Here is a 209,880-nt window from a genome sequence, read left to right on the forward strand (position 1 = left end):
TACAGGGGCACCTCCTCCCTACGCTGCACCCGCTCTCTTCCTGCGCCCTTCGGGCTCACTGCCTCCTGCTTATTTCTGTGCCCAGGGGACCATCAGCGTGGGCGTAGACGCCACCGACCTCTTTGATCGCTACGACGAGGAATATGAAGACGTGTCTGGAAGTGGCTTTCCGCAGATTGAAATTAATAAAATGCATATATCTCAGTCCATCGAGGTAACGCACAGCAGCCAGTGCAGCGTGGGCTCCAGTTCACGAGGGCTAGCAGGCAGCCAGGTGCTCGTCTTCATGGTGAAAGGATGCAGTTAGCCACTGTGCAAAATGGCACAGTCCGCTCACAGTTTCGTGTGTCACTGCTATGCCCACACCGGAGCAGGCAGGAGGATTGGGGCTGGGGCACCTAGCTTCCACAGTCCCAGGTCCTTCTAGTATTAATGGTGTGAGAAGAGGAAACGCGCAGGGTTGTAGCAGTTGAGTTCAGGAGAGAAGGCAGGCAGGCTGACCAGCCTCCACACGTCCTTGCAGAAAGGCAGTACTCGTGTCTGGGCACACTCCATGATGCGCCACAAGGCAGGGGCAGCCTGTACCTGGGTTCAGAGGCCACCAGCAAGGGCATCTTCCTAGATGGAGTTCTGCCCTGTCCATTCCTTCACTCCTGAGGACACAGCCTGCGGGTGGCATTTCCCCCGGGAAACCTGCCCTCAGAGCTGCCAGTCTGCAGCTGTGCAGGCCTTCAGTCCCTTTGGCAGCCTCTGGAGAGGCCCAGGCATCCCGTGGTGGCCGGCACAGAGGAGCTGGAGTACCAGTTCATGCCATCGGCACGCTGCCAACCCAGCTTTGGCTCAGTGTCCCTGAGCTTCTGCAAGGCTCACGGCTACAGGCTGTCATGACAAAGCAGGCCCTGCACTCACTGGGTGTTCGTTCACCCATGCCAATGCTGGCACTTCCCCTGGCTTTGCCTCCATTGTTACCTGGAGATGTTTTTTCCCAGGCACCCTTGACAGCTACAGACACAGCCATCCTCTCTGGAAGCCTCTCCACCCAGAATGGCAACGGAGGGGGCTCCATCAACTTTGCACTTCGGCGAGTCACTTCTGCCAAGGGATGGGGAGAGGTAAGCCCTGTAGGCCAGACTCCCTGGTCCCCCATAAAAGCTGGCCCTCCACCTGACCAGGCAGCACATTGCTGTGTAATGGACCAAATACCAAACGTGCAGATATTGACAGACCCTCATGACTGAGGAGTCCTTAGAATAAGATGTCCTCTGAGGCAGCCACTCCCGACAACAACCTCTGGAAACAGTGTCGTTTCCTTTGCTGTGGTTACTGCGCTGCCAGAGGCGGGGCCATCTCTGCCCTGGTCCACTGGTCATGGACCAGCCAGCTCTGCCCAGCAAACAACTGCATCATAGCAGGCTGCCTTGAAAGTCACCCATACTGGCCACTGAAGCAGCAGAATGGCTACCACTCCAAGACTGTGTGCCAGTGTGGAGCTGCACTCCAAGGGGCTTTATCATGAGACCCTGGAGGCCCATCGCAGCTACCTGTGAGGCCTTGGGGGAGAGCCAGAATGCAAAGGGGCCACTCAGGAGGGGCATACCTGACCACAGCAGGCATCGGGGAGGGCCCCCAGACAAAGCATTTTCCGTGGCAGAGCCCTTTCTGCAGCTTCTGGTAGACCTGGAGCAACGGTCACCTCCAGGAGGACAGATGAAGCTCGGACACAGGAATCCAACATCCCTCTATTTAGAGCCTTGGCCAGTGCTCAGAAACCAGCCAGGGCATTCATGCCAGAGGCACACACCTAATTTTTTCTCAATTTGTTTTTCAAACAGCTGGAATTTGGAGCTGGCGACCTCCAAGGGCCTTTATTTGGTCTCAAGCTGTTCCGTAATCTCACACCAAGATGGTAAATATGAGAGCTGACTCTGTGGTTTAGAATACTTAGAACTTGCACATTCTGTGATCAAGGACATTTCGGTGGGTAGATGTCAGGGCCCTGGCCAGGAGCCTGGCAGTGTCTGAGTAGGAAAGTGGACTGGGAAATGGGCGAATGGGCCAGGCCTTAAAGTTTCCCCACTTGAGTCTGTTAGCCTGGTGGTCCTGCAGATGCCTGTAGTGTTGCCAATTCTATGAGGGTGAAATGCCTGCTTGTGGCCAGAAGGTGGTGCTGCTCTCTGAGGAAGCTGACAAGCGCACAGAAAGTGGTTTTTCACACCGTCAGTGGATGTGCATCAGGATTGCGTTGCTGGGTTTGGGGGTGGGTAGAGTTTTGTTAGTATTGGAGTTAGAACTCTAGGCCTCACATTTGCCAGGCAGGTGCTTTGCCACCTGAGCTACTCCTCCAGGCCCAAGTAGGCAGCATTTTAAATAGACTGATACTGTGTTCCCACCCAGAAATTCTGATCTGCATGGTCCAGAATGGGCCCAAGGTGCATGGTTCTGACACTGCTGCCCATGCGCAATGCCTGGGTGGCTTTTCCCACTCCACACCTGCCCAGAAGCAGGCAGGAGGCCTGGCACAGGAGCCAGGCCTGCACCACCAGGCCTCTACCAGATTACGCCAGTGACCCAACATGCCCAGCAGGAGAACTCTCTTGCAGTGGGCTTGCGGCCCACTCAGAAACTCCATGTCGGGTGCCTGGCAGGAGAGGGAGTGTGGTGAGCAAGGTCTTACCCTGGCAAAGGAAGCCACAGAGCAGGTGCCATCCAGACCTTTCTGTCTGTGTCCCCCCAGCTTTGTGACAACAAACTGTGCTCTGCAGTTTTCCTCCCGTGGAATCCGGCCTGGCCTCACCACCGTCCTGGCTCGGAACCTGGACAAGAACACAGTGGGCTACCTGCAGTGGCGGTGGGGTATCCAGTCAGCCATGAACACCAGCATCGTCCGCGACACCAAGACCAGCCACTTCACCGTGGCCCTGCAGGTGAGAGGAGCCGTCCTTGAGGATGTGGCTCTGACGCCTGGCTCCTCTCGGCCACTCACTGTGGGGTCCTGTGGCACGGTGGTACAGACACAGTGGGCGTCTGCTGATGCTTCCACCTCACCCAAGCCCTGGTGGAAGGGCACGGGCCGCTGCTGTGGGGCAGGCATTGGAAAGAGACAGTGGTCAAGAGGGGCCCGCAGGGGCCAGGAGTTTGGCCTAGTGGTTAAAGTGCTTGCCTAGCATGCATGAAGACCCGGGTTCCATTCCTTGGTACCACATACATAGAAAAAAGCCGGAAGTGGTGCTGAGGCTCAAGTGGTAGAGCTCTAGCCTTGAGAAAGTCCAAGGACAGTGCTCAGGCCCTGAGCTCAAGCCCAGGACTGGCAAAAAAAAAAGGGGGGCCCATAGGTCCACTGTCCAGCCACACCTGGCAACAGAGCCTTGTGGGTATAAGCTCGTGTTTTTGCTGAGAAGCTACGTGTGAAATCACCCAGTGTTCAGTCACGTGCTACTTAGCATTTCTGTCGGTGACCGTGGCCCCGTCCTGTACAGTGCAAGTACCCAACTCTGCTCAAGGCTATGCCCAGAAGATGTCTAGCGGCTGAAGGGAGGGTTGAAGCCATCTCCCCAGAGCAGCCTGGGCAGCCTGCATCCCCCACCTCTGTCTCCACAGCTGGGCATCCCCCACTCCTTTGCACTGATCAGCTATCAGCACAAATTCCAAGACGACGAGCAGACACGCGTGAAGGGGTCGCTCAAGTACGTGTCCGCCTGGCTCTGGCGGGTGGGCTGCCTCAGCTAGCAGGCCAGGCCTTGCACAGCACTGCCGCTGGACATCCCCAGTGTCTCCCTGTGTCTCACCCACGGGGCTGGAAGTCCTAACTTCCTGTGAGCGGCCAGTGGGAAAGAGGGAGGGGCAGGCCACCAGGCTGTGAGGCCAGAGGGCGTCGGACACTGACCACTGTCCTGGGCTCCCCGCAGGGCGGGCTTCTTTGGGACAGTGGTGGAGTATGGAGCTGAGAGGAAGATCTCCCGGCACAGCGTCCTGGGTGCCGCTGTCAGCGTCGGAGTCCCACAGGGCGTGTCTCTCAAAGTCAAGTAAGTTGAACAAGGCTCTTTCCAGTTAGGGAATGTCTGGTAGCCTCACTAATTAAGGGCGAGGGGCCTGTGGCGTGGTTCAAATGGCAGAGCATCTGTCTAACAAGCACCAGGCCCTGAGTTTCAGACCCTAGTACTACTCAAAAGAAAAACCAAAACAGACAACTCAGTGACCGGCGCAGTGGCCTTTGCTGTGGGTTTTGTTGTTAAAGGTGTAGTTGCTTCTCTCGGGTGCCTAACAAAGATGGAGGACAGCGGAGGTCTAGCACACACTCATGCCTGACCCCCCTCTCCCAGTGGCCTGGGTGACTTCCAGATGCTGGCATTCTGCAGCCCGCCTTTGCTCTTCAGAAGCACCAGCTGAGCTCCCTTGCTTCCCCTCATACACACCAGCCTGTCTCAGCCCTCGGCAGGGCGTCCCCACCCCCAGGTACGGGTGCTCTTCATCCTGGCCTAGCTTGAGTGCAGCAGCTTTGCCAGGTGGCTCCTGGCCTTCCAGCTCCCTGGCACTCCTGCTCTCACCGGCTCAGCTCCTACCTGGAGGCTCCACTGGGCGGCTTGGTCCTCTGGGCTCACCCCAAGGGGTCCAGTCTGGTCTCATAGCTCTGCACTTTCATGCACAGAGGACTTCCAAAATTTCCAACTCATCCAGACAGCCATTCCTCTGTCCATGGTGCCACATCTGGGGACTTGGCCATCTCAGATCCAAATGCATGCCAGCGTGGTGTCATGCTGGAATCGCAGCATTATAAGACTATGAGTTCAAGGTCAGCCCAAAATACATAGAGCCTATCCTAAGAAAAGCGAGACGACGGCCAGGAGTTTGGCCTAGTGGTAGAGTGCTTGCCTAGCATGCATGAAGACCTGGGTTCAATTTCTCGGTACCACATACATAGAAAAAAGCTGGAAGTGGTGCTGAGGCTCAAGTGGTAGAGCTCTAGCCTTGAGAAAGTCCAAGGACAGTGCTCAGGCCCTGAGCTCAAGTCCAGGACTGACAAAAAAATAAAAGAAAGAAAGAAAAACAAGATGTTGTGGGAGGTGGGGTGCATCCACGCTGACCTTGTGTTCATGGGAAGATGATCTGAAGTGCACAGGAGCCACGTGTGGGTGCTGTGAAGTCTTTGCCGTGGTATGTAGGATGTCTAAGTGTGCCTGAATCCTTGCTCCAGGGACAGCAAGGGGCTGCGCATCCCACATCCTCTTCCCCAGCCCCGCAAAGATGCCAGCCACTTGGTGTCACCCATCCGCGGCCTGAACCCCTCCTGCTACCTTCAGGCACACATGCACCCCTTCCAAGCTTGCTCTGCCCAAAGGCTTCCTGACCTGGGGATGGCATCTCCTGCATGCTGCTTGTTCTGTGCCAACACCTTGGCATTGGCCCTCACCACACTCTCCTGCTCTGTCTGACCCCTCTCCCCACTGCCTGTCCCTACAGATAGAGGAACCCTGAACATCACCCTGCCTAAAACCTCGGGATAGAAATGAGGCTGTTCCCCTCATTGGCCTCCTCTCCCTTTAGCGTCACCCGATTGCTGGGCATGCCCCTCATCACCTGAGTGCCCTAGTCCAACGCTGCCCCACTGCCTTGGCTCCCATCGGGCTTTTATGCTGCTGCCCTTTGTCCTAGTCAGGCTTGGCTCTGAACAGCGCTGTTGGCCTGTCTGAAAGCCCATCTCCGTGCTGCAAATGAACCCGAGCAGCTTCCCAAGTTCAAAATTGACCTGTGCTGTCCCCTCTCAGGTGGGGAGCTCCTGAGGTGCAGGTGAACAGAGCCGTGGGGATTCTGCATGCAGACAGGTGCTTTAATCAATTAAGCCATGGAGCCTGCGGGTTATACCCTCCTGGTCGTGGGGCTTAGACTCTGGGCCTGGGCGCTGTTCCTGAGCTCTTCAGCTCAAGGCTACCGCCCTACCCCTGGAGCCACAGCGCCACTTCCTGTTTCCTAGTGGTTAATTGGAGATAGGAGTCTCATGGACTTTAGTGCCTGGGTTGGCTTTGAGCGGAGATCTTCAGGTCTTCACCTTCTGAGAAGCTAAGATTATAGCCATGAGCCATTGTGCCCGGCTACACCCTCTTTTTTTTTTTTTTTTTTTAAACCAATCCTGGAGTTTGAACTCAGTGCCTGGGCACTGTCCTAGGTCTTTCTCAAAGCTAGCACCCTACCCCTTAAGCCACAGTACCACTTCCGGCCATTTTTACGAGTTGGATTCTCATAACTAGGCTGGTTGCCCTTTTCAGTTGAGTGTGCTGACGTGGCTGGGTGTGTCCTAAAGCTCCTGCAATGCCAATCCTCAGGCCGCTTGTGTGGACACAGGGGGCACACGGGAGTATACCCAAGTCTAGACATGACACCATGCTCCTGTGTCCCTTACACACTTGCCAGAACTAACTTCTGCAGCAGTCTCTAGCCTGCATCTTGACTAACATTTTTTAGATTTTGGTACATTTCAGATTTTCAGGTTCAATTTCAGCACAAGCAGTAGTTGTGCTTTGCTGGCTTGGTTCATTTATAGGATGAGCCATGTTTTTAGCAGCTAGGGTGTTATGCTTGCTAGACAGGTACTATTCCTCTTGAGCCATGCCCCAACCCCACCCCCTCCTTTTTTTCTTTTTCTTCTTCTATCTTTATTTTTCCAGTCCTGGGGCTTGAACTCTGCGCCAGGACACTGTCCTTGGACACTTTTTGCAAGGCTAGTCCTGTGCCACTTGAGCCACAGCGTCCCCTTTTTATTATGTGGTTCTGAGGGATCAAACCCAGGGCTTCATGCATGCTAGGCGAGCATGCTACCACTAGGCCACACTCCTCGACCTTTTTTCTGTGCTTATTGTGGGACTTGAACTCTGAGCCTGGGCTATTCCTGAGTTTTTTGCTCAAGGCCAGTGCTCTGCCACTTGAGCCACAGCTCCCTTGTGATTTTTCTGGTGGTTAATTGGAGAGAAGAGTCTCAAAGACTTTCTTGCCCAGACTGGCTTTGAACCAGGATCCTCAGATCTCGGCCTAGGATTACAGGTGTGGCATCCTTATCACTTTCTTTGCTTTCCTTATTTTCCAGATCAGGTCTCCTGTTTTTACCTTGATGGCCTGGACCATGGTCCTCCTGTTTGTGCTTCCTGTGTGGAAGTGATGATAGCCGTGTAGTCTGAGGTGACTCTTTTGTCTAGGCCACCTTCTAACTGCAATCTTCCCGAGCTCAACGTCACTAGTGGCTAAGATTACAAGTATGAGCTACCATACCCAGAATTTTACTGCTTTGTTTTGGGTAAGGCCTCACTCTGTAGCCTAGGCTAGCTGTAAACTTAATCCTCCTGACCAAGGCTCCCAAGTGCTAGAACTAGAGAAGTGCAGCCTAGTATACTAATTTTTATTTTTCTTTATTTTTATTTTATTTTTTATTTATTTATTTTTGTGGGGGGGGTCATATGGCTTGACTCTGCCTGGGTGCTGGTCCCTGAGCTCTTCAGCTCAAGGCTACTGCCCTACCCTTGAGCCAAGCCGCACTCCCCATTTTCTAGAGGTTAATTGGAGATAAGTCTCAGGTCCTTTTGTGCCCAGGCTGGCTTTGAACCTTGATCCTCAGATCTCAGCCTCCTGAGTAGCTAGGATTACAGGCATGAGCCTCTGCGGTGGGCTTGCTTGCTTTCTTGCTTGCTTGCTTGCTTGCTTGCTTGCTTGCTTTTATTCATTCATTCATTCATTCATTCATTCATTTTTTTCCAGTCCTGGGCTTGGGCTTAGGGCCTGAGCACTGTCCTTGGACTTTCTCAAGGCTAGCACTCTACCGCTTGAGCCTCAGCACCACTTCCGGCTTTTTTCTATGTATGTGGTACTGAGGAATCGAACCCAGGTCTTCATGCACACTAGGCAAGCACTCGACCACTAGGCTAAACTCCCGGCCCCTTATTTATTTTTTTTTTATCAGCACTGGAAGTTGAACTTAGGGCTCACTTACTGTTCAGGCATTCTACCACTGAAGTCTTGTCCACAGCAAACCTCAGACCACAAGATCCTCCTTTCTGTGTCCTGCCTCAAAGCTGGTACCACAGACCTGGACCATCATGCCCAGGTTATTGGTTCAGATGGGGTTTCTTTAACTCTTGGCCAGGCTGACCTTTGACCTGTGATCCATCCATCTCCTGAGTAGTTTGGATTACAGGTGTAAGCACTAAGATTCCTGGATAGGGGAAATCTAGTTGATCATAACATCATCCTTTCTCTATTGCTTAACTTGATTTGCTAAGTAACTTAGAAGGGACATTTGTGTGTATGCTTATAAAGGATTCTGGTCTGTAATTTTCCATTTTTGGTAGGTATTTGTTAAGTTTGGGAATGAGCTCTGAAAGCCTTGTAAAATACGTTAGGAATTACCTTTCTTGGCTTTCTGACAGAATGTATGAACCGTGGTGAATTATTGCTCCCTTAGTTTTTGGTAGAATTCACTAGTCTTAAGTTTGGATTTGCTTTTCTTTGTAAGAAGGTTTTTGGTAACTAGTTCATATGTAGAGTTTCTCCAATTTTCTGTTAACTTCGTTATTTCGTGTTTATAATTTTTGTTTTGTTTGGGGTAGGGGTATTGGTGGTTGATATTGTTCTAATGCCGGAGTTTGAGCTCAAGGCTAGGTGCCCTTAGCTCTCTCTGCCCAAGACTGGCACTTTACAACCTGCATTCCGTCCTCCTTCCTCTGCAAGAGGCCTCTGATGCCCAGCCCCTGGAGGACCCTGGTAACTCTGACACACGCATGCACACACACACACACGCACTGAGGGGGTCAGGCCTTCTGCCCTTGAGGGGCTTTCTGATGAGGAGGGAGCTGCCAATTGCTTAGAGGAATGTTACCATCTCTAATTTGGAGGGTTTGTATGTTTATGTGTTTGGGGGGGGGTGGACTCCCCTTTATACTTCTGACAAGTTTTTTCTCTCCAAGCTGAGCCTGTTCACATGAATCATATAGTGTCTCCCGATCTGAGGAGTGGAATTATCCATTTGATTTGAAGATGAAACGTCATCTTTTTTCTTTTTTTTTTTTTTTTTTTTTTTTGTCAAGCTTGAACTCTGGGCCTGGGCATTGTCCCTGAGCCTCTTTGTACTCAAGGCTAGTGCTCTACCACTTGAGCCATGGTGCCACTTCCAGGTTTTGAGTGGTTCATTGAAGATGAGTCTCATGGGGACTTTCCTGCCTGGGCTAGCTTCAGAAGTCAGCCTCCTCAGGAGCTCAGATTATAGGCGTGAGCTATCAGCACCTGACAAGTGCCATCTTATTTTAATATTGTTTATTTGAGGTGCTGGAGACCTCAAGCACACACCCCCACCGGCCTACGTCCACGGCCATCTCTTCATTCTCTTCTGCCTCACAACAAACTTGGAACGGCTGCTTTGCCATCTTTGCATGCTAGTGCCAGCACCCGGGCTTGCTGTTTGCTCATTCTTATGTCTGTCTGTGTGCCCACACACAGACTATTTTTTATATAATATTATAAATGAAACTGTAGTGGCTGTATATTGTTGTTACAAAAAAAGAAAAAGTTGGGGCCGGGAGTTTGGCCTAGTGGTTAAAGTGCTTGCCTAGCATGCATGAAGACCCGGGTTTGATTCCTCGGTACCATATACATAGAAAAAAGCCGGAAGTGGTGCTGAGGCTCAAGTGGTAGAGCTCTAGCCTTGAGAAAGTCCAAGGACAGTGCTCAGGCCCTGAGCTCAAGCCCAGGACTGGCAAAAAAAAGAAAAAGTTATGGGGCATAATGGCTCAAGCTGAAATGGCAGCTACTGAGAAGGCTGAGGTGCTGAATCCCAGTTTGAAGCCAGCATGTGCAGAAAAGTCTGGAAACAACACTTTTATATAACCAGTAAAACAGCAGGCTGGAGGTATGGCTCAAGTAGAACAAGCACCAAAGAAGCACAGGCTTTGAGTTCAAGCCCCAGTACTTGGTTGTGGAGGGAGTAACTTGGCAGGGCTCTGATTGCAGATTGACTTGTTCATGGCAGCTGCCATCAGATCTCAGAGTTGTCACTGAATGTCCACTCACCCTATGGCTAGACCATGGTCAGCTGGCCCTGCCGCAGTCCTGTGCCATGGCCACACATCGCCCCAAACCCCAAAACAGTAACAGGAAAGCTGCCAGCTCCCCTGTTTCTCCCATCTCCACTCCATCTGGGTCTGGCATGGTAGCACAAGGGGCTATGGCGGGAGTTCCAGGCTGGCCTGAGCAGTGTGTGGAGACCAGTGTAGTCCGCCTGCCTGCCTGCCTGCCTGCCTGCCGAGGCTGCGGCATCCCTGCAGGCAGCGCTGCCTGGCTTACTAACTTGGAGGTCCCACAGGTGTCATGTCGGGGAGGTGTCCTGACCTCTGTGGGGACAGCATTGGCCCTGTGTCCTGTGGTCAGTACATTGGAGAACTGGGGGCTGTGAACGTGTGGACTGCTTTCCTGGCTGCCACATGGCCTCTTCCTACACCAGCCTGCCCTGTCAAAGGTGGCTCATCTTGGGGTTCTGTCTTTGCTTTTTCCCCAGACTGAACAGGGCCAGTCAGACGTACTTCTTCCCCATCCACCTGACGGACCAGCTGCTGCCCAGCGCCGTGTTCTACGCCACCGCGGGGCCCCTCGTGCTCTACTTCGCCATGCACCGGCTCATCATCAAACCATACCTCAGGGCGCAGAAGGAGAAGTGAGAGCCATTGCCTCGCTTCCGGGGGGGCCAAGGGGGTCTAGCCTGGGAGGTGAACCAGGAACCTCAGCTAGAAGCAGCAGCAGCAGCAACAAGCCTGTTCACCCTATCACTGGCCAGTCCTACTTGAAAAAGGACTCGGCCAAGGCAAGCAGAAGCATGCAGATGTCCTTTCCTCATGGTGGCCGCGCTGCATATACAAGAGAGGGCTCTGCCTGTGAAGGACAGGGCCGCAGGGCCTGTGGCGGGCTGGAGGTGGCACTTCGTGACACCTACACTAGTAGAGCACTGAACCTAGAGAATGTGGAGGAAGGAGACTTCCTCTTCCAGGCCTTTGTGTCCCGGGTGCTGGAGGCCTGGGACTGCTGTAGAGGGCAGAGCATGTCAAGTGCTCCTAGCCCTCTCTCCACCTCTGCAGAATTCGGAAGCCTCTGGCTAGGTCGGGGTGGGGTGACAGTACTGACAAAACACCCCCCACCCTGTCTCTGCAGAGGAGGGCGGGAGCCTTCCAGGGATAGCATGGCGGTCCTAGAAATGGCAGGATCATCACAGGCAGTAAGGGGCCCTGTTCACCCACTGTGGGGACACGGGGTGGTGTGTGAGGAGGGAGCATGTAGTAGCATGTTAGTCATGTGTGTATAGGGTGACATATGGCTCGTGTTTCTCTCATGAAAGGGAGTTGGAGAAGCAGAGAGAGAGCACTGCCAGCGATATCCTGCAGAAGAAGCAAGAGGCTGAAGCCGCCGTGAGTGCCGCGGACGCCCTGCCCAAGCTTGGCCACTGCAGGCTGGGCCTGCGCCCGGCTCTGCCCCCAGATGAGCCAGCCTGCCCAGAGACACGCTCCAGCAGCTGTCTGGTTTTCAGTGGCCAGTGTTGCCATCTCTCCCTTAATGTTCTGCCTGTACAGGGCCTTAGGGTGCTGAGGCGGGCCAGCAGGGCTTCCTCTGAGGTCAGGAAAGGCTGAAAGGCACAGCTGTGCCCACCACAGGAGCTGCCATCCATCCTGGCCAAATGGAGCCGTGGGGACGCGGGCCCTTCCTCAGCTTCCTGCGTGAAGTCTGAATTTTACATGCTCACAGTGTGATTGCTCATAGGGCCTCTCCACCCACTCGAGGCCCACAGCTGGTGTGGGGCTTGGACCCTGGCTGCGCCTGTGTCCCAACCCGAGAAGCAGCACAGGCGCAGTAGGCGGCCACTCTCTCCCACAGGTGCGGCTCATGCAGGAGTCTGTGCGAAGAATCATCGAGGCAGAGGAGTCCAAAATGGGTGAGGACGCAGGTTTTCTCTTGCGCTGTGCTGGGCTCTTGAGGCTTCAAGGTGAAGGGTCTGGTGAAGGCCGTGTCCCCTGTCCCTAGGGCTCATCATTGTGAATGCCTGGTACGGGAAGTTTGTCAACGACAAGAGCAGGAAGAATGAGAAGGCGAAGGTGATCGACGTGACGGTGCCGCTGCAGTGTCTGGTGAAGGACTCTAAGCTCATCCTCACCGAGGCCTCCAAGGTGCAGCCCACAGACACCCCACAGACAGCAGCCACCCCTCCACTCACACCCCTCCTCCCCTTCTGTCGTCTCCCTTGCTCCCCTCACTTATTCTGCAGCACATTCACTGGCACCCATGGGCCAGGCCTCTCCTGGGTCTTAGCCCTTAGAAAATGAGCACCTAGAGGAATCAGCAGTGGGGAGTGAGGCTGGGCAGGGCCCCAGGCAGGCCGTGCACCTCCCCTGCCTGTGCCCAGGCATGTGGGACTGGTGGCAGAGATGGGCGGGCCTGCATGACTGACTGTGTCCCTGCAGGCTGGGCTGCCGGGCTTCTACAATCCCTGTGTGGGGGAGGAGAAGAGCCTGCGAGTGCTGTACCAGTTCCGGGGCGTGCTGCACCAAGTGACCGTGCCCGACAACGAGGCCCTGAGGATACCAAAGCAGTGTGAGTGGCAGCACCTTCCTCACACGTGGCCAGCAGCGGCTCTTCCCAGGTGGAATGTGTGCTCCAGAAGCCATTGGTTCTGGCCCACCTGGGCAGGCTGCTGGGCGGAGACAGTGCATGTGCAGTATGGGGGCATGAGGAGCGTGTCTTTTTTATTGTTGTTGTCAGTCCTGGGACTGAACTCTGGGCCTGGGTGCTGTCCCTGAGCTCTTCAGCTCAAGGCTACCGCCCTACCCCTTGAACCACAACACTACTTCTGGTTTTCTGGTGGCTGATTGGAGATAAGAGTCTCACAGACTTTAGTGCCCCAGCTGGCTTTGAATGGTGATCCTCAGATCTCAGCCTCCTGAGAAGTTAGGGTGACAGGCGCGGGCAAAGGACCCTGTCTTGATAGCTGACTGGTCTTTCCTCCCCCAGCTCACAGGATTGATACAGATGGATAAACTACTTGAGGACATGATTGTTAAAAGGCTTCAAAAAAATCTTTTCCTGGGAATCTACAAATTTGGAGGCAGGGAAAACCAGAGACCCAGATGTTTTCCTTTCTCCCTTGAGAAAGTGGCATCTATCAATTATGTGAAGGGCCGCGCAGACGCCTGGCTTCCCGTGGCTGTGACGACTGAGGAGCCCCTGCCAGGCCGACGCCCCACGTCCTTCTTCCCCTGAGGATCATGTTCCTGGAGGGCCGGGCCTGGCCACTTCCTCCCGGTCCTCAGCACACCTGCTGCCTGGAGCTCTTGGCCCCCAGAGGAATGTATGGAACATCTGCCCCAGCCCATACCTCCTCTAGCCACTGTGACCACGGGCACGTGGACAGGAAGGAAAGGGTGTGCCAGGCCTCCAGACAGGGGCGAAGCTCTGGGCTCCCCGAGAGGACTGGGGGTTTATAAAACTGCATTTTATCTGAGAACAAACAGGTTTGGAAATTAGTCTCTTTATTCCCCTCTCCCAGAGCTTTTCAATTCATTCCTTTTGGTCCCAGGGCCCAACCTGTCATGGCGAACGGATTATTCCTCCCAGGAGGGGTCCTGTTAACCAGTGGACACAGCTCGCTGTGTCCCTGCCCCAGAGCTCAGCCTGGACTCTGGAGCCCAGGGCTGAAAGGAGGGGAGCTTTGCAAGGCCAAGGCAGGCAGAAGGCCCTGGGCTGGCTCAGGTGTTTGTGAGTACCCAGCAGGTGGCACTGCTGCTTGTCAGGCCAAGCCCAGCCCCCTCACAGGCAGTCTTCCAGTGTTTCCCATCCTTTCTCTGGTCCCCTTGCTGGGTTACCCTTCCCCCCCAACAGCTCTGTTCCAGAGGCAGTAAGCTACTGTGGGTCCCAGCATACCAGTGGCCACTCGCTGTCTCCCTTGAGCAGCTGATGCCCAGGCTGTGGCCACAGGCTCCGGAGGCAGGGCCTACTCCATGGACCCTGCCTCTCCTTCAGACTTCACCCCAACCTGGCACCCGAGTATTGCTTATGACCCCTTTCCTCATTTTTAAAGCGGTCCAGATGGTCCAATTCTGTAGTAATCACCTCCATTTTTACAAGAGCAAGTTTCTGCTGCCCCGTGGAGTGATATGAGCAGGCCGTCGTCGCCTGGTGTTGCATGCCCTTGGCTGGCGGCCAGGCTCCTGAGCTGACTGTACGGCACTCTGCCACAATAAACCTGTCCCACTTGGTCTCTGTGTGCATCTTTAGGAGTGGCAATTCCAGGGGCTCCCCTCCCTTACCCGGCCCGGCCGAGCCGGCGCTGCCAGGGAAATGGGCCCCCACGCTGCGAGTCAGCCATCTAGGGCTTGGGATCTTTTCATTCTTACTGTTGTTATGCCAGTAATGGGCTGAACCTGGTGCCAGGCACGGTCCTTAAGCTTGCTCACTCAGGGCTGGTGGTCCTAGCACCCAACGCAGCCTTCTGCAGGCTAACTGGAGATAAGTCACAAACTCCTGCTCAAGCTGGCTTTAAACTGAGCTCCGAGGAGCTGGCACTGTAGGCATGCGCCACTGGTGCCCGAGGGTGGATTTGAACTCCAGGCTTCACACTTGCTAGTAGGCAGGCCACACATTAACACTTGGTTTTCTTTTAATTCACAACTTCTACCAATCAAGGGCAGCCATACCCTACCTAACCTTTAACTGGAAACAGGAGGTTGTCTTAGCCGGGGAAAGGCAGAAAACTAAAGGCAGAGAAACCTTGGGGTTTCAAAGATGCTTCTTTATTCCTGTGTTCAGAGAAGTCTGCTCAGCAGAGGTCAGAGCTGGTGCCCCTTGGCTTGCCAGCCTGCACAGTAGTGGAAAGGAGCTGCAGACAGCCTGAAGGAGGGGTGCTGGACGGGGGGGCGTCCGCGCCACGGGAGAGCTCCTCCAGCCGGACTGCCCACCACACTCACCCAGTGTGCTGTGCCAACAAACACAGCCAGCCTTCCGCCGTTTCTGGGCCACTCCACCACTCCAGGCAGATTTCCGCGCCACCTCCCCAGCATCAGCAGCAGGCAGAAGTGTCCATTCCAGCACCCTGAACCACTCAAGACAGAGCCCGTGGGGCGCCACGGCCAGGCTCCGGCTGCCGCCCTTCCCTGCAGGCCCGAAGGCGGCTTGACAGCCTCCTCATCACCAGCCTCTGGGCTTTTAAGCGCTTTCGGAGCTTCTCGTTCTCCTTTAGAGTGAGGAAGAGTTTTTTTTTCAGGGTGTCTAAGTCCAAAAGGGCGTAGCTATGGTCAGATGGCCACCTGGGGAGGGGTCTTCTCCCTGTAGGCCCAGCAGGCCAACCGGGGGCCTCGGGGGCCTCCAGTCTTGGTGACAAGACCTGAGGACAGAGGTAAGCCAGAGCTAAGAGCTGCCCACAGGAGCCGATGATCCACGCGGCAGAGTGGCAGGTCCCCCTTGCCCAAGTTCCTAAGCTCGGAAGGAATGGCGTCCAGCTGGTCTTTGTACCCCAAGGGCCTGTGCGCAGCTCACTGGAACACCAAGCTTCTCCGTTCACAGCAAAGCCCGAGCCGCCGCCCACATGCACACCCCGTCCAGGTCTTACCTGCTTTGCGGGGCCCTCGGAGGTGGGGGGCAGGTGGAGCTCTCCCAACATGGCCTCCATGCTCCTCCCGGTCTCCACGCTCCTCCCGGGGCTGGCGCGCCCGGCCCCCACCTCTGGACCGACCTGGAACAGCCAGCAAGCTGTCAGGTGGCCGTCACCAGATCCTGGGAGCAGCTGCCACTGTCTATCCCAGAGTAATCCCCACACAGGCAGCTCCTCCCAGGACTGACCACAGCCTGGGCCGTGGCAGGAAACCATCCCATGACCCACCAAGCCTCTACCAGAACAGGGGAGCCTGAGAAGCTTGTGGGCAGCGGCTGTCCCTTGGTCTCAAATGCCACACCAGAGCACACTCACCTCTCCTTCCGAGTGGCCATCTCCAGGCTCGCCGGCAGGCTCTGGGCTCCCCCGCTCCAGCTGCAAGCCACACACCCAACTGATGAGAAGGCCGCCAGAGCTTGGCCTCCAGGGCCCCTCAGAGCCACATGCTGGCCTCGGGCACCTGAACCCCACCTCTTTGTGTCCCACTGCCGCTCTACCTTCTGGTTCAAGTGAGTGCCTCGTGCGGCACATACACTCCTTATGGTCTCCATGTCCAACTACTAGGAGCTCCTCCGAGTCCAAGCTGTGCACCGCCCCATGTCCCACAGGCACACAGCCAAACTCAGACACAGAAACTGTATTCCAGGGTCTCTCAAGCTCGGCCCATCCTGACTCCATGATACCAGGTTGTGTGGCTGCATGTGCCACCAGAGGTCTACCTGCTTCCCAGAAACTCTTGTTCCATACCCCGCCCCGTGTGAAGGCAGCAGGGAGCGTGGGTCAGGAGATCCTGCATTAGTTCCTTAATGATGACATTCTCTACTGTCCGCTGGAGGAGGTGGCGTCCACCCCCAGAAGAGACGGATACCAGGTCATAACCGTGCTGGTTCTTGATCCCAGCTGTGCGGCCTCTGGAAGCCTGAGAAATACCTGACCCTCCATCCCCAACCTGAGGCCAGGGTTGGAGCAGCAGAGCTAGGATTCCCTAAAACCCACGGCTGCCTGCTCCACATCACCTGGCCCCTCCCCGCTCATCTGCCCCATACTGATGAGACCCGGCCCCTAAGCTGCCTGCCCCAGGCCTCCTTCCCTCGACCCCCATTCCCCCTCCTCCCAACATCCTCCTCACATCAGTGCAGGCCAGGAGGGCCCTGCCTGCCTGGGTGTGAACTGCCTTCGGCCACCTCTACTTACTAGAGACAAAGCAAATGCACAGCAAAGCTCAACACAAACACCTGTCAGCTCATCCACCTCTGAATGTGCTCCCAGCTCTGGGTCTGGGAGTAGCCTTAAGCTTTTTGGCTCAAGAATGGAACTTTACCGACTAAACCATAGTTCCATTCTGGCTCTTATGCTATTTAATTGGAAATAAGTGTCTCAGACTTTCCTGCCCAGGCTAGTTTCAAAGCACAATCCTCAGGTCTCAGCCTCCTCACTAGCTGGGATTACATCCGTGAGCCACCAACACCCAGCTTGCAGGACTTTGTTGGTGGTGGTGTTGGTCACGGGGCTTGAACTCAGGGCCTAAGTGCCATCCCTGAGCTCTTCCAATCAAGACTAGTAAAGTTCTACTACTTTTAGCCACAACACCACTTCCGATTTTCTCTGGTTAATTGGAGATTAAGAGTCTCAAGGACTTTACTGTCCAGGCTTGCTTCGAACCATGATCCTCATGGCTTAACCTCCTCAGTAGCTAGGATTACAAGCATGAGTCACCAATGCCTGGCTTGCATGGTGTTTTGGGGTTTTTGTTTTGTTTTGTTTTGCCAGTCCTGGGCTTGAGCTCAGGGCCTGAGCACTGTCCTTGGACTTTCTCAAGGCTAGAGCTCTACCACTTGAGCCTCAGCACCACTTCTGGCTTTTTTCTATTTATGTGGGACCAAGGAATTGAACCCGGGTCTTTGTGCATGCTGGGCAAGGCTTGCATGTTTTTTTTGTGTGTTTCTTCCCCAGTTTGTTTTTCAGGTCCTGGGCACTGTCCGTGGACACTTTTTGCTCAAGGCTAATGCTCTGCCACTTGAGCCACAGCGACACTTCCAGCTTTTTCTGTGTATATACTACCGAGGAATCGAATGCAGGGCTTTGTGCAAGCAAGAGGAGCACTCTACCACTAGGATATGGTCCCAGACCCACGTGGTTTGTTTTGTTTTGTTTTTTGTGGGTCATGGGGCTTGAACTCTGGGCCTGGGCGCTGTCCCTGAGCTCCTCAGCTCAAGGCTATCTCCTACCCTTGGGCAAAAAAGCCCCACTTCCTGTTTTCTAGAGGTTAATTGTAGATAAGAGTCTCAGGTCCTTTTGTGCCCAGGCTGGCTCTAAACCTTGATCCTCAGATCTCAGCCTCCTGAGTAGCTAGGATTACAGGTGTGAGCCACGCGCCCAAGTTGGCTTTGATTCTAGATCCTCCGATTTCAGATTGCAACCTTCTAAGTAGCCAGGTATCTTCCCACCCCTCAAGGCCTGGCAGCCTCCCTTCTGGCTCCTCTTGCAAATGCCCACCCCACCAACACCATCCCCAACCTCCCCCCACCTGCACCCCACCCCCTCGACCTTGGATCTGAGCTCAGCAGCTGCGCCCTACCTGCCCGTGGTCCTGGGAGGCGAACACAGTGGGCACGGCATTGTGCTTCAGGTTCTTGCGGTTGCCAAAGGCACTGAAGCACTCGGGTCTGAAGTGCTCTGAGCAGATGACAGTGTGCTGCTTGGGCTTGAAGTCGGCCCGGCCGAGGTTCAGCACCCACTCCTTCAGCAGCTCAGGACGGCTGAACGGGAACCTGCGAGCGGAGCATGCCATGGGACAGCTTTAGAAACAGTAACCCCATGTTACTAAATTACTTCCAGTTTCTAGAATTTTCTATCGAAGCTGTTAACAGGGTCCCCGAGTCGGTGAATATCACATAAGAGCCCAAGTACACAGCTTTGAAAGCTGTCATGCCACCTGCCCTGTGCAAGACACTGAGCTGGGAATGAGGTGTCTCTGCCATCCAGGAGACCACACTTCAGAAAAGGGGGAACTCTGGGGGACGTGACAGCTGACAGCCAGCAGGACTCACTGGGGCAGGCCCATATGAGTGTGGCCTCCAGAAGGGACAGCAGAAACGGGGCCACGGAGAACACATGGCACAGGACCTTGGGCAGATGGAGTGGGGGGGTTCCCTAGAGATCCTGGGCAGATGCCACCTGTGACCTGAGTCCACTCAGGCAGCCTTGAGGGGTGCCAGCTAGCTTGAGGCAGAGTCAGCAGGAGGCGGAGACCATATCTGAAGGCCAGACAGTAAGGTTGGCCAAGACCTTGAAAGGCAGACGCCCGCCATGGAGAGAATGGAGTGGGGCGGCTGGCTCTGAGGGATAGAGGTTAAACACACGGCTGAGTGAGACGAGGGCTTGAGAGACACCACGGGTGGTGATGGCCACCAGGCAAGGCCACAGACTGATCACACACTGAGTGTGGGAGACGGGGAGAATCCAGCACAAGGAGCCAGGAGGGAAGGGCTGGGACAAAAGCTGAGGTCATAACATGTCCTGGATTAGGAGGAGATAAGGGTGGAGCCCCGTGGGACTGACCTACCATGCCCAAGGCCCTGGGCTCAAATCTCACCACTGAAAAAAAATTAAACTATAAGTTTATCCAAAATAGGGAAAAGTAAGAGTGGCCAGCTTTGGCTCAGGTAGAATGCTAGTCTTAAGCACAAGCAGAGTCAGGGACAGCATCCAAGCCCTGAGTTCAAGCCCCACGGCCAGCAGTTTGGGCTAGTGGTAGAATGTTTGCCTAGCATGCACAAAGACCTGGGTTCAATTTCTCAGTACCACATACATAGGAAAACCCAGAAGTGGTACTGTGGCTCAAGTAGTAGAGCTCTAGGCTTGAGAAAGCCCAAGAACAGTGCCCAGGCCCTGAGTTCAAGCCTCAGGACTGGCCAAAAAAATAAAAAAGGAAAACTTAGCAGTTGAATTACAGTAGAAGGATTACCATATCTACATGAGGCACTGGGTTCTACCTCCCATGACACACAAGAAAAGGATCAGGGGCCAGGAGTATGGCTTTGTAAGTAGAGTGCTTGCCTAGCATGAACAAAGTCGGTTCAATTCCCCACAGCCACATATATAGAAAAAGCCGGAACTGGTGCTGTGGCTTTAGTGGCAGAGTGCTAGCCTTGAGCAAAAAGTGTCCAAGGACAGTGCCCAGGCCCTGAGTTCAAGCCCTAAGACTAGAAAATTAAAAAAAAAAAGAAAAGAAAAGGATCAGAGAAGAGGATAAGATTTGGATTTTAAGGATTAAGGGGGATTTGTTTTGTTTGGGGCAACAGTGGGGTTCGAACTCACAGCCTCCAGGCTTGTTAGGCTAATATTCTATCACTTGAGCCATGTCTCCAGTCCTGCTTTTTGCTGGTTGTTTTGGAGATAGAATCTAGTGAACTTCCCTGCCCAGGTGAACCTCAGGATTACGGGTATGAGCTACGAGCTCGCAGCAACAGGAATCAAGGTGCAAATGGCAACAGTGGATCCAGGAAAGACGGAAAGACAGACAGACAGCCAGACAGACAGCCAGACAGACAGAAAGCATGCATGCATGCATGCATGGGCTTGGGAGTGTGGCTTGGTGGTAGAGTGCTTGCCTACCATGCATGAAGCCCTGGGTTCCATTACTCAGTACCAATACACAGAAAAAGCTGGAAGTGATATGGCTCATATGGTAGAGTGCCAGCCTTGAGCAAAAGAAGCTCAGTGACAGCAGCCAGGTCCTGAATTCAAGCCCTACTGACAAAAAAAAAAAACTACACAGGAGGAGGAAGAAGAGGAGGAGGAGGGGAGGAGTAAGTCTATCTCTAGGTAAACTCTGGTGAGTCAGCCAGTGGTTCAATCCTGTAATCCTAGCCACTGAGGAGGTGGAGTTCTGAGGATAGTGGTTCAAAGCCAGCCTGGGCAGAAAAGTCTGTAAGACACTTATGGCTAACAAACTACTCAGAAAATGCCATAAGTGGGGCTGTGGCTCAAGTGGTAGAGTAAAAAGAAGCTTAGGAACAGCACCCAGGCTCTGAGTTCAAGCTCCAAGATCAGCATAAAACTAAAAAACACAGCTCTATCCATTGAGCCACAGCCCCACTTCTGGTTTTCAGGTGGTCTTTAGTGCCCAGGCTGGCTTTGAACCACAACCCTCAGATCTCAGCCTCCTGAGTAGCTAAGATTACAGGCATGAGCCACCTTGTCTGTGAGACTCTTATTTCCAATTAACCACCAGCTCCAAGGGTACAGGGGTAGCCTTGAGCTGAAGAGCCCAGACCCAAAGTTCAAGCCCCACGACAGACAAAAAATAAAATAAAATTAAAAATAAAATAAACACTGGATGAGCATATAATCAGATCCCTGTAAAATGTTGTCGCCAGAAAATGGAGTCCAGGAGATGAACAAGTAAGTTCTGGTATGTGAATTTGTGAAATACTTCATAGGAAAGAACAAACTCGAGCTGCTGTGTGTAGAAAGTACAGCATACAAGCATTTTAAGCCCAGCACTGGCGGCTCAACGTATAATCCTAGGTGAGATCTGAGGATTGTAGTTCCCAACCAGCCCAGGCAGCAAAATCCAGGAGACTCTCCAATTAATCACCAAAAAGCCAGAAGTTGGGGCGCGGAGTGTCGCCTAGTGGTAGAGTGCTTGCCTAGCATGCACGAAGACCCGGGTACCAAATGCCTCGGTACCACATAACTAGACAAAGCCGGAAATGGTGCTGTGACTCAAGTAGTAGAGCTCCAGCCTTGACAAAGTCCAGGACAGTGCTCAGGCCCTGAACTCAGGGACCAGGACTGGCAAAAAAAAAAAAAGGCAGAAGGGGCGCAGCCTGGAGCGAAAGCAGCTCGGGGACAGGCCCAGACCCCGAGTTCAAGCACAAGAAGAGCAAATTGAAAAATCACCCAAAGCTGTCCAGGCCCTGGGACCGGACGCGGGCGGTGGGGGTCCCACGTGGGCCGCACACCGGCGTGGACTTTTCTCAGCACGTGGCGTTCATGTCAGCAGCACGACCCCCACACACACCTCCGCGTAGGGGGCGGCGGGGGACGGCGGCGCGCCGGGCTGCCCCCTCGGCGGGCGCCCCTCCCTCCCTCCTTGCCCACGACCCTGCGCTCCCGCACCCCTGCACCCCGGGGTCCCCGGCGCCCCTCGGAGGCAACGCGGGCCCAGCCCGCACGCGCGCGGCCCGCGCACAGCGAACCGACTGCGTCTCGGGCGCACGAGCCTCGCCTGCGCGGCTGGCGGGCCGCCGACCCCCACCGGCTCGCCCGAGAGCCGGGCCGGCCCCGCCCCGCCGCTCCTCACCGGTGGAAGGTGAGCTGCTTCCTGCGGTTGCTGTAGCGGTTGCAGCACTGCCGGGCCGCGCAGGACTTCGGCATCTCGGAGTCGGGCCCACCGCCCCTAACAAAGATGGCGGCGGCGGCGCCTCCGGCGAGGTGGAGCGGGGGGCGGGGCCCGACGGCGTCCGGGCGGGAGGCTGGCCGGGCCGCGCCCGGGGACCCGCGGGACCCGCGTCGCCCCGGCCCCGGCTGGGGGCTCCGGGTCCGTAGGCCCGTAGGCGAAAGCCCCCCGGCCTCCCTACAGTCGTGGAGAGCCCCAGCCGGGCAGCGCTCGCCTCCAGATGACCAAGTCCCGGGGAGGCCGGAGCCGGCTGGCCACTGGCGGGCCCGCAGGTCAGAAAGGGCTGGCAAGGGGCATCCGAGGGCGTAAGCGCCGCAATGCGCGCCCAGGCAAGGCGCGGCCCCCAGGGCAGGGCAGCCCTCGGCAGCGTGACCCAGAGGCAGGGAAGGCCCCAGCCAGCGCCAGCTCCAACTCGCCAGAGCCTTCAGACAACCACGGCTGGGCTGCCATGGCTGGGGGCCAGGGAGCAGGAAGGGCTAGGGGGGCGGGCAAGGCTAGGGGTCAGCCATGGCTAGGAGAAAGCCATGGCCGGGGAGGGGCAGGCAGAGCTAGGGGGGGCAGGCAGGGGTAGGGGGGGCAGGCAGGGGTAGGGGGGACAGGCAGGGGTAGGGGGGCAGGCAGGGATGGGGGGCAGGCAGGGGTAGGGGGGGCAGGCAGGGGTAGGGGGGACAGGCAGGGGTAGGGGGGCAGGCAGGGATAGGGGGGCAGGCAGGGGTAGGGGGGACAGGCAGGGATAGGGGGGACAGGCAGGGGTAGGGGGGACAGGCAGGGGTAGGGGGGCAGGCAGGGGTAGGGGGCAGGCAGGGGTAGGGGGGCAGGCAGGGCTGGGGGGGCAGGCAGGGGTAGGGGGGCAGGCAGGGGTAGGGGGGCAGGCAGGGGTAGGGGGGCAGGCAGGGCTGGGGGGCAGGCAGAGCTAGGGGGGGCAGGCAGGGGTAGGGGGAAGCCATGGCTTGGAGGGCAGCCATGGCTGGGGGGGCGAGCAGGGCTCTGAGAGGGGAAGGGAGGACACCAGTGATCTTCAGTGTAACAGACCTGCAGTCAGACACCAACCTCAAAGTAGTAGTATCTTTATTTACAAAATATACAGTTTCACAGAAACAGCTTGCTTTATACACATAAACTTAATTACACAGAACCATGTAAACGATGTGAAGTGACTGGCCTGGTCAAAGCCCATGGGAGAGGCCTACTTTGGGGTGACAGCTTTCCCTCTCCCCACTTAACTCACCACCAGCCAGGAGCCCCTAGATGGGCCATGCCTACTTTATGCATAAAGAAGCCGGTCACAGCTGCCAGCTCAGTCTACCCCAAACCCAGATATCTGACAGACATACCCACAGGGGTAGATCGTTTACAACAGAAAAAGCAAAATCAAGGAACAGAAGTGGAGATGAGATTCACACATCTCCAGAGGCATCCGATCACCAGCCACCAAATGGCACCGGGCTGGCCGCACCACTCTAAAACCACATGTACTCCCGATGTACTCCTGAACGCCCTCTAAAACCTACATATATTAAAAAAAAAAAAACACACTTTAGAACTTTGGTTATTCTCATGGTGAAGACACTGGACAGGCATTGTCATGGGGCAGATCTTTGGCAAATTCTTCCCCCAACTTGTCCTGGGTGACCATTCGCCAGTCAGCCAGACAACAGCCTCGCGCCCAACATTGTTTCTAAAACAGCTATTTTCTCTACAGAATTCTCCCTTGGGATCTTCACAATAAACCCGAGCTTCGGAAACTATTTCTACTTTAACATAAGCAACAAGATTTTTGAAAGCTAAGACAGCTAGCTGACTGGACGAGTGAGAGAGAAATTAGGACAAAACATGGGTGCTCCTTAGCCAGATCCTACTTAAGCCCTCTGGTGTTTTGGTGAGAGCTGGCCTGGTGGCCTGCTAAGGTGGCCCTAGAGGAGAAACGCCCAGCAGAGACCTGAGCCCATCCTACTGCAAATAAGTTAGAGTAAATAAATATGACCAACTGGCATTCTTCCCTTTCCATGCCTAACAAGAAACAATGCTTATAACACACCCATCTCATTACAAAACATAGTTGAGAACAAGTACTTGAACTGAAGAGCAACGACACTGTGGAGCACAGAGCCCTCCTCAAGCCCCAGAAGCACCAGTGTACTGAGGGCAGAGTTCCAGGGGGCAGCAGGCAGAGAGGGATGTGAGGTGCAAACTCCCTCCTTTCTCCAGACCTACACCTCAAGGGGGAGTGTCTCCAGGCCAAGACCCTAGTGCAGACCTGTGCATGGTTCAACACGTTCCTGAGGCCAGTGTCACCATTACTACCTACTCACGAAGTCAAACCAGAAGGGGGATTTAGTCCCAACCTTGCCCTGTGTAACCAGCAGGCCTGCCTGCAGGCAGGGCACACCAGGAATCACACCATAGGATCACCAGAGCTCCTCACAGTGGTCCTCACCAAACTACTACAGGAAGAGCACTCATGTCTAGTCTGAGTCCCTGCTAGAACAGAGGACCAGGTAGTAACATCCTGCCCTCCCCAGGACCCTCCAGGGCTGCCCATGACCAGAGAGAAGAGGAGCCAGTGAGATACGGCCAGTATCTTTGGCTGCATCGTGCAAAACAACAGGGTTTGTTTTTGTTTTTTACATCGTGCAAAATGGGAATCATAAACATAGGCCTCCTCAACCCCTTTTACAAAGGTGGCCACAAACTTGTCCCTTTCAACAATAGGAAGCCAAAGAATCACCAAGCAGCCCAGCACCCCAGGACTTCCCAGGCCACAGGAGCAGCCAACATAAGGGAGGAAACAGGGACCAGAAAGGAAGGGGCAACTCGGACACTAATGGTAGACAGACACTGGAGAAGAAACTCACACACATGGCTGTTCATTGTCAAGTGGGGAAAGCCATCATCTCTCCCTACGAGACAGAGGCAGGAGTAACCAGTAACCACACACACAGGTCCCACAGGGTGGCAAGTTAACACCAGCTAAACACAGCTAGGACTACGCCCCCTCACTCTCGGTGCTCCACGTCCAATCCACCTCCACCGCCAGAACACAGCTCTGGCAGTAGCTTTGGCCAACTAAAGATTTATTCGTGCGATGGCTACGTACAGTTTCTACCTCAGACAGACAGCCAGTCCTTTTGCTTAGGCACCTGAATGGCAGAATCTGTCCGCACCAGAGCTGGGAGTTCTGTAATCAACCAAGAAGGGCCACAGAGCCCGTCTCTTCCAGTCCCTCTCCTGGAACCTCCTCACCAGCCCAAAGTCAATCCAGAAACAGCTTCCGGGAACCCATTCGGGAACGGTTGGAACGGCGGATGTCAAACTTGGAGTCCCGGCACTTTTGGCAGACAAACACCTCTGGAACATTGGACTTGCGGATTTTCGCACAGGACAGGTGAATCCAGGTGTGGCACTCATTACACTCTATCATGGGGCGGCCCGCAAACGGCTTCATGCAGAAGCAAGTCACCAGGTCCCAGGAATCATCATCTGGAGGGAAACAAAATCAAAGTAAGGTAGGAGAAGACTTTTGAGGGCCCCCACCTCCAAACACTGTGCATCCACAGGCAGAGCAGCCGAGTATGACTAGAACCCACTACCTATTACCAAAAGCAATCATTCCAACTTCCAGACATGCTGACCTATCTCTGAACATGCAGCAGATGCACTGCAAGGCAGAGATGTAGGGGGACCAGATGTTCTCTGCAAGATGTGCACTTATGAGGGCTGGGAGCATGGCCTAGTGGAAGAGTGCTTGTCCAGCATGCAGAGCCCTGGGTTCAATTCCTTGGTGCCACACACAAAGCTGAAAGTGGGGTTGTGCCTCAAATGTAGAGCAGTAGGCTTAAGAAAGTCCAAGGACAGGGACTAGGAGTTTTGCCTAGTGGTAGAGTGCTTGCCTAGCATGCATGAAGACTCAGGTTCGATTCCTCGGTACCACATACATAGAAAAAAAAAAAGTCAGAAGTGGTGCTGAGGCTCAAGTGATAAAGCTAGCTAGTCTTGAGAAAGTCCAAGGACAGTGCTCAGGCTCTGAGCTCAAGCCCAGGACTGGCCATAAAAAAATTTTAAAAAATAATGGGGCCGGGAGTTTGGCCTAGTGGTTAAAGTGCTTGCCTAGCATGCACGAAGACCCGGGTTCGATTCCTTGGTACCACATACATAGAAAAAAAACGGAAATGGTGCTGAGGCTCAAGTAGTAGAGCTCTAGCCTTGAGAAAGTCCAAGGACGTTGCTCAAGCCCTGAGCTCAAGCCCAGGACTGGCAAAATAAATAAATAAATAAATGAATAAATAAACAGACACTCACGAGCAATATCACTGTTAGGTTCTGAGATTTGTGGAGACACCTATTATTCTCCCTGCACTCCCTGCCTTTGAGAACTGGTCAAAAAAGTGTCATCCCATGCCCCCACCCCAGTGCACAGGGCCACTCACCAGAATCCACCATGATGTCCTCGTCATTGCCAGTGCTGTCCTCGTCCCGGAACACAACCTGCTTTCCCTGCCGGACAATAGTCCGCTTGCCCTCAGTTTTTATTTCTTTGACCTGATCGGGAGACACAGTGGCACAAGACCCACTGGAGGGAGTGTCAGAGTCCCAACCAGAGCAGGGATCACTGGGGGCCTGGGGGACCTCCTGCAGGGAGGGACTTGTGGGGGCTTCCACATAGGGATCAGCAGCTTCCAGCTTCAGCAAGCCCCCCCTGTATTCCTCCTTCACAGGCACATCGCTATCCCTTCGCTTCCTCCTCTTCTTCTTCTTCAGTTTGTCAGTTTTCTTCCTGTCCAGCAGGAAGTTGCTTGGCTTGGCTCTCTGCAAGAGGGTGGGCTGCAGGTGGCCAAAGCAGTGGTCGGACACAGGCAGGGGCACTGAAGATGCAATGTCGGAGAAACCAGCATCCCAACCGTCGCTGTCAACGGTGCCAGCAGTGCTATTGGCAGGGCTGGGGCTGCTCCTCAGAGGGAGCTCCTGCAAGGACAGGGGCACTGTCACCGCCAGGTCCCAGGTGACCAGGACCGCCCACCCACACAGAGCCTTTTCTCAACATCATCTGAGGAGCCAACCTTACTAGCAGTTGACTGTGACACAGAAAAAGAACAGAGCTGTCTCTACCCCAGACTCGGCAAGAAAACTGAGGTATGTGGGGCTCAGCAAGGAGCGCCTGCCCAGAATCAGAGGCAGCACTGGATTTCTTCCCAAGCAGGGGGAAGTAGATTTGAAAATCCCCCATACTTCTTGTTTTTCCCTGTCTATACAGTTTCTTTCATTTGTCCTCCAAAGACATGTTTCTGTGATTAGTAATGGAGTTTGAACTCATTCAGTTAAATAGCTCTATCACTTAAGACACACCCTCATCCCTGATTTTTGCTGGTTGTTTTAGAGATGCAGCCTAACAAACATCTGTAATGGGGGTGAACCATAATACTCCTAAGTAGCCAGGCTTACAGTATGAGCCACTGGCACCACACAAGATTAAATTAGTTTTGAGAACTTCCTGACAACAGTAGTTTAAAACAAAAGGTACAGGCTGGGTATTCGTGGCTCACACCTGTAATCCTATCTACTCAGGAGACTGAGATCTAAAGATTCACTGTCACTTTAAGTGGAGCTGTGGCTCAAAGTGGTAGAGTACTAGCCTGGGCAAAAGAACTCAGGGACAGTGCTCAGGCCCCTAGTTCAAAAAAAAAAAAAAAAAAAAGATACAAAGTCCGGAGACATCCCAAATACTGCTAGGTCAAAGTAGATCATTACTACCTAAAGCAGCAAGCTAAGCTCTCTGCTCTTCCTATCACTCAAGTGCATTATTTGCCAATAGGGGCAACATTCTATATGGTACAAAGCACACATTACCCACCACCTACCAAGTGAAAAGTAAACCAGTGCCTCAATTCTGCCTCCTAAAATCACTAAACTCAGTTACCAGCTGGAACAACACAAACAAAGCCATAAGTTTGAGCTCCACAACTGGCCCACAGCTCTCTCATTAAGGCAAAGTTCCCTCTATTTACGTGACATCTGAGGCATAGGTACCCATCCCTGAAGATTCACACATGCGGTGGTAGGCTACCTGACCTCACTCTCTCTGGCTCTCATGTACTCGTCTTCAAAATAGGGATGAGAAATAGCAGTTATCTATCCTCCAAAGCGCCCACAATAGCAGCTGAACAAAGGATGCACTGGCCATTCTTAAGGGCAAACAGTAGCAAATATTTTCCAATAATTTTAAGAGTTTGATCATTACTAGAGAAGCCTGCAAGGCTGTTTTATCATTCTTAGATATTTTTACTGTATTATTTCTAGTGCTTTGGAAGTCTGAACTCAAAGCCTTTCACTTGCTAGGCAGGAGCTACATCACTTAAACCCTGCCTCCAGACCAATCAGGCATTTCCTACCAGAGGTTTAAGAACCACTTCCCACACTGATTTAAGTTCCCAAGGAACATACTCCAGCTAGACCACTGCCTGAGGCCACAGCCAAAAAGCCTCCCAGATCCAGCTGGTCCCAGGGAGGGCTTTGACTCAGAGCCAGGTCTCAAAAACCCGCCTAAAGCTGGGGAGCTGGTGGCTCACGCCCCTAATGCTAGCTACTCAGGAGACTGACTAAAATCTGAAGTTCAAAACCAGCCTGGGCACCAGAACCACCAGAAAACCCAAAGTGGAGCTGTGGTTCAAATGGTAGAGGGGTAACCTTGCATTGAAGAGCTCAGGGACAGTGCCCAGGCCCAGAATTCAAGCTCCACTGACAAAACAAACAACAACAACAACAACAAAAACACTTATTACCTCCTTAGGATATGGGATGTATCCAGCATAAGCCAAGACAAAGGTACAGAATTTGTTGAAATCTTCCACAGTCCTTCGCCTCTTGTAACTGGGAGAGTATTCCTGTTAAAGGGGAGAAAAAGGAGTGGGGTGAAGAGGAGGTTCCAAATAGGAATCCCAGAAACAAGAAAGCAAGTTGAAACCATTTTACTGATCACTCAGGACATTGCTGGACTTCACAATGTAGAAACAAGATAATGGAAGTTCGGGTCAAAAAATGAGTTTTCAAAAGGTTAAAAGAGGAGTATTAACGTTTTTGTGCCAAGAACACTGGGAAACTAGCTAAGAGATAAAAGCTTGTACAAAAAGTCCAGTGCCAGGTGCCCAAACAGCATTTTTTGACCTTATCTATTAGTCCCTGCAGGCCTATCAGGAGCTCTAATAGCCACGTTTTTGTTACAGATTTTCCATTTTGAAAAGAAACTCTTGTGGCAGCTATATGAAAAACACACGAAGCAATTCCAAAGACGGAATCGCTTATCCTGTCTCTCGGACCCCCACGCAGCCAGGGCAGGGGAGGGTGCTGCCCCACTGCCTCGGGGACACTTCCACTCCCAAAGATCGGGATACAGGGCAAGCTGGTTTCCGGCCTCGGAGAAAGGGGTGGAACGTTCCCGCTGTTTGGGTGCACACTTAGGGTTCTGCTGCGAAGTTCCATGGCTATCGGACGCGGGAGCAAGATTTTGTCCCCAGGCCCAAGTACTCAGTTGTGCCGCCCTCCTCGGCTCCCCCAGATGTTTGCCTACAGCCTCCGGGCTGCGGGCGAGGCCACGGAGCTCCGGGAGGCCCCTCCCGAGCGGAGCGGGAGAGCGGCCAGGCGCGGGCCACAGCCCCCAAGATCTCCCCCGAAAACGGCGCTCTGGAAATGTTCCCCACGCGCCTGGCAATGCGCTCGCCCCGGCCCGCGCTCCCGCCGCCCAAACTCGGGGACAACTTTAACTCGTCCGGGGCTGGAGAACGGCGGCGAGGCGCCGGGGACCGGCACCCGCCCTGCCTCGGGGAGGGGGGAGCGCGGCGCCCCGCGCCCGGCCCGGAAGCCGCGGGGCCCCGCCGCGGGACCACGGCGGGCACCGGGCTCGGCGACGCCGGGGAGACCCAGCCGACTGCGCGGAGCTGCGGCACGGGCGGCGGCGTCCCGCCCCACCTGCCCCAGTCCGCCCTCGCACCCTCCCGCGTCGCCGGCCCCGCACACGCAGCCCCGCACACGGTGAGGGGGCCGCGCGGGGGGGTGGGGGCGGCGCGGAGGCCCGAGGCTGGTCCCCGGAAGGAGGGAGCGAGGGCGGAGCCGGGCGGGGGCGGGGAGGCTCTCGGGGGTGGGGACCCCGAAGCCGCGGACCCCCACCCCGGCGGGGCGGGGGCGGCGGCCGCGCGCGGCGCCGGGGGGCGGGGCGCAGCCCGGGGAGGGGGCGGCGGGGCCGCGCGGCGCCGAGCCGTTCTGAGGGGCCCGCGGCGCCCCGGGGGAGGGGGAGGGGCGCGGAGGGGGAGGGGTCCTCGGGGAGGCGCGGCGCCCGGCCGCGTCCCGGGGGTCGCGGAGGCCAAGGCCGGCGTGAGGGGCGGGGGCGCCGCCGGCCCCGGGGCCACGCGAGGCCGGCCAGCGGCGTCCGCGGGACGAGGGGTGGGCGCGGGCCCAGCCCGGGGGCCCGCCGGCGTCCGGGCCCGGGCGGGGGAAGGGAGGCCGGGCCGGGCGCCTTCCCGCACCCCCACGGCCCCGTGGCTGGGGGCGTAGGGCCGGCCGGTGGCGGTCGGGGCAGCGCGATCGGGCGCAGGTCGCACTTACCTCAGGGTGGAAGGCGGCGGCGCAGGACTCGGAGTCCATGTTTCGGGCGGGGGGCGGCGGCTGCGAGAGTGCAGTAGCCGGGCTGAGGACGCAGAGCCGCGGGGCGACCGGGGGGCTCCGGTGGCCGCGACGAGCGAGGGTGGACCCGGGAAGGGTCGCCCCGGCTGGAGGTGACTAGAAGCTCGGCGTGTCGCGTCCCAGGCTCGGTGCTCCGAGACTGGCGGCCTCACAGCGAGCAGAGTGGGCGATGCAGCTCCCGCGGCCGGCGCGGCGGATAGGCGGGAGAGGCGCTGCGGGGGGCGGCGGCGGCGGCGGCGGCGGCGGCGGCGGCGGCGGCAGCGAGCGGGAACCCGACCGGCTCCCCGACCTGACGCCCAGTTCGGCTCGTGTCTCGGGAGGGAGGGCGGGAGCGTCGTGAGGACTATTGGGAAATGTAGTCCTGGACGCCGCCAGCGGGGGCGGGGCGCGCGCGGCGCAGAGCATTGTGGGAGTTGAAGTTCTCGGCTCCCTACCATAGCGTGTACGGAGAGCGCCACTGAACTCCAAGTCCCATGGGGCTCCGCGGCGACCGCTGGGTGCGGGGGCGGTGCCTCAGGACGGGCGGCCTCGAGCAGGGGAAGTGCGGGGGCTCGAGCCGCTCCAGCCTGTGGGGGAGGGGCGGCACGAGCGGCTGCGCCTCGGCCTCGGCGCGGGCGGGGCGGGGCCAGGCGGGACGGCTTCTCGAGCTTCGGGGGCCGGGGCCGCCCCGCCTCCTCCCGCGGGGCGTGGAGGGTCGCTCTTTGTGGTGCGGGGGTGCGGGAGCGAGGCCGGGCGCTGACGTCCCGGAGGGCGGAGCTCGCTTGTTTTCCAGGCGGCGGGGTCCGGCGGGCCGAGCTGGTCGCCGGCGCGCCCGCCCGCTCCGCGGAGCCCGAGCCCCGGCGTCCCGCCCGCCGGGCCCGGGCGCCGCCCGGCGTCCCCGCCTTCGCCCCCGCTGGAGCTCGCGGCGGGCCGCCGCGGTGCAGGCAGCCGGACCGGCCACGGTGAGGCGAGCGGAGGGCGCCCGGTGCTTGAGAACCTCTGCGCTCGTTTGCGAGGGGGACGGAGGAGCGGCGGACGGGCGGCCGGGCAGCAGTTGGCGGCTCGGGAGGCCGGCGGTTTAGCGGCAGGGGGAGGGGCGCGGCGGAAAGGGGGACCTGGCGACCCCGCCCGGGGCCCCGGGGCCGCCGCCGCCCGCCTGGTGAGGACGTCCCGGCAGGAAGAGCCTGCGTGCGTCCCCACCGAGCGCGAAGCACAGGACTCGGCCCGATAACTAGCAGTTTACTGTTGTTGTGGCGCTGTGATTTCTGCCCTGTGGATGCCCGATGGCCTCCCTGGAGGAGCCGAATTGAAGACCTTTATATTAGATAATTCACTGATAAAACGAGATAAAACTGGGGCTGTGGACTCTGCCTGTGGGACTTCATTAATAGCAGGTTTTTGAGTTGTCAAATGCTAAGATTGAGCCACAGATTGGGAATGTTACCTTGATTCCTGTGGCCAAAGCAAAAAGTCCCCAAGTTAGCCAGTGTCTGCCTAGAAGCCACTCTCCTGAATAAAGTAAAGGGGTGACCCTGGGTAGGCAAGAGGAGGAGCCAGCCCCAGCCTAGGAGGCCAGCCTGCGCTACAGAGCTGGAGCCTGTCTCAAAACAATAGAAAATAAGTCAAAAGACACTGTAAAGGCACAAACCAAAACTCTGCTAACAACACTGAGGGCATCTTTTTCCCAAAGGGAAATAGTTCACCTAACAAACCTGAACTCTCACATTCAGATGAAACCTGAGGATGTAAAGCAGAGGTAGTCCAGAACGCCACAGGCACTGGGTTTGATCCCCAGATGAACAAAATCAGATGCCAGTAGCGAGTCTGGAGGATCAGGGCTCAAAGCCAGCACAGGCAAAAAAAAAAACAGCAAAATGCCAGAGTGAGGATATGATCAAGTAGTGGAATGCAAGCCAGGCCCTGAGTTCAAGCCCTCGTCCCAACAAAAACAAGTTACTCTCAAATTTCAAAAGTTAAAGGACTTGCGGAGAGTCATTTCTTCAGTCGGAAAAACAATACAGACTTCAGAGGTCAATATAGGACTCTCATCTCTAAAGGACAATCTCATACCTAAGTGTTCATTTGTTTGGATATTCAATAGATACTTTTTTTAGCCAGTCCTGCCCATGCTGGGGCTTGAACCCAGGGCCTGACCACTATCCTTGGGCTTTCTCAAGAATAGAGCTCTGCCACTTGAGCCACAGCAGCACTTCCATTTTTTTTTCTGTGTATCTCGTACAGAGGAATGCTAGGCAAGCACTCTACCACTAGGCCAAACTCCCTGCACCAGGAGATCCAGTGGTAGAGGAGAGCTTTTCTTTTTTCTTCCCTTTGCCTCTCGTTCAGTCTCTCTTAGAAATTTTGTCTTTCAAACAGGACATGGTGGCTCTCACCTGTAATCCTAGCTACTCAGAGAGGTTGAGATCTGAATATTGTGGTTCTAAGCCAGCCCTACAAAGCCTTCATCTCCAATTAATCACTAGAAAATGGGAAGTGGGGCTGTAGCTCAAGGGTAGATCAATAGCCTTGAGCTGAAGAGCTCAGGGACAGTGCCCAGGCCTAGAGTTCAAGCCCCATGACACCCCCCCCCCAAAAAAAAGAAATTTGGTCCTTCAGGCTGGAGCCATAGGTCAAATGGTAGAATACCCAACAAGCAAGCACAGGGTCCTGAGCTCAAACCCCAGTATCACCCCTACCAATAAAAAAAAGAAATTTTTCCCTTTGGGGAAAATTTTGGGCATTAATATTAATTATCCATTAACTACTGAAAAAAGACCATAACACTAGTAATTGATCCAAACCCAGTAGTGCCTAACCAGACATAGGTGATTTTCTCTGGATGGCAGACTAATTTGGCTTTGTTCTATCCATAAATTTATTTCCTAGGTGGAGTGTACTTTTGGGCTGGGGAGCGGAGAGCGTTGGAATCTAGAATTCCTTGAGTAATTCAAAAGCATTACCATTAACCACTATGCCTAGATCCCTGGAGTCTCAGATTCTTTAAACCTGCTGCTTGAATGCTAATTCTCAGAGGATTGTAGTTGCTTAGGAAAGGCAGGGTAGGAGGCAGCATGAGCACAGGTTGTGACAAGTTAAAAATACTCAGAATACCACGGTTTCCTAGTAAGTAACTTGAGAATGTAGTTATTTTAACTGAGTTACCAAATATAGCTTCACTTTCCTATACTGACTCCACCACCTTTGGGGGAACATTCGAGAAAGAAGTTTTCTGCTTCCCCTTTAAAGTTGGCTCTTGAGTATGAATATAACCAAAGGTGTATTTTTTCCCAGAATAACTTCTTGCTAGCTAAAATTGGTGAATTCCCATGAATTACTTTTTGCTCTTTTCTATTCCATTAATAGATGTGAGGGGGAAGGTATGTGAGAGTGAAATTCTCAATATCCCACTGCGATTTGTAGAATACACGTGTATTCTACATGTGTATAGTATGAGGTTAATAATTGATAGACTGAAATGTCAGCTTTGTACATATAGAACATAAACTGTCAAGTACAGAAGGCACTGAGGCACACACAATATAAAGGTAAAAGCAAATGGAGATTGAATACTTTTACTTACATCACCTTGTTAACACATATAAATGCAGTTAACTAATTGAGAACACTGGAAAAGCTCTTTAAACGATTGTGTTATGAGCCAGGCCAACAATCCTAGATACTCAGGAGGCTGAGATCTGAGTGCCCGGGCACTAAAGACCATGAGATTTTTATCTCGGGTTAACCACTAGAAAACCGGAAATGGTGCTGAAGCTCAAAGGGGTAGGGTGGTAGCCTTGAGCTGAAGAGCTCAGGGACAGCGCCCAGGCCCAGAGTCCAAACCCCATGACCTACAGGAAAAAAAAAGGGGGGGGGGTTGGGAGTTTGGCCTAGTGGTAGAGTGCTTGCCTAGCATGCACTAAGACCCGGGTTCAATTCCTCAGTACCACATACATACAAAAAAGCCAGAAATGGTGCTGAAGCTCAAGTGGTAGAGCTCTAGCCTTGAGAAAGTCCAAGGACAGTGCTCAGGCCCTGAGCTCAAGCCCAGGACTGGCAAAAAAAATTATGTATAAGGGACCAGGAATTTGGCCTAGTGATAGAGTACTTGCCTCACATGCATGAAGCCCTCGGTTTGATACCTCAGTACCACATACACAGAAAAAGCAGGAACTGGTGCTGTGGCAAAAGTGGTAGAGTGCTAGCCTTGAGAAAGCTCAAGGACCATGCCCAGGCCCTGAACAGAAGCCTACAAAGATTATGTATAAATCAAGCTGGATTCCAGTGGCTCATATCTATATTCTTAGCTATTCAGGAGGCTGAAATGTGAGGATGGAGGTTTAAAGCCAGACCCAGCCAAAAAGAAAAATAGTATGTGAGGTTTTTTTTCTCCAATTAACCACCAAAAAGCTGGAAGAGGTGTGGCTTAGGTAGAAGAGTGCCAGCCTTGAGAGAAAAAGGCTAAGGGAGAGCACAGTGACCTAAGTTGAAGTCCTAATACTCATACACACACACACACACACACACACACACACACACACACACACACACACACACACACACACACACACACACACGAGAGACCGGAATGCTTATACTTCTAGTATAGTTTCACCACAACAATGATATCACACTGTAGTGAATAGTTTTCATATCCCTGTTTTGAACTTAAAGGATCTAGACAGTGTGCTGGGTTGGTCAGCTAATCAGAATTCCAAACACAGCTGATAGGTCTAAATCTGGACCTTTCTATTCTTGCTACATTCCTTTCCTGACTGGCTCTATACATATGGTTTCAGATGCTTGCCTGTTATGTACTTATAACAATAATAAGCTTTATTTTTTTCTTTCTTGAACATGGAGCCATGCTAAGAAAGCACTCTACCATTGAGCTACATTCCCTGACTTCTAAATTTTATTCAGAACTTGTATTCTGTAATATACAAGTCATTTAAGTCTAGCTTACAAATCATTATAATTCACTCTTTTTTTGGGGGGGCAGTCATAGGGCTTGAACTCAGCCTGGGTGCTGTCCCTGAGCTCTTCAGCTGAAGGCTACCACCCTACCCCTGAGCCAAGCCCCACTTACCATTTTCTAGACATTAATTGGAGATAAGAGTCTAGTGTCCTTTTTTGCTCTGGCTGGCTTTGAACCTTGATCTTTAGATCTCAGCCTCCTGCGTAGATAGGATTACAGGGGTGAGTCACTGTGTCTGGCTATAATTCACTTTTTTTTTTTTTTTTGCCAGTCCTGGGCTGAGCTCAGGGCATGAGCAGTGTCCTTGGACTTTCTCAAGGCTAGAGCTCTACCACTTGAGCCTCAGCACCACTTCCAGGTTTTTGCTATATATGTGGGGTACCAAGGAATTGAACCCAGGTCTTCGTGCATGCTAGGCAAGCACTCTGCCACTAGGCCAGACTCCCGACCCTATAATTCACTTTTTAAGCACATATATAAACCTTTTTTTTTCTGGGTGCTGATACTGGAACTTGAACCCAGGGCCTCTCATTTCTTTCCCTCAAGGTTGGTGCTCTTCTTTTTGAACCATGCCTCCACTTCTAGTTTCTTGCTATTAATTAAAGATAAGTCTCTTAGGGCCAGGAGTTTGGCCTAGTGGTAGAATGCTTGCCTAGCATACACCAAGACTTGGGTTAATTCCTCAGTACCACATACATAGAACAGCTGGAAGTAGTGCTATGGCTCAAGTGGTAGAGAGCTAGACTTGAGGAAAATGCCCAAGAACAATGCTCAGGCCCCAGGACTGGTTTAAAAAAAAAAAAGTCTCACAGATTTTGACTTTCCTGGTGGAGCTGGCTTAGAACTAGAATCCTCAGAATTCAGACTCCTGAGTACTCTGGTTTCAGGAATAAGCCAGAGGCCCAGCAGAGTCTGGAAGAGTTCATCCCCAGATTTCAGCTTTCCAGTTGCTAAATTTATAGGCAAAGTGTGATTGCATAGGCCATAGGCCACAGCTGCCTGGCAACACCCTCTTTCCTTTTTTTTTTTTTTTTCCCTGTCAGTCAAAGGGCTTGAACTCGGGGCCTTCGTCTTGTCCCTGAGCTCTTTCATTCAAGGCTAGTACTCTAGCCCATGAGCCACAGCACCACTTCCTGTTTTCTGGTGGTTAATTGAAGAGTCTCACAGACTTGGGTGCCTGTGCTGGCTTTGAACTACAATCCTCAGATCTCAGCCTCCTGAGTAGGATTACAGGTGAGCCACTGGCACCAGCCAATGAGCAAAAGTGTCAGATAGGGAGTTCTAGTCCTGGTCTCAGAAAAAAATACAGAAAATTATATATGTATTTATATATGTATGTAGATATACATACAATATTATATGTTATAATAATGTGATAATACAGTATATATTTTATAAAGCTGGGCGCTGATGGCTCTTTCCTGTAATCCTACTACTTGAGGCTGAGATCTGAGGATTGTAGTTAAAAGCCAGGTTGGGCAGGAAAGTCTGAGACTTTTTTTTGTGAGAGGGGGCCAGTCCTGGGGCTTGAACTCAGGGTGTAGGCACTGTCCCTGAGCACTTTTGCACAAGGCTAGCAGTCTGCCTGCCACTTGAGCCACAGTGCCACTTCTGGATTTTTCTATTTATATAGTACTGAGGAATCAAACCCAGGACTTCATGCATGCTAGGCAAGGACTCTACCACTAATCCACACTTCCAGCCCCTGTGAGGGTTTTTTATGGGTCTTATTGTTGTTGTTAGGTTTTTTTTGCTTTTGTTTTTGTGGGTTATGAGGCTTGACCTCGGCCTGGGGCTGTCCCTGAGCTCTACAGCTCAAGGCTAAGACCTACCCTTGAGCCAAGCCCCATGTCCCCTTTTGTAGAGGTTAATTAGAGATAAGAGTCTCAGGTCCTTTAGTGTCAGGGCTGGCTTTGAACCTTGATGCTCAGATCTCAGCCCACTGAGTAGATAGGATTACAGGTGTGAGCCACCTCACCTGGATTCTGAGATTCTTACCTACAGTTAATCACCAGAAAACCAGAAGTAGAGCCTTGAATAAAAGAGCTCAGAGACGGTGCCCAAGGCTCAAGTGGTAGAGCTCTAGCCTTAAGAAAATCCAAGGACAGTGCCCAAGCCCTGAGTTCACACCCCAGGAGACTGGCCCTGTATACTACATATGTTTCTGTTACATTTATTATGATAAAAAAAAATCAGCCAAGAAATGTGAAAGGGTATCAATGTATGTGAATTAATGCACCTTTTATCTGGCAAATATCATGTAACCCTTTTACTAATTACAATAAAAAAAATTTTAAAAAAATCAGATAGCAGCTGGGTACAGTGGCTCATACTTATAATCCTAGCTACTCAGGAGGCTGAGATCTGAGGATTGCAGTTCAGAGCAAGCCCCCAAACAAAAGTCTGTGAAACTCTTATCTTCAATTAACCACTAGAAAACGGGAATTGGTATTGTAGTTTAAGGGTTAGGGTGGTAGCCTTGAGCTGAAGAGTTTAGGAACAGCTCCCAGGCCCAGAGTTCAAGCCCCACGACCAACAAAAAAACTCAGATGGCTGAGATCAAAGGGGTCAGACTCTTCTCTGTACTTTAAAATAGAGCTGTAGCTCAAGTGATAGAGCAAAAGAAGATCAGGGACAGCATGCAGTCCCTAAATTCAAGCCCCAACAAGCATTAGGTGTACATACACATACAAACATACACATGTACAAACTAGGAAGAAAATGCAGGTAAGCAGTGCCCTACGGGGAAAAATAAGCCCATAATTCTTTTCTAGGCAAATGAACACATTTAACAAATTGGGTTACACTGAGCAATCTGGATATTCACTGAATATCTTTCCATTTCAGTATCTATAGCATTATTCTTCAAGGCTACATAATCAAGTTGATAAACATTCAAAAAAAATTCTGATATTAGGGAAAAAAACACATACTCAGCTCCCCCATTTTATAGACATATCTTTATGAAGAATTTATGAAGTTAAATATGCTAGTTTTTATTAATATAAGTCAATTGTTAAAAATATATACTTACAGTATAAAACTAACTATTCCAGTATTGTAAAATATAACATCTCTAGCTGATTTTCAGTTCCAACCACATTATAATCCATATTAAAGTTGTAAAAAAAATAAAATAACAGGACATTGGTAGCTCATACCTATAATTCTAGCTACTCAGAAGACTGAGTTCTAACGATAATGGTTTGAAGCTTGCCCAGAAGAGTCCTGTGAACCATATACATATACAAAGCCAGAAGTTCTGCTGTGGCTACAGTGGTAGAGTTCAAGCCTCAGGACAGGGAGGGAGGGAGGGAGGGAGGAAAGGAGAGAGAGAGAGAGAGAGAGAGAGAGAGAGAGAGAGAGAGAGAGAGAGAGAGAGAGAGAGAGAGAGAGAGGAGAGAGAGGGAGGGAGGGAGGGAGGGAGGGAGGGAGGGAGGGACACAGAGAGAGAGAGAGAGAGAGAGAGAGAGAGAGAGAGAGAGAGAGGGGAGGGAGGGAGGGAGGGAGGGAGGGAGGGAGGGACACAGAGAGAGAGAGAGAGAGAGAGAGAGAGAGAGAGAGAGAGGGAGGGACGGACAGAGAGAGAGAGAGAGAGAGAGAGAGAGAGAGAGAGAGAGAGAGAGAGAGAGAGGAGACCACTCCTCTCTACCCCAGTTTTTTTTTAAGAAAGTCCTGGGGCTTGAACTTAGGACCTGGGCACAGTCCTTGAGCTTTCTCAAGGTTAGCTCTCTACCACTTGAGCCACAGCACCACCTCTAGCTTTTTCTCTGTATGTGGGTAGGGATGAATGGAACCCAGGGCTTTGTGCATGCTAGGCAAGCACTCAACCACTAGGCCAAACTCCCGGCCCCACAGCTCTACTTTTGGTGCTTAATTGGAGATGAGCCTCACAGACTGCCCTACCTAGGCTAGCACTGAACCCTCAATCCTCAGATCTCAGCCTCCTGAGTTAACCAAGATTCCAGGCGCCCGGATGATTTAATTTTAGATTTCTAAAAAGAAAGGGAACATGACTGATTTACTCTGGAATTGTGCAAGGTGGAGAGGCTGACCCAATGGAAATGTGCTATACTTCTCGCTGCAAACATCCCACTTCCTGGCTGCTCCGACTTCGTCCCAACGCCTGAGCAAGCTGGCCATTGGCTGGGGTCCGGGGCTCAGGAATGCCGCGCTGACTTTAATAGCTGTGTGAACAGTCCTTCTATGGGCATGGGGCAGCCACCGGGTACCTGCATGTTTTCCATCTTCAAGCCTGGTGCCTCCTTCCCAGGCTGCCCTTGCAGTCTAGACCGGGGGCAACCTTTCTCAAGACCAGAGAGGCCCCGGGTCATCTGAGACGGAGTGAAGACAAAATGTCTCCTCCGCAGCCGAGCCTGCGCCGACCCAGCGGCGGCGCAGGAGTGACGCCCCTCTCCGGGTGCCCGGCCAGCTCGGGACACAGTGGGTGGGCGCCCTCGGCGCGAGCGCAGCCCCAGAAGGCCCCACGGGGTGGGGAGGGGACGGGCAGAGAGCAAACCCTCCAGGTTTCCTGTGGGGTGAGGATTTCTCCCCGAAACTGAGCAAAGCCTCTGAGGGAGGGATCTTCCCATAGTTTTTCAAAGTGCTGCCAAGACCAGAAGAACTAAAACAAGGAGACGCCGCTCCTCCAGGCCCAGCGCCGCGCGGACGGACCGGGTCTCCCCGCCTGACCTTGAACTGTCTTTGGACGCCGGGGCGGCTCGGGGAGCCCGGCCCGGGAAGCCTGGTGACTCAGGGAGTGAAACGCCGCCGCGGTGCCGGCTAAAGCTCCCGGCGGCGGCCGAGTGTGGGGCCCGGGCAGCCCCACGGCGGGGCGCGTTCCCACGGTCCGGGCTCGCGTCCCTTCCCGACGCGCCCGGACAGACGTCCACGGCCACACTTTCGACCTGTTCCTGCTCGGACGCCCGCGCCCGCCGCGCTCCTTCGGGAGTCCGCCCATCGAAGGGATTAGGCGACAGCCCAGGGCAACTAATGGAACTCAGAGAAGAGAGCCTGGCCGCCCGGGGCTCGCGGGAGGGGGCGGGGAGTCTTGGCGCGAAAGCCTGGCACCGGATTCCGCTCCGCAGCCGGGGAGAGGGAAGTGTAGGTGGCGGGGCAGATCCCGGAAGCCCGGGATCCCGACGCGAGAGATCCACGGCTCGGAGCCGACTCCGGTCCCCCGCCAGCCCCCGTCTCGGCGTCACGGCGGAGGCGGAAGGAAGCCCCAGAAGGGCGGGGAGGGAGCGGGCGCGGGCGGCGGTGACTCAGCCGAGAGGCCCGGGGGCGGGCGCGGCGCTGGGGAGGGGAGCGCTCGGAGCTCCGGGCGGCGGCCCGCCGGGCCCGCAGGGGTTAAGTGGGCGTCGCCCCTGCGGCCCCGCCCCCCGGGCCGCGGCGCCAGGCCGAATTTAAAGCGGCGGAGCCGGGCGCGCCGCGGCGTCTCCCCGCGCAGCGCCATGGAGCGGCCGGCCCCCCTGGCCGTGCTTCCTTTCTCGGACCCGGCGCACGCCCTGAGCCTGCTGCGCGGCCTGAGCCAGCTCCGCGCCGAGCGCAAGTTCCTGGACGTGACCCTGGAGGCGGCGGGCGGGCGCGACTTCCCGGCCCACCGCGCCGTGCTGGCAGCCGCCAGCCCCTACTTCCGCGCCATGTTCGCCGGGCAGCTGCGCGAGAGCCGCGCGGAGCGGGTGCGCCTGCACGGCGTGCCGCCCGACATGCTGCAGCTGCTGCTGGACTTCAGCTACACCGGCCGCGTGGCGGTGAGCGGCGACAACGCCGAGCCGCTGCTGCGCGCCGCCGACCTGCTGCAGTTCCCGGCAGTGAAGGAGGCGTGCGGCGCCTTCCTGCAGCAGCAGCTCGACCTGGCCAACTGCCTGGACATGCAGGACTTCGCCGAGGCCTTCAGCTGCTCCGGGCTGGCCAGCGCGGCGCAGCGCTTCATCCTGCGCCACGTGGGCGAGCTGGGCGCCGAGCAGCTGGAGCGGCTGCCGCTGGCGCGCCTCCTGCGCTACCTGCGCGACGACGGGCTCTGCGTGCCCAAGGAGGAGGCGGCCTACCAGCTGGCGCTGCGCTGGGTGCGCGCCGACCCGCCGCGCCGCGCCGCGCACTGGCCGCAGCTGCTGGAGGCCGTGCGCCTGCCCTTCGTGCGCCGCTTCTACCTGCTGGCGCACGTCGAGGCCGAGCCGCTGGTCGCGCGCTGCCCGCCCTGCCTGCGCCTGCTGCGCGAGGCGCGCGACTTCCAGGCCGCGCGCTTCGACCGCCACGACCGCGGGCCCTGCCCCCGCATGCGCCCGCGCCCCTCCACCGGCCTCGCGGAGATCCTCGTGCTCGTGGGCGGCTGCGACCAGGACTGCGACGAGCTGGTCACCGTCGACTGCTACAACCCGCAGACGGGCCAGTGGCGTTACCTGGCCGAGTTCCCGGACCATCTGGGCGGGGGCTACAGCATCGTGGCTCTGGGCAATGACATCTACGTGACAGGTGGGTGCGGCGGGGGGCTAGGGCTCTCGGGGGGCGCCCACCACCTTGGCAGGCGGCACCCTCGGAACCTGAGAGCCGGAGGCCTCGAAGCATAGCAACTGCGTTTCAGTTCTTGTGTTTTTTGGTGGACAGAGGCGTTGGGGCCTCCTAAGTCGGGTAACGAGCACACTTTCCCGGTTTTTATTCTTTGGACGGTGCCACCCTTCCTTCCTTCCTTCCCTTGGCTCTCTGGCAGCCTGCGGTCACTTTCCACCCACTAGAAGGGCCCCTGTGTGCGCGGGGACAAGTAGCTGCTTGTGGGTGCCGGCGCCCGGTGTGTCTGGCTGAGCCAGCTCCTCGCCCCGGAGCTGCCTCCTCTGGGAGCAGGCCCTCGGCACAATGGGAGCTTTCTTTCTCTCCCCGAGCCACGCGGGGACGAGGGAGCGGCTGACGCCGGGTCGGGCGGCTGTCTCCGGCGCCCCACACCCATCCCCGTCGCCCCCCGGAGCCAGGGGATCGCCCGACTGACTCAGTGTCACCAGGTTCCTGCCGGGTTGCACCTAGGCCGAGTCGGGCGCCCTGGGTCACGTGGGGTTTCGGCCGAGGCTGCGACTGTAAACACGGTCACATGTTAAGAGATTTTCTTCCAGTTACTTGGCTCAAACCCCAAAACCCTGCCGAGTCATGGTGGGCGGGGCCCCAGCCTGCCCGGTGCTGGGCTTCTCCCACATTTTTCACCTAGGATGGAGCCCTGTTCCAACCCCAGGGAGGCTGCAGCCCGAGTGGAGCGAGCAGGGGCGGTCTCTGACTGCTATATAAGGAAGAACCGACCGGGGCTTGGCTGCTGGCTATCTGGGGCAGAAAGGCAAGTGGCTGGGTCACTACAGTGGCTGTGCCAGCCTAGCATGTGTCACAGAAAAGCCCACTTGGAGCTGTCCCCAGCAAGCTGATGGGACTCAGAGCTGATAAGGGGGTCTGGTTGCCTGCCTAAGACAGACTCCTCCCCTCCGCTCCTGCAGCCCCCCCTGTCTTCAGCCCTCTGCTAGAGTCCATCAGTTCCTCTGTCCAGCCTGAGGCTATCCCTGTGTTGTTTGAGGACTGTGTCCCCCTGCACACCATCTCCATCCCTTCTGAGGTCTGGCTGGGGATTTTGAGCAGAGACCTTCCTCCCAGAACTGGTCAGACCTGCCTAGCCTTCTCAACACCCTTTCATAAATGTCACAGCTGAGCAGCTAATCCTGTGGGTTTAGGCAGGTGGCCCTGTCATTCCATTCAGCTGCTGGTAGGGAATTTCCAGGGGCCCAGGAAGCCCGGTGGAGCTGCCTTTGTGGACACTCCCCAGGGAAGGAGTGGGACCAGATCAGCTCTGTAAGCTCTTTGTCTTCTCCTTGAAAGCTCAGCTCAGCACTGTGGGACAGACAGAATGTCTCCTCTCAGCTCTGTGGTAGGGGGGGCAGGATTCCTGGAGTTCTTCCATGTTGGGGGCAGGGGTATCTCGTGTCCTTAGTGGACCTGGCTTAATTTTATTATTGATAAAACAGTGTTTTTATTTCACTTTTAGGGTCATTAAAAATGCAGGCAAAGTTTATGACACTTGCCTTTAATCTCATTTATGTAGGAAGAGAAAAGGGGAGGCTATTGTAATCCCAGCAGGCAGATTTTAATCTTAGGCCTGTCCTGGTCAAAACCTTGAGACTTTACCTAAAAAAATAACTAAAGCAGTGGGGGAGGGGGTTGACTCAAGTGGTAGAGCAAAGGCTCTGGGTTCAAATCCCAGAACATCCCCCCCCCAAAGAAAAAGAATACATCTTATGAACAGCCTAGCACATTTTTTCCAAATGAAACATACCCTTCTGGGTGCCCATGGCTCATTCCTATAATCCCAGCTACTTCAGAAGCTGAGATCTGCATGTCAAGGTTTCAAGCCAGCAGAAAAATCCCAAAGACTTGTATCTCCAAGTAGCATGAAGATGGGAGTGGAGATATGCCTCACGTGACAGAGCAAAAAAGCTAAGGGCAAGAGACCCTGAGTTCAAGCCCAGTACCAGCACAAAAAGAAAAAGAGAAAAGAAACACAATAGAGACAAGACTAGAACCAAAGAGGTACCTGGTAACGTGATCTTTCTGTTAGGTCTCTGTCTTTGTCCTCTCCTTGTTCAAACTCACCCCTTCACTTCATCTCCCCTTGCCTCCCTAAAACAATTCTTGCTAAGTCTCTGGAAGCACGGATTCCCCTTTTCTCTTCCCTCTTCTTGGCATAGCCTTGGGGAGCCGCTTAGAATTTGATAGACAGGTCCAGTGCCTTGCTGCTGTCTAGGAGAGCCCACCTGAGTACAGTACTTGGTACAGTCCAAGTGTTAGTGTTGGGGGTTCCTGACTGAGACTACATGTTGGTTTAGACGTGTGCCCTAGGGCCTTGGTTTGATAGCAGAGGGTGGGTGGAGGTCCTGCCCAGCCATTGATTGGCATACACATTGCCTTGGTCTCCAGATGGAGTTTCTGGCCTGGGCCTTGGAAAGCAGGACAGGTGTTGGGTGACACTTGCTGAGGTTGTTTCTCCCCAGCGAGAGGCCCTCACAGATGTTCGGGGAGGTGCAGGTGGGTGAGTCACCCCAAGCAGGCTGGCCCATCTGCCTGTTATTTGTCCTGGCAGGTGGGTCCGATGGCTCCCGGCTCTATGACTGTGTGTGGAGGTACAACTCCAGTGTGAACGAGTGGACGGAGGTGGCTCCCATGCTGAAGGCCCGGGAATACCACAGCTCCTCTGTGCTGGACGGGCTGTTGTATGTGGTGGCCGCCGACAGCACAGAGCGCTATGACCACACCGCTGACTCCTGGGAGGCCCTGCAGCCCATGACCTACCCCATGGACAACTGCTCCACCACTGCCTGCCGCGGCCGGCTCTACGCCATCGGCTCCCTGGCCGGCAAGGAGACCATGGTGATGCAGTGTTACCACCCAGACACTGACCTGTGGTCGCTGGTGGACTGTGGCCAGCTCCCACCCTGGTCCTTTGCACCCAAGACTGTGACTCTGAATGGACTCATGTACTTCGTCAGGTGAGTGTCTGGGTGCCTAGTGCGCTGTGTATGTGGCTTTTCTTAGCAGACCCTCGGCTGAGGATTCCGACCTCCATCTCCCTGCTTCACAGATAGGAAATTGAGGGTCAGGAAGCTTTTCGCTCCTCTTCTCAGACCCGCTTCTGCAGCCTTTCAGGTTTTCTTAATCAAGCCGCCCCCACAGTCATTGTTGTAGCTGGCAGACATTTTTGTGTGTGTCTCCTCCACTATACCCAAAGGCCTGTCCACTCACAGTGTGCCTTCTTCATTGGAGAATTGGCATGCAGGAGAGTGCCCACAACTCCTCTGGAAATGCCATGTTCTTGTGTTGGCTGTTTCCCTCCCCGGCCTATGGCTGGCTGAAACAGGAAAGAGGGAGAGGTGAATGACAGTCCCACTGTTGCTTAAGTGCTAGAATGTTAGCTCTGAGCAAAAAAACCCAAGGACAGTGCCCAGGCCTTGAGTTTAAGCTGCAGAAACAGTACTACGAAAAGTTTAAAAAGAAAGAGAGAGAGATCTATCCTTTATTCTCTGCTGCTGCAAAAATAGTCATGATAAAACAAAGCCAGATGCTGGGCACTGGGGCTCATGCCTGTAATCCTAGCTTCTCAGGAGACTAGGATCTGAGGATCAGGGTTTGAAGCCAGCCCAGGCAGAAAAGTCCAAAAGTCTTTTTTTTTTTTTTTTTTTTGCCAGTTCTGGCCCTTGAGCTCAGGGCCTGAGCATTGTCCTTGTGCCCTCTCAAGGCTAGAACTCTACCACTGGAGCCACAGCACCACTTCCAGCTTTTTCAATATGTGTGGTACTAAGGAATCGGACCTTGGTCTTAAGGCACGCGAGGCAAGCACTCTACCACTAAGCCAAACTCTTGGTCTAGCGACTCTTAATCTCCAATTAGCCACCAGAAACTGGAAGCGGAGCTCAGAATGGTAGAGTGCTAGCTTTGAGCTCATGGACAGGGCCCAGGCCCTGAGTTCAAGTCCCATGGTCAAACCCACCCCCCCCCCCAAAAAAAAAAAAGCCCCAAGCTGGGTGCTAGTGACTCAGGCCTGTGATCCTAGCTACTCACTAGGCTGGAATCTAAAGATTGCCATTCAAAGCCAGTATAAATAGGAAAAGCCATGGTGATATTCTCATCTCCAATTAGCCACCAAAAGCTGGAAGTGCAGCTGTGACTCTGTGACTCAAGGGGTAGAGCCCAGCTTTGAGTAAGAAAGCTAAGGAACAGTGAGTGTCCGGGCTCTGAGTTCAAATCTCAGTACTGGTACACAAAGTCACAGTCCCTTCAAATCCCTTCATTTGGTACAGGCCCCCCAAATGGTCTTGCTTGCCTGAGAAGCATTGACTCTTTCACCCCCCCTAAAACAAGAAGTTCCCTCTCAGGATGGGCAAGGAAAGGAGCAGAGGCTCTGTCAGGAAAGGAAGCAGAGGGGTCACGCAAGTGGATGAAAGCCAAAGCCTTGGCACCTCAGCCAGCTCTGGTCAGTTATAAAACCACCTGACTCCCTGGTTTCCCTCCCCCAGATGTTTTCAAGGAGCAGTGGGGGTGGGGTGACTATAAATACAACTTTAGCCCCTCAGCAATGGCTGCAGGCCCAGTGCCTTTGAGAACGTCCTCCCTGACCTGTGGTCCGGGAGCAGAGTGTGCCCAAGAGCTGCCCTGGTCCCTGAACTTCCTGCCTCTCCTCTTGTGGTGTAGTTAGTAAACCTCTGGTGGAAGCACAAGGCACCTCCCTGCAGGCTGTTTGCTTTGGTTACCTGGAGATGTGGGAGGAGGCAGCTTGAGGCCCTCCCAATCCTGTGGAATCTGTGGAAAGGAATGGCGCAAAAAGACCAGGCAAAACCTCTAAAACCCTGGGCAGAGCCTGTCCATTCATAAACCCTTCATGAGCCATGTTGCCTCCTGCCTGGAATGACAACCTGTGTGGACAGTTCTTGCGTGGGACTTGTCCCTTGGGGAGGCAGCCAGTGCCACAACCTCTCAACTATCACCAGTGACCAGTGAAGGAGACTGTTGCCCTGGGCTCCATCTTGCTCCTGAGAAAAGGTGGCTCCAAACAGGATACAGCTGCTCATGTCAACACCTAGGAGCCCTGGCCACCTGCCCCTTCCAGCTGAGAAAGGGAATAAGGGATGGGAACAGGCTAATGCGTCCCCATATTTAATGACTGTCATCAGGACTTATAACAGGAAGTAGAGACGAGCAGTACATCAAAAACTACGGTATCCAAGCATTTATGCATCTGTGTTTCCTTCGACACAGCCGCCCTCTTGTTTAGGACCTGCTGTGGCTGCTTTTGTGTGGCAGTGATACTGCTGTGTTCTTCCTATGGACACCTGGTCCACAAAGCCTTAGGTATTTGCTGTTTGGTCTGCTTGCCACCCCTGCTCTGTGATCACCGTGACACACTGCCGTTTCTTACCTGTCCTGAGGACGGGCAGGGTGAAACCAGGGTAGGAGGCTTTTCTCATTTCTTTCATTCCCATTACCACCCTTAGCTTGCTGGGTTCTGGGGACCCAGAAATGAATAAGGAAAGGTTGAGACTCACAGTGACTTTTTTTCCTTTTTTTAAATCAGTTGTGGGGCTTGAACTCAAGACCTGGGTGCTATTCCCGAGCTCTTTTGCTAAAAGATAGCACTTTATCACTTTGAACCACAGCCGCTCCTCTTCTGGTTTTCTGGTGGTTAATTGGAGATAAGAATCGTGGGACTCTTCCCTGCCCGCTGGCTTTCATCCATGATCCTCAGATCTCAGCCTCCTGAGTACCCAGGATTACAGGCGTGAGCCACTGGTACCTGGTTTACGTAGTGGCCTTGAAGGAGGTGGCCAGGAGTGGTCCAGGTCCTAGAGGGTAGGAAGCTTGGCCTGTTCAGCAACAAAGTCTTTCATAATAGAGCGGCTTAAAGTTGAAATCAAGAGGAGGAAGAATTGGAAGGGAAGGAATGCAGCAGCTCTCCAACCTGAAGAAACCGTCGTGTGTTGTACCCGAATTCCTAGAACCCCAAAAAGACCACCAGAGGCCACAGTCAAAGCTAAAAAGCAGGGGTCATTTTATTTACAAGTCTAGACTCTGCGTACCAGCAGCTGGCAACACTGAAAAGGCCCTGAGCAAGAACCTTACACTGCTTTTATAGGAAAAGTACAATTACCTGATTGGCTATTTAACTCAAACCACTGGTCGAATCAGAGCTCAGGTGTCTAATCACTGAGCACCAAGCTGTTACCACCTGGGGTTCAAGTACATGGGCCCTACACAAAGGGGGGGAGGGGGCCATTCCCAGAACATGGAACAATCTTGGCACAACACGTGTTGCACCAGACAGCAGGGCTCACCAAGGGGCTGTGAGCACCCAACCTTGGGGCCTTCAAGCCTGGAATTGCCTCTCAAGACCATAGGGGTTCCATATAACAAGGGAGCTGCCAGGTGACGTAAAGCTCCAGGCGGCCAGGGTTGCTGGGCACGTACCTCTAGTTCTTGCACTGCAGGGCCTAAAGCAGAGGGATTACAAGTTCCACATCAGCCGGCACTAAAACGAGGCCTTGTCTTTGTTTTTGTGGGTCATGGGGCTTGAACTTCCGCTCAAGGCTACCGCCCTACCCTTGAGCCAAGCCCCACTTCCCATTTTCTAGAGCTTAATTGGAGATAAGGGTCTCATGTTCTTTTGTGCCTGGGCTGGCTTTGAACCTTTGTCCTCAGATCTCAGCCTCCTCAGTAGCTAGGATGACAGGCGTGAGCTAATGAGACCTTGTTTTTAAAAAGAAAATAATCTTCAGGTTACCACAAGATTGTAGACTTTCCTCATACCAGGGTACTTACTTGCTCTCACCAGATCTCCTCCCCTTCCTTCCTCAGGGATGATTCCGCCGAGGTGGACGTGTATAACCCCACGAAGAATGAATGGGACAAGATCCCATCCATGAATCAGGTAAATTGACAGCCGTGCCATTGTGAAACACAGGGTGCTTCACAACCAGCACCCGCAGGGCAAAGGGAGAGGAGCAGCGCAAGATAGTTACAGCCAGGTGCCAGAGACCTGAAATCCTTGCTGCTCACGAGGCTGAGATCTAAGAATCATGGTTCAAAGCTAGCCTGTGCAAGTCCCTAATTGGAGACTGTGTCCCATTGACAAAAATGCCCAACAGGAGGCATAGCTCAAGTGATGAGTACCAGCAGTGGACAAGCAAAGCTGAGTAAGAGAATGAGCCTGGATTCAAGGCCTGGAGCAGACAAAAAGATAGTTACATGGAAGGGTTTCAGAGGGTCAGCAAGGGTGAAGTCCCTGGGGCGGGTATGCTCTGCATGTCTGTGGACCCACTAGCAGCCAAGTGTGGCTGGAGGTGATAAGATTGGACAGGAAATCTCTAGGAACTGACCTGGACTACTGTCTGAAGATCAGGGACTCCTCGCCCGATGGCTACGTAATCCAGGCTGCTTAGGAAGCTGAGATCTGACGATGGAAGTTTGCCACCAGCCCAGGCAGAAAAGTCTGTGACACTCTTATCTCCAATTAATCCCAGAAAAAGCCAGAGGTGGTGCTGTGGCTCAGGTCATAGGGAGCACTAGCCTAGAACAAAAAAAGCCCAGGGACAGAGCTCAGGCCCTGAGTCAAGCCCTAGGATCGGCACAAAATAAATAGCTATATTGGACAGCCACACTGCTGTAGCCGTCTTGTGGGAAGGATGGTGGAATGTGGGTGAGTTTATTGTCTACCAGGTAGTGCTGAGAAGGCCCAGTGCATTTAGGTGGGGATTGTGGGAGGATGGTGGGAAACCAGGGTACAGCTTCTACCATGGAAGGACCCCTAGCCAGGCCAGGAGGCCTAAGATCTGCCTTCCACCCAGTTGGGTGCGAGAAGTGCATTGACCTGTCGTCACATTTCCTTGGAAGTTGGTGTGTCTGGGAAGTGACAAGATCACCCCTATCGAGTGCTCAGCCTCCCTACACCTTAGCAAAGAGGAGTAGAGTGGTGAGGAGGGGTACCGCCCCAACGGCTGACCTGTATTCACCTCCCTTGCCCACAGGTACACGTTGGGGGAAGCCTGGCCGTCCTGGGAGGGAAACTCTACGTCTCTGGGGGATACGATAACACATTTGAACTCTCCGACGTGGTAGAGGCATATGACCCAGAGACCCGGGCCTGGAGCGTGGTAGGGCGGCTCCCGGAGCCCACCTTCTGGCATGGCAGCGTCAGCATCTTCCGACAATTCATGCCACAGACGCCTGTGGGTGGGCGTGGCTTCGAGCTGGATGGGGGCAGCCATGACATGGACGCAGGCCGACACCGGCCACTGCACAACCCTGAGGAGCTGCACTAACCTTAGCCTGGCCAAGGGAGGGCCTCCATGGAGGGGACCCAGCCCCTGGGGGGCATGGGCCCCATTCTTTGTGCCCAGGACTGCCGAAGATGACCAGGTGCAGCACTGGCTCTGGGTGCTGTGGAAACCCCAGCGTCCATCTGCAAGGTTTCTGTGCAGTGCAAGCCTGTGTCACAGCTGGGGCCAAAGCTGCTAGTGAAGGCCTCTCCCTTGGTCAAGGAAGAGCTGCTTCCCCCATGGCCACATGGCTCCGGCTCCCCAAGGCCAGCTCCCACCCGTGACACCAGCTCTCCAGGCAGCATCCATCCTGTTGTCACCACCTGGGCCTGCACGTTTCCACCTGAAGCAGAGGACCCCCTAAGTGGTCAGTGGTCAGGCGGATTATAAGCAGCGTCCATTGCTGTGTGTTCCTGAGGCGAGCCTGGGAAGAGGAACGTCTGCCTGCCCATCCTCTTATCCCTGCCAGGACCTCACAAAGCTGGGGTTCCTAGAGGTGTATACAGGGTTGAGAGACGAAGGTAACGTGTGAGCTTCATCTTGAGTTCACAGCATGGCAAATGCTGGCTGTCCCCCAGCCAGTAGAGAAGCCATGTATGCACAATGCAGGGTTGTCTGGGAGTGAAGAAGTCTCCTTCAAAGGAAGCCCTAGGCAAGGGTAGTCTCTATGCACTCCAAGTTTCACAGGCTTGAAAATGGACACTTTAAGGAGATGGGGAGCCTAAGGAGCGACAGGAGGATTTGATCTTGTTTTCAGATCTCTGTAATCCCATCGCCAGACATGTGTTTCCAATGGGAAAAATTCTTTCCTCTTCTTAGAGAACCATCCAGTACAGGCAAGTTCTCACTTGAAGCACTATCACCTACCATCTGCCAAAGAATCTCTTGGACATTTTGGGCACCTAGTAGGGCTGCTGAGTGGCCATGGTCTGCCTGCACCTTGTTTCATGCCATGCACAGCAGATAGCATCACAGTGGGACAGAGGGGGCAGTGCTGTCTTCTTTGGATTCCTAGCCACATGGTGGTGATTCCAGCCTGTGATGGCTACCCCGCTTTGTGGAGGTCTGCTGAGACCACACGGGATGTCATCACATTGCAGGGCAGGGCTCTGAGCCTGTGACACAGCGCAGAAACCAGAGGTGTGCACTGGCCAGTCCATTGGTTGCACGGCACCTTGACCAGATTGCGTCAAACAGACAGGGAAGTCTCATGAGTCTGGCTTCACCGTGATGGCAGCCCATCACATATGGCCCACTGCAGAAGGAATAGGCTAGAGTCTGCATCCCTCTCTTCCCATGTCTCCACAGCCAGGACCACTCCACTGCAGGACCCTTGGGCCCAGGGACCTGGCTGGGTGTCCCAGGTCTCTGACCTGGATTCTGGACCACTGTCCATGTCATTCAGTGCACCACCCTTGAAGCCAGTGTTGGGGATGGATTCACATGCGACCTGTGCAGAGCCTTTATCTGCCTAGGTAAATGATGAAAATCCAGTAATAAGTATTTAATGCATTTCTATGAGGTTTTCTGTATTTATGACTCCAGAGACATATAATGAAGGCCTGCCTCCTGTGTCAAAGCAGTCACACCACAGAGGGAGCAGGCTTATGGATCTGTTTTGGCCTCTTCTGTAGGCTTACCTGTCCAGTGTCCTGTCTCAAGGCTGTAGGATGCCTTCAATACTTTCTGAAATAAAAAATTTGCTATACATTGGTGTCAGTGCCCTCCTGCCGTCTTCCAGGAATCTTTGGGCGAGGCCAGTGTTGGAGGAGGTGAATGGAATAGAAGACTTAGAATCTGAGAGGTGTTAGGCCCTCTCCCATCTCAGTGCAACACAGGGTGTGAAGCAGAAAAATAAATGCTACAGAGCAGTCTTACAGCTCATTTCCGAGCCTGTGCAGTGCAGAACAATACATTGGTGCCTGCCTGGCAAGTATGAAGCCCTGGGTTTAATTCCTTGGTACCACATACAAAGAAAAAGCTAGAAGTGGCACTGTGGCTCAAGTGGCAGAGTATTAGCCTGGAGCAAAAAAACCTGTCTAAGGACAGTGCCCAGGCCCTGAGTTCAAGCCCCAGGACTGGCAAAAAAAAAAAAAAAAAAAAAAGCCAGCCTGTACCGTGAGACTCTTACTCGTATCTCCAGTTAATCACCAGAAAACCGGAAGTGGCACTGTGGCTCCAGAGATAGGGTAGTAACCTTGAGCTGAAGCACTCAGGGACTGTGCCCCGGCCTCAAGTTCAAGTCCCATAACAACAACAACAAAAGAGTCTCCAGGACTTTCCTGTCCAGACTAGAGAAAGCCAGCTAGTGGAGGGAAACCAATTATCAGCTCGCCAGGCACAGTTGAGCCATCCTGAGGACAGATCCCCTAGGCCTTGGACAATTTCTGCAGTGGTTTATTATGCAGTGAGCTTTCACCTTTAATCTTTATGGACATGTTACCAATTCCATTGAAGGTGGAGATGAAGCAGTCACTTGCTCATAAGTGCAAGTAGGAAGAATCAGAATCTTCAACAACTCACTGTGCCTCTGTGACTCACAGACCAAGTCATGGAAGGGTCCCTGTGGGCATACTGCCAGCCTGGCTAGCTTGCTACCTGTCTCCAGCTGAAGGCAGTTCCGCCCCAGAACTTGAAGGGAGCCCAAGTCCTAATTCTGGCCAGTGGGACTACCATGGTAGGACCTAGCCGTTCCATTCTGATTAAAGCCTCTCGTAAATTCAGCATCACCTTCACTAGCAGCTACTGCTGCTAATATCTAATATCCTGAGAGAAGGAAGAACAGGAGTTAGGGGCCAGTGGCTCACACCTGTAATCACAGTAAAGTCATGAGACTCTTACCTCTAACCTCCACCACCAAAAAAAGAAGAAAAAAAAAGCTGGAAATAGAGCTGTGACTCAGTGATAGAGTGCTACCTTGAGCAGAAAAACTGAGTAGTCCCAGAACCAGGCGTCTGGACAAGTGAGTATAAAGTGGCATTTTTATTGGAGGCTGGGGGGCAGGGGAGCTATGTGTCACAGTCCTCTGGGTCAGCTGCTGTGATGATGAGTGAGGGCTCTAAGACACCTGAGCCAGCAAAGCTCTCTTCTGCACATAGTCTCTGGCCAGGGAGCTGGGTGGACAGGCCACCCTGAGCCAAGGACTCCACGATGACCTCGGCTGAGCCCACCTCCAGCTCTGCAGGTGGCTGCAGGGCCACCACCACCACCTTCTCATCCTCGATGACCAGGTTGCGGAGCTTGCGCTGCCGGGGGTTGTAGTTCTCCACTCGGTCATGGATCTCCATGTGCCTCCGCAGGTGGGCCTGGGGAGAGGGCACGCTCAGGTCTGGGTGGCAGAGCGGAGGGGGAGGGGAAACGACCCCAGGGTACGGCCTACCTGCCTAGTGAACTTGTAGCCACATTCAGTACACTCGAACTTCCTCACCCCTTTGTGTCGTCTGACATGCACACGTAACTGTTCTACCGCTGGGGAAGAAAGGTGGCACCAGCATTAGAGGAGGGGCACAGGGCTCTCCAGCCACACCCTAAGACCACTGCCGTGGGAGGCCTGGAGGACCCTCGTCAGATCCACTCTCGTGTCTTCGTAGGGGGAGATGGAAGACATTTGCTAGCAGGAAGGCTCTGCCGCTAAGGAGCGTGTGCGTATCGCCACCGCTGTGCCCCTCTGGAGCTCCCCAACTCTGGTCAGTGGGGAGCAGAGGCCTGGCCCTCCCTCATCCTCGGCTTGTCCAGGTACCTTTGAAGGTCTTGCCACAGATCTGGCAGAAGTGGGGCCGGCCCTCCTGGTGGCGGCTGGCCACATGCCGAAGTAGTGGCCCCTTCTCCGTGAAGCGCTGCTCGCAGAACTCACAGCTGAAGGGCCTCTCTCCTGTGTGGGTTCGGTTGTGCTTGTCCAGGCTGGCTGTGGGGACAAGGTGGAGCTCAGCCACTGGCCATGCCCCTAGGACAAGGAAGGGGCTTAGCTAGCTCACCTTGGGTGCGGAAGGTCTTGCCACAGAGGTGACACTGGAAGGGCTTCTCGCCTGTGTGTGTGCGCAGGTGCATGTTGAGATTGGCCTTCTGGGTGAAGGCATGGCTGCAGAACTCACATACATAGGGCCTCTCATTCCTGGAAGTTAGGGGTAGAGGCTGTCACTGAAGGACACGGCCCCCTAACTTGGGCAGGAGGGGAGTCCGTGGAACAGGGCATCACAGGAAGTTGGGGAAACTAGAGAACTGGCCCCTGGAGCCTGGCCTCTCCTCCCCAGCAAGCCCTTGCTGTCCCTTGGGTGCCCCTCACCCCAGAAAAGATGCAGGGTGAAGGAACAAGCCAAACCTGTGCTTAGCCTTGATGTGCATCTGCAGCCCATTGCGGCTGGAGGCCCTGTGCCCACACTCCTCGCACACAAACAGCTTCTCCCCACGATGCTTGAAGGCCTCGTGCAGCTGCAGCTCCGTGCGGGACAGGAAGCACTTGGCACAGGTGGAGCACTGGAACAGGACAGGCAGGGGGGCCAAAGCCAGTGAGGACCAGGGGACTGACTGGGGTTACTGGGGAGCCCTAGCTGCCCTGCCCACGGCTCACCGCATGAGGCTTGGGGGCGCCGTGCAGCCTGATCATATGGCTCTGCAAATCCTTCTTCTGCATGAACTGCTGGGAGCAGGAGGAGCACTGAAAAACAAGCGTAGTCACCTCCACAGCAGCCCACACTGACAGAACCCTGCTATCTATCGTGCCAGGTGGTGAGGGCAGGGCCCAGCAACATGCAAGGGACTGTCTAGTGTGGAGGCTGGCTTCAGGAGGAGGAAGTGCTCAGCTGAACACGCCATGTCCTGAAGAATGCCCAACCTGCCCTCCATGGCAAGAGTCAGGCTCCAACAGGGTCATGGCACTGGGGCCAGAGGCCCTACCCTCAGAGATGGAGTCACTAGATTAACAAGGCAAGCAGGTCCCTTGACAGCCGTCCAGGGAGAAGCGCCTGACACCAGCCAAGATTCCACAGGAAGGACTGGGCACCCCCTCGCGCCCCCCAGCCCAGCCACAGTCCTGACCTTGTAAGGCATCTCCCCCGTGTGCGACACCATGTGCGCCCGCAGCTCCGTTCTCCGGCGGAAGGTCTCCTGGCACACGGAGCACGTGAAGACCTGGCAGTGTGAGGGGCAAGCAGGCCAGCATCAGTGGGCACCAGGGCTTAAGGCAGCAGCCTCTACTGGGGCTTCCACGTGCTGCGGGGTGGGGACACTAGGGTGGGAGAGGGCCACATGTAACCTGCCTGCCCTGCCTGCCACTGAGTACTGCCAACTATGGCTTTCTGGACCCTTCTCAGGCCCAGCCAGGCTGAGGCCAGGGGCCAACAGCCTCTTCCACAATCCTTGGTCCAGAGGCTACCAACAGGCCTCTGGGAAGAGAAGGGTGAGGTTTAGCCAGACCCCACCCACACGAGGCAGCAGTGGGCCGCAGACAACCAGAAGGCCCTTCCCTGCAGCCATCCTCCACCGAAGCTTCCACCGTGGAGCTGGGCTGAGGCCCCACATCTAAAGCCCAAATGCCTCCCTACAGTGCCCCTCCAAGGCTCCAAGGCCTGTGGCTTTCTGCCTATGTGATGCAGTCTCCACTGTACCAGAGTGAGGACTGTGACAGCCAAGGCCCCTGCAGCTGTCATGAGCTTGCAGTCCCTAATACAGAAAGCCTCCTGGGGCCCTGCCCAGATGGCAAGAAGATGACACAAGGTGTTCTGCTCACAAGTACCTGCTCCGAGCGGTTCATGCAATTCCGGGCTTCATGCTCCAAGAGGTTCTCCTTCCGGAAGTAACACTTCCCACACTTGGGACACTCAAAGGGTTTCTCCCCAGTGTGTTTCCTGCCAGGAGAAGCCACGGAGGTGTGGGGGCTGAGAGTGTCTCCCCATTCACTCTCCCTCCCTCCTTCCCTCCCTCCCTGACCCAGCTTCCCACCTCTGACCCATGCTATGCTGCTCAGAAGGAATAGAGGGAGGGTGGGAGGAACGGGAAAAGGAAAAGAAGCAAATGAGGGAAGGAGGAAGGGAGGAGCGTCCTGAGGTCCAAATAGCTCCTTAAAGCCTAGAGAAACATGCAGCACAAATCCAGTCATCTCCCACTAGCAAGGAGACTTTCAACAAAGGAGGGCACTGTGGCTACAGCCTTAAACAGCTCCACACAATAGGGGACAGCTGGGAGCCACCAGCCAGCCTTCCTTGAGGTGTCCAGGAACCTGGCATAGAGGCTCATGGGGAAGCCTAGCTGCCAGCTTTCCCTTTCAAGGCAGAAACAGTCACTGGGCTGACCTGCAGAAGCAGCCATCTTCCCAAAATATTTGTGGGTTTTACCTTTCAAGCCAGGGCCAGAATCTGCCCTACTTCGAGCCAGGTGCAGGTGGCTCACACCTGTAATCCTAGCTGCTAAGGAGGCTGAAAGTCATGGTTCAAACCCAGTCTGGACAGGAAAGTCCTGGAGACTCTTTTGTTGTTGTTATGGGACTTGAACTTGAGGCCTGGGCACAGTCCCTGAGCACTTCAGCTAAAGGTTACTACCCTATCTCTGGAGCCACAGTGCCACTTCCGGTTTTCTGGTGATTAACTGGAGATACGAGTAAGAGTCTCACGGTACAGGCTGGCTTTTTTTTTTTTTTTTTTGCCAGTCCTGGGGCTTGAACTCAGGGCCTGGGCACTGTCCTTAGACAGGTTTTTTTGCTCCAGGCTAATACTCTGCCACTTGAGCCACAGCACCACTTCCAGCTTTTTCTGAGTATGTGGTACCAAGGAATTGAACCCAGGGCTTCATGCATGCTAGGTGGACACTCTACCACTAGGCTATGCTCCCAGCCCTGCCGGCTGGCTTTGAACCACAATCCTCAGATTGTGTAGCTAGGATTACTGGCGTGAGCCACTGAACAGGCATCCTGGAGACTCTTTCCTCCAATTAATGAGTAAAAATGTGGAGCTGATCAGAGTACAATGGCTCATACCTGTAATCCTAGCTACTCAGGAGGCTGAGATCTGAGGACCAAGGTTCAAAGCCAGCCCAGGCACAAGTGGGGTTTGGCTCAATGGCAGGGCGGTAGCCTTGAGCTGAAAAGCTCAGGGACAGCGCCCAGGCTGAGTTCAAGCCCCATGACCCACAAAATAAATAATCAAAAATTTTTTTAAATGTGGAGCTGATACTCAAGTGGTAAGAGTGTTAACCTTAAGCAGCAAAAGCCAAGGGATAGCCAGCACCAGTGGCTCACACCTGTAACCCTTACTACCCAGGAGGCTGAACTCTGAGGATCACAGTTCAAAGCCAGCCAAAGCAGGAAAGCCCACGAGACTATCTCCAATTAACCACCAGAAAACGGGAGCTGATACTGTGGCTCAAAGTGGTAGAGCAGTAGGCTTGAGCAAAAGAGCTTGGGGACAGGACCCAGACCCTGAATATAAGTCCACTTCTGCAGACCGTGATCAGATGTGCAGTAGCAAGGGCTCCTCATATGGCATGAGGCACGCCTGCTCTGCCAGTGCCACTTAGGTCACACTGGACTAAGTGTGGAAGCCCTCATCTCCTCCTGCATCACCTCACAACTGTCCAGTGCTTCTCACTTCTATGACAAGATGCCCAGAGGGCAATGAGTGGGTAGATGTGCCCCCCATGTTTCTGGCCTTTCTCTGAAATCCCTCCTCAGCCCCTGCAGCCAAGCCAGGCTCACTACTAATCCGAGACCTTTGTGGCTTATGTTCTTGGCCCAGAATGTTCTTCTAAGTGGATGACTTCCATCTTTGCTCAAATTTAGCTTTTTTTTTTTTTTTTTTTTTTTTTTTTTGTCGGTTAGGGGAATTGAACACAAGGCCTAGGCGTTGTCCCTGAGCTCGGCAAGGCTACCGCCCTATCCCTGGAGTCATATCCCCACTTCTTGTTTTCTAGTGGTTAATTGGAGGTAAGACTCTCATGTTCTTTAGTGCCCGGGCTGGCTTTGAACCTTGGTCCTCAGATCTCAGCCCCCTGAGTAGCTACAATTACAGGCATGAGCCACTGTACCCGGCTTCTTTCACTTGTTTCTAATATCCTATCCAATTTCTATCACTTGCTTCCTCAAGGTTAGCACTCTACCACTGGAGCTACAGCACCACTTTTGGTTTTTTCTGTATCTGTGGTGCCAAGGAATGGAACCCAGGGCCTCATGCATGCTAGGCAAGAACCCTACCACTAGGCCATGCCTCTGGCCCTGTTATTTTCATCTGTACTGCCCTGCCAGAAGGTAAGTTCCATTAGGATCTTTGTTTTATTTACTGACGTATCCTGATGGTCCACACATTCTTGCCCACTGTCTGGAAATTCACTGAATGAGTAAAATGAATCCTCACCTCGTAGCCCATCAATGGCACTGGAAGAGCTCTCAAGGCTGCCAGAGCTAAGTGCTTCTTTCTCTGACACTACCTCAACTGTCTTCCTCCACCCACAATGACCTCAGGAAGCCATTACTTGCCACCCAGTTGTCAAGGCCATCCAGCAGCCCCAGCTGAGGTAGAGACACATGGAGATAAGGGTCTGCACTAGTCTTTCTGGCAGAATGCTGAGTCCAGAGGCAGTGCTGGACAACCACAGGCAGGCGCCTCCCACAGCAGAGTTACCCACAGTCCACTTGTCTCAGCTGCCCCAAAGTCACGCACAGTAAAGCAAAGAGCTTTCAACTGCAGCTCAGCTCTAGAGATCACCTGTGTCCTCCCCAAGTGTCACACAGAGAACAAATGCAAGGACCAATCTGGCTCTCGAGGTGGCACACTGCTGGACTAGCAATGTCCTAGGCAGTACTGGAAGGCAGGATACTGAGAAGTACTGCAAGTCTCTTGAGACAGCAATGAGGAAGGGAACTCCCCAGGACGATGCAAATGCTCTGATAGCCTCCTGCCTCGTGGCTCCTGAGCATATATGATATGGCTGGAATGCCTAAGGAACTGAATTCAATTTTAAGTCATTTTAGCTGAAATACCGCTGGAGCTCTTGACGGCCTTACTGGACATTGTGCTACTAGCCAAAGATCTTGCATACTCCTGACACCTAAGCTAATATCTCCAGACACTCAGGGAGCGCCAACCCTCCAGATCAGCATCTTTCCCAGAGCCCATCTTGCCAGGCTTTAGAAATTCCTAAGATCAAGCAGGCACCATGGCTCACGCCTGTCATCCTAGCTACTCAGGAGACTGAGATCTGAGGATCAAGGTTCAAAGTCAGCCCAGGCACTAAAGTTGCTGAGACTCTTATCTCCAATTAATCTCTAGAAAAAGATGAAGTGGAGCTGTGGCTCCAGGGGTAGGGCAGTAGCTGCTGAAGAGCTCAGGGACAGCGGCCAGGCCCACAGTTCAAGCCCCATGACCCACAAAAAAAGAAAAGAAAAAAGAAATTCCTAAGATCAGGCCTCGGCTAGAGTCAGGAGCTATAGGCTTCGCTTGTCCACTTGGCAGATGCCAGCTGGCAGTCCAACTCCACAATGGGTCAAACCTATTGATAGACCCACCTTCAACTAAAAGTCTCATGGTGGGAAGGGAAAGGAGAATCTGACCCAAAAGGAGGTTCTTATTCCCTGATGATGCAGAGCAAGCCCCCAGCCCCTACAGAGCTCAGGAGTAGGTAGTGCGGCCCCGCTCCCCCAACACGGGAATGTCAGATGGGAAAAGAAAATTAAAAGGAAAAAAAAAAACAGAGCATTTACCTGTTGTGGACTTTTAGGTAATATTTGCTGAGGAATTTTTTATGGCATGTGGGGCATTCAACCGGCACCGCTGTGCCTTTTCTGCTCTCGGCGGGCTCAGCTGCTAGGGAACCTGTACCCAAGGCTGGCTCGGCAGCACAGGGTTTGCTCATTACTTTTGACTTCCTTCTGGTCAGCACAGTTTCAGGCTCAGAAACGTAATCGCCATCCCCATCATCCTCAACTTGAACCACCACTTCCCACTAGAGCAGAAGAGGTGCAAGAGAAGCCACGAGTTAAATATGCAGGGGCTGTGGGGGCCCCATCTTAGTTCATCCCCAGTCCCAACCCAGATGGCCCCTTCATCAGACTCTGGTCCCTACACAGTCCCAGGGCCACTCAGCATCTGCATCCTGGATCTGAGGAAGTGGCTGTTTATGTGAGGAACTGGAAACCTGGTTAGCCTTCACTACTCCTGGGAAACACCTGTAACCCTGACATCACCCACTCTACCCCCAAGGAAGCTAGCAACTGGGGCAGCCAGCGTTGGGAAGGTCAGCTGAGGCCACTGGCTTCCTATGTGTGGAGAAGGCCTATTCCTCAAATTTTGGGGTCCAGATCACCCCAGAAAAGTATCATCACTTTCCTCCTTTGGTGATAATGGGGGAACCCAGAGCCTCATATATGCTAGGCAAGCATTACTGTCACATGAGACATGCCCACAGCCTTTTTTTACACATAAGGTCTCATGTTTTGGTTTTCTGTTTTTTTGTCGGTTGTGGGACTTGTGAACTCTAGGCCTGGGCACTGAGCTTTTCAGCTCAAAGCTAGCACTCTACCACTTGAGCTACAGTGCCATTTCTGGTTTTCTGGTGGTTAATTGCAGATAAGGGTCTCTCAGACTTTCTTGCCAGGGCTGGCTTTGAACAGTGATCCTCAGCCTCTTGAGGAGCTAGGATTACAGGCGTGAGCCACCAGTACCCAGCAAGGGTCTCGTGTTTTTGTCCAAGGCCAGCCTTAGACTGCACTCTTCCTACCTATTCCTCTTGTATTAGCTGGGATTACAGACAGGCACCAACAAGCACAGCTTATTTGTTGAGATGAGGATCTCATTAACTTTTTGCCTCGGCTAGCCTCTATGATCCACCCTGTCTATCTCCCAATAACTGAAATTACAGACATTACACCCAGAAAAAAAAAAAGTGTCCAATATGTCCTGCCACAGTGCATCACCAGTTCCAGCCCCCCCTGGGCACAGTACCTCATTACTCTCTCGCTGCAGCGGGGTGTCTTCAGCCTCAAAGGGCCTCGTGAACACTTTGCAGTCCCCAGGGTCCTTGTCCTCTGAGGGACAAGTCCGTAGAGCCTGCTTGAGTTTCCCACAGAGGAGGGAGGGGCTGCTCTGAGCAGGGTGACTGAGCTGTTGAGGGCTTTGACTGCCCATGGGCTCCTGATCCCTGGGCACCAAGCCAAGAGTCTTCGAAACTTCATCTTCCTCTAAGTCTGATGGCACCTTGAAGTGGCCTTTCACATCCTGTGAGACAGGTGTCCCCAGTCCACTCTGGCCACTTGGTGTCTGTCCCACTGAGGCTGGGGGCTGAAAGCTCTTGCATAGCTCCACAGCCTCGGGCACTCGTAACTCCCTGGCTGCCAGGAGCACTTGATCTCTGTTCCCTGAGGTGAGAGCAAGGTGACCAGTGTAGAAAAAGTCCAGCAAGAGGCCAAAGATCTCCGCAAAGCCAGCAGGGAGGACAACACTGCCCCTGGAGCCATCTCCATAGAGGCTCTGGAAGAAGTGGCTGCAGCAGGCAAGGACACTCCAGTGCGCCTTGAACACCAGGCCCCCCACGTCCAAAGTGGCATCACAGTACTGACCCTTCTCTCTCTGCTTATTGAGCTCTTGCAGAACTCTTACACTGTGCTGGACGAAGGAGCCATCCATGGTCTGGAAGACACGAAAGTAGAGTGACACCCTGGCCAGTCCAAAGGAGAGGAAGCAGAAGAAAGCCCAGGCCTTGAGGAGACAGAATGTGAGGCTGGACTCCACTCAATCACACTTAAGAGGACAATCAGGGCAGGGACTCGTGGCTCACGCCTGTAATCCTAGCTACTAAGGAGGCTGAGATGCGAGCATCTGGGCGGGAAGCCACCTCGTGCAGGAAAGCCTGTGAGATTCTTATCTCCAAGGAGCCACTCAAAGGTCAGAAGTGGAGGTATGGCAGAGTCCTAGCCTTGAGAGAGACGGCTAAAGGACAGCACCGGGCCCAGAGTTCAGGCCCCAGGCTGGTGTGCGCGTGCACATGGACAACGGGTGCTCGGGTTAAGTAGGGGGAGGTCAGAGGCTGCGCGCACGCGGACGGCGGGGACCGACTGACAGCCTCGGGGACACGGCTGAACCACGCTGGCCGGAGAGGCGATGGTGCTGCGCGGGCTGGGGGGCAGCAAGGCGGGACACAGACCAGGCCCGTAAAGGGGTTCAGGCGAGGATTAGGAAACGTTGGGGGACAGGAGGCGGGAATGGACGCGAACTGACTGGCCGATAGGGGCTGGGCGGGGCCGGGCACAGGTGACCCGAGCCCGTGCCGTCCCCACAGGCTCCGAACGGCCGGCGGCCATTGCCACCCTCCGTCAGGAGCCAAGGCAGCCCGGAGACCCCCCTCCCGCGCCCGCCTCACCCGGCCCGTCCTCCCCGGGCGCGGGGCACTGACCAGGGCTCGGTCGCTTCCACAGCCCAGAGACCAACTGCCCCGGCCTGACGTGCCCGGCCCACCGTGAGGAGACGCCGCCGTCGCCGCGCCGGACGTGACGTCACGGCGCTCCTACCCGGGCGGGACTCCTCGCGATTGCGGGGCCTCTAACTCCAGCCCTCGGGGAACCGGAACCCTGACAGTAACCAATGGGGCGCAGGGGGGCGGGGCCAGGCCCAGACCCAGGGTCCCGAGTCCGACTTCCGCGGTTGCCTAGCAACACCAAGCTGGGCGCCTGGGCCTCGGGGATTAGGCTCCGCCCCCTCGCTGGAACTCGAGAGGCTCCACCCTCTTCCCGGAGAGGCGGCGCCACTGAGACACAGGCTGGCGCTGCTCGGATTTATTGGCGGCTTCGGAAGGAAACTGGGGGAGGGGGGGGTTCCGCCGCGTTCTCCCGCGGCGCGAGCCAGGGCCGGGGGATCCTGGGGCGGCCCGGCCCGGCCACCCCGGACCCCCGACCTTGAACCGGGCCTCCCCCGGCGCGGCGCGGCGCGGCGCGGCCTGCCCGCCCATCAGGTGGAGCCCCTGCGCCGCGTGTAGTCCTGGATGGAGGCCTGGAAGTGCTGGGTGTTGTTGAGATCCGGACGGCCGACGATCACGTAGCACTTGGGGAGGAAGTAGCCGCTGAAGCCGCTGCTCAGGCTGGCCAGCTCTGCCAGCACATTGATCATGGGCAGGTGCTTGTCCTGGTAGAGGCTAGCCAGGGTGAAGAAGGTGATCCAGGAGACGAAGTTGAGGAGCAAGCTGAAGGTGACACATTTGGCCTCGTTGTAGTTCTCTGGCAGCTCCTTGCACAGGTAGCTGCAGGCAAAGGCGCTGACGGAGAGGAGACCATTGTAGGCCGTCGCCAGTAGGAAGCCCAGGGAGTTGGCCTGGGTGCACTCGAGGACCACCAGCTGGGGAAATAACTCGTACTCCCTGGTGGGCAGCGGGGTCCACACTGCCAGCCACGTGAGACAGATGAGCAGCTGTACGGTGGAGCTGACCATCACAAACAGGCCGGCACCGTGGTTTTGGACCCAAGCATGGTAGAATGTGGGCACCTTGGTGGAAAACTTGAAGATGATCAGCAATTGGAAGGAGCGGATTGTCAAGCAGGACAGAAAGATGGCGAAGCCAAGGGAAAAGAGGGCCTGGCGTAGCAAACATGTGGGCAACGTGGGCTCCCCGAAGAAGCTGTAGAGGCTGCAGCTCCCTGCAGCCAGGGCGGCCAGCATGAGGAAGCACAGCCTGCCCCCAGCTGACCTCACCACAGGGGTGTCAAGGTGCCAAGCAAACAGAACAGCAGCCCCACTCAGTAGCAGGAGCAGCAGTGTGTTAGCTGCCAGCAGCACCGATGAGATGGGATCCTGCCAAGTCAAAAACACCTCAGTGCGTGGGAAGCAGGTCTGGCTTCCCTCAGGTGCCCACTCTTCTTTCTTGCACGGTTGGCAACTGTAGAGGTCTGAAGGAAAAGGAATAATAAAAATAAATCCTGAAGTCCAAGTGAGCGGAATACAACCGGGAAGTGGGGAAGCCAGGCATGAGTGGCTCACATGGATATTTCTAGCTACTCAGGAGATTGAAATAGGAGGATCAGAGTTCAAAGTCAGCGCAGGCAGTAGAGTCTATGGGATTCTTTTCTTTTTTTTTTTTTTGCGGGGGGCAGGGAGGGGCATGAATTCTGGCCTGGGCACTGTCCCTGAGCTCTTCAGCTCAAGGCTACCGCCCTACCCCTTGAGCCACAGCCCCACTTCCTGTTTTCTAGTGATTAATTGGAGATAAGAGTCTCTCAGCTTTGTATTACCTGGGCTGACTTTGAACCTTGATCCTCAGATCTGTCTCCTGAGTGGCTAGGATTACAGGTGTGAGCCTCCGCACCTGGCTTCCATGAGCTTCTTTTTTGGCCAGTTCTGGGGTTTGAACTCAGGGTCTGAGCACTGTCCCTGAGCTTCTCTGTGTTCAAGGCTAGTGCTGTACCACTGGAGCCACAGTGCCACTTCCAGCCTTGTTTTTGTTTATGTGTTACTGAGGAATTGAATCCAGGGCTTCATGCATGTTAGGCAAGCACTCTACCACTAAGCCACCTGTCTCCATGAGATTCTTATATTCAGTTTGTTATCAAAAAGCCAGAAGTAGGGGCCAGGAGTTTGGCCTAGTGGTAGAGTGCTTGTCTAGCATGCACGAAGACCCAGGTTCAATTCCTCGATACCACACGCATAGAAAAAAGCTGGAAGTGGTGCTGAGGCTCAAGTGGTAGAGCTCTAGCCTTGAGAAAGTCCAAGGACAGTGCTCAGGCCCTGAACCCAAGCCCAGGACTGGCAGGAAAAAAAAAAGCCAGAAGTAGAGCTATGGATCAAGTGGTCGAGTACCAATCTTAAGTGAAAAAGGACGCGCTGTCCTTTTTCTAGGCAAACTCCAGAAACCAACACACATGTACACTCATATACACATACACAGTACACATTTGTGTTATAGACTCTGAGGACACACAGATGAATTCTGTGTGACTCTCATTTCAAAAGGGTTTTTTGTTTGTTTGTTTTGCTTTTTGCCAGTCCTGGGCTTTAATTCAGGGCCTGAGCATTGCCCTTGGTCTTTCTCAAGGCCAGAGCTCTACCACTTGAGCCTCAGCACCACTTCTGGCTTTTTGCTACATATGTGGTACCGAGGAATTGAACCTGGGTCTTCGTGCATGTTAGGTAAGCACTCTACCACTAGGCCAAATTCCACCCCCCCCCCCAAAAAAAAGGGTCTGTATACACAATTTACACAGGGAGCTCTGCCCAAGTACAATGAGAGTATTTTCTGACAGGAACAGCTGGCCCCAGAGGAAGAGTATTTTCATCACCACTTTTACTAACTAAATGCATCTTAATGAGCTTCTCTGTGGTTCCTGAGTCCTGAAAAACAGCAAAGAATTGTGTCTGGCTTTGGGCCCAGCCATCAGCCACCTAACTGACCCCTTACTTCACTGGTTGGGACAGACTTGGTTTTTTTGTTACTTTTGTTTTTGTTTTTCCCCTGCAGACAAGATAGTATCTGAATTCCTGTTTGTGAATGACAGGCTTGAACCACCAGCACCCAACTGAAACCCCCCCACACCCGCCCTCATACACCCCCCCACCCCACCCCATCCCCCCACCCTCCCCCACCCCCGCTTAAAAAAAAATTGGGGCCAGGGCCAGGAGTTTGGCCTAGTGGTAGAGTGCTTGCCTACCTAGCATGCATGATTCCTTGGTACTACATACATTCAAAGCTGGATGTAGTGCTGAGGCTCAAGTGGCAGAGCCCTTGCCCTGAGAAAAAAGCCCAAGGACAGTGCTCAGGCTGAGTTCAAGCCCCAAGACTGGCAAAAAAAAAAAATATGGAGCCAGGAGTTTGGCGTAGTGGTAGAGTGCTTGCCTAGGTGCACAGAGACCCAGGGACAGCATCCAGGCCCAGAGTTCAATTCCCATGACCCCCCCCCACACACACACACACAAAAGGTATAAGCTAGGTGCCTGTGGCTCATGTCAGTAATCTTAGCACTCAGGAGGCTGAGATCTGAGGCTTGCTCTTGGAAGACAGCCTAAGCAGGAAGTCCATTAAGCTCTTATCTCCGTTAAATTACTCAGAAAAAGCTGGAAGCAGTGCTGTGGCTCAAGTAGGAGAGCACTAGTTTTGAGCACAAAGAGGCTCAGGGACTGCACCCAGGTCAAGACCAAAGCAAAGTGATGTACAGGAGGGTTACAGCTTGAGGGAGACCTTTCCATCCACAGTGCAGGCCCCACTCACCGCTCTTGTTGAGGAAGGTTCCAGCATCACAGGGTACACACTCAAAGCAACAACGGTGGGAACCCATTACCACTCGATGGTACCCTTCAAGACAGTCCAGGCTACACACAGACCTAGGCACCTATAAGAAGCCATAGGTAAGGGCTGGGATGTAGCTTAGTGGCAAAGTGCTTATCTAGTAAGTGCAATGTCCTGGGTTCAATCCCCAATACTCCCTCCAAAAAAAGAAAGAAAGCCACAGGCAATGCAACTACATGGACAGGCCTTTATTAAGGGACAGTTCATGTGTAGAAAGGCAAACAACCCCTATACTTCTGTTCTCCATGCTTACTCCCAGGGCAGAGCCCCAGTCTTGGGCTAACAGTCCACTGAGCATCTGTCTGACAGCGGTTGGCACCAACAGAGCTAGGCAGAGCATGGCAGCCTGACACTTCCTGATCTGGGGACACATCACCCCCAGAGATTATGTATCACCCTTCAGTCACTATGAATGACATCTCCATTACCTGTTGGCTCTTCCCAGGCCACTGGATTTTGGTCTGATTTAGGTCCAGCTGAACTGGAGACCATGTGGAGGAGCCAATGACCCTAAAGGTCCAATTGTATCCACTCCAGTCCCAGGTAATGATGCTATAGCCAGGGAGGGGGCCTCCGTTGTCATCAAATGCTACAGTGTCCTCATGTAGAAGGAAATTCACTTTGTAGATCTGCTGTAGAAGCTGGGATTAAAGAGACATCATGAAGTCTCCATAAGACACACAAATCAGCTGATCCAGGGAAGGGTTGGTGGTGTAGTTCAGTATTACAGCATCAGTATAGCAAGTGTGAGGCCCTGAGTTCAAACTTTAGTACTGCAAAAAAAAAAAAAAAAGAGGGCCGGGAGTTTGGCCTAGTGGTTAAAGTGCTTGCCTAACATGCACGAAGACCCGGGTTCGATTCCTCAGTACCACATACATAGAAAAAAGCCGGAAGTGGTGCTGAGGCTCAAGTGGTAGAGCTCTAGCCTTGAGAAAGTCCAAGGACAGCGCTCAGGCCCTAAGCTCAAGCCCAGGACCGGCAAAAAAAAAAAAAAAAAAAAAGGCAAAACAAACAAAAACGCAAAACAGATGGCCCAGGAAGCAAGTGTTAGCAGTTGTTCAGATCTCCATTTCTAGATGGTTCTAGCCCACCTAGAAGATGTACTTTTTCTTTTTTCTTTCCAGTCATATCACTTGAACTCAGCCTGGGCACTGTCCTTGGACGCTTTTTGCTCAAGGCTAGCACGCTACAACTGGAGCCACAGCTCCACTTCTGGCTTTTTCTGAGTAGGTGGTACTGAGGAATTGAACTCAGGGCTTCATGCATACTAAGTTATGCTCCTGGCCGCGAAGGATCCACTTCTTTAGAGACCCCTTCTCTCCCGGAAAGCCACCTGGCCTTCCAAACAAACCTCCAGAGGGGAGGCCTCTAAACAAAAAACTTCTCTGCAGAGATTTTTATTTTTATTATATTTTTGGCCAGTGCTGGGGTTTGAACTCAGGACCAGGGCACTGTTGCTGAGCTTCCTTGGCTCAAGGTTAGCACTCTACCACTTGAACCACAGCACTACTTTTGCATTTTTCTATTTATGTGGTACTGAGGAATCCAACCTAGGGCTACATACAAGCTAGGCAGACACTCTACCACATTCCCACCCCCCCCCACCCCGCCTTTTCTGTCCGTCATGGGACTTGAACTCTGGGGGCCTGGACACTGTCCCTGAGCTCTTCAACTCAAAGCTAGTATTCTACCACTTGGACATAAGAGTCTCACGGACTGGCGTGGAACTGTGATCCTAATATCTGAGCCTCCTGAGTAGCTAGGATTACTGGCACAAGCCACCAGCACCTAGAGGCTCTGCAGGGACATAGAAAAAGGAAAAAAGGATGGTTTAAGAGAAAACTAGTCCTTAAATTAATGGCTCATAGGGTGGCCAGCCATGCGTCCATTCTGTCCGTCTCAGGATGGGCCATTCTCCGTGAATCAACTAGAGGCCTGGAGCTAGAATCTTACTTACCTGCCATGGGTAGATGGGGTCCCTAGCGCAGGCTCCAGCAGAGCAGCCCAGGAGCTGGTGCAGGCCACGAGCCACAGCATACACTGCCCGGTAGGCATTGTAGGCAGCACTCATGGAGAAGGCTCCCAGCGCGGGCATCTCGTGTGCTCCAAATGTTTGGCACTCTCGGCAGAGCTGGTTGGTGCTGCAAAAGGAACCCTCAGAGCACGGCCGGGGGGCCCTCTTTTCTGCCCGAGCATAGGCCTCTTCAAACTCCTTCAGGCCAGGAATGAGCCTCTGTTTGATGACCACGCCCAGCACCGTCCCTATGTTCCGGATCCCTGGCATACGGGTGACGTGGGTGGAGATGGCCCAGTCTTCTGAGCCAATCCACACCTTACCGGTGAGGTTGGCCAAGATGACAGATTCAAAGAACACTCCGGCCAGCTGCCTGCTGGAGAAAACCACTACCACAGTGGTGCTGGCTTGGGCCAGATGGAGCATCATATCCCACATCCTCTGGTCCCCTGCCCTGGCAGAGAAGGGTATAATGGCCTTGAAGGCAACACACATGCCACGCTGTGTGGCCAGTTCCTCCAGCGCCTGCACACCCAGCTGCCCGTAGTCACCGTGGCTGCCCACGAGCGAGAACCACAGCCAGCCGAACCTCTGCAGTAGCAACACCAGGACCTCTACCTGGTGCTGGTCGCTGGGGATGGTCCGCAGAAAAGAGGGGTACAGCTGCTTCGAGCTGAGTGTCGTGCTACTGGCCTCATAGCTGATCTGTGGGGACAGGAAGGTCCCATTCAGTGAGCTCAGTAGTGTCCCCCTCAGTCGTGGCCCCACCCCCAGTTCACATCCAGGGGAGCAGTGGGGGGACAGCAGGGTGGCACCCTCAGAGGAGCGTGGGACTCCACCCAGTGAACGAGTAAGGTTCAGATATTCTGAGCACAGGGAACACAACCTGTCTCTAGGGAGTGAGACGGTACGGTGGGTTTGGGGACACGTGGGAGCTACTGCTTGGCCAGAGGTCCTTTTATTTTTGTGTGTGTTGGGACAAGAGTTTGAACTTGGGGCCTCCAGTTCTTGCTTAGCTTTTTGTGCTCAAGGTTGGCTCAATCAACAAAAGCTAAGGGACAATGCTTAGGCTGAGTGCCAGCCCCAGCCAGGACAACGGACACTTTAGATGGAGGGAGGGGTATGCAGAGGGAAGATGATTGACAGGTGATGGCATCCAAGGGAACATGAGGACTGACACAATCCCTAGAGACTAAGGAGAGAGGGCTAGGACAGGGACTGTGGTGACCAAGGGACCTTTGCAAAGTATCTAAAGCAAAGGGTCTGTTCAGAGGTCCAGAGGCCTCAGAGGGGATAGTGGCTCCCGTCCACCTGCCCCAAACCCATGCTGGACCTGCCAAAGGAATATGGCACACGGCTGTGGCTCAGCTTACCAGGGGCACCAGAAAGGGGCTCAGCAGGGCAGCGGTGATGACTGCGTGGTTAGTGGTGTCCGGACCGATGACAGCCACCACCCTGGGGGAGTAGTGGGACAAGTTTCCTCGGATCTCTATGTGGCGTGTCCCCGGCAGCGACAGGAAGCTCAGCGTGGCGTATACATTGGCCGATGGGGAGCACACGTCGTAAAGCTCGTACCCCAGGCTGACATGGGGCAGCAGCGATGTGGAGTTGTTGATCTCCTCGACGGCAAACCTCATGGCCTGGAAGAGGTGGTAGCCATGGCCATTGAAGCTGTCCGGTCTGTGGGGAAAGTAAGTGACCTCTGGGAGGGGCCAGGCTTAGGGAGGTGGCCCGTACTGCCACCTCAGCCTGGATCCTTTTACACACAGCTCCAGGAGAGCAGGATACACGGTGGAGAAATGCTGTGGCCCACACTGATGAACATGGGATCACTGAAGGGCTCCAAAGAACAGTAGCAGAAAAGGCTGATGGACTTTGGGTTCTCTACAGAAACAGAATCGACAGAAAATCAATGGGGAGATTTAAGAAACTGCCAAGGGGCCTGGAGTGTGGCCTAGTGGTAGAATGCTTGCCTGGCATGCACAAAGACCTGGGTATGATTCTTCTGTACCACATACATAGCAAAGCTGGAAGTTGGGCTATGGCTCAAGTGGTAGAGTTCTAGTCTTGAAAAAAGCCTAAGGACAGTGCTTAGGCCCTGAGCTCAAGCCCAGGACTGGCAAAAAAGAAAGAAAGAAAGAAAGAAAGCCAGGCACAGTGGCTCATGCCTGTAAATCTAGCTACTCAGGAGGCTGAGATCTGAGGATCATGGTTCAAAGCCAGCCTGGGCACTAAAAAGTCCATGGGACTCTTATCTCCAATGAATCACCAGAAAACTGGAAGTGGCACTGTGGTTCAAGTAGTAGAGTGCTAGCCTTGAGCTGAAGAGCTCAGGGACAACGCTTAGACCTAGAGTTCAAGTCCCATGACTGACCCCCCCCCCCAAAAAAAGCATGGTCCTATTTCAAAAATAAGGAGCCAAGGGGCACAGAGTGAACAAATGTAGCAGGGGCAGTCACATAGACACCATGTTGAAAATGAACTGTATAACTTATGGGTGGGGCTGGGAGGGGAAAACTGAGAAAAAGTGAGGAAAGGGGTGACATTGTCCAAAAAAAAAAAAAAAGGCATCTACGTGACTTAGGTAATTTCAGCCCCTCTATATAGCAACCTCATAATCATAACGTGAAAATAACCAGCTCATAAAAGAGAATTCCTACCTGGATGCTGTGGCTCATGCCTGTAATCCTAGCTATTTAGGAGGCTGAGATCTGAGGATTACGTTTCAAAAACAGCCAGGAAGGAAAGTCCATGTGACTCTTACCTCCAACCACCAAAAAGTTGGGAGTGGAGCTGAACTTCAAGTGGTAGAACCATCTTGGAGCAAAAAAGCTAAGAGCACCCAGGCCATTTAATGCAAGCCCCCAAACCAGCATTTTTAAAAATTGTAAAACAAAACAAAACAAAAAACAGGGCTGGAGGCATGGCTCTATACTATTCCATCAGCCTAGTAAGCAGAAGGTCTTGAATTCAAATCCTACAACTGCAAAAACAAACACGTTTCAGGGCTTCGAATATGGCATAGTGGTAGAGAGCTTGTGTACCAAGCATGAAATCCTGGGTTCAGTTCCTTAGTATCACATAAACAGAAAAGCCAGAAGAAGTGCTTTGGCTTAAGAGACAGAGTGTAGCCTTGAGCAAAAGAAGTTCAGAGATAGTTCCCAGGCCTTGAGTTCAAGCCCTAGGATTGGCCCATCCCAGAGGCAGACAGAGGGGCCCTGGAGCCACAGTGCCCACTATGTGAAAGTTCTGCTGATCACTCACCTGTCACAGAAGGTCACCTGGGGTAGGCGTCTTTCCTGCAAACAGTCAGCGTGGAGAGGAAACAGGCCTGCAAGGAGATAATCTCCCTGGAGACTGAAGTCCGGAGAAGTTTCAAAGCTGTGGCAGTCAGAAGTCCAGCAGATGGCAAGGGAAAGCTGCTGCAGGCCAATCAGACGGACAACCCAGAACAACATGCTGAGCAGATAGAAGCCCCTGTGCCAGCATACTCAAGCAGCACTCTGACAAGGCTGGCCGCTTAAATACAGTACAAAACAGCTGCCCGGATGCTTGGCAACCAATTTCATGCCCTTGAGAAGGGTAACACTGGAGCCCTGTTGTAGAAATCACTGTTTCTTTTGGCCTTCTAGACCTGTGGTTCCACCCAGGAACTGGGCAGGGTCCAGGCATGGATGCAAACCAGGTGGTACCCAGTGATCCCTCTTCTGGATGTTTGTAGGTTCTGTTCTCCCTCTGGTGCCTCCTTGGCTTCACCTGGCTCAGGAAGGGGGAGGGACCTGGCATCTGGGGACTGGTAGACTGGGACAGGCTTGTTGTGGTGAGAGGTAGGGCATGGTGTGGTGTGTGTGTGTGTGTGTGTGTGTGTGTGTGTGTGTGCGTGCACATGCATGCACACATGCCCCTGCTAGGGGGCTTGAACTTGGGGCCTGGGTGCTGTCCCTGAGCTTTTGTGCTCAAGGCTGGTGCTTTACCACTTGAATCACAGCTTCACTTTTGGCTTTTTTGCTGGTTAATTGGAGATGAGTTTCATGGACTTTTCTGACTTGGCTGGTTTCAAACTGCGATCCTCAAATCCGAGCCTCCTGAGTAGCTAGGATGACAGGTGTGAGTGTGGGCCACCTGGTTTAGAGTTGTTTTCCAAAGACAGAGACCAACCTCAAACTTCTGAACACAGGCCATCCTCTTTTTTTTGCTTCAGCCTCTCCAGCAACTGGGACCACAGCCTGCACCACCACAACGCACCAAGCTGCAGCATTTAGAACGCTTTCAATGGGCTTCAGTGTGATGAAGGAGTCATGGCTTTGAGTGGACACCACTGGCCATAGCCCCACTGTTCTTTTTTTTTTTTTTTTTTTTTTTTGCCAGTCCTGGGCTTGGGCTCAGGGCCTGAGCACTGTCCTTGGACTTTCTCAAGACTAGAGCTCTACCACTTGAGCCTCAGCACCACTTCTGGCTTTTATCTAAGTATGTAGTACCAAGGAATTGAACCTGGGTCTTCATGCATGCTAGGCAAGCACTCTACCACTAGGCCAAACTCCCAGCCCAAACCCCACTGTTATGATCCGGAAAATGTGAGCCGAGTTATTACAGTTTACTTGTTACCCAGGGTTGCTCCCTTCAGCCCGAAGACAAATGTATGCAAATAGAACCTATGCAAACATTGATTTTGTTTAAAATTCCAATCCTGGAGCTTTTTCTGTAGAAATAAAAATCCCAGGTGGATTTCCGGAGCGGGGCCTCTGTGGCCTAACCTAGGGTTTCTGGCTTTCCCCATCCAGCTGTCTGGGGTAGGACTTTTGCATAATGTAAATACTGTGCAGTCTAGGGGCGTGGCCGGGTGCCGGGGCGTGGCTGGGGGCCGGGGCGGGGCCAGGGCTCGGGGCGGGGCCGGGGCCCGGGGCGTGGCCAGGGCTCGGGGCGGGTCCGGGGCGGGGCCAGGGCGTGGCCAGGGCTCGGGGCGGGGCTGGGTGGACAGGGTAGGCATTCGGGAGCCTGCTCCGGGCCGGAGTCTCCGGCGTGCTTCCGGAGGCTAACACCAGAGGGCGCCTGCCGCTCACAGGCCGCGGGGCAGAGCGAGATGTGCCCTTGACAGTCTCGCGAGATTCTCCTGGGCCGGCGTCTGTGGCTCAGCATGGCGGACGCAGAGAGGCGTTTCAACCGGGCGCTCTACCGCTCCGTGTGGTCCAAAATCTACAAGATCCGGCCCAAGCTGGTGCTCTGCCGCCGCGATCGCCTCCGACTCCGGGCCCCAGGCCGGTGTGAGCGGCACCGGCGTCGGCGGAGGCTGCTGCAGGCCCAGGCGGCCCACGCGGGCGTGCGGGCCGGCGCGGCCGGGGAGAAGCCCGAGGTCGGCGCGGCCGGGGAGAAGCCCAGGATCGGGGCGGCCCGGAAGAATCTCAAGGCCGCGGCGGCCCCGAGGCCCCAGGCCGCGTCCCCCAGCCCAGCGCGCGACCCGCCCCTCAGCCGGCCCTTGGCCCCGCTCCCCTTCCCGATCAGCGCTCTGCTCCCCGCCGCGCCCAGCGTCCGCTTCCCCGGCCCGCTGTCCCCGCGGGCCAAACGGAAGAAGCGCCGGGGCCCGCTGGTGCGGCAGGTGGGCCCGGGCTGCGCGCTGCTGCTGCTGTCGGTGGAGGAGGTAGGCGGTGCGCGCGGGGTCCGCGGGCCCGGGGCGCAGCCGGCGCTGGGTGGCGGGCAGACCCGGAGGCAGGCTCGGGCCGGGACTGGCCGGGCGTTGCCCCTTAGCGAGAGGCAGAGCCAGGGGTCGAACTCGGGCAGCTTGACTGCCGGGGAGAAGGGAAAGCCAAGGAAACGGAGGGACTTGACAAGCCTGGCCCCTAGGTGAGGACGGGTGGCAGACGAGGTTTGATTTAAGGCGTAAGCCGAGTAGGCGGGTGCTCTGTCTGCCCCTTGAACCACGTCTCTAGCGCGTGTGTGCGTGTCGATACTGGGGCTTGAATTCGGGACTTCCTGCCCTCAGCCTTTTTGACCTGAGTCACACCTCCACGTTGACCTTTTGAATGGTTATTTGGAATTTGCGTCCCTGGATTGGCTGGGATCTCAGTCCTTGGGTCTCAGCTCCCCCGGAGTAGGTAGGACTGCAGGAATGAGCCACCAGTGACTCTGTTTTTAGTAGTTGTTTTGGAGATAAGACTCTTGCAGAATATTTTCTGCAGGGGCAGGCCTGAATCCTACATTCTTAGCCTCCTTAGGCTACTACTGGCTCGAACAACTTCTTCAAGTACAGGCTTGCTCTGATGCTGCCTTGGGATATGATCTTAGGGTAAAAATGTGTATTGCTTCACAGCCTCATGCCTGTAATCCTTGCCACTCAGGAGGCTGAATGATCTCAGGATGGCAGTTCAAAGCCAGACAGAGCAGAAAAGTCCCCAGGAAGCTCCTATCTCCAATTAGCCTGAAAAACCAGAAGTGGAGCTGTGGTGCAAAGTGGCAGATTATTCACCTTGAGCAAAAGAGCCCAGGACCTGAGTTCAAATCCCATGACTTTCCCTCCAAAAAGAGTGTTTGGCTGGGCAATGGTGGCTACACCTGTAATCCTAGCTACTCAGGAGCCTGAGAGCTGACGAAAGTGATTCAAAGCCATCCCAAGTCTGAGAGATTCCAGCCCACAAAAAACGTTTGGAGGCCTGGCTTAAGAAGTAACATCCCAGCAAGCAGTCAAAGCCCTGAGTTCAAGACCTTGTATCCACTAAAAATGGAAAGGACCTTGGTGCCTGTGATCGTAGCTATCTGGGTTAAGATATCAGGATCACTGTTTGAAACTAGCTTAGATTAAGTCCCTGAGACACTTATCTCCAATTAACAACAACAACAGCAACAAAAAGCCATAAGTAGAGCTGTGGCTTAAGTGGTAGAGTACCAGCTTTAAGCATAAAAGCTCAGGGCAGCACTCAGGCCCTGAGTTCAAGCCCCAGGACTGGCATGAAAAAAGAAAAGTGAAGGATGTGTGCTGGTTACCTAGTCCAGTGTTATCTGCCCCTAGAAATTGATCCGTTTTTAGATATTTGAATAGCAGCTTACATTTCAGTGTTTGGCACCAAGTTCTGTAATGTTATTTCTTCCTTTTTTTTTTTTTTCCTTTTAATCCCTGCTAGGAGTTTACTTTTGGTGGGACTTGTCGTCTGACTTGCCTCTATGGCGAGGTGGAGGTATTTGGTTATACCATCCGCCAAGGCCAGCCTCCTCAAGATCTCTTCTCTACCTTTACACACTCTTTCATGAATATCACCTCAGTTCATTACTCCACACCTCAGAAAAGCATGAAAGAGATAAGAAGGGAATTCCGGGTTTTGCTCAGATCTCGTCTTACCCTCGGTAAGGAAAAGAACTAAGTTGTTTGCAGATAACTTACTGTATTGAGGCCGATAGTATTTAAATACATATTGTGGTTTAGACATTGTGCTCAGAACTTGATTCCAGGACTTCTGTACTTACTCAGACACACAGGGTCCAATGGCATTAAAGTACTATTATTTTTAGTACTATTTTCTGCAGCCATGAATGTTGTATGAAATAACTTCTCAAACAAAATGTGGAAAAAAAGTCACTGTTACTGTACAAAGTGGTCTACTGAAGAAGACTAGAACATAATTAGTTACTCTCAGTTTACCTTTTAGCAGAGGAGCTAAGAGCCCTGAACAGCATAAAATTTAGTAAAGTTGCTACGTCTGAGATGATTTATTTTTCTCTTTGCAGAGGACAGATCTTGGTCGATAAAGAATTTTTCTCCTCTATGTTCCCTTGTGATGCTAGAACAACTGAAAAACTCCACTGTAAACTTCATTACCAGCTATCCAGGTTTATCTTGTGTTTTCATGCAAGAGGTAAAATCAGTTTCATTCAGTTTTGCTAACTACTTGCATCCAAACAGTCAAACCAAATTGTTCTATAAAATGTTCTCTTTGAATCAGTCTGTCTTGTTAGTGGGATAGGTCCATAGTTGAGAAATAGTCTGGCCAAGTGCCAGAGGCTCATGCTTATAATCCCAGCTGTTCAAGAGGTGAGATCTGAGGGTCTTGATTTTTAAGCCAGCCCTGGCAGGTGTGTGAGACTCTTTATCTTCATTTAACCAGCAAAAAAGCCAGTAGTGGAGCTGTGGCTCACGTGATAGAGCATCTCCTTGAGCATAAGAGCTTAGAGAGAATACCCTGACCCTGAATTCAAGCCTTAGTATGTGTACATACAACAACAAAAACAGATGGGGGTGGGTGGGGATGTGGCTTAGTGGTAGAGTGCTTGCCTAGCATACATGAGGCCCTGGGTTCGATTCCTCAGTTCCACACAAAATAAAAATAATAAAAGAAAAAAAAATAGTCTGTATAGAAAGGTACATCATGGACAATCTCTTCTCCCCTTCCTCAATTTTTTTTTTTTTTTGGCCAGTTCTGGGGCTTGAACTCATCAGGGCCTGAGCACTGTCCTTGGGCTTTTTTTCCTCAAGGCTGGCACTCTGCCGCTTGAGCCACAGCACCATTTCTGGTCTTTGTGCATGGTAGACGAGCACTCTACCACTAGGCCACACTCCCAGGCCCGTCAGTTTTATTTATTTATTTTTTTTCAGTCTTAGGGCTTGAAGCCTAGGCCTGGGCGCTGTCCCTGAGCTCTTCAGCTCAAGGACACCGCCCTACCCCTGAGCCCCAGCGCCACTTCCCCTTCCTCAGTTTTATTCACCCAACAGAAGTCACTGCTGGGTGCCTATAGCTCACGCCTGTAACCTTAACTGCTTAGGAGGTTGAGATCTGAGGATTATGGTTCAAAGCCTCTCCAGTTAACCACCAGAAAACTGGAAGTGGCACTGTGGCTCCAAGTAATAGTGTTAGCCTCGAGCAAGAGCTCCAAGGGCTGGGATGTAGCTCAGTGGCCAATGCTTGCCTCCTAAGTGCAACATCCTGGGTTTGATTCCCACTATCAGAAAAGACAAGACAAAAGATCTCAGAGTCAGTGCCCAGGCCCCAAGTTCAAGCCCCAAGACTGACAAAAAAAAAATAAAAAAAGCTACTGTTTCTGGCAGTGGGTGCCTATAATTGCAGCACTTGGGAGGCAGAGGCAGGAGGATGAGTTAAGAGTCTAGCTTGAACTCTGTTGTGAGATCTTATCTCAAAACAAGTCCTGGGTAGAGCATGTGGCTTGGTGGTAATCAGATAATCTGCCTAGCAAGTGAGAGGTCCTTAGTTCTAATGCCATTGAAAAACAAGCCCACTGCTTCATTTTAAGGTTGGCAAAATTCAAACAAAGCCACTGAACTTAGTTAATGGTTATCTCGATTTTCTGTAAGCAGTGAGTAAATACTGTCAATATACTTACAATTCTATTTTTTCTCCCCCCCCATTAGTTGTGGGCCTTGAACTCTGGGCCTGGCACTGTCCCTGAGCTCTTCATCTCAAGGCTACTGCCCTACCCCTTAAGCCATAGCACCACTTCCACTTTTCCAGTGTATAATTGGAGATGAGTCTCAGGATCTTTAGTGCCCTGGCTTTGAATTGTGATCCTCAGATCTCAGTCTCCTGAGTAGCTAGGACGACAGACATGAGCCACTGCACCCAGCTACTTCCATTTTTCTTTTGCCAATAAGTTCCTAGTTTTCTGAAGCACGTTCCGCTGCTGTAAATGACTTCCCTAGCCAGTACAGTGTGTGTGTGTGTGTGTGTGTGTGTGTGTGTGTGTGTGTGTGTGTGTGTGTGTGTGTGTGTGTGTGTGTGTGTGTGTGATCTTCAGCATTAATAGACAGCAGATGTGAAGGAGAATCACAGAGGGGGATTGGGGTGGATGCACGGAGCCAAGCAGGTTTGTTGTGGCCCGGTAGACTTCCCCTGGGAGACACCAACCGTCAGTAAACGGTGAGTGTGGAGTTCAGGGAAGAGCTTGGAAGTCTGCATCAGTGAAGAGAGCCCTTTAACTCTCTTTAACTCCCTGCCCTCTCCACCCCCCAGGCTTGCACTGTCCTTGGGCGGACTTGCTTGCTTGCTTGCTTGCTTGCTTCCTTTCTTTCTTTTTTTTTTGTGGGTCATGGGGCTTGAACTCTGGCCTGGGCACTGTCCCTGAGCTCTTCAGCTCAAGGCTACTGCCCTATCCTTGAGCCATAGCTCCATTTCCCATGTTCTAGTGAATAACTGGAGATAAGAGTCTCTCTGCTTTGTATTGCCTGGGCTGGCTTTGTACCTCAATCCTCAGATCTTAGCCTCCTGAATAGCTCAGATTACAGGTGTAAGCCATCATTCATGGTTGTCCTTAGGCTTTCTCAAGGCTAGAGCTCTACCACTTGAGCCACAGCACCACTTCTGGCTTTTTCTATGTGTGTGGTACTGAGGAATTGAACCGGGGTCTTCGTGCATGGTAGGCAAGCACTCTACCACTAGGCCAAACTCCTGACCCCTGTTTCTGTTTTATGTTTTACTCGCTCTCCTTCTCTCTCCCTCCCTCTCCTTCTCTGCCGCCCTCCCTCCCCCTCCCCCCTCTCCTTCCTCCCCCCCCCCCTCTCTTTTGGTACTGCTACCAGGATTTGAACCTCAGGACCTGGCACACTCTTGATTTCTTGCTCATGGTTGGTGCTCTACCTCTTGCCACCTTGAGTTTTCTGCCCGGGGTGGCTTCAAACCATAATGCCTCTAGGTTTTAGCCTCCTGGATAGCTAGGATTACAGGTGTGAGCTACTGATGCCTGGCTAGCAGATTTTTTGGCCAAGTCTTACTAGAATGCCTCAAACATCTTCCTCCTACCCCTTCAGTGTGGGCACCAGGGTATAACCCCTTGCTTAGTGAATGGCATATTTAAGTCTCCGTGCCATCTCTTTTTCTCTAGAACCTTCTGCAGGAGTGATAGCTTGGAGGAACTGTGAACTGTGGAAGCAGACATAGATGGCTTCAGAGTAGAGTTGATGGGACTTGCTGAAGAGTTTCACACTTGAGGGAAGGACCAAATATACCCTTTGTGATTAGTTTATCTACAAACAAGTCACACTTTTGTTGTTGTTATAAAGAAAACCTTAAAATTTAAATTGTTGGGCTGTTTTTTTGTTTTGTTTTGTTTTGTTTTTCCCCAGAGTGGTCCAGTCCAGATCAACTCTGAATCTTTAGCTTTGAGATCTGTTGGCATCAGAAAGGAGAAGCAGAGAAGAAAACTTACCTTAACTGAGAGTGTCCGTTCGGCACTTGAGGAGCTGGTCAATGTTGCTAGGGGTATGTACTATATTCCCATCAACTTGACAGTAGCCCCAAACCATCTTTAAAGCCCTGAGGACAGTGGTTGATTTCAGGTCAATGTTCGTTCTGCCCGCAGAAGAAATGGACGACTGTATGGTTGTCCTGGTTTGTGGAGCTCAGGATGTTGGAAAGTCAACTTTCAATAAATTCCTGATTAACAAGTTGTTAAAAAGGTAAGAGTCTTTTTGTTGTCATTTTGGCATATTATTAGGTTTGTGCCTGTGTGCACACATATGCATGCCAATACTGAGGCTTGAACTTAGCCTGAGTGCTGTCTCTTAGCTTTTTGTGGGTTGTGGTACTTGAACTCAGCCTAGGCACTGTCCCTAAGCTCTTCAGCTCAAGGCTACTGCCCTACCCTTGAGCCAAGCCCCATTTCCTGTTTTCTAGAGGTTAATTGAAGATAAGAGTCTCAGGTCCTTTTGGGCCCGGGCTGGCTTTGAACTTTGATCCTCAGATCTCAGCCTCCTGAGTAGCTAGGATTATAGGCATGAGCCATCAGTGCCTGGCTACTCTGGGCTTTTTTGCTGGTTATTTTGGAGATGGCGTTTCCCAGACTTTTCTTCCCAGGCTGGCATTGTCCAAATTCCTCCAGGTCTCAGCATTCTGAGAAGCTAGAATTATAGCAGGAGCCACTGGTGTTCCTGCTTGCTGTGACTTAGTTGTTTTGGTGTTGGCACTGGAGTTTGAACTCAAGGCTATGCAGTCTTTTTTTTTTCTACTTATGGCTAACAGTCTACCAGTGGAGCCACATTTTCACTTCTGGCTTTTTACCAGTTAATTAGAAGTGTCTCAAGGATTTGTGTGCCTCGAGTGGTTTGAACCTCAGTTGTTAGATCTCAGTCATAGGTGTGATTAGCTGGGGTTATAGGCGTGAGCCCCCTGTACCAGATTGAGTGTGGTGTTCTGAAGGTGACCCTGGCTGTGCACATGTTAATGAAGGAGGGCCATCTGCCTCGAACGCCGCACAGGGTTGGTTTTGCTTGTGCAAAAAAGTGGAACTATAAAACTGTTGGTTAACTACCATTCATCAGCATAAAGTAAACAACATAACATTGTGATTGCTATCCGTGTGATTTCTCTGTTTACTAAATAATGATATTTAAAACTCTCTCTTTAAAAACAAAACAACGATTTTCAGTATTCCCTGTGTTGACTACTTGGAATGTGATCTGGGGCAGACAGAGTTTACTCCTCCTGGCTGCATTTCCTTACTGAATATTACAGAACCAGTTCTGGGTATGTATGGTATATTTACTAAATGTCTTGTTTTATAAAATTCAAAAATAAAGATGCTAAAATGTCAGTATATGAGTAAAATGTGAGAAGTGGACATGCACCTGCAAACTTGTGTGTGTGTGTGTGTGTGTGTGTGTGTGTGTGTGTGTGAGTGAGAGAGAGAGAGAGAGAGAGAGAGAGAGAGAGAGAGAGAATATACTGGGTTGGCCTAGGCATTATCTCTGTGCTTTTGTCTAAGACTGGTGCTCTACTATTTGATGTTGAGGGTCTCACAATGTTCCTGCTCAGGTTGGCTTTGAACTGTGATTGTCTGTCTTCTAAGTAGCTATGATTATATAGGCTTCAGCCACTGATGCCTGGCTGGGTTTTTATTTTCATGAAGTTTAGGAGTTATTATAATATATCTTCTTTTGTTTTTTTAAATTTATTTTAGTGATGGGAATTGAGCCCATGCCTGTACATAGTAAACTAGCACCTTTTTGACCCCTTTTGTTTTTATTTTAATTTTTATTTTGCCAGTCCTGGATCTTGAACTCAGGGCCTGGGCACTATCCCTGAGCTTCTTTTGCTCAAGGCTAGCATTCTACCACTTGAGCCACAGTGCCACTTCCAGTTTTTTCTATTTTTATGGTACTGAGGAATCAAACTCAGGGCTTCGTGTCTTCTAGGCAAGCACTCTACCACTGGGCCAAACTCCTGGCCTAAGCTACATTCCCAACTATTTATTTATTTATCCAGTCCTGGAACTTGAACTCAGGGCCTGAGCACTGTCCTTGGACTTTCTCAAGGCTAGAGCTCTACCACTTAAGCCACAGCACCACTTCCTGCTTTTTCTATGTATGTGGTACCGAGGAATTGAACCTGAGTCTTCGTGCATGCTAGGCAAGCACTCTACCAGTAGGCCAAATCCCAACACCTCTTTATTTTATTTTTGAGACAGCCTCTTCGGGTCCCCCATTTTCCCATTGTCTGGGATTACAGTAATGAACTACCACACCTGTAATTTTTTTTTGGGGGGGGGGGCTGTCCTGGAGCTTGAACTCAGAGCCTGAGCACTATCCTTGGGTTTTCCCAAGGCTAGAGCTCTACCACTTGAGCTTGAGCTCAGGGCCTGAGCCCTGTCCTTGGACTTTCTCAGCTCTATCACTGGAGCCTCAGCACCACTTCTGGCTTTTTTCTATGTATGTGGTACTGAGGAATTAAACCTGGGTCTTCGTGCATGCTAGGCAAGAATTCTACCACTAGGCCACACTCCCGGCCCCATCTGGCTTTTTCTATGTGTGTGATACTGAGGAACTGGACCTGGATCTTCGTACATGCTCTGCAAGCACTCTACCACTAGGCCGAACTCCTGGTCCTTTGTAGTTTGTTTTTATAGTACTGGAGATTGATTCAGAGCTTTGAGCTTGCTAGGCAAGCAGTCTGTCACTTGAACTATGTTCCTAGATCTATATCCTGCACATGAATCCCTTATCTAAGTATATGATCCACAAATATTTCCAGGCATTTTCTAGATCATCTTTTTGTTGTCTCAGAAGTGTGTTGTGATATACAGAAGAAATTTTGTTTTGGTGAAGTCTAATATGTCTGGAATGTGTACGTGTGTGTGTGTGTGCGTGTGTGCGTGTGTGCGTGTGCGCGCGCGCACGCGCACACGTGCATTGTGAGCATGTGCAGGCTGCTGTGGTTGGACAGGGTTCATACAGGCCAGAACAATGCTCTACCTCTGTGCTATGCCCCCGCTCCACTGAGTTACCCTAACCTCTGTCTTCCAGGACCGCCCTTTACCCACCAGAGGACCCCACAGAAGATGGTGTATTTTGGGAAACCTTCTTGTAGAAACAACTGTGAGAACTACATTGAGATAATAAAGTATGTGTTCAGCTCTTACAAGAGAGAGTCACCGCTGATCATCAACACAATGGGCTGGGTGGTAGGTGAGTAAGGCCGTGTATTTATGCTGCAGGCAAGGGGCAGTCAGCTGGAGTCATAGGAATCTGTGGGCCGTGTGACAGATGAGTACACATGCACTACCATGTTCAAGTGAGCATGACCATGTCTGTCTTATCTCGTACTTTGAGACGGTGTTACTGTAGCTGAGACTGACGTGGAACCTTATGTATATGCCAGGCTGGCCTCGAGCTCCTGGTCCTCCCAAGTGCTCGGATTGTAGGCATCCACCACCTGTCCCCTTTACCTTTTCTTTCTTTTTTGTCACTCGTAGGGCTTGAACTCTGGGCCTGGACATTGTCTCTGAGCATTTCAGCTCAAGGCTACCACCCTACCCCTAGAGCTACAGCACCACTTCCAATTTTCTAGTGGTTAATTGGAGATAAGAGTCTCATAGTCTTTAGTACCCAGGCTGGCTTTGAACCACAATCCTCAGATCTCAGCCTCCTGAGTAGCTATGATTACAGGCATGAGCCACCTCGCCTGGCTGTCTTTACCATTTCTTTCTGCTGAAAACATTCAGTGTCTTGTAGCTTTTTTCAGATGTGTGCATACATGTGTGTGCACTGGTCTTGGGGCTTGAATTTGGGGTCTGGGCACTATTCCTTAACCTTTTCATTCAAGGCTAGCACACTACCACTTAAGCCATACCTTCACTTCTGGCCTTTGGGTAGTTAGAGATAAGACTCTCACAGACTTTCAAGTTCTAATCCCTTGGAATTATGATTCTCAGATATCAGCCTCCTAAGTGCTGCTATTATAGGCAGGAAATGTCAGTTCTTAGCTTTCCTGTACCTTGTTTTGTTTCCATTTCTTGGATCTTGTACCTTTTGTGTGTGTGTGGGTCTTAGGGCTTGACCTCAGCCTGGGTGCTGTCCCTGAGCTCTTTAGCTCAAGGCTACTGCCCTACCCTTGAGCCAGATCTTGTGCCTTTTTGAGCCATGCCTCTAGTTCTGAGTGAAGATTAATGGAAGGTTAATTGGATATAATTGCCTGGACTGGATTTGAACCACAATCCTCAGATCTCAGGCATGAGCCCTCAGCATCCAGGTCCACCTCTTAATTTTTCAGAGTTTTTCTGACTTGGCTGGCTCCGCTCCTGAGGCCTGCTGCCGGTACTTCATAGCATAACTGGGGTTATGCCGTGCGGTACAATCCCCAGCTTCTTCTTTGTCTCTGAAAGAGATGACAAGTATGTCCACTCAGCTTGGTTTCGTGTGTTTGTGTGTGTATGTGTGTGCGCGCATACACGTGCCCATGTGCCAGGCATTGTGTTTAAATTCAGCTTGGACACTGACCTGGGTTTTTGCTGGAGGCTAATGCCCTGTCACTTTGAAGCATAAAACCACTTCTGACCTTTTTTTGGTAGTTTAAGTGAGAGAGAAGAGTCTCATAGACTGAAAGCCCAGGATGCCTTTGAACTGCGATCTTCAGATCTCCGCTTCTCAGTAGTAGTTAGGATTACAAGTGTGAGCCACCAATACACAGCTGAGATGGACCTTTTATCAAATTATAGGGACTGGGAGTTTGGCTGAGTGGTAGAGTGCCTGCCTAGCAGGCATGAAGACCCAGGTTCAATTCCTTGGTACCACATGCATAAAAAAAAAAAAGCCAGAAGTGCTGTGGCTCATGTGGTAGAGCTCTGGCCTTGAGAAAGCCTAAGGACAATGCTTAGGCCCTGAGTTCAAGCCAGGGCCAGGACTGGCAAAAAAAAAAAAACAACAAAGAAAACACAACAAATTATATGGTGTTTTTTGTTATTGGGATGATTGTATATTCTGATGATAAGAGTCCAGTTTCTTCGACATCTAATGGCTCAGTTCCTGGCCTGGGACAAGTGTGCTCTTGGGCTTGTGTTGGGGCCATCAGCTCTTGTGTGCTGACCTTTCTGTCCTCTCTTTCCTCACAGATGATGGGCTCTTGCTGCTCATCGACCTTATCCGGCTGCTGGCTCCCACCCACGTGGTTCAGTTCACTGCGGCCCATGTCAAAAACGTGCCGATCCTCACCCCAGAGTATGTGGAGGAGACAGATGGCCTGTACACAAAAAGCAAGTCCAAACACAGAAATCGGTGTTTCGAATTCTCGGAATTTGGAGATAATTTGGAATTGACTGACGAAGAGAAAGACAGTCCCATTTTCTTGAATGGATATAAGCTATTTTATGTTTATTCAGAGTTTACATTTTGTAAAATTGTAAGAAATAGGTAAGTAAGTTATCAAATTGCTAATTATGTTGTCAGGATGTCACGGTCGCGCATCTGTAAGATTCCCGTCCTTGGGAAGTGAGGTGGAAGGAAGGGTCTTTGTGAGCGGGTGACTGTATTCATACCCTTTTGATTTGCTTTTCAGAGAATCACATAATAGAGTTCTTCGAGGGTTGGCTGTATTAGGTTATCTCAGCCTGCTGATGCCTTCAGAGCCCAAACCACCAAGCTTCTTGCCCAGTCTCACACCCTATCAGGTAAGAGGCTTGTCTTCCATCTTCTGATGGCTCTGACTGCCCATTGTAACGGTTTCCTGTTCAGTCCTCCCCTGTGCCGTGGCTTCTATAATGAGCCCCATTCGATGGATGGATAAACAAAGGTATAGAGAAGCCGAACAGCAGAGTTGGCATTCAGATCTAGGCAGCCCACAGATGTGGTTCTGTGTGCTTCCTTTCCCCTCCCCCTTTCTCTCTCTTTCTCTCTTCCTAGGTCCTAAACTCAGGGCCTGGATGCTATCCCTGAGGTTTTTGTTGTTGTTTTGTTTTGTTTTTGTTTTTTGCCAGTCCTGGGCTTGAGCTCAGGGCCTGAGCACTGTCCTTGGACTTTCTACCACTTGAGCCTCAGCACCACTTCTGGCTTTTTTTTCTATGTATGTGGTACCAAGAAATTGAACCCGGGTCTTCATGCATGCTAGGCAAGCACTCTACCACTAGACCAAACTCCTGGCCCCCCTGAGCTTTTTTTGCTCAAGGCTAGCATTCTACCACTTTCAACCCCAGGGTCACTTCCGGTTGTTGTTTGGTTAAGGTTTCAGGCACTTTTCTGCCTGATCTAGCTTGGAATTGATATCCTTAGGTCACCGCCTCCTGAGTAGCTAGCTAGGATTAGAGGTGTGCCCTAGCACTCATCATGGTCATTGGTTTTTAGGAAATACTCTGAACTTTAAATCTCCTTTTTTTGGCTTGACATTTATTCCCGAAACCTAATATATGTATAATTACCTATCTAAACTGGGTGTGATGGCTCACGCCTGTAATACTAACTACTCAGGAGGCTGAGATCTGTGGATCACGATTCAAAACCAGCCAGGGCACTAAAAACCGTGAGACTCTCATCTCCAGTTAACCACTAGAAAACTGGAAGTGGAGCTGTGGCTCCAGGGGTAAGGAGGTAGCCTTGAGCTGAAGAGCTCAGGGACAGTGCCCAGGCCGAGTTCAAGTCCCATGACTGACTAAATAAATAAATAACTACTTGTCTACCTCTAAAATTTGAAATTACCGAAAGAGTGGTAGTGTTAGTCACTTCCCTGGTCCCCCAGGAATGTGGGCAGTATTTCTTTTCACTTTTTTTTTTGGTGCTGGGGATGACATCCGGGGCCCCCTGCCTGGCAGGCATGAGCTGTACCCCTGAGCCCTATCCATCTTTTGTCTAGTTCAGGGTTTGAACCTAGGCCTTGTATTCTTGCTCTACCACTTAAGACATGCCCCCAAGCCAGATTTTTTGCTGTTTAATTGCAGGTAAGAGTGTAGAGTTTGTGTCTCTTGATACCTTTGGATCAGGATGCCCAGATATCAGCCTCCAGAGTAGCTGGGATTACAGGTGTGAGCAACACCTGGCTCTGGCTCTGGCCATCTTTCTTAACTCCTCATTAGGAAATGAATGGAGGCCTTTTTAATTCAGAAAGTCCTTACCTCAGGAGACTTGGTGAACAGTGTTTCATATTCTTTTTTTCTTTTTTTTTTGCCAGTCCAGGGCTTGAACTCAGGGCCTGAGCTTTCCTTGGACTTTCTCAAGGCTAGAGCTCTACCACTTGAGCCTCAGTGCCATTTTCAACTTTTTTCTATGTATGTGGTACTGAGGAGTCGAACCTGGGTTTTCGTGTGTGCTAGGCAAGCCTTATGCCACTAAACTCCAGGCCTTTTTTTTTTTTTTTTTTTTAATTTTTTAAATTGGTCCTTGGACTTGAACTCTGGGCCTGGGCACTGCCCCTGAGCTCTTTGGCTCAAGGCTAATGCTCTACCACTTGAGCCACAGCTCAAGTGGTTTTCCAGTGGTTAATTGGAGCCTGGGCTGGCTTTAAATCATGATCCTCAGATCTCAGCCTCTTGAGTAGCTAGGATTACAGGTGTGTACACTGGCACCTGGCCATCCAGTTGTGATTTATAGCAAGCATTGCTGGTGTACAAAAAGTGTGTGGCCTCTTAGGGTCTCTGTATTAAAGCTGCAGCCACAACCAAGCCCTGGTGTTTTCATTCTTTTTGGTAGTGGTTTTGTAGGCCTTGCTTTACGTCACTGGCTAGTCAGTTGGTGGTAATTAAAGTTGGGCTTTTCAGCCAAGCTGGCCTGGTAGCATATGCCTGTAATCCCATTCTTGGGACCTAGTCAGGAGCCTCTCCAAAACAGAGAGGGCCAAGTGCTGGTGGCTCACGCCTCTAATCCTAGCTACTCAGGAGACTGAGATCTGAGGATCTGGGTTCAAAGCCAGCCTAAGCAGACAAAAACCACAAGACTCTTCTCCAATTAAACAGTAAAAATTTTTAGCCTGGATTGGAGGTATGCTTCAAGTGGTAAAGTGCCAGTCTTGAGCAAAAAAATGAGAGTATGAGAGTCCTGAGTTCAAGCTCCTCCAGTACTGGCACAAAAGAGGGAAGATTGGAGGAAGGGAAGAAGGATCTTTCAAAACACAAAGTATTTATTCTTCAGGTCCCTTTTAACTCAGTTGCTCTCCGGATCACGCATTCAGATGTCGCCCCCACCCATGTGCTGTACGCGGTGAATGCCAGCTGGGTCGGCCTTTGCAGGATCATGGATGATATCAGTGGCTACACCAGGGGCCCCATCCTGCTGGCCCAGACGCCCATTTGTGACTGTGTGGGGTTTGGTGAGTTCTGTCTTAAACCTGTCCCTGGACCTGCAGGACCTGCTTTCTCCCAACTCTATGTCTGTCTCTGCTGGAGAGGTGGCCTCTTCCATTGTTGGTGCTGTTTGCTCTGGCACTATTCTTCCAGCCCAGCTTACTCGTGGACACCTGCTGTGAGGTGTGAGGGTCCCCTGCCACTACATCCCTACCTCTCCCTGGAGCCAGGCTCCTGTCCCTCATCCCCTTGCCTGTGTTTCCACAGCTGGCCATTGGCAGGTCTGGTGCCTCGGTGAATGCACGTTAGGTTTCGTACCTCTGCTGGCCTGTCGGCCCTGACAGTCAGGTGATGTGAAAGCAGGCATGCTGCACTGGCTCGGGGCGCAGGGTGGGGACCCACCGGGCCTCTTGGGGGCGCTCTTAACTCTGAGGGTAATGACATTGGGAAGGCGTCTAAAACTGAGTAACCCCAAGGTAGCAAAATCTAAACAATTAAATGCACACTTTGCTGGGCACTGGTGGTTCACACTTATAATCCGAGATCCTCAGGAGGGTGAAATCTGAGGATCCAGTTCAAAGCCAGACTGGGCAGAAAAGGCTGGGTGTGTCTATCCTGGGGGTCTGAACTCAAGGCTTGGGTACTGTACCTGTGCTTCTTTTGCTCAAGGCTAGCGTGCTAACTACTTGAGCCGCAGCTCCACTTGCAGCTTTTTTGGAAGCTAATTTGACAGAAGAGTCTCGTAGACCAGCCCAGGCTGACTTGAAAGCGCAGTCCTCGGATCTCAGCCTCCTGAGTAGTGACGATTCCAGGTGTGAACCACAGGCGCCTGACCATGAGACTTAACTTCAGTTACCCACCCAAGAGCCAGAAGAGTAGCTGTGGTTCAAGTGGTACAGTGTCACCCTTGAGTGAAAAAGCTCAGGGACAGTACCCAGGCACCAGTACCGCACAATAAACACTAAATGAACGAATGCATTTGTTAGGTTTGTGCACTGCTCCTTCTCAAAGCATTTCCAGAGTGTGTCATGTGGTAGACCCTAGAGCTGGATGTGTGCGCCTCCCTCTTGGGTCCTTTTTAGTCAGGCCTTGTCATCAGAGCTCAGGAAACCCTGCAGATGGTCTCAGTGATACTTCGTGTTCTCAAAGCAACACAGACTGTTGATGTCACTCGCTGGCTGTGGGAGGCTGATTGGCTCTTGTGTCTTGAAGGACTCTGTAGAGGTGTTGACATGGAGAAGCGGGTATATCACATCATCACCCCCGTGCCCCCAGAAGAGTTAAAGACTGTGAATTGTCTGCTCGTTGGCTCCGTCAACATTCCACCTTGCATCTTCTGTTCCCAGGTGAGCCACTTGTGACAGCCCTGTGGAGCCTCCGCCTCCACTCCAGTCCCAGCAGACAGGCCCCGTGCCCCGGAAATGGGAACTTTGTGGTAGGGCAGCTTGGTGAGATGTAAGCTAGAGTTTGAGGATGGCCCCAGGCTCCTGGCTGAGGCCAGGAGTCCTGCAGCATTTGGCAGGTGCCCAGGGCAGGGCCTTCCCTCGAGCCAGAGTGGTAGACGTCCCCAAGGCTGCCCCTGCAATGCAAGGCCCGGCGGCCTCGTTTGTCGGGGAAGACCTGGGAGAAAGAGGCTCTGCAGTACACCCACCCTCTGCTGGTGTTTGGTGTTTGTGGAGAGGGCTTAGGAAGAGGGGGGAGTGGCTGGCTGCTTCCTCCCAAGTTTCCCTTGTGAGAAAAAAATAGTCTCAAATTGGAGCAAGACGCCCAGTCCCCTCGCTACCTGCTCCCCAGGGCTGGACAAACTCCATGTGTTTGTGTTTCAGCGGGGCCTGGAAGGCACCATCCCATACATCACAACAGACTACAATTTCAACCTTCCTGGCGCCTCGGAGAGAATTGGAGTAAGAACAGTCACAGAAGCAGAGGGAATGCAGATAGATCCCAGATTTTACCAGAAAATAAAGTGAAGTTTCAACAAGGGGAGAGACTTCTACCGGAAAGCGTCCTCTCCAGCCTCAGTCAGAAAACTTGGGACTCTTATGGACAGTGTTCATGTAACTTGTCAGTGCTTTGTGTGATTAATCTTTTCTACTTTCCCCTTAGTTTAGCTGGAGTATAAACTTGCCCGATCTTTTGTATGGGTTATTATGTTTGTTGTCTGGTGTGGTTTCTAAACAGATCGTAGGCATGTGGAAACATTTTTGTACCATTAAAGCTGGGAGAATAGGATTAATCTCTCAAAAAGTTCTTCAAAGTCCTGGTTATTTGAGAAGGATAAAAACAGGGAAATGGGCCACAAAAACATATCAAGAATTGTGACAGGCTGGTCTGCAGAATCTGATGTGTGCCCACCAGAGCTGTGTGTGGACTGGGCAGGCAGGGGTGGGCCATGCCTCTTGGAGCCACGGGGTGCTGGGGTGTTCTGACCTGCACGCTTGGCACCATCGGCCTTCTGGTCATATGACCAAATGTTGGTACATTTTATCAAGCTTTAACAGATACAAGTGTGGAGCACAAAGCCCTCGTTATTTTATCTTTTTGCTATTATTATTGTTGTTGTTGCCAGTCCTGGGCTTGAGCTCAGGGTCTGAGCTCTGTCCTTGGGTTTTCTCAAGGCTAGAGCTCTACCTATGAGCCTCAGCACCACTTCCAGCTTTTTTCCTATGTATGTGGTACTGAGGAGTTGAACCCGGATCTTCATGCTGTTAGTCGAGCACTCTATCACTCGGCTAACCTCTCTACCTATTTTTTCTTTTTAATGCTGTGGGTTTATATTAAAGAAGCCATTCATCCTGGGACTCTTTAAATCCTGATTTGCCCAGGTTACCTTCTCGCCTAGGGCCAAAGACACTGCCATGGGGTGGAAGTGGAAACCTGGCCATCTGGACCTACATTCAGTCAACTTTTGGGACAGCTTGGCTCACTCCTCGGAGCAGCTGGATCCAAGCGTGGGTCACAAATAACAGGTGGACAGGTGGCCCTGGCAGCACGGTTCTCCTGGTGGTGATGCTTCAGTCTTTTCAAGATTTAAATAGTTTGGGAACCAAGGATCGTCAGGCCAGGTTCTCATTTCTGCATTTGAGCAGTGAGATAGGAATGTCTGTGAGACTCTTATGGTCAAATAACCCACAAGAAGTAAAGTCTAAAGCCAATCTGGGCAGAAAAATCTGCAAGACTTACACTCTACCACCAGGCCAAACCCAAACGCCTTGCCTCTGCAAGACTCTTAATCTCCAGCAAAATGCTGGACTGAAGGCATGACTCAGTAGAGTGCCAACTGGGAGGGTAGAAGCCAAATGAGAGAGGAGGCCCTGAATTCCAGCCGCAGTACCAGCACACACACAAAAAAGGCTTCCTGGTCTGTGTGGCGCTGAGCTATCTTTATGTAACTGAACCGTTGCATCTTCCTCGATCTCAGTCCTGAGCAGAGCCCTCGGCGTGTTGAAGATCCCCCGAGCTCTCGGTGCTCCACTTTGTGTGTATGTGTGCAGGGGTGAGCGAGGTGGGGCCTGGGACTTGAACTCTGGGCCTGGGCATTGTCCCTAGGCTTTTTTTGTTCAAGACCATTTCGGCTTGCACAGTTCTATGTGAGGCTTTTTGGGGGTGGTTGAGGTGGGAGCCTCATGGACTTTCCTGCCTGGCTGGCTTTGCACCACAGTAGTCAGATCTCCCCCTCTTGAATAGCTAGGATTACAGATGTGAGCCACAAATGCCTGGCTAGGCACCACTTAATTCAGTAGTCTTAAATTTAGTTCTTGTCATTTTTCTGTTTTACTTCTGGTGGGGGCTGGAACAGGTTCCTCTGTGTTGCCTAGGCTGGCCCTGAACTAAGAGGTCCTGCAGCCCCAGCTCAGTCACCCAGGCGCCCTCATGGTGGGCATCAGCTACCACACACAGATCTGCCAGGCATTTCAATGGTGACCTTGCATTTCACAATAATAAATACTAAGGACATGCCGAGGACATGCTCTACTCCTGAGTTAGGCCCTTAACCCCCACTCTCTTTGTCAGCACTGAGGTTTAAACATAGGGCCTTGCACTTGCTAGGCAAACACTTTAGCACTTGAGCTATGCCTTCACATGTTTTTTTTGCCAGTCCTGGGGCTTGAACTCAGGGCCTGGACACTGTCCTTGGACTTTCTCAAAGCTAGTGCTCTACCACTTGAGCCTCAGTGCCATTTCCAGTGTTTTCTGTGTATGTGGTACCGAGAAATAAAATCTAGGGCTTTATTCATGGTAGGTAATCTACCACTAAGCCACTTTCCCAACCCAAACACTTATTTAAATCCAGGATTACCTTTAGTTTTTAGTTTGTTTGTTTTGGGGGGTTGTCCTTGGGCTTGAGCTCAGAATCTGGATGCTGGTCTTTAGCTTTTATTTGAACTGCACTCACTCCTTAGACTTCAGCCCTGAGTGTTGGCAAGAACCCACCTGCCTTTAGCCTTTTTTTTTGGTGGGGAGAGAGGTCAGTTGTGGGGCTTGGACTCAAGGCCTACTCACTGTCTCTGAGCATTTTTGCTCTAGCACTTTGAGCCACAGAGCCACTTGCGGTTTTTTGAAGTCTAAAAGGAGATGGAATCTCTTGGCCTTTCCTGCCCAGGCTGCCTTTGGACCATTGTCCTCAGTATCTCAGCCCCTGAGCAAGTAGGATTTCAGCCAGGAGCCTTCAGCTTTTAAAATACTGAGCCTCGTGAGCCTGCATCAGTAAAGGAACGGTGCCGCCACTAGGGGGCGCTGTTGATACTGATTCGATGGCTGTGGACGGCAGAGTGGTGAGCTTAACTAGACGGTGTGTTGGGGGCCCAAACCCAGGATCTAGGCTGAGCCCGTTGGAGTAGCCATAGTACCAGTCCTAAATGTCTGCAGGTGATTCTCAGGAGGAAGAAGGAGATGAGACTTGGCCTCAGGCTGTGTAGGTGACAGCAGCTGTCTTCCTGCTCTGCTTCAGCTGCCTGAGTGTTGGGACTGAACGCATGCATAACCACACCTGACCTACCCTGTGTCTTTGCTGAGGATTTCCCGATAAAGTCTTCTTTACCAAAACGGTTGTTTCTGAGTGTGTGAACTCAACATTCAGAAGTTCTGGGACGATGCACACATTAAATGTGTGAACCCGCCCTGTGCAGCTGTCCTGCCTCCAGGCCATTCACCTTGAGTTTGCTCTTGTTGCCAAAGATCTAAGCTCAGGGCAGCATATCTGACCACTAGTGAAAGCTACTGCTGGGAAAAACTATATTGCTTTAAAGTTCTAATTTAGGGCTGGGGTAGAGTGTTGCCTAGCATGCATAAAGCTCTGGGTTCAATTCCTTAGTACCACATACACAGAAAAAGCTGGAAGTGGCACTGTGGCTCAAGTGGTAGATTGCTAGCCTTGAGAAAACCCAAGGATAGTGCCCACGCCCTAAGTTCAAGCCCCTGGACTGGCAAAAAAAAAAAAAGTCTAATCCCAGCCCATTGCTTATCACGGAAGCAGGCTCTCATGCGTGATGTTCTTCCTTGTGTATGTGATTATGTGTGCTACTGAACCATGGCCTAATGTATGGCTCCTATTCCATTACCTATGTCTGATCATTCAAAGATTTTTCAAGGAACCAAAGGTGTGGTTCAGATAGTAGAATGCCAGTCAAGCAATGAAAGCCAGTGCCAGATATTTAGTTTAAGTCCCTGTCTCAACATAAATCTTTTTTTTTTCAGTCAGGTGAAGGTGGCTCATACCTATAATCTTAGCTACTCAGGAGGCTGAGATCTGAGGATCACCATTCAGAGCTAGCCCTGGCAGGAAAATGTATGAGATTTGTCTCCATTTAACCACCAAAAGGCTGGAAGTGTAGCTCAGGTTCAAGTAATAAAGCACTAGCCTTGAGCAAAAAAGCTCCAAGGTCTTGAGTTTAGTGCCCAGGCCCTGAGTTCAGGGCCCACACACTAAAAAGGAATCATTGAGAACCTGAATTGTGCTATAATTGTAGTATATAAAATAAATCATATTATTCTAGGCAATAACTCTTTATATGTGTACATGTGTATATTTATTTTTTGTTCAAGGCTAGCACGCTACCATTTGAGCCACAGTGCCACTTCCGGCCTTCTCTGTTTACATGGCACTAAGGAATTGAACCCAGGGCTTTATGCGTTCTAGCCATGTACTCTACTACTAAGCCACATTTCCAGCTATGACTTTTAATTTTATTTATTTATTTATTGCCAGTCCTAGGCTTGGGTTCAAAGCCTGAGCACTGTCTTTGGGTTTTCTCAAGGCTAGAGCTCTACCACTTGAGCCACAGCACCACTTGCAACTTTTTTCTATGTATGTGGTACCGAGGAATCAAACCTGGATCTTTGGGCATGCTAGGCAAGCACTCTACCACTAGGCCAAACTCCCAGACCAACTTTTTAAAGTAGCTATGCAGCAGCGTTTCAATTCTACATTTCAGGTTATGAGTAATATCACTCAATCTCCTCCATAGTTCCCATCCTATTCATACATTCAAGTTACATAATGTCAGCTTTCCCACGCTATACATGGAATAATGACTGGGTGTAAAGAAACCATGGCAGAAAGCAGTTGGGGTAAGAAATAGTCTTCAAAAAGGGTTGATGAATTTGGGGTGCAGAGCCAGGGAAGCTTGGAAGGCCTCCAGCAATGCCTGGGCTTCATTTCCAGGTCTGTTTTAATCTCCCTGTCTGGGCAGTGAGGAGACATGCTATAGTCTGGCCTGCCTCTGAGGGTCTATTAGGAGAACGAAGCGGGGGAGGGAAGGGGTGCCCAGATAGTGGAAAGGTTCTAAAACAGCAAACAACAGAATACCAACCAAACCTGGGGCCTGTGATGGTAATAATGGCCTTAGCCAGTGAGCCCTTGGCCTGGCTATCTTCCTCCTAGGTTGTGCTGGTAGGGAGAATGAGACTTGGCCAACAAGCCAGGGCCCCAACAGTGGCTAAAACAAATAAGGGGGCCATTCGTGCAGAGGGGGATGCCCACATGACCTACTAGGCCTCTTCTGAAGGGCCTTGCTAAGTTAACTATTCTGGAGGCTTTGCCAGCATAAGAGTGAGCTCTGTAGGGCAAACAGGGGTACAGGCGGATTGGAGCTGGCCTGAGGCCTGGGGATGAGGGGCTCAGCTGAAAATGCCAGGAGCTGAGTAAGCAAAGCCTTGGGAATGGGCAAATAAAGCTGTGCTGAGCAAATGAGGAGCAGGGCTGGGAAGCCTAGGGTTGCTATGGTAACCAGCCTGAAGCCTCCATGGCTCTCAGCACACTCACTTTGGAGTTTTCCAAATGCTTTGGCATTTATTTGGTCTCGTGCTATGCCTGTCTCTTCCCAGCCAGGGGGAGCCCCCCTGTTTCCAGGCATTCCTCCTCGGGACAGTGTCTGGGTCTCCAGGACAGAGAAGAAGGCCTTCAGAGGGAGCCAGCTCTGTGAAGACGTCGCCTGTTCTTGGAGCAAGCAGGACCTCAGGACTAGAAAATCCAAGGGGGGAAAAAGCAGGAAGAAGGTAGTGTGGACCAAAGGTGAAATACACAGCGCCCAGGGACCTGCACCTGAGATGCCCACTGGCAGTGCCCAGAGCTCTGGGGATTTCCTCAGCAGGCAGATGCAGCTGGAGAAACATCAGACCGGGGCACAGGCTTGGGGGACCCCTTAGAGCAGGTGAGCAGCGGGGCAGGAGGAAGGAGACCCTGTGGAATGGCCTTGTGGCCGGAGGGCTGGGCAGAGCTGTCCCTCCAAAGGTAAAAGGTGAACTCAGTCTTGACAAAATGTGGGTGCCAGCTTCAAAGTTGTCTTACCACTGAACCTAGTCTCTCTCTGTCTCTCTCTGTCCCAGTACTAGGATTTGAACTCAGGACGTGGGTGCTTTCCCTTAGCTTTTTCACTCAAGGCTGGAGCACTACCACTTGAGCCATAGCTCTACTTCCAGATTTTTTGGTGGCCAGTTGGAAATAAAGGTCACAGACTTTACTGTCCAGGCTGGCTGTGAGCCTTAATCCTCAGATTTCAGCCTCCTGTAGCTAGGATTACAAGTGTGAGCCTCTGGCACCTCGCTTAGACATACCAGCACTTTAGAACTGACCTTCTGGGATGGACTTCTGGGTGTCTCCTGTCTTTCCTCTTGTAACTGATGCCATTACCAACACCCTTATATCTATCACCCTGCACCTTTGAGAATATTTGCAGAATACCTCCCTAGAAAAGCAGCATTGCATGCTGGGTATGGTGGCTCATACCTGTAATCCTAGCTACTCAGGAGACTGAGATCTGAGGATCGAGGTTCAAAGCCAGCCTAGGTGCTGAAGTCTATGGTTAATCTCCAATTAACCATTAGGGGAAAACAAAACAAAACAAAATAAAATGAAACAAAAAACCAGAAGTGGCACTGTGGCTCCAGAGGTAGGGAGGTAGCCTTGAGTTGAAGAGCTTAGGGAGAGTGCCCGGCCCAGAGTCCAATCCCTACAACCCACAAAAAAAAAAAGAAAAGAGAAGAAAAGTGGCCATTACAGGCCAGGAGTGTGGCCTAGTGGTAGAGTGCTTACTAAGCATGCATGAAGACCCAGGTTCCATTCCTTGGTACCACATACATAGAAAAGCTGGAAGTGGTGCTGTCAAGTGGTAGAGCTCTAGCCTTGAAGAAAGCCCAAGGACAGTGCCCAGGCCCTGAGTTCAAGCCAGAGGACTGACAAAAAAAGAAAGGAAGGAAAGAAGGAGGGAAGGTAGGAAGGAAGGAAGGAAGATGGCATTGCTGGGTGGGAGAAATGTGAGTATTTTGCATTTTTTTTTTTTTTGCCAGTCCTAGGCTTGGGCTCAGGGCCTGAGCACTGTCCTTGGACTTTCTCAAGGCTAGAGCTCTACCACTTGAGCCTCAGCACCACTTCCAGCTTTTTTCTATGTATGTGGTACCGAGGAATCGAACCTGGGTCTTCGTGCATGCTAGGCAAGCCCTCTACCACTAGGCCAAACTCCCAGCCCCATGTTTTGCATCTTAATGGCTATGTCTAGAATGCCATCAAACAACGAATTGTTCTGCCAGCAGTGAACATTTTGGCCCTGTGTATGCCCGCTATGTGTGGTTGTCGTCTTCATGGACCTGCATGGGGTATCTCTTCATCTACTGCAATGCCATAGCTCTTAGCAGAGGGGTGTGGGCAGTTGAAGGATCTGACATCATGCTTCTAGAACTTCTGAGGGTGGAAGCCAGTGAGAGCACAGCACACATAAAGCTTTTCTCTTTCTTATTAGTCTTCCCGCGTGTGTGTGTGTGTGTGTGTGTGTGTGTGTGTGTGTGTGTGTGTACACATGTACAGATCCTAAGGTCTAAACTCATAGCCTGGGCACCGTTCCTGACCTTTTGTGCTCAAGACTAACAATATTGCCTGGGAATGTATGTGGCTTAGGTAGAGTGCTTGCCTAGCATGTATGAATCTCTGGGTTTGTTTCCTCAGTAATACGTATACAGAAAAGGCTGGAAGTGGTGTTATGGCTCACATGGTAGAGTGCTAGCCTTGAGCAAAAGAAGCTCAGGGATGGTAGAGTGCTAGCCTTGAACCAAAGAAGCTCAGGGACAGTACCCAGGCCCTGAGTTCAAGTCCCAGGACTGGAAAAAAAAAAGACTAGCACTACCACTTGTCCCACAGTAAAGATAATAGCAAAAAAAAAAAAATTGTCCAGGACCTGAGTTTAAGCCTCAGTACTTGGGGGAGTCATATAGACTTTACTAGCTAGGCTTTGAACTATGATCCTGAGATCTCAGCCTCCTGAGTAGCTAGGATTACAGGCGTGAGCCATCAGTGCCTGGCAGAATTACACATTTGAGAACCAGCCTAGACTACATATTAAGATGCTGTCTGGGGCCGGGAGTTTGGTCTAGTGGCAGAGTGCTTGCCTAGCATACACGAAGACCAGGGTTCAATTCCTAGGTACCACATACACAGGAAAAAGGCAGAAGTGGTGCTAAGCTCAAGTGGTAGAGCTCTAGCCTTGAGAAAGCCCAAGGACAGTGCTCAAGCCCTGAGTTCATGCACTAGGACTGGCAAAAAAAACAAAACAAAACAAAAAAAAAAACGCTGTCTCAACAAGACAAAAGAAACAAAGACTAATATAGAGGTCTGGGAGAGAGTAGTAAAGTACCTGTCTAGCATATGCAAGCTCCCCACCAGGAACAAAACAACAAGACCTTGGGCAGAGCCAGGCACTGGTAGCTCATACCTATGATCCTCCCTACTGAGGAGGCTGAGATCTGAGGATCATGGTTTGAAGCCAGCCAGGTAGAAGAGTCCATGAGACTTACCTCTACTTTTAAGACCTATATCCTGAGAATCCTCTTGGTTCTGGATGAACTGGGACAGTTTGTCACCTTTGGTCAAACAAAAGACATGTCCCTGCCTCAGGGCCTTTCTCCTGCTGTTTCCTCCACCTGAGGTATTCTTCCTCAGAAACCTGGTTGGCCAGCTCCCCACATCATCCCAGGCTCTGCTCAAAGTCTTTTCTAAGTCATGTGCATGTGCACATGTGTGTTCACACCGGGGACTCTCAGGACTGGTACCACGCCAGTGCTAAAAGGTACTCAGCTCACATCTGTGATCCTAACAACTCAAGGGGCTGAGATCTGAGCATTGCGAGTCAAAGCCAGCCCTGGCAGGAAGTCCATGAGACTCTTATCTACAATTAGCTGCCAAGAAAGCAAGAAATGGAGCTGTGGCTTAGGTGGTAGAGCACTAGTCTTGAGCTAGGCTAAGCCCTAAGTTCAAGCCCCAGGGTAGGTACACACACACAAAAAGAGGGGCCAGGAGTTTGGCCTCGTGGTAGAGTGCTTGCTTAGCATACGTGAAGGCCTGGGTTTGATTCCTCAGTACCACATACATAGAAAAAGCCATAAAAATCTATGACAGGCTATATACTCTATAGACATAGTTTTTTTTTTTTTTTTTTTTTTTTTGCCAGTCCTGGGCTTGAGCTCAAGGCCTGAGCACTGTCCTTGGACTTTGTCAAGGCTAGAGCTCTACCGCTTGAGCCTCAGCACCACTTCCGGCTTTTTTCAATATATGTGGTACCGTGGAATCGAACCCGGGTCTTCGTGCATGCTAGGCAAGCACTTTAACCACTAGGCCAAACTCCCAGCCCCTAGACATAGTTTTATTATATATTTTAATGTATCTATGACATATAAACCCTCAGCTTAATTTTAATTATGCTCTAAAAATCTCTGTGCCAGTGATTGTATATATAGAGATTCCCTTCTTGAATACTTGTTTGTTACACATGGCATTTGAAATACGATGTAAAAACTCAATGTTAATAAAATTTAAAAAATTAAAATTAAAAAAAAAAGCCAGAAGTGGTTCTGTGGCTTATGTGTAGAACTCTAGCCTTGAGAAAGCCTAAGGACAGTGCTCAGGTCCTGAGTTCAAGACCCAGGACAGGAAAGATTGAAAGAAAGAAAGAAAGAAAGAAAGAAAGAAAGAAAGAAAGAAAGAAAGAAAGAAAAGGAAAGGAAGGAAGGAAGAAAGAAAAGGAAAGGAAGGAAGGAAGGAAGCTAAGGTGGAACATCTCCCCTGCCCAAGGAACTCCCTCTCCATCCTGGGGATGGGTCCTGGGCTCCTGTGGCCGGAGGAAGGTAAGGCTGGCTGGACGCAGCTTGCATCTCTGCTGGGCATGGCCGGAGGATAGTAAGAATACTTTGCACAGAAAAGGGTGAGTGTTCCAGCCATGGGCTAGATGTTTTGGAATCCAGGCTGTCCTGGAAGTTTGACCTGTCTCTCTGTGGTCAGGAGCCTGGCCTAGAAGCCTTTGTTCCTTGGATGGACTTGGCCTTGAGCAGGCCTAGCCTCAGCCTGACCGGCTGGGCTTGGCAGTCTACACAGCCAGCAGTGTGCTACGAGGCTGGAATGTAGCTGTCTGGCTTCTGCCACAAGCAGCTGGAAACTTAGGCCCCTGGTTCCTGCTCTTGCCTCCCCAAGGCTGAGAGATTTCTGGCACCCAGCTGGCAAGACCCTGCAGGCCTCCTAGGGGAACTACCAGGCCAGCTCCTGGGATGGCCTCTGGCTAGGGCATTCTGGGAAGTAGGAAGTCTTGATGCTTCTACCTGAAAGAAGAGCCAGCAGAGGAGTAAAGATAGCTCTCTCTCCCCGTAAACCTGTAATCCCAGCAACTCCAGAGACTGAAATCTGAGGACTGCACTTGGCAGCCAGCCTGGGCCAGAAAAGTCTGTGAAACTTTCACTTCCAATTATCCTCCAAATCCAAACATGGAAGTATGTCTCAAGTGGTAGAGTGCCATCTTTAGTGGAAAAGCTAAGAGATGTACTCAGACCCTGAGTTCAAGCCCCCAATATTGTCACATAAAAAAAAAAAATGAGGGACTGTGAATGTGGTTTAGTGATAGAGTGCTTGCCTAACATACATGAAGCCCTGGGTTCAAGTCCTCAGTACCACATACACAGAAAAAGCCAGAAGTGGTGCTGTGGCTCAAGTGGTAGAGTGCTAGTTTTGAGCAAAAACAATATCAGCCCTGCCCCCACCTTTTCATCTAGCCCCAGGACTGGCAATAACAAAAACAAAGACATGGAGAGGCAGAACCTAGCTGGGGCAAGCCCTGAGGGAGTCTTAGGTTAGAGACAAACTGATTGGGAATTTATTCCAGTTCAAGTGAACGGGCCAGGTGGGGTCCTAGGCAGTCAGAGAGGAATGAGGTCAGGGGCTGTGGGAGCGACTTTCCTATCCAAAGTGCTGTCTAAAGCAGACAGGATTCCAGAGCGGCCAAAATTGCTGGAGGGGGTTGGGGAGGGGCAGGGAGTTTGGTCTAGTGGTAGAGTGCTTGCCTAGCATGCCTGAAGACCCAGGTTTGATTCCCAGGTACCACATACATAGAAAAAACCGGAAGTGGTGCTGTGGCTCAAGTGCTAGAGCGCTAGCCTTGAGAAAGCCCAAGGACCGTGTTCAAGCCCAGGACTGGCAAAAAAAAAAAAAAAAAAATGCTGGTAGGAGAAGACTTCAAGCCAGCCAGAGACGAGGGTCAGGTCCCTGCCTGCAGCTAGTGAGGGGCAGGGGTTCACCCAGGCAGTGCCACATTCTCATTCTAACATAGAGCTCTGAGTGTAAAGGTCACCCTCCCTCCGTAGCATCACCCTACCGCAGAACTGTAGCTCCATTGCACAGAGGAGAAAACTCTGTCCCAGAAAGATTTAGCATAGGAGCTGGAGTTTGAACTCAGATAGCCTGGCTGCTTCTGGAGACATCCATGGAAGGGCAAGACTGAGGCCAGGGTCCTAGCATGGCAGTGTTAGCTTGAAGTGGACCAGGGCAGGGCAGAAGCTGCAGGAGCTGAGACATCTGGGAACAGAGCACAGAACACCTCGGTCCCCAGGCTACAGGTGGATGGGCTGGAGATAATGGTCAGGCCACCTGCTGGATTGACTGGTCTCCTACTTCATTGTACCCTGGGAGACCTCCAGTTTCTCTCTTCCCCTGTACCCAGTCAGGGGGTCGAGGGAGAGCCCCACCTTTCTTGATGACCATGGTCAGTGAGCACAGAGATCAGAGAAATGTCTTCAAGCTTAAAGGGTAAGCCCAAGTCCAAGGCAGAGAGAGGGGCATCCAGAGAAGCAGGGAACCCTCCTGAGCCCTGTGGCCTCTGGGTGCAGAGCCCTGAGCAGCTGGGCACCGAGGGCGTTGACCAAGTTGAGATGGCTATTCATGGGCACAAGGAACCTAAATGTCCTGGGCATGGCGGCAGCCCCTCACCTTCTAGCTGAACTGTGGGGGTCTCTAGGTCCCTCCGAGCCTCAGTTTACCCCTCTATAAAGCCACACAAAGGTAATACAACTACAGGATCTTCATCTAGATTTAAAAGAAACAGGCTGTCCTGTCTATCCAGGCCTGGCCCGCTGTGGGAAACCTGGCAAATGTTAGCATGTGTCAGTTTCCCTGGCAGGTGTCAGTGGGTAAAGGTCAGACCGAGTGCCTGACGGCTCAGGAACCTCTGCTTCTGCAAGGTCACCATGCCACATGCCCAGACCTGGCATAAGGGCAGTTTCTCCTTACTCAGCATGGACTCCCTGTCCTTCCCCTGCTCACACTGTGGTGCAAGGCTGGGCCAGTCTGGCCATGAGAGCTGGCTCTGAGCAGCCTGCAGAACCTACTCCAGGATCTAGGAGAAGCCCCTGCCCAGACCTGCTGTCCCTGGACTCTGCCTCACTGGCCTTGCTCCTAGGGCTGGTACAGTACCAGTGGGTGCAGGCACTGGAAGCAGTGGACATGCAGATGTCAGGCTCCTCACTCTTTCACTGCTCAGCCCAGCGACATCTCATTTTACAGAGACGAGCGGTGCCTCAGCGGTGCTCTCTCTGCTCTCACCCCTGTCCCATCGACTGCTGAGGACGTGTTAGAGACCCCATCTACCACTGGGATCTGCAGGATGGGTCTCACCAGTTGTGGCCAGTTTCCTACATGCTTCTTCCAAACCTCACAAACAGGCGAAGGCCTCAGGTCCATGTGTTGGTTTCATCATTATTACGTGTGTGTGTGTGTGTGTGTGTGTGTGTGTGTGTGTGTACATGTGTATATTTGTGCTAGAATTCAGGGCCTGGGCACACTATCCCTTAGCCTTTTCAGTCAATGCAGGCACTCTACCCTTTGAGCCACAGCGCCACTTTGGCTTTTTTTGTGGTTACTTGGCGATCAGAGTTTCATGGACTTTGCTGTTCAGGACTGGCTTTGAAACATGATCCTCAGCTCTCAGCCTCCTGAGCAGCTAGGATTACAGGTGAGAGCCACCAGTGTTCAGCTAGAATGAACTTTTTAGAAGAGGGGTTTGGGCCACCTACTCTAGGCTCTGCTGCTCACCCCTCCTTCAAGTACGAATTCTGGGTGGGTATCTGGCCTGCTGGCAAGGAGTTGGCCCCCATCCAGGCCCCTTCCAGAGGTCCCCACAGGGTATTTGTCTTCCTTGGCATATGCCTCTGGTGAGTGGCGTGGGTGGGGGGGCATTTCCTATTTACCAAGGGGTGAGGACTTGCTTGGGAGGGAGAGTGGGAGAGTGTCCTGGGGTTCTGGCCAAAGGGACAGAGGCAGGAGAGCCAGGGGGCTGGGATGGCAAGTACACAGCCTCACCAGCGTATCTGTCAAGGCTCAGGTGGGATTTGATTTCCAATAGGCCCTATGGGTCCTAGGCTGCTTCTCATGGATGGTTGGCACTGGGCATGCCCAGCCTTTAGCAGACACAGTTGGCTCTGTCTAGCTCCCCTGAGGTCCAGACAGGCATCCTCAGGCACCAGAAAGGGCAGGAAGAGCTGTGGTCACGTGTCTGGGGGAAGGATGGAGCCCCTTGGTGGGATGTGGGGTCCCCCTCTTAGGTCATCATCCTTTTGGGTAAGCGTGTGCTCCCTAAGCCAGGCTCCCTGCAAAGCCCTGTGATTGCAGGGCCTCACTTGCTTCTGGGGACTCTCCCCGGACGTGTGTGTGTGCGCACCTGTATGAAGGCTTGAACTCAAGGCCTTGTTCAAGTTTGGTGCTCTACCACTTGAATCACAGTTCCACTTTTGGCTTTGTGCTAGTCTTTTTTGGGTCCATCATAGGGCTTGAACTCAGGGCCTGGATGCTATCTCTGATCTCCTTTGCTTAGGGCTAATACTCTACCACTTGGAACCATAGTGCCCCTTCTGGGTTTCGGGTGGCTCATGGGAGGTAAGAGTCTTACAGCCCGGGCTGGCTTGGAACCACGATCCTCAGATCTCAGCTTCCTGAGTCACTGGAATCACAGGTCTGAGCCACCAGTGCCAATCTTTCCCAAGGCTGCCAGCTGGTACAACAGAGACCGGACTCTGCTCCTTGCTAGGCCTCTCTCAGAGAGTTTACAGCTCTAGCCCAGTGGATAAGGGTCACCCGTGTGTGTGAGCGGAGAGGCATCAAGGGGTCCTTGGACCCCTTGTAAGCTCTTGTAGGAAGGGTGGCCCCAGGTCAAGAGCCCTCGGCCAGCCACAGCTTCCTGTGAAGTGACAGGCATGGAAGTCACTGGCCAGCTCTTGCCACCTGTTCCTCTTCCTCTTTTGGCCCCTTACTCAGCGAGACCCTGAAGCGGCCCCTCCTCAGGGCTCACGAGGTGCTTCTGCTATCAAGGAAATAGCTGTGGTTAGCAGAGGCCGTGGTCCCCTCCTTGTGTCCAAGCCTGGCCCCAGGCACTTTTGAAGAGCAGCTCTTCAACTTCCTGTCTTGTCTATCCCGGCCTTGGCCCCTGGGCCAGCAGATGCTCACTGAAGCTCAGAGGGCTATAGGGAAGACTCAAGGCAAACATCAGGAATCCTCTGCCCAGGGTAAGGGTCCCATCCCCACGTGGGCTCCCCCGGGAACCTCCCATCCAGAGACTGAGGTCTGCAGGGGACTCAGTCAAAGAGGTAGGCAGGGGTCTGTGGGGGACAGGGCATCCGGCTCCAGGCCACCACCTCTCTGGCCCCTGGCTTCCTACCTCTACCAGAGGGGCTGCTAAAGGAGGATGAGGGTGGGTGATAAGAGCTAGTTCTGGGGAGTGAGGGGCTGCATGGGCCATCCTGTAAGTCATGCTCTGGGTTCCAGGGGTGGGACAGGGTTGGGTAGCCTGGGGGAAGTTACTCACTGGCTTCTCTGTCCTCAGGAGAAGGCAAGGATTGAAAAAGATAACAGGGCCTTTGACTCAGTCGTGTAATGCTAGCTCCTCCAGAGTCTGAGATCTGAGGATCGCACTTTGAAACCAGCCTGAGCAGGAAAGTCTTGAGACTCTTATCACCAGTTAATCACAGAAAAAGCCAGAAGTGTCCAGTGCCTTAAGTACGAAGGAGCTCAGGGGCAGCGCCCAGACCCAGAGTTTGAACCCCTGGACTGGCAGAGAGAGAAGGGAGGGGGGGAGGAGAGGAAGGAGGGGAGGAGAGGAGAGGGAGAGAGGGAAAGAGGGAGAAAGGGAGAGAGGGAGAGCGAGAAAGAAAGAAACCAGGCATGGTGATTCACGCCTGTAATCCTAGCTATCCAGGACGCTGAGATCTAGGGATCTGTGTTAAAAACTAGACAAATCCAAGACATTCTTTTCTTCAATTAACAGGCAAAAAGCCAGAAGTAGAGCTATAGCTCAAGTGCTAAAGCACCGACCTTGAGCAAAAAAGCTGTGAAGAAACAACCCCAATATCACTGAGAGGGAGAGGGAGAGAGAGAGAGAGAGAGAGAGAGAGAGAGAGAGAGAGAGAGAGAGAGGGAGAGGGAGAGGGAGAGGGAAAGGGAGAGGGAGAGGGAGAGGGAGAGGGAGAGGGAGGGAGGGAGGGAGGGAGGGAGGGAGGGAGGGAGGGAGGGAGGGAGGGAGAGGGAGAAAGGGAGAGGGAGAGGGAGAGGCAGAAAGAACACAGGGGTGGGGCTCTGAGTGTTGAGTACCCCTCTGCTAGCTAGGCTACCACCTCCTCTCTGTAGCACTTATGGCTGCGCTGGGCCTGCATGCCAGCAGGCTGAGAGGCCTGAGTTTCCAGGCTCTGCAGAGGCACCTGGGAATAGGGCCCGAGGCAGGCCCCCAGGGCTGGAGGCTGGTCCTTTTTCCAGCCGGAAGCTGAGGATGGGTAGGGTAGGAAGAAAGCTTACTCCCCTCTGCAGTGGAGCTGTTCCTTCACAGCTGGCTGGCCTGAAATCATTCCCAGGTGTGGCTCCTGCCTGGCCCAGATGAAGAGGAGAAGCCTGGACTGGATGACTTTGGTCCTGGCCAATGCTGGTGGGTGCTGGTGACCATGGCTGGTGGTGGGAGATGGATGATCTCATTCCCCAATCCTGTTCTCACACTGAACATGAGCTGGGGCACCCTTCCATCCTGTGGGCTCCAGCCCAGGCCATTTGGATGCTGGGGATACGGAGGGAGGGCAGGCATATGGTTTGAATTACTTCAGCTTCTTGGCACCTTAGCACTCAGCTGGGGGTGTGCAGGCTGCCTGGATGGCCCCTCCTACCAGCCCCAGGAAAGTGGCTTCCGCTGCCAGCTCCCTCCCTCGGCCTATGACTATCTGCTGCCAGGCGTCTGCTCTGGCCCGCTTTGGCTTTGGCCGGCTTTGGCTCTGCCCAGCTTTGGCTCTGCCGGAACCGTGATCAGGCCTGACACACGGCTGAGCCTGGCCGGGAGCCTCAGTGCAGTGGGTGTAAATCTGGTCTTCTCCAGAAATTTGTTTTGTTTTGGTTTTTGGATGGTCATGGGGCTTGAACCCAGGGCCTGAGCACGATTCTGTGAGCTTTTCTGCTCAAGACCAGCATTCTACCACTTTGAGTCGCAGCTCTACTTCTGGTTTTCTGGTAGTTAATTGAAGGGTCTCATGGTCTGTCCTTCCTGGGCTAGCTTCACTCTGTGATCCTCAGATCTCAGCCTCTTGAGAAGCTAAGAGCCACCGGGAGCCCCGTTAGGATTTTTTTTTTCTCCCCCAGATCTGAGGACCAAACTTGGTGTCTTGCATTTGCCAGACCGAAGCCAGAAAATCTTGGGTTCAAATCCCAGTTTACCTCTTACAGCTGTCTTCATCTGTGCAGTGTGGCAGTGCCCACCTCTGCGGAGAACCAGTGCTTGGACAGGAGATGGTCTTGTCACTCGGATGGATGGCAGAGGGCGCTCCACAGAGGGCTGCCATCGGTTCTACTTGTTTTTTTTTGGGGGGGGGCAGGTCATGGGGCTTGAACTCTGGGCACTGTCTCTGAGCTCTTCAGCTCAAGGCTAAGGTCCACTTCCCATTTTCTAGAGGTTCATTGGAGATAAAGAGCCTCAGGTCCATTTTTGCCCGGGATGGCTTTGAACCTTGATCCTCAGATCTCAGCCTCCTGAGTAGCTAGGATTACAGGTGTGAGCCACTGAGCCCAGCGGTTTTGCATTAAGACAGGTCCCATCATGTAGTCCAGGCTAGTCTCAAACTCGTACTCTTCTTGCCTGTACCTCTGAGTGTGGGATTACAGGTGTGGCCTTAATTCGGTCCATTTGTTTTTCTTTTCTTTTCTTTTTGTTCAGTCCCAGGCTTGAGCTCAGGGCCTGAGCACTGTTTTTGGGCTTTCTCAAGGAGAGAGCTCTACCATTGAGCCACAGGATCACTTTCTATGTATGTCATACCGAGGAATTGAACCCGGGCCTTTGGCCCTGCTAGGCAGGCACTTTACCACTAGGCCATAGTCCTGGCCCTGGTTTCTGCACTGCTGGGACTCAAACTCAGGGCTTTGTGCATGCAAGGCTAAGTGCTCTGCCACTGAGCTACACCCATAACCATTGCTTTGTTGTTGTTGTTGATTGTGGGGCTTGAACTCTGGGCCTGGGAGCTGTCCCTGAGCTCCTTGGCTCAAGGCTAGTGCTACCACTACGAACCGCAGCATCACTTCCGGTTTTCTGGTGCTTGATTGGAGATAAGAGTCTCATGGACTTTTGTGCCCCGGTTGGTTTTGAAATGTGATCCTCAGATCTCAGTCTTCTGAGTAGCTAGGATTGCAGGTGTGAGCCACTGCACCTGGCAGCCATTGGTTTTATAGAGATGGTCTTCTGTGTGGTCTGGGTTGGCCTTGAACTATCAGTCCTCCTGATTCTGCCTCCTGAATATACAACTTGCTTTCTAGTTGGAGAAATTTAGTTTTAGGGGGTTCTGGAATAAATTTACTTGTTCCTTTCTATTTCCCCACCTATGTCACTGGCGTTTCCTTCCTCCCACGTCGCCCTTACTCCCAGTGCCCAGGGCTCATTCTCAGGGTCTCATGCCTATTAGACAAGTGATCTGCCACTGAAAATACCCACCAATCCCACCACCACTCATGGTTCTTTTTTGAGGGAAGGGCAGTGTTGGGCTTGGGTGCAGGAGCTCTTGCATAGCTTTTTCACCCCTGGCTAATGCCCTAGCACGTGAGCCACAGCTCCACTTGTGGCTTTTTTTGGTAGTTAATTAGCGATCAGAGTCTCATGCACTTCCTGCCTGCCTCTCAGATCTCAGGCTCCTGAGTCGCCAGCATGACAGGCGTAAGCCACCAATGCCCTCACAGTTCTTTCTGTTCCTAGGAAGCTCTGTATCCCCAGCCCTGCCATCTGTCCCCAGACTGGCCCCCAGCCCTGCTTTCATGCCCACCCTGCAGGGGGGGAGTGTGGTTCTCTGACAATGCAGGCAGGGCGGTCCTTAGCTAGACTCTGGCACCCAGGGCTGCATGAATGACACTGCCATGGTGTGGGTGACAGAGATGGGAGATGAAGGAAGGAGAGGAGGCCTTGAATGAAAACCCAGAGAACAGAGCTGGACTTGGCAGGCGGGCCAGCCCTCTGGCCCCCTGGAGGCCTCCTTGGCTCAGCAAGAGGTGGGACACAGCTAAGCTTCTGGTGGAAGAGTGAAACCCCTCCCGGGATGTCCCCTTGATGTCCTCACAGGTTTCTCCATCCCTCAAGGAGTGCCCTGAGGAGCCAGAAGGGGCTGTCCAGGGGTCGAGGGTCAGGGCGGGAATCTGGACAGGCTCCTAGTACAGCACATTTTTCTCCTCTGAAAACTTATCTTAGCAAAGTGACCAGGAAACAATTGCACTCTTTGCCGAGCCTCTGTGTCCCCAGACGCCCAGCCCATCTCCGAGGTGGGAGCTCCGAGGGGGCTGGGAAGACAAAATTTGTAAAATGTCTGTAGGAGGGAAAGAAAGGCGCTTTGTATAGGGCCAGAGCCCCAGCCATTGGTCAGCTGCAAAGCCCCCGGCCGCTCCCAGAATGCTCCCCTCCCCGGGCAGGGCTAAGCTGGCCAGCCAAAGAGTGCACCCCAGGGTCCCTGTTGTCCCACTGCACCCCTGCAACTCTGCATCCAGGCCTGGGGGACTCAGGTCCCTAGGCCACCCAGCCTCTAAGGGTGCAGACAAAGCAGGGTCCCACCAGGCGGAAGCATGTTTCTCTATTGGAGGAAGCGGGGCGCCTATGAGCTGGAGGCCCTGCCTGGCGACCTGGCTGAGCTGGAGCTGGGGGCCGTGGAGCGTTTCTCCTGGAGCTCCACCCTGGACATCATCGAGGACCTTGGGGGTAGGTGTGGCTCGCCTTCCAGTAGGACTTGCACGCGTGGCCTGCCTGCCAGCTCCCTCTGGTCCGAGCCTGCAGTCCACTCACCAAGTCCTTCTGGAATGTTCATGTTCCAACCGCTGGACATGGGTCATTTCCCTTTTAACCCCATTTTACAGACGAGGACGTAGAGGCACAATTGGGCCCTTGAAGAAGCCAGACAAGCCAGGTGCTGGTGTTTCATTCATGCCTATAATCCTAGCTACTCAGGAGGCTAAGATTTGGAGGATTTCAGTTAAAAACCAGCAGAACAGTCTGTGAGACCCCATCTCCAATTAACCAACAAGAAGTCAGACTGAAGGTGGGCTTCAGAGGTAGAAAGCCAGCTGTGAGCAATAAAGACAAGGTCTTGGGGGAGGAAGAGGCTAAATCCTTCAGCCTGGCTGCTTCCCAGGAAAGTCTTATAAATGGTGCTAATGATGTTTTTGGCAGTTTGTGAGGAGCTGACAGCAATTCTGGTGCGATTAGTTTTTAATTTTTTAATTGTTCTGGCAGTACTATAGTTTGAGCCCAGAGTTCTGTACTTGCTAGACAGGCACTCTACCTCTTGAACCATGCTTCCAGCCCTGTGTGACTCTGGAGTACCTCAGATAGGTGAGGAGAAGAGCTCCATCTGTGCCAGCTGGGTGATCACTACTGCTGACCTGGCTTAGTTGATGGACCAAGCGGCACTGGGCCAGTGTGCTAATCACCAACAGCGCCATGGTCCCAGCCTTGATTCCCTTCTCTCTAGGCCTCGCGCTCCAGATCAGTTGTGGCCTCCCCACACCCTGCCTGTCCAGGGACAGAGCTTCTCCAAGCTGGCCCAGGCTTCTCCCATTCTGGGATCAGAGTGGCTGGAGGATGATGGGTAGGCCTGAGGTCTGCTATGGGAAGTGGAAAGGAGCCCATTCAGAAGGGGAAAGCTAGCCAGATGCTGGTGGCTCACGCCTGTAATTCTAGCTACTCAGGAGGCTGAGATCTGAGGATTACAGCTGGAAGCCAACCCAGGCAGGAAAGTCTGTGAGACTCTTGTCTCCAATCAACCAACAAAGAGCCAGAAGGGGAGCTGTGGCTCAAGTGATGGGATACTAGCCTTGAGTGAAAACACTAATAAGATAGGACTCAGGCTCTTAGTTCAAGCTTCAGTGCAGGCACAAAAAAGAAAAGAGAAAAAAATGAATACTTCAAAGGCATGAGCCCATGCTTCAGGTGCCCTTGTTGTGCCCCCCACTTTGAGGGGCCCTGGGGCCTTGAGGTGAGTGCTTGGGAAGAGGAGAGGTACATTGTCCTGTGGGGCCTCCTTGGGCCCCAGAGCTCTGGGTTCTCTCAGAGGTGAGTGCAGGAGGCTGGGAAGGCTGGGAAGGCCGGTCCGTGTGAGCTTGAGAGGGCTGCCCTGTGACCTTGAACTTGAAGTAGGTGCAGGGTCTGGATGGGAAGTGGGGAGGCAGTCAGAGTGTGGTCCAGTCCCCTCCTTTCTCAGCCAGAGAACCCTTGGAGTCAGACAGGAGAATGGGCCGGCCACCAGTGTCTCACGCCTGTAATCTTAGCTAATTATGAGTCTAAGATCTGAGGATTGAAGTTAAAAGCCAGCCCAAGTAAGAAAGTCCATGAGACCCTTACCTCCAATTAGCCAGCAAAAAAGCTGGCACTGTGGCCCAAAGTGGTAGAGTGCCAGTGTTGAGCAAAGAGAAACTCAAGGACCGTGCCCAGGCCCTGAGTTCAAACCCCAGGATTGGCAAAAAACAAAACAAAAACAACCCAGAGGCTGAGTAGAAAAACTGCTGGAGCCGGGCACCGTGGCTCATGCCTATAATTCGAGCTACTTAGGAGGCTGAGATCTGAGGATCTCGGTTCAAAGCCAGCCTGGGTACTACAGATCATGAGACTCTTATTTATTTTTTTTATTTATTTTGCCAGTTCTGGGCTTGAGCTCAGGGCCTGAGCACGGTCCTTGGGCTTTCTCAAGGCTAAAGCTCTACCACTTGAGCCTCAGCACCACTCTGGCTTTTTTTTTTTTTTTCCTATGTATGTGGTACCGAGGAATTGAACCCAGGTCTTTGTGCAAGCTAGGCAAGCACTCTACCACTAGGCTAAACTCTTGGCCCGAGACTCTTATTTCTAATTAATCACTAGAAAAGGGGAATTGGGACTGTGGCTCAAGGAGTAGGGCAGTAGCCTTGAGCTGAAGAGCTCAGGGACAGCACCCAGACTTAGAGTTCAAGCCCTATGACCCCCCCCCCCAAAAGAAAGAAAGAGAGAAAAGAAAAGAAAACCTGCTGGGGTCCTGCCTGTTTATCATTGCTTTCCCAGCTGAAGCGGGTAAGGTGGCAGACACTTGCTTCTGGACGTTTGGGGAATTCCAGCTAGCAGCCAGGACTCTCAGTGGGAGTGAACCCCCGTGCCCCCCACCCCATCCCCTGGCAGACTGTTCTCTCTAGGTGGGAATGTGGCACCTGAAAGTTTACAGGACTGCAGAGCTTGTCCTCCATGGGGCTCTCTGAGTGTCTGCCTGGACCTCTCGGAGGCATGTGGAGTTTCATCTCTGAAGGCCCCTGTCCCTGCTGCCCTGGGACTCCACAGTAGCCAGCCACCCCCTGCTTTGGTGCTCCAGGGTCCTGGCTCCTCTTAATTCTACGGGGTATCAGCCGGAACCTGAGCATTCAGGTCTGTCCTCAGCTTGAGTCCCAGAGGGTCTGCCCATCCACAGGTGCCTGGGGCCCCAGCTCCCTGCAGGGCTGGCAGAGGCCCTGGCACGGCCGCAGTCACTGGGTAGTGGCACATGAGCAGATCCCTGGAGGTGCTGAGGCAGCTGGGTGGGCGAGCCAGGGCACACAGCTGTCTGTGTGGGCTCAGCCCTCTGCCGCCAGCCAGCCCTTGGCCTGGGCCCATGCGGGTGGGTGTGAGGCCAGGCAGTGGTGGGGTGGGGCTCCTGCATAGAGTCCCAGCAGAACGGGAGTCTCAACTCCATTTCTGCAGCCTGGCTCCCATTCCTTGCTCTCAGTTCCTCTGAGGGGTCTCAGGAGGAAGCTGTGGTGTGCAGATGGACAGATGGACAGGAACCCACAGCAGCCTCGGCCAGAGGAAGTGGCCAGCCAGCCACAGCATAGTTCCCGTGTGCAAGATCCATGGGGACAGTTTCTTGGCTCCTAAGAAGGAAGAATTTTTTTTTTGTGGGGAGGTCACTTAGTACTGGGATTTGAGTTCAGGTTGACTGGAGTCAACCTCCAGTCCCACCCCAACCCCAAGGCATTCTGAACGTGTCTTCCCACCTCTTACTTAGCCCAGGAGGGTGTGATGGCACCTTGGTTAGACTCCAGGCCCCCAGAGAGAATACCAGCCATGGTTCTGACTGCAGCCCTTTACCTTCCTCCAGGTGGGTTCCCACTTACCTGCTGTCCCCAAATGTCCCATAGCACTAGGGGAAGGGACTCTGTCCCTGACCCCTGGGCCGGGCTCTGATCAGTGTGCAGTGTAAAGAGGGCAGTCATTTGCCCAGCACGCACTCCTCTGGCTCTTGGCAAGATTTACCTTCCCCAGGCTGCCCCAGTGCCCAGGGATCCAGCTTGTCATAGCCTAGGGCAGCTGCTAGGCGTGGACAGGGCGTAGGAGGGGGCATTCAAGCCACAGCTGCTTCCTGGGAGGGACAGCTTTCCATGGTCAGGAGGGGAAGGGAGTGGGCAGGGAAGCTCTGCCTTCTTGGGCAGAGGGGTTCATCAATGGGCACTTCCCTGGAGAATGCGAACAGGTGATGTCCTGCGCATGTGTGCCAGTCTTAGGCCTGCAGGGAAAGGGGCCACTCAATGCATGAGAGGAGATCAGTTTATTATTTTTGTCTAACATCCAATTGTGCCAGTCACCGTGGGAGCTCAGGTAGTGAGTCTTAGGAACCTGGGTTCCAATCCCAGCGTTGTCACTGTCTGCATCACCTTAGGAAAATCTCTATGTGAAGCCTCAGTTTCCTTATCTGTAAATGAAGACAGCGCTCATTTCTTCCTCTCTCAATTTCTCACAACAGTTCTGTCCAGTCCATCTTTTATTCATTCATTTATTTTTGCGCCAGTCCTAGGACTTGAACTCAAGGATTAGATGCTGTCCCTTAGTGTTTTTCCCTCAAGACTGAAACTCTAGCCCTTGAGCCATAGCTCCACTTCCAACCTTTTTTATTTTATTATTTTTTTTTTGCCAGTCTTGGGGCTTGAACTCAAGGCCTAGGCACTGTCCTTGAGCTTTTTCTCAAGGCTAGCACTCTACCACTTTAGCTACAATACCACTTCTGGTTTTTTGTATGTGTATGTGGTACCAAGGAATTGAACCTAGGGCTTCATGCATGCTAGGTAAGCACTCTATCACTAGGACATTCCAACTTTTTAGTTGTTAGCTGATGATAATAAGAGTCTTATAGACTCTACTGCACAGGCTGACTTTGAACTTTGATACCCAGACCTAAGCTTCCTGAATAGATAGGATTATAGGTATGAGCTACTGGCTTTGGGCTATCTTAAAAAGAGCATTTGTTATTTTAATCTAGTAGCCACCTTAAACTGAAATCAAGATGGTGAAATGAATTGGGTGATGTATTTTATTGAACCCAGTCTTTCCACATATTTCTACACATTAGAAAAAAGAAATCAGGCTTGGAGTTTGGCCTGGTGGTGAGTGCTTGCCTAGCATGCACAAAGACCTGAGTTGGATTCCTTGATACCACATACATAGAAAAAGCTGGAAGTGGAGCTGTGGCTCAGGTGATAGAACTAGCCTTGAGAAAGCTCAAGGACAGAGCTCAGGCCCTGAGTTCAAGCCAGAACTGACTATAAACAAACAAACAAATAAATAAATCAGAGCCTGGAATGTGGCCTAGTAGTAGAGTGCTTGTCTAGCACGCAGGAAACCTTGAGTTCAATTCCTCAACACCACATAAACAGAAAAAGTTGGAAGTGGTGCTGTGACTCAAGGGGTAGAGTGCTAGCCTTGAGCAAAAGAAGCTCAGAAGCCAGGCACGTGGTTCATGCCTGTAATCCTAGCTACTGAGGGGGTTGAGATCTGAGGATCTGATTCAAAGCCAGGCAAGGAACTAAAGACCTTGAAACTTTTATCTCCAATTAACAACTAGAAAACCAAACTGGAAGGGGTGCTGTGATGCAAGGGGTAGGGCGATAGCCTTGAGCTGAAAAACTCAGGGACAGCAAAGACCCAGAATTCAAGCCCTATGACCAACCCCCCCCCCCAAAAAAAAAGAAAGAAAGAAAGAAAGAAAGAAAGAAAGAAAGAAAAGCTCACGCCTGTAATCCTAGCTACTCTGGAGGCTGAGATCTGAGGATCAAGGTTCAAAGCCAGCCCAGGCACAAAAGGACCTGAGATGCTCCAGTTAACCTCTAGAAAATAGGAAGTGAGGCTTGGCTCAAGGGTAGAGTGGGAGCCTTGAGCTGAAGAGTTCAGGGACAAAGCCCAGGCTTTGGGGTAGGGCAGTAGCCTTGAGCTGAAGAGCTCAGGGACAGCGCCCAGTTCAAACCCCATGACCCACACACACACAAAAAAAGCTCACAGACAGTGCTCGGGCTCTGAGATCAAGCCCCAAGGACTGGCGCAAATGCACACACACACACATACACACACATCACTGGAATATTTTACCTCCCTCTTCCCATACCCCCTCCACTGTCTTTGTGTGTGCACATGTCAGTCCTAGAGCAAGCATTCTACCACTAAGCCACATTCCCAACCTGTATTTTTTATTTTATTTTATTTTGTTGTCAGAGGTGGGGCTTGAACTCAGGACCTGGGCACTGTCCCTGAGCTTCTTTTGCTTAGGGTAGCGCTCTACCACTGTGAGCCACTCCACCACTTCCAGATTTCTGTTGGTTAATTAGAAATAAAAGTCTCACAGCTTTTCCTTCCTGTTCTGGCTTTGAATCAAGATCCTCAGATCTCAGCCTCCTGAGTAGCTCGGATTACACATATGAGCCACCAGTACCCTGTCAGTTCTGAGTTTTAAACTCAGGACTTAGATGCGGTCCCCAAGAGTTTATTTTTTTTGGGGGGGGGTCATGGGACTTGAACTTAGGCCTGGGTACTGTCCCTGAGCTCTTCAGCTTAAGCCTACCCTTGAGCCATAGCCCCACTTCCCTTTTCTAGAGATTAATTGGAGATAAGCGTCTCAAGGCTATGTATTGCCCGGGCTGGCTTTGAACCATGCTCCTCATATCTCAACCTCCTGAATAGCTAGGATTACAGCCGTGAGCCACCATGCCCAGCGGTTCCCTGAGACTTTTTGCTCAAGGCTATTTCTCTACCACTTGAACCACAGCTCCAATTCCAGCTTTTTTTTTTGGTGTTTCATGAAGATGTCTCATGGACTACTTTCCTGAACTACCTTTGAACCGTGATCCTCAGAGCTCAGCCTCCTGCGTAGCTAGGGTTGTAGGCATGCACCAGTGGTACCTAGCTTACACTGTCTTTAAGACTTAATACACCTCCTTGTGGATTAGTGACCTTTGAAGGGTTCCATTCCTCCAGGGCGTAGCAGCTGCCATCTGGGTTTAGATGATGCCACACACACAGAGCTAGAGGATGGAATGAGACTGTGGGAAACAGAGCTCTCAGCAGGTGTCCAGCGAGTGACAGCTATAGTTATTATCAGCTGTTCCCAAAGCCATAGGGGGAAGGAAGCTGGAAAAACTTGGGTCTGTTTCAAAGGCATTGGGCAGGAGAGTGGGAGCCAGTCTCGGACATCCATCTGAAATCCAGAAGGAAGCAGCTTTGCACTTGGGCCTTAAGGAAAGGGCAGGATGTGGGCAGCCAGGGTGGAGTAGGTGTACAGGAGGGCAAAGGGAGAGAAGCAGGAAGGGCTGGGCTGGGAATCAGATGCTCATTGTCTCCAGGGGAGTCAGCGAGGGGTTGTGTGGGCCTTGGGAGTGGAGGAGCCTGTGGGTGGGGGCTGGTTTGTGCTGGTCTAAGGCAGACACGACTCAGGAACTTGAGCCTTCTGGAATAGGGATCCACCACCGCCAGGCTCCATTGGTTTGTCAAAAGAAGCCAGAAATCTGGATTTTTGTGAAAATCTCCTGACTTTTCAAAATTGGCAACCAATTCAAATTCTTTTGAAACACTGTGCTCAGCCAAAGAAAACATGTCTGCCAGCCGGCTTCTGCCCAGTTCTGGTAGAGATTATGGTAGAGGAGGAGGAGGAGGGGGAGGAGGGGGGGAGGAGGAGGACGACGAGGATGACGACAGGGAGTGCTGTCCTGTGACTATGGTGGGGCGGTGGGGGCCACCACTGACTAGTAGTAGGCTTCTCTGCAGAGGGGCCCTGGGTTTCTGGAGAATGGTGGGAGTCAGAGGCCGGCTGGGCAGTTTCAGATCCAGAGAGCCCACCTCTGGCACCAGAATGGGGGTAGGAGAGCTGGGTCAAGGTTCCAGGGCCCAGAGGGAAGAACAGACAGACCTTTAGGGGAGGCCTAGGGCAGGCAGCGGAGTCAGTCCCCTGTGAGCTTCCTTGCTGTCACTCCAACCTCCCCCAACTCTATGGCTCTCTGTGCTGACCGGGTCCCTCCGTAGGTCCTCTTGTCTCTACTCCCCTGGATGAAATGAAGGGCCTGGATTTTTTTTTTTTTTGCTCAAGTCTAGCATGCTTGTACTTGAGCTACAGTTCCACTTCTGGCTTTTTGGTGGTTCATTGGAAATAAGTCTCCTAGATTTTCCTGACCAGGTTAGCTTGGAACCATGATCCTCAAATCTCAGCCACTTGAGTAGCTAAGATTACAGGAGGGAGCCAGCCGCTTTCCAATAGTCTTGAGGCTGCCCTGTCCTCTCTGCCTGCTTCTCCATAGACCTTACGACCTAAGAGGAATTGCCTACCCTTAAATTTAGGAGACTACATCTGATTGGCAGAACTAGACAGAATAGCCACCTCTGGCCCAAGCAGTTCTAAGTTTCCTAGTACCAAAGAGCAAGTGAGATGGTATCTAGAGGCAAGCTCAGAAGAGCTGTGTTCTTGGGGTTGGAGGTGTGACGTGGTTGAGCACTAGCCAATGAGCAAAACTGTCAGGTACTCAGTTTGAGTCCTGATCTGGGCATTTATTTTTTTCCTTTTGGTTTTTGGTACTGTGTTGAATACAGGTAGGTGCCTGTGTATGCTAAACAAGCACTCTACTGCTTGAGCCATGTGTCAGCCTTTTTATACTTTCTTGTGGTTTGCTCTGGTTATTGTTCTTCCAGACCCGAGGCTTGAACTCTGGGCCTGGATGCTTCCCTGAGCTTCTCTGCTCAAGGCTGGTACTCTACCACTTTACACAGCTCCACCACTTCCAGATTTTTGGTGATTAAGAGTCTGGGTTGGCTTTGAACTGTAATTCTCAGCTTTCAGTCAGTTCTAGGTGTGAGCCACCAGTGCCTAGCTTTGTTGTTTTGTTTTGAGGGCTTTTGTTTGTTTGTTTGTTGAGATAGTTTCCCTAACTAGTTTAAGGGCTGGCCTTGAATTCTGTCTGCCTCTGCTTCTCAAGGAGCTGGAGTTACAGGCTGAGCTCCCTGGTGAGATCCTGGGCAGCTCTCTGAGGCTGCATTTCTGTGACCTTGAAAATGCTAAGTGTCATCATTGCACTTCCATAAAGGCCAGGACCAGGCAAAACTCCAGATGCCCTTGGGACCTCCATCCTGCTGGGGGCTTTGTGATGGGCCATCTGGCCTGGGCGCTGGTTATTTTGTATAAATGTTTGAGTTTTGTGGGGATGCACTGAGCTGTGCTCAGGATGGGGAGGGGCATGTGTGTGTGTGTGTGTGTGTGTGCGTGCGCGTGTGTGTGTGTGTGCAGGTGTGTGTGCGCGTGCATGTGTGTATGTATGTGTGTATGTGTGTGCGTGCATGTATGTGTGTATGTGTCGCGCGTGTGTATGTATGCATGTGCATGTATGTGTGTGTATGTATGTGTTTGAGTGTGCATATGTGTGTGTGCGTGTATGTGCGTGTATGTATGCATGTGTATGTATGCATGCGTGTATGTGCGTGTACGTATGTGTATGCGTATGTGTGTATGTGTGTGTATGTATGTATGTGTGTATGTGCATGTATGTGTGTATGTGTATGTGTGTAAGTGTGTATGTGTATGTGTGTGTATGTATATGTGTGTATGTGTATGTATATATGTGTGTGCATGTATGTGTGTATGTATGTGTGTGTATGTATGTGTATGTGTGTAAATGTGTATGTGTATGTGTGTATGTATGCATGTGTGTATGTATGTATGTATGTGTATGTATGTGTGTGTGCCTGTATGTGTGTATGTGCGTGTATGTATGTGTGTATGTGTATGTATGTATGTGTGTATGTGTGTATGTGTATGTGTGTGTGTGTGTGTGTGTGTGTCCTCCAGGAAAGTTGTAAACCTTGCAAACCACAGCATCTGCGCTCCTCTAAGTCGGGGTGGGTGCGGGCAGCGCGGGGACGGGAAGGGGGGCGTCCCCATCCCGCACCCCCCTGCGCCCGGGGCCCGGCTCCCCTCCACTTCGAGGCACTTCCGGGCCGGCGCCCACATCAAACGCTCACCTGGCCCCTCCCGGGGCTGCCTGGGGGCGCGGGAGGGGCGGCCCCACCTGGAGCGCACCCCGTCATTGGGGAGGCGCCGTCTGGCTCCCCGCGGCTCCCCGCCCCCCGCAGGCGGCGGCGGCTCCTCCCGCCTCCCACCTGCCCCGCCCCGCCTCCCGCCTGGGCCGCAGGCAGGCCGGCCGAGGAGGCGCTCGGCCTCCCGGCGTCGGCTCCAGCTCGGGCTCCGCTCGGGCTCCGCTCGGCTCCGGGGGGGATCGCCGGCCTCGCGCTCCCGGCCGGATCCGGGTGCGGCTCCATGGGTGAGTGCGCCGCGGGCTGGGCGCGGGGCGGGGGCGGCTTCCCGAGGGGCTCCCGGGCCTGCCGAGGGGAGGGCCGGCCTCGGGGCCACAAGGCCGCAGCGCCCCTGCACACACCCTGCCATCCTGCCGCCCTCCCCCACCCCGCCCCAGCCTGGCCCCCAGCCTGTGCCCCCAGCCCTTCCTCCACCCCCAGCCTGTGCCCCCAACCCTTCCTCCACCCCCAGCCTGTGCCCCCAACCCTTCCTCCACCCCCAGCCTGTGCCCCCAACCCTTCCTCCACCTCCAGCCTGTGCCCCCAGCCTGTGCCCCCAACCCTTCCTCCACCCCCAGCCTGTGTCCCCAGCCCATCCCCCAGCCTGTGCCCCCAACCCTTCCTCCACCCCCAGCCTGTGCCCCCAGCCCATCCCCCAGCCTGTGCCCCCAACCCTTCCTCCACCCCCAGCCTGTGCCCCCAGCCCATCCCCCAGCCTGTGCCCCCAACCCTTCCTCCACCCCCAGCCTGTGCCCCCAACCCTTCCTCTACCCCCAGCCTGTGCCCCCAGCCTGTGCCCCCAACCCTTCCTCCACTCCCAGCCTGTGCCCCCAGCCTGTGCCCCCAACCCTTCCTCCACCCCGACCCTTCCCCCAGCCTGTGCTCCCAGCCTGTGCCCCAGCCCTTCCTCCACCCCCAGCCTGTGCCCCCAGCCCTTCCTCCGCACCGACCCTTCCCCCAGCCTGTGCCCCCAACCCTTCCTCCACCCCCAGCCTGTGCCCCCCAGCCTGTGCCCCCAGCCCTTCCCCGGGTCTGGCCCTCCACTCTGACCCCATGTTTGGTCCCCCCCAGCCTATCCCCTGGCTCAGGGAAGAGAGGACCAAATTCAGGATGGACAGGACAGCAGAGGAAGTGAGGTCACCCCAGGCCTTTGGGAGAGATGTCTGTCCCCTAAGGGAGAGGTTTGGAGGGCAGAGCTAGGAGGGCATCTTGGACCCCTGGATCCCTCCTCTCCTCCAGTAGCTGGTTGGGGGGGGGCATCTGTCAGAAAGTCCAAGGCCCCAGGAGGTCTCAGAGCTGCTCTCACCTCCCCACTCATGGGGCGTGGGCGGGAGGGAGCCGGTTATTTCCAAAGACATTTCTCCCCATGGAATCTGGACAATTTCCCTGGAGAACTTGGGCTAGAAAAGGTCTCAGCAAACCGATCCCCAGCAGATAAGTTGGCATTTAAGAGACAAAAAGACACTGACTTCCTTTGAAGGGAAGATTCAGCAGGCTGCCCCACCCCTCTGCACTTGGGAAGCCACCAGGGCTCAGGGGAGCCCCCTCCCCCAGGAGGGACACTCCACTGATACCCTCTGCTCTTCTCCTCCACAGACGACCAGAGCCCAGCCGTGGAGAAGGGACTGCGCTGCCAGAACCCAGCCTGTATGGACAAAGGGCGGGCAGCCAAGGTAGGGGCCACAGCTGAGGGGGTCAGCATGGACCGATGCCTGCTCCTCTCACCCTGCAAGCCCTGGAGCCCAGACAAGGATGTAGCTGTTAGAGGTCACCACGGTTGATAGGCTGTGGTGAATCTGGCCTGGGAACAGTGGCCTGGGGGCAGCCTTTTGCTGCCTTGGGGGTCCTTGCAGTGCCCTGAGGACATGGGAGCCATAGCCCAATGGCATGGATGAGGAAGATGAGGTTCAGGAGGGGAGGTGATCTCAAGATTTATTTCCAGTGTCCAGCTGACACTTGGCCACTCTTCAAGGCTGGTCACAGGCTTGAGACACTGTAGGACCTGAAGAGTATGACTGGCTATGGAGATGACCAAGAGAGGAGGAAGAAGCCATCAGGCCTTAGAGCTTGAGGGCTTAGAGTCAACAGAGCGTCAGTCAGAGAGAAGGAAGCTAGAGAGAGAGGCAACATGAAATTTTCCAAGGACTGGGAATGTGGTTTAGCGGTAGAGTGCTTGCGTAGCATGCATGAAGCCCTGGGTTTGATTCCTCAGGATCACACACATGGAAAAGCTGCTGAAGTGGTAGAACTCTAGCCTTGAGCATAGAGAGGCTCAGAGAGGCCCTGGGACAGCCAGGACCAGGAGAGAAGGAGGGAAGGAAGGAAGGAAGGAAGGAAGGAAGGAAGGAAGGAGAGAAGGAAGGAAGGAAGGAAGGAAGGAAGGAAGGAAGGAAATCAATTGCCTGGGCATTTCTGCTCATGAGGTACTGCGCTGTCTTCTGTGTATACTCTTTGATAGGCCTGGGGGGAGGTGTTGTCACCTCATTTTCTAGATGAAGATAGTATCCTGTAACTTGGCTAAAGGGCCATAGCTCAAGAGAGGTGGTAGAGTCAGGACTCAAAGCCACATTTGCTCCTCTCCCCAGCCAACAGTAGAAATAGACTCTTTTTTTTTTTTTTTTTTTTGCCAGTCCTGGGCTTGAGCTCAGGGCCTGAGCACTGTCCTTGGACTTTTTCAAGGCTAGAGCTCTACCACTTGAGCCTCAGCACCACTTCTGGAATTGATCCCGGGTCTTTGTGCGTGCTAGGCAAGCACTCTACCACTAGGCCAAAGTCCCGGCCCATAGAAATAGAATAGAAGAGAAATAGAAATGATAATCATCATCATCATCATCATCATCCATGGTTTATTGGGGTCTGGCCCCAACATCAAGGCCTTACTGATCCCTAAGCCTCTGAAATGGGGGTGTGATTTGTCCTCTTTGTATAGATAGGGAAATCCAGGCTCAGAGAGGCAAATGGCTCATCTAAAGGATACACAGGTAGGAAATGGGAAAGTAGGATTTGAACCAAGGACCCAGGTCTGTAAAGCCAGAGCCCATGTTCCTAACTATTGCAAGAAATCTAAAATGCCACCTTCCCATTCTCCTCCTCCTTACCCTCTTATGTGCCCCCCCTGCCTCCCAGCCCCCTTTCCCTTGCCCCCTCTCCCAGACACATGCCCATCATCTTACACAGGAGGCTGTGGGTAGAAGGAACATGGAAGACTGTTCTGGGGGTGGGGGGGGCAGCCTCCTGTTGCCGTGGTCACCGGGCAAGGGGGCGGCTGTGATGTCAGATACAATCTGTTGGCACGGATGTTGGCATGAGACGCTGGTGTTGGCTGGCTGCCTCTTTCCCCAGATGGGGGCTCCGGGCAGAAAACTGGTCTCAGCTCCCCCAATGCATATCCTGCAGGGGGTCTGCAAAGCCCAGGGCCTCTGACCCAAAGGAGTGAGGAATACTGGCCCAGCCCCTCCTGGGCCTCTGCTCACAGCCAGGCTCCGCAGCTGCTGCTGAGGGGGCTACAGAGGTGAGAGTCCATGAGTAGAAAGCTGGGCCTGTGACAGGGCCTACTGCAGCCTCCAGACCCAGCACTGTGTTTCCCTGACCTGCCTGGGATTTAACACGCTGGCCACTAGTGTTCATAGCATAGAGTCACCAGCCTGCCATGGGGGAGTCTGGACCCTGTCACTGTGAAGAGTGGCACAGATTCATAGCAGGACAGACGCCTGAGCAATGAGATGCAGAAGGGCCAATCAGGGAGGACATCTGGGAAGAAGTGGAAACATGGCCAGGGATTATAGAAGAAAAACAGGAGTAATCCAGGGAGGAGAGCAGCCACAGGTAGAAATGCAGAGGCTGAGCAGGTGAGGGACACTCAGTGAAGAATGCCCTGTTGCCAGGTGCTGGCGGCTCACACCTGGAATCTCAGCTACTCAGGAGGCCGAGGTTTGAGGATCAAGGTTTAAATCCAGCTCTGGCAGGAGAATCTGTGAGACTCTTATTTCCAATTAACCACAAAAAATCCAGAAGTGGAGCTGTGGCTTAAGTGGTAGAGCACTAGCCTTGAGCATGATAGCTCAAGGACAGTGCCTAGGACTTGAGTTTGAGTCTTAATACTCATACATAAGCACATACACACACACACACACACACACGTCTAGAGAGAGACAATGTCATAGGTGTCCCGTGTCCTCTTGCAGAGTTTTCTGGACAGTGAGGACCCTCTAGCTCCTTGCTGGGCCATTCTGTGCTGGGGACCCCTGGTACTGGGGATCCCCTGTTCTGGGCCCTCTGGTCTAAGGCTGCTCAGGATTCCAGGTCACACAGGGACATGAGGAACAGCTGCTACATTTGAGGAGATGAGAGATTCAAGGGTATGGATCCTGCAGATGGGACCCTCGAACACATACCAATCTCCACACAAAAGCAGTGATTCTCACCCAGTGCCCGTGGTGTATGCCTGTAGTCATAGCTACTCAGGAGGCTGAGATCTGAGGGTCAAGATTCAGAGCCATCCTGGGCTAGAAATTCCATGAGACTCTTATCTCCATTGACACAGCAAAAAGCTGGAAGTAGAGCTGTGGCTCAAGTGGTAAAGTGCTGGCCTTGAGCAAAAAAGCTCAAGGGCAGCAACATCTAAGGTTGGCTCTCTCTCTCTCTCTCTCTCTCTCTCTCTCTCTCTCTCTCTCTCTCTCTCTGTCTCTCTCTCTCTCTCTGTCTCTCTCTCTCTCTCTGTCTCTCTGTCTCTCTCTCTCTCTCTCTCTCTCTCTCTCTCTCTCTCACACACACACACACACACACACACACACACACACACACACACACAGCTCCAACAGCCTCATTTCTCCAGCATACCATGTGCCTAGCCTATCTCTGAGCCTCAGATCAGGAACCTGCGGGCCCCTGTGGGGCTGCACCCGCATGCAGCAAGAAATTCTCCATTTCCTGTTGTAGCAGCAGAGGCTAAAGAGGAGCCAGAGAGATAAGTGGGGTGACTTGTCCATGCAAGCTTGCTCTGGCCGGGCCCTGTCCTCAGAGCTCCCGTCGGGAGCTGTCAGGAGGAAATGGGAAGGGCCTGTCTAAAGGCAAATTTTGGCTCACGGTAGGGCCAGTGCTGGGAGCCTCCAGCCCAGTGGTGGGCATGTTCAAGCAGACACACGTGATCTGGAGGGGGCTGACTTACTTTCCCGCTTAGGAGCTGACTGTAAGATGGCAGATACGAGTGCATGGTGGGTGGTGTTTGGGGGAACCCAGGTGAAGGCCAGTGGGTTCAGGGCAGAGGGGGAGAGGTAGGCAGGAGTGGCTGTTTTCCTGGGCAGCGCTCTGGGAGTCAGAGATAGGAGACTAGGGTGCTCTTGGGAGTGGCCAGGTTTGGGCATGTTTGGTGGTGACTGACCTGTTAGATGCTGGTCAGCTCTAGCCACGCAGCGGTGGGGAGGGACAGGGCCAGAGAAGGCAGGCAGAGCATCTGGGACAGAGGAGATGCTGCCCTGCTGGTGCTCAGGCCGAGCAGTCAGGGACACGAGGAGGGCACTGGCGGGCTGAGGTCTTGAAGTGGGCACAGCTGAGCCTCCCAGCTCCTCTGGGGTCTTGGAGAAGGCCAAGAGGGGAGGGTAGTGTGCCTCTCCCGTGGGACCAGGAGGCCAAGTACTGTAAACTCTGGGTGCTCCGAGAAAGGAACCAAAAATCACTAAGAGACAGGCCGAACCCCTTTTCTAGGGTGGGATGAATGAAAAAGGGGGAGCAGAGAAAGGCTGGACATGTCTAGGATGCCCAGCTCAGAATCAGACGAAGTATAATGGAACAGGGAACCTGGCTTGGGTGATTTCCTCTGGCTCCCTCTGGGGGTCCAGGCGCATGGCCTCTTGGGCTCTGCTTGCTGGCCAGGGCAGCTTCCTTTCGTAGGCCCTCTTCCCTAACGTGGGCACAGCTGTCTTCAAGCCTGACGCTCTGGTCCTTTGTGGTTCCCTGGCTCCCTGGCCCAGCACAGATGGAGGTCCTGTCATAGCACAGCTCAGCACCATTCCCCTGTGTTTCCAGCCTGGGGTCTGGCAGTCTTGGCTCCAGCCCAGTTATAAGGGAAGACCCTTCTCACCAGTCAGGGCTCCCCAGGCTCAGATTCAGAGTCCTAAGCTTCCTGGGCCTGAACGTGGGGACTGAGGTTCCTGAGCAGGTGAGATTACAGGCACGAACCACTGATGTCTGGCTACATGCTTTTTCTTTTTTCTATTCTTTTTTTTTTTTTGCCAGTCTTGGGGCTTGAACTCAGGACCTGAGCACTGTCTTTGGGCTTTCCTCAAGGCTGGAACTCTACCACTTAAGCCACAGCACCACTTCCAGCTTTTTTCTATGTATGTGGTACCAAGGAATGAAACCTGGGTCTTCATGCATGCTAGGCAAGCACTCTACCACTAGGCCACACTCCCAGCCCTTCCTCCCTTCCCTCCTCCCTCCACCTCCCCTTCTTTCTTTTTGCTGTTAGCAAAATGAAAGAGAACAGAAAAGGAGTAAGCCAGACTTGATTTGTCTACAGGCACGGACTGTAATTGAGGTTTATTGAGGAGCCGCGAGGGGCACAGACCTTCCTGGGGGATTGTGTAGGGACTGGATTTTGGGATAGGCTTATATAGAGTTTAACAAGGAAGCAGAAAATAGAAAATAGGTTATGGTCTCTTGGGGGCCCAAGGCAATGTCTTCGGTGCAGCCCACAGTGGAATGCTTCACCTGGGATCTGGGGGCTATTATCCCCTGGGGACCAAGGTCAGATTGACGCGCCTGAGGACAAGCATGTGAGCAGGCACTTGGTGCTTTGCTTGACCCTGGGGAATAAGGCAGGACTCAGGTCTGTACCCCTCCCTGGCCTCGGTAAACAGTCCTCACCCTGTTGACACGATCGGCCTATTCCTGACACTTCTTTCCCTTTCCCTCTCTTTCTTTCTTTCTTTCTTTCTTTCTTTCTTTCTTTCTTTCTTTCTTTCTTTCTTTCTTTCTTTTTTTGCCATTTCTGGCCTGAGCACTATTCCTGAACTCTTTTTTTGCTCAAAGGTAGCACTCTACCACTGAGTCACAGCATTCACCACTTCTGGCTTTTTCTGTGGTTAATTAGATAAGAGTTTCATAGGCTTTCCTGCCTAACTAGCTTTGAACTTCCAATCCTCATATCTCAGTATTCTGAGTAACCAGGATTATAGGCGTGAGTCTCCATTGGACTTTATTTTTATTATTTATTTAATTTTTGCCAGTCCTGGGGCTTGAACTCAGGGCTTGAACACTGTCCTTGGGTTTTCTCAAGGTTAGAGCTCTACCTCTTGAGCCTCAGCACCACTTTAGGCTTTTTCTATGCATATGGTACTGAGGAATCAAACCCAGGTCTTTATGCATGCTAGGCAAGCATTCTACCCCTAGGCCAAACTCCTGGGCACTTGACTTTCTTTTTTAATGGGATTTAAGTGTACTGCCAGGCTCTCTACCCCCCCCCTTTTTTTTTTTTTGCCAATCCTGGGCTTGAACTCAGGGCCTAGGCACTGTCCTTGGGTTTTTCTCAAGGCTAGAGCTCTACCACTTTACCCATAGCACCACTTCTGGCTTTTTTCTATGTATGTAGTACCGAGGAATTGAACCTGGGTCTTCATGCATGGTAAGCAAGCACTCCACCACTAGGCCAAACTCCCAGCCCTCTCTACCCTTTTTTACTGAAGGTTGAAATGAACTTGAGTTTTATCCCTGAGCTGGTCGGTGGGATGATGTGGCCAGGAGGTCTTTGAGGCTGTGGCTCTGGCCTGGGGGCAATTGGCTGGCAGGTGGTATGGGGGTATCTTGGGGGTATCCTGGACTTGGCATGGGAGATAATGGGGAGGCCTGGCAGTACCCTGCTCTATCTGGAGAAGTCCCTGAGTCTCTTCCAGGTGTAATGTCTCCTTGAGGCCAGCAGGGGGCGCAGGAGGCAGCACCCAGGCTGGGGAAAAGTGGGTGAGCCTGAGTTTCTGGAGGAGGCCAGCCCAGGGGGTGACTCCCCTGCCATTCACATTTCTTTTCTTTTTAATTCTATTTTTTTCTTTATTGAGATTGAGTAATTACATACATAGTCATTTTTACATTCACATGTATAAGGATCATCATTCTGAGGTACAAAGACCTCAAGTTTTACATAGAACAGTTTAACTCTTTGAACATGAATGATAAAATTATTTCTTCCTGATCAGACAATATGTACATTTCTTTCTTGTTGCTTAGTATCAGCTATTCCCTCTTTCCCTTCATATTCTTTTTTTTTTTTTTTTTTTTTTGGCCAGTCCTGGGCTTGAGCTCAGGGCCTGAGCACTGTCCTTGGACTTTCTCAAGGTTAGAGCTCTACCACTTGAGCCTCAGCACCACTTCCAGCTTTTTCTATGTATGTGGTACTGAGGAATCGAACCCCGTGCTAGTCTACCAGTAGGCTAAACTCCCAGCCCTCCCTTCACATTCTTCAGTAGCCTCCCTCAGACTTGGGGTGAGGGGGACTCTGGGGATATTTTCTGTTCCCTGCCCATTGGCCCAGGGGTTCCAGGTCCTTAGGGAGAACATTCCAGGGAATGGCCATTGCTGTGTGAGCCCAGGTGAAGAGATTGCTGTCCCCCCAGCAAAGGCAGGAGCAGGTGGGCCAGAACTTCCCCCATTCCCTCCATAGTGCTACCCAGAAGGTTCCTTGGGAAGGAGGTACCCAGGGTCCAGGTGCTCCCCCACCCCTGCTATCTGCATCCAGGCTCTAGGGCTGGTGCTTCTGTGCATGGGAGAGCAGTAGATGGGCTGACTGCAGTGACCCTGTTCCCCTTAGCTCTGGGTCCCTCCTGGGCTCCTGGAAGTGGGAGTCTGTGTTTCCGGCCTGGCCTGAGGGGAGGTCTCAGCTCCTCAGCCTTCTTCCTCAGGACTGTGGGCCTAAGGACTAAGGCCTTGGGATCCGAAGGACAAAGGGTGCGGCCCAGAGGGGAAGGGCGGAACCTGCCCAGCGGCCTGCAGCTCCCAGTGCTGCCTGGCAGAGCTGCCCCACCCTGCCAGGCCTGCCTGTGCTTGCGGCTCCTCCCTTGGATTCCTGTAGTGGCGAGGTGGTGGGTGGGACCCTGGGGCCCGCAGTCTCCCAGGGGAGGCCAGACCTGTTAGGGGACCAGAGGGCAGGGATGTCCCTCCTACTGGGAGCCCTAACTCCAGGTTAGTCTGCCTTGGGCAAAGGCGACTATGGCGGAGCTGGCTCTGGTTCTCCCTCTGGCCCCGGATCTGTGAACACAGCTCCTTCTCCTATCCCAGATCAGGCTGGAGTGCCAGGGCACTGTGGGAAAGGAAGCCCAGAGCATCCCTAGGGCCCTCTACTTTTCTGGGCCTAAGAAGATGTTGGGAGAGAAATGTCTCTCCCCCCTCTCCCCCCCCACGCAGCCTTTATTTATCAGCTTCAGCATCTAGAATCAGTATCCCACTCAACAAAGCCACCCTGACTCCCAGGCCTGGAGCTGGGCTGGGTCCTCTCCCCAGAGTCAGGGACCAAGGCCCTAGGGATGCTGCTGGAGCCATTTCAGTTCCCTGCTGACCAGAGGAGCTGGGAGGCCCTTCCCTCTTCCCTGGCACAGGGGCTGGGGACTCCTTTCCTTTCCCAGTTCTGCCACTTCCTTGACCCTATGCACTGGCCCTGGAACTCCCTAAGAAGTGGGTCACACTCTAGTTGGATTCCCCCAAATGGCAGTTTGACTCAGATGACCAAGGCCCGGTCACTTAGGTGAGTTCCAGTAGTCAGCCTGCCTTGGTCCTGGCCCTGCCCAGTTGCCTCGGCCACATCAGCTGGGATATTCCTCCCTTCAGGACAGTCATCTCTCCGGGCTCTGGTGGCTCAGTGCTGTAATCCCAGCTACTCTGGAGGCTAAGATCTAAGGACTGAGGTTTGAAACCAGTTCAGTCAGGAAAGTCCAAGAGACTCATCTCTAATTAACTACCAAAATCTGGAAGTGGACGCGGTGGCTGACATGGTAGAGGACTCGCCTTGAGTATAAAAGCTCAGGGACCATGTCCAGGACCACAGGACTGGCACCAAAAAAATCCAAGAATGATCTTCAGGATTGCTGCCCTCATCGCTGCTTAGGCTTGCCGTGGGTCTGAGGCCCAGGGCAGCTGTTCACGTTCATGTACATGCACACACAGTGGCTTGGAGCAAATTGTATGATCTCTGTGCAGGCTCTAGCATCATTTTGTTAAGTTGGAGGACTGAAGTTGGTTGGGGCCTGTAATCCTAGCTACTCACTCAGCTGGCTAAGACCTGGGGGTCTAGGTCTAAAGCCAGTCTGGACAGGAAAATCCAAAAGGCTTTTATCTCCAGTTTACCGACAAAGAGCCAGAAGTAGATGTAGCTCAAATGGTAGAGCACTGGTCTTGAGCATAAAAAAAAATTGTAGCTGGGCACCAGTGGTTCGTGCCTATAATCCTACCTACTCAGGAGGCTGACAACTGAGAATCACAGTTTAAAGGCAGCTAGTCTGGGAGAATTTTACCTCTAGCTAATCACAGAAAAGGAGAGAATTGGGGCTGTGGCTCAAGTGGTAGAGTGCTAGCCAGCCTGAGTCTGAGCCCCATGATCAGAAAAAAAAATTATAGTAGTGCCTTTATCTCCTTCCAGTCATTGAAAGAATGAGTGGAATGGACTACACTAACTCTGGGACAGGTGGGACACTTGGGAATCAAGCCTAGAGGAAATTAACTATCTGCCTGTGGGGCAGGAGCAGAAGGCTAGAGAAAGGCCACCAGGATTCCAGTCACCTGTCTGGAGTCGGAGTTCCATCCTGGGTGCTGTACTTCTCTTTATCTCCCGGGTAGTGAATGGCAACCAGATATAGTTCTGCTTCCTGGGATTCAGTGTCAACGTTCTTGGACCTAGAACTCAGGGCATCCCAGGTGGAAGCTTCCCTCTCCCTCCAGGATTTAGGGCCTCCCAGGCCCCCCCCCCACGCTCCTCAGAACTCAGGGCAACCCAGGCCCAAGCCACCAGGGTCCTGCACCTGGCTCTTCTGATGCCCCATCCTCACTCCTCTTGGGGGTCAGCAGCGGTCCACCCTGACCGTCACCCAGCCCGTGGCCCTGCCTGGGCAGCGGGATCGGGTCCCCAGGCTGGGAGCAGTAGAGGTGAACCTCGGGTCTGTGGGTGGGAGAAGGGAGTCCCCTGGGGCGAGGGGGGCCAGGCCAGAGGCAGGTCTAGGGATCCTGTGGGGATGGGGACCCTGCCAGGCCTGTGCCCCTCTCGTGCCAGCACCCCTGGAGAAGTCCAGGGAAGGCCCTAGATGGGGTCCCCAGAAGGCAGGGTGTCCAGTGGGCCTCTGCCATTCTGGTCCAGCCTCCTCCCTCCCCCTCTCCCTTCCATTCCCCCTCTCCCCTCCCTGCCCTTCCCCAGCTGGCAGCTGGGAGGGCCGGGGCTCTGTACTCCTAGAGGGGTCCCAGCCCCGCCCTCCCTCCCCAGTCCTCCCCTCCTTTCCCCTCTCTTCCCTCCTCTGACCCCTACACTCTTTCTCATCCTTCTCCCCTCCCCTGGCCTCCTCTATCCCCCTCTTCTCCCTCCCCTCCTCCTCTTCCCCCACCCCTTCCCTCCCTCCCCCCTTCCTCCTCCCCCTCCCCCACTCCTCCCTCTGCCCCCCTCCTCCTCCTCTTCCCCTGGGTCCCCTGGGTGCCCTCACAATGGCAGGAAGCAGAGCTCCGGAGCTCCAGCTTTGTCTGGCAGGCGGGGAGGCGAGGAGCGCTGCTTCCTCCGGCCGCCATGGGGACAGGCAGTGGGGACGGGCCCCGGCCCAGAGCCACCCTGGCCTCTGAGCCCCCCGGGACCAGGCGAAGGCCAGGTAGGGAGCAGAGGAGGCCAGGGAAGGGCAGGGCAGCTGCTTTCTCTCCCTCTCCCTCTCCCTCTCTCTGTCTCTCTGTCTCTGTCTCTCTGTCTCTGTCTCTGTCTCTCTGTCTCTGTCTCTCTCTCTCTGTCTCTCTGTCTCTGTCTCTGTCTCTGTCTCTGTCTCTCTCTCTCTCTCTCTCTCTCTCTGTTTCGCTCTCTCTCTGTTTCGCTCTCACTCTTTCTCTTCCTGTCTCTCTCTCTCTCTGTCCTGGCCCCTGAACTTTGGGTCTGGACGCTGTCCTGAACTCCTTCTGCTCAAAGCTGACTCAACCCCGTGACCCACAGCACCACATCCAGCTTTTTCTGAGATTAGAGATGAAAGTCCCACAGGCTCTCCTATCCCCGGCTGGTTTTGAACTGGGATCCTAGGGTCTCAGCCTCTGAGTAGCTAGGGTGATAGGTGTGAACCACCACGGCCCAGCCAGACTCCAGCTTTCTGCTGTTTGCTTTTGTGCCAGTCTTGGGGCTTGAACTCGGGGTATGCATGCTGTGCCTGTGCTTCTTTCTGCTTAAAGATAGCATGCTGCCATTTAAGGCGCAGCTCCACGTGTGGCTTTTTTGCTGGATAACTGGGAATAAGAACCCCATGGACTTTCCTGCCCAAGCTGGCTTTGAACCTTGCTCCTCAGGTCGTAGCCTCCTGAATAGCCAGGATTTCAGGAATGAGCCACGGTGCATGGCAGCTACGTGTCAGGTTGTGATTTGAACTCCTCTGGGGACAGGGCCCATTCTGACAGCCATGCACTTCAGGGGGTCACTGATGTAATCAGCCCGGAGGTTGTAGGGCAGGGGCAGGGGCCCAGGCTGCAGATCCGGAAGGCGGAGTCAACAGAATTTTACAGGCAGGAGGAGGCCGTAACAGAAAAGAGCTGGAGGGAGTGACCCTCAAGGTTTTGATCTAATGCACTTGTTTCTGTGGGTTGCAGGAACAGAATGCTACAGCTGGCTTTACAATGAGAGACGTTGTAGGATCTGCTGTGTCTGGTCCCTGTGCTCACATGGTCTTCCTACCTCAGCCTCCTGAGTAATGGACTGCCTGTGCCACCACCCCCAACTTCAGAGACCCTCGCTTTCCCCATTCTGATGGCTAGAAAGAAATTTGTTTTCCCCAATCATGGATCACTGACTGATCTGGGCAAAAGCCATCAGTGTATGTGAAAGCCCTTGGGGTTACTAGGGAACAAGAAACTTCCCAGTGTTGCCGGGGCGGTGGCTCCTGCCTGTATTCCTAGCTTCTCAGGAGGCTGAGATCTGAGAATCCTGGTTCAAAGCCAGTCCAGGCATTGAAGACTGTGAGACTCTCATCTCCAATTAATCACTAGAAGAGGGGTAATGGTCCTGTAGTTCAAGGGGTAAGGCAGTAGCTTTGAGCTGAAGAGTTCAGGGACAGCGCCCAGGCCCAGAGTTCAAGCCCCACAACCAACAAAGAAAGAAAAAAAGAAAGAAAGAAAGAAAGAATCTTCCCGGGGCCGAGAGTTTGGCCTAGTGGTTAAAGTGCTTGCCTAGCATGCATGAAGACCCAGGTTTGATTCCTCGGTACCACATACATAGAAAAAAGTCGGAAGTGGTGCTGAGGCTCAAGTGGTAGAGCTCTAGCCTTGAGAAAGTCCAAGGACAGTGCTCAGGCCCTGAGCTCAAGCCCAGGACTGGCAAAAAAAAAAAAAGAATCTTCCCAGTGTTATCCACCAATTCCTTACTCATAATGAGGAAAGCAAGGACTGTAGGACGTACAGTAAGAGCCCTAAATGCCCCAGCGTGGAGGTGGGAGAAGTCAGCCCCATCTGACTCAGCCTGAAATTACTCACCAACCTCAAGATGCAAGCACAGAATGTTAGTGTCAGCCTAGTACCCTGGCTCTCTCCTGAAATCCTAGCTGAGGTTGGACAGGCTCATGATTACAGGCAGGCCCAGGCAAAGTTCATAAATTCCTCTTAACCAATTAAAAGCTGGATGCACAGCCAGGCACTGTGGTTCACATCTATAATCCTAGCTACTCAGGAGGCTGAGACCTGAGAATCCCAGTTCGAAGCCAGCCCAGCACAAAAGTCTGTGAAAAAGTCTGTGAGACTTTTATCTCCAATTAACCACCAGAAAACTGGAAGTATCTCTGTGGCTCAAAGTGGTAGAGTGCTAGCCTTGAGCTGAAGAGCTCAGGGACAGTACCCAGGTCCTGAGTTCAAGCTCTGTGATCAACAATAACAACAAAAAGACAAAAAACAAAAAGCCAGAGGCATGGCTCAAGTGACGAGAAAAGCAGAGTGAGATTGTGAGGCTCTGAGTTCAATCAAGCTCCAGTATTGGTGCAAAAGAAAAAGAACGAACGAACACAGTCCTTGTTTTCAGATCATGGTCATAGCAGACTGGCACCAGAGGTGGTGAAGAGAGAGTGGGGAGAAGCCAAAGTTACACCAGTCAGAGATGGGGAATCTGGAAGGCTGGATGGATGTCGCTGTGCATTCCTTTTTTTTTTTTTTTTGCCAGTCCTGGAGCTTGAAGTAAGGGCCAGGACACTGTTGCTGAGCTTCTTTTGCTCAAGGCTAGAGCTCTACCCCTTGACCCACAGCGCCCTCTTGCTTTTTCTGTTGATGTAGAATGAACCCAGGACTTCATGCATGCTAGGCAAGTACTCTACCACTAAGACATATTCCTTGTTCATTACTATGCTTTTTTTTCCCCCCCGGTTGTGGGGCTTGAACTCTGGGCCTGGGCGCTGTCCCTGAGCTCTTCAGCTCAATGCTACTGCCCTACCCCTTGAGCCACAGCGACACTTCCAACTTTCTAGTGGTTAATTGGAGATAAGAGTCTGAAGGACTTTTGTGCCCAGGCTGGCTTTGAATTGCAATCCTCAGATCTCAGCCTCCTGAGTAGCTAGGATTATAGGTGTGAGCCACCTTGCCAGGCTTATTGCTGTGCATTCTTAAAACTTCCTGTAGACTTAAAATATTTTAGAACAAAGGGCAAAAATAAAGACAATGGGAGGTTGGTGGAGTGGTGGGGAGCAGATACAGAAGTGTGGAGAGTGGCCGAGTGCACCTATAGAGTGAGCCAGGCTGAGGACAAAACCTGACTGGTGGGGGTCCGAGTGCTGTCGAATGGAGGGGGAGGCTGGCTGCAGCGTGGACAGGGGCTGATCGAAGGAAGCTCCAGCAGCTGTGGGCAGGATGTGAAGGTGCGAGCCCACAGGACCTCTCTGCTAGCTTCTGTGATTCTGGGAAAGTGGGAAGCCATGAAGCTACCGGAAGTGCATTAGGGTTGGGCCAATGGAGTTTGTAGGGCAGAGAAGATGGGATCTTATCCAGGAGATGGGGGTGGAGAGCAGACACTGGGAGGCCCTGGAAATCCAGCCTCCAAGCAGCCCTGAGTAGCCCCACCATCTGCACCTGACGCCTCTCTCACTCCATGCTGTCTTTAGGATTCCTGGTAAGCTCAGGCAAGGTGGGCTACAGATGGACAGACCTACCAGAATTCAGGGTGCTTTTTGTACCCCTATTAGGACTTGAACTCGGGGTCTGCATGCTGTCTTTTAGCTTCTTTTGCTCAAAGTTAGCACTCTGCCATGAGCTATGGCTCCACTTCTGGCATTTGGTGGTTGATCCTGGAGATGAGTCTCATGGACTTTTGTGTCCAGCCTGACTTTGAACCAGGAAAGTCAGATCTCAGCCTCCTCAGTGAATAGGATTATAGGCGTGAACTCCTAGCACCTAGTCTCTGGGCATTTCGAGTGGGGCAAATGGAAGAACAGCCCTGTGCTTTTATTATTTTGTTTTGTTTTATTGTGCTCTGTCTTGCAATATCTTTTTTTAAAATTCTTTTATCAGCACCCATAATACAAGGGGCCTAGTTCTGATGGCTCACACCGGCAATCCTAGCTACTGAGGAGGCTGAGACTTGAGGATCATGGTTCAAAACCAGCCTGGGCAGGAAAGTCTGTGCGATTCTTATCTCCAGTGAACCACCAGAAAATCAGAAGTACCACTGAGACTCAAGTGGTAGAGCACTAGCCTTGAGCTGGAGATCTTAGGGACGGCACTCAGGCCCAAAGTTCAAGCAACACAGCCAACAAAAAAAGGGCCCTGGTCATCTAAACATCTTCCCCCTCAGAGGGGGGCTTACGCTGGCCTTCATTTAATTGAGTCACTGTGTGAAGATATTAGGAATGCAGAGAAAAGCCCGCCTGGCTTTCAAGATTCAAGAGAAGGGCTCAGAAGTATAGCCCAGTGGTAGAGTGCTCACCTAGCATGCACGAAACCCTGGGTTTGATTCTTCTGTACCACATACACAGAAAAAACTGGAAGTGGCGCTGTGGCTTAAGTGGTAGAGCGCCAAACCTTGAGTAAAAGAGCGTCCAAGGACGGTGTGCTCAGACCCTGAGTTCAAACCCCAGGACTGGCAAAAAAAAAAAAAAAGAAAAAGAAAAAAGATTCAAGAGAATAGCAGTGTAGGAACAGAGTCGGGCTAGAGGGGCTCTTCCTGGAGCCCAGGCAGGATAGGCCCACAATGGCTCTTACAAGCAGGTGAGGTGGGGCATGCCTGGAATACCAGCACTTCGGAGGCTAAGGCGGGAGGATAATGAGTTTGAGGCCAGTCTGAGTTACATAGTGAGATCTTGTCTCAAAATTTAAAACATAATTGATACACAGGTGCAGATTCAATGAAGTTTGCTGATGAGATTGGCTTAGGAGGAGTGACAGAGGGTGAATGTAATCAAGGTACCTTGTATGCTTATATGGAATGTAACCCCTTATATTACTATTATTATCATTGTTGTTATTATTATTGTTGTTTATTTGTTGCCAGTCCTGGGGCTTGAACTCAGGGCCCAAGCACTGTGCTTAGGCATTCTCAAGACGACCCCTGACAATGGGGGTCCTGCCCACCCCTCCTCATCCTTCACCCACAGGTGTGCCATCATGCTGACTGCCAGCAGCTGCACTGCCGGGGACCCCTCAACCTCTGTGAGGCCTGCGACAGCAAGTTCCATGGCTCCACGCACTACGGTGGGCATGTTCGCTTTGACCTGCCCCCACAAGGTGGGCACCTCCCACGGCCAGGACAGCTTCCAACACCCTGTCTGGGATGGGGACAGTATTTCAGTAATACTGGAACCTTGGGAGGGCCTCAGGGTTAAGTTGTCTGTTGATCAGGAGACATTCCCCCCACTGCCCCCCCCACACCTATGTCCTGGTTCATTTTGTGGCAAAAGTTTTTGTCATTTTTTTTTCCTTGTTTGTTTTGTTTTGCAAGTCCTGCACCATTTCCAGCTTTTCTTTGTATGTGGTACTGGGGGTGGGGGGGCAGTCATGGGGCTTGAACGCTGGGCCTAGGCGCTGTCCCTGAGATCTTCAGCTCAAGGCTGCCACCCAACCCTTGAGCCACAGCCCCACTTCCTGTTTTCTAGTGATTAATTGGTGACAAGAGTTTGCCAAAGCCAAGCTGGCTTTGTACTGCAATCTCAGATCTCAGCCTCCTGAGTAGCTAAGATTACAGGTGTGAGCCACCCTCCTGGCTTGGCCTGTTTTGTTTGTGTGTATGTGTAGTGTGGTGTGTGTGTGTGTGTGTGTGTGTGCTGATACTGGAGCTTGAACTCAGAGCCTGGGTGCTGAACCTTGGCTTTTTCAATCCAGGCTGCTGTTCTATCACTTGAGTTACAGTTTCACTTCTGGCTTTTTGGTGGTTCATTTTCTAGCCTGTGCTGACTTTGACCCCCGACCCCCCCCCTTTCCCGGCTGATCAGAGGGACAAAAAGACTCTCTCCCCCCTCTGCCTGGGCCCCAGAACTTCAGATGTGGTCACAGCCAGAGGGAAGGGAGGCCTGAAAGTCACTGTCTTTGGTCTCTGCCTGCAGCAATCCCAGAGGCAGGGCTTCATGACCTTTTTGCTTTAGCAGGTGTAAAGAGGCCAAGGGTGGGTTTGAGCTGGGGATGAGTCATCACCTGGAGGGTCACCCCAGGTCCTTTCCATCCTTGAGTGTGAGGGCATAGATGGCCAGACCGGTTCCTCCCCTGGCAGAGCTACAGTGCTCTAGGCACTTGGTGGTGGTGATTGGTTCCCTCTGGAGGTGACCATGCTCAAGGGCTGAGAATGGGCCTGAGAGGGAGCAGACACAAACCCCTTTTCTCCAAAGGCTCTATCCTGGCCCGGAATGTATCCACCCGCTCCTGCCCACCGCGCACCAGCCCCGTGGTGGACCTGGAGGAGGAGGAAGAAAGCTGGATGGATGGCAAAGGGTAGGTGGGGCAGGTGGGAGGAGCAGTCTCCATGGGGAGCGCCCCACCATCCACCACTTCCCCCCAACCCCAGGCTGGCTGGGCTCCACTCCACCCCTCATTGAGTATTGTGGAGTGTGGCTCCCATACTGGCCACCAGAGGGCGCATAGGCCTGCATGGGCCTGGCCTGCCTGAAAACACCTGTTACTCGTCCCCTGGGGTCAGCAAGGCAGGGCAGGGGGGGGAGGGAATCCGAGGGCCTCATTCATGCTTTAGCAGAGTGAGGACTCACCCACACCTTCTGTGTCTGCCCTCGCTGCAGGGACCAGAAAAGCGCGGGCCTGAAACTCTCCAAGAAGAAAGCAAGGAGGAGACACACGGATGTAAGGAGTCCTGGAGCTGGCAGATGCCCACTTATCCCCTCCGCCCAGACTGGGCCTCACGGCTCTGAACTCCAAGATCAGAGATGTTTGGGTCTGGACTAGGCAACTTTCTGCCCTGCCTTCCTTCCTGCTGCCCAGCACTGCCCACCAAGCCCGGCCAGGGCAGAGGGGCTAGGGAGACCCTCTGCCTCCACTTCCCACTTGGAATCTCATCCTGATCTGCAGGCAGGACAGGCAGGGGAGACGGGTGGCTGTGGCTGATGGGCCTGTGTTCCCTCAGGACCCGAGTAAGGAGTGCTTCACCTTGAAATTTGACCTGAATGTGGACATCGAGACGGAAATCGTGCCAGCCATGAAGAAGAAGTCGCTAGGGTAGAGCTTGGTGGAACTGAGGGCAGGAGTGGGGTGGGACAGGTGTAGCCTGCCAGGCTCTGGACTGTGCAACTCGTGTGTGTGTGTGTGTGTGTGTGTGTGTGTGTGTGTGTGTGTGTCTGCCTGTCTGTCTGTCTGTCTGTGCGTGTCTGTGCCAGGAACAGGTCATCATCTGTGCACCTATGCATTCAAAACTTGTATGCCGCAGTGTGTGTGTGAGACTGCCTGTGAGGAGGGGCTGTGTGCAGACTAGGGATGGGTGTCTGTGTGTAAGTGAGGAGGGGCTGTGTGCAGACGCGGGATGGGTGTCTGTGTGTAAGTGAGGAGGGGCTGTGTGCAGATGCGGGATGGGTGTCTGTGTGTGTGTGAGGAGGGGCTGTGTGCAGACGCGGGATGGGTGTCTGGACTGTGTGGGAGTCTGTGCACCTCCCTTTTCCGTGGGGCCGTGGATAGGACGGCAGCTGGCTGAACTGTCCTCTGAAAACATACGCCTTCTTTCTGGGCAGGGAGGTACTGCTGCCCGTGTTTGAAAGGAAGGGCATTACGCTGGGCAAGGTGGACATCTACCTGGACCAGTCCAACACACCCCTGTCCCTTACCTTTGAGGCCTATAGGTTTGGCGGACACTACCTACGGGTCAAAGGTGAGCAGCAGGCGCCACAGGCCAGCTGGCTGGGGGCCTGGTGGGGCCTCTTGGAGACAGGAGCTCTTCCTGGCTCAGCTTCCTATTGGCTGTAGCTATGGCTGTAGCTAATTACCATACAGGTGTCTCTGCAGGGTGCTGGTGGCAGGTGCTGGCAGGGTGAGGCAGTGGGGGAGGCAGCCAAGCCGAGGGGAGAAGACTACAGCTCTGGGTTCCCCAGATGCAGCACTGAGCACCTCTTCTTACCCCTCTATGCCACTCCAGCCAAGCCAGGGGACGAGGGCAAGGCAGAACTAGGTGTGAAGGACCCCAAGTGTCTAAGTCTGCCAGTCTTGCGGCCAGCCGGGGCCAGGCCCCCTGTGCTGGAGCGTGTGGACCTGCAGAGCCGCCGGGAAAGTCTCGACATCTTGGTGAGGAGGAGGGGCTGCTGGGGGGGGGGGAGGCTCACAGACCCTCAGGACAAAGTCCTACTGGATCCCTCACTGTCCTTTGTGTGTGTGTGTGTGTGTGTGCATGAACTCAGGGCCTGGGCACTGTCCTTGGGCTTTCTCAAGGCTAGCACTCTACCACCTGAGTCACAGCACCGCTTCTGGCTTTTTTCTGTGAATGTGGTACTGGGCCATCGAACTCAGGGCTTCGTGCATGCTAGGCGAGCACTCTGCCTCTAGGACATGCTTCCCGCCCTCCCTTAGCTTTTTCAATCAAGTATGGTATTCCACTATTTGAGCCACAGCTCCATTTCTGGCTTTTTTGTTGATTAATTGAAGATGTCTCTTACGGACATTCTTGCCTGGACTGACTTCAGACCTCAAGTCTGAGATCTCAGCCTCCTGAGTAGCTAGGATTACAGGCATGAGCCACCATTGCCTGGCTCCCTGTCCCTTTTGGGAACTTTAATTCCCCTTCTGGAAGATGAAGCTCTCGTGAGAATAGATACCCTGTCTGTGAGTCTTCCAGTGCCCGGGGGTTGGCGTACATGTCTGTGTGAACACACTTCAGATGGAGAGGAAGAGAGAGAAGTACCATTTGTGCTGGCCAGTGAGACTGTCACTGACTGTAGTTACAAGTGAACCTCTAGTCCATTTGAAGCCATGCCTGCAGAGGCCTCTGAGTGGGCACACACTGTTTCTCTCTACCATGGCTGGGGACGGGGGGTGGGGTGGGGTGGGGGGGAGGGATGATGTAGTCTTAACTCAGCCTGGCTCTGCCATCCCCTAGAGCACATCTGAATCTCAGGTTAGGAGGGGTTCCCCAGTATAGAAGCAGCTGCCTTGAGCTCCTAGAAACCCTTGTGGGATGGGGGATCTGGAAGCTGATGTGAGGTTGACATTGACCAGAGTTCCCTGGCCAGGCTCCTGGCCGCCGACGCAAGAACATGTCGGAGTTCCTGGGGGAAGCGAGCATCCCTGGGCAGGAGCCCCCAGCACCCTCCAGCTGCTCTCTGCCCAGCGGCAGCACGGGGGCCAGCGACAGCTGGAAGAACCGGGCAGCCAGCCGCTTCAGTGGCTTCTTCAGTTCCAGCTCTAGCCCCAGTACCAGTGCTTTTGTCCGGGTATGTGACCCGGGTATGTGGCCTTGGGGCAAGGTAGCTGACTGGCCCTGACCCTGACCTTAACCCTGACCTTGGCTCTGACTCTGGATCTCCCAGGAAGCAGACAAGATGGAGCAGCTAGAGGGGAAGCTGCATGCCTACAGCCTCTTTGGGCTTCCCCGGCTTCCCAGGAGACTGCGCTTTGACCATGACTCCTGGGAGGAGGAAGAAGAGGAGGAGGACGAGGAGGAAGAGGAAAGTACCTGCCTGAGGCTGGAGGACAGTTGGCGGGAGCTCATTGATGGACATGAGGTGGGCACAGCTCTATCCTTCCTTCTTTTCCGTGTGAACGAGACAGACCTGGTAAGGCACCTGTGAGGTGCCAGTCTACTCCATGGCACAGTCTCTCAGAGATTGGGGGAGACTGAGGCTAGGAGATAATGGTATAATGCCTGGCTGTTTCAGTGGCAGTAGAGGACCCAGGCCCTGGGTGTCTTGATGGTGACAATTGGGGAACTGAGGAAACTGTGTGCCTGGTATTGCCCTTTTCTTACCTCTGGGCTCCTGTTTGACCATGTGTGCCTCTTTAGAAGCTGACCAGGAAGCAGTGCCACCAGCAGGAGGCAGTGTGGGAACTCGTGCACACAGAGGCCTCCTATATCAAGAAACTGCGCGTGATCACCAACGTGAGTATGGAGCTCATGTACCCTGCGCTGAGGCGCTAGGCTCTTCCAGGAGAAGCAGGTGATTTCCAAGGTGACCTGTGTAGGGCTGCGGGCCAGCTGGCCAGTGTTTCTCAATATCTGCTGTGATGCGGGGTCGCCCAGGCCCTGGGTGTCACGGGATGGGTTCACCTCAGGGAAGGATGTCTTGGTGGCTCAAGAAGGGCCTTGAGGCTGAGCCAGGCAGAGGTAAGGCAGAGAATTCCAGGCGTAGTGGCAAGGCTGGCTTCCCCGGAGTCCAGCAGGGGAGGCCGTCCTGGGGCCTTGGAGCTTAAGGGGAAGGACTTGATGCTTGGCTGCTTTCAGGGCCTCCCGGGAAGGGGCGGGGAGGGGGAGGCTGAGTCCCGCCCAGACAGCCACCCTTCAGCGGCCGCGTCTCTTGTCCTCACAGCTGTTTCTGTGCTGCCTCCTCAACCTGCAGGAATCGGGGCTACTGTGTGAGGTGCGGCGGGCCGGGCGGCGGCGGGGAGGTGCTCGGAAGGCGGGGCGGGGCGGGGCCGGGGCGGGGCCGACTGCTTGTCCCGCCCCGCCCAGGTGGACCCCGAGCGCCTGTTCAGCAACATCCCCGCGATCGCGCGGCTGCACCGCGGGCTGTGGAGTGGCGTGATGGCGCCGGTGCTGGCGAAGGCGCGGCGCACGCGGGCGCCGCTGCAGCCCGGGGACTTCCTCAGAGGCTTCAAGACGGTACGGGCGGGCGGGCCGTGGGGCTCCCTCCCGCTGGGGCCCAGCTTACTCGCCTGGAATCGGGACCCCCGGGGGGCCTCAGGCGGGGCGGGGGGGAGCGCCTGGCTTGGGCCGGGCCGGCCTGGAGGCCCACGCGGTAACCGGCGCTGGTGGTTCTGCCCTGGGTCAGTTCGGCTCCCTGTTCAAGCCCTACATCCGATATTGCATGGAGGAGGAAGGCTGCATGGAGTACATGCGCGGCCTGCTGCGCGACAACGACCTGTTCCGCGCCTACGTGACGGTGAGGGCGGCCGGGGCGCCTGGGGAGGGGTGCCAGGTCGCCCTGGAGGTGGGGTGGCCCCGGGCGCGCCGGCCGGGGGTCGCCGGGTGGGCGTGGCCTTGGGAGCGGTCTGGTGGGCGTGGCTCCGGACCCGAGCTCTGCCTGGTGGGCGTGGCCTCACCAGAGCCACGCCCCCGTGCTCCAGTGGGCGGAGAAGCACCAGCAGTGCCAGAGGCTGAAGCTGAGCGACATGTTGGCCAAACCTCACCAGCGGCTCACCAAATACCCGCTGCTGCTCAAGTCCGTGCTGAGGAAGACCGACGAGGCGCCCGCGAAGGAGGCCGTCCTCACCATGGTAACGCGAGCGGAGGGCCCCGCCCCCCCACGGCTCTCCATCCCGCCGGGTCCTAAGCGCCGCCCTGTCCCCGCCCCCAGATCAGCTCCGTGGAAAGCTTCATCCACCACGTGAACACGTGCATGCGGCAGCGGCAGGAGCGACAGCGGCTGGCCGCCGTCCTGAGCCGGATCGACGCCTACGAGGTGGTGGAAGGGACCAACGACGAAGTGGACAAAGTAGGCTGGTGTCGAGGGAGCCGGTCCCGATGGACAGGCGGGAGGCTGGGTCTCGCCTGGGGTCTCAGCGGAAGTGGAGATGGCGCTGACCTCCCCTGCGTGCACACCCCCATCCCCAGCTCTTGAAAGAATTTCTGCACCTGGACCTGACTGTGCCGATCCCTGGCGCCTCCCCAGAGGAGACTCGGCAGCTGCTGCTGGAGGGGAGCCTGAGGATGAAGGAGGGAAAGGATAGCAAGGTGACTCTAGGGGCCTTCTTGTGCCCAGGGCCCCTGCCCTCACCACAGTTGCCCACCCTGCCCTGCACCACCCTGCCTGGGCACCTCCTGGCTGGGCCACAGCGGCTGGCTGGTTCTTGCCTGCCTAGTCAGTTAAGTAGGGACCTAAGGACTTGCCTGCAGCATACAAAAGTAGCACCAGGGTCGTGTCACACACAGGTGAGAGTGGCAGGGAGAAGTACATTCTGTACTGGTCAAGAGCTTCCCAGAACTTTGCTTACTGTGCTGTCAATCCTTCAGGCACTTGGCTGCCAAGAGCACGCACATTGTGACAGATTTTTTTTTTGCCAGTCTGGGGCTTGAGCTCTGGGCCTGAGCACTGTCCTTGGACTTTTTCAAGGCTAGAGCTCTACCACTTGAGCCTCAGCACCACTTCTAGCTTTTTTCTATGTATGTGGTACCGAGGAATCGAACCTGGGTCTTTGTGCATGCTAGGCAAGCACTCAACCACTAGGCCAAACTCCTGGCCCCTCTTTTCTTCTTTTTAATATAAACTGGTTGAGATCCTGAATGTGCATCTCAGTGGGGAAAAAAGTCATCCTTTTAACTTTATTCACAGGCTCAAGGGGAGGGAAGGGAGGTGTTTGGTAAGTGTGTTCCCTATGAGTGAGCCTGGGACTCGGGCCCTGAGCCCTATGGCCTCCCTGCTCCTTCACCCCAGATGGATGTGTACTGCTTCCTGTTCACCGATCTGCTCCTGGTGACGAGGTCCGTGAAGAAGGCAGAGAGGACCAAGGTCATCAGGCCACCGCTGCTGGTGGACAAGATTGTCTGCCGGGAGCTTCGGGACCCGGGTGAGGACCCCTGACGGCCTTGGCAGGCACAGTGCTGAGCAGGGGCTTTGGTTGTGGCTTATACTAAGATGGGCCTTCCCTCATCAGGCTCCTTCCTCCTCATCTACCTGAACGAGTTCCACAGTGCTGTAGGGGCGTACACATTCCAGGCCAGTGGCCAGGCCTTGTGTCGCAGCTGGGTGGATGCCATTTACAATGCCCAGGTGAGAGCAGAGTGATCCAGGGGTGGATGGGGCAGGCCTGGGGGCTGTTGAGACAGGCCATTGACACCATCCCCCCCCCCCGCCCCCGCCCCCAGAACCAGCTACAGCAGCTGCGAGCACAGGAGCGCCCTGGTAGTCAGGAGCACTTGCAGAACCTGGAAGAGGAGGAGGATGAGCAGGAGGAGGAGGACGAGGAGGACGAGATGGAAGGCGAGGAGAGCAGCGCCTCGGCGGCCAGCTCCCCCACCATCTTGCGCAAGAGCAGCAACAGCCTCAACTCCCAGCAGTGGTATGTTTGCTCAGGACCAGCTAGCCAGTCCCAAGAGGACCAGGCCCAGCCATGTCCCCTTCCTCTGTCTGTAGACCCTCATGTCACAAACGGGTGGAGTGGTGGGGTAAGCTCAGCCTCTCACTAAAGCGCCAAGTCCTGGCAGAGAGGACAGTTTTTGCCTGGAGTGTCCACTCCTAGAGCCCTGTAGTTTTAAGGATTCTTAAGCCAGGAAAGAGTTAATATTTGTGTTTTTGTTTTGTTTTGTTTTTGTGTGGAAACTGGTATTTGAACTCAGGGCCTGGGCCTTATCACTGAGATTTTTTTCTTAAGGCTAGTGCTCTACCACTTGACATAGCTCCACTTCGGGCTGTTTGCTGGTTATTTGGAGGTAAAAGTCTCAGGGACTTTTCTGTCTAGGCTGGTTTTGAACAATGATCTTCAGATCTCAGCCTCCTGAATAGCTAGGATTATGCATGAGAGCCATCTTTACCTGGCTCTGCAAAGAGATATGTGGGTTCTACAACTGACATTTTTGCTCAGGGACTGGAAGATCTCTGAGCCTTGAGGTCCTGGGAGGGCAGAGGCTGTAAACCTCTCTGCATCTCCCAGTGCAGGGGGCTGCTCTGGGCCTCCTAAGCTTCCTCTGGCTGGGCTGACTCTCCTCCTGGCCCTACAGTGCCTCGGACGGGTCCACAGAGACCCTGGCTATGGTTGTGGTGGAGTCTGGTGAGACATTGTCCTCCCCGGATTTTGATGGCGCCCCCTTCAGCTCCCAGTCAGACGAGACCTCTCTGAGCACCACGGCCTCATCCATCACACCCACCTGCGAGCTGTTGCCCCTGGGCCCTGTGGACGGCCGCTCCTGCTCTATGGATTCCGCCTATGGCACTCTATCCCCCACCTCTCTACAAGACTTTGTGGCTCCAGCCCCTGTGGTGGAGCCAGTGTCCCGGACCCTAGAGTCATCACAAACATCCTCACCCCCGCCTTCACCTCGCCTCCGCCGCCGCACTCCTGTCCAGCTGCTGCCTCACCTGCCCCACCTGCTCAAGTCCAAATCAGAGGCCAGCCTCCTCCAGCTGCTGCCAGGGGCCGCCGCCCTCTGTGGAGTGCCCTCAGCTCCCAGCCGCAGCTTGTCAGAACTCTGCCTGGCCACTGCAGCCCCTCAGGTTAGGACTCAGGGTTCTCCTCAGGAGCCTGGACCTGGCTGGGATTGTCCCAGGGCACCTAGTCCGGGCCACGGCTCTGAGTTGTCGAGCCGCGAGGGCAGAGTGAGCTGCCTTTCTGAGGAGCCCATAGGCCCTGCTCGGAGGAAAAGCAGGGAGCCGTCTTCCGGGGCTTCTCCCCGGGGTCAGCCTGAGACCCCTCCAGGGATCTCTGCCCAACACAGGAAGCTGACCCTGGCCCAGCTCTACCGAATCAGGACTACCCTGCTGCTGAACTCTACGCTCACTGCCTCGTGAGTTCCCTGGCACAGAACCCTGCGGTGGGGATGGGCTTGACCACATGCTCACGTCTGGAAGAGTTGGGATTTGGACATGGGGTAGGAGAGAGGGCCTTAGACCTTTCCCGGGTGTCTTGCTCAGGTGTCTGTGGGCGGCAGCAGGGAAGGGGTTTGGGGATCACGGTGGAGGGAGAGGGTAGTCAGAACTGGTGAATGGCATCAGCCAGTGAAGGTCTGTCTTTCCTCACCCTTGCAGGGAGGTTTGATCAGCGGAGACTCCACGGGTGCCACTGACCAAGGGGCAGCAGAAAGCATGCCTCCTGAGAGGCCAGGCACCTGCTGTATCGAGTCTGCGTGAGCTGGAGTGTCAGGCACAATGCCTGCCTACCACCGCAGGGCCCATCTGCACTTTGCCAGACTCGATGGAGCAGAGAAGGGCTCAATGCACCCCTTCAATCGCCCAGGCAGTCTCTTGTACCCTACTCCTGAAGCTGCCGGTTCTAATCCGTTGGGCAGGCTCCAAGCTGCCCTTCCCCCTACCATGGTCACTTTGGCCTCAGATGGAGGAGCCCTCCTCCCCAGACCCCTTACCCCCACCAGTCTTGGGCTGGGCTCTGTGTAAAGCTGTGTATTTATTGAGCTTTGATTCTTTTATAAAGTTGTGTTATCTGCACCCTTGGAAAGAGTCCTGTGCTTCTAACCCCACCCCCATCCCTGCTCAGAGTCACTGGGCTCCCGGACATGCCTCTGTGCTTCCAGCTGCTGTGAGGACCCACGTGAGACTGTAGAAAGCAGTCATGCACTAACTGTGGGGGGGGGAGCGCGTCTCAAGGCCAACACTCAAGACTATACCCACTCCCTCCCCAGCCATTAGAGCCTTCACTCAGTGCCTCTCGGCTCTGCCTCTGCTCCACCCCTGAGCTTATGACATATCATGGCTCCCCAGAGGCCACTGGTGACTGGGTGGTTCTCTCATCTGGGTCCTCCCAGGTACTTTCAGTCCCACCCCTTTCACAGCAGCTGGGCACTGAGGCCCAGAGAAGAGTCATTTGCCCTGGCTGTGCCTCCTCTAAGTGTGGGTTCTAGCTCTGGGGTAGACTCAGGGAGTGGGCTGGGGCTATAGCCCTGTCTTTCATCACTGCATGGGTACAAGTGTGCCAGGGCCACCGGGCAGGAGCCGAAATCAGGGTTTCCATCTGGCTGTGGGGGTGTGTCCTGCACATCCTGCCTGGCTTCCAGAGAAGGTGGGCCCCGCCCTGGCTGCCCCCCCCCACAGGCGGGCTCTTCTAGAAGGCGGGCCCTGAGGCCCTGGCTAGGCGCCGAGGGCAAGGGCTGCCGGGGGGAAGCCCCAGGCCCCAGGACCAGGCACAGGCCTGCTCAGAAGGCTATGGAGCCGCGGCCCTGGGGCTGTGTGGCAGGGGCTGTGGTGAGTGGGGATGAGGGGACAGGGGGACCTCCCAAGCCCAGGAGCTGAGCGCTTGCCTAGGGAAGGGGCCCACAGGCAACAGGCAATTGTGACTGTGATAGGGCCGCACTGTGCCACCCCCCTCCCTGACCTAGTTTGAGCTCTGGCGGCAGCGCCCTTCCGTCGAGAGGAAACTACTCAGGATCAGAGGAGTTGGGGGTAGGGGGACTACCTCACAGAAAGCACAGGTGTGGGGGGAGTACATTTCTGGCCCTGCTGTGAGAGACGTGTGTGAGGGGCTGACAGGCCCCTCTTCTGCCCCTCCCTATCTTGGGGAAGGAAGCCCCCCCCACACTCACACACATGGCAACCCTGCTGCCTTTGAGCCTGAGAAGTGGATTGCTCTGTGGGGCCTCTGCCAAGGAGGAAGCTGGGTAAGGAGAGGCCGCTGCATGGGCCAGCCACCTGGGGTCAGCATCACCTGTCCCCTAGGCTGTCCTGCTCCTGCTGCGGGGTGCCCAGGGCCTGGCCGGCACCCTTGGGCCTAGGTGTGACTGTGCCAGTGGCCTGCAGATGAGGTATAACTCACTGTGTTGCAGGGGCTGTCCGGTGGGTAAGTGGCTGTGGGGTGGGGTGGCAGGCTGGGGGAAGGTAAGGGTCAGGCAGATTGGAGGGAAGAGTGGGGAGAAATTGGGGTTCCAGGTGAGGTGGGAGGAAAGTAGAGAGCCAGAGATAGGCAGGGAGGGAGGGAAAGGTGGGGATGGTTCAGGGCTCTGGGTAAGCCTCTTCTACCTCTGTGTTCCACAGGACACTACATGAAGACCTCCTGCACAGAGCTCTGTGGGGACTCCATCTGCCTCCCGTGCCCCCAGGGTACCTTCTTGGCCAGGGATAATCACTCTAAGACTAGATGTACCCGCTGCCGGTCCTGCGATGAGGAGGGTGAGGTGCTACCCAGAGTTCAGTAGGGTTCTGGTGAAGGCAGGACATGCCCAGGGCGTTTCTGGCCACATGGCTGGCATTGGGCCCAAGCTTTGGATATAGGGGTCCTGTTACCCACCCACCCCAGTTTCTCTGCCCTTATCCTGCCTCAGGGAGCCTGTGCTCCTTTTTCTTTCTGGTGACCTTCCGGTTTGCACAAACCTTGGCTGGCCTCTGGTCTGCTGGGAGTTGCTTGCTTCTCCTCCTTTTGGGGCCAGTCCTTGCCTGTCTGTCCATCCTCTGAGGGCGGCGCTGGCCCTGGCTCTGTACAGGGGTCTCCAGCCCTAACTATCTCTGCACCCCACCAGCCTCCCAGGTAGCCCTGAAGAACTGCTCCACAGTGGCAGACACCCAGTGTGGCTGCGAGCCAGGCTGGTTCGTGGACTGCTTAGCCAAGCCCTGCAGGGAAAGTTCACCCTTCCACTGCCTCCCATGCACAGACTGTGAGGCCTTGCACCGCCACTCACAGCTGCCCTGTAAGTACTCCATCCTGGGCTATCCCCTCACCCCCTCCTCCTAGTCCCCATGTCCCATCATGACTCCTGCCATATCTTGTTCTGCAGGTTCTAGCAGAGACACTGAATGTGGCCCCTGTCTGCCTGGCTTCTATGAACATGATGGTGGCTGCATGTCCTGCCCCACGTAACTTCCTGGCTCTTCTGGGTCCAAAGGCAGAGAGGATAGGGGTGGGGGTTGGGGGAGCTACTTCTGATTTGGGGATAAGGAGGAAGGAGCTTGGTGGGTGTGTCCCACTTTAGGTGAACAAGTAGGTGAAGGGAAACTTGGCTGTGCTCTATCAGGTAAATAAGGGGATGTATCTTCATGTTCTGCCATTGCTTCCCTTCGTGACCCTTCCAGCTGAGCGTTCAGAGTGGATTTGTCATTCATTTAGGCAGTCACACTGATAGAGCTTCAGAATGGAGGCTAAGCTTCAAATTGTTGGGCAAGCTCAGTGAAATAATCTCTGATCTCTGTCCAAACATTTTTTGGAGGGGCAGTAGGTCCTTCCTGATAAGGGGAAAACACCTTACTCTTGTGCCCATCCATGCCGTGTGCGTGCGTGCGTGCGTGCGTGCGTGTGTGTGTGTGTGTGTGTTGTATGTTGTATACTGGGGCTTGTACTCAGTGCCTTATGCTCTCCCTTGGCTTTTTCATGGTAGAATGCTCTACCCCCCCCCTTTTTTTTTCCAGTCCTGGGGCTTGAACTCAGGGCCTGGGCACTGTCCTTGAACTTTCTGAAGGCCAGCATTCTACCACTTGAGCTACAGCACCACTGCTGGCTTCTTCTCTATATGTGGTACCGAGGAATCAAACCCAAGGCTTTGTGTATGCTAGGCAAGCACTCTACCTCTAGACCAAATTCCTAGTGCCTATGTGTCTTTCTAGACACCATTATAAGTGGTGGGGCTACAAAGGGAACCAAAGAGGAAGATAGGAGCTGAGAACACAGCTCCTATGTCAGAGCATAAGGCCAGCAGCACAGGGACCTGAGTTCAAATCTCAGTACCCCTCCCCTCAAAAAAATACCTAAAGAGGCAAGAATCCTTTCTCTCACGGAACTCAGTCAAGAAGCTCAGTCAACAGTGCAAGTTGTCAGAGATACAATACTTTGGGGACATTATTAGAGTGAGGCTTACGGGAGAGAGGAAAGAAAGGGCCTGTGGAATGGAGAAACCATCAGACACTCTTGAGGCGTTCTTGTGTGTGCCTCCCACCTCAGTCCCTAACCCCTCTTACAGGAACCTCTTCAGGAGCTGTCCTGAGCCCTGTGCTACTGTCTGTGGTTGGAGGCAGAGTAGGTGGTGTGCTGGGGATTCCCAAGGAGAGAGCTGGTGGGGGTGCCACCGCCCAGTACCCACCAGCTGCTCTTTCAGTGCTCTGGATTCAGGTGCTTGTGGCTGGCCTGGTGCTTCCCCTCCTGCTTGGAGCCATCCTGCTCTACAGGTACCACTTCTGCCAGCCTCCTAAGCCTGTGGTGTCTGGTAAGTCCCGAAGCCTGGGATCAGGTAGATACTTCAGAATCTGAGTCAGAAGAAGCCAAGAGGAGGAGCTGCACTAGAGCTCAGGAGGAGGGATTTTTTTTTTTTTTTTTGTGGGTTATGGGGCTTGATCTCTGCCTGGGTGCTGTCCCTGAGCTCTTCAGCTCAAGGCTACCGCCCTACCTTTGAGCCAAGCCCCAATTCCCGTTTTCTAGAGGTTAATTGGAGATAAGAGTCTCAGGTCCTTTTGTGCCCAGGCTGGCTTTGAACCTTGATCCTCAGATCTCAGCCTCCTGAGTAGCTAGGATGACAGGCGTGAGTCACCACGCCCGGCGAGGTGGAGGGATCTTCTTGCCTGAGTAAGCTCTAACCAGAACTTCTTTGTCTCTGTCAGCAGACCCAGCTGGGACTGAGACCCTGGCCCTACCACAGGTAAGGATCTCAGAACTTAATGGGAAGAAGCTGCTTTCTGGGGCTAGAACGACTTGCTTGGCACAGCAGTTAGACTTAATGGACAAATGTGTGAAGAGCTACTAGTGGAGGAGGCCACCCTTCAGTTGCTCTGTCTGCTGGGGTCCGAGGAGCTCACTAACATGCAAGAGGGAAAAAATGTTCCTCAGGGGTAGGAGAGCCGAGCAGAATTCTAGGCAGAGACAATCATGGCTCTTCTACTGGGCAGCAAGAGAGAGCAAGGGCTACTGGGGGAGGCAGCATTTCTGCTGCCTGACTCGGGGATGTCCACTCTTGGCCACAGACTTCAGCAAAGGGAGGCCTTTCTCAGAACCCGGGGCTGACCTAGGGCCTCTCTTGGCTTCCAGGACACCCATCGCTCACACTTGGATAGTGCCTGCACCCTCCTGGTGTCCCCTGGGGACAGTAGGAAGGCCTGTGCTGACCAGCTAGTAGGAAACAGCTGCTGCATCCCTGGCTCCCCCCAGACCCAGGATGCTTCTTGCTGGCGGGTGCCACATCCCTGGGACCACCTGCCCAGCAGAGCTCTTGGTAAGAGATTTTGGTGGCCTGAGGCCCTGACCCCATCCTGTTAAGTCCAAGGTGACATGGTTTTATAACTTGATTATATCATTTCCCCCCTCAATGATTGAGTGGTGTCTATACGTTGTCCTGAGGGTCCAGAAGGCATTTATGTATGTGTGTATTGTATGTAGGTACGGAAGTATGTATTTTTCGCGTGTGTGTGTGTGTGTGTGTGTGTGTGTGTGTATTTGCTTGGGAGAACTGGGGCTTGAACTCAGAGCCTTGTGTTCTTCCTTAGCAAAGCTAAGGCTAGTGTCTACCACTTGAGCCACCATTCCATTTACAGCCTTCTGTTGGCTAACTGGTGATCTTTTCTGCCCACTGGCTTAGACCCAGGAGCCTCAAGTTTCAGTCTCCTAAGTACTAGCTGGGGTTACAGAGAGCCCGCCCTCCCTGGCTCCGCCCCCTGCGGTAGCTTGACTTCCCATTGGGTCTCGCTCTGGCCCCGCCCACAGGCCCTCCTCCAGCGCCGGAGCCAGCGCCCCCTGCAGGCTCGCCCGCCGCCTTGCTGCAGCCCGGGCCCCAGCTGTACGACGTGGTGGACGCGGTCCCAGCGCGGCGCTGGAAGGAGTTCGTGCGCACGCTGGGGCTGCGCGAGGCGGAGATCGAGGCTGTGGAAGTGGAGATATGCCGGTTCCGAGACCAGCAGTACGAGATGCTCAAGCGCTGGCGCCAGCAGCAGCCCGCGGTGCTGGGCGCCATCTACGCGGCCCTGGAGCGCATGGGGCTGGGCGGCTGCGCGGAGGACCTGCGCGCCCGCCTGCAGCGGGGCTGCGACCCGCCGGGGCGACGCCCTGGTGACCTTGTGTGAGCCCTAAGTACTGTTACTTAAGCGTGTAGACATATTATGTCACTTACTAAGCCCCTGGCCCGACCCTGCGTAGCAGCGCCGGCCTGTCTCACCCCGTTCACCTGTTAAGGCGAAAAGCATGAAGAAATACCAGGAGGGACCCAGTGGTTTCGCATCTGTTCCCGGCCTAAGTTGGGCAGAGGCCTTGGTATTAAATCTCTGGGGGAAAAAAGCAGCATTTGGTTTTTCGTGGAGGCTGGGAGGGAGGTTGTAAGCGACTCGAGCTTCGTTTCCCAGGGTCGGGGGTCCTGCCACCTTGGGGGCTAGGACTCACGGTGGACACCGGGGCCCCCCCACACTTCCCCCTCCGCGCACCCCAACCTGGAGAGAGTCGCGGTGGCGCCCAGTGAGTGAACACGGGCCGCAGACGGCAGAGAGCTTTAATGGGGGGAAGAGGAGGGCGACGGGGATGGGGTCAGGGAGCAGTTGGAGCCACAGGTGAAGCCCACCCCACCCCCGGCCTCCACTCACTCCATCAGGGCCTTGGAATGGGGAGCGAGGGTCCAGGCTGGGCTAACCGGGGGAGGGGTGAGGGCGGGGCCCGGGGCGGTGGCTCCGCCCCTTCCACAGCCGGCTTCTCCGTTTCTGGTAAACAAATGACTTGAGAGGAAACCCTCTGCGGGGCGGGGAAGAGGAAAGCGGCTGACCCAGGCCGGGCGAGATCTGGGTCGGGAGGAAAACCCCTTCCCCGAGCTCGGGGCTCGCCTCCGCCCAGGATCCAGCAGCGCCCATCATTGCGGGGTGCGGGGGAGGGGGCTGCACCGCCCGCAGGCCTGGGGAGAGCGTTCTGCACACTGCCATTCAATGAACACGCGTGTGTGTGCGTGTGTGCATGTGTGCGTGTGCGCACGTGTGTGCATGTGTGCGTGTGTGCATGTGTGCGCGTGTGTGTGTGCGTGTGTATGTGTGCGTGTGTGCATGTGTGTGCGTGTGTATGTGTGTGTGCGCGTGTGTGAGGTCGGCATGCAAATAGGCAGGCAGCATCTTTTTGCGTCAGCAGCTTGGGCACTTTTTCTGGGCGACTGCGGTGGTGGCGGCGGTGATGGCTGCAGCGCGCGCCTGCGCTCCAGCGGTGGCGGGGCTGGGGGTGCAGGGGGGCCGGGGTGTGGGGGTCAGAGGGGGATCCTGCGCAGAAGGGGAGGGACAGCACGGCTCCCAGCCCTTCTAGACCGCCCGCGCAGGTGGAAGCAGGGGTTGGGGGACCCCCACTCTGAGCTCAGGCTACGGGCAGGAGGCCGGGACGTCTTTTCCCACTATGACTTAGGAGTGTCCCCCTTCTTCAAGATGACCTGTCGCTGCCAGGGCGCTAGTTTGGTTTCATCGTAGCCCAAGGTCCGCAGCTTCTCCGACTGTTCTTTCTCCCTCTTCATCTCCTCCTGCTTCTGTCTCTCCTCCTCTTTTCTGTGGATGGGATGGGGATAGAACCCAGTAAAGCCTGGGCCAGACCACTGGGTTGGGCCAGGCGACAGAAGAAGGGAGCTTGAAGACAGAATTAGGATGCTGGAAACAGAAGGTGCCTAGTGGTAGATCGGGGTTACTGGGTCACAAGGAGGAACTGGCTGGGCCTGAGGCTGAGGTTGGGTTATTGTGCACTTGGGGTGTTACTGGAAACAGAAATGCTGGGTTGTTACACGTTGCAGTGTGGGGAAGGGTGAGCTCATGGAGTCAATTCTGGGTACATCTGCTCTGATGAGAGAGCTGCCACAAAATGTGGTAGTGGAACAATTGAAATTTGGCTGGTCCAATTTGGGATGTAATCTAAGTGGTTCAATACACAGTATTTGTTTGAAGACAAAGGTGTTAGTCTTGCCCCCTCCCCAGTACGGGGCTTTAACTCAGGGTCTGGCCTTTGTCCCTTAGGTTTATCACTTAAAGCGTTTCTCTGACAGCTGAGCCACACCTCCACTTAAGGCTTTTTGTTGTAGATAAGACTCTTACAGAATTTTCTGCCTGGTCTGGCTTCAAACCTCAGTCATCAGATCTCAGCCTACGAAGTCCTGAGTAGTTAGGATTACAGGCCTGAGCCACCAGCACCCAGCTAGAACCCAGATCTTTTTTGCCAGTTGTGGGGCTTGAACTCAGGAACTGAGCACTGTCCGTGGACTTTTCTCAAGGCTAGAGCTCTACTATTTGAGCCACAGCACCACTCAGCTTTTTTCTATGTATGTGGTACCGAGGAATCAAACCTGGGTCTTTGTGCATGCTAGGCAAGCACTCTACCACTAGGCCAAACCACGGCCCGAACCCGGATCTTTTTTAAAAAGATATTTTAGCACTGGGGCTCAAGTGGTAAAGTGCTAGCCTTGAGCTAACATGATCAGGCCCAGGCTTAGAGTTCAAGTGCCATGACTGACCAAAAAATTTTTTTTAAATAATTTTATATTGGTTGTATGTTAAAATAGTGTTGTCATATTGGATCAAAAGTATTAGGTTCACCTCTATATTTCCTTTTTTTTTGTGGTTGGTTATGGGACTTGAACTCTGCACCTGGGTGCTGTCCCTGAGCTCTTCAGCTCAATGTGATTGCTCTGCATTGAACCACAGAACCACTGTTTTCTGGTGGTTAATTGGAGATAAGAATCTCATGGACTTTTGTGCCAGGATTGGCTCTGAACTGTGATCCTTAGATCTCAGTCTCCTGAGTAGTAGAATTACAGGTGTGAGCCACCGGCAGCAGTTTCTACTTTTATTTTCTTAAATGTGACTACTAGGATCTAAATATGTTTATGAAGCTTACATCTTATTTTTATTGGACAGCATTAGGATAGATTACTGAGTGCAGAAACTAAGTTTAGGGTGACAGGTGATCAAAATGATTGATCTTGGTTATTGGATTCACTGCTGGGTGGAAAGGACAGAATAGGTAGAGAGTGAGTCATTTTGAAAGGAAAAGCACAATAGCTAGACTTTGGAGACAGAGTGAGGGAATCTGACATCACTGGGAGCAGAGAGGTCATGCTTCAAGGTATGAAATGATTGACAAGTTATCCCCAAGATTAGGCTGGATGAAAGGGTACCATAGGTCAAGCTTCTGATACTAGATGGAGAAGGGGTGGCAGCCCCACACTTACCGCTTCTGCTCCCTGGAAGAGGAAAGAGACAACATTAGTGCTCACACCTCAAGAAGAGTCCAGACACCCTGCCAATCCAGTCTTGTCCTGACTTCCCAACCAGCTCACCTCTCCTCTTCCAGCTTCTTCCGAAGGAGATCTCGTCTCCAGGCAGGCAGGCTAGCCAGCCGGGCCTCTTCTTCCTCCTCCTGAAACAGAACCATGAAGCTTAGAACAAGTATGGGCTAGCCAGTGTGGGGACAGAGAGTACAACCTAATACCTAATAACACTGGAGAGCCTGGAGGATTCCAGGATAACAGAACACAGATGTGGTTACAGGTAGAGACAACGTGTGTGTGTGTGTGTGTGTGTGTGTGTCCTGGGGCTTGAACATGGGACTTGGGTAGCCCCTAGCTTTTTCATTCAAGGCTGGTGCTCTACCACTTGGGTCACAGCTCCACTTCTGGTGTTTTGCTGGTTAATTGGTAAGAATCTCACAGACTTTCTGCTTAAGTAGGCTTTGTACCTGCGTGCTTATAGATGTGCTGGTGTGCCTGGCTAGGGCGCTTTGGATGCCCTTCTGAAGAGTTAAAGGGTGAAGGTGCCTGGTCACAGCCACTTGAAGGGGGCCTCTGCTCTCTTAAGTGACTCAGGCTGGGGGCCTAAGAGCAATGCTAGAAAGTTCAGAGCTGAGCACAGAAGGTAGAAAAAGGGACGGAGAATATGGTAGCTGGGCCCCAGAGGTCCCAAGTTGGCTTTCTACAGGACAGGTGAATGGCTCCAGTCCCATCACCCATCCGGACAGATGCAGACTTCTCCCCCACCCCAAGCCTAACCAGACTCAGAGGCTCTGGCACCTGGCCTTCTCTGTGAGTGACTTACAAGAGGGCACGTGTGATGACACTGGGTGGGCAGTAGGGGACATACAACACACAGCCCAGGACAAAGTGCTTTATTCCTCCCTGGATGATACAGAGGATAAAGGGTCTGTACACACTGCACATCACACCGAGCACTGCACAGATGGGCCAAAGATGTGGCTGTTAATGTTAATAAATTAAAAAAAAAAAAAAACAGGAGCCACACTGCCCCCCAAGGGAGATCCACTGTCCCTCATCTGCTGCCGCCTTCCTAGGAAAGCCATGGGCCACGGGAAACACCTGTCTTGCCGTGTGCTGTGCCTATCCTGGGTAAGACGCCGTAGCTAGGCTCTGGGGGCTTCAAAGGCTCGGACATCCAGCCCCGGGCACGCAGCTCTTTGCAGGCTCTAGGTTCTTCCTGCCCGATTCTCGCCTCTGGGAGGTATCGGATAGGCATGGGACCTAGGCTGGGACTCCTGAGACTTAAGTACTGAGTTTACTGCTCAGCTGTCAAACATCTCGGCCTCCTTCTCCTTCCAGAAGGAGAAGCTGCGGTCGATATAGCGGCAGATGTCCTCATTGCTGAACTCGCCCATCTCAGACACCAGTTCCAGGGGGGCTTCTGCGGGGGCTTCGCCGCGGGGCGGCCCGGGGGTGGGCGGCGGGGCGGCGGGCGGGGGCTGCGTCTCTGGCTGGTCCTCCATCTGAGAGGGGGTGGCCTCTTCCTCTGGCTCCTTCTCTTCCTCCTCCTGCTTGTCCTCCCGCTCCTGCTTGTCCTCCTGCTCCTGCTTCTCCTCCTGCTCCTGCTTCTCCTCCCGCTCCTCCTCCTCCGCCCCTTCTTCCCTGGGGCCCGGCTCGGCCTCCGGGCTGTCTCCGAAAAACCTTCGGCTGAGGTCCTCGAAGCCGTCCTTCCAGCCGCGCCGGCCGGCCTCCACGTCCTCGAGCACCGCGCGGTGGAAGAGGCGGATGCGCTCCCACGGGTGGCTGCCCAGCCGGTCGAACACCTCGTAGCACAGCAGGTGGCGGAACTCGCGCTCCTCGCGGCTCAGGCCCATCTCCAGCAGCTGGAAGTAGCCGAGCATGAAGAGGTCCAGCGTGAGGCTGTCGTAGCGCCGCGGCTGGCCCCCGTCGAGGGGCGGCAGGAAGTGCTGGGGCCAGTACACGCCGTGCCCCGGGCGCGGCGGCTGGCGGGCGGGCGCCTGCCGCAGCAGACTCCGCCAGCGGCCCAGCAGCCTGCCCACCGCCTGCCGCTGCTTCAGCAGGTGCAGGAGGCGCCCGTCGGGGCCGCCGTCCGCGGAGGCGCGGGCCGGGGGGGCCGGGGGGCCCGGGTCTGCGCCGGCGGCCACCGCGCGCGGCAGCAGTCTGTGCAGGCGCGCCTTGGCTTCGCACCCAGGGCCGCGGAAGGTCCACTTGCGCCAGTGCTCCAAGAAGAGGTAGACGATGCGCTCCTTGCGCATGTTGATGTAGTCCTGGACGCCGGGAAGCTCGGTGGAGAGCGGCGGCTTCGCCAGAGGCTCCAGCTCGGGCTCCGGCAGCGCCTCCTGGCCACCTGGCGACACGGCAGAATCGGGGGTGCTCGGGGGCTCCCCCGCGCCCATCAGGCCGTTGGCGGCGTTTGGCTCCGCAGAGCTGGCGGCCACGTAGTCCTCTTCCAGAATGGGCTCCCGGTCCGGAGCCCCGGGCGTGGGCTGGAGCGCGTGCTGCAGGCCGTGCGCGCACGGGGGCGCAGACACGGAGATGGACGCAGGCGTGGATGCGCACGTGGGCGCGGATGTGGACGTACACGTGGGCGTGGGCGTCGACGTGGACCCGGACGTGGCGCCCTGGGCGCCCTGCTCGTAGGCGGCCCGGAGGCGGCGCACGGAGACGCCGCACTCGAGGATCTCGCGCGCCACGGCCTCGCGGCACCAGCTGAGCGCGTGCGAGCGGCCCAGGCACAGCGGCCCCGGCCTCGAGGGGGCGTCGGGCAGCGGCGGCAGCGGCTGGCCGGTGTCGGCGGCCAGCAGCTCGGCCAGGTGGGCGGGCTGGCCGCCCAGCGTGGCCAGCAGCGTGGCCATGCTCCTGAGCAGCGCGGAGATCTTGCTGCACCAGGCGGGCAGGCTGGCGGCGCGGCCGTGCATGCGGCGCGGGTCGACCGTGAAGCGCGGGGCGGCCAGGGCGGCCGAGATGGGGAGCAGCTGCTCCAGCTCCTGCTCCAGCTGCTCCAGGCGCGCCTCCAGCCTCTGCGCCTTGTGCAGCACCTGAAGGTTCTCGATCTGCTGCTCGATGCGGAGGACGTCGGCCTCGGTCATGAGCTCGCCGAAGGGCCCGAGGATGGCGTTGTACTCGTGGGAGTACCTCCAGCCCTCTGGCGGGTAGCAGCACGCGCTGGCGGCTGTCAGCTATGGCGGGGAGACAAGAGAGGGGAGGGGGCGCGTCTCCTTCTGGTCCCGCTCCCGCCGCAGCGGGGCTCCTTTTGCATGTCCCGGGTGGTGTAATGGCTCAGCGGGCTGGTGGGCCGGCGGCGGGCTTCGGCTCTGGGCAGGGCTCACTTGCGTCGCGGGTAGGGGGCACCGCGGGTCGCTGGGCGCGGCGGCCGAGGCAGGCAGGGCAGGGGCCGCGGAGGGGCTCTGGGCCTGGCTCCCCGGCTCATTACACCACCCCGGGAACATGCGAAAGGCGTGGAGGCCGCCGACGGACACGGAGCCCTCTCCGACCGGAACCCCAGGACATAGCTCAGGCCACCTCCAACTCCCCGTGGCTCCAGCGCCTCTTGACTCTGTGGTCAATGTTTTACCTACGTGGGTGAAAGGCTAAGCCACTTTTTCTTTCTTCCTTCCTTCCTTTCTTTCTTTTTTTTAGGTTTTGCCAGTGCTGGGGCTTGAACACAGGGCCTGAACTCGGCCTGAGCACTGTCCCTGAGCTCTTCATCTCAAGGCTACCACCCTTCCCCCAGGAGCCACAGCACCTCTTCTGTTGTTGTTGTTGTTTTTCTAATGATTAATTGGAGATTAGAGTTTCAAGTTCATTAGTGCCTGGGCTGGCTTTGAACCATGATCCTCAGATCCCAGCCTCCTGAGTAGCTAGGATTACAGGCATGAGCTGGCAGGCCCAGTCCTGAGCTTCTTTGGCTCAAGTCTAGTACTCTGCCACTTGAGGTACAGCTCTACTTCTGGTACTGAGGAGTGAAACCCAGGGCTTCATGCATGCTAGGCTGGCACTTTACCACTGTCATTAAGCCACATCCCCAGCCCTCTATGTATTTATTGGTATGTGTGGGGCAGTCCGAGGGCTTGAATTTAGCACAAACATGGATGCTGTCCTTGAGCTTTTTTGCTCAAGGCTGGTGCTCTACCACTTGAGCCACAGTTCTAACTTCTGGCTTTTTTGTTGGTTAAATGGAGATAAAAGACTTATGGACTTTCCTGCCATGGCTGTCTTTGAACCCTGATCCTCAGATCCCAGTCTCCTGAGTAGTTAGGATTACAGGTGTGAGCCACCATCCTCTAGCTTCATTTGGATATTTATAACATAATTTGCAGGCCATACATGATTATCACTACAGGCTGCTGTGGACAGCTGAGGAGAAGTATATGTGTCTGTACCATCCAGTACTGGATGATTCTGAAGGTCTTGTATGGCCCAAGGGCCAGGCATTGCACACTCCTGAGAGCACTGCATTCTGTTCTCTCCAAACAAGTATAGAGACATCATGTCCCCTCTGAACTGTCCTGGGTTCCCCACATACCAGAAAAACACCCATTTTTGTCTAGGCAGATGGTCAAGCTTTGCTGACCTGACTGCCACTGAGCTCTCCAGCTCAATCCCCCACATCAGGATCCCAGAGCCACATATATCCCCATTCCAGACCACTCCATCTCTACAGCCTCCTCTTCACTCCAGCCAGCTCCTGCTCCCCTTCCAAGTCTCAGCTTACACATTATTTGTTTATTTTTTGTCAGTTCTGGGGCTTGAACTCAGGGCCTGGGTGCCGTCCCTTAGTTTTTTCACTTAAGGCTGGTGCTCTACCAGTTGAGCCACAGCTCCACTTCTGGCTTTTTGGTGCTTAACTGGAGACAAGAATCTCTTGGACATTTCTGCCTGGGCTGGCTTTGAACCACATTCCTCAGATTTCAGCCTCCCGTGTAGCTCGATTACAGGTGCGAGCCACCAGTTCCCAACTAGATATTACTACTTCTTATCTTACCATATTCTCCAGCCCAAAGAGGTCAGCCACTCCAGAGGCCCTGTACCTCTGTGTTTCTGGTCATGGCACCCAGTATGGGCAACAAAGCACCATTATTTGCCTCTCCCATCATCACCCCCATCTCTCCCTATTCTTCCTCTTTGTTGAAATACCACCTCCCTCCCCTCCACAGCTACTTGATAACAGGCCTTGATATATTCACTATGAAAACAATGAACAAACACAACCTGTGTGCACGTGGTGTGTGCATGTGGTGTGTATGCACGGTGTGTGTTTGTGGTGCCTGAGGAATACTAATTGGAAAAATGTGTAGCCGTGAACTAGTGTTGACCAACTCATCTCACAGATGTGGAAACTGAGGCTGGACAAGGCTTAGCACCCACAGAGCCCAGGTCAGTCTGGCTGAGATCACTCTGGACAACCACTCTCATAGTCAGCCCTGCCTGGGAACTTGCTTGGAACCAGGAATCTGCCCTACTCCATTCTGGGTCATACATCAGAATAGTTTGTTGTTTTTTTTTTAATCTTTTTGTGCTGGTGTACGGTACAGGGCTTAAACTCAGGGCCTGAGTACTCTCCCTTAGCTTTTTTTTGCTTCAGCTTGGTATTCTACCATTTGAGACATACCCAGACTGGATTCAAACCTGTATTTGCAGATCTCAGCCACATAAGGAGCTAGGATTACAGGTGCCTGGCTCAGAATAGGCATTTTAACAAGGTCCCAGGTGATTTGAAGGCACATTCAAGTTTGGTAAACATGAATGTCTCCCTTGGAAGAGCAGGCTGTTGTGAGCAGTCCCCAGAAGGGGACCCAGCAACCCCAACTGTCCTCCAAAGGCAGTGGGCCTTGTTGGAGGGAGAAGGGCCAGAAGAGGCTGAGCCTCTCAGGGAGTGAGTGGGCTTTTGGCTCAATGCAGACCCAGGGGCTTTCTGGGAAGTCCAGCAGTCACCCACCTTCCGCCTCTGCTCCTCTTCTTCCTGCATCTTTAGCTGCAGCTTTCGAACCATCACCTGGCGCTTCCACTCCGGGATGGGCCGACCCTGCTCGTCGTGCGTAGGGATTAACGCCTCCACGTCGAGTTGCACACCCGGAGCAGGTGTGGTGGGAGGTGCCGGCACCAAACTGCCATTGAGCACTGGCTGGGACCCCGCAAGTGGTGGGGTGGGGCTCCGGGGCCGAGATGGCGTGGGAGATACCGGCAGCTGTGGTGAGTCAGGCTGCGGGAGTGCAAAGCAGCAGAGCTGAGCACAGGGCAGGTGAGGCGGGATGGGATGGGGTGCTGAGCACAGGGCAGGCAAGGCAGGCTGGGGTGGGGCCTGCTGTCCTGGCACCTACCTGGGGGGCTGGTTGCCCACTGCCAGAGAACACTGTGGTGAGTCCCTTGCTCTGCGGCGTCGGCTTTAGACTCTTGCCTGCCTTGATCTCAGCCAGCAGCTCTGAGTTGTCACCAGTGGGCGACATCATGTTGAAAGACTTGGTGCCTGCCCAGGGAAGAGACACTGGTTGGGGGCAGGATGGCATTGCCACCCCCCCACTCCTTGGCACCCCCTTCTCCAAATCCCCTCTCTAAGCCAGGATAAGTAGAGCCCTCTGGGTACCTGGGGTGGCTTTCCAGGGTCCCCCAACCCCCATCCATGGCAGCCCCTTCCTCTCTTACTCACTGGGTGTATAGACCCGGCCTGGAGGCCTTTGGGAGTTCATGATGGCTCTGGGGCCAGCCTCGGAGACTCCAGCATAGGTCTCCGCCCAGCCACTGACTGCTGGCTCCAAAACACTACCTGAGGCCAGGCACTCGACCTTTGTCCCTGGTTCCCTGGCCCAGCCCCACCAGGGTGGAGTCTTCCTCTGCCTCTCTCCCTAACTCAGCAATGCCCAGTGACCCTTGGACTGAACACAGGGTATCCTCCACGGTCATAGATGCAGGACCCTGGCACCCATTTGGATCCCGCCCCCCACTCCCACAGACAGACGAGCAGGCACACTGATTGCAAGCGGGAGCACACTTATGGCAAAGCACTGCTCAGCTCTGAGGGACCTGGGAAGGAGGAGCTTACTGAGGACTTGGGAGGACAGCACACAGGAAGGAAGGTCAGGCAGGTGCGCATGCAAATAGCTGGGCAGAATTTGCATTTCCCCCACAAGGCTGGCGGGCAGAGGTGAATGGGGAGGGCTGACTTTGGAACCCTGAGGAAGGGGTCAGGTCTGGAGGAAAAGGACCACATAGGCCAGAAGCTCTTGGATATCAGGGCTGGAGATCCAGACCACACCACAGAAAGAAGAGGGGCAACCGTGTGGCAAAATCATCAGCCAAGCACAAGAGTGCTTAGGGGCACGGATGTGGGTGTGGTAGGGTAAGGGACAGAAGTGGAGGGCAAGGACTGCTGGGTAGCATTTGGTCCCCTCGGCTGCTGGCCCCGGCCTTCCCTTTCCTCGAGTCCCTGGCCCCCTCTGCTGATTGCCCTGGGCAAGCCTTCTCCCGCACCCAGCGCCTTAGCCTCAGCCGGGAGCCTTGGCGAGCTACTCACTCTTCCTGTTCCTCAGGACTCTTACTTCTAGGAACCGAGAGGAGAGAAGTGACAGTAAAGTTATAAGAGGGAGAGGGGGCTGGGGTGAGACAGGGACAGCGAGGGAGGGGAGGAGGGGGGAGAATAGAGGAGGAGCAGTCTTGTCCTTGTGACCCTGGCTCTGCCCACTCTAGCGCCCCACAAGGGTGGTCCATCAGGCTCCCTGAGGGCTGCATGGGGGCATCTCGGCATGTGGGCTACTAGGATACTCAGCCCAGTCTCTTCTGGGAAGGGCTGGTGGGGGGGGGGCAGCCCAGAGTCTGTTTTATCTTCTTTTCCTAGCTTGGGCCCTGCTGTAAGTTAAACAGAAGAGAAAGCTGACTTTAAGAGCTAGGGGCAGGCTGGCGGCTCGACTGGTTCTGGGTATGCTAGCCTGAGCTCTGGCTCCACAGGGACCACTTTCCTAGCCAGACAGGCAAAGCTTGGCATGGAGGTTCTGAGCATGGCCCTACATGGAGTGACTGGTGAGCAAGGCACCTCTGTGGGCTGGGATAGACACAGTGGTGCTGTCCAGGGCCCAAAGAAGAGGAACTCTTTCAAACAAAATCCAGATGGGGCTCCAGTGGTCCATGCCTGTAACGCTCTCTATTCAGGATGCTGGGATGGGTGTGAGGATCACCACCAGTGTAGGCAGGAAAATCCTGAGACTCCCATTAGATCATAGCACCCAGGCTATGATCTACTAACTGGCAAAATCAATCAATAAATAAAATAAAAACCCAGGGGCTGGGAGTGTGGCTTAGTGGCAGAATGCTGGCCTAGCATGCATGAAGCCCTGAATTCAATTCCACAGTAAAACATTTAAAAAAAATCCAGAAGTAGGGGGCTGAGAGTTTGGCCTAGTGATAGAGTGTTTGCCTAGCATGCATGAAGACCCAGGTTCAATTCCTTGGTACCACATACAGAGAAACAAGCTGGAAGTGGTGCTGTGGCTCAAATGGTAGCCTTGAGAAAGCCCAAGGACAGTGCTCGGGCCCCGAGTACAAGGCCCAGGACTGGCAAAAAAAAAAAAAAAAAAAAAAAAAAATATATATATATATATATATATATATATATATATGATAAAAAAAAATTTAAAAAGCCAGAAGTGGTGCTGTGGCTCAAGTAGTAGAGTACTAGGCCAAAAAAAAATTTTTTTTAATGTAAAATATAAAAACCCAGGATCAAAGTGTAGCTCTGTAATAGTGTGTCCTCCCAAAACAGATCCCCAGAGCGCTGTGGAGAGGCCAGGGGGGGGCTCTGAGGGAAGGGCCAATGGCTTCCTGGCCTGTCCTCTAGCAAGGCTCTGGCTGGCCGGGGCTGGTGACCCTATCTGGGAAGGGCTCCTGTCTGCGAGCTCGGAGGAACAGCAGAAGAAGCCAGGAGAGGGAGAGGAGCGGAGCACAGAGGAGGGCAGGAAGGCTCTTCTAGAATTTGGTTCCCCTCAGCGCTTCCCCGGGGCCCCCAGCCACTGGAGCTGGGACCTTCTCCAACCCAAAGAGGGGAGTGGACTTGCCCAGGGCCGCGCAGGCCGGTCCTGCCCTGGCAGGGGCCATGCCTTAGGGGCCGGCGGGGTAGGGGCAGGCAGGGAGGGCCCGGAGGAGGGAGGAAGGGGGAGCACTCAGAGCTGGGGAGGGGGCGGTGTCTGGGCTTCCCTCCCACTTCTCAGCGGGCGCCGCCCCACCCGCATCCCGCCCCTACTCACTGCCGGTGGACGCGGAGGAGCGGCGCGGCCCGCCGCTGCCCGGGCCCGCGCCCTCCGGGGGCAGAGGCGGGGCGGGCGGCGGCGGCGCGCCCCCGGCCTCGGGCAGGGGCGGCGGCGGCGGCGGCGGCGGGGGCAGCTCCCAGGACGCCTTGGGGTCCGCGGCGGCACAGCCGTTCTGCACGTAGCTCCCGGGGAGCGGCGCGGCCTGCGGGGGGGCGGAGGGGCCGGCCGGTGAGGCGCGGGCCGCGGGCCGGGGCCCCGGGCGGCCGGCGGGGGCCGGCGGGCGCGCACGCACCTCCTCACTGTGCGCCATGCCCCGGCGCGCGTCCGGCGGCTCCCCGGGGCCGCGGCCCCGCGGGCGGTGGGAGTCCCCGGTGCTGGGCTGCTTGCTGAAGGCGTGGGGCTGGCGGCCGGAGTCCTGCCTCCGCAGCCCGTCGTGGCGATCGCCGGAGCTCAGCTGCGGGAAGACGGCCACCCGTGGGCTCCGGCCCCTCCCGGCCGTCGAGCCGCGCGGCCCGCTGCGACGCGAGGCCGCACTATGTGCAGGGCGGGGTGGGGTGAGGGCCTGGGGGGCCCCGTGGAGGGCCAGGCGCGGCCGGCGCCGCGGGGAGGGGCTCTGGGCGCCGGCCAAGGGCACCGAGGCCCCACGGAGGCCAGAAGGGGCGGACCGAGGGGGCGGGGTAGCCACTCCGCACCCCAGGGGGAGCCGGACGCCGGGGCGGCTCCCACTTCGGCGGGTCCTCGGGCCCGCGCCGCCGCGCTGTTCCCCGTGCGGGATGCGGGAGGCGCGCGCGTCCCTCCAGGGGGCTCGGCCCGAGGGGCGCCCCGTCGAGGGCCTGGCCCTGCTAGGCTCCGGCTCTGCCCAGGCCCGGCGTTGCTCCTACCTGCGACTGTGCCGGCGGCCCCCCGCTGTGCACCTGGCGCGGGGGGCGGCCCGGACCCGACACCCGCGTTACCAGATCCCCCTTCTCCGGTTACCGCCGGCCTCTGAGCTCCGCCGGCCTGACATCACCCGCCGCCCGCCAATCCCGGGCGGAGCCCCCACCCCCAGTCGAGCTCCGACACACCTGGCGGCCCGGCTGCGCCTGCCCCACGCGCCAGGTGTGGCCCCGCCCCCCGCGCCGGGTCCGCGGCCCCCCAGCCCCCCCATTTGTTCTTGGAGAACGGACGGGACCTGACCTCGCGCAGGGCAGCCGCGCAGACGCGCATCTCTGTCCCCACCCCCGGGTTCCGGGTCGCGCCCCCGCCATTCCCCTCCCGCATCTGGAAACCATCGCTGCCATCCGTGTAAGGCGACACCACACCCGCGCCCAAGCCTCGAGTTTCAGGGGCGGCAAGGAGGGCTCGGGTGACAGAGCCGCGGCCGCCCCATCGCGGCTGCCTCCCGCTAAGCCCAGCGCGTGGGGAGGGACGGCCCGGGGCAGAAGGGCCAGGCAGGGGGCTGCTCCGGGCGCCGCTCCTCGGTCCCCGCGTCCCCGCGGTGGCCTCGGACCCCCCTCCACGCCCTGCTGACCAGGCTCACGTTGCAGGAAACGCGACACGCTGGATTCGTTTTCTGGGGCAGATGCCCCCCTCAGAACCCCTGCGGGCCCCGGAGGCTCAGGCCCCACGACCCTGCTTCCTCCCACGGTTCGGGCATCCGCGCTCCCGGGGCCACAGCAGGCACACAAAGGGCCCTTTGTGGATGGCGCCTGCTGCCCCGCACGCACGCACTCCTAAGGGACGCCCGGGGATCACAGAATCTGGGTGTTTGGGCTCTGGGGTGTGTGCTGGCTGTGGGGCCTCTCCCATGGCTTTGGGCGGGGCCCAGGAGCCAGGCACGGAAAGTGGGCAGGTCCCAGGCCCCTGCAGCCCAGCCAGCCCTCCCCATGCCGTGCAGAGATGAAAAGGGAATCAATCTGCTATGGGATGGCAGGAAGAGGTTGTGAGTCGAGTCTCCCTCCCATGCCTCCTCCACCCAGTGGTCCTGTGACCTGGCTCACCTGTGCAAATAAGACTGAGCTCCACCCTGGCCGGGCCTCCCTGGGCTGGAGAGAACTGCCAGGTCTGAGGCACTGGGAGCCAGAGGGTCCACCAGCCCATAACTGTGGTCTCAGGTTGTTCCCAGGCCTGTCCCTTTGGCCAGTACTCAGGACCCTGTCTGGATCCCCCATCAGGGACTCTGGGAGCTGTCCACCCCTCTCACATCCCCAGTGCTCTGCAGGCAGAACCTGGGCCTTCCTGGGCCCCACAAATCACCTGCACTCCTGGCTTGTGCCCTTCATTCTTGCTTCTCTGGCAGGGCACCCACATCCTCAACGATTTCTCCACCCACCAGAGCTCAGGTGCCAAGCGGGAGTGGCCTCAGCCTCTCCTCAGTCTGCTGTCCTGGTCAGTGGGTGTTGGGTCCTGGTAGCATTTGTTCCTCTCTCTCACCCTACCACTCACCATCAAGCCTTGCCCGTGGCATCTATCTGGAGGACACTTGCTCCTGAGCCTAAGGCTGCAGGCATGTGCATATTTGCACATTCAGTCCAAATCCATCCTGTCAATTCCATGACAGTCCTGCCACTCAACAGGCAGCACAGCTCCCAACTGCAGGCAGTGGCTTCGTCTTAGCCCCTTGAACTCAGGGTGCAGCCCTGAGCCTTAATAGATCTGGGACCAGGACTTTCAACTCCTGGAGCATGCCCTGGGCCCAGGGACCCCCACCTGTGACTAGGATTCAGCCAGACAAGTGCCCCCCCCCCCCAATCAGCATAGTCCCACAGCCGGGAAGCAGGCTCACTACCTCTTTCTTTAAGGTGTCCTTCTCCACATGGCGGAGCTTGTTCTTGGTCTGCATGTAGATGTCGGCTGCCAGGACCCCACCAGGGGGCTTGGGAGCTGGGTAGCCTGGTGGTGGTGGGGGCATCTCGGAGCCCACAGTTGGAGGCAGCTGAGAGGACATGGGTGGAAATGGTAGTTTCTTGCCCTGTGACAGGCCCAGCTCAGGGTTCAGTAGATCCATGTAGCTCTGTATGTCTGCAGCCCTTGCGCCTGGAAGTCCTGGGGAAGCAGAAGGGAAGACTGGGTTTAGGAGTTTGCAGAACCAGGCACTGATGGCTCATAGCTATTCAGGAGGCTGAGATCTAAGGATCATGGTTCAGAGCCAGTCCAGACAGGAAAGTTTGTGAGACTTTCATCTTTAGTTAGCCACCAAAAAGCCAGAACTGGCACTGAGGATTATGTAGAAAGCACTGGTCTTGAGCATAAAAAGCTCAGGGACAGCTCCAATGGCTAGAGTTCAAACCCCAGGACCAGCACCAAAGGAAAAAGTGTAGACATTTGAAGTCAGGCAGTCCCCCAGAACTGAGAATTCCCCTTATCCTACCAGTGCTTAGTAAGGCCTGCTATGGCCTCTATCAGTGCTGGATAGCTCTATATTTATTGCAGGAAGATGATGTGTTCAGTGTATGCTGAGTACAACAGAGTGGGGGCGGCCCTTCAGGGCAGATCTAGCAGAGCAGGTGGCAGGAGTCTGTATGGGCACACCCAACTTTGGCAATGCTCTCTGCCAGCTCTCTACAGGCCCGCCACCTGGCGGCATCAAGTGAGCATTGCAGGAGGATGGACACCTAGGCTCAGGGTGTGGTCACTGTATGTACACAGGTCTGTTGGTTTCGGAACGTTTGTACATTGGTGTGTTTTAATCTGTCACATTTGTGCACTGTTCTCCTTATAAGTGAATGTGCATGCACCAGTCTGTGGACATGGGGTGTGTGAGAATGTCTGTAGCATGAAAATAGGCTTAATGCCTGTGCAGTTAGATGTGTGCATAAACTGGCACAAGTCTGTGTGCCTGTGCAGTCCTGAGCATGCTATGTGTGCACACGTGGAAGTGTTCACTACTACATGTGGCTAGGGGAGAACAATGAATGCTGCTCAGGGTGTACATGGGTTTTAAGGGAGCAGAGAGTTCATTAGAATAATATACATGTCTGTAGAATGTACATGTATGTATGTGCATGCTCAAGCCCCCTCCCCGTGTTTAAGGGAGTGAGTCGTAAGGACAGGGATTCAGGAAGGAAGGCGTGGTGGACTAGGTCCTTCCTCTCTTCTCATCTGGCCCGCTCACCTCGTGGAGGACGCCGGTCCTTGATGCTGGAGTGGCTGGAGGAGCAGGAATCATAGTTGGAGAGTGTGCTGGTAGGTGAACTGAGATCGAAGTTTGTTGGCTGGACGGACATGGTGGTATTGGGTGAGGACATGCCAGAGTCAGGCTGCCTTGCCTCCAGCTCTGTGGATGGATCCCGGGATAGCACACGGTGCTCCACGCTCTGAGGGGAGTTCAGAGGAGTGGTGAGGGCCACCCGGCAGCCCACAGACCAGCACTTCCTGACAAAGGCCCTGCCTAGACCCTCACTGGGTAAGCTCAGCTCTCACATCCTTTTTCTATTAGGGAGCTGCAGCATCTTCTCAGACGAAGCCTTGAGCCCAGCAATCCAGCAATAGAACCCGAATTCTCAGGAAACGTCTATCTCAGAGCCCTCCCTGTTCAGTTAGGTTGAGAAAGGGGGTCTAGGCTGTACCCCTAAGTGAGAACTGCTAGATATCAGGCTCTTCATCCTTATCAGTAGGCAAAAAGCCTCTGCTCCTGGGTTTCTATGGGTAGGAGGCTCAAGGGCTGCAGAGGGGTTAGGGGGAAAGGCCAGGAAGACTCATCCCCTATTGCCTAGTTGAAAGCCCCCTGTCTCTCTGCTTAATCTGCCATTTCCCACACTGGCCCCATTGTCTTCTGGTCCCTAGGGAAAGGGTGTGGCTTGATGGTCTAGCTGAACTATGATACGCAGCCCCCCAGTCAGGCTGTCTAGCCTGCCCCCCTCCCTCCCACCATGCCTCTGACCCACAGGCCTGACCCCTCCTGACTGGGAGCAGGCTAGGGCAGGGGCTCTGCTTACATTACCCATGTTGTCCCTGTTGCCGGTGAGCCTGCTTGCTCGGCTGCCTCCTGCCCAGACTGACTCCTCCCTGCCCCATACCCCTCCCTGCCTGAGAAGTGTCACAGGCCCCTCGGGAGAGGGAGGCAGCCTGGCACCAGGTAACGGCTCGGCAGCCACGCTCATTGGCCCTGTAATTAGGGGCTCTTCGGGAGTGTTTGCCTTTTCTGGGCCAGCATCCTTGGTGGCTTGGATCTGTCACTGCTGCAGCTAGGACGTGCTTGGGTGAGGGGCTTCTGACCACCCCACCTAGTCAGCCCTACTGCCTACTCCATGAGTCCAGGGGATCCTCAGCACATGACACAGGGACACACTGAAGATGCTCTTTTCTTGGCCAATACTACTGCACCAAGGGCAGCCAGCCCTGGCCTCTGTGGGCGACAGGTGACAGAGACTGGGCCACAGGCACTGCAGTCTGGGACAAGAGCTTCCAATTTCTTCTTCCCCACTTACTTAGCTGTGTGACCTTCAACACATGGCCTCTCTGTGACTGAATAGCATGGCTACTTGCCCCATGAGTGCAAAAAAAATGACAAGTTAGGGGGCCGGGAGTTTGGCCTAGTGGTAGAGTGTTTGCCTACCATGCACGAAGACCCGGGTTCGATTCCTCGGTACCACATACATAGAAAAAAAAGCCAGAAATGGTGCTGAGGCTCAAGTGGTAGAGCTCTAACCTTGAGAAAGTCCAAGGACAGTGCTCAGGCCCTGAGCTCAAGCCCAGGACTGGCAAAAAAAAAAATGACAAGTTAGTTCTGTCCTTGGTACTCAGTAGATGCCACACTACCACCACCTTTACTGTAAGGATGAGCTGAGGACATGCCTGGAACTGGCATCTGTCAGTCATACATATGGTGTACTGCACAATTGCCAGCAGAGGCAGCCTGGAAGGCTCCCAGAAGGTGCTGGAAGGTCCTGGGCTCTGATGGTACCCTATGCAGCCACAACACTGACAGATTCCCCAAGCTGGAAGGAATCCATCTTTGGAGTAATGAGGAGTCTTTATAACACGTAGTGGATTATATCAGTGACTGGGTGCTTACTACCTGTGGGTTACTAACATTCTTGGGAAAAACCTTAGGGAAAGAGGTTCATCCTTCAGGCTGTCTGCAGTCTCTGACCCTCAGGACTTGCAGACCCCAGAATTAGAGTCATCTCATGTGTTGGCTAGAACCAGAGGCTATCTGCCTGCTCTCCACCAGGCCTCATTTAGAAGCATGCCTCATGGTCAGGCTATGCCTTGAAGCTGGCCAGAATCTCCCTGTGGGTGGCTATAAGGTCCATTCTCTCTTCCCTCCACTACCTAAAGCAGGTATTGTGCCAGGTAGGGTAGAGCCCTGGATTCAGATGCATGCACATCTGAATACCTGAACTCAAGGCCCAGTGAGTCCCTTAATGGCTGTATGTCCATGAAAGTAAGTTACAAGAATCATATAAGTTTCCAGCTATGAAGTAAGCCAGGTGCAGTGTAGTGGTTAAAAGAGGGTTCCAGGAGCACCATGATGCACAACTGTGGTCCTGGCTATTTGGCAGGATGAGGCTGAAGGGTTATAAGCTCAGGACAACTTATCAAGATCTTATTACAAATTTAAAAAAAATTTAGTTGGTAGTAGGGCATAAACTCTGGGTGTGGACGCTCTCCCTGAGCTCCTCAGCTTAAGGCTATCGCTCTACCACTGGAGCACAGAGCCACTTGTGATTTTCTGGTGGTTAATTGGAGATAAGAGTCTTATGGTCTTAATTGCATGGGCTGGGCTTTGAACCATGATCCTCAGATCTCGGCCTCCTGAGTAGCTAGGATTATAGGCATGAGCCAATTGGCTAGCTAGCACTCTTGATCTAGATTCAGATGTGTGTGTGTGTGTGCGTGTGTGTGTACATTCCTAGTCTGGCCGGACTGCTAAGTTTTACCATATCCTGTCCATGTGGTTTTGGGTAGCCCAGAGACTTAGTTTACCCATCTGTGAAACAGTGATGCTAGGACCCCCTGCCTCACAGGGTGGTGGTGGTCATTAAGTCTGCCAATACATGTGGGCAGGTGGAGGAGTTGGGCTTGATCCCACAGCCTGTGTCTCTCAACTTCTCCCAGCCTTATGTCTTATCAGGAACACTCTGGTCATCCTGGCTCCGCTTCCCTGAAACTCAGAGTTATGTCAGAGGACAGAGGCTCAGGCCTCTGACATAGCTACTCAGGAAACTGAGATCTGAAGATCAGGGTTCAAAGCCAGCTCAAGCAGAAACTTCTGGACCGAGTTCGGCTCCTGCTGGGAAGTGGCCGGGGCGCGGGTGTCCCCTCGGGTGAGGGGGCTGACGTTTCTCAACCTGTCTTCTTCTTGGGTGGGATGAGACCTGACAACACAGCGGGCCTGCCCAGAGTCATACCATGTTCTCCACGGTGCGCAGGTAGCGGGTGCAGTGGCTGTGGCCATTGTAATCCGACAGGTCTGCAGCTGTGTACCCGTCACGGTCGCGGACGTCCAGTTCTGCGCCATTCACCACTAATATCTGGCAGCACTACCAGGGCATGCAGCGGGGCCCCTAGTGAGCAGGGTCCCCGTGCTCCCGCAGAACTACCCCGAAAGCAGCAGTGGGCAGCGCGGGCAGTGGGCGCCCGTGGCCCTCCCTAGGCCCCGCCCCCAGCTCGGGCCCGCCCCGCAGGCCCCGCCCCCAGGCCTCACTGTCCATAGGTCCCTTCTTTCCTACGCCCCGCCCCCACCTCAGGCCCCGTCCCCAGGCCTCACTGTCCATAGGTTCCTTCCTTCTTTATACCCCGCCCCCACACCAGGCCCCGCCCCCAGGCCTCACTGTCCATAGGTTCCTTCCTTCCTTACGCCCCGCCCCACCTCGGGCCCCGCCCCCACCTCGGGCCCCGCCCCCAGGCCTCACTGTCCATAGGTCCCTTCCTTGCGCCCCGCCCCCTTGCCTCGGGCCCCGCCCCTTGGACTCCTCTCTTGTGTCCCCACCCATAGGGCCCCTCCGTCTGGGGGAGCCCTGACCTCCAGCTCCCCATTCTCCGCTGCATCGTGCAGAGGGGTCCCGCCCCACAGGTCAGTGGAGATCTCGCCGCCGTGCAGCAGGAGCCAGCTGAGCACTTTGGCGTGGCCGCGGCTGGCTGCGAAGTGCATGGCGGTGGCTCCATCTTTGTCCTGCTCCGACAGGCTCACGTCGGTGCAGCTCACCTAGGGAGGAAAGGGCGTGGGAAAGGGGCTCCGGCCAGGCCCCGCCCCCTCCGGGGCTACACTGACCCCCAACTCACCAGCCACACGATGACGGGGCAGTGTCCCATCTGCGCCGCGGCGTGCAGAGGGGTCATGCCGTCGTAGGCACTCAGGTGCGGGTCGGCCCCGCACTCCTGCACCAGGTACTGTGTCACCTCCAGGTGGCCCTCCTGGCACGCCAGGTACAGGGGTGTGGCACCATTCTTGGTTTGGGCATTCACTCCGCTGGGAATATGCAACACCATCATGACAGCCTTAGATGCTCACCTCCCTCCCTGAAGCCACCTTTGTGTCAATTCCAGGAGTCCAGAGACATTCTTGTCACTGGCCTTCCTTGAATCCCTCTGGGTTCAGTTCTATGCTACCCTCTCAGGGCACCCCGCTGCTCCTGTCCTGCTGCTGCTGCTGCTGCCTGTGTGTGTGTGTGTGTGTGTGTGTGTGTGTGTGTGTGTGTGTGCACATGTCCTGTACTGGGGCTTGAACTCAGGGACTAGACACTGACCCTTGGCTTCCCCCCACCACCAAAGCTGATGCTCTACCACTTGAGCCACAGCTCTTCTTCGGGCTTTTTGTTTGTTTATTGCCAGTTCTGGGGCTTGAACTCAGGGCCTGGGCATTGTCTTTGGACACTTTTTGCTCAAGGCTGGAGCTCTACCATTGGAGCCACAGCACCACTTCTGGCTTTTTCTATGTATGTGGTGCAGAGGAATTGAACCCAGGTCTTCGTGCATGCTAGGCAAGCTCTCTATCACTAGGTGGTGACTCCCGGCCTTACTTCAAGCTTTTTGGTGGTTAATTGGGGATACAGGTCACAGACTTCCTTGCCTGTGTGGGCTTTGATCCTCAAATATCAGCTTCCTGAGTAATTAGGATTACAGCCAGAGTCAACTGGCTTAATTCTGAATTTCAGATGTACATCAAGTAAGGTTTCAGTATATGCCCAGTATTGCCTGACACATACTTATGGCATGACAAGGTTAACTGGACATTTTGAGTTTTATTGTTTTTCTTTTTTTGCCAGTTCTGGGGCTTGAACTCAGGGCCTGGGCACTGTCCTTGGACACTTTTTGCTCAAGGCTAGCACTCTGCCACTTGAGCCACAGCAGCACTTCCAGCCTTTTCTGAGTATGTGGTACTGAGGAATGGAACCCAGGGCTTCCTACATGCTAGGAGAGCATTCTTCCACTAGGCTACGCTCTCGGCCCTATTTTTCTTGTTATTCCAGCAGCCTTATCAAGTGAACTCATGCACGGAGCACTTCCCTGGGCACTGTGGTATCAACACACAGACTCTGCTTTAGGCCCACTCCATAGTGGAGCAAATAAGGCTAGTGACAAGGAGACACACGTGGGAAACAGAAGCTGCCTTGCAGTAGGAAGAGTAGGAAAGGGCAGGAGCCGGGCAGGGGCAGGTGGACCTGGGCCTCGAGCATGGTGTTTTCCCATGCAGCCTGTTCTCTCTCCTTGTACCTAGATCATGGAAAGGCCCTAACTGGGAAGCAGAGCACCAGCCTCTTGGATAGGAGGCTACCAGGGGGAACCTCAAAGCTGTCCTGGCCATTCGGCTGATTGGTGTGGACGGCCTGGCCTGCCATTACCACAGTGGAACACAAGGTAGAACCCCAATCTAGCCCTGGTCCCAGGAGCTGCCCACCTCTCCAAGTGCATCCTCAGTGCCCAGGAACTCAAGTCACATCCTCACCCCAGCTGCCTTTCCTACTACCACACCCACGCTACTCATCACCCCACCCCGCCCCCAAGCTCAAAGTCCAACTGCCCATCTGTCTGCTACAACTTGGCTTTCATCTGCCTATTCGTGCACCCTCCCGGTGGTATTCTACCAGTTAAGACTTCCTCCAACCTGCCCAGGCATGCTTTCCTTTGTCCCCCACACAGAGTCTTCTCAGGGGACCTCCCCCTGTCCTGATGAAAGTCCATCTGTATCCCCACTAGGTGCCTACTCAATCTCTGGCCTCTCCCTTCTCCTTAGGTGGACAGTCGTCTCCCACAAGCCAGGGCTGCCATTTGCTCAGTCTGGTGCTCTGCAAGTTTAAAGGTGGCAAACACCAAGCCTGGCTGTCTTTCAGTATCTCACTCATGTGAAGCTCAGACTGGGAGCTGGGGCACCAGTGACTCACACCTGTAATCCTAGCAAGACTGTCTTGCCTAGGCTGGCTTGGAATCTCAATCCTCAGATCTCAGCCTCTTGAGTTGCTAGGATTACAGGTGTGAGTCAGTTAACTAAGAAAATGCTGCAAGTGGAGCTGTGACTCAAGAAGAGCGCCAGCCTTGAGTGACAAAGCTAAGGGACAAGACCTAGGCTCTGAATTCAAGCCCCAATACAGCAGCAGAGAGAGAGACAGAGAGGGAGAGAGGGAGAGAGGGAGAGAGGGAGAGAGGGAGAGAGGGAGAGAGGGAGAGAGAGAGAGAGAGAGAGAGAGAGAGAGAGAGAGAGAGACAGAGACAGAGACAGAGACAGAGACACAGAAAGACAGACAGAGACAGAGACACAGAAAGACAGACAGAGACAGAGAGAGGCCTGGGCTGAGTGTCTGGAGTGGCAGTGGCAGAGTTTGTGAGTTTGCCTGGTGTTTGCCTGGCCTATGCAAAGCCCTGTTAAGTCCTCAGCACAACAAAAAAGGTGGAGTGGGTGGATCTGTAGACAGAACACCCAGCCACCTGCTGCTCAGAGGCTGGCTGGCCCGCTGCCCTAGCCTCCAGGCCTGGGCCAGCACTGCCCCTGTGTGGTGAGTCAGGAGAAGCCTGCTAAATATTTCATGACCGACACTGTGGCCTGAATTATTTACCCCGTAACCAAGGTACAGTGAGTGAGTCCTGGGGTCCTGGGGATAGAAGCTAGAGGGGACCAGTTCGAGGGCCCACTGGCATCTCTGGGAGTGCCCAGGGCACCTGTTGAGCCTTTCCCTCCTCCCAGGTCCCCAGCCAGCCTGAAAAGCAGCACTATCCCAGCGCTCAGGTGACCACACCCAGCTGTCATTCAAGGAGAGCTTCCCATTATGACTAGAGTGTCAAGCCTTTGCACTCATGATCCCCATTTTACAAGTGGAGCCCCCTTCCTGGGAAACACCAGGCTGCAATGAGCAGCAGGGGTGGAAAGCTTGTCTTCTTCTCATTTGACTTGGAGGCAGGAGGAAAGATGGGCTCCCTGTCACTCACTGGAGAAAATGTGGTCAAATATAAGGAACAAAATGAAACTCTCGCCAGGTGCGGTGGCTCACGCTGTAATCCTAGCTACTCAGGAGGCTGAGACCTGAGGATCAAAGTTCAAAGCCAGCCCAGGCACAAAAGGACCTGAGACTCTTATCTCAAAGTAACCTCTAGAAAATGAGAAGTGGGGCTTGGCTCAAAGGTAGGGTGGTAGTCTTGAGGTGAAGAGCTCAGGGACAGCGCCCAGGCCAAGTTCAAGCCCCATGATCCGCCCCCTCCCCCCAAAATGGAACTCTCATCATCATTCCAAGGTATAATACACATGAACACAGTTCTCTAATAGTCTAGTGTGTGTGTGTGTGTGTGTGTGTGTGTATGTGTGTGTGTGTATATGTGTGTATGTGTGTGCGTGTGTGTGTATGTGTGTGTATGTGTGTATGTGTGTGTGTATATGTGTGTATGTGTGTGAGTGTGTGTGTGTGTGTGTGTGTGTGTTTGTGTACACGTACGAATCGGTCCCTGGGCTTGAACCCAGGGCCTGGGTGCTGTTTTTTGTTCAAGACTGGCACTCTACCTCTTGGCCACAGCTCCATGTCTGGCTTTTTGGTGGTTGACTGGAGATAAGAATCACATAGATTTCCCTGCCTGGGCTGGCTTCAAACCTTGATCCTCAGATCTCACCCTTCTGAGCATCCAGGATTACAACGTGAGTCACAGGCACCGAGCTGCAGCACGGAAGTTCCTTATGGCCCAGCCTCACTTTCCTCCCAGGGCAAACGGGCATCAATATTCAGCCTCTCTGAGCTGACAAGCAGGAAGTTGAGGGTGGGAAGGTGAGGGGGGCCTGGCTTCTTCAGTCCTGCCATGTGCCGGTCCCACACCCCACCCATCCACAGGCCTCAAAGCTGTGGTTCCTCCCTACCTCTAGCTGTCTGGTCACCCTCACCTGACTGATGAGCCTCCTTATCCGTGTCGTGACACCAAGCCCCACTCCTTTGACTTTCGGGTTCATTTGTGCACACAGCAAGCTTCTCCAAAGTTATTTGCCTCAAACACACTCACATCTCTGTCATGTTAGTAAAAGACACCATGCTAACTTCCCTTTGTGTGTGTGTGTGTGTGTGTGTGTGTGTGTGTGTGTGTGTGTGTGTGTGTGTGTGATGCTGGCATTTGAACTTCCAGTGCCTCCACTTGCTTGATCAGCTGATACTCTACCATTTGAGCCTTACTTCTAGCCCTGATTTTTGCTGGTTATTTTGGAGATGGAGTCTAAAAGATTTTTCTACCACGGCTGTGTTTTAACTGTTGTCCTCTAGGTCTCAAACCTCTAAATAGCTAAGATTATAGGCCTGAGCCACCAGCACCTGCCTTTATACACTTTTTTTTTTCCTTTTGCCGTGTTGGCGATTGAGTCTGAGGGGTTATACATGCTAAGTACAACAATTCACCTTGATCCCAAACTCTGGAGACTTTGAAGACCCCAGACTTAAGCCATTCCCATAGATTGTGACTTCTCTGATAATGAGCAGGTCAATTGGGTGTGTTTCTTTCTTCCTCTTGGGAAAAAAGATGTTATGGATAAATTGTAACTACCAAGCAAGTCACCCACTGATTGCACAAAAGAAATGTGGAAGGGTTGTTGGAAGTCTCTGTCCAAATATGTGCCAGCTCACTGTTAGTGCTGCGGTGGAGGACAGAGAGTGCCGTCCACCCACCTGCAGAATCAGACTCCGCCACAAAGCAACATTTCAGGCTGCCCTCACTGAAGGCCAGTGGCCTCTTCCCTGAGGGAGGCGTCTGGGACCCACAAAGCGTCCACTAGAACACTCATGTGCTCAGGATAAAAGACTGGCCTGTGCTGGAGCTCTCACCTGGAATCCTAGCTACTCTGGAGGCCAAGATTGGAGGATTACTGTTTGAAGCCAGCCACAGCAGGAAAGTCTGTAAGACTTACCTCCAGTTAACCACCAAAAAGTCAGAAGTAGAGCTGAGCCTCCAATGATAGCATACCAGCCTTTAGCAAAAAAGCCAAAGCAGACAGAATACACAGAAGGCGCAGAGTTCAAGCTCTACCCCTAGAGCTTGAACACACACACACACACACACACACACACACACACACACACACACACACACAGAAAGCTTGGACCAGGAAAAAAATAAATATAGACCTGCTTTGAGGAACATTTCAAAAACAATCTGCTGATATCCCCAATCTATTAGCAAGCCCAGGGTATTTCCAGACTGCCTACAACCTTCCCAAACTTACTTCTGGCCTTCTATTGCCCCAAACTTGATTTTAACCTGTTCTTGTTTTCTGTCAGTTGCAGGACTTGAACTCGGGGCCTGTGCATTTGTCAGTTGTGGGGCTTGAACTCTGGACCTGGGTGCTGTCCCTGAGCTCTTAAGTTCAAGGTTACCACTCTACCACTTAAGCCATAGCACCACTTCTGGTTTTCTGGTGGTTAATTGGAGATAAGAGTCTCATGGACTTTAGTGCCTGGGCTGGTTTTGAACCACAATCCTCAGATCTCAGCTCTTGAGTAGCTAGGATTCCAGGTGTGGGGCCCTGACACCAGGCTGACTTGCCTGTTCTATGGCCATGCTCTTGCAGTAGAACTCTGTGTGGCTGATAACTTTTTTCTCATGAGCCCACACTATGCTCTTCAGAGAGGTTTTCTCTGATCCCTCACTGAGCTCTTCAGCTCAAGGCTGCCGTTCTACCCCTTAAGCCACAGCACCACTTCTGGTTTTCTGGTGGTTAACTGGAGATGAGAGCCTCATGAACTTTTGTGCCGAGGCTGGCTTTGAACCTCAATCCTCAGATCTCAACCTCCTGAGTAGCTAGAATTACAGGAGGGAGCCACCAACACACAGTCTTTATAGAAAACACAGTCTTTATATAACACTCGTCACGTCTGAGTTATCTTGTTCCTTTACCTCATTCATTCATTCATACATTCACTCATTCATGTCTACTGCATGCTGGACAGTCTCCTGGGGGAACAGGGAGGCAGAGAAAAGGGGTTTCACCTAAGCCCACAAGCAGTGAGTTATAAGCAGAACCCAACCAGACAGTAGGTTTTTTTCTCCTCTTTTTCTTTTTTTTCCCAGACTCCTCATTCATTCAACAAACAAAGGTTCAATGCATATCAGGCACTGAGCATACACAGCTAGGAAGATTAAAGTCTCTAGCCTCATTAGTCAGAGGGACGGACATTAAGAAGACAGAAATGAATAGAATGCAATGCCTGCTCATAATAAAAATGATGGGGGAAAACAGGCCACATTGGAGTGTTTGTTGTGGGGGGCAGCTTTCAGTCTGAACAGGCTCGGGGCTGGCGCAGAGAAGGGAATGGCCAGTGCAAAGCCAGAGAGTATGGCCTGTTGAAGGGGTAGCACACTGGCCAGGGAAAAGCCTTAGAGTAGACTAGAGAGAAAGGACAATTGGAAGTGAGGGCTTCAGAGCCAGAAGGAAGGGTCCTTAGGCTACTGTAATGAGGTGACCCGCCCTGTTCCTGTGTTAGGAGCCTGTGGACAGACCAAGACTTGCAAGGTGTGTGTGTGTGTGTGTGTGTGTGTGTGTGTGTGTGTGTGTGTGTGTGTGTGTTGGTACTAGGGGCTGAACTCAGGGTGCTTGGGTGCTTTCTCTTGGCTCTTTTACTCAAGGATCATGGTTCAAAGCCAGACAGAACAGTATAGTACAAGAGTCTCTTAACCTCCAGCTAGCCACGGAAGTGAAGCAGCTGTGGCTCAAAGTAGTAGAGTGTTAACCTTGAGCAAAAAAGCTCAGGGATCGTTCCCAGGCCCTGAGTCCAAGCCCCACAACTGACAAAAAAAAAAAATGACCAGCTGAGGGCCGGGAGTTTGGCCTAGTGGTAGAGTGCTTGCCTAGCATGCACAAAGACCCGGGTTCGATTCCTCAGTACCACATACATAGAAAAAAGCTGGAAGTGAGGCTCAAGTGGTAGAGCTCTATCCTTGAGAAAGCCCAAGGACAGTGCTCAGGCCCCAGCCCAGGACTGGCAAAAAAAAAAAAAAAAAAGATCAGCTGATCATCTAGCTAGCTCAGATCCCCCACTCCCCAAATCGCAGTGGAACCCAGGCTCTTGTCCAGCGGGTGAGATCCCAGAGCAGCCAGCAACAGACATCACAGAGGCAGAGCAAGATGAGGAAGTATCTGGACCTGAGGATTCTTCTAAGAGGTGCTGGGAGGCTCCTAGTTCCCCCTTAGTCCTAGCTGGGAATCCAGAGCCCTCATTCCCTGCCACCAGCCACTACTAGTGTTTCTGCCTAGGAGGGCCAGCCCCCCCCCCCCCCCCCCCCGCTTCTCTCTGACTTAAAATCTAGGGGAAACCCCACCCAGCCTCTACAAGCCCATGACCACAGCTTTGTGTAATGTGTTTAGAGGCAGAGGTCCTCCTGGGTAGATTTCCCCACCCCCCAAGGTCACTGGTCAGTCTTTTGCTAGGAAGATCTAGTCCAGTGAACTGGGATATTAGAGATGGGGAGAACAGAACAGGGTGTTCCTGCATCCCCCAGCCCTGTGTAACCCGCTAGGCATGCATAGTCCTGGTATTAGCGAGTTCTCCCCTGAGGCGGTCTAGCCCTCCAGCTCCTCTGCTGTCTGTTACCGCCATGATCGCTCACAGCCTCCCTGGATGGGATCGAGTTTCCCACTGGTAGGCAGGGGTGCCCTTCTCCCTCAACAGCGACCAGGGAGAGAGCTGAGGCCTCATGAATAATTCACAGGACTTCACAGTAGGCCCCCGGAGGCTCAGGAGAGCAAGAAGCCACAGGCTCCAAACCCTGCAGCCTGTACCTTTTGACTGGACCTTGTGGCCTGAGGCAGTCCAGGTCCTGCCCTCTGGCCTCCCAGCTCTGTTACCTTCAGCCCTGGACAGCAAGAGTCTCCACCCCCAAGGCGAAGTGGGTAGACCTTCTCCCACAATTCCCTGACATTCCCTTCTGATGGAGCCCAGCCTGGCAACTACACAAAGGAACTTCCTTATCAGCTGCTGCTGCAGAGACCATAGTCCAAGCCTCTGCCCACTTCTTGGAGATTCATGGTGACTCTTAGAGGCCTGGCAGCTCATCGTTCAGACCATCTGGTCCCAGAGTTGGCACTAGAACTCAACTACACCCAAAACTTGGCAGGCCTGGGTGGGGAAGGGAGCTTTGAAGCTTGGGGGTCCACAATACAGGCTGTCTTCCCAAGGCTCAGGATCCCCAGTCTGTTGTGGGTTCCAGGTTTATCCTAGGCCTCAGATTCTCAGGAACAGGCTCAGAGCCCTCCTACTGCTGGGCTTCTCTGGTCCCATCCTCAGATGGGCCTCTGGGCATGCTGGGTGCTGGGCAACCTGGCAGGCCAGGAGCATTTTTGTGCATGAGAAGAACTCAGTGTCCTCTTCTTGGAATTAGGGGGTGGGACGGGCTCGTCAGAAACACAGCCACTGGATTTGATGAGATGTCACAATCACATCTTCCAGGACCCCATCAGAGGGTTTAATAGGAGTCTGAGCCAAACTTCCCACAGCTGCTCACGGTACCAGCTCCAACCCCACCCTCCAGGGTCTCTGAGACCCTCCTATTCTAAATCCCACTGACTCTGACATGCCCTAATGCCGCTCATGTCTGTACATAGATAAATTATACCTCAGTAGCCTTCAAAGGGCTGTGAAGAGAACTACACATTTGGTGAACATCCGGCTGTCCCCCAGACAGAGAAGTTCAGCCAGGAGGGCAGAACCAGGCTTAGCCTGCCCGTCCTGAGCCGAGGAGACCACTGCAGCCCAGCCCAATGGACTTTAGGGCTGTTCTGTATTCACATCAAGTGCCTCGGTCCGTGAGGCATCCAGCTCCAGCCTGCTGCCTGGTGGCCAAAGCATCCTCAGGAATGGACTCGTGATAGGTGACACTCTGTTACCTCCAAGCTGCTCTCCTCCTGAGATCGACAAAGGTCACTGGCTAGAGCCTCCATCTGGCTCAAGTCCCTGGTGGCCACTGGCACCCCATGTCCTCAGACAAGAGCTGAGTGCTTTCCCTAAGAACCCCAAGTCCCCTTCTCCCCGCAGAGGATTGGGACTGGACTAGGACTGAAATCCTTCTGGGACTGCTGTTTGGTGAGCCCACCCTCCTGGGGAGCACCCATCCCTACCTGCTAGGCTGCCTTCTCAGGGCAGCTGTTGAGGACAGGGCCCTGTGATGTGCACGTGTGCCTTCCGTGGTTATGAGAGTGCCCCAGGAGCACAGAAACGGAAGTGGCTCTCGGGAGAGTGGGGCCACAGCTCTGGAACCCACAGCTGTGGGAGGACAGCTCTCCCTGCCTTCCTTGATAACTGATGCTGCCCCTCCTCCACCTGCTGGACTGGGCAAGGGTCTAGGGGAGCTCCTGTGCCTGCCACACCATTAAGCCGTGATTTTCAAGTAATCACAGAGCAGAGCTGGAGGGAACCACCTGCTTGCTAGAGGCTGGCAGGTTCCTTCGAGGGGAGCAAGTGCCCTTGGCTTACGTTTGCAGATTCCTAAGCCCAGATGCATTAATGCCAGGGATTCTGGCAAGAGCCTGGAGTGAGCAGCCAACCCAAAAGAGCTTCCAAGAGAAGAGAAATTCCATCTCTGGCAGGAGCTGTCTTGGGCATGGGCCTGGATGGCCACTGGATCAGCCATGATCCTGGAATACTCGACAACCATGGCAGTCTCCAAGTGTTCCCCAGAGTCCTGGCCACCACTCCCAGGGGCTCTGTTAAGAGTAGGAATGTGGCTTAATGGTAGAGTGCTTGCCTAGTATGCATGAAGCCCTGGGTTCAATTCCTCAGTACCTCATACACAGAAAAAGTCAGAAAGAGGTGCTGTGGCTCCAGTGATAGAGTGCTAGTCTTGAGCAAAAGCTCAGGGACAGTGCCCCAAGCCCTGAGTTAGAGCCCCAGGACTGGCAAGAAAGAAGGAGAGAGAGCGGGAGTGGGGGGGGGGTCAATGGTGACTGGGAACATAGTTCAAGTGGTAGAGCATCTGGCTAGCAGGCATGAGGGCCTGAGTTCAATCCCAGCTGAGAGGCAGAGCTCAAGTGAGCCTAATGAGCAGGGCTCTAGGTTAGACCCAGCACCACACATCAAGAGAAGGGCTCCTTACTCAGGGTAGTGTTCCACAATAAGCCTCAGGGAAGGGAAGTCTCCTTTGGCGGCAGCATAGTGGATAGGCAGGGCACCGGTGTCGGTGGTCATGGCAGGGTCCCCGCCGCCATGTCGCAGTAGCCAGTTCACCACCTCTGGGTGGCCAAAGCGGGCAGCCAGATGCAGTACTGTGGCACCAGAATTGTCTTTGTCCTGTGAGAAGAAAGATGGTTAAAGCTCTACAGCCTGAACTGGTTCAGCACTGGATCAGACCTATGCCAGCCTCTTCTCTCTTGGAGCAGAGGACAGCTCTGTCCTCTCTGCCTTCTCTGGAAGGAATGGCTAGGCTTTGCTCAGTGAGGCTTTGAGGAATCAAGCTGATCCCAGGATTTCAAATCTTGCTTCTATCTTTTGAGTGTGTGTGTGTGTCACAGGGCTTGAACTCTGGGCCTGGGTGTTGTCCCTGAGCTCTTCAGCTCAAGGCTACCACCCAATCATTGAGCCACAGCACCATTTCTGGTTTTTTAGTGGTTAATTGGAGATAAGAGTCTCAGATCCTTTTGTGCCTGGGCTGGCTTTGAACTGCGATCCTCAGATATGAGCCTCCTGAATAGTTAGGATTACAGGCGTCAGCCAATTGCACCCAGTTTTTCTTTTGATTTTTTGGCCCTCAGTCCATACATAGCAGCAACATGGTGCAGTCTTCTAGGCATGACTGAGGAGATACCTGGACCTAGTATCCTGTAACTTAGTAAGGACCCCTACACTAGGCCCAGGGCCACAGCCTGAAGACACCTGACGAGCTAGTGCATCTGGACTTAGCAGAGCCAGGAAGCGTGGGAGCCTGCCCCGCCCTAGGCTAGTATCAGGATTAGGGAAGACTCTGCCTCCAATCCTTGTACCTCCTCATCCTCCCTTCCCAGAGGGCTGTATCACAGTGCACTTCCAATAACCCAGTGCAGGAACAGGCAGCCCTCACTGGCGGCTATCATGAAGTCCCCCCTGTACCCAGTCTCAGGAACAAGTTGTGTCCTTATTGTGTGGAGGAGGAAATTCCTGGGTACTGGAGGGAGGAGGGATAAGGCAATGTGCCACCATGGAGGCCCTTGGGACCCAGAACTCTCAGGTCTGGAGTGATGAATGCATGGCGCTTACATAGTGGGCAGAATTGCTGAGAATCCGGACCTTTGGAGTGAGGCTAGTACATCTGTGAGAACAGGTACTGTTTTAGAATTAAACAGACTGATGGCTCAGGCCTGTAATCCTAGTTACTCAGGAGACCAAGAGCTGAGGATCAAGGATCAAAGACAGCCTGGGCGGGAAAGCCTGTGAGACTCTTACCTACAATGAACCACCAAAGAGTCAGAAGCAGAGCTATGGTTCAAGTGGTGGAGTGCCAGCATGAGCAAGAAACTCAAGGACAACGTCCAGGCCCTAAGTCCCAGTACACAGGGAAATTAAAAAAAAAAATCACTTAGCTCTTGGGGAAAAAGAGAGGTGGGGAAGAGGTTGAGCAGCAATGAGAGGTGGACACGGTCCACTGAGAACAGAGAGATGAGGTCTCCCTGTCGATCGGGGCGGGGCCCCATGGAGACAGACATGGCCAAGGTGGAAGAAATTGGCCACAGACTTTGAAGAAGGCGACTCTTAGTGGGAGGATGACCTCAGAGCATCCCTCAGGGGAAAACAGGCCAAGGGGCTCAGGAGCCATGACCACAGGATCATCAGCAAGGCTCTGGGAGGGAGCAGGAGTAAGGGGCAGGAAGTGAATGGTCCATGGGAAGCTGACGTCAACCCTGAGGCCTCTCCTGCGCGCTTGAGACACAGAGCCTGACCCCAGGGATGGCACTGCCTAGAGATGCCTGGATCAGGGTCATGGTGAAGTACTGGAGTCTCAGTTCTGGGGTTTCAACTTAGGGCCTGGATGCTGTCCGTTAGCTTTTTCACTCAAGGCCAGTGTTCTACCGTTGTGTCACAGCTCCACTTCCAGCTTTTTGCTGGTTAATTGGAGATAAGAGAAGCACAGACTTTTCTGCCCAGGCTGGCTTTGAATCAGGATCCTCTCCTCTCAGCCTCCCGAGGAACAAAGATGACAGGTGTGAGACACTGGTGCCTGGCTGGAGCTTCTGTTCTTGAGGCTCTTTCTTCTCCAATCACCTTGGAGACTATGGGTCTAGAGCTCCAAGGCAAAGGCCCATGGGCTCTCTGTCCCTGAGACATCGCCAGCTAAGTAGGCCTCAGGATGCAATCTCTCAGGGCTGGGGAGACCTAGAGATGGAAGTCATCCCTCCCCTTTCTGACTTCAGCACCCAAGCCTACTGGGGTTGGAGGGCAGAAGTCTTGATAAGCTGGGCATAAGACTATTTGTTTCTTCTCTCTCCTCCAGTGGTAGGGAGGCTTCCGGCCAGAGCTAACACTAGGTTTAGGGAGGAGAAGGAGGTTTCTGGCCAGCACAGGACGTGGGTATCAGCCATGTAGCCAGGAACCCCTGATAATCCTGGCACCCCTGATAACAGGGCCAGCTAGGAGATACAGCATCTCTCAGGAGGGATGAGAAAGTGGGGGAGGGGGAACTTATCTCCTGAAGGCAGGAGGTGGGGTTGGCCTATTGTTTGGGGTTACATAGCAAGACAGCTTAGAGTTGCCCCAGCTGCCTGTCTTCTATCTCCAATTAACCCAGTGGTCTTTACAAGTGGAAAATCACACCTTCGCCCTCGCAGCCTCCTCCTCTGGTTGCCCAGAGTCACCAGAATATCAGCCTAAAGAGACCCTCTAGGTCTGGCACAATGGATCCCATCCTACCAGAGCTCACCCTCTGGCTTCTTTGCCATTCTTGTCCACTGGGCAAGAATGTGCACACCTCAGAGCTTGGCACTTCTTGTTCCTTGCGCTTAGAACACTCTGACCTTCCCACCCACCAGGTCTCTCCCCCGGGGTCATTCAGGTGATATCTTGGGGCTAGAAGACTCAGAAGCAGCTTAAATTTGGAAGGCCCAAGAGGGTTGATACCTTTGGGTTTCTACCTCTCTGGTCTTAGTCTGGGGTGGGCAGTGGGGCTCCGCCGGCCTTTTCCCCAGACAGTCTTGGAGGCCATGGGCTGCTGATTCTGCACTGCCTCTCCCAGGAAACACCAGCCCGATGGAGCCCAGATCCCCTGCTTGTCCCAGGGTCACCCAGGTGCTCTACCCCATCCAAAAGCCCCCTAGAAGGGGGCCCCTGTAGGACTCAGCTGGGCCAAGAGCACCCAGCTCCATCAGGTGGCCCCAGCCCTCTCCCGGGAAGGGAGCCCGGCGGACCCACCTGCACTCTGCAGCCGACCTGCGAGAGCAGCCACTGCAGGCAGGCGAGGTGGCCGGTGGCGGCGGCGTCGTGGGCCGGAGTGGCGCCGTTGCGGGCCCGGGCCCCGGCGGGGAGCCCGGCCTCCTCCACCAGGAAGCGCAGGCAGTGCAGCTTGCCGGCGCGGGCCGCGTGGTGCACGGGCAGCGCGTCCAGGGGGTCGCGCAGCGAGGGCCCCAGCAGGCCGGTGGCGTGCAGGGACCGCAGCACGTCCAGTTCCCCCTGCCGCGCGGCCTGCAGCGCCTGCTCCAGCGCCATGGTGCCGCTGCCACTCCGCGATCAGTGCCTTCCCCGGGGCCACATGCGCGGGGCCTCGGGCGGCGCCGCCGTCGGAGATGCGGGACCCGGGGGTCGCAGCCGCGAGCCGGCTCGGCGTCGCCCGCTCTGGGCTCAGCCTGGGCTGTGCTCTGGGCGGCTTCGGGCTTAAGCCAGGGACCCGCCCCCGCCACGCCCCCGCCACGCCCCCGCCACGCCCCCAGGCCCGAACCCCACGCGGGCTTCCAGCTGCGCACCTCGTCCTGCACCGAAGGTTGTGGTTATTGTTGGTGCATGTATTCGAGTCCGGAGCCTTAAACTCAGAGCCTGCGCGCGGTTCCTGAGTTCTTGTTTTTCTTTTTCTTTTTTTCTGTCCTGGGGCTTGAACTCTGGGCCTGGATGCTGTCCCCGAGCTCTTCAGCTCAAGGCTAGCACTCTACCACGTTGAGCCACAGTGTCACTTCCAGTCCCTCAGCTTTTTCACTCAAGTCTGGTGCTTTACAGCTTAAGCCACAGATCCACTTCCAGCTTTTTGCTGGCTAATTGGAGAGAAGAGTCTCATGGACTTTCCTTCTTGGGCTGGCTTTGAACCATGACCTTCAGATCTCTGCCTCCTCAGTAACTAGGTTTACAGGAGGGAACCACCAGCAACTGGCTGCTGGTTTGTTTGTTTTGGTGCCAGTATTAGGGCATGAACTCAGGGTCTGAACACTATTCCTTCAGCTTTTTCAATCACAGACTGGTGCTTTACCACTTGAGCCCGTAATTCTACTTCCTGCTTTTTGGTGATTAATAGAAGAGTCTCACAGACTTTAATCCCTGGCTGGCTTTGAACTGTGATTCTCAGATCTCAGCCTCTTCACGAATTAGGATCACAGGCACAAGCCACTGATTCCCAAGTAAAGTCTTCTCCCCTAACGTGCCTCAGATAAACACTGAGGTATAAGTCAGAGCCATTCAAGTGTGCATTCATCTACTCAATGGTGACTGTGTTTCTAGGTGCTGGAGAGCAGAGCTGGCAAATGTTGCAATTCTAGTGAATGGTAAATATGATTCAAAAAGGAAAAGAGGCCCTGGAAGCTCATGTCTGTAATCCTAGCTGCTCAGGAGGTGAGAGCTGAAGATAATGGCTCAAAGCCAGCCCGAGTGGAAAAGTCCCTGTCTCTTATCTCCAACTAACCAGCAAAAAGCTGGAAGTGGAGTTGTGGCTCAAGTGGTAGAGCACCAGTTTTGAGTAAACAGGGATGGCGCCCAGGCCCTGAAGTCATGCCCCAGTATTGGCACAAGAAAATAAATTTTGCCTCACATTTCCTGGAAGAAAGAGAAAAACAGAGGAGAGGTGAGGGTGACTGCTGCCCAGAACTATGGGTATGGACCTGCAGATTCAGATTGCTCAGGGACACTGTCTGGGATGGGCTAGAAGACTTGGGGTGTTGGAGCAGAAGAGAAAGAAGGGAGGTGAGGATGGGGTCCACTGTGGAGCAGCACCCACTCCAGAAACAGGGCTGCACCACCTGCAGAGAATCTGTGGGGATTCCCAGGCCTACAGGCCCCTGTGTGCCAACGCATCATGCGGGTGAGGCTGAGAACAGGTCATGAGAGCTGGAGGAGTCAGGGCTGGAGGCAGAATCTGCCAGGAGGTGGGGGCTGCCTAACTGTGGGAACACAGTTGTATCAGGCAACCTTGAACAGATCGTGCAGTTTTATTCCCATCCTCGCCCACACTACCACCCAATGGGGATCCAGTCCCTGTCCAGCTGACTGCTTCACCCAGAACCCAGCTCTGGCGGTCATGATATGAAATGAGGCTGTTTACAAGGACACCCAGAGTCCCTCCAGCCCCAGCCGGGCTGGGCAGCCTCCAATAGTGTTCCCTGTGGCTGCCACCGGGTGGCGCCATACATCGGGGCCTCACCCCAGCTGTCTTGAAAAGCAAAGCCTCTGCAGTGCCCTGCACGGCCTGGAAGCTTTCCTAGGAGGGATCCTCTGCAGAACACATATCAGGTCATGACTGGAAACAAAAAGAAAACAAAACAGAAGAGCCAGGTGAGGTGGCTTACACCTATAGTCCTAGCTACTCAGGAGGCTGAGATCTGAGGATCACTGTTCAAAGCCAGCCTGGGCACTGAAGATCATGAGACTCTTATCTCCAAGTAACCACTAGAAAACTGGAAGTGGCCTCTTCGGGCAGTAGCCTTGAGCTGAAGAGCTCAGGGACAGGCCCAGGCTCAGAATCCAAGCCCCACAGCTGAGAAAGAAAGAAAGAAAGGAAGAAAGAGAGAAAGAGAAAGAAATCTTACGGACTTTCCTACCCAGGCTGGCTTTGAACTACAATCCTCAGATCTAATCTTCCTGAGTAGCTAAAATTATAGGTGTGAGCCACCAGTGCCCAATGAGTACTTTGTTTTTTGCTGGTTAATTGGAGTTAAGAATCTCACAGACTTTTCTGCCCAGGCTGACTCTGAACCTTGAGCCTCAGATCTCAGCCTCCTGAGTAGCTTGGATTACAGGTGTGAGCCACAAATACCTGCTGTTTCATTTTTTTAAGTATATTTGTCCTGCCAGGTGCAGTGACTCACACCTGTAAACCCAGTATTTGGGAGACCAAGGGAGGAGGATTGAAAATTCAAAGGCATAATGAGATCTTGTCTCAGGGAAAGAAAACACACACACACACACACACAAAACTGGGCAGTGGTGGCTCACGCCTGTCATCTTAGCTACTCAGGAGGCTGAGATCTGAGGATTGTGGTTCAAAGCCAGTCCAGGCAGGAAAGTCCGTGAGATTCTTACCTCTAATGAATCACCACAAAACCGGACATAGTGCTGTGGTTTAAAGTGCTAGAGTGCTTACTAGCCTTGAGCAAAAGAGCTCAGGAACAGTGCCCAGGTTCTGAGTTCAGCCCCACGACTGACAAAAAACCCAAAACCAAAACCAAAAAACAAAAAGGAGCTATGGGTTATCTGGTCAAAATCCTTCAAAGTGTGAGTGGAGGGAAGCTTAAAATTGGTGTAAGTGGTATTGCAAAGGAGGCTTATTCTTCTGTCTGCCCACAGACTGGAGGGATGAAGCTTTGCGGGCGTAGGATGGGCTCCCTGACTTGGAGCTGCGGGAGGCGGTGTGTGTGGCGGGTTGGGGTGGCATTCACAAATGTTTTCTTCCTCCTCTTCTCCGCCCCTTCTCCCTCTCTTCCACGCCCACCCTTCCTTCTCTTTCCCTTTCTTGGCTTCTGGTCCTAACGAGGATGACAGCCACACACCGCTTTCCACGGAGGAGGGGTGTCAGCCACTTGTCTGCTCTGGCTGCCTTCAAGCCTCAGCCTCCCAGGTAGCCAGGCTTGCCCAGTGGAAGCCATCAGTCCTCTTTGGAGCCCTTACAGAACCATAACCTCGGAGGAGGCGGCCAGACGCACAGGCACACTGGACCGCGGCCAGGCCTGCGAGGGAATGAGGGAGGACAGAGGTGGTCGCGGAACCCCGCTCGGGGCTGGCGGAGCGTGGGCCGGGGCGGGGGCAGGAGGGGTCGGTGCAGCCGCCGGGACAGAGCTCCCTCGGCCCGCGGCCCCGCGCCGCCCCGCGCCGCCCCCTCTGGGCTTAGGCTCCGCCGACCTCTCCGGCCCCCGGCGTCTGCGCCGCGTTCTCAGTGCCGTCCGCGGGGGTGGCCGTTGCCCCGCCAGCCGGCTCGCAGCAGATGGGCGGGGGACGCCCGCGGGACGCTCCGCAACAGCCACGCGGACGGGGGGCGGGGAGGCGGGGGGGGGAGGGAGAGGGGGGGAGAAGGGCTGGGAGGAGGGGGGACGGGGAGGGGGAGCGAGGGGCCAGGGACGGGGAGGCGGGGGGGGGGGACGGGGACGGGGGGACAAGGGGAGGGGAAGTGGGGGGGGACGGGGAGGCGGGGGAGGGACGGGGGACGGGGAGGCGGGGGGAGGCGTGCCGGGACGCCCACCCCTGTCTCCAGGGCACCGCAGACGCGGGGCCCTCCCTCCCCCCCCCCCCCCCCGCCATTAAAACTGGCGACTCCGAGAGGCCCGTTGACTTATTTTCCCCCTGGGGTGTGCGCGTGCCTCGGTTTCCCCTTCCCCAGGACACAGGCGCTCCCCTGTGCCGCCCAGGACACCTCGGGAGAACTTCGGGGGACTGGGCCCGGAGCCCAGGGCTCGCGTTCTGGCGCGGTCCCTTTCCAGAGGCAGGGACCAGGGCCAGCCTCGACCTCCCTCCGGGCCTCAGTTTCCCCGTCCGACCCAGAGCCGGTCCCCCTGACCCCGTGGGCCCCCGGAGGCCTCGGCGGCTCCGAGCCTCTCGACGCGCCGTGGGGCCCCCTGAGGGGCCCAGGGGCGCCCGGACCCCGCGGGGGGACGGAGGGTGGCGGGGCCGGGGCGGGAGCGGGGGACGGGTCGGCCCCTCCCGGGTGGCCTGCTGCGGGCCCGGGGCGGGGTGCTGCTCTCCCGCGGCGGCCCAGGACTCCCGCCACAGATGCTCCCGGCGGGCCCCCTTGGGCACTGCGGGCCTCTGCAGCCCCACCCGAGCAGGAACTAAGGCGGGAGGGCGGGAGAGGGCGGGAGAGGGAGGGAGCGCGGGGGGGGGGGCGCAGGGGCTCCGCCTCCCTCAAAGCGGGAGGGCCCGCGGACTCCACTCCTCGTCCGAGCCGGTTCCCGGCCCCCGGCCCCCGGCCCCCGGCCCCGTCTCCAGTCTGAGGCGCAGGTCGAGCCCCGCGCAGGACGCGCCGCGCCCGGGTCCTGGAAGCATGGGAGTGCCGCGCAGGGTCGGGGACGCGGCGGAGCAGCGCAAGGTGGCAGGGGGTGTGGGGGTGAGGCAGGGCGGCGTCCCGGGCTCCTCCCACCTAACCTCGCCCCCCACGCCCCGCGGTCGCCCCCAGAGCCTGAAGCCGCTGCTGGAGAAGCGCCGGCGCGCGCGCATCAACGAGAGCCTGAGCCAGCTCCGGGCGCTGCTCCTGCCGCTCGCCGGCCGGGAGGTGAGTGCGGGGCTCCGCCGGCGCTGCGCCCGGGAACCCAGACCCAGCGGGGCCAGGCGGGCCGGTGTGCTGGTGCTGGTGGGACCCATGGCCGCCGCGGTGGAGGCAGCACCGCGGCGCGGGAGCGCGGTGGTTAGCCCGTAGTTCTCGCCCGCCCGGAATCCCAGCCGCTCAGGTGGCTGAGATCAGAGGATCCAGGGTCAAGGCCAGCCCGGGCGGGAACGTCTGTGACTTTTAGCTCCAATTAACCCCCACCAGAAAGAAAGGCTGGAAGTGGAGCTGTGGCTCAGGTGGAGCGAGAGAACTAAGACGGCGCCCAGGCCCTGACTTCAAACCGGAGGACCGGCGTACCCGCGTGCGCACGCGCGCGCGCACACACACCCACGCGCGCGCGCGCACACACACACCCACACGCGCGCGCGCGCACGGGAGGGTCTCGCGGCACCAGCTCCCAGACGCACACTTGCACACTCGCACACGCTGACGCATGAGCACGCACGTGCGACCCTCTTGCTTCCCTTCCCCGGCCTGCACAGAACTCCCGCCGCTCGAAGCTGGAGAAGGCGGGCATCCTGGAAATGACCGTGCACTTCCTGAAGGAGCTGCCCGCGGCCCCCGGACTCCCCGAGCCCAGTGAGTGACCCTCTCCCTTCCCGCCCGGCCCCACCTCCCGCCGGCTGCCGGGGCTCACGCTGCTGCTCTCTGCCCGCAGCGCCCTCGGACAGCTATAGCGAGGGCTACCGCGCCTGCCTGGCCCGCCTGGCCCGCGCGCGGCCCACTTGCCGCGCTCTGGAGCCCGCGCTGAGCGCGCGCCTGCTGGAGCATCTGCAGCGGAAGAGTGGACAGGCTGGGGACTCCGGTCTTCAACCACCCCCACCCACGACGTCACCCGCACCGGCTCCAGAGCCCTCCCGCCCCGCGCCTGCCCAGGACCCTGGTCTCTGGAGGCCGTGGTAGCCCCAGGCCAGCCCACGGGGCCAGCTGGTTATGAGCAGACTTCCATCAAGGAAGCTCTTGGTGGTGACTGCTTTTCCCACAGCGGGGGCCTGCCCAGCACCCATACCCAGGCAAGAACCTGGGGCCAGGGGATTGAGTTGGGGTGTCTGGGCAGGAGAAGAGGCAGCTGGCTGTGGAGTGAGGAAGTCCCCATCCCAGCAGGGGAGGTGCCTCTGAAAGTGGGCAAGCCACAGGAGTCAGGGAAATGATACACCTGCCCCAGCGCTGGCAGCAGATCCAGGCCTGGGCTTTGATGGTCCCTGCACACCCAGCCCTGTGGGACTGTACTCCACTTGGGACCTTGCAGGCACAGAGCCACAGTGGCCCCAGGGGTGCTTAAGGCCCTCAGCAGGGCAAGGGGCATGCAGGACTGGCCAGCTGTCACTCCACATGTAAGCTGTACTGTCAAGTGATAGGAGAGGACACCCCCACTCATGAATGCTCTGGAGGACGCTAGGGGGACTTTGTAGGCAGGCTTGGGGCCACCATATTCTTTTAGCATTAACACCCAGGCCAGGATCTGGGAGTGTGAGGAAGGGCGGGATGGGACAAAAACCAGGTGGCCCTGTGGTCTCAAGGAAGCCTCTACTTGGAACAGCTGAGCTGGGCAGAGATTGTGTCCACCCATGCCATGGGATGGCAGAAGTCCAGGGCATGGCATGAAGTTGAAGAGTAGGAAACACCTTGTCTTGTTTTCTCTGGCAAACCACTCCCTGGGATTCCTACAGACTGGTTACTGGAAGCAATCCTGAGACATTTCTTTCTTCCTCATAGAAGCCAGGAAGTCTGTAGAGACTCTAGCAGGGGGCTGGAATTCCAGAATCCCTGAAGTGGGGTGCCCTGAGAAGGTGGGAGCTGCCAGAGTCTGAACCTTTCTTGGGGTTTTCCAAGTACTGCCTCAGGACCAGTAACCTGTCGTAGGGACCAGGGTACTGGAGGCAAGAAAGACAGAATGGATGGAGGAAGGAATGCTCACTAAACCAGCTTGTGCCATATTAACTCATGATAAGCTAGGCCAGGACTTGGACAGAAGGATGTGGAGCAGCTGTGAGCATTTCAGGGCTGGGAAGGAGAATCAATGTCTGGCCCACCAGTATATGTCTGTGCAGAACTCCTCCATCTGTAAATCTCTGGAGGGCAGGGCCAGAGCACAGTGTACCTCCATGTCCCCAAGACAGTGGACACACATGGACGCCCAATAAACATGGTGAAATAATGAACAGGTGATGTGACTGGACAGCCTGATTGTTTTCCTGACACCCCAGGCCTCTGAAATCACAGTTGAATATTGGCTCCTCACGGGGCCAGAGCTCCCTGGTGTGCAAAACAGATGAGGCCTGTTTGCTGGGCTGACTGAAGCTGGTAGAGACTGCGTGGCAGGTAAATCCCGGCCCAGACCTCTGTAAGCCCAGCTTCTTCCTGCAGCCTTCCCAGGATAAGCGGGCCAGGCTTTGTGTCCCCACACACAACTTTCCACATAGGCTTAAACTCTGTAGAACTACAACTAGAGGTCTTCACTTCCTCCCTCTTCATCCTAAGAGCCATTTATGCTTCTGAGCATCCATCGTGGTCCTGCTGCGGTCAGACTGATCATGTGTACAGTCAGGGAGGAGGTGCCTGTGGATTGGTGACTCGTAGGGCAAGGCATTGGGGGTACCTGAGTCGGGCAGTCAGCAGGCCCTGGCCTGCCCAGGTGGGTGAAGAAGCCAGTTTCCCACCCAAAGGTGGGGAGCTCCCAGGAGGTCTCAGGAAGTGGTGCCTAGCTGAGCTGGTAAAACAGGGACTCTGGCATCTCTCCTCGTCAGGTGCTGAAGGCACCTCCCTGCAACTTGCAGTGCTCTGCTTATGTCTAGGGCTTTGTCTGCTAGCCCAAGCTGAGCAGAGCAGTGACTTGGTGTTCGAGTAGACGGGTATTTTATTTTATCTTAGTACTAATTCTAGGGATTAAACTCAGGATGAGTGTTCTTTCTTAGCTTTCCCATTCTACTACTCTGGCACTCTACCACTTGAGCCACAGCTCCATCTGGTGCTTTTGATGGTTGACAGGCGATAAGAGTCTCACAGACTTACCTGCTCCAGCTGGCTGCCAACCATGCAATCCTCAGATCTCAGTCTCCTGGGTAGCTAGGATCACAGGCATGAGTCACTAGCACTTGGCTTATTTAAATTTCTTCTCCCTGTTTACAATAAAGCCAGTCTAGAGCGACCTGATTTCCATTTGTTTTCATCTTCTGTGGACACTTACAAGTGTGACTGTTCTGGGTGTGTTCTGCCTGTGTATATATGCATGTCTTGGGACACCACCAAGGCTGGGCTCTCTTTTCTAGAGCTGCCTGGGCATGCAATATGGGGAGAAGACAGCTACCCACCGAGGCTTCTTAGGCAGTAACTAGTTTCACTCCCTGGTTTTAGAGGCTCTGGCCAAGGCCCAGTGTTTAAAGCAACTCTAAAAAAACGTGAATAATGGTTTCAAGAGTGACAGAAAGGCATTTAGAGGACTCTGCCTACACCCTATGCCCATAGCTGGTGTTTTGTTTCTGGATGTCCACGAGGGGCAGCAGAGAGCACCTCCAAAGTTGGTCATAGGGTGTGGCTGCCTAGAGAGATACAGTGTTACCTTTGGCCCTGGCTTGGCCTGGAGAGCAGGGGTCAGTGGACTCTGGCAGGCTGGGTTTAGGGCAGTCCTCAGAGGATGGGAAGCTTCTCCTAGACACATCCACAACATCTAGGCCACGTTTACATATTAGTGAGAGCTATTTTTTTTTGGTGGGGTTTGAACTCAGGGTCTGGGTACTATCCCTGAGCTTTGAGCCACAGCTCCACTTCCAGCTTTTTGTGTTAGGTGGAGATAAGAGTCTTACCAACTTTCCTGCTTAGACTGGCTTCAAACCCTGATCCTCAGACCACAGCCTCCTGTTTAGCTAGGATTACAAGTGTGAGCCACTGGTGTCTGGCTAACTTTTTTTTTTTTTTAAGTGCTTCACTGTTCACAAAGTAACTGAAACATTTAACATCCTTCCATCCACCACCTCAAAGTGCTTCCATACCCTGAGAATGACCTGACCCCTCCTTTTGTATGATTCAAATTTATGTAAAAGCCAGGTGATGGTGGCTCATGCCTGTAATTCTAGATAAACCTCTCAGGAGGCTGAGATCTGATGACCAGCATTCAAAAGCCAGCTTGGGCAGGAAGATCCATGAGATTCTTACTTCTGGTAAACGACCAGAAACGTGCAAGTGGAGATGTGACTCAGAGCACTAGCCTTAAGTAAAAGAGCTCAGGGACAGCACCCAGGTCCTGAATTCAAGCCCGACAACTGAAAAAAAAAAGAAAAATTACATGAGATGTTAGAAATTGGTTTATGAGTTGCCTGGGCTGGGACCGGAACTGTGAGGATTGGCTGTAAGGAGCTACGAAAGAGCTTTTGAGCATGAAAGAAATGTTCTAAGGCTGGGAGTGTGGCTTAGTGCTAGAATGCTTGCCTAGCATGCAAGCCCAGGGTTCAATTCCTCAATACTACATATACAGGAAAAGCAGGACATGGATCTGTGGCTCAAGTGCTAGCCTTGAACAAGGGAAGTTCAGGGACAGACAGTGCCCTGAGTTCAAGCCCCAAGACTGGCAATAAAGAAAATATTCTAGATCTTTTCATTTTGCTGGTACTGGGTCTTGAACTCAGGACCTCTCACTGTTGCTTGGCAACCCTCCCCTGGTCTTACAGCCTCATCATCAATCTATTTAGCTCCTCATGAACCCCTGAAGGACATTTACACAGACTCAAAAGTCTAGTGCAGTTACTGTACTGTGGAGAAAGAGGTAAAGAGGAGGCAGGCTTGTGGGGTAAACATTGGTGTTTTCAGGAAATCCCCCTGTGGGCCACTCAGTGGCAGAAGCCCTGGCATAGGTGGCACATGGCTCTGGGGAAGTATGTTCTGCATATATTTCCTCCTGGGAGCTTGAGTGGGGCTCCTCCAGCAAACCAGGCAACCACAGAAAGTGGGGAGATTCTTTCTTTTCCAGGTACCTTGTGAAACATATAATTATACTTCAGCTCTGTAGAGGTATAGGGCCTAGAGGGTAAATCCTTTCCCAACATGCCCCAGCTTTATATTATCACATGTGTGGGGAAAATACAATCACCCTTGACTCTAATTATAGAGTTCTTGTTAAAAATGTGAGTAAGGAGTCTGATACCTGTGGCTCAGACCTGTAATCATAGCTACTTACCCTTTGGGGATCACTATTTGAAGCCAGCCTCAGGGAAAAAAAAATCCTTGAGATGCTTATCTCCACTTAAGCACCATAAAGTCAGAAGTGGAGCTGTGGCTCCAAGGGTAGAACACCTAAATTGAGCAAAAAGCTAAGGGACAGCATCCAGGCCCTGAGTTCAAGCCCCAGTACCTGCCACACACACACACACACACACACACACACACACACACACACTTGAGTAAGAGGCTTGGGGTGTGGATCAGTGATACAGTGCTTGCCTACAATGTGTGACTCCATAGGTTTCAAGTACCATGCAAACAGACAACAGACAGAACCTTTTTACTCTGTATTCCAGCAAGGTGTGCCTGTCGGATGGGGCTTTTACTGATGAGTAGGTAGAAATTTATTCTGCCAGTAGGTGGCGCCACAGGACCACAGCGCTGGGTCAGCCCTCATCCGTTTATGGAAGGTCAAGGGAGTGGAGGAGATCTAGAAGGCTCAGCAGCAGCAGAGCGCTCAGGGCTCATCTTCCTCTTCCAGTGGCACTACCCTTGGAATCTTGAGAGAGAGAGACTGTTTCCAGAGTAATTAATGCAGCTAGAAGCCTTAGAAATATGTCCTGATGACCCAAACCACAGAAGGCCAGCCAGCAGTTACCATACCACCTGGCATCCTGTAGGAAGAAAAATCCAAAGGTAGTTAAAAAGATGGCTAACTGAAAATACAATGCTTGTCATGTGGTCCCAATCAAAAGGCTTAAGGAGCACAAGGCTGTGTCAATAGTCCTGGGGCTTGAACTCAGGGCCTGGGACCAGAGTTCTACCACTTCCAGTCACAGCGCCACTCCTGGTTTTCTGGTGGTTAATTGGAGATGAGAGTCTCATCACCCTCAGATCTCAGCCTCCTGAGTAGCTAGGATTACAGGTGTGAGCCACCGGTCCCTGGCACTTGAGTTTTTATTTGCTCAAGGCTAGCACTCTACCACTTGAATCACAGCACCACTTCCAGCTTCTTCTGTGGATGTGGTAGCAAGGACTGGAACCCAGGGCTTTGTGCATGCGAGGCGAGCACTCTACCACTAGGCCACACTCCCGGCCTTGACCCATTTATTATTAGCTATCCCGCTTGGATTCTGGGTTCTGCTTCTACATGGGTCATTTATTAGTTTTAGGTTTGCTCTGGAAGAGCAAAGCACATGGCCCTACCTATTCCATTTGCAGCTGAGTGGCATAAAGGCATGGGCCACAGTGCCACTTTGGGCCTATTCTGAGTAATTGGAGATGAGAGTCTCATGTACTTTTCTGCATGGGCTGTCCTTGAACTGTGATCCTCAGATCTCAGCCTCCTGGTGTGAGCCACTAGTACAGGGTTTATTTTTCCTTTTAAATTCACACACACACACACACACACACACGCATCCACTGCTGGTATAAATCAGTTATAGTTGTCTCTAACTCAGGATGATCCCTAACTCAGAATGATCCTTAACCTAAGATAGTTCCTTGTTGGGAGCCAGAGTAGAATCAAATTGTACCTTGATTTGCATCAGACCATGGCTTTATTGTCTTGTTGTTTTATGGCCTTATTCTGTTTAAATTACCTGAGAATTACCATATGAATGTAACACCTGGAAGTTCCCTGGTTTCAAGAAGGGATATAAGCTGGAGTTGAATAAAGGAGGCCGTCTTTACTTGGGCTGCAGACATCCCGACCAGGTGTGTCTGTCTCTCTTCTATTTTTTCCTAGTCCTTGCCCCCTATTTCAGGAACCCCAATCTGCGAACCCTGGTTTTGCTGCCGGCTGGCCCCGGCAGTTCCTAACTTAGGATGGTCCCTAACCTAGGACAGTCTCTAACCCAGGACAGTCCCTAACATAGGGACAGTATCTAGCCCAGATGGTCCCTATAACCTAGGGATAGTCTCCCTCATGATTTTCAACTTTTCCTATAGTGCAAAATGGTAATGGATTCAATAGATCTGTATTGATTGTTTTTGGCCAGTTCTGGGGCTTGAACTCAGGCCTGGGCATGCTGGGGTTTTTAGTCCTCACTCCCTCCCGACCCGCAGGAGGGATAGGGAGAACACACCCTGACCAGGATGAGCCGAGAAAAGTGAGGGCCCACTGACCGCCCGCACCCAACCCTCCCTCGCCGGAGGACAATCAATCAGGGAGACCCGTCAAGGCAGGAACTCGTTTATTGAGGAAGTCATTCAGCTAACATAGGATGCAGGAGCCTATCAGCACAAAGGTGGGCAGGGCGGGGGAGGTGCTCTCATTGAGGAAGTCCATTTAGCTAACATAGGAATCACATGCTGCCTGAGAGGGTGGAAGGATTCAGGACCTATCCCAGAGGTGGCCTTACTTTACATCACAAACCACAGCCACGCCTTCCAATCGGGCAGCAGGAGCCATCTCAGCCAGGTGCAGTCCCAAGCCCAGGGAATGAGCACTGGGCCACCAGTTAGACCTTCTTTTATAGCATAGGTTTCCATTTCCCTGATGTGACATGCCCCACATCTCCCCCTTTTTTGTTTCATTAGCAGGTGCTTGCCTTACTCGAGAATGTGCCTGTCTTAGGTTGTCCCCCTCTGGGGATCTTACCTGTCATTGACTACTAGTCTAGCTCTTCAGGCAATTCACCTGTAGGATTGGCAGACCCAAATGGAGATTTTAAGTAGGGGAGAAGGCCAACTTCCACAAAGGAAGCCCTTCTATCCTCTGGTCTACACCTGTACATCCTGGTAAGGGCAGGGGCCAACCTCATAGGGTTCCCAGCCTGCATCTCATAGCACAGCATATTGTTGTCGGACCACCATTAACTGAACAGCTTTTAACCTGATCCTGATCTCTAAGAGACTGAAAGAGCTTATTGGTCACACAAGGTCTGAATGTGAATACAAGGAGCCAAGGGCCCACGAAGGGGAGAAGGGAATGGTTGAATGTCTTTGTAGGCGGCGCAGATAATGACGCCCAGGATGAGGAGAAGGAAGGTGACTGAGGGATCCAACAACAGTTAGGCAGAGCGTCCAGTATGGTCTCCTCATTCCTGTGAACAAGAGGGAGAAGGAAAATCACACCTCAAGAGGGGGTGCTCTTGGGTAATTATTTTTTAGTTTGCTGACAATATGTTAAATCTCTAGCCGGTACCCAAATTGGGTTTGGTTCTCCCACCGGGAAGACACATCCAAATCCTCTCCCCACACTAATGAGGGGATCAGGCCCTCTCCATGATCCAGTAAGAGGATCTCGCCAACAGACTTCAACCTTTAAATAAGGTGTCTGATTAGACCAATGTCTCTGAAAGGCAGTCAGAGCCTGATCCTTGGAAAAATTTAAAATGTTTAGTGTAAGCATGGCTGTCCTCAATTGACATGGGGGTTGCCTCCCCTTTTGTATTAGTTGATTTTTTAAGGTCTGTTGGGAGCCAGAGTGGGATCAAACTGTACCTTGATTTGCATCAGACAATGGCTTTATTGTCTTATTGTTTTCTGGCCTTATTCTGTTTAAATGACCTGAGAATTACCATATGAATGTAACACCTGGAAGTTCCTTGGGTCTCGAGAAGGGAGGAAGGGGAGTGGAAAATAAACGGGGCAGTCTTTACCTGGACTGCGGACATCCCGACCCGGTGTGTCTGTCTCTCTTCTATTTCTTCCTAGTCCTTGCCCCCTATTTCAGGAACCCCAATCTGCGAACCCTGGTTTGCTGCCGGTTGGCCCCGGCAAAGGTCATATTGTGTCTCTCAATTATAGCTTGTCCCGTGGGATTATATGGTATCCCTGTGGTATGTTTAATATTCCAAGTCTGAAAAAAAAATTGTAATGATTTGCTCATGAAACAAGGCCCATTATTCGTTTTAACCTGTAGGGGTAAACCCAAGATAGCAAAACATTGTAAAAAATGGCTTTCAGCGTGTCTGGCTCTTTCGCCGGAATGCGCAGTAACCCAACAAGCGTGTGAATGAGTATCTATAGACCTAAATATGTATTTTAATTTCCCAAGGGGTGCATAGTGGGTTACATCAGTCTGCCAGATAACGTTGGGTTTGAGGCCCCCGGGGATTGACCCCAGGGGACTGTAGAGGTGGGACATGTAAAAACGGCATGCACGATTTACATGTTCTCACGATCTTTTTAAAGCAGTTCATAGGGACCAGGGGGACTCTCTGATGCCACCCTCTACAATTTAAGTGAGTCAGCTCATGTAACCCATGAGCTAATTGAAGGTCCTGGCGAGGCTGAGCAGTAGCTGTAATAATCCCATTGGTTGCCAATTGGTCAGCCATTTGGTTTCCTCGTGTCAGCCTCCCAGGCCAATCCTGGTGTCCCCTGAGATGCTGTAAAAAAATGGGTTTAGCTCTTTTTTTTTTTAAACAGGGATCTGACTTGAATCATTGAGTAATTGGGTTTTTGTCCAGTTTTATATAGGCTGACACTAAGGTTGGTAGCAAATTGACTACATATAGGCTATCAGAAAACAAGTTCATTGACCCGTGAACATGGGTTAAGGCCAAGACAACTGCATACAGCTCCTTAAACTGTGCAGATCCTGTGACTGGCTCAAAATAGTGAGTGCCTTTCCTTTCTTTGGTAGGGAGGGAGGCGGGGCCTATCACTACGGCAGATCCTGTCTTCCCCCCCATCTGTGAACACATTTGCTGCTCCAGGGAGGGGCCTACTGGAAAATAGTATGGGGGGTGTCCATTGTAACCTTGAGAATGACCACACCCATCTCGAAGTACCATAATGGCAATCCACCTTTCCCATGAAACCCTTCCAAGGCAGTGGCAACCCAACCATGCTTTCTTCTGACCCACTCGAAGTCTGACAACCTGTAGGGGATTACCAGCACATCAGAATCTTGACTGTAATGCATCAGGGAAATATCTCTACTCTTAATTACAAGGTCAGCCAACTGGTCAAGTTGTGAATAAACTCTAAGAGCCCCTCCTACAGACACATGTATCCATTGAAGGGGCTCGCCTAACTGAGTCATTACTCCTCTTCCGGCTCCATTGAAAGAGGTAAGGGTGGTAGTAAGCGCCTCGGCAAGTGAAGCCGTTTGGGCTTGTAGGGTTGCAACCAGTGTCTGTGACTGGTGGGCTTGAGCGCCTACATCCTTAGTGGCATCAATCCACCTCCCCATAGATCTGTCCTTCATTCCTGCACAGGCCGGTTTGTGGTCTGTGGTCATCCCCTCCCAGACCAGCATCTTGACAAACTGATCTCGGAGTGGCCCTGGGGTGTGGGGGGGACTTTCTTTGGAGTCTCCGCTCTACTCTTTCTATAAAGGTGGCAGGATCCTCGGTAGCCTTCTGAGTAATTCCTGCTATTGAAGGCTGTGAGGGGCCTTCTTCCATTTTTTTTCCACACAGCTAGTCCCAAAGCCCGAACCTGTTCTTGGTAGGGGGCAGGGATAGCAGCCTGCTGGAGGCCTGTGGAAAACTGGATCCTGAGAGCATCCCGTAAGTCACAGGGACCGGGGGATTAACAGGCTGGTTCCTCTCGGCCTGGGCATGGCCCTCCTCATTTAAAAAGGCACACTATTTGAGGTACAGGGGGCCAGGAGCACAGCCTTGGTTAAATTTTTCCAGTCTAGGGTGGTGCACTGCTGATGAGCCAGGCCTTGAAGGATGGTCTAGGCCCAGGGTGAATTAGGCCCATCCTCAGAGACTGCTTCCTTAAGCTCTTATAATCTTGGGCCTCCCAGGGATACCACAGGGCAGGCTATTGCCCCCAGGGTTAGCATTTACTGGGAAAGCCACACATGGTGGGGGAGTCTCCACTGATTTTATAGAATGGCAGCTTAACCTGCTCTTCCCGTTTAGGGGAAGAGTCGCCACTGATTTTATAGAATGGAGGCTGAACCTGTTCTTCGGGTTTAACACACAGGGATGGTAATATGGTGGAGGTCGCTCTGTACCCCAATTGTCTGCCCCGAGTTCCCAGGTAGGGCTCAGGGGCCTGGCCTCAGGGTCAAAGGGGACCAACAATCCCTCCTCAGAGCGAGGCTTTAAACCCTCTCCTCCTGAGCAGTGGGAGGGCTACTCCCCACAACCCTGAGCGCGCTTCAATAAAGGTTTCCCAGGCTGGGTCGCCCTTTGAGGTCACCTCGGGGGCATCCCCGCTCTCCCTAGATGTCTCCTTAACTGAGCCAGGATAGAAGCAGGCCTTGAGGGCAGACAAGACCCCGAGGGAGGGTCCTCTCCCAAATTAATCTCCCTCCTTCTCACCAGGTGTTCTACACGGTCCCAGGTGGCACAATTGAAAAGATTGGCTGCCATTAGCCAGGGAGCTGTGCGTGTTGAGGCCTCCCACACCTTCTCAGCCTGGGAATCTGAGATCTCCAAACCTCGGCTTTTAAGCAGAAGTCTCAATGCCTTGAGCGCCAGGTCCTCACGCTTGGTGTGAGACTGCCCCATCTTTTCAGGGAGACCTTTACCTTGTAACTCGCTTGGCTCTCCGACGGTTTTGCTTTTGATGAGTGCTATTTTCCTGCCCCACATTGGGCGCCAGATGTCAGGGTTTTTAGTCCTCGGTCCCTCCTGACCTGCAGGAGGAATAGAGAGAACACGCCCCGACCAGGACAAGCCGAGAAAGGAGAGGACCCATTGACCACCCGCACCCAGCCCTCCCACTGGAGGACAATCAGACTGGCCAGGGAGACTCATCAAGGCTGGAACTCATTGAGGAAGTCCATTCAGCTAACATAGGATGCAGGAGCCTATCAGCACAAAGGTGGGCAGGGCGGGGGAGGTACTTTCATTGAGGAAGTTCATTCAGCTAACATAGGAATCATGTGCTGTCCGTGCTGTTCGAGATGGTGGAAGGATTCAGGGCCTATCCCAGAGGTGGCCTTACTTTACATCATAAACCACAGCCACGCCTTCCAACTGGGCAGCAGGCACCATCTCAGCCAGGTGCGGTCCCAAGCCCAGGGAATAAGCACTGGGCCATGAGTTAGGCCTCCTTTTACAGCATAGGTTTCCATTTCCCTGATGTGACATGCCCCACATGGGCACTGTCCCTGGGCCTCTTTGTGCTCAAGGATAGTGCTTTACCACTTGAGCCACAGCACCACTTTTGGCCTTTTCTGCTTATGTGGTACTGAGGAATCAAACCCAGGGCTTCGTGCATGCTAGGTGAGCACTCTACCACTAGGCCACGCTCCCAGCCCTGTATTTATTTTTTGTGGTACCCGGGCCTAGGACTGAGGGACCTGAGTGTCGCTGCCCACCGCAACCGTCACTTTGGAGGCAGACTGGGAATGATCACAGACTCAAATCGCTGCATGCAGTGGTCTTTATTTCTCTCTCCTCTCTTCTCTGCCTCTCTCCTTTCTCCTTCTCTCTTCTCCCTTCTCTGTCTTTTCTCCCTTCTTCCCCATTCCCCGGAAACCCCACACTATTTATAACCTTAAGCAGCCAATCCCAGTAAAGGTCATCTGCAAAGCAGCAAACAAACCTGGAAGAAATCTAGCGATCCACTCTATCCACAAGCACGGAAGAAACAAATCAACAAATGCAAAGAAACTTCCTGGTCCGCAAGTACTGACTCATTAGCCAGCTGCCCTGTGCCATCTTATAATCTTACTTCCTCAGGAGGCTGAAAGCAATGGTCTCCAACGTCTGAGCTTTCTAGGCAAGGATTGTACCACTGGAGCCATACATCCAGCGCCGTCTTGCCTTGGTTAGTTTCACATCAGGCCTGGGTTGTGACCTTCCTACTTGTGCTTTCTCTTGTTGCTGGGATAAAGGTACACTCTGCTGTGCTCGGTCATTTCTTGAGGTAGACTCACACGGACCTTAAACCGTGGTCCCTCAGGGCTCTGCCACCCACGTGGCTAGGGTTACAAGCTTGAGCCTGGCTAGAAACCATATATTTTTGTTAGTTTTGCCAGTCCTGGAGCTTGAACTCAGGGCCTGAGCACTGTCCTTGGGCTTTTTCCTCAAGGCTAGCTCTCTGCCACTTGAGCCACAGAACCACTTCTGGCTTTTTTTTTTGTATGTGGTACCAAGGAATTGAACCCGGGTTTTTGGTGCGTGCTAAGTGAGTATTCTACCACTAGGCCATGCTCCCATTACCAAAACCACAGTTTTTTACTTTGAATTTGAATCATTTCCCAGGCTGGCGCTATGTGGCCATATCCTCTGTGTGAGTCTGGACATCCAGAGAGAGCCAGCGCTGTCAGCCAGTCACAGCATTATCAGTACAAACACAGCCCCTCTATAGTCTGCTGTGTCATCAGCATTGTTCCAAAAACAGCAAGTAGTCAATACGTTACAGGAAGTATTCACCCCTTTATTATAAGACAGGCTTCATGTCAAGTACCCTGAGACTAAATTCTGTGAGGCTATGGTGTCCAGTGTATCGGCTGAATTGGATATACTTTTTGTGTGTGTGCATGTGCTGGTCCTGGAGCTTGAACTTGGGGCCTGAGCACTATCCTGGAGCTTTAGTGCCCAAGGTTAGTGTTTGCTCTGACACTTTAAGCCACAGTTCTACTTTTGGCTTTTGGTGGTTAATTTGAGTCTCACGGCCTTTCCTGCTCAGACTGGATTTGATCCTCAGATTTCAGTCTCTAGAGTAGTATTACAGCACCTGGCTTGTAAACACTTTTGACATAGGGTATTTTTTACTTATGGTTGAAATATTGAGACGGGGCCTGATCAGAAGTGGAGAAGCACCTGTCTGAATGGATTGTGGGTCATAGAGCATGGACTGAGCACACACTTGGTGCTAGGTGACCTTCTAAGAGTCTGGGGTACACAGTGAACAGAATAACAACATGTTCCTTGCCTGTCTATTTTACTACGACTGTTACATGGTGTTAAATGGCAGGAAATAAGGAAGACCTGAGTATGAGGAAACCTCATTCAGAATGTCTGGGACAGACGACAGAGCCTGTGTGCAGGCCCAAGGGTCATGTCTGACTTATCCAAGGACTACCAGGGAGCCAGAGAAGCTACAGTGACAGATGAGGTCATAAGTGGGGGCGTGGATATGAACATATTTTATTTATTTAGTTAGGTTTTCACTTGATCCTGGGATGTGAAACTGGGGGCCTGAGCTCTATCCCCAAGCTCTTTTGCTCAAAGCTAGCTGCTCTACCACTTTTGAGCTACTATTTACTTCAACCACCACAACTCTACCTCCTCTTCCTCCTCCTCCTCCTCCTCCTCCTCCTCCTCCTCCTCCTCTTCTTCTTCTTCTTCTTCTTCTTCTTCTTCTTCTTCTTCTTCTTCTTCTTCTTCTTCTTCTAGTGGTTAATTGGAGATTAGAGTCTTATATGGAGACTTTTCTGGTCTGGTTTCGAACCACATTCCTTAGATCTCCTGAGTGGCTAGGATTACAGACATCAACCTCTGGCGCCTTGCTGTGAACATATTCTTGAATACTGAAGTGACAAGAAATCAGATCCTAGATTAACATGGAGTGCAGTCTATAGAGTTTGCTGAAGGTTTGGATAAGGGATGTGAGAAAAAGAGGGGAGTCAAGGTGGCTGTGGTTAATCAGGAGGCTGAGATCTGAAGGATCTTGGTTGGGGGCTAGCCTTGGCAGAAAGGCCTGGGAGACTCCATTTCCAAAATAAGCAGCAAAAATCCAGACTGGAGGTGTTGCCCAGGTGGTAGAATACTAGATATGAGCATGAATTCATGACATTGAATTCAAGCCCTAACACACCCATAGTCACTCTTGAGTTCTTAGCTTGTGTCAGGGGATGGATTGCAATCACCATGATGGGGAGGTGGGAGGGGAGGAAATGTCAGGGTAGTAGGACCAAGTAAGTAAGTAAGTGTGTGTGTGTGTGTGTGTGTGTGTGTGTAGGGAGGGTGCCTCTATGCAGTTCCTGTGAGTCAGGATAGATGAGAGAAATTGGGATCTGGATTTTGGGGACTGGCCTAGTTGAATAGGGGAGAATTAAGACATAAGACAAGATAGGACAGAAAAGTCCAAACCTGGGCTAGAGTTTGACCTAATGGTAGAGTGCTTGCCTAGCGTGCACGAAGACCAGGGTTCGATTCCTTGATACTACATACAGACAAAATACTAGAAATGGTGCTATAGCTCAAATAGTAGAGCTCTAGCCTTGAGAAAGCCCAAGGACAGTGCTCAGGCCCTGAGTTCAAGCTCCAGGACTGGCCAAAAAAAAAAAAAAAAAAGTCCAAGCCCTCCTGGAACATCTGTGCGTGGCTGGGGGGGGGGGTAGGGGGAGGTGGGGAGGTGGGAGGTATGCGTGTGTGCCCATAAGCTCATGCACTGGTTCTGAGGCTTGAACTTAGGGCTCGGGTATTGTCCTTTATCACTTAAGGCTGGAGCTCTTCTATTCACACCACACCTCTACTTTGTGCTTTTTGGTGGCTAATTGGCGATAAGAGACTCACAGACTTGGACTCAGACTTTCCTGCCTGGGCTGGCTTTGAACTCTGTGATCCTCAGATCTCAGCCTTCTGAGTAGCTAGGATTATGGTCATAAGCCCCTGGTGCCCAGCTGGGAACATCTTTCGGTCTTAAGAGAAGTGGGTCAGGAGATTCAGCCGAGGTGACAGTGGCATGATCAGGGAAGAAAAGGATGGTGTGGCGTCCAGGAAGAGTCTTGTGGGGAGAGGACCAGATCACTCACTGCTACTCAGGCAAAGGAGAAATTTCTGACAAAGGGACTACTGGCTTTATCAACTCAGAAGGAATTAGTGGCCTTGATAAGTGGAATGGCACAGACAAAATCCTAGGAAGAATGGGTTCAAAGGGGACTAGGGCCGGGAGCCATATATGTGCAAGCAGCTCTGTTGAGAAGTTTTCCTGACAAGCGAGGGACAGCGCTGGGTGCTGGTGGCTCATTAATAGCTGTAATCCTAGCTTCTCTAGATCTAGATCTGAGGATTGCAGTTGGAAGCCAGCCAATCAGCAAAGTCTGTGAGACTGTTAATCTCTACCAAATTACCAATATATGAGCTGGAAGTGGAGCTGGAGCTGTGGTTCAAGCACTGGCCTTGAGCATAAACTATCAGGAACAATGTCCAATCCCTGAGCTCAAGCTCCAAGCATGATATGGCCCAGTAGCTTATAAAGAAAGGAAAAAATAAACTGCCGCAAAGAGCAAGTGAGCTACTGTGACAGGGGAAAGAGGACTCTGTGTGAATCCTCCAGCAAGTTGGTGTGTGTGTGTGTGTGTTTGCATTTGCGCACATGCATGTGTAATGGAGCTTGAACTCTGGGCCTGAGCTCTATCAACTCAAGGCTGGTGCTTTATCACTTTAAGCCACAGCCCTTCTTCTGGTGGTTAATTGGAGATAAGAGTCTCATAGATTTTTTGTGCCTGGGCTAGCTTTGAACTGGTATCCTCAGATCTCAGCTTCCTGAGTAGCTAGGATTACAGGTGTGAGCCACAGGCTTCCAGCAAATTCTTTTTTTTTTTTTAAGCTCTAAGGCCTATGCCTTCCCCCTCTCCTCCCCTCCCCTGCAGACTTAGACACAGCAGCCACATAAGTTTAGAGTGCTGCTTTCTCTGTGTAACATCCCCAGTTGGGTGTCCCCCACACTGTGTCCTCTATCATCTGTGGGCCTATAAACTGAGTGACTTTGTCTCAAGTCAAGGGGCAGCCACAGCCTTCACCAAAGATTCAAGGGTCAGTCCACCGCTCTCTCTCTTTCTCGCGCTCTCTCTCTCTCTCTGTCTGTCTCTCTCTCTGTCTCTGTCTCCATTTCCCTCCTTCCCTCCCTCCCTCTGGAAGAGACCAGATTACTGAATGTTTAACTCTGTGGACCCATCTCTCCGGTGTAGGGATTTTTCCAGTGCAACCTGTGGGCTGAGGTGGGATTTCTGGATCCCTGATTCGTTTCCCAGTCAGGTTTTGGCTCTGAACGGCTGCTGCATCATTCAAGGATAACCCAGCTATGAGAGTCTTCCCTGGAGACCACAAGGAATGACTACTGCATCCCTCACCTTGCCCAAGGTCACCTGCCAGGGGAAATGGAAGGCTCAGGAATCATGTCCTAACCAGGAGCTGTGACAATCCCCAGGCTTGAACTCACGTTCTACATTCGTTTTTTTTGTTGTTGTTTTTGTTTTTGCCAGTCCTCAGGCTTGACCTCAGGGCCTGAACTCTGGCCTTGGGTTTTCTCAAGGCTAGAGCTCTACCACTTGAGCCACAGCACCATTTCTGGCTTTTTTCTATGTATGTGGTACTGAGGAATTGAATCCTGGTCTTCATGCATGCTAGGCAAGCACTCTATCACTAGGCCAAACTCCCGGCCCCTCCATTAACTTTTTTGCTTATGACTAGCTTTCTACTACTTTAACTTTCCAGTCCAGCTGTCCAAGCCTTTATTTTTCTTTCTCTCAATCTCTCTTTTGAGCCAGTATCAGACCTGAGCTCTTCTCTTTTTTTTTGGCTGAAGGCTGGTACTTTACCACTTGAACTACATGCATAGTTCCAGCTTTTATTTAAAATTTAATTTTTGTTTGTTTATTTTGCTGATCCTGGAGCTTTGAACTCAGGGCCTGGGCTCTGTCCCTGAGCCTATGTTTGAGACTAAAGCTCTACCACTTAAGCCACAGTTCCACTTCCAGCTTTTTCTGTGTATGTGGTACTGAGGAATTGAACCCAACGCTTCATGAATGCTAGGCAAGCGCTCTACCACTAAGCCACATCCCCAGCCCTCCCAGCTTTATGCTGGTTAATTGAAGAGTCTGTGGGATTTATATGCCTGGGTTGGCTTTGCACTGCAATCCTCAGATCTCAGCCTCCTGAGTCCTGGTGTAAGCTGCTGACTCCTCTTTTAGAACCCTCAGTTGGCTGAGCACACCTATACAAGTAAGGCAGGGTTTCAGTAAAAGCTTTGCATTTACCATGGAGGAGGGGGGAGGGGTTGGCAACTGAAGGGAAACAGAATGTTACAACTCAGAGAAAAGAGAAAGAGAGAGAGGAGAGAGAGAGAGAGGAGAAAGAGAGAGGAGAGAGGAAGAGGGAGAGGGAGAGGGAGAAGGAGAGGGAGGGAGAGGGAGAGAGAGAGGGAGAGGGAGAGGGAGAGGGAGAGAGAGAGAGAGAGCACCCAGGAGCGAGCCAAACTACTAACCCCTCCTGCTGTGTCCCATTCCTCATCCCTTTGGGGATTCCTTGAGCTTGAACTCAGGGTCTTGTGCTCTTGCTTAGCTTTTTCCCTGCTCAAGTCTAGCGTTTGACCGGAGATAGCTCTCACAAGCCTGGCTTGGAATCAGGAGCCTTACACCTCTGCCTTCCTGCCTTAATTAGCATGGTGGGTGTGAGCTAGTGGTGCCACCGTGTAGTAATCTTTGAAATCTGCGCTTGCTGTTCTCTCTGCCTCCCATGTAGCTGAGATCAGAGGTTTAAATTGCCACACCTCTCAGCTAAAACCCCTAATTTATTAAGCAATCACACGTCGGTTAGGTAGGTGAGTGTTATCATCCCATTTATCAAGAAAAATGCTTTGCCTAAAACCCCAAAGCTGGTTTTCTGTGTTTCAGGACCCATAAGGGAAACTGTTTCACTAGATTGACAGCTTTTGATTGAGCTAAGAAAGGTAAGTGCTGTGTTACCCAACTTTATCCACCCCCCCAAAAAAATTGTTAGGGCCATCCTAAACCACCCCCCAAAACGCATCAGTGCCAGGAGCTGCAGATCGTACGTGAGTGACAGCTCCTGCAGAGCCGACACGGTCTGCACTGGGGACGCTGGCTCGGCGGCCTTTCCTTCGCTGTGTGTGTTTGTGAGGGCCCTGTGGCCCTGTCTCTGGAACCCAGTCAAGGCTTTATTATGGTCCACTGGAGAGAACTGACTCACGGCGGCCTGGGTTGGCTTTGAACCTGGATCCTCGGGTCTCAGCTTCCTGGGTGGCTAGGATTCCAGGCGTGTGAGCCGCGCACACTGTAGGACACCGGAAGTAAGGCCAACCTCCCCGGCAGCGCTCGGGTGGCGCGGGCCGCGTTCCCGCCGCCGCCGCCGCGGGGCTCAGCCTCTGGAGCCTG

The 209,880-nt window shown here is 53.7% G+C and overlaps 12 protein-coding genes and 1 long non-coding RNA gene across 17 annotated transcripts in view; 7 read left to right on the forward strand and 6 right to left on the reverse strand.

Annotated features, from left to right (window-relative positions):
* The window catches only part of Dnajc11 (DnaJ heat shock protein family (Hsp40) member C11), a 47,813-nt gene extending 34,293 nt beyond the window's left edge, over positions 1 to 13,520 (forward strand). For both annotated transcript variants that reach the window (XM_090335915.1, XM_090335916.1), the window contains exons 5-16: positions 86 to 214; positions 990 to 1,112; positions 1,833 to 1,906; positions 2,735 to 2,924; positions 3,598 to 3,683; positions 3,906 to 4,022; positions 10,529 to 10,684; positions 11,360 to 11,429; positions 11,893 to 11,950; positions 12,040 to 12,182; positions 12,477 to 12,606; positions 13,024 to 13,520. In XM_090335915.1, coding sequence (XP_090192041.1) covers positions 86 to 214; positions 990 to 1,112; positions 1,833 to 1,906; positions 2,735 to 2,924; positions 3,598 to 3,683; positions 3,906 to 4,022; positions 10,529 to 10,684; positions 11,360 to 11,429; positions 11,893 to 11,950; positions 12,040 to 12,182; positions 12,477 to 12,606; positions 13,024 to 13,049 — 1,302 coding nt within the window. In that variant the 3' untranslated portion in view covers positions 13,050 to 13,520. The remainder of the gene's footprint in view (positions 1 to 85; positions 215 to 989; positions 1,113 to 1,832; positions 1,907 to 2,734; positions 2,925 to 3,597; positions 3,684 to 3,905; positions 4,023 to 10,528; positions 10,685 to 11,359; positions 11,430 to 11,892; positions 11,951 to 12,039; positions 12,183 to 12,476; positions 12,607 to 13,023) is intronic.
* A 1,266-nt stretch (positions 13,521 to 14,786) lies between these two features.
* Positions 14,787 to 22,095, reverse strand: Thap3 (THAP domain containing 3). Its single transcript, XM_090333928.1, has 5 exons — positions 21,969 to 22,095; positions 18,237 to 18,429; positions 15,974 to 16,033; positions 15,617 to 15,739; positions 14,787 to 15,391 (listed from the first exon to the last, which is right to left on the reverse strand). The coding sequence occupies exons 1-5, from the start codon at positions 22,040 to 22,042 to the stop codon at positions 15,110 to 15,112; spliced, it is 732 nt and encodes a 243-aa protein (XP_090190054.1). The 5' UTR covers positions 22,043 to 22,095; the 3' UTR covers positions 14,787 to 15,109.
* Positions 22,096 to 24,279: 2,184 nt separating this feature from the next.
* Phf13 (PHD finger protein 13) lies at positions 24,280 to 31,159 on the reverse strand. Its single transcript, XM_090335933.1, has 4 exons — positions 30,657 to 31,159; positions 28,841 to 28,942; positions 26,492 to 27,026; positions 24,280 to 25,544 (listed from the first exon to the last, which is right to left on the reverse strand). Exons 1-4 carry the CDS (start codon positions 30,693 to 30,695, stop codon positions 25,318 to 25,320), a joined length of 903 nt encoding a protein of 300 aa, XP_090192059.1. The 5' UTR covers positions 30,696 to 31,159; the 3' UTR covers positions 24,280 to 25,317.
* A 9,838-nt stretch (positions 31,160 to 40,997) lies between these two features.
* Klhl21 (kelch like family member 21) lies at positions 40,998 to 52,215 on the forward strand. Its single transcript, XM_090335936.1, has 4 exons — positions 40,998 to 42,162; positions 44,795 to 45,200; positions 49,057 to 49,129; positions 50,226 to 52,215. Exons 1-4 carry the CDS (start codon positions 41,142 to 41,144, stop codon positions 50,517 to 50,519), a joined length of 1,794 nt encoding a protein of 597 aa, XP_090192062.1. The 5' UTR covers positions 40,998 to 41,141; the 3' UTR covers positions 50,520 to 52,215.
* A 1,264-nt stretch (positions 52,216 to 53,479) lies between these two features.
* Zbtb48 (zinc finger and BTB domain containing 48) lies at positions 53,480 to 62,994 on the reverse strand. Of its 2 annotated transcripts, none has more exons than XM_090335938.1 (11): positions 62,856 to 62,994; positions 61,442 to 62,125; positions 60,202 to 60,443; positions 56,248 to 56,359; positions 55,551 to 55,643; positions 55,084 to 55,170; positions 54,835 to 54,989; positions 54,491 to 54,627; positions 54,256 to 54,420; positions 53,896 to 53,984; positions 53,480 to 53,821 (listed from the first exon to the last, which is right to left on the reverse strand). In XM_090335938.1, the coding sequence occupies exons 2-11, from the start codon at positions 62,120 to 62,122 to the stop codon at positions 53,525 to 53,527; spliced, it is 2,058 nt and encodes a 685-aa protein (XP_090192064.1). In that variant the 5' UTR covers positions 62,123 to 62,125; positions 62,856 to 62,994; the 3' UTR covers positions 53,480 to 53,524. The 2 variants fall into 2 exon arrangements, with proteins under 2 accessions (XP_090192064.1, XP_090192063.1); XM_090335937.1 differs by having other exon boundaries at positions 62,889 to 62,993.
* Positions 62,995 to 63,412: 418 nt separating this feature from the next.
* Tas1r1 (taste 1 receptor member 1) lies at positions 63,413 to 72,241 on the reverse strand. Its single transcript, XM_090333929.1, has 6 exons — positions 72,040 to 72,241; positions 70,149 to 70,455; positions 68,719 to 69,480; positions 67,190 to 67,402; positions 66,684 to 66,804; positions 63,413 to 64,371 (listed from the first exon to the last, which is right to left on the reverse strand). The coding sequence occupies exons 1-6, from the start codon at positions 72,231 to 72,233 to the stop codon at positions 63,440 to 63,442; spliced, it is 2,529 nt and encodes an 842-aa protein (XP_090190055.1). The 5' UTR covers positions 72,234 to 72,241; the 3' UTR covers positions 63,413 to 63,439.
* Positions 72,242 to 73,899: 1,658 nt separating this feature from the next.
* Nol9 (nucleolar protein 9) lies at positions 73,900 to 90,492 on the forward strand. 2 transcript variants are annotated; one of them, XM_090335939.1, is made up of 12 exons: positions 73,900 to 74,410; positions 75,888 to 76,107; positions 76,489 to 76,616; positions 79,832 to 79,967; positions 80,068 to 80,164; positions 81,133 to 81,230; positions 83,006 to 83,167; positions 85,090 to 85,387; positions 85,533 to 85,644; positions 88,091 to 88,268; positions 89,455 to 89,588; positions 90,069 to 90,492. In XM_090335939.1, exons 1-12 carry the CDS (start codon positions 73,910 to 73,912, stop codon positions 90,210 to 90,212), a joined length of 2,208 nt encoding a protein of 735 aa, XP_090192065.1. In that variant the 5' UTR covers positions 73,900 to 73,909; the 3' UTR covers positions 90,213 to 90,492. The 2 variants fall into 2 exon arrangements, with proteins under 2 accessions (XP_090192065.1, XP_090192066.1); XM_090335940.1 differs by having other exon boundaries at positions 80,071 to 80,164.
* A 15,384-nt stretch (positions 90,493 to 105,876) lies between these two features.
* Positions 105,877 to 145,774, forward strand: Plekhg5 (pleckstrin homology and RhoGEF domain containing G5). 2 transcript variants are annotated; one of them, XM_090335941.1, is made up of 22 exons: positions 105,877 to 105,953; positions 120,438 to 120,514; positions 135,611 to 135,707; positions 136,835 to 136,937; positions 137,240 to 137,300; positions 137,581 to 137,672; positions 138,179 to 138,315; positions 138,580 to 138,725; positions 139,667 to 139,867; positions 139,964 to 140,158; positions 140,437 to 140,532; positions 140,960 to 141,010; positions 141,103 to 141,252; positions 141,422 to 141,532; positions 141,717 to 141,866; positions 141,947 to 142,084; positions 142,204 to 142,323; positions 143,024 to 143,156; positions 143,244 to 143,359; positions 143,455 to 143,648; positions 144,307 to 145,089; positions 145,331 to 145,774. In XM_090335941.1, the coding sequence occupies exons 1-22, from the start codon at positions 105,905 to 105,907 to the stop codon at positions 145,338 to 145,340; spliced, it is 3,210 nt and encodes a 1,069-aa protein (XP_090192067.1). In that variant the 5' UTR covers positions 105,877 to 105,904; the 3' UTR covers positions 145,341 to 145,774. The 2 variants fall into 2 exon arrangements, with proteins under 2 accessions (XP_090192067.1, XP_090192068.1); XM_090335942.1 differs by lacking the exon at positions 105,877 to 105,953 and adding an exon at positions 118,966 to 119,089.
* Positions 145,775 to 146,421: 647 nt separating this feature from the next.
* Positions 146,422 to 148,106, forward strand: Tnfrsf25 (TNF receptor superfamily member 25). The gene is made up of 5 exons (XM_090335944.1): positions 146,422 to 146,500; positions 146,972 to 147,092; positions 147,287 to 147,421; positions 147,769 to 147,936; positions 148,024 to 148,106. The coding sequence occupies exons 1-5, from the start codon at positions 146,462 to 146,464 to the stop codon at positions 148,104 to 148,106; spliced, it is 546 nt and encodes a 181-aa protein (XP_090192070.1). The 5' UTR covers positions 146,422 to 146,461.
* A 309-nt stretch (positions 148,107 to 148,415) lies between these two features.
* Positions 148,416 to 151,480, forward strand: LOC150062582 (tumor necrosis factor receptor superfamily member 25-like). The gene is made up of 5 exons (XM_090335943.1): positions 148,416 to 149,255; positions 149,335 to 149,442; positions 149,834 to 149,871; positions 150,258 to 150,441; positions 150,930 to 151,480. The coding sequence occupies exons 1-5, from the start codon at positions 149,126 to 149,128 to the stop codon at positions 151,283 to 151,285; spliced, it is 816 nt and encodes a 271-aa protein (XP_090192069.1). The 5' UTR covers positions 148,416 to 149,125; the 3' UTR covers positions 151,286 to 151,480.
* Positions 151,481 to 155,393: 3,913 nt separating this feature from the next.
* Espn (espin) lies at positions 155,394 to 185,831 on the reverse strand. The gene is made up of 14 exons (XM_090335945.1): positions 185,423 to 185,831; positions 182,142 to 182,335; positions 171,882 to 172,068; positions 171,622 to 171,804; positions 171,008 to 171,139; positions 167,767 to 167,968; positions 166,441 to 166,697; positions 163,966 to 164,127; positions 163,671 to 163,875; positions 161,948 to 161,974; positions 160,758 to 160,903; positions 160,376 to 160,639; positions 157,013 to 157,616; positions 155,394 to 156,907 (listed from the first exon to the last, which is right to left on the reverse strand). Exons 1-14 carry the CDS (start codon positions 185,714 to 185,716, stop codon positions 155,739 to 155,741), a joined length of 4,026 nt encoding a protein of 1,341 aa, XP_090192071.1. The 5' UTR covers positions 185,717 to 185,831; the 3' UTR covers positions 155,394 to 155,738.
* Positions 185,832 to 190,397: 4,566 nt separating this feature from the next.
* Positions 190,398 to 192,906, forward strand: Hes2 (hes family bHLH transcription factor 2). Its single transcript, XM_090335947.1, has 4 exons — positions 190,398 to 190,502; positions 190,590 to 190,685; positions 191,222 to 191,318; positions 191,398 to 192,906. Exons 1-4 carry the CDS (start codon positions 190,458 to 190,460, stop codon positions 191,640 to 191,642), a joined length of 483 nt encoding a protein of 160 aa, XP_090192073.1. The 5' UTR covers positions 190,398 to 190,457; the 3' UTR covers positions 191,643 to 192,906.
* Positions 192,907 to 199,506: 6,600 nt separating this feature from the next.
* LOC150062585 (uncharacterized) lies at positions 199,507 to 202,442 on the reverse strand. Its single transcript, XR_016535890.1, has 3 exons — positions 202,336 to 202,442; positions 200,636 to 200,725; positions 199,507 to 199,698 (listed from the first exon to the last, which is right to left on the reverse strand). It is a non-coding gene; the product is annotated as an uncharacterized LOC150062585 (long non-coding RNA).
* Between the last annotated feature and the right edge of the window lie 7,438 nt (positions 202,443 to 209,880).

This window comes from Megascapheus bottae, chromosome 6 (assembly GCF_031878675.1).
Source record: "Megascapheus bottae isolate mThoBot1 chromosome 6, mThoBot2.hap1, whole genome shotgun sequence".
NCBI lineage: Eukaryota > Metazoa > Chordata > Mammalia > Rodentia > Geomyidae > Megascapheus > Megascapheus bottae.

Excerpts from the sequence above, each read along its gene's own strand:
- Thap3 (XM_090333928.1), bottom strand. The coding sequence starts at position 22,042 with ATGCCGAAGTCCTGCGCGGCCCGGCAGTGCTGCAACCGCTACAGCAAC. Across the intron at positions 18,430-21,968 it reads AAGCAGCTCACCTTCCACCG|GTTCCCGTTCAGCCGTCCTG; the intron begins GTGAGGAGCGGC and ends CTCCGCTCGCAG. Across the intron at positions 15,392-15,616 it reads CCGAGGGCCCCGCAAAGCAG|GTCTTGTCACCAAGACTGGA; the intron begins GTAAGACCTGGA and ends CTCTGTCCTCAG.
- Phf13 (XM_090335933.1), bottom strand. The coding sequence starts at position 30,695 with ATGGACTCCGAGTCCTGCGCCGCCGCCTTCCACCCTGAG. Across the intron at positions 28,943-30,656 it reads CCGCCGCCTTCCACCCTGAG|GAATACTCTCCCAGTTACAA; the intron begins GTAAGTGCGACC and ends CCCCTTTAACAG. Across the intron at positions 25,545-26,491 it reads GGACATCATGGTGGATTCTG|ATGATGATTCCTGGGACCTG; the intron begins GTGAGTGGCCCT and ends GTTTCCCTCCAG.
- Klhl21 (XM_090335936.1), top strand. The coding sequence starts at position 41,142 with ATGGAGCGGCCGGCCCCCCTGGCCGTGCTTCCTTTCTCGGACCCGGCG. Across the intron at positions 42,163-44,794 it reads CAATGACATCTACGTGACAG|GTGGGTCCGATGGCTCCCGG; the intron begins GTGGGTGCGGCG and ends TTGTCCTGGCAG. Across the intron at positions 45,201-49,056 it reads GGACTCATGTACTTCGTCAG|GGATGATTCCGCCGAGGTGG; the intron begins GTGAGTGTCTGG and ends TTCCTTCCTCAG.
- Zbtb48 (XM_090335938.1), bottom strand. The coding sequence starts at position 62,122 with ATGGATGGCTCCTTCGTCCAGCACAGTGTAAGAGTTCTGCAAGAGCTC. Across the intron at positions 60,444-61,441 it reads TGCAGCGAGAGAGTAATGAG|TGGGAAGTGGTGGTTCAAGT; the intron begins GTACTGTGCCCA and ends CTTCTGCTCTAG. Across the intron at positions 54,421-54,490 it reads CAAGACCTTCCGCACCCAAG|CCAGCCTGGACAAGCACAAC; the intron begins GTGAGCTAGCTA and ends TTGTCCCCACAG.
- Tas1r1 (XM_090333929.1), bottom strand. The coding sequence starts at position 72,233 with ATGTTGTTCTGGGTTGTCCGTCTGATTGGCCTGCAGCAGCTTTCCCTT. Across the intron at positions 67,403-68,718 it reads ACCCCATCTACCCATGGCAG|CTTCTACAGCAGATCTACAA; the intron begins GTAAGTAAGATT and ends CTTTAATCCCAG. Across the intron at positions 64,372-66,683 it reads AACCTTCCTCAACAAGAGCG|ACCTCTACAGTTGCCAACCG; the intron begins GTGAGTGGGGCC and ends CTTTTCCTTCAG.
- Nol9 (XM_090335939.1), top strand. The coding sequence starts at position 73,910 with ATGGCGGACGCAGAGAGGCGTTTCAACCGGGCGCTCTACCGCTCCGTG. Across the intron at positions 74,411-75,887 it reads TGCTGCTGTCGGTGGAGGAG|GAGTTTACTTTTGGTGGGAC; the intron begins GTAGGCGGTGCG and ends AATCCCTGCTAG. Across the intron at positions 89,589-90,068 it reads CTTGCATCTTCTGTTCCCAG|CGGGGCCTGGAAGGCACCAT; the intron begins GTGAGCCACTTG and ends TTTGTGTTTCAG.
- Plekhg5 (XM_090335941.1), top strand. The coding sequence starts at position 105,905 with ATGAAGAGGAGAAGCCTGGACTGGATGACTTTGGTCCTGGCCAATGCT. Across the intron at positions 135,708-136,834 it reads CCATGGCTCCACGCACTACG|GCTCTATCCTGGCCCGGAAT; the intron begins GTGGGCATGTTC and ends TTTTCTCCAAAG. Across the intron at positions 141,867-141,946 it reads AGGAGGCCGTCCTCACCATG|ATCAGCTCCGTGGAAAGCTT; the intron begins GTAACGCGAGCG and ends CCCCGCCCCCAG.
- Tnfrsf25 (XM_090335944.1), top strand. The coding sequence starts at position 146,462 with ATGGAGCCGCGGCCCTGGGGCTGTGTGGCAGGGGCTGTG. Across the intron at positions 146,501-146,971 it reads GCTGTGTGGCAGGGGCTGTG|GCTGTCCTGCTCCTGCTGCG; the intron begins GTGAGTGGGGAT and ends CCTGTCCCCTAG. Across the intron at positions 147,422-147,768 it reads CCGGTCCTGCGATGAGGAGG|CCTCCCAGGTAGCCCTGAAG; the intron begins GTGAGGTGCTAC and ends GCACCCCACCAG.
- LOC150062582 (XM_090335943.1), top strand. The coding sequence starts at position 149,126 with ATGGAGAAACCATCAGACACTCTTGAGGCGTTCTTGTGTGTGCCTCCC. Across the intron at positions 149,443-149,833 it reads TCCTAAGCCTGTGGTGTCTG|CAGACCCAGCTGGGACTGAG; the intron begins GTAAGTCCCGAA and ends TGTCTCTGTCAG. Across the intron at positions 149,872-150,257 it reads AGACCCTGGCCCTACCACAG|GACACCCATCGCTCACACTT; the intron begins GTAAGGATCTCA and ends CTTGGCTTCCAG.
- Espn (XM_090335945.1), bottom strand. The coding sequence starts at position 185,716 with ATGGCGCTGGAGCAGGCGCTGCAGGCCGCGCGGCAGGGGGAACTGGAC. Across the intron at positions 163,876-163,965 it reads GCATGGCGCACAGTGAGGAG|GCCGCGCCGCTCCCCGGGAG; the intron begins GTGCGTGCGCGC and ends GCCCCCCCGCAG. Across the intron at positions 156,908-157,012 it reads GCCCACGCCCACGTGTACGT|CGGACCGGGAGCCCATTCTG; the intron begins CCACATCCGCGC and ends CGCCCGGGGCTC.
- Hes2 (XM_090335947.1), top strand. The coding sequence starts at position 190,458 with ATGGGAGTGCCGCGCAGGGTCGGGGACGCGGCGGAGCAGCGCAAG. Across the intron at positions 190,686-191,221 it reads TGCCGCTCGCCGGCCGGGAG|AACTCCCGCCGCTCGAAGCT; the intron begins GTGAGTGCGGGG and ends CGGCCTGCACAG. Across the intron at positions 191,319-191,397 it reads CCCCGGACTCCCCGAGCCCA|CGCCCTCGGACAGCTATAGC; the intron begins GTGAGTGACCCT and ends CTCTGCCCGCAG.